Genomic DNA, 288358 nt, shown 5'->3' with positions numbered 1-288358 from the left:
GAGGACCTTGAGAGGATTGTTATCACCAAGGAGGGAGTGATGGGCAAGCTAATGGGGCTAAAGGTAGACAAGTCTCCTGGCCCTGATGGAATGCATCCCAGAGTGCTAAAAGAGATGGCTAGGGAAATTGCAGATGCACTAGTGATAATTTACCGAAATTCACTAGACTCTGGGGTGGTCCCGGTGGATTGGAAATTAGCAAACGTGACACCACTGTTTAAAAAAGGAGGTAGGCAGAAAGCAGGAAATTATAGGCCAGTGAGTTTAACTTCGGTAATAGGGAAGATGCTGGAATCTATCATCAAGGAAGAAATTGCGAGGCATCTGGATAGAAATTGTCCCATTGGGCAGACGCAGCATGGTTCGTTAAAGGCAGGTCATGCCTAACTAATTTAGTGGAATTTTTTGAGGACATTACCAGTGCAGTAGATAACGGGGAGCCGATGGATGTGGTATATCTGGATTTCCAGAAAGCCTTTGACAAGGTGCCACACAAAAGGTTGCTGCATAAGATAAAGATGCATGGCATTAAGGGTAAAGTAGTAGCATGGATAGAGGATTGGTTAATTAATAGAAAGCAAAGAGTTGGGATAAATGGGTGTTTCTCTGGTTGGCAATCAGTAGCTAGTGGTGTCCCTCAGGGATCCGTGTTGGGCCCACAATTGTTCACAATTTACATTGATGATTTGGAGTTGGGGACCAAGGGCAATGTGTCCAAGTTTGCAGATGACACTAAGATGAGTGGTAAAGCGAAAAGTGCAGAGGATACTGGAAGTCTGCAGAGGGATTTGGATAGGTTAAGTGAATGGGCTCGGGTCTGGCAGATGGAATACAATGTTGACAAATGTGAGGTTATCCATTTTGGTAGGAATAACAGCAAACGGGATTATTATTTAAACGATAAAATATTAAAGCATGCCGCTGTGCAGAGAGACTTGGGTGTGCTAGTGCATGAGTCACAGAAGGTTGGTTTACAAGTGCAACAGGTGATTAAAAAGGCAAATGGAATTTTGTCCTTCATTGCTAGAGGGATGGAGTTTAAGACTAGGGAGGTTATGTTGCAATTGTATAAGGTGTTAGTGCGGCCACACCTGGAGTATTGTGTTCAGTTTTGGTCTCCTTACTTGAGAAAGGACGTACTGGCACTGGAGGGTGTGCAGAGGAGATTCACTAGGTTAATCCCAGACCTGAAGGGGTTGGATTATGAGGAGAGGTTGAGTAGACTGGGACTGTACTCGTTGGAATTTAGAAGGATGAGGGGGGATCTTATAGAAACATTTAAAATTGTGAAGGGAATAGATAGGATAGATGCGGGCAGGTTGTTTCCACTGGCGGGTGACAGCAGAACTAGGGGGCATAGCCTCAAAATAAGGGGAAGTAGATTTAGGACTGAGTTTAGGAGGAACTTCTTCACCCAAAGGGTTGTGAATCTATGGAATTCCTTGCCCAGTGAAGCAGTTGAGGCTCCTTCATTACATGTTTTTAAGGTAAAGATAGATAGTTTTTTGAAGAATAAAGGGATTAAGGGTTATGGTGTTCGGGCCGGAAAGTGGAGCTGAGTCCACAAAAGATCAGCCATGATCTAATTGAATGGCGGAGCAGGCTCGAGGGGCCAGATGGCCTACTCCTGCTCCTAGTTCTTATGTTCTTATGTTCTTATGGTCACAAAGGATACCATTTGTTATTTTGATAGGGGCCATTTTAATGTTGAGACAGGGGCAAATATCTGATTGGCAGGACTCAAACATGGAGTTATGGGAAAGGTAGGCTTGGATTTTGGAAGCAGCAACTTGCTCAAGTACCTTGAAGAGGACAAAGAGATTGGAGATGGGATGGTAAGTTTGCAAGGGCAAAGGGGTCAAGTACATTTTTTTGTAAATTCAGAAGGCTTTAGAATAATCACAGTTATTGAATTTAACAGCAGAGAAGACTATTCCGTTCAATCGTGTCCCATCTCACTTAGTCCCAACCCTCTGCCTTTTCCTTAGTATTGGCAAAATGTGTGACAATCCAACTCAGGAAAGATCAGAAACTAAACCCTAATGTGTGTTCTCCTTATCTAACATAGGTGAGGACATCATCTGCTCGGCTATTGGGATGCTCAGGCTTATTCTAGTCCAGCAGCATAGCATTTGTTGCTATAGTATCAGCATATCCAATGTGAAAACTATTTATTCCACAGACATTTCATTGTCTTAGATTTCTTGAAACACATGGGCTCTCTGCTTCTCTGTCAGCTGACCATGAAACCCCTGTGTAAAACAAATGTGGGCATTCTCAATCCAATTTCTAATGGACCTGTGGCCACTGTACAAAATTCCTTAAATTGGTATTAATTGTCCCTAACTTTGTCATCACAGTCAGAAAAAACAGAATGGCAAGAGTGGGAAATTTAAAAAAGCATTAGAATAGTGTACGAGGGATCTTCTTCTGAGGTTAATAGGGAGGCACAATTTTGGGGTCGTGTATAGCATGCTTCGGCCTACATCTTGTTGTGCCTGACCCTGGATTACTTGATATAGCACTACCTAAAATAGAAAGTGGTCCCTTCCCTAGCACCAACATCCTTTACCTTAATGCGCACAAATATTTTGCACAGAAGAAATCATAGAAAAAGTCTCTGAGGACATTTCCATGCAAATCTGTTGCAATTGTCAAACAAAATCTGCCCTACAAATCACAAGGATGTAACAAAGTGAGTTAAATCAGCTTTACAGTGCTATAATGTTGTCAGAAATGCTAATGAAGAATGTAAATTTTAGAGGTTTATAGCATTTGCAGGTCATGATACTGTGCCGAAGATCATCTTAGTGATGTTATAGTCATGTTATTAACAGTGTTCCAATTTTCCTCACTATTTCTTAGAACTGACATATGTTTCTATGTGACAGCACAGGATTAATAGTATGCAATACTGTTCCTGTCTTCATCACCATTATGCAGCTCAAAACCACCATCAATACTCTTTAAAAATGATGTGGGATGATCTAACTATAAGACTACATACATCTCACAGAAATACTACCTGTTTATAAACCTTATTTGTTTTGTGTCTGTGTGAAATACCAGTAGCATACACATTATCACACAAATAAGATTGCTCGCTCCGCAGCTGAAGGATGGTTATTTCAGTACATTTTTATGTCACAGACAGCCAATTTTATTGGCTTTTGTTAGCTGTATTGTAAGATGTACACTTGTTTTCCTAACTGTCAATTGCACATTGATAATGCCTTCCTTGCAGTTTAGGGAACATCATGTAGCACGTACTTATCTAAAGAATTTCTTGGTAAATTTGCAGTAATGATCACAATTGTTAATCCTTCTGCATAAGCATCATTTTATATCCAGGATGTGCAGCCATCTGACAAATCAGCATTGACCCTGACATCTGCTGCCGAGATAAAATTGGATCTGAGGCTTAATAAAAACACTGTAAAAATTGCAATATTGTATAAAATAATAATCTCAGATGTCCTAGAGTGAAAATATTATCATTACCACTGCCACAGATTCCCTACCTCCCTGGGGGTAAATGTGTGATCTACACCCATCCGCTCTTCTTTGATCCATTGCTGACCATATGGAGAACTGTGGGTTAAAACCAAAATCCACTCGGTAGCTTATATTAAACGGACCAGTTACATTTAAACTGAAGTACAATCTAACCATGGTCCAAATGGTTATTTAAAGAAGGGGAACTAAATAAATCAAACCAATTCAGATTGTCATTTTTTTTGTTGCTCATCTTCAATCGAGACATTTTTGTATGTTTAATAATTCCCATGGTGTAAGATTTTATTTTAAGAAACTGCATTTCTGTTTAGAAAATGTCATTATGCAATGATGTTCCCGCTGTGAAAGCAGTCAGTTGTGTAATATCTTAGACAGTGGCAGACAGATTGAGTCCACGATAATTTTATATTAAGCCATAGTTTCATACAATTTCTCAAGTGGCTTCTTCATTTATATATTTCTTTTATGAATACCTCATTCTTGATGCAGTCTCAAACAAATATAAAAATACATTTTTTTAAACTACAATGGATTCAATATATTTTCCCTATGCCATGTTGAAAGTGCTCTTTGATCGCCTTCACAAACATAATGAAATTCAATGACGTTACGATCCCAGTTGATGTTATAACTGGATGGGAAAATCCCAGAATGAAACCCTGGCTCAAAAGACCTTTCTTTTTAATGAAACATGGAAGAACAGAGCCACAGGACCGCTAATTATTTTTAACAACAAAAAAAAAACATTTATTAAACATGAAAATTTTTATTATGGTACAATATGCCTTTACCCACCCACCCCCTCCCCACCTTAACAATTACACACAAATTTTAGGATTAACATGGATTACAAAGTACATCTTAATCTACAATGGTCTGATTAACTCAAAGTCCCTTTTAAGCACATAAGATGACAGTGGGAAAATACACTCTCCCCTCTGAGCCACAAGTGAATGTTTGTGGATGTCTCCTCAGAATCCCCCAGGTTATTGCCACGTGAGAGTTTCCAAACTCCACTTAAAATATGCTTAAAGTCTTCTCTCATAAGTATGCCTTCCCTTAGCGGTTTGCATTCCGAAATCCAGACCAGGCTTTCCAAATGACACTTTTTAAAATATATATTGTCATTAGAATTTTTCCACTTTTTACAAATATTGCAAAATATCATCAGGATTGGGACAGCACACCATAATTGCCTTAGTGTACAGGAAAACAAAAAAAAAGGAGAAAAATAATACAGTTGGTTCAGCTTAATCATTAAACTTGGTGTCTCCACACGTGCCAACGGGTAAGCTAGAGAATGAGGGAGAAGAGGATAAGGCCATGAAAACATGGTAAAATGGCGCACAGCTTCATATGTAGCGAATGCTCGTATAGCCAACAAAAATATAGGATAAGAGTTTCGGGTGTGCACCAAAACGTATATTCCCCAACACCAATCATATCAGTTATATTAGTTATGCAGATATTTTACATATAACCACAAGACGCAACAACTCCCCAACATCAAGCACAGTACAGAGTGATCACCATTCCACACATTGGGCGGGATTCTCTCAGCCCGGGGGCCGGGCTGCAGAATCCCTGCGACCAGCGCGAATCGCACCACGCCACCCGGACCGCGGCACGCGATTCTCTGCAGAGTGGAGAATCGGCACCATTGGCGCCAGCGTGGTTGGCGCGGCACCGGTTGGGCGCCGCTCAACACGGCCGGCCTGCCAATGTTCGGCCCGGGATGGGCCAAGTGGCCGTCGTAAAAAAAGCCAATTCCCACCGGCACCGTCCACATCTGCTCTCAGCTGGCGGGAACCCGGCGTGGAAGGGTCGTGGGGTCGGCCTGTGGAAAGGGAGGGGGGGTCCTATTCCGGGGGGGGCCTCCAATGTGGCCTGGCCCCCGATCGGGGCCCACCAATCGGCGGGCCGGCCTCTCTGGCAGGGGCCCTCCCTTCTTCCGCGCCGGCCCCTGTAGCCCTGCGCCATGTTGCGTCGGGGCCAGCGCGTTGATGGAAGCCACTGCACATGCACGCGTTGGTGCCAGTGCCACTGCGCATGCGCGGATCCCGCGGTGCCCAATTGACGCCGGGATCAGCAGCTGGAGCGGCGTGAACCTCTCCAGGGCCATGCTGGTCCCCTGTCGGGGCCAGAATTGCTGATCCTGAGGCCATGTTGACGCCCTTGAGAAATGCGACGCCGTTTCCGACGGTGTCAACACTTCGCTTCAGGATCACAGAATCCCGCCCATTTATACAGAGAAGACCAGAGAATATTCATATAGTTAGCTCAGAGTGTTATCTTTGAAGTTAGTGTCTCCCATCACACTGACAGGATAAAAAGATACCAGCAGGAGAGGAGGATCTCAGGATAATGGGATATCAGGATATAGACATGAACACATGGTCCTATGGCGCACACCCACCACAATAAGGTAAAAGTGGGAAAAAGTGCACATTCAAAACCTCCTAAGCCGTCCAGGCCAAGAAGGAACATCCCAAGCAAAGATGAACAACAGGATACCTCATTCTATACAAGATATGGATTAGCATTGTACAGTCTCATACAGGAGCCAGTAAACCAAGGGGACCCACTCCATGCCAAGGCTAATTACACAACACACCTCACTCCTCTCCAGCCACACCAGAGACACCGCTCAAGTCCCATTGATACAACAAGATTTTCACCTTTCTCCACTGAGAAAATCCCACCGACAAGGAAGAGGAGAACCCTCCCCCCCAGCACAATAAGGGAAACCCCCTGAGAAACACTATATCAAATTGAGAGCCTGTATCAGCACCCTTCTCACCCAAGTAGGGAAAGGAAACCTCAAAAAGAGATGAACATCAGGATTAACCAAAGAACACCAGACATGGTTTAGTACGGTATACCGGGGCAGAACAGCGTAACCTCACAAAAACAGGACACTGCCTCCCAGGTGAGTCCAGACTGCAAGAAGGAGGAAAATCAGGGAGTCTCTATATGAGACAACTTGAAGGAGGGTGCCTAACTCGACAACCCAGCTGAACCTCCAGCCGAAGAAAGACTCCAACAACGCTGATCCACAGCACTCAGATTCACACTCAAAACCCTGCAGCCCACAGGTTACTACCTCTCCAGTGGAACCCTATCTCAAGAATGAGATCAGACCAGGAGTCCCAAAATGGGAAAACTTGGGGAAGGATAACTTACTCTGCCACCCAACGTACCCTCCACCCAACCCAGGATTGTTACTACTGCCCTAACCTACTCAATCAAGTGACAACTGCCCACACAGACAAGTAAATATTGAAGAAAAACCTAAGGAAGACTAGGCGATCAATGATTAAGTGCCCACACTCGGGTGTGTGCCATTACATATTTACTCCTACTCCAACAATGCTAGAGATGTCAACAACAAAGAAGAATCATAAGGAACCCAGTCCTCTGGAGAATACATGATCCGTTTCCACCTTCATATGAGACAAGCAAGCATTCCATAACGCCAAAATAACAAAAAATACAAATGTAAAACAAGACACAGACAGTTCTAACTTGGGGCTCTCCTCACCCACAATGAGGATTTACATGGTCATACCACCACCTCCACACCAAACCATCTACCCGTCACCCTGCTGTGGAACTAATCATATTCTGTATAAACAGAGTGAAGGGTACCCAAATTGTACTCCCTCCTTGTAAACGCAAAGATTACAGCACATAAAAAAATTAAAACTAGGCAAATACTGCATAACCCTCATGTCACACTAATGACTCAGTATGATTATTGCCATATAACAGTTTAACAGCCGCATCCGTGCTCATATATCATACACCCTTGTCGGGATGAAAGACAATACATAAAATCAGTGGCATAATCACAAGGGGATATAGGTCACGGTTATTGATGAACTTCAGGGTAATATCATCATCATCCACAGAACTTGGAAAGCCAAAGCCATGAGAGGATCATCGAGTAGCATTCAGAATCCCTCCAGAGTTCCATCAAAGCTCCTGCACCTCCACCACGTTGTCGTCCCAAAGCCCAGGAGAAACCTCGGATCCGGAGGGAGGTGATGACCCATTGCACCAGCCAGCCCCAACCATACTCGATGAACGTTGAGGACAACTCAAAAGTGGTCGGGGTCTCCCATCGACCCCAGGCTCAAAGATTGGATACAATGTGCTCCATCGAAACACCTAGTCTTCAAACCAAGACTGCAAAAGCATGGCAGTCAGCTCTCAAAATTTGCCGGGAATTTGTTCCCAGCTCCCCTTAGAAGACAGAGTGCACAATCAATCCTTGTCCGGCCCCATATCCTGCACAGAGGAGTCAAGACCATCATTTACAACATAATTCACAATGGCAGCAATCAACTCGACACCAACAGCATCGCCGAAGCACAGGCCTGCTCACCAACAAAACCGCCACTGTAAGCTAGGCCCCAACCCGGCCACCTTCGGCCACCTGAGTCAAATAAGGATTGTTTGACTTAACTCAGCTCCCATTGCCAAAATGTAGCCAGGGTTTTCTAGGAAATTAGTACAGGACAAACACGCCGGGAACAAATAATTATGGGTTGTGCATCAGGATAAAAAAAAGGATTAAAAGATTATTAATGCCAGAGCTAATCTCTGCTCTCACCCTCACATCATGTGACCCCCCCTCCCCCCCTCAATAACATTTTAAACAAAGCTTCCGCTTCACATTTAACAGCAGTCCAGGAATTTACACCAACATATTTAGGAATCCTCAGTCTTGACTGCTGTGCAAGCTGCTCACAATTGCTTTAACTCTCAATTCTAAGACTGTGACATTGAAACATTTCATTTACCTTTGAAGTCTGCTGTCCTACTTTAAATCCAGTTACTGCAATTCTCTGTTCAATTGTGAGCCCTTTCTTTACTCTGCCTTGAATTCTTCTGAACAATACCATGGTCTTTGTTCTTATGGTGAATGTATTCACCTAAGTATGCTGTCTGCATTGTGCTGTAACCTCTGACCTTGTACTGGAACCCCGGTGGGCTCCACCTCTGGCTCCGCCGTCACCGGGGCGATATATAGACCGGCCACCTGTGGGTGGTACTCATTTGTACAGCAGACACTGGCAGGCGAGTTCCTTGATAATAAAGCAATATAGTCACTCGTTCTCATGGTCTCATAGTGAATTGACTGTATAACAATTTATTATCCAGCGACAGCACCATGGAAGCCGCTCTCAAGCCAGATAACCTCGAGCTCGACGCGGAGCGACAGAAGCCAAAGAGATCTTCGAACATTGGCTTTGCTGTTTCGAGGCCTACCTCGACTCCTCCATACGCCTCCCTCTGAAACCCTCAAGCTGCATTCCTCCACGTACGGGTGAGCCATCGAATCTCCGTGATGATAGAGAAAGCTGCCACGTACGAGGCGGCGGTCGCAACCCTCAAAGCGTATTTCTTGAAACCCGTAAACTAAGTGTACGGGCTACACCTCCTCACTACTCGCTGTCAACGCGCCAGGGAATTGCTGGATGAGTACCTGGAAAACCTGACCCTACTCGCAAGGAACTGCAACTATCGGGATGTGTCGGCGGAGGAGCACATGAAGCTACAGATCCGGGACGCCTACATGGCTGGGGTCCGATCGAACTATATCAGGCAGTGCCTGCTGGAAAACGGGACCTCCGACCTGCAGGACACGGTAAAACTCGCCACTTCGTTAGAGGTGGCCGACCAGAGCCTCAGTGTGTTCCCCGAGGACCTGGCGAGCCCCTCGTGGACACCATCGTTGCGGCCCCCGTCGGACCCGACTACGTCACAGGCCTGTGCCACGCGGCTGCCCATCCAGACTGGGGAACCTCAGTGCTATTTCTGCGGCCAGGGTCAACACCCCGGCACAGCAAATTGCAGTGACTGTGGCAAGAAGAGACACTTCGCCAGAGTCTCCAACACCGAATGACGCGTGCGACTCATGGGGGCCGCCATCTTAGCCGCCGGCTCCGGCACTGGCCGACACGTGCGAACGATGGGGGCGGCCATCTTGGTCACCATCTTCAACCCAGCCCGACACGTGTGACTCATGGGGGCCACCATTTTGTGATATCGCCGACCACACAGGCTACCCGCAGCTTGGCGCAGTCACCCTCGACCAGTCGCAGCCAAAGCACCTGAAAAACTCCATGATGGTTATCCGGGTCAACGGGCACGAGACCCCGTGTCTTTTCGACTCCGGGAGCATGGAGAGCTTTGTTCACCCTGACATGGTAAGGGGCTGCTCCCTTCACATATACCCCGCATCCCAAACAATCTCCCTTGCCTCCGGATCCCATTCGGTCCAGATCCAGGGGTACTGTATCGCTAACCTCGCGATGCAGGGCGCTGAGTATGCTCATTTTAAGCTGTACATCCTCCCTCACCTCTGCGTCCCCCTACTGCTTGGATTAGACTTCCAATGCAGTCACCGAAGCCTGACCCTACAGTTTGGCGGACCCTTACCCCACCTCACGGTATGCAGCCTCGCGACCCTCAAGGTTCCCCCCCCCTTCACTCTTTGCGAACATCACTCCCAACTGTAAGCCCATCGCCACCAGGAGCAGGCGGTACAGTTCCCAAGACATGATTTTTATCAAGTCGGAGGTCCAGCGCCTGTTGAAGGAACGGATCATCGAGGCCAGCAACAGCCCCTGGAGAGCACAAGTGGTGGTCGTCCAGACTGGGGAAAAGAATCGGATGGTTGTGGACTACAGCCAGACCATTAACCGGTTCACGCAACTGGATGCGTACTCCCTCCCCCGCATAGCGGAGATGGTCAACCAGATTGCACAGTACCGGGTGTTCTCAACGCCCGATCCGTAGTCGGCCTACCACCAGTTCCCGATCCGCCCGGAAGATCGGCACTACACTGCCTTCGAAGCAGCCGGCCGGCTCTTCCGCTTCCTCAGGGTCCCTTTCGGCGTCACTAACAGGGTCACGGTTTTTCAGAGAACGATGGACCGAATGGTGGACCAGTACGGATTGCGGGCTACATAACCGCACTTGGACAATATTACCATCTGCGGCCATGATCAGCAGGACCATGACGCCAACCTTCAGAAGTTCCTCCAGGCCGCCCAATCCCTCAACCTCACATATAACAAAGAGAAGTGCGTTTTCCGCACTACCTGACTAGCCATCCTCGGTTACGTTGTGCAGAACGGAGTCCTGGGGCCCACCCCGATCGTATGCGCCCTCTCACGGAACTTCCCCCTCCCCACAGCCTCAAGGCCCTCAAATGATGCCTGAGCCTGTTCTCCTACTATGCCCATTGGGTCCCCAACTATGCGGATAAAGCCCGCCCACTTATTAAAACTGTGGTAGACCACTGTTACACCTGTATTAGGTGATGTAAGGTAGGACCTGTACTACAGGTTCACCGGTAGCCCCTGCCTGCTGCCTCCGCCCAGTAGGAGGAGCGTGTCCTCTATTCAGCAGCCATTTCGCCAGCTGCTGTGGGAGGCCACAGTTGTATCCAACCTTAGTCTTTGTAGAATTGATCGTGCATCAATTTATTGCAGTGAGCTTTTCTAAAAGATGGACCTCCGAATCAAATCAGATCGCCTGCGGCTGGATCCGCAATCAAGCGACACCAAAAAGGACTTTAATCACTGGCTAGCTTGCCTCGAGGCCCATATCAACTCAGCGACCACCTCTGCGATGGGGGCTCAGAAGATACAGATCCTGTACTCAAGGTTGAACTCCAACATGTTTCCGCTGATCCAGGACACCCCGAACTACGCAGACGCCATGGCGCTCCTCAAAGAAAACTACGCATAGAAAACGAACACACTCTTCGCCAGGCACGTACTCGCCACTCGCTCTCAACTCCCTGGTGAGTCCATAGAAGACCTCTGGCGGGCCCTAATCCCACTCGTCCGGGACTGTGACTGTCAGGCCGTTACGGCCACCGAACATTCCAACCTTCTTATGCGCGATGCGTTTGTAACGAGGATAGGGTCGGACCTCATACGCCAAAGAAGGGGCCACGCTCGACCTAGCTGAGACTAAAAAGCTAGCACTCTCCATGACGTTCGCCTCACGTAATGCTCAGGCCTACCCCTCCGGCCGTGCGGCCCACCCCTCCTATCCCTCGTGGACCCCACAAACAGCCGCCCCAGCCGGGGCTTTACCCAGCCAGTAAGTCTGTGCCACACGCCAACCCGCGCACCCCGGGGGTCCCCGATGTCACTTCTGCGGCCAGCAGAAGCTTCCCCGCCAACGCTGCCTGGCCCGCAATGCCATTTGCAAGGCTTGCGGCAAAAAGGGGCACTTTGCCACGGTGTGCCAGGCCCGCGCAGTCGCCACTATTGCCCCCTTCCCCCTGACCTACACATAATGGGTGCCGCCATCTTCGTCCCGGACCACGCGCGCCCAGTGGACACCGCCATCTTCACCTCCCAGGGCACACGCGGCCAGTGGGTGCCGCCATCTTCACCCCCTCAGTCGTGCGGCCCATGGGCGCCACCATTTTGTCCCCCACAGGATCTTCAGGTGCCGCCATATTGTGTTCCGACATGGACGGCATGGACGCCGACAGCATTCCACGTCCTGGGGCCCCCATGCTCCCCATCTTTTGACGCTAGCGACGACCGACCGCAGCTCGCCTCAGTGACGATCGACCAGTCTCGTCCGCACAACCTGGCCACCGCTTCGACCAGTGTGAGAATCAACGGTCACATAACCTCTTGCCTGCTGGACTCCGGGAGCACTGAAAGCTTCATCCACCCGGATACGGTAAGGCGCTATTCCCTCGCGGTCCACCCTGCCAATCAAAGAATCTCCCTGGCCTCCCGATCCCATTCCATCGCGATCCGGGGGTACTGTACGGTCACTCTCATGGTCCAGGGCATAGAATTCAGCGGCTTCTGCCTCTACGTCCTTCCTAATCTCTGCGCTGCACTACTACTAGGCCTGGACTTCCAGTGCAATCTGCAGAGCCTGACCCTCAAATTCGACGGGCCCCTACCACCCCTCACTGTGTGCGACCTTGCGACCTTAAAGGTCGAACCACCCTCCCTCTTTGCCAATCTACCTCCGGATTGCAAACCCGTTGCCACCAGGAGCAGTCGGTACAGCACCCAGGACAAGACCTCCATCAGGTCCGGGGTCCAGCGGTGGCTTCGGGAAGGCATCATCGAGGCCAGCAACAGCCCCTGGAGAGCCCAAGTGGTAGTCGTTAAAACTGGGGAGAAACACAGAATGGTCGTGGACTACAGCCAGACCATCAATCGGTACATGCAGCTTGACATGTACCCCTTCCCATGCATATCTGATATGGTCAATCAGATTGCACAGTATCTCAACGATAGACCACAAATCCGCCTACCACCAGCTCCCCATTCATAAATCAAACCGTCCATACACTGCTTTCGAGACGGACAGTTGTCTCTACCACTTCCTCAGGGTTCCCTTCGGCGTCACTAACAGGGTCTTGGTCTTCCAAAGGGAGATGGATCGAATGGTCGACCGGTACGGTTTGCGGCCCACCTTCCCATATCTAGACAACATCACCATCTGCAGCCATGATCAGCAGGACCACGACGCCAACGTTGCCAAATTCCTCCACACCACCACTCTCCTCAACCTCACCTACAACAAGGAGAAGTGCGTGTTCAGCACAACCTGCTTAGCCATCCTCGGCTATGTCGTCCAGAACGGAGTACTGGGGCCCGATCCCGACCGCATGCGCCCCCTCATGGAGCTCCCCCTCCCCCACTGCCCCAAGGCCCTCAGACGCTGCCTGGGGGTCTTTTCATACTATGCCCAGTGGGTCCCAAACTATGCGGTCAAGGCCCGCCCACTCTTTCAGTCCATCCACTTTCCCCTTATGGCTGAGGCACAACAGGCCTTCGCCCTTATCAGAGCTGATATAGCCAAGGCCGGGATGCACGCAGTAGACGAGACACTGCCCTTCCAAGTAGAAAGCGACACATCAGACGTCGCACTTGCCGCCACCCTCAATCAGGCAGGCAGACCCGTGGCATTCTTTTCCCGCACCCTTCATGCCTCAGAAATTCGGCACTCATCCATCGGAAAAGAGACCCAAGCTATCGTTGAAGCTGTGTGGCAATGGAGGCATTACCTTGCCAGCAGGAGATTCACTCTCCTCACTGACCAACGGTCGGTAGCTTTCATGTTTAACAACACGCAGCGGGGCAAGATCAAAAATGATAAAATCTTGTGGTGGAGAATCGAGCTCTCCACCTATAATTACGAGATTTTGTATCGCCCCGGCAAACTCAACGAGCCCCCAGACGCCCTATCCCGAGGTACATGTGCCAGCGCACAAGTAGACCAACTCCGGGCCCTACACGACAGCCTTTGTCACCCGGGGGTCACACGGTTGTACCATCTTGTCAAGGCTCGCAACATGCCCTACTCCATCGATTAAGTACGGACAGTCACCAGAGACTGCCAGGTCTGTGCGGAGTGCAAGCCACATTTCTACCGGCCGGACCGGGCGCGCCTGGTGAAGGCCTCCCGCCCCTTTGAATGCCTCAGTGTGGATTTCAAAGGGCCCCTCCCCTCCACCGACCGAAACACGTATATTCTCAGTGTGGTCGATGAGTACTCCAGATTCCCCTTCGCCATCCCATGCCCTGATATGACGTCTGCCACCGTCATCAAAGCCCTAAATACAACCTTCGCACTGTTCAGTTTCCCCGCCTACATCCACAGTGACAGGGGATCCTCATTCATGAGTGATGAGCTGTGTCAGTTCCTGCTCAACAGGGGTATCGCCTCCAGCAGGACGACCAGCTATAATCCCCAGGGAAACGGGCAAGTAGAGAGGGAGAACGGGACGGTATGGAGGGCCATCCAACTGGCCCTACGGTCCAGGAACCTCCCAGCCTCTCGCTGGCAGGAGGTACTCCCTGATGCTCTACACTCCATCCGGTCACTACTGTGTACCTCTACAAATAACACACCCCATGAACGTCTTTTTGCCTTCCCCAGGAAGTCCACATCCGGGGTGTCTCTCCCCACTTGGTTCGCAGATCTAGGACTGGTCCTGCTCCGTAGGCACGTCCGACTCCACAAGGCAGACCCGTTGGTGCACTTGCTCCATGCCAACCCCCAGTATGTCTATGTGGCGTGCCCCGATGGCCGCCAAGATACTGTCTCCCTCAGGGACCTGGCACCAGCAGGTTCCACCCATACACACTTCTCCGGCCTGGCGCCACCCTCCCCTCCCCCGGCGCTCCCAATATTAACCCCACCAGGATCATCCCTCCTTCCCCTACCCACGCCAGAGGATGAAGAGGATTTCGGCACACTCCCGGAGTCATCCACCATCAGGCCAGCATCGACATCGGCAGCATCGACATCGCCGCCACCGCCTCGTCGCTCCCAGCGGAACGTCAAGGCACCAGACCGGTTGAATCTCTAACTGGCATCGGACTTTCAAAGGACATTTTTTTTTTCCCTGATAAAACACTGTACATAAATTCACTACTGTATATAGTTCTCCACCACCCCCGCCGGACTAATTTTTAACAGGGGGTGAATGTGGTAGACCACTGTTACACCTGTATTAGGTGATGTAAGGTAGGACCTGTACTACAGGTTCGCTGGTAGCCCCTGCCTGCTGCCTCCGACCAGTAGGAGGAGAGTGTCCTCTATTCAGCAGCCATTTCGCCAGCTGCTGTGGGAGGCCACACATCTTACTGCAATAAAGCCACAGTTGTACAATTTGTACAATTGATCGTGCATCAAAAACCAGCGCATTTCCCCTGATGGCTGAGGCCCACTCGGCCTTCAGCTGCATCAAGGCCGACATCACTAAGGCCGCAATGCACGCGGTGGACGAGGCCGTCCCCTTTCAGGTAGAGAGCGATGTGTCAGACGTCGCCCTGGCCGCCACCCTCAACCAGGCAGGCAGGCCGGTAGCCTTTTTCTCTAGAACCCTTCACGCTTCTGAAATCTGACACTCTTCGGTTGAGAAGGAAGCACAAGCCATAGTGGAAGCTGTGTGGAGGCACTACCTAGCCAGTAGGAGGTTCACTGTCGTCAGCAACCAACGGTCGGTAGCCTTTATGTTTGGCAATGCACAATGGGGCAAAATTAAGAATGACAAAATCTTGAGGTGGAGGATCAAACTTTCCACCTACAATTACGATATCAAGTATTGTCCTGGGAAGCTCAATGAGCCCCCAGATACCCTGTCCCACGGCACATGTGCCAGCGCGCAAGATAGCCAACTTCGGGCTATCCACGATAACCTGTCACCCGAGGGTTGTCATAATATACATCCAGGTATATGATGGTGTGCAGACAGGCAGTGATTGACACACAGGATGACCAATGAACACACAGAACACAGCAGCCAATCACCAGACAGGACACGACCACTATAAAGCCAGAGGGCACTAGTTTTCCCGCTCTCTCGGGATGCAGCCTCTGAGACAGTCAGAGCTTGTGAGCAGCAACTAGAACAAACACCATGTGGTAGTAAGATAGTCTGGTCAGGTTAGCCTCAGGTCAAGTCAAGTCAGCATAGTGTCAACCCACAGTTAAAGCATGCATTATAGTTGAGTGTTCAATAAAATCGAGTTGCATTTCTTCAAGTGTTGGAAGCCTGTCTCTCTCACCACTACAGTAAACGCAGTCCCCATAGACCCAGCTTACCCAACACATCAGGGGTCCCCCGGTTTACCCACTTTATTCAGGCCCGCAATCTGCCCTACTCCACTGAGGAGGTCAAGGCCATGACCAGGGACTGCCAGGTCTGCACAGAGTGCAAACCGCACTTCTATTGGCCAGACAAGGCCCACCTGGTAAAGGCCTCCTGGCCCTTTGAGCGCCTCAGTATTGACTTCAAAGGGCCCCTCCCTTCCATCAACCATAATATATACCTCCTACCCGTCGTTGATGAGTACTCCCACTTCCCCTTCGCTGTCCCCTGCCCCGACATGACCTCAGCCACTGTGATAAAAGGCCCTGCACAGCATCTTCACACTGTTCGGTTTGCCTGCGTACGTCCACAGTGACCGGGCTACATCATTCATGAGCGATGAGCTGCGTCAGTACCTGCTCAGTAAGGGCATCGCCTCGAGCACAACGACGAGCTCTAACCCGCAGGGAAACGGGCAGGTGGAGAGGGAGAACGCGGTGGAATAGAAGGCCTTCCTTCTTGCCCTCCGGTGTAGAGGTCTCCCAATCCCCCGCTGGCAGGAGGTCCTCCCCGACGCCCTCCACTCCACTGGATCACTCCTCTGCACAGCCACGAACGAGACCCCTCACGACCTTTTGTTTGTGTTCCCTCGGAAGTCCATCTCTGGGGTCTCGCTCTATCCTGGCTGACAACTCCGGGACCTGTCCTTCTCCGGAAGCACACGAGGAGCCATAAGACCAATGCCCTGGTCGAGAGGGTCCAGCTGCTGCATGCCAACCCCCAGTATGCCTACGTCGCGCACCAGGACGGATGGCAAGATACGATCTCCCTACGGGACCTGGCGCCAGCTGGTTCCCCTGCCAACGCGCCCCCCTCCCTGCTGCCTACCGCCACCCCCAGTGCCCCTTACATCCCCCTGGGTCTCTTGTACTGTCCTGAGCCTGCACTGCCACCACCCACCAACTCCCTGCCTACCCTCACCCCTCAACCGCCTCCGTCACGCCGGACTGAAGCTCAAGCTACAGGCAACACGCCCCCGGAGTCGCCACCTGCAACAACCGTGCCCGCCGCATCACCAGAGCTGAGGAGGTCTAACAGGACGATACGGCCTCCAGACAGACTGAATATTTGATGACCCCACGTCACCCCTGCTGGACTTGATTTTTTTTAACAACGGGTGAATGTGGTGAATGTATTTGCCTAAGTATGCTGTCTGTATAGTGCTGTGACCTATGACCTTGTACTGGAACCCCGGTGGGTTCTGCCTCTGGCTCTGCCCTCACCGGGGCGATATATAGACCGGCCCCCTGTGGGTGGCACTCATTTGTACAGCAGACACTGGCCAGCGAGTTCCTGGAGAATAAAGCCATATATTCACTCGTTCTCACGGTCTCATAGTGAATTGATGGTAGAACAGTTCTCTTAACTTCAGTCGTCTTAAGAACTTCTTCCTGCCCCAATTCCTTGGTTATCTGGGTTATATCTTGTTCCTCAGAGCTTGCATCTTTGTAACACCCTCGTCCTGGCCATCTTCTCCTGGCAAAGTTGAGAGCTGTTCACTCCCCAGTATCCTGTCTCCAACTGCAATAAAATTGGCTAAACTAAAACATAAAAGCATTTTTATCCTTATAAGGGCCTCCAATTGCTTAGCAACCCCTGCTAGTTCTATTCATGCCGTAATCCTCTCTAAACACAATAGATGCGGCATGGTAGCACAGCGATTAGCATTGTTGCTTCACAGTTGCAGGGACCCAGGTTCGATTCGTGGCTTGGGTCACTGTCTGTGCAGCATCTGCATGTTTCCCCCATGTCTGCGTGGGTTTCCTCCGGGTGTTCCGGTTTCCTATGACAAGTCCTGAAAGACGTGCCGTTAGGTAATTTGGAAATTTTGAATTCTCCCTCAATGTACCCGAACAGGTGCTGTGAGTGTGGCGACTATTGAATTTTCACAGTAACTTCACTACAATGTAATGTAAGCCGACTTGTGACACTAATATTATTATTAGAGTCACAGTGGGAATTGAAACCAACCCCCACACATTCAAATATCTTTCTCCAGCATGAAAGAGCGGCGGGAACCACTCCGGCGTCGGGCCGACCGGAAGATGCAAAATTCTCCACACTTCCAGGGGCTAGACCGATGCCGGAGGGGTTGGGGTCATGCCAACCGGCCCCGGCGGGGGGGTTGGAGAATCCCGCCCCAGGTTTTTACCCTTCCAGGCACAGAAACATAAACTAAACACACTTTAAACACTCCCTTATTTCTAATGTTTATGAATACAAATGTAAATCCCTCAAAACTACCTTTGTTTTCCTTAAGTGATATACTCCCTTGAAAACATAATCATAAACTACAGAAGGTATCCTGAGAGTAGAGTCCAAGATACTGATTAATGGCACAAATTGAGGCAGCCAGCTCATGTTCGCCTATTCTCCAGAACCCAACTTAAACAAATGCCAATATAAATGCTGGTCGATAATCTGTTCTTGTTGTAAAATAGGGTTTGAACCCAAACTTTTAATTTAGAGGCAAGACAACCATCAACAGTGATGTATCTTCACATTGGCAGAATTAAAACGCATTCAATGAGGCTGATTGTTGGGAACAACCATTTTTTTAAACTATTCAGCCATAGCAAATAGAGCTGTCACTGGTTGCATGGGGCACACAGGTTAGGAGCTGGCAGCAATAGCATAGCAATATAAAAAAACAGGTAAAACTGTGAAAGTGAAATTGCAAATAATTGCAGTTATTTTCCTCTTGCTTCTGCACTCAGAAACAAGGTCTGCAAAATAAAAGGGACAGATACCACAGCACTGACATGTTCAGGCTGGACTGCAAGCCTTTTTTGGAGCTGTTCTCCAATTCACAATGAGTATAAAAAACAAAAAGGGAAATGAAGATGTCCCCAAAATATAAGGTATACATGTAGACTGTAAATTATTTTATTTCAGCCTTCCTCCATTCTGCCGACGTTTCTATTGTGGTGACCTTCGAGAAAGCATTCAGGTACAAGACTATTCTGAAAGATTCTCTGCTAATTTACTGAAGAATGTGACTGATGTAACCATTTTGGAGTTGGAAATTCTCTCTCAACAGTTCTGTTTTATGGTTTGAGCAATTTCATTTTCTATATTTCTACAGAAGGCAGAAAATCAGAAATTGCTGGGGATATTTAGCAGAGCAGACTGCATGCATTGAGAAAATAAGAAACAGTTTAATATTTCAGGTATGAGACTCTTTGTCAAAACTGAATGATGTTATATGGATCAATAACATTTAGGAAAGAAAAGAACAAGAGAAAGCGAAGTGGGGGGAACATACATATTATAGGGACCATATAGACATGAAAATATATTTAACATATAAAACAGTATATTAGGTTAGGGCATGCTTAGTGATATGCTTAGGAGGCATCATGAGAAAAATGAAAGATTCATACAAGACACAGAGACTTTATTTTAAAGACAGGTGGTTCGGTGGGCATGAGCCTTAAGCTGATGGTATACCCAGTGAATCCAGGGGTGTGGTTGCTGGCCTATCTAGTTCACTAATTCCCCTCCTGGCTGATTATTCCCTTACAGGGAATTGCTCCCCCACTCAGATCTCCGACTGGGATTACAGTTGAGTCCCGATGGTACTTGCGGCTCAAAGGAGCAGGTTTGAATTGGGTCACAGGGGAATGCATCAGAACCACATTGGTTAAGTCCCCACGTTTGGTCGGAATTCACCGGTCATTGCGATTCAGTTTTCCCGCCGACAGCGCATCCCCGCCCGTGGGGTTTCCGGCAGTGTGGGAGAGTTGTTCATCAGTATTTCCAGGGGGGGTAGGTGAGAGAAATAATATGCAGGTGAGATAGTATGCACCCTCACTGTCAACCTATTTTATTATTTCCAGGGAGCTCGCCCACATTGCCAGTGCTTCCTTCTAGAGAGTAAACAGAATCTTGGGTCTTTAGGGGTATGACAGTGACACAGTGGTTAGCACTGCTGCCTCACAGCGCCAGGGACCCGGGTTCAATTCCGGCCTTGGATGACTGTGCGGAGTTTGCAGTATCCCCATGTCTGCAAGGGTTTCCTCCGGGTGCTCCGGTTTCCTCCCACAGTCCAAAAATGTGCAGGTCAGGTTGATTGGCCCTGATAAATTTCCCCTTAAGGAGGAGTTGTAGGAATGGAGTGGGGTATTGGGCCTAGGTAGGGCAATCTTTCAAAGGGCCGGTGCAGACTTGATGGGCTGAATGGCCTCCTTCTGCATTGTAGGCATTCTATGATTCTATTCTATGATTACCTGAAGCTGTAAAATCATTAAAGCTGACAGCAAGACCAAACAGCTTCATCAGCAGAATTCTTCCATCTGAGGACTAACACCTGTGGCGGGGGCAAGAACGTGTAGTATTTCCCGCTGTGGAGGCCAGAGGGGGGAGAAAATACATCAAATCTTCCAACCTTGACCTCATTGATTATGCATCGGCATGTTTCATGCCATATTCTGTGGCATGTAGTATGCTCTCCTATCCAGGCGCCATATTGAAAAGATATGGAACATCACCGACCCCCTATTGATGAAAGAAGGTGGACCTCTTGAAAATGAAGATGGATTTCTGGAAGCACTCTGATGTCAGTAGATGGACGTCCTGAAAAAGAAGCTGGATCTCCAGGAATATTCTGAGGCTGGAAGGGTACACCCTGCAGGAAGTTTCACCTGCAGATGCTCCCCCATCCCACCATTGTGGTGTTCCAGGCTCAGCGTTGTGGACAACCATCATCCTGATCTCCGGAGGCAGCCCCAGCACCTGGGCCTGGTTAGGCCCAGCTGACCCACAGATGTCACAGGTGATGATATGCCACCCTGTTCTGTCTGTTTCCCATCATATGTGCCAGTGTCAGGTGGGGAGGGATTCAGATGCACTGAGGTGTTCCAGCACCTCCTCTGCGGGAGGTACAGGCATGGCCCCTTCATCACCTCCCCTCCCTGTATGATCGTGACCCCTGGGCTACATGCGATGGAGGTAGGATGGTCAGGTGAGGTCCGGAGGCTCACTCACGTCTGAGCCATGGTCTTGATGTCCTCAACCATGAACCACTGAGACTGGGACACATCCCACAGCAAGTGAGAGATGTCACTCATGCTTTGGTGTATGTCCCTCTGGCACCATGCCATGTCCCTCTGTGCCTGCGACATGTCCCTCTATGACTGTCCAAGGGCAGTCAGCGCCCACCCAATGCTCTCGAAGACCTCTGCCATGGTGCTTTGTGACTGGGCCAAGCTCTGCAGTGCCACAGCAATGTCCATTTGGATCCAGGATATGTCCACCTGTGACTCCTCTGTCCTGCATCTCACCCATCAACCATAGAATGCTCCCCAAGGCTTGGTGTTAGCCGAGGAAGCACGGATTGTCAGCACCACCTCCTGGGTCTGAAGGTGGTTGGACTCCTCCAGCTGCACCTGTAGACACTGGAATGTTTCCGACAGCCCTCCTGTAAATTATGGGCAGCATGGTAGCACAGTGGTTAGCACTGTTGTTTCACAGCTCCAGGGTCCCAGGTTCGATTCCCAGCTTGGGTCACTGTCTGTGTGGAGTCTGCATGTTCTCCCTGTGTCTGCCTGGGTTTCCTCGGGTGCTCCTGTGTCCTCCCACAAGCCTCGAAAGACGTGCTGTTTGGTAGTTTGGGCATTCTGAATTCGACTTCTGTGTACCCGAACAGGTGCCGTAATGTGGCAACTAGGCTTATCATAGTAACTTCATTGCAGTGCAAGTGTAAGCCTACTTGTGACAATAAAGATTATTTTTAAAAAATTAAAATCCTGGCTCTGTGTCTGCGCCTGTATCAGTGATGGGATCATACTTTCCAGAAACACAACACCTGTCTGGACTACAGCTGTTCCCTGGGATTAGGCAGCCCTCCAAACGCCCGCAACCCAGTGAATCAGACACCACAGGGAATGGGAATTGTTCTAGATTCACATGGGTAGAGTGCTGTACCATTTGCATGTCTTGACTCACTTCCCGAACAGGACCCCCAACGGGAACACAAACCGCACACAATTTAGTCCCGGTGGCAAAACTTTGGGCGCGATTGAGCAGCCTTGTTGCACCTGACTTGGTGTCGGGTCGAGGCTGTTGAATCTCATAAGAGTACTCTCGCAAGATTTGCAATGCTCGAAAATGGGGTGGGAGACTGAAAGGGGATGGTGGGGGGGGCGAAATGATAGCGGAAGCCAGACAAAATGGCGCCCCAATCTTCAAGCAGACTTACCTGCTGAGCTCACCAGCAGGAAATTGCTCAGGTGCGGCCTTGGTGTGGCCAAAATAAAATGGCAAAGTGCCATTGACTAGCTGCGTGTTTCTCGGCGCAGCAGTTTCAAGAATCACCCCGCTAACGTGCCCAAAACCAGGCATTTCTTTCTGTTGAATTGAGTCGTTAGTCTCTCAAACAGTGAATCCTCGCCTTTGTATGCTTTTTATGAGTCCTCTCTACTTGACCTGCCACTTTCAAACAGTTGCATACATACACCCCTCGGTGACTCTATTCCTTGCACTCCCTTTCCATTTGGTTTATATTGCTTCTTTTCATTCTTCATGTCAAAATGTATCACAGTTTTCTGCGATAAATTGCATCTGGCATGTTTCTTCCCATTTCACCAATCTGTTTGTGCCCTCCTGAAGTCTATTATCCTCCTTATTGTTTGTATCTTGTATCATCTATAAATATTGAAATGATGTCCTGTATGATCAAGTGTAGATCATTAATAAATATCAAAATGTGGCTTCTAATACTAATTGCTCATGGGTACCATTGTGTACTTCCCTCCAATTTGAAAAACAACCATTTTCCCTGGAACTCTCTGCGGAACAGAACTGTGGGTGTGCCTACACCATGTGGACTGCAGAGGTTCAAGAAAGTGGCTCACCACTACCTTCCCAAGAGCAATTAGGGATGGACAATAAATGCTGACCTAGTCAATGACCCCCGCATCCCATAAAATAACTTTAAAAACTACTCTCCACTTTCTGTCTCTTGGCCAATACTATATCCATACTGCCACTTTATTTCCATGAGCTTTAATTCTGCTAACAAGTGTGAAAGTCCATATACACAACCTCAGCTGCAGTACCTGATGAGTCATCAATTGCACGAGAGACGAGTTGCTTCACAAAAGTTAGGCTTTAATAAGCTAGAACTTAGCCCTGCGGTTGTCTACAATAAAATGGACGACCGCCGGGCGTTTGACTATTTATACCTCGGCAAGGAGACGTGGTTAATTCAGCCTCTCGACCAATCGGAGAGCTGTCACATGACTGGTCTAAACCAATCGGTCGAGAGGCACATGACCGACCAGGGCCAATGGTAAGCCGGTGTTCTGCCCCAATGGCAGACAGCTATGCAAATCATATCACCACAGTACCATAGACCCATTGAGAGGTTACAGTGCAAAAAGAGGCCATTCAGCCCACCGTGTCAGTGCCGACCAAAAAAGAGAAAAAAGAAACTAGTCCCTCACTTCTATAATTTAGAATCTATAATCTTTTATTGTTGTCACAAGTAGGCTTACATTAACACTGCAATGAAATTACTGTAAAAATTCCCTAATTGCCACAATCCACTTTCCAGCACTTGTCCATCACCTCGCAGGTTACAGCACTTCAGGGGTGGCACGGTGGCGCAGTGGCTTCGGGTCTGCGCGCTGCTTGATCCAGCACGCATGTGTGGGAAGATCGGCAATCTCAAAAGTCCGTTGAGGCTGGCATTCTTAAAGGTCGGCCGCAGCCATCGGGCGTTCCGCCCGCGACCCTGCCAGCGACGCACCCGCGGATCGTGACCCAGGGTTTGAAAATCCCTGTTTTAATTGAGTTGAGCGTTTCAGGCCAATTCCAGACGCACACTGCCCTCTGAGTGAAACATTTCTCCTTACGTCTCCTCTAATTCTTCTACCAGTCACCTGAAATCTATGCCACCTGTAATTGACTCCTCATCCAGGGAAAACAATCTTTCCTGACTACCTTAACTAGGCCTCTCATAACATTGTACACGTCAAATAGGTCACCCCTGAACCTGCTCTGCTCTAAAGAAAACAATCCAAGCCTAACCGATCTTGCCCCATATTTGCAATTTTCATGCACTGGCAACATTCTTGCAAATCTCGTCTGCACTCTCTCCAGAGCATTATGCAAGTGCATTCATCAACCACTCCATCAAAGAATTTAATCAAGATAATCAAACATAATTTTCCCACACTGGCTGTCATTTATTCATCCACATTTTTCCAAGTGACATTTAATTTTGTTTTGGATAATTGTCTCTGAAACTTTCTCTTTCACATACATGAAGCTGACTGGCCTGTAGTTGCAGCAGCTGTCACACTCCCCACTTTTGAACAGGAGGGTAACATATGCAAACCACCAGTCTCAGGCACCACTCCTATTTCTAAAGAGGATTGGAAGATTGTGGATCGAGCCTCGACTGCCTCATTTTTATTAACCCAGTGTTGAATTCAGGTAGAGCGACCACAAGGAAGCGACGGTGGGGACAAAATAAAAAGGTTTAATCACACAATACACAATACAAACTCCACTCCCCAAAGGATTCTCTCATTCCGACCCACATCCAGGTTGGGGTTTTTATATTCACAGGGCCACCCTTGTTAAGCCCCGCCCCCTTAACATGGAAGCTCATATTCCATAACACCATAGGCCAACCTTCATTTAGACTAGGCAACATTTCAACTTTGAATGCTGCCACCTTTTAAGTAATGCATCTTCTAATTTTTATTACAATTAGTCTTTTATTATTAAAATCATTTATCAAATCTTTTCAAATTTTTTATGCGCTGTTAAATGTAATGGATTTAACTCAACAGTATTTTTGATATTTCTAACAACAATTTTCAATTATATAGTGCCGCTAACTTCGGAAAATGTCCCATGGTACCTCAAGGAGTGACAATCAGACAAAAAACGTGCTAAGCCAATGAGAAAGCTATTCGGAGGAAAAGGCCCAGCAAACCTTAAGACTAAAACAATAGAATAAACAAGGGAGAGAAATATCAGAGGCTAACCCAAGTTCATGATAATACCAGTATTTCCTCTTCAAGCACCTCTCCACCAGGCTCAATTACTCTATTCCTCATTTAATGGCGGACAGCACCACAGCAACATAACATATAATATGGCTGCCTCCTGTGCTTCCAGCAGGGAGCAGCACTCACCCTAAATACATTGTAGTAAATCATGAGTGCACAGCTTGTTTATTTCTATTCATTAACATTAATAGATGTAAGATCACAGGCTGTGTACACGTGATTTACCACCATGTGTACCTTGAGAGTGCCATTCCCTAGTAAGATCACAGGGATGCCAAATTAGCTCTATTGTATAGTCAGCACTTCCTAGCGTTGGAAAATGCATTTTTCGTTTCATCTCCTTATGCCAATGTGGAGAAGCTACTGCTGGATTGCTGGAGCCAGAAGAATAGGTGGGTGGGTCCTGAAAAACATTCTCTACTGGCCAGTGTGCCAGTTTCCTAGACCCATTCTGCTTCCGGGCCATTTTCAGAGGTGATTTAATAAGGATGCGGGAGTCCAAACCAAGTAAAAATAAGAACAAAGTTTTACTTACAAACAGAATATTTACACTCCCCGGTAGACCCCTACTGGGTACTTCTCTGGCTGGTGCCTCACTGACCGATCTTATATACGCCAGGTAATGGGGATACCCCGCCCTTAGCCAGAGAACTTGTACTCCGCAAGGATCAGGGGGGAGACAATCATTCCCACTCCATAGGCCCCGTGTGGGATATTACAGGTGGGATCAAGGGCCAGCAGGATTGCCTATCAGGCTCATTTAGAACTTAAATGAGACCAATTAAAGGAGGCCGATGGGAATTTTCCAGACCTGGGAGGCCTTCAAGTTCACACAGGCATGGGGGCCTAGTTTAGGTGGTCTGAGGTGGCCTCTCAGTGGCAGACCGAGGACCTGCACTGCACGCAGGCCGAGAAGCCTTCCCTACCTGCTTGGATGCTGCAACAACCGCAGGCTGCCCTGTTGAGGGACTCCTTCTACACAATGGTGGCCTGGTTACAAAAGCTATTTTAAATTTAATATTCAAGAAGTTAGAGAGGGGGCATCTCCAACTTGAAGCAACGAGTCTTTTACTTACCTTCAAGTATGCTGTTCCTTTCCAGCTGGATGGCCTCTGATTGGCCCTCCAGTGATAAGAGCCCATCCACTATCCTTAATTGGATGGCAAACTTGCCTCCATGCCAATTTAGGGGCTACCCCCAAAGTAATCGCAATGAGTGACTGTTTCCACCACGTAAAGGTTGGCACCTGAAAATAGTTTTAGCCTCTGTTTCCTGCCCCCGAAAGGAAAATAAATTCCCCAATGTAGCCACTGTTCACCCATTTGATATAATCTCATTCCAGCCAACACTATAACCCCAGAAAACGGCTTCACAGGCATATCCACTCTATTGGAAAGTGGAGAGGAGGAGAGGAAGAGGGAGGTTGGAAGAGTGTTCAGTTAGTGATTGCAGGAGAAAACACCTGATGCATTACAGAGCACAAGTAACAAGGAGAAAGTGAAGATGGTACAGGCAGAATCTATGACAGATAGAAAACCACCTCAAGGAGTCCTCAAATCCTGAATCCAAGATTTCAAATTTCTCCATGCTTGCATTGAAACAAAGTTTGATATTTCACAATCAGGATTCCATGGAGGGATTTGAGAGCATTCCAGCAGCCTAGAATGTTTGTGGACATCTGTGTGGGTACAGTTTGGCTTTCAATTGCAGTTACCAAGCAGCTCAGTACCATAATTAGTGTCCAAAATTGCCCTTAGTGTTGGGTGGGGTTACTGGGTTATGGGGATAAAGTGGAGGTGTTGACCTTGGGTAGGGTGCTCTTTCCAAGAGCCGGTGCAGACTCGATGGGCCGAATGGCCTCCTTCTGCACTGCAAATTCTATGATATCCCGGACAAAACAACCTGCTTGATTGCTACTCCTTTCATAAAGATTCAATCCCTCCAGCACTGACAAACAGTGACAGCAGTGTGTACCATCTGCACGGCAGGAACTTACCAAGGCTCCTTAGGCAGCATCTTACAAACACACGATCACTACCATCTAGAAGGCCAAGGGCAGCAGATACATGGGAACACCACCGACTGGAAGATCCCCTCCGAGTCACTTATCATTCTCACTTGGAAATATATTATGTTTTCTTCAATGTCGCTGGGTCAAAATCCAGGAACTCCCTAACAGCACGATGGGTGTAGCTACACCTCAGGGACTGCAACGGTTCAAGAAGGCAGATCACCACCACCTTCTCAAGGTGCTTGCCTAGTCAGGGACACCCACATCCCATAAATAAATTTTTTAAAACTTTAATGATCTCACTGCTGTCGGCCAGTGTGCTCATACATCATCTCAAAACGGCAGAATTCCGCCCTAAGTATAGTGGCGGGAGGCTCCGGTGGGGTCTGTCCCTTTGACCAGAATGCGAGGTCCCACATCAGATTCAGCACTTTAACTTCATTAATTATGCACAGGTACGTTCCCCTCTGATCCTCCTCATGGGCCAACAACTGATTCATCCGCACACCCTCAGCTGAAGGGTTCAAAGGTCCCAGCGCCATATTTTGATACCAGTCCACCACACTCATATCACTCTCTCCAGCCCACCTGACTTCAGCAGGCCATTCAAGATATCGGGAACCCAAAGGGAAAATGTGAGAAACCTCAAGATGAAGGCAGCACCAGTTTTCAACACCAGGGCCCCTGCGGCCCTTATTCAGTGAGTCTGGGCCACTGGCATATCCTCTCTCCCTCAAAGAAGCCCACCAACCTGACCTCTCCACCTTCGGAGGCCATTGCCCATGGGGTCAATGCTGCTGTCACCCGCACATGAAGAGCCATCAAGTGCAGGAAGCGGATGAATGATCTCAGCCTCTCTCAGCTACCTCCGCTATCAAACCATTTGTAGGTACAATCAGACTATAGCCAGCTAGCCAGCCCTATAGCTCTCTGGGCATCTGAATCACATCTTCTGCCATCCTATGGTCCACTCTATGAGGGAATGTGTGGTGGCATGAGTGGTGTTGTACCTTTCCTGGATGGAGTATGACAGTGATGCACCGTGGTCAATAGCCAATGGTTAATTGGGTAGCCCTTATCCTCTAGCAACCATCCCTGCTGACGTAGTGGGGCCTCAAAGATCCCAGGCACTTGAGAGCGACTGAGGATGTAGGAGTCATGGAAACTCCCAGGGAACCATGCACAAATGTGCAGGATAAGCTTTCGATGATCATACACAAACTGCATGTTGAGAGAATGGAAGCCTCTGCAGTTGATGAACCTCAGGGGCTGCTGCCAGGGAGTTTGTTTTGCCACATGGGTGCATTTTTTGCTCTCTGCACTATAGGGAACCCAGAGATAGTTGGGAAGCCTGTGAATCTCTGAACCTAATTGTCCTCATGCAGAGCAAAGTTCACATAATGATGGGTTCTTCTGGAAAGGGAATTGGTCTCCTCTTGAATGCCTGGAGTGTGCTGCTGACTGTGAAATGCTGCACAGGTCCCCTCTCTGGAAAGATCCAGAGGTAAAGAAATTGAGTCCTGCCACCCGCTTTATGGCAACTGGCATGTGGAATGTGTGGCAGGCCAGACCTCTGGGCAATCACAGCCTCATGCTGCACTGCCTCTCACTCATTTGTAAAATTGAGACCCATGGATGATGGACCCTCGGTGTTGCCATTCATCTCCGCAGTCTGGGTCTCTGCTCCTCAGCCTACCTTTCATGCTCATGCTCCCCTTGGCCTTGTCCCACATGCAGTGCCTCCTGCTGGAGCTATGTATGCAGACCCCTTTCTCCCATTCGCCTCCTGCCTTCATTGAGGTATTGTATAGAAGCATCCTGGGCCACTGGATTCATTCGCACATTTGCCTTGTCTCTGAAAATAAATATTGAAGATCACAATGGGTAAATGTTACAAAGATGTGAACATCAGACCTATAGGAAAGGTTGGGCTGCTAAGCTTTGGCAGCTTAGTTTGTGTTGTTCCTCATGCTACCTTACCCTGGGACTCAAGCACACACATAGAGGTGAGCAGCATTCCATTTCACATGTGAGAACTTGTGAATTACCTCACTGGTTTAGCACACTGGGCTAAATCACTGGCTTTTAAAAAGCAGACCAACAGCACGGTTCAATTTCCGTACCAGCCTCCCCGAACAGGCGGCGGAATGTGGCGACTAGGGGCTTTTCACAGTAACTTCATTGAAGCCGACTCGTGACAATAAGCGATTTTCATTTCATTTTTTTCATTGAACCAATGTGGCTCTGACATCCTCTCATTGACTTGGCATAACTGTGAGCACTTTGCTCGTGATGAAAGGTTGGAATCCATTTGGCCACTGATGGAAGGCATTAATTGTTAACCTGTGACTCTCCTTCACTGATGGCAGGGCAGAACTGAAGCAGCTGTGCCCCTTCACTATAGCCCTCAATCTCCAAGGCTACATTATTGTCTTACACTATGTAACTTTTCAAATTTTGATGTGAGCCTATTTAGTTGAGTGTTTCCCTTTAAAAACACCAATTTAGAAATCTGGCTTAGTTTTGCTACCAGGGCAATGGGGTGTACGTCCTGTGTAATTCACCTGGACCCTCTCTACTGTAGCACCACAAAGGAGTAAGTATGTGTCCCCAAGTGCACAGTTTAGCGCATCTGACTTCTGACTGTGAGATCCACATATCTGCTGGACAGCCTATCATCTGTGACCCCCTTTCCATTTTGCAGCAGGAGTGTCTGTATTCTGTGACTCCTGTCAATGGGAGCCTTAACATTGTTTCCATTTCCAAAGAGGACTGTGGATAAAAGTAACCTCCACAAACCACTGCAGCCCCACCTGTTCAATGCTTGTGCAAACCTTCCTTGATGTGCTCTACGAACAGACCCCCACCTCATAAAGTGCAGACTCCATGCATCCACTTCCACTAATACATGTACGATCCATTTGATCCCTTTGTTTGTCTGCATTTCATGCAGAATTCTGAGGGTCAGGCTTCCCTCCCCTCAGTTTTCCCTCTGCCTTCCATTGTTCAACCACCTCATCCACCCCCTTGCCTCTCGACCTGCCAATGTGAACCATCACCTTGCACAGTCCTTCTTCCACATTGCCCCCCTAGTCTTTGCTTGTCTTTGTCATGCCACACTGCCACCCTCCCCCACCCACTCCACCTCAAACCAGCTCAGCATGGAGGTGGAAAGCAGGAACCGGTCTGCCCTGGCAGAGTGGTGTTCAGCACATCAGGAGCAGCACAGCGGCAGGGAACGTTTGGTTCACTCACCTCAAAGCCTCTGGAGAGCTGAGGATGGCTTGGTACAACACTCTTTATCAACCAGGTTTGACACCAGCGTTATTTTACCAGTATTGGAAGGATACTGGTAGTAGGTGTACTTTACCTGAATGCTCATAGGTGTACTTTACCTGAATGCTCGTAGTATTCGGAATAAAGTAAATGAGTTGATGGCACAAATCATCGTAAATGACTATGATTTAGTGGCCATTACTGAAACATGGTTAAAGGATGGTCACGACTGGGAGTTAACTATTGAAGGGTATCAAACTATTCGGAAGGACAGAGTGGATGGTAAGGGAGGTGGTGTTGCTCTGTTATTTAAGGATGACATCCGGGCAATAGTAAGGGATGACATCGGTGCTATGGAGGATAAGGTTGAATCCATTTGGGTGGAAATCAGGAATAGTAAGGCGAAAAAGTTACTGATAGGAGTAGTCTATCGGCCACCAAATAGTAACGTTATGGTGGGGCAGGCAATAAACAAAGAAATAACTGATGCATGTAGAAATGGTACAGCAGTTATCATGGGGGATTTTAATCTACATGCCGATTGGTTTAACCAGGTCGGTCAAGGCAACCTTGAGGAGGAGTTTATAGAATGTATCCGTGATAGTTTCCTAGAACAGTATGTAATGGAACCTACGAGGGAACAAGCGGTCCTAGATCTTGTCCTGTGTAATGAGACAGGATTGATTCATGATCTCATAGTTAGGGATCCTCTCGGAAGGAGCGATCACAATATGGTGGAATTTAAAATACAGATGGAGGGTGAGAAAGTAAAATCAAATACTAGTGTTTTGTGTTTAAACAAAGGAGATTACAAGGGGATGAGAGAAGAAATAGCTAAGGTAGACTGGGAGCTAAAACTTTATGGTGGAACAGTTGAGGAACAGTGGAGAACCTTCCAAGCGATTTTTCACAGTGCTCAGCAAAGGTTTATACCAGCAAAAAGGAAGGACGGTAGAAAGAGGGAAAATCGACCGTGGATATCTAAGGAAATAAGGGAGAGTATCAAATTGAAGGAAAAAGCATATAAAGTGGCAAAGATTGCTGGGAGATTAGAGGACTGGGAAATCTTTAGGGGGCAACAGAAAGCTACTAAAAAAGCTATAAAGAAGAGTAAGATAGAGTATGAGAGTAAACTTGCTCAGAATATAAAAACAGACAGTAAAAGTTTTTACAAATATATAAAACAAAAAAGAGTGGCTAAGGTAAATATTGGTCCTTTAGAGGATGAGAAGGGAGTTTTAATAATGGGAAATGAGGAAATGGCAGAGGAACTGAACAGGTTTTTTGGGTCGGTCTTCACAGTGGAAGACACAAATAACATGCCAGTGACTGATAGAAATGAGGCTATGACAGGTGAGGACCTTGAGAGGATTGTTATCACTAAGGAGGTAGTGATGGGCAAGCTAATGGGGCTAAAGGTAGACAAGTCTCCTGGCCCTGATGGAATGCATCCCAGAGTGCTAAAAGAGATGGCTAGGGAAATTGCAGATGCACTAGTGATAATTTACCGAAATTCACTAGACTCTGGGGTGGTCCCAGTGGATTGGAAATTAGCAAACGTGACACCACTGTTTAAAAAAGGAGGTAGGCAGAAAGCAGGAAATTATAGGCCAGTGAGTTTAACTTCGGTAGTAGGGAAGATGCTGGAATCTATCATCAAGGAAGAAATAGCGAGGCATCTGGATAGAAATTGTCCCATTGGGCAGACGCAGCATGGGTTCATAAAGGGCAGGTCATGCCTAACTAATTTAGTGGAATTTTTTGAGGACATTACCAGTGCAGTAGATAACGGGGAGCCGATGGATGTGGTATATCTGGATTTCCAGAAAGCCTTTGACAAGGTGCCACACAAAAGGTTGCTGCATAAGATAAAGATGCATGGAATTAAGGGTAAAGTAGTAGCATGGATAGAGGATTGGTTAATTAATAGAAAGCAAAGAGTGGGGATTAATGGGTGTTTCTCTGGTTGGCAATCAGTAGCTAGTAGTGTCCCTCAGGGATCCGTGTTGGGCCCACAATTGTTCACAATTTACATAGATGATTTGGAGTTGGGGACCAAGGGCAATGTGTCCAAGTTTGCAGATGACACTAAGATGAGTGGTAAAGCGAATTGTGCAGAGGATACTGGAAGTCTGCAGAGGGATTTGGGTAGGTTAAGTGAATGGGCTAGGGTCTGGCAGATGGAATACAATGTTGACAAATGTGAGGTTATCCATTTTGGTAGGAATAACAGCAAACGGGATTATTATTTAAACGATAAAATATTAAAGCATGCCGCTGTTCAGAGAGACTTGGGTGTGCTAGTGCATGAGTCACAGAAGGTTGGTTTACAGGTGCAACAGGTGATTAAGAAGGCAAACGGAATTTTGTCCTTCATTGCTAGAGGGATGGAGTTTAAGACTAGGGAGGTTATGTTGCAATTGTATAAGGTGTTAGTGAGGCCACACCTGGAGTATTGTGTTCAGTTTTGGTCTCCTTTCTTGAGAAAGGACGTACTGGCACTGGAGGGTGTGCAGAGGAGATTCACTAGGTTAATCCCAGAGCTGAAGGGGTTGGATTATGAGGAGAGGTTGAGTAGATTGGGACTGTACTCGTTGGAATTTAGAAGGATGAGGGGGGATCTTATAGAAACATTTAAAATTATGAAGGCAATAGATAGGATAGATGCGGGCAGGTTGTTTCCACTGGCGGGTGAAAGCAGAACTAGGGGAAATAGCCTCAAAATAAGGGGAAGTAGATTTCGGACTGAGTTTAGGAGGAACTTCTTCACCCAAAGGGTTGTGAATCTATGGAATTCCTTGCCCAGTGAAGCAGTTGAGGCTCCTTCATTACATGTTTTTAAGGTAAAGATAGATAGTTTTTTGAAGAATAAAGGGATTAAGGGTTATGGTGTTCGGGCCGGAAAGTGGAGCTGAGTCCACAAAAGATCAGCCATGATCTCATTGAATGGCGGAGCAGGCTCGAGGGGCCAGATGGCCTACTCCTGCTCCTAGTTCTTATGTTCTTATGATTGATAGGATGCCGGCGAGCAGCTGCTTTATTGAGCATACATGAGGTGCAAATGAATGCAAATGAAATTCACGCCATCATCCAGCAGTAGACCCACAATTCGGAGAATTGCAACGTGATTTTACACTGGCTGATTTACGACTTGTCCCCCGATTTAACTGGAAGTACCCCAAGCTCAAAGCGTTGGTACGAATACTAGCTAAGGGTGCCCTATACAGTACTCGTGCTCACAAAATTAATTTTGGCCCTACACCAAACCTCTCCAGAACTTCGAAAAGGTACTTCCAGTCTACCCTATCAAATGCCTTCTCAGCATCGAAAGATACAATTACCTCGGCTCGGGCCTACCAGTCGGGAATAGAACAACATTCATCAGCCACCAAATAAAGCCTGTCTGATCCTGTACAATCACCTCAGGGAAATAGGGCTCTTGTCCGAATGGCAAAATTTTAGCCAATATCTTGGCATCCACATTCAACAGTGAAACATGCCAGTATGAACCACACTCTGTGGGGTCCTTATCCTTTTAAAACTTTTGCCAATTAAGGGCCATTTAGCAGGTCCAATCTACCTACTCTGCGCATCTTTGGATTGTGGGGGTGAGAGCTAGGCAGACACATGGGGCGGAATTCTCCGACCCCCCGCAGGGTCAGAGAATCACCCGGGGCCGGCGTAAATCCCGCCCCCGCCGTGGCCGGAATTCTCCGACACCCGGGAATCGGCGGGAGCGGGAATCACGCCGCGCCGATTGGCAGGCCCTCCGCGGCGATTCTCCAGCCCAAGATTGGCCGAAGTCCCGCCGCTGTCAGGCTTCTCCCACCGACATGGTTGCAACCACCTCTGGTGGCAGCGGGATTGGCGGCGCGAGTGGGCCCCCGGGGTCGTGGGGGGGCCACGGGGCGATCTGACCCCGGGGGGTGCCCCCATGGTGGCCTGGCCCGCGATCAGGGCCCACCAAACGGCGGGCGGGCCAGTGCCATGGGAGCACTCTTTTTCTTCAGCCACCGCCACGGCCTCCACCATGGCAGAGGTGGAAGAGACCCCCCTCCCGCGCATGCGCCGGTGGTGACGTCAGCAGCCCTGACGCTCCGCTGCATGCGCGGACCGGCGAAGGCCTTTCTGCCAGCCCCGACGCCGGCCGGCGGGCGCCAAGGCCATTGGCGCCGGTTCTGGCGCCAGTCAGCGTGGCGGAAACCAGTCCAGCGCGGGCCAGCCCCTAAGGCCCGACGCCGGAGTGGTTGGCGCCACTCCGCTACGCCGGGATCCCTCCGTCCCGCTGGGTAGGGGAGAATCCCGGCCATGGGGAATGTACGAACTCCACACAGAAGTGACCTGGAGCCAGATCGAAACCAGGCCCTCTGTGCCATGAGGCAGCAGTGCTAACTACTGCGCCACTGTGCCGCCCAGTACTTAGCCTTCTTCAACTAAAGGGAAATAGAAGCCTGTGAGCATGCAGTGGATTGAGATCCACAAGACAAAGGATCATTGAACATGTCAACCAGCAATCGGACCAACCGAACCGCAAACTTCTTGCAGAATTCCACAGTAAACCTATCAGACAAGGGAGCTTTACCTGTTTGGATCCGCCCAATATCTGTCAACATCTTCCTCAGGGCCTAACGGGACCTCCAACTTTTCCCATCTCTCACCCCCACCACTGGAAACTCCAACCCATCTAAAAATGTTGAAATGCCATTCCCCCCCCCCCCCCCCCCCCCACCTCTGCCACACCGAGGGCTCTGACCTATAATGACTCTTTTAGAAGGCCTCAAACGCAGCGTTAACTTTATCTGGGTTGGAAACCAAGTTGCCACTCAAGCACCTAACCTGAATAATCTCCCAGGAGGCTGCCTGCTGCCTCAGCCATAACAGATGGCAGGCCGTCTCCCCGTACTCATTAAAGACCCCCTCAACCATCGCAACTGGCTCACCACTCTGCCTGTAGACAACAAACCAAACTGTGCTTGCAGCATCTTCCTGCTCACTAGGAGCGCTGGGGTAGGATCACACGAGTACCTGCAATCCACCTCCAAGATATCACCCACTAATCTCTCTCATTCCACCCTTACCTCCCTATCCATATGCACCTTATGCAATATAATCTCTCCCTTAATCACCGCTTTCAAGGCTTCCCAAAGCGTGAAGGGTGAGACAAACTCATTCCTATTAAATTCTGCAATTCATCAATGGTTTTAGATTTGCAGAACCTCATATCCGCCAATAACCAGCCATCTCAACTCCATGCTGGACACTGGGCAGGGCCTGACTCCAAAACCAAATCCATCAGCTGTGGGCCTGATCCAAGATGACAATGGCTGAGTATTCTGCCTTCCTCACACAAGGGAGAAGAGACTTACCCACCAGAAAAAAGTCGATCCTGGAGTACACGTTATGTACCGGAGAAAAAAAACGAGAATTCTTTACCCCCAAGTGCATAAACTGCCACGGATCTAACCTCCCCACCACCCGTTCCATAAACACTAACTACGTCTTCATCACCCTTGAGTGCAACAACGATTTCAGCCTCGAACAATCCAACTTTAGATCCAGCAATTAAAATAATCTCCAAAAACCAGATGTGTGTATCCAAATCCAGAATGGAAGCCAACAGCCTCCTACTAAATGCTGTGTCATCCCAGTTCAGGGCATATACATTAACCAATACCATCACCCTACCTGCCAATGATCCAGTGATCATCATGTGCCTACCGAATGGGTCTGACACAACCATGTGCGCTGAAAAAAGAACCCGTTCATTGATTAAAATTGCAACTCCCCCGAGCCCTGCTGTTGAAGCCTGAGTGAGAGACCTGGCTCAGCGACCCCTTCTGCAACCTGGTCTGATCCTGTTGGAACCAACAATTCTACGGACACGTGCTTGTAGGATTAGAATAGCGGTTTTAATATACTCACAACAGAGCCAGCCTGTTAGCCATTGAACTTTCGGTGAACTGGCCGGCTGACCATGTGGCACTGATCTTTATACAGCAGCTCCAGGGGGAGGAGTCCTGGGCGGAGCCAAGGGAGAAGCCCAGTACAATTCTCGAGCATTCCCAGAGCTACTCCCCCTGGCGGTCAGGTAGTGCAACTGCACTTACAATATAGACACATGTATATACAGATTATAATCCGGTGTGAATCACATTCACCACAGATCTCTCACCCGCAAATGAGTCTCTTACAAAAACACTACATCAACTCTCAGATTCTTTAACTGAGGGAAAAATCTCAGGGCGGGATTCACCATTTCTGAGGCCAAGTGTTGACGCCAACCGAGAATCCATTGTCATTCACAACAGAAAAATTGGCTACTACCTGCACTGATTCTGCTACTATTAAGGGGCGAGCACCAGTGCTGCATGGAACACAATCGATTCTAATGAAAAATGGTGCAGGATTCACTGGGTCCGTGATTGACACTCAGGAGGTTGACAAGCTGCAGCCGCACATACACATTACGCTCCCCACACACACTTATCCCAGCCAAAAAGATGGCACTGGTTGTGCTGGAGCGCACCCATACAGCTGATGGGTCATCTGGGGCCAGAGGGCACCCAGGGGGGTGCCCTGGAGGGACACCTATATGACCCGTGGAACCAGGTTCAAAGTGGTTGTTAGCGGTGTGCGCAGCTGCATGGCTGCCTAGCCGGCTGCGGCAATGGTGCTCCATGTCCATCCACCCCCGACCCCACGGCCCACCTACTGGCCACCCCCCACTACTCCACCCAAGCCTGGCAGAAGCCCCCCGGCCAGCGGCACAACTGTCAGCAATGTTGTACGCCTTCTGTACCCCCTCTCTCACCAGCAGCCACGCCAATTTCATGATTTTGAAAAGCACAAGTGAACTATGCCATTGAGAACTCGGCCCATCCGAGACGGAGAATTGCAGAGGCCCTGGAGAGTACCAGGCAGGGCCCGTTAATGATGTGGAAACAGTTAGTGCGGAGTGAAACGCATTTACAAGGTGACGGAGAATCACGATTTGGCGTCAAATCGGCGCCAGCTGCAATTTTGGTATCGGAAGCTATTCTCCGCCCAATTGTTTTCCCCGATTTCACTGTCGGCTCACGGGGAATCCTGCACTCATGCTTTTTACTGGGCCTCCCCAACTGGTAAATAAACTTGATTGAGTTTTTTGATGAAGGAACTGAGAGACTGATGAAGGGAATGTGCTTGATGTGCTGTACATGGACTTCCAAAATTCAATTGATAATGTGGCACATAATAGGCTTGTCAGGAAAGTCAAAGCCCAATGAAATAAAAGGGGCAATGGCAGCATGAACACAAAGTTGACTGATTGACAGAAAATAGAGATTAGTGATGAGCAGTTATTTTTTAATCTGGCCGGGTCTGTAATAGGATTACTGCTTTTCCTGATATACATTAATGACCAAGATTTTTGCAGATGACACAAAATCGTGAACTGTGAGGAGTGTGGTTGACCTCAAGAGGACAAGGGCAGGCTGATGGAATGTTCAGACTCATCACAGATCAAGGCCGGAATTCTCCATTTGTGAGACAATTCTCCGATTGCCAACGCCAAAATCACGTTCGTCGATTGGCTAGTGAATCCGTGTTTACGCTAAAATTGGGGGCGGTGCCATTTTTCAGATGCTCCGCCCCATCAAAAACGGTGTAAACGCTGAGTATGCCGCAAGCCGTCGGGACGGCCTCAGGACATCACCTGAGGCCAACCCCCGATGCTCCGGCCCCCGATGGGCCAACTTCCTGATGGCGTCGGTCGCATGTCCTCTCAGTTTTAAGGGACCTCGCATGGTGGCTGCAGACTGTGTCCAGCGCCACCACAGTTGTGGGGGAGCCATTCTGCTGGCCACGGGGGCGTCGGCGGGGCTGGGGGGACTGGTGGGGGGTTGACTGGGGGTTGCAAGGGAGGGGGTTACAGGGGGGCACTATCTGGCAGGCTGGGTCCATGCGCAGCCGCGCTATGTTGTACGGCGCGACTGGCGCTATGTTGTATGGTGCGACCGCTGCAAGTCGCCACCATGCGCATAGGGGCCATGGACACGGCTATTCTCCATCCATATCTACAGGTACATGGCGTGGCTGCTAGCGCCCCAGTGGGCGGAGCATCTGTGCGGGGGCAGCGCCGACATTTTGGTCGTAAGACCAGACACTTCTTCCGGACATAGCCGCAAAATCGGCTATTTCTCCCACAGGAGCTGATTGCACCTGATTTGCGCTCACGCTGGGAGCACAAATCAGGAAGCAATTCGCAACCCATAGCCAAATTTATGCAAGGCAAGGATTGCGAGAGATTCGCTAAGAAATCCCACTATTGAAACACCAGTCTGAGCTGGCGGGCCGATAGCGGTATTCAGCAGCTGGCCCCCCCTCCTCCTTGCCCGGGATTTTCTGGGTCGTCCCCTGCCACCCCTTCCCACTTCTGAGCACCTCTACCCTCTCGCCTTGCATTAGGGTCACCAACACAGTGAGGCGGGTGTAAGTTTTGTTGTTCGTTGCTTGGTGGCTCAGCTCCCAAAGGGTTAACCATTGCGCTCCAATCAGTATTTGTATGCATCTATAATAATGACATCTGTGGTACAACTGGCTCCAGGTATTTTTAAACACCCACTTGGCTTGGTGCAATCGCAAACAAATTATTTATATTCTTCAGTCTCTGAGTGGGTGGCATTGCTTCATCCTTCACCAGTTCCAAAAGAAGAATCTGCTGCCATATTTGGCAGACTGTAAGTCCCCTTCAATGACTGGGTCAGGCTCTGGCCTTGGCCTGGTGTGAGAGGCATGCTCAGGAATTGGCCAGTCTGTCTGCACCTTGGTAATCTTTGACAGTTCTCCGAGGTCTGGTCAAACAAAGCCCAGTTTGACCAACACAGTTTTCAAAAGCATCTTGTTGCTTGCGGCATCGGTAAAACTCTTGCAGATTGCTATAATTAAGGCACGTCCAGTTCTCTGTGAAGGACTGGCTGCAGTGGGGTTTTATCGTCCTGAAGAAATCCAGCACGCACTCCTTGACTCCCCTCCTGCAGACATTTCCGCAGATCCTTATCCTCCCTGCGGTACGGTATGAACTCCTTTTTGGACTTGTCATGCTGTGAGCCGCAGTGGTGAACAGCTGCCTTCAGCACTGCCCATGACACATTCACCTCTTGCACATTTAGCTCCTGCAGCAAAGACTCAAGCATTGCAGGAGCGACTAAATTAGCACAACTAACTCATCAACTAAGGGTCAGAGAGCTGATCATGTAACTGGCTTCCCCGATTCCGCCCTTGATGTCCAAAAGAAGGAGCATTCATAATGTGGCCAAGCTGGTTGAGTATCAATTTGTAAATCCTTCCAATATACACCAGTTGTAGATGGTAAGAGCAGGAGAAATTTCTGGTCTACCATGAAGAGAAATTGGAGCCTCTACCATCATTACCCATAGCTCCAGGCTGCAACATACATGTACAAGTGTATGTTGCCATATCAACTCAGATTCCTTGAGTTGGCTCAGTTGGCTAGACAGGTGGTGTGGATCAGATCCATGCCAACAGCATGGGGTTTGATACCCTTTCTGATGATCATGGATTTGGGACCTGCCTCCTTACATCCTTGCTGTGGGGTGAAACTGCCTTTGGACAGAGAACTGAAGCAGAAGAAAATATGTCATATAGCATTAGTTTTCAGTTAGCCCTTCCACCACCTGCTGTGGCTTCATTTTCTAATGAAACACAAGAAGGCACAGTACAACTTGCATCCCTAGATACTTGCAATGACGTCCAGCGTCTATCCAACTCACTTCTCCAAGTCAACCAACTTGGTGTACACTTAGACAGCTCATGTGGTTAAGGAACATAAAACATGCAACATATATTTTCGTTTAGTGAAATGTTTGGGCAAAACACATACTTATGAATAAAAGTTGTTTTGACTGATATGTCTCTGCAATATGGCTCAACAGTTATCTTGTCAGATAAAGACTGTTGGGAGAAATTATTTGACACTCATAGATGCTGACCTACAGGTGGATCTTATGCTGGTAATGCTTTATTTAACAAGAATATTGAGCAGATATGAAGGTAGCTGCATTGTTACCATAAGGTCAGGATGTCCAATCCATTGGAACATGATACAGTATCCATGTGTCACAAATGATTAAAACAGTGGATTAGGCAGATTTAGTATCTAAAGCAGTCCAAATATCGTAGGAATTCTCAATTTTGACAATAACGTGCACTATTCCCTTGATGATCATATATAAAAAATAAATCAGGATGTGTATCGGTGCAAATGAAACATATGTTCATGCATAAAGAAACATTCAGTATGATCTGTTTCCCTGCTGCCTTCAGTCCAATGCAGCCATTCTTTGACTATTCTATCACAGCCTATTTCATTCAAAGTGTTAGTATTACTACAAATAAAGATGAAAAACATGTCACTGCTTCAATGTTGCTAATCCCGGTTTATAGCAAAAGAACACCAATCGAGAAAATCAGCTAAAAACCAACCAACAACTTCAGGAAAATATTATAGAGTTTCAAAAACTCACAATTCAAAAATAGATTCATAAGTCATAGGGCAGAAGTTTGTCAATGGCCCTTCCTGACAGTGTAGCAGAAGTTAACGCCACTGCTGCTCCCTTGTTTTATCAGATTTCCCATGTGTTACACTTTAAAGTTAAAGTGTCAGCACTGTGCACGGGAGACATGTGTGACCACATAGTGGCGGAAACTTTTCAGTGGTGTAACTTGCCGTCAACTGACAATGCTACAGCTAAGGGTGGGTTACAAAATAGCCTCATAGTCAAACAGGGTGGCTCTGCATCATGACTTTTTCTATCCAGCTCCATTGTCATTATGATAAGATTTTTTGAGACCTCAAAGGTGGCAAGGGCTTTTTTCCAATTTAAACTTCACTTGCATTTAATTCAATTGTATCAGTTTCATTTTATTCAAGTGTACATCATTGTTATTTATTGAGACTGGCTTGGTCAGACAGCTTACGGTACTGGTACACCTCATGGTTAGCACACATTGATGGATACAGGGAGGGACATTTCCTTTACTGTGGAAGAAACAAATGTGTTTTTTGTTCACTATTGACTTTTCATGTTAGTAATAATAATCGCTTATTGTCACAAGTAGGCTTCAATTAAGTTACTGTGAAAAGCCCCTAGTCGCCACATTCCGGCGCCTGTTCGGGGAGGCTGGTACGGGAATTGAACCCGCGCTGCTGGCCTTGTTCTGCATTACAAGCCAGCTGTTTAGCCCACTCTGCTAAACCAGCCCCTACCGCTCCTCTGCGGGACGTGGTTGAACTTGCAGGCTCAGCCAGCCCTCCCTTGTTTGCATTGTAAAGGACACTGTGCAAGATCACTCTCAGCGGGGATAACTGAAATGTTGGAAGTGAAGTCAAAGCCCTTTAAGGACCCTGCCAGCCAATACCCTAAGATGGACCCACATTTGAATAGTACCCTGCCCTTTAGGCCCCTCCTTTTCTTACATTGATTGACACCCAAGAGGCCAGGTCCTTCCAAATTCACTCCTCCATGCACGGACCCCATCCTCAGGCCTCCCTTGGATTCCTCTTTCACTCCCCCATGCCGCAACCCAACTGCACAGATTCCCCCATCACTTCTGACTTGCCCTTACTTGTTCCAAGCCTCCATGGAAACTGCCATTCTCCTGCTCCTCCCCCTTGTGCCATAGAGTTAAATAAGTAAAACTGCTGACCTCAGACACATTGACAAAAAGCTGACTGCTGCATGCCACCTTTAAACAAGCGTGAACCAGATGCAATGGGATTCTTGTGTGCTGCTGATTTTACCTTGGAGGTAGGCCTTTATTTTTTTCTTAAATTTTACGCTAATGAGTATTCATGGCATGCAAACGTATTTCAAGTACGAACCCACCACAAACCAGCATGAGGTGCGACATACCTTTATTTCTGTCACTCAACCCACCGCCGGGAAATAAAAATGTTGCTCCCTGCCTAATTCAGTCATTCTGCACATCACGTTTCACATTCTTGCGTCCTCCATAAAATCCCCTCATAGAGTCATTTATACCCGTCAGTTCCACTCCACCATTCGATCCCTGTGGCCCTGCAAGTTTATTTCCTTTTAGTGCCCATCTAATTTATTTTTGAAATCACTGATGTTTTTTCCACTTCCACCAACCTCGAGGGCAGATCTTTACTGTATGCTTGGTACAATAAGTTCTTTCTAACATTCCTCCTGCGACTCCTGCCCAAAACCTTACATCTGTGCATCCTAGTTATTGCACCATCAGTTAATGGAAAGGTGTTTCCTTGGTGATGCACGATCAATTGCACAAAAACGAGAGTTGAATACAACTGAGGCTTTATTACACTAAGATGGCTGCTGTATGGGGAGCACGCATATTTATACTCTGCCTACTGGGCGGAGCCAGCAGGCAGGGACTACCCCCGTACCTGTAGTACAGGGTCTTAGCACACATCTCCTAATATATACAACAGTGGTGATTGCCACACTTGTCTACCTCATCTAAGCCTGTCATAATCTTGTAGACCGCTATCAAATCTCCCCTCAATCTTCTCTGCTCCTAGGAGAACAAAGGTAGCTTTTGCAACCTAATCTTGTAACTAAAAAAATGATAAATAAAATAAAACGGGCCTGGAGAAGTTTAATTGAAAGAGTAATGGCTTTTCAATCAAATCTTAAACTGTAGACGTATCCGGTGTTCAATCACTTTCATTGCAGGGTTAAAAAACTAAATTACACAAAAGTGGTTTGGAACACTACTATTAAAAGCAGAAAATTTGAGAAATGCTCAGCTGTTTGGGGCAGCATTTGTGTAGAGAGAAATGGAGTTAATACTTTGAGTCATTGATCTTGATCAATAACTGAGTTTTGATCATCGACCTGAAACTTTGGACGCGATTCTCCGATGTCGCGCCGCATTGAGAAAGCCGTCGTGAACTCGGTCGAGTTCAACAACGGCACGAAATGGCCCCGATCGCGGTCGATTCTGGCCCTGGGAATGGGCTAGCATCGGGGCCGCGAGGAACACGGGGGGCATGACGTCGAAAGCGCGTCGTCAACGCGCGACGCCCGAATGACGCCGCTCCGTGTCATTAAAGGGCGATATCCACTGTTTTAATCGCGTGAATTGATCGTCTCATCATCGTGCACGCGTCATTCATGGCCCTGGAGAGGGCTGCCCTCTCACAGGCAGCAATGCGCCAGAGCCAACATGACATTGCCGGCTCGCTACGGGCCCTGGCCGAGTCTCACCAGGCCATGGAATAGTCCCAGCAGGCCATGGCACAGTCCCAGCAGGCCATGGCACAGTCCCAGCAGACAGTCGCGGAGACCATCGACCACCTGACGCACGTGCTGGATGGCGCCGTGCACTCACAGGTTGAAGTCGCACAGTCCCTGGCGGGAATGTCTCACTCCCTGGACTCCGTCTCTGCGAACGTTCGGACCCTGGTCGATACCGTTGTAGGCCTCCAGGACTGGCAGCGCCAGATGTCGGTGGATCGACGGGGCACCTCCCCGCTCGCACCTCCGTCCCACAGTGAGGCCCGGGGACCACCGGGCTCCCCGAGGGAGGAGGAGGTTCCGGGGCCCGTCCCATTAACTCCATCACGGGACATCCCTGAACGCTCGGCCTCCCCCCGTCCCATCCCTGGTGCATCGGGTGGGCAGCGGGCAGAGCAGGGTGGCACCACATCATCCGAAATGCCCGGGGAGCAGCCTGGCCCATCAAGGCCGGGTCGCCCCAGGAAAGGAGTACCGACGGGGAGACATGTCGAAGGGGGTGATTCTCAGCAGTCCTCCTCCACTCCTGCTGTACCATCTGGGGATTCACTTAGACGTAGTGGTAGGGCCCATAAGGCAATGAAGATGAACACAGAGTAAGTTGGCACGGGTGAAGGGCACAGTTTAGTTGTAGGGGCTAGGGCATCTGTACATAATATTCACCATTAAACTCACTGTTGCACCTAACTTGTGTGATTTTTCCGTTGCCACGGGGATAGTGATGGTGACCGAGTGTCGCTGGGGTTGACGAGCGGTGAAACTTCGGAGCCGGGTGTGCAGTCCCCACCCCCCCCCCCCCCCCTCCCACAGTCAGACACCGTAGTCCTCGGCACTCCGACGCCAGCTACCCCATGTGGGCACGTGATGGAGTGTCCTTGACAAACTCAGCGACCACCGAGATAGATGGTTCAGCTATTGCCATGAGTCAGACTTTGTCTAACGATTCTGAGCTCACAGCTCATCGCAGAGTGGGGTTTCATCATTCAACATGGCACTGATCACACCCGCTGACACAGCCATCAATGTCGTGCCACACCGTTGTGCCGCAGTGGTAAGGGTGATCTCAAAGTGGAGCAGTGTACGCGGAGCAGGGGTGCGGGGGGGAACTTGTGTGCTGTCCGTCTGCATGACTGGCGATGCAGGTGGTAGTGGTAGTGTTCAGCGATGCCGTCGCACGCGATGTGTGAATCTTGCAGCCACCAACGCGTCGCGTGCCCGCTGTCCTCGCCGGTGCCGTTGTGCAGCCTCCTGGACATTACCAACACCCGGGTCATGTCTGTGTGCTGCGCCCGACCCACCACCAACCTCCTCCACCTCCTCCTCCTCCTCCTCCTCCACCTCCTCCTCCTCCGTGTTGGCACCACTGCCAGTGGCTTCTCCCTCCGACTCCTCCACCAGGGCATCTCCCCTCTGCATTGCGATGTTGTGCAGCGCACAGCAGACCACAAGCAATGCGAGCGACCCTCTCAGGCTGGTACTGCAGCGCCCCTCCGGAGCTATCCAGGCACCTGAATCGCATTTTCAGCAGACCAAAGCAGCGCTCCATCACACCCCTGGTTGCTGCATGGGCCTCATTGTAAAGGATCTCCGCATTGGTCTGAGGCCTCCGTATGGGCGTCATCAGCCAAGACCTCAGTGGATAACCCCTGTCGCCTAGCAACCAGCCCCTCAGCCAGGGGGGCCATCCCTCAAACATAGCAGGGATGAATGACTGCGCAGGAATGTACGCATCATGCACACTCCCTGGGAACCTTGCGCACACGTGCATGATCCTCATGCGGGGGTCGCATACCACCTGGATGTTCATGGAGTATGTCCCCTTCCTGTTACTGAACACTTCCCTGTTGCCTGCAGGCGGGCGCATGGGGACGCGAACACCATCAATCACTCCCTGGACCATCGGTATCCCGGCTACGTTGACAAATCCACAGGCTCGTGCTTCTTGATTTGCTCGGTCCTCGGGAAAGGTTATGTAGCGGTCCACGATGGCGAATAGGGCGTCGGTCACGTCCCGGATGCACCTGTGGACCGATGCCTGCGAGATCCCGGATAGGTCCCCACTCGGAGACTGGAAGGAACCGGTAGCATAGAAGTTAAGTGCCACCGTCACCTTGACGGCAACCGGTATCGCGTGTCCTCCTCCCGTTCCACGTGGGGCGAGGTGCGCCACAAGGTGGCAGATATGTGCGACCGTCTCCCTGCTCAACCGGAGTCTCCTCCTGCAGGTGATGTCCGGCAGTGTCTCGAAAGAGATCCGGGCACGGTACACCCTAGGCCTCGATTGTCGCCTCTGGCGCCCTGGCTCCACCATCAGTGTCTCCTCCCCCCCCCCCCCCCCCCCCCCACCCATGTTGCTCGACATCCGTGCCTGCATCCTGTGCCGTCCTCAGCTTTTGGGGGTCAATATTCCCCTCGGCATCCCCCTGGACATGCCGGCCATGAGTGCCTGTGGCCTGTACGGCGACGACGGGCCACTCCGCGGCCATTCCCTCTGCTACTGCGGCTGCCCCTGCATCCACTGTGGGATGTCGCTGTGGACGCTGCTGAATATCCTACTGCAGTGCAGCGGCCCCAACCACTGCGCTGAACATCGCCGTTCGGTTCGAATACATTATGGTCACCTACAGAAGGGTGGTGGGGGGCAGAGAAACAACATGTTAGACGGAGGTTATTCGACACCTCCGCAGCCGCCTGCCATGGGATATCTGTGTGTCCCGGTGGTCTGGTCGCGCTGCTGACATGCGGCCAGCCTAACCCCTGGTCACTTTCTGCGTCCAACGGTCAGTTAAGAATGTCCTCCTCAACGGTGCGCCAGTGGGCCGTGCCCATCAGCCACAGGGCACCCAGCGGCCGTGTCCTCGTCACCGTCCTCCCATGGCAGGGCGGCTGAGATGTTGCATCCGGGGGTGGACGACCCACTCCACTCGCCCCCTCTCTCCCCCCTCCCACCTCCACTCACTCACTCTCCCCCCACCTCCACTCACTCCCTCTCCCCCCTCCCACCTCCACTCACTCACTCTCCCCCCCACCTCCACTCACTCCTTCTCCCCCCTCCACCTACTCCCTCTCCCCCTCCCACTACTCCCTCCTCCCCCCTCCCACCCCACTACTCCCTCTCCCCCCCACTACACCCTCTCCCCCATCCACTACGCGCTCTCCCCCCTCCACTACTCCCTCTCCCCCCTCCACTACTCCCTCTCCCCCTCCACTACTCCCTCTCCCCCTCCACTACTCCCTCTCTCCCCCTCCACTACTCCCTCTCCCCCCTCCACTACTCCCTCTCCCCCCTCCACTACTCCCTCTCTCCTCCCCCCTCCCACTACTCCCTCTCCCCCTCCCCACTACTCCCTCTCCCCCTCCCACTATTCCCTCTCCCCCTCCCACTACTCCCTCTCTCCCCCCTCCACTACTCCCTCTCTCCCCCTCCACTACTCCCCTCTCTCCCCCCTCCCACTACTCCCTCTCCCCCTCCCACTACTCCCCTCTCCCCCACTACTCCCTCTCCCCCTCCACTACTCCCTCTCCTCCACTCCACTACTCCCTCTCTCCCCCCCTCCACTACTCCCTCTCTCTCCCCCTCCACTACTCCTCCTCCCCTCCACTACTCCCTCTCCCCCCCTCCCACTACTCCCTCTCCCCCCTCCCACTACTCCCTCTCCCCTCCACTACTCCCTCTTCCCCCTCCACTACTCGCTCTCTCCCCCCCTCCACTACTCCCTCTCTCCCCCCTCCACTACTCTCCTCTCCCCCTCCACTACTCCCTCTCCCCCTCCACCACTCCCTCTCTCCCCCCCTCCACTACTCCCTCTCCCCCCTCCACTACTCCCTCTCTCCCCCCTCCACTACTCCCTCTCCCCCCCTCCACTACTCTCTCCCCCTCCACTACTCCCTCTCCCCCCTCCACTACTCCCTCTCTCCCCCCCTCCACTACTCCCCTCTCCCCCCTCCACTACTCCTCTCCCCCCTCCACTACTCCCTCTCCCACCTCCACTACTCCCTCTCCTCCCCCTCCACTACTCCCTTTCTCCCCCTCCACTACTCCCTCTCCCCCCCTCCACTACTCCCCTCTCCCCTCCACTACTCCCTCTCTCCCCCTCCACTACTCCCCTCTCCCCCTCCACTACTCCCTCTCTCCCCCTCCACTACTCCCTCTCCCCCTCCCACTACTCTCTCTCTCCCCCCTCCACTACTCCCTCTCCCCCCTCCACTACTCCCTCTCTCCCCCTCCACTACTCCCTCTCTCCCCCTCCACTACTCCCTCTCTCCCCCCCCTCCACTACTCCCTCTCCCCCCCCCCTACCACTACTCCCTCTCCCCCTCCACTACTCCCTCTCCCCCCTCCCACTACTCCCTCTCTCCCCCTCTACTACTCCCTCTCTCCCCCTCTACTACTCCATCTATCCCCCTCCACTACTCCCTCTCCCCCCTCCCCCTCACTACTCCCTCTCCCCCCTCCACTACTCCCTCTCTCCCCCTCCACTACTCCCTCTCCCCCCTCCACTACTCCCTCTCCCCCCCTCCACTACTCCCTCTCCCCCCTCACTACCCCCTCTCCCCCCCCCCCCCCCCCCCCCCCCCCCAACTGGCCGCTGCGTTCTCGGGGATGCCTTCCCCAGTCTGCGGAGACTCCGGGACGGTCCGCTCACCTCCTCACTGCTCGCGTCAGCCAGCACGACTGGCTGACGACTTTAAAAAGCAGGTGTGGACGGCGACGGCGTGGCCCCAGTTCACACCATCAGGACTTCGGCCCATCCGGGCCGGAGAATAGCGGGGTTTCCGGAGAATCGCCATTTTGGATCCATCGGGCGATTCTCCGGGTTTTTGCGCGCGGAACATGACGGAACAAATTTTGCCGTTTGGGAGAATCGCAGGAGCGCGTCAGACTGGCGTCGCGTGAAAAACTGGCGCGGCCCGCTATTCTCCCAACCGACGTGACATCGGAGATTCGCGCCCTTTAACTCTATTTCTCTTTCCACTGATGTAGGTGTCTTTACTTTCAAAAGGAAGTTTAATTTAACTTCCTTCCAATCGGTGTGACCTTGATGCCAGATTCTGCATGGCCAAGTTCAAATTAAAAGTTACACCAAAATTCAACGTCCTTGACCCTGACCTGCACGTCTGATCCCATATCCTCTCCATTACTAAACTTACCTACTTTCCCCTCCATAATATCAACCCACTGCTGCCTAAGCCCATGGTTTATTGAAACTCACAAGAGTGCTTTTCATACTCAATTACCCTAAAGCTCTCATGTGGTCCTCTTATTATCCCTTTCTATAAATTTCAGCTCATCCCATGTTTTGCTGGTTGTATCCTGAATCGGACTAAGTTCCATTCAGCTACTATGGCTGGCCTATATTGGCTTTGGCCTAGAAATGCCTCAAACATAACATTTTAATCCCTGTGTTCAAAGTTCTCCATGGCCTACACTACTCTGTAACCGCCTTCATTCCTACAATTCTCTGTGATATCTACATGAAATGAAAAATGAAATGAAAATCGCTTATTGTCACAAGTAGGCTTCAATGAAGTTACTGTGAAAAGCCCCTAGTCACCACATTCCAGCGCCTGTTCGGGGAGGCTGGTACAGGAATTGAACCCGCGCTGTTGGCCTGCCTTGGTCTGCTTTAAAAGCCAGCTATTTATCCCTGTGCTCTTAATTCTGGCCTTTTATGCACCTAGATTCCCTTTCTCTCTTCACGTAGTGACTCTTTTCAGCCCTCTAGGCCCTTAGACTCAGGAATTTCCTCCCTAAATCTCTCAACTTCTCTACCCATCTGTCCTTCTATAAGATACTCCTTGAAACCTATCTTTTTATTTAATATCTTAATAAAATGTGACTCAGCACCAAATTATGTCTGATACCGCTGCTGTGAAGTGCTTTGGGATGTTTACTTATGTTAAAGGTGCTGTATGAATGCAAACTGTCCCATTAACCGGCTATGAATTTCAAACATTTCCTGATTTCAAACATTTTCTGATGAAGTTGAAATTACTGTTGGTGATAACAATGGACAAATATTTAATGCACTGCAGGACCTTCCCTTCTTCACTCTCATAGAGTTGTTAAAATACAGAACAGGGACGGCATGTGGCGCAGTGGTTAGCACCGGGTGGACTAGGGCGCTGAGGACCCGGGTTCGGATCCCGGCCCCGGTCACTGTCCGTGTGGACTTTGCACATTCTCCCCGTGTCTGCGTGGGTTTCACCCCCCACAGCCCAAAGATGTGAGGTTAGGTGGATTGGCCATGTTAAATTGGAAGAAAAATACAGAACAGTGGAACACAATGAGAGTTCATGCACAATTATCACCAACAGTAATTTCAAGGCTTGAGTGATCTTTAGATCTGTTCAAAATAGACTAGAAATAAAAATCATTTGCAGGTAACCCTGCAAAGAACATTGCAAATAACTTTTGTGTCATTTAGCATCTTTAGGTGAGGTTGCCCACTGGAGCAGTACATAAACTGCAAGCACATTTTAGATTTTGTTCAAAGTTTGACGTACCAGCGGTATGTATTGCTCATGGATCTGATAGAACGCTGAATAACGCCAAATGGTGCAAGTTTTAATAAATCAATGCATTTAAATTAGTGATAACTTGCAGGACAGGCAGACAATTTTCTGTTATTCAAATAAATTTTAAGTTAAGCAAAATGACTCCTAAATCTCCAATTTTTCATTGTTAACTAACTTTATTATAAATCAAACATAATTTAGAAATATTGAAAATAATCAGCAGGCCAGGCAGTGTTCTGTAATCATTGGTTTAAAAAAAAGATGCAAAAGGTGGTTTGCAATAACAGGTCTGGGGAGCTTTCAGTATGGATTTTGCAAATTTTAATGCTGTTCTTGGTTCATTTCATGTTTTACATTTCTGGCAGATGTTGCCTGATCTAATATGCATGATATGGGTTCTCTCGGCTTTTTACACAATAACAAAGGAAACTTAATCATAAATTCATAATCAGAACCGAAGATAGCTTTACAAATTACAGAACATAATTACCTGTTACAACTCATCCACAAACATGCCTAAAGTCTGCTTGATATGATAAAATCCTGACTATGGAAACCTATGCACATTACAGGCAAGAGCTGAACAGCTCAGAAAGTTTATTTGAAGAAACTTTTTTTTTTTGCAGATTCGCCTTTGGGGACGAACACGAGATTAACAAGTCTGTAAGTGTGATTCCCAGTAACCATCAGCTCTTCTTTTGATAACAAGGGGAGGCAGTAAACCGGGATTAATTGTCTTCAACCAATATGTTTTTGACAGGTTCAAGTCCTGCACTTTAACTGATCTGATTTATTCGAACAGCCATCAGTCACGCTCCCAACTGATAGGCTCAAATTGCTCTCCCACCAGCCTGGTTTTGACAGCCTCTTGTCCCATCTTCCAACAGATTGAATTGGATGAATTGGTTGATATTGATAACCTCCACCCAGTGATTAAGCTAATTTTGCTTGCAAATGCTGACATATGGGTTGATCAACTTTGAGCAATAGAAATTGGCACATCGGATGCCAGCAGGTAACCTGCGAACAGCACTGCAAAGAACTTGAACATTTTGTGTCGTTTGACATCTTTGGGTAAGGTTGCACACTGAAGCAACACATAAACTACAAGCGCATTTTAATGGTGACTTCAAGTGGCATTTTTAAGGATTTTAATTGTTATTCAAAGTTTGGCATATCAGCAATATATATCCCCTGTGGATTTAATAGGATGAGGAATAGTGCAAAATGAATCAATCAATTAATTTCAATCAGGGATAACTTGTAGACAGTCAGACAAGTAATTAAAATTAATTTTAAGTTAAGCACAATTGCTACTAAATCTCCAATTTTTCATTGTTGACTAACTTTATTGTAAATGAAACAATTTTAAAATGCTGGAATGACTCAGCAGACCGGTTGTATTTCGAGTGAGTGAGAATACAAACATATGAATTAGGAGCAGAAATAGGCCACTCAGCCCCTCAAGCCTGCTACGCCATTCAATAAAATCATGGCTGATCTGATTGTAACCTCAACTCCACATTCCAACCTTCCCTAGCTATCCCTTCACCCCCTTGCTTATCAAGGATCCATGGGCGAGATTCTCCCAAAACGGGAGAAATCGTAAAGCTGCCGTAAAACCCGGGCGGGTTTTACGGCAGCGCGCCCCTTCCCGACGGGGGACCGATTCTGGTCCCCGGTCGGGGCTAGCAGCCTAACGCCGTAGGCTCCGGCAAGACGGGCTTAACGAAAATCGTTAAGCCCGCTTACCGGAGTTAGCGCCGGCTGACGCGTCATATGACGTCAGCCGCGCATGCGCAGTTTGGAAGACTCCAACCCGCGCATGCGCTGGTGACGTCATCGTGTTTTTGCGCGAAACCCGCGCATGCGCGGGCCGGGTTGCCCCTCAGCCGCCCCGTGAATGGATACTGCGGGGCGGCGGAAGGACAAGTAGTGCGCGGGCATCGGGCCCGCTGCCCGCGATCGGTGCCCACCGATCGTGGGCCCATGGCACCCTTGGCACGGCCGTGGTACTGCCGTGCCAATCGGTGCCATGGTTATAAAAAGCGAGTTTGTGACGCCGTTTTTACGAACGGCAAGACCAGGTGTGTTTGCCGTTCGTGAAAACGGCGGAAAGGGCTGGGACTTCGGCCCATCTAACAGCTGAGAATCGCTGCCGGCCGTAAAAAAACGGCGGCAGCGATTCGGGTCGGGACTTCGGCGGGGGGGTGGGAGAATAGCGGGAGGGCGGCAAAAATGTCGGGAAGGCCCTCCCGCTATTCTCCCACCCGTCGTGGGGGGCGGAGAATTTCGCCCCATGTACCTCTGCCTTAAAAATATTCAAAGACTCTACTTCCACTGCCTTTTGAGGAAGAGAGTTCCACTGACTTTTTTCCAGTCTTTTATATTATCACGGCTGATCTTGGGCTTCAATTCAATGGGGAGAGGGTGGGAAAATGGAGTTGGAGCCGAAGATCAGTCACGTACTTATTGAATGGTGGAGCAGGCTCGATGGACCAGGTGGTCTACTGCTGCTCTTATTTATATGTTGGGTTACATTGAGTTTACAACAAAGAAATTAACTATTCAGTATTTACATAGTACATAGAACATACAGTGCAGAAGGAGGCCATTCAGCCCATCGAGTCTGCACCGACCCACTTAAGCCCTTACTTCCACCCTATCCCCGTAACCCAATAACCCCCTCCTAACAACACGTCTTTGGACTGTGGGAGGAAACTGGAGCACCCGGAGGAAACCCACACACACGGGAGAACGTGGAGACTCCGCACAGACAGTGACCCAGCCGGGAATCGAACCGGGGACCCTGGCGCTGTGAAGCCACAGTGCTAACCACTTCTGCTACCGCGCTGCACTACCATTTATCCTACACAAAATCATAATTTCACTGTTTTTCATCAAATCCTGTCAACATACTTATTTATTCCTCTATCTCTTATTTATCCATCTTCCCCTTAAATGTATCTGTGCTACTCACCTCAACTACTTCTTCTGGTAGAGATTTCCACATTCTTAACATTTTTGGATTTTCTAAAAGCCTTCCTCCTGAATGTTCTATTGGATTATTCAGGAGTATCTTATATTTATGGGCCGGGATTCTCCGACAACCCATTGGGATTCGGGCGGTGGCGGGATTCCCGCCAAGCGGCTGAGGGTCGTTGACAGCGGCCCCCAGGCGATTCTCCAGGCCCCGAGGAGCCGAGCGGCCGTCCAGTTTTGGCCAGTCCCGCTGGCGTGAATTACTCACGTCACACATGGCGGGATCTGGCAGGTACGTGTGCAGGGTCGGTCCTCGGGGGTAGGGATCCGACCCCGGGGGGGGGGCCCACGGTGGCCTGGCCCGCGATCGGGGCCTACTGATCTGTGGGCGGGCTATTTCTGTGGGGGGGACTTCTTTCCTCCGTGCCGGGCTCCTGCAGGGCTCCGCCATATTGCCCGGGGGTCGGCACAAAGAAGAGAACCCCCCGTGCATGCATGAAAATATGCCGGCCGTTCCGCGCATGTGCGAACTCGCGCTGGCCCTTCGGCGCCGGCTGGAGTGGCGCCAACCTCTCCGGTGTCCACCTAGCCCCCAAAGGTTTGAAGAATTCCTTACTTTCGGGGCTGTTGACGGGGCCAGATCGCCCCCCCCCCCCCCCCCCCAAGGACCCCGGAGCCCGCCAGCGGCGCCAGGTCCCGCCGGTAAGGGACCTAGTCTAATTTACGCCGACAGGACTGGCAAAGAACCAGCGGGACTTTGGCCCATCGTGGGTCGGAGAATCGCCGGGGGGGGGGGGGCCGTTGTGAGCGGCCGCCAACCGGCGCAACACAATTTCCGCCCCCGCCGAATCTCCGGTGCCGGAGAATTCAGTGGCCGACGGGGGCGGGATTCACGCCGCCCCCTCCCCCACCCCCCGGCGATTCTCCAACCCGGCGGGGGATTGGAGAATCCCGCCCCTGATTTTTTAAAATGCAGATTATTTTACTTTTTGTTTTGTTGTAAATATACAATTGCTATATTCAACTTGAGGAGGTTGGCAAGCCTATTTTCCCATTACCTAGCCACACTGGGCACATATGCTCAAACCCGCCCATGTTTTAAAAAATCTCTTTAAAAGCATGTGGCACAGGGATATTTGTGAAAGAGCTATTTAGCTCTCTATCAGCACTGGTGAAATATTCTTTATTTCGAACTTAATGTTATGCGTTTTATTTAAGGTTGCCAACCCACCAGGATTGTCCTTTATCCTTGGCCTTGTCCTATTTTCCATCTACGTGCAGCCTCTCAGCAACATCAGCCAGAAACACTTGATTTGATAGGTACACAGATGACACCCAGCTCTACCTCACTACTGCCTCGCTTGACCTCACCATGGTTTAAATTGTCAGACTGTTTATGTGGAGGCAGTGACGTAGAGGTATTGCCATTAGATAGTGTAGCCATCTAAAATGGCCTACCACAAAGAGTGATGAGAAATGTGGTCAAGCTTGGGAAACAGACAAGCTGCAGTTTGTATATTTGCAAACTGCAGCCCAGACTTTATGCAGAAACTCACACCTGCAAATGGGCCATTAAAAGGCAATTAAAGGAACAATAGGACAATTTTGTCCATCACATCATCTCCCAGACGAAGCGGCACCAAACCCTTGCTCGGAGCACTCCCCGGATTGGCCACTGAGTGCCCACCCCAAAAGTGATGTGGCAGCCGCTGATTGGATGTGACCAATCAGAGGGTGGCGCCCTGATCAATTGATTGACAGTAACCCAGAAACTGCTCACAAAACGGGCGGGGAAAACCCAAGTTGGTTAAAATCAATCTTGCTCTTTTGGACTGGTCTCTCGCCTGATCTCTGACTGCAACACAGCGACCAACACCAGCCAAGTACAAGGGCCCGCAACATCCATCGAAGGACGACAATCGAACACAGATGACCTACAAGAACTCCAGCCGTCAGAAGTTAGGAAACAGATAAGGCCATGTCTATACTCTATGGGGGCGATTCTCCCATGCCGCGCCGTCTGGGAGAATCGATGGTCACGCCATTTTTCCATGCGACGCCGGTTCGACGCCGACCCGCCATTCTCCCAACCGGCAGGAACGGCTTCATCGGGGTCGGCGCCACCTATGCCGGAGAATCCACCGAGAGGGCAATCGAGGCAATTCACACAGTCCCCCGCGATTCTCCGGCCAGGATTGGGCCAAAGTCGTGACGAAGGGAGGGAGGGGGAAGCGGGGAAGGGAGGGAGGGGGAGAGTGGGGATGGGTGGAGTGGGAAAGGGAGGGGGGAAGTAGGGAGAGTGGGGAAGGGAGGGAGGGGTGACTGGGGAGAGTGGGAAAGGGGGAGTGGGAAAGGGAAGGGGGAGTGGGGGAGGGAAGGGGGAGTGGGGGAGGGAGGGGGAAGGGGGAGTGGGGGAGGGAGGGGGAAGGGGGAGTGGGGGAGGGAGGGGAAGGGGGAGTGGGGAGAGTGGGGAGGGGGGACTGGGGAGAGTGGGGAAGGGGGAGTGGGAAAGGGAAGGGGGAGTGGGAAAGGGAAGGGGGAGTGGGGAGAGTGGAGGAGGGAGGGGGAAGTGGGGAGAGTGGGGAAGGGAGGGGAGGGAGAGTGGGGAAGGGAGGGAGGGGGGGAGTGGGGAAGGGAAGGGGGAGTGGGGAGAGTGGGGGAGGGAGGGGGGAGTGGGGAGAGTGGGGAAGGGAGGGGAGTGGGAGTGGGGAGAGTGGGGAAGGGAGGGAGTGGGGGAGAGTGGGGAAGGGAGGGAGGGGGGAGTGGGGAGAGTGGGGAAGGGAGGGAGGGGGAGAGTAGGGAGGGGGGAAGGGGGGAGTGGGCAAGGGAGGGAGGGGGTGGGGAGAGTGGGGGAGGGAGGGGGGAAGGGGAGAGCGCCTGAGACGGGTGACGACAGGGCTGAGGAGGATGGGTTGTGTAAGGGAGTACACGGAAGGGGGAAATGGGGTAGGAGGAGGGGGCAGTATTGTGGTCTTGAGAAGGGGGACGGAGGAGGGAGCGGGGCAAATTATCCCACCACCCTGCTTGGTTGTGGGGGGAGGGGGGGGGGGGGAAGCAATGGTTGCTCGCGGGACGGAGACCCCCAGATGGAGTGCCGTGGCAGGAGGGTGGCGAAGTCACCGTACCAAACCGGGGGCATGGTGAAGGGTTGTGTCCGCTGGCCGTGCGATGTGGAGGGACGGGTTGAGCGGTGCGGGAAACGGATACTGTGGCGGGTGGAACGGTGCGTGTTTGATTGAAGAGTGTCCAGGCTGCCTGGGCACCCATTCATCCAAAGGGCCCTGGCTGCCGCGTGTCAAAGCGCCCTCCTAACAAACGTCGTTGCCTCTCCCTCCCATACCAACCCCCCACCTTCAAGGGCATGATGTTTTTGCAGCATCCATCGATGTTCGCCACCGTGGCGGCAGCGGCAGCCATTCAGATGGCCAACCATCGCATGCGAGGAGGGTGGCTCATGGAGGGTGTTGCAGAGGGAGTGGCAGCGGAGGGCCCCGTGCCAGGTGTTGCTGTTGCAGGCCACCATGCCTGACCAGTCCACGAGGAGGCGGAGGGTGCGGACCACCCCCATGTCACCAGCCAGGAACATGGCGACAACACAGATCCTGAAGGGTTACCTGGGGAAGAGCACGATCAGGTGGTCGTGCCAAGGCGGTGGAGGCTGGCCATGCGTGACCGAGTGTACCAGGACCGCATTTCATTCGAGGACATGACGGAGGCAGCATGCAGGAGGAGACTCCGAATGAGCTGTGAGATGGTTGCACATATATGCCACCTGCTGACGCACCCAGAGCCACGTGGAATTGGGGGAGGACATGCCCTCCCAGTGAGGGTGAAGGTTCCGGTGCCCTGAATTTCTTTGCAACTGGCTCCTTCCAGTCGCCGAGCGGGGACCTGTGCGGGATCAGTCAGGCCTCGGTGCACCGGTGCATCCGGGCAATAACCAATGGCCTCTTTGCAGTCACGGGATGGTGGTTCATCAAGTTCCCGGAGGACCACGCTCACCAGGCTGCCAGGGCATCGCAATTCGTCACGGTGTCCGGCATAACGATGGTACAGGGCATCGTGGATGGTGTACATGTCAACCTGCGTGCACCAACGCGGGACAGGGACATCTTTATGAACAGGAAGGGGGCATACTCGATGAACGTACGGGTGGTGTGCGACCAGGGTATGAGGATTATGCACGTGTGGGCCCAGTATCCGGGAAGCGTGCATGACGCCTTTATATTGGCACAGTCATACATCCCGCCATTTTCGAGGGTCACCCACCCCGGATGAGGGGCTGGTTGCTGGGCGACAGGGATTATCCGTTGCGGCCGTGGATGATGTTGCCCATACGGAGGCCACAGACCAACGCGGAGCGCCGGTACAACGAGGCCCATGCAGCAACCAGGGGTGTCATTGAGAGGTGCTTCGGCCTCCTCAAAATGAGGTTCAGGTGCCTGGACCGCTCAGGCGGCGCCCTGCAATACGACTCCGACAGGGTCGGACGGATCGTCATCGCCTGCTGCGTGCTGCACAACATTGCCCAACAGAGGGGCGATGTGACGGAGGAGGAGGACGCAGGTGAGGCCAAAGAGACCAGCGACACTGATCAGGAGGAGGAGGTGGGGGAAGAGGTGGGGGAAGAGGAGCGGGGAAGGGTGGGGTGGCGGTGGGGCACAGACACCATCGGGGCGCGGGATACAGCCGGGAGGCCGCAGGACGGCACCGATTGGGACAGCGGGCACGCGAGGCATTGATTGCCCCACGGTTCGTTCACTAGCGGGAGGGCATCGTTGTTCAGGGCACACGCACCATTGACCGCGCGCACTGGCACCACCCAGCACCCCCCCTCGCCCACATCCCTCCAACGCACAACCCTACCAGAAACGGCACCATCCTCACGCCACACGGCACCTCGTCACTGTGGGTAGACTGCTACCTCCGTAAGCGGGTGTGAAAACTGCCATGCTGGATGATGACAACCCGCTCTGCAATGAGCTGTGAGCTACAGATCGCTACTGACCATCTGACTCATGGCCATATCTGAACACCACCACCTCGGTGTCCCTTCTATGCGTCAGGGACTCTCCATCACATGTCCATGTGGGGCAGTGGGCGTCGTCGCACGGAGGACAAGGCGTGTTTCGTGTTGGGGTGGGGTGCACTCCGGCCTCACCCTTGCGATGATCCTCGGCCAGCACCGTCAGCGGGCACCCTCGCGTACCCCCCCTAACACCCTCCCCCCCCCCAGGCACCGGAAATAGGATAGACGCATGGAGGTTTGGAGTAGCAACTTTTATAGTGACATTGAAACACACGTGCCCTAGCCCCATGACTAATCTGTTCCCTGCTCCCGTGCCAACTTACTATGTGTCTAACTTTTTGGCCTTAGGGGCCCTATCACTACATCTAGGTGTTTCCCCAGACAGTACATCAGGAGTGGAGGCAGACTGCTGAGAATCCTGCCCTTCTTCTTGGCTCCCCGTTGGCACGCGCTTCCTGGGGCGGCCTGGCCTGGATGGGCTAGGCTGCTCAGCGGGCGTGCTGAATGGTGTGGTGCCACCCTCCTCTGCCCGCTGCCCACCTGATGCACCAGGGACAGGACGGGGGGTGGGGGGGGGGGGGGTGGGGAGTGCGAGCATTCCGGTTCCTCCCTTGCTGTGGCTACAGGGACAAGTACCGGGACCTCCTCCTCCCTCAGGGAGCCAGTTGGCCCCCGGGCCTCTCTAAGGGATGGTGGTGCGCGCGGAGGCAAGCCCCGTTGCACCACCGACACCTGGCGCTGCCAGGAACGTTGCCGGCGATGGAGCTTAGGGAGTGTGACATCCCTGTCAGGGACAGCGCAACCTCCCACTGGGTTTAGGCGACGCCGTCCATCGCTCTCAGCGATGGCCTGATGAGTCTGGGCCAGAGCCCGGAGCGCGGCAGCAATGTCCATGTGGCTCTGGAGCATGGCTGCCTGTGAGAGGGCAGTCCTGTCTTGGGCCACGGATGACGGGTGCGCACTAAGCCCCACGCCCTGAAGAACCTGACCCATGGCCGAAACCGTTTCCACCCTTGCCTCCATCGTCGGCCTGGGTTGCAGCCATGACCGGCACCACTCCCTGCTCGTGGACGCGGATGGACTCCTCCAGCTGCGTCTGCAGTTGCCAGAAGACAGCCATCATCCCGTCGTCTGGTCCCTGGGGTGCCGATTGCATCGGGTCTGTGGTTGGGCCAGGAATGGCCAAAAAAGCGGAAGCCGTCTGGGCAGCAGCTGGGTGCTGGGCCTGGTCTGCCCTCCGACCGTACAGGCCCATGGCTTTTCCTACCTCCACCTGCTGTACCGGTTCGACTGTGCGGTGCGCACCAGTATGTGTACCAGAAGCCTAGTCACTAACTTGCCCAACCGAGGTGAGTGTATCTTCGATGTTGGGGGTGTGCGTGACAGAAGTGCCACGGCGCTAGGTCCTCGTCTGTCCTCAGCTCTGTCTCCTGTGTGGAACCGTGGCCCGGTGCATTTAGACCACGGCCGATGCCAGGTGCTGTGCCTCGAATGCCGCGACGCCCTCTGTGCGTCACTGTCCAGGCTCACTGTTCCCTCCTCGTCCGTCACACTTTCATAGGAGTCTTTATCATCCGTCCTGACGTCTCTCTCTGTCCTCTGTGCATCAGGCCTCGTTGTGCCGGCCACAGAGAATGCCCTCCTGCCTGTGGTCCTTCCCGTCTGTCCGGTTCGAAACTGTGGCCGGAAGAGGTTGGGGCTATACGGCGGAGTGTTAAATGGGCAGTCCCACGGCGGTGATCATGTGGCCCTGGATAACACATTAAGGCAGGTCTCGTTAGTCTTGCGTGGTCCTTTGTTAGGGGTTGAGGGGGTGCGTTGTGAGGGTGTGGACTGTGGGATGGTGCAGTGTCAGGCGGTGGTGTGAGTGTGTGAACTGTGGGGTGGTGCAGTGTCAGGCGGTGGGGTAGTGAGGGTGTGGGCTGTGGGGGTGGTGCAGTGTCAGGCGGTGGTGTGTGAGGGTGTGGACTGTGGGGGTGGTGTAGCGTCAGGCGGTGCATTGTGAGGGTGTGGACTGTGGGGTGGTGCAGTGTCAGGCGGTGGGGTAGTGAGGGTGTGGACTGTGGGATGGTGCAGTGTCAGGCGGTGGGGTGTGAGGGTGTGGACTGTGGGATGGTGCAGTGTCAGGCGGTGGGGTGTGAGGGTGTGGGCTGTGGGATGGTGCAGTGTCAGGCGGTGGGGTGTGAGGGTGTGGACTGTGGGGGTGGTGCAGTGTCAGGCAGTGGGGTGTGAGGGTGTGGACTGTGTGGTGGTGCAGTGTCAGGCGGTGGGAGTGAGGGTGAGGACTGTGGGGTGGTGCAGTGTCAGGCAGTGGTGTATGAGGGTGTGAACTGTGGGGGTGGTGCAGCGTCAGGCAGTGGTGTATGAGGATGTGGACTGTGGGGGTGGTGCAGTGTCAGGCAGTGGTGTGTGAGGGTGTGGACTGTGTGGTGGTGCAGTGTCAGGCGGTGGGGTGATGAGGGTGTGGACTGTGGGGTGGTGCAGTGTCAGGCGGTTGGGTGTGAGGGTGTGGACTGTGGGGTGGTGCAGTGTCAGGCGGTGGGGTGGTGAGGGTGTGAACTGTGGGGTAGTGCAGTGTCAGGCGGTGGGGTGGTGAGGGTGTGGACTGTGGGGTGGTGCAGTGTCAGGCGGTGGGGTGATGAGGATGTGGACTGTGGGGTGGTGCAGTGTCAGGCGGTGGGGTGTGAGGGTGTGGACTGTGGGGTGGTGCAGTGTCAGGCGATGGGGTGTGAGGGTGTGGACTGTGGGATGGTGCAGTGTCAGGCGGTGGGGTGTGAGGGTGTGGACTGTGGGATGGTGCAGTGTCAGGCGGTGGGGTGTGAGGGTGTGGACTGTGGGGTGGTGCAGTGTCAGGCGGTGGGGTACTGAGGGTGATGGCTGTGGGGGTGGTGCAGTGTCAGGCGGTGGGTGTGAGGGTGTGGACTGTAGGGGTGGTGCATGGTCAGGGGGTGGGGTGTGAGCGTATGGGCTGTGGGGGTGGTGCAGTGTCAGGCAGTGGGGTGTGAGGGTATGGGCTGTGGGGGTGGTGCAGTGTCAGGCAGTGGAGTAGTGAGGGTGTGGTCTGTGTGGGTGGTGCAGTGTCAGGCGGTGGGGTACTGAGGGTGATGGCTGAAGGGGGTGGTGCAGTGTCAGGCGATGGGTTAGTGAGGGTGTGGACTGTGGGGGCGGTGCAGTGTCAGGCGGTGCGTTGTGAGGGTGTGGACTGTGGAGGTGGTGCATGGTCAGGCGGTGGGGTGTGAGGGTGTGGACTGTGGGGTGGTGCAGTGTCAGGCAGTGGGGTAGTGAGGGTGTGGTCTGTGTGGGTGGTGCAGTGTCAGGCGGTGGGGTGTGAGGGTGTGGACTGTGGGGTGGTGCAGTGTCAGGCAGTGGGGTGTAAGGGTGTGGTCTGTGTGGGTGGTGCAGTGTCAGGCGGTGGGGTGTGAGGGTGTGGACTGTGGGGTGGTGCAGTGTCAGGCGGTGCGTTGTGAAGGTGTGTGTGGACTGTGGGGGTGGTGCAGTGTCAGGCGATGGGGTGTGAGGGTGTGGACTGTGGGGTGGTGCAGTGTCAGGCGGTGGGGTGTGAGGGTGTGGACTGTGGGGTGGTGCAGTATCAGGCAGTGGGGTGTAAGGGTGTGGTCTGTGTGGGTGGTGCAGTGTCAGGCGGTGGGGTGTGAGGGTGTGGACAGTGGGATGGTGCAGTGTCAGGCGGTGCATTGTGAGGGTGTGGACTGTAGGGTGGTGCAGTGTCAGGCGGTGGGGTGTGAGGGTGTGGACTGTGTGGTGGTGCAGTGTCAGGCGGTGGGAGTGAGAGTGTGGACTGTGGGGTGGTGCAATGTCAGGCAGTGGTGTATGAGGGTGTGGACTGTGGGGGTGGTGCAGCGTCAGGCAGTGGTGTATGAGGGTGTGGACTGTGGGGGTGGTGCAGTGCCAGGCAGTGGTGTGTGAGGGTGTGGACTGTGTGGTGGTGCAGTGTCAGGCGGTGAGGTGATGAGGGTGTGGACTGTGGGGTGGTGCAGTGTCAGGCGGTCGGGTGTGAGGGTGTGGACTGTGGGGTGGTGCAATGTCAGGCGGTGGGGTGTGAGGGTGTGGACTGTGGGGTGGTGCAGTGTCAGGCGGTGGGGTGGTGAGGGTGTGGACTGTGGGGTGGTGCAGTGTCAGGCGGTGGGGTGGTGAGGGTGTGGACTGTGGGGTGGTGCAGTGTCAGGCGGTGGGGTGATGAGGGTGTGGACTGTGGGGTGGTGCAATGTCAGGCGGTGGGGTGTGACGGTGTGGACTGTGGGGTGGTGCAGTGTCAGGCGGTGGTGAGGGTGTGGACTGTGGGATGGTGCAGTGTCAGGCGGTGGGGTGTGAGGGTGTGGACTGTGGGATGGTGCAGTGTCAGGCGGTGGGGTGTGAGGGTGTGGACTGTGGGGTGGTGCAGTGTCAGGCGGTGGGGTACTGAGGGTGATGGCTGTGGGGGTGGTGCAGTGTCAGGCGGTGGGTGTGAGGGTGTGGACTGTGGGGTGGTGCAGTGTCAGGCAGTGGGGTGTGAGGGTATGGGCTGTGGGGGTGGTGCAGTGTCAGGCAGTGGGGTAGTGACGGTGTGGTCTGTGTGGGTTGTGCAGTGTCAGGCGGTGGGGTACTGAGGGTGATGGCTGAAGGGGGTGGTGCAGTGTCAGGCGGTGGGTTAGTGAGGGTGTGGACTGTGGGGGCGGTGCAGTGTCAGGCGGTGCGTTGTGAGGGTGTGGACTGTGGAGGTGGTGCATGGTCAGGCGGTGGGGTGTGAGGGTGTGGACTGTGGGGTGGTGCAGTGTCAGGCAGTGGGGTGTGAGGGTGTGGACTGTGGGGTGGTGCAGTGTCAGGCAGTGGGGTGTAAGGGTGTGGTCTGTGTGGGTGGTGCAGTGTCAGGCGGTGCGTTGTGAGGGTGTGTGTGGACTGTGGGGGTGGTGCAGTGTCAGGCGATGTTGTGTGAGGGTGTGGACTGTGGGGTGGTGCAGTGTCAGGCGGTGGGGTGTGAGGGTGTGGACTGTGGGGTCGTGCAGTGTCAGGCAGTGGGGTGGTGAGGGTGTGGACTGTGGGGTGGTGCAGTGTCAGGCAGTGGGGTGTGAGGGTGTGGACTGTGTGGTGGTGCAGTGTCAGGCGATGGGGTGTGAAGGTGTGGACTGTGGGGTGGTGCAGTGTCAGGCGCTGGGGTGGTGAGGGTATGGACTGTGGGGTGGTGCAGTGTCAGGCGGTGGGGTGTGAGGTGGGTGGGGGCAGAGATGGACTACATGCATACAATGGAGTCTCACTTGGAGCTTCACCTCCGACCTGACACGGCGCTATCTCCCGGCTGGCGGCAAGGTCCAGTGCCCTCTGCTCATAGATGGTCAGGGGGTGCAGCTAAGGAGATCCCCCTCACGCTCCCTGAAATTGTGCGCTGTCTTGCCCTTGGGAGGGGGGGGAGGAGATGGAGGACAGGGTTAGGCGGACATTGGCAGGACGCATGTATGAACGCAGCATTATCACAAGGAGGGGACACTCCGACCCACGCCATGGCACCTGCCCACTGGGGAGGGGGTGGGGGGATCCACATGTGTCCGGGGTGCTAAGTCAGGGCCCCCCCCCACCGCCCCATTCCCCCACTAGCCTCCCCCCCCCCCCAGCATCGGCAAGGGGGGCGGATCCTTGCCCGGGGCGAGTCTCAGGGTACTTACCCTCGCTGCCCTAGAGAGGTTGTGCAGCTTCTTCCTGCACTGTTCTCCCGTGTGGGGGATGTGCCCCACAGCGCTGACTGCGGCCCCCACCTCTCACCATCCACGCCTCACGGTGCTGCTCGTCTGCCGTCATCCTCGTCGGAGGTAGAGGATGGCCCTGCGCTCCTCCACTGCATCCAATATTGACTCCAGGTCACTGTCCCTGAAGCGGTGTGTGGCGTGATGGGGCTCCTCCATGTTGGGCCCCGGTGTTTCTGTGCGCCCCGCGCACTTCCTTATACATGGCGTGGCATCATTGTGGCGCCGCGCGATGATGCAGCCGCTCCAGCGCTCCGCCCATCGCATTCCTTGTGGTGCCGCTGCTGGCCCCCTCTCAGCCTTGTACTGGCCGCGGCAGGGGCTGGTTTGCGCCGTCGCGTTCCACGACGGCGTTCACGACGATGCAGGCACTTAGTCTGCGGAGCGGAGAATCGCCCCCTATATCTACCGGTCAACTGGAAGTTAAGTTAAGGTCGTTTAAGTGTGTTAGTTCTAGTCCTAGTGTGCTTGAACATGTGATTGAAATTCTGATTGAATTAAAATACTTGTGTGTTTAGTTGTCCACCATACGTGTTAAAACACACACTGTGGTTATAAAAGAGCAACAATAGTGATCCCAGAGTTCTGGGGACCTGGATTCCAACCTTAGCAGGCGGTGACATTTATATTTTTTCAAAATCTGGAATTAAATGTCCTCTGGTTAGAAATGATTGTTGTAAATACCCATCTGGTTCACTGATGTCCTTTCGGGAAGGAAATCTGCCATCCTTACCTGGTCTAGCAATGTGGTTGACTTTTAAACCCCCCACAGTTCAAGGGCAATTAGCGATGGCAATAAATACTGGACCAGCCAGTGGCACTCATCTCATAAACAAATAAAAACAAAATCAGTGCCAAATATTGCAGAGCAGAAATTTATTTCAATTAAATATTGAGAAGGTTAATGCCAATGTCTTGATTTCTTGTTCCCTCACCAATTCCATCACTCTCCCTGGCAGCTGCCTGAGACTGAATCACTGTTTGCAACCTCAGCGCCAAAATTGGGCCCAAAATGACCTTTGAACCATACGTTCACTAAGACTGTCTCCACTTCTATAAACTGTCCATTTTCATTTGACTCAGTTCTTCTGCTCAGAAACTCTCCTCCATGACTTTGTGACTTCCACACTCGACCATCCTAATGGACCTCTGTTGGCCTCCCACATTCCACCCACTGTAACTCCGCAACCTGCTTGCACGGCACCCTATTCACCACTTTTAGCATTCACTTTTTCCACCACTGATGCACCTTGGCTGTAGTGTGTATGATCTATAAGGTACTTTGTGGCAACTCACGAAGCTTCCTACAACAACATCATCCAAACCCCCAACCCCTACCACCCAGAAGGACAAGGGAGCAGTATGTGGCTTGGAGGGGACCTGCAACTTCCCCTCCAAGCCACATATTATTTCTGACTTGGAACTATACCACCATTCCTTCACTGTTATTGGATTAAAATCCTGGAAGTTGCGAACAGCACAGTGGGTAGGGTACACCTATTAAGAAGGTGGCACACCACCATCTTCTCATGGGCAATTGGAGATGAGCAATAAATGCTTGCTTTGTTAGTGATGGTCTCATCCGTGACGTAGTAAAAAAATAAACTATTGTGACTGCCACAAGGAAGGAGTCCAGACCGAGTTGCACGGTTAAACAGTAGGTTTATTGAGTTGTATGGCAGAACCCTAGCCAGGGCTACTTACCCAAGTGAGTGCCAGCCGGTTTTGAGCCGCTGGCTTTATACTAGAGGTCCTAGGTCACTCCAACCCCTTCAGTGGGGGAGGGCATATTCTCCTATCAGGCGCCCCACCAGACACCCTTGGAGGCTCTGACGCCATCTCGAAGTTTGAAGAGTCCATTACTGGCAGGGCCGTCCGGGAAGCAGGTGCACGCTGGTCCCACAGGTCTTGGATTCTCTGGAATGGAACGTACCACCGGTTGTGGACACAAAGGCGGTCGGCATACCCATAGGTGATCTAAATGCCGCCAGAACTGTTGGCCCCTTGCATGAGCCCAATAGGATATCGGGCCAGTCTGCTGAAGCACAGTCCCAGAGAGCCAGCGGGTACCGAGGCCAAAATCCCGAACAAAAACCTTGTCTCCTGGGGCAAAACAATGGGGCGGACGATGAAGAGCAGGACTGCGTGCCTGTTGATCCTGGGCACAGCGCAACTTCACCCAGATATCTGGGAGTAACACACCTAAGCAAGTGCAGAGCCATCGGCCCATGAGTAGCTCCACTGGTGCCACTCCGGTCACTATGTGTGGAGTGGTCCTGTGCATGGACAAGAATCTGGCCGAGCGCATGTCCACGGAGCCTGTCGTTTGCTTGCGAAGGCCTGCTTGAAGATTTGGACGGCTCTTTCGGCCAACCCGTTGGACGCGGGTGATATGAGTCTGTCCTCACATGATGGATGCTGTGGGTCTGAAGAAATGTCAGAAAGTCCGCACTCGTGAAATACACCCCATTGTCCATTACAAGGACATCAAGAATACCATGTGTGGAGAAAGAGAGACACATCTTCTCTACCATCGTGTTAGAGGTTATGATTGTCCTCTGATGAACCACGAACCATTTGGAACAGGCGTCCACTAATAGTATAAACATCAAGACCATGAACAGGCCAGCGAAGTCTGCATGGATCTGGTCCCATGGGCAGCCTGGCCAATCCCAAGGGTGCAGAGACTTGGCGGCAGGGAGTCACTGGTGTTCCTGGCAGATGGGACAGCATCGAGTCCCTGCCATAAATAGCTCCTCGCCAGCATCTTCATCTTGGTCACCCCTGGGTGCCATTTGTGCAGGTCCCGAAGCACGAGCACCTGGCCCTTAGACGGGATCACAACTTGCCTGCCCCACCGCAAGACCCAGTCTTCGATACTAAGCTTGGACATCAGGGTAGAAGATGCCCGCAGCTCCCTGGGCAACTGTCAATGCTGACCACCTATGAGGACGAGGTGCCGCACTCCGACAAGGATGGGAAGGTGACGTGTAGGGAGTCCATAAAATTCAACATGGCGACTATCTCGTCCACCGGAGGGGGAGGTAAGGCCGTGACTGGTAGGGGCAGTCGGCTCAGCGCATCGGTATGCGCTATCTGAAACCCCGGATGATGCTTCAAAGAATACTTGTAAGCGGCGAGCAGCAGAGCCCACTGCTGGATGTGTGCCAAGCTACGAGCGGAATCACCTTATCTTTGCGATAGATGCCAGGAAGGGTTTGTAGGGCAGCACGGTGGCCTAGTGGTTAGCACAGATGCCTCACGGCACTGAGGTCCCAGGTTCGATCCCGGCTCTGGGTCACTGTCCGTGTCGAGTTTGCACATTCTCCCCGTGTCTGCGTGGGTTTCGCACTCACAACCCAAAAAATGTGCAGAGTAGGTGGATTGGCCACACTAAATTGCCCCTTAATTGGAAAAAATAATTGGGTAATCTAAATTTAAAAAAAAAAACAAAAAAAGGAAGGGTTTGTAGTCCATTAACAGAGTGAAACGGTGACCATAGATGACCTGGTGGAACTGCTTTTTAAAATATTTTTATTGAGGCATTTATATATACATCAAACATGGCCATAGATTAAAAAAAGCAATGCAAATAACCAAAGAAAATAAATACCAACAGCCAACCGCTTTCCACCTCCCCTACCTCCTCTTTAACACCCCCACACCCCTCCACTGCTGACATTTTAACTGTTTTCGAAGTAGTCGATGAAAGGCTGCCATCTCCGGGCAAACCCCTCGACAGACTCTCTCAAGGCGAACATTATCTTCTCCAGTCTGAGGAACTCTGCTAGGTACTCACCCAAACCCCCAGTTTTGGCGGCCCTGAGTCCCTCCATTCCAATAAGAGCAGTCTCCAGGCTACCAGGGAGGCAAAGGCCAAGACATCGGCCTCTCTCACCTCCTGGACTCCGGGTCTTCTGACACTCCAAAGATTGCCACTTCTGGACTTGGGACCACCTACACTCTCAAGACCTCCGACATATCTGGGGGCAGCACGGTAGCCTTGTGGATAGCACAATCGCTTCACAGCTCCAGGGTCCCAGGTTCGATTCCGGCTTGGGTCACTGTCTGTGCGGAGTCTCCACATCCTCCCCGTGTGTGCGTGGGTTTCCTCCGGGTGCTCCGGTTTCCTCCCACAGTCCAAAGATGTGCGGGTTAGGTGGATTGGCCATGCTAAATTGCCCTTAGTGTCCAAAATTGCCCTTAGTGTTGGGTGGGGTTACTGGGTAATGGGGATAGGGGGAGGTGTTGACCTTGGATAGGGGGTAGGGTGCTCTTTCCAAGAGCCGGTGCAGACTCGATGGGCCGAATGGCCTCCTTCTGCACTGTAAATTCTATGTAATCTATGTAATAACGCCAGCAAACCCCCCGCCAGAGTCCCCCCAGCTTTGGACAGGCCCAAAACATCGGACATAATTTGCGGGCCCACCCGCACACCACCCACAGCTATCCTCCACCCCTTCAAAAAACTACTCATCCTGGCCACAGTCATGTGTGCTCTGTGGACCACCTTGAACTGAATAAGGCTAAGCCTCACACATGAAGGGGACATGTTCACCCTCCTCAGAGCCTCCTCCCGGCCCAGAGCAAACCCTATGATTCCGGCAGTTTGGTGCTTCTAACCTCAGGTGCTGCCGCCACTGTCCCCACACCCTCAGGGCCGCCACCACTGCCGGGCTTGTGGAGTACCTGGCTGGCGTGATCGGCAGAGGCGCCGTCAACAGTGCCCCTAAGTAGTGCCGGTGGGAGAGGAGCGGGCTTGTGCAGTATGTTACGATTGAAGTATTGAATGTACGCGGTTGTTTGCACATTTTTGCCTTTTTTGCTTTCTTTCGGTTGATGTCTGTAACTGTTTACAATGCCAAAAAACTACCTCAATAAAACTGTTTGTTAAAAAAAAAACAGTGCCCCTAAGCTCAAGTCCTTCACGAGGCTGACTCCATCTGCTCCCCTACCGACCCTACCCCCACTACCCACGTCCTAATCATGGCTATATTCACCACTCAATAATAATTCAACAAGTTTGGAAGAGCCAACCCGCACCCCCCCCCCCCCCCCCCCCCCGCTCCAGCAGCACCTTCTTCACCCGTGGGGTTTTACCCGCCCAGACAAACCCCGGAATCAGTGTATTACACCTCCTAAAAAGCCTTTGGGATAAAGATTGGGAGATTCTGGAAAACAATTATGAGCCTCGGGAGAACCGTCATCTTCACCCTTCCCACCTGCGACAGTGGGAGCACATACCACCTCCTAAAATCCCCCTTCATTTGCTCCACCAACCAAGCCAGATTCAGCTTGTGTAGCTGCTCCCACCCCCACGCCACCTGAATGCCCAAATACTTGAAGCTTACCTGCTTAAACAGGAACTCCACTAACCTCCTCTCCTGTCCCGTCACGTGGATCGGGAAAATTCACTCTTCCCCATCATCAATTTGTACCCCGGGAACCGGCTGAATTCCTTCAATATGTCCATAATTCCCCCCAATACCTTCCAAAGGGTTTGATATATAAAGTAATAGATCGTCCACATACAGCGAAAACCTGGGCTCCACCCCCCTCCCCCCCCCACCCGCACTATCCCCTGCCAATCCTTTGACGCACTAAGCGCTATCGCCAGTGGCTCTATCGCCAAGGCAAAGAGTAAGGAGGAGAGTGGGCATCCCTGTCTAGTCCCACGGTGCAACCTAAAATACTCCGAACACACAAAGTTCGTCCGCACACTCGCTGCCGGCTCCCGGTACAACAGCCGGACCTAATCCACAAACCCCTGCCCAAACCCAAATCGTCCCAACATCTCCCACAAATAAGCCCACTCCACTCAGTTGAAGGCCTTCTCTGTATCCATGGCGACCGCCACCTCCTCCACACACCGTCCCTCCGTGGACATCATTATAACGTTTAACAAACTCCTAATATTAGCTGGCAGATGCCTCCCCTTTACAAACCCAATCTGATCTTCCCCTATCACCCCCGGCACACAGCCATCAATACATGACGCCAACGGCGACACGGTAGCACAGATGGTTAGCACTGTTGCTTCACAGCGCCAAGGACCCGAGTTTGTTTCCTGGCTTGGGCCATTGTCTGTGCGGAGTCTGCATGTTCTCCGTGACTGCGTGGGTTTCCTCCGGGTGCTCCGGTTTCCTCCCAGAAGTCCTGAAAGATGTGTTGTTAGGTAATTTGGACATTCTGAATTCTTCCTCTGTGTACCTGAACAGGCGCCTGAGTGTGGCGACTAGGGGCTTTTCACTTTAACTTCATTGCAGTGTTAATGTAAGCCTACTTGTGACAATAATAATAATTATACTTAATTAGGAAACTTAAGGTGAAGAACCCTTAGGAAGCAATGACCACAATATGATAGAATTTACACTGAAGTTTGAGAGGGAGAAGCTGGAATCAGATGTAACAGTCATACAATTAAATAAGGGTAACTACAAAGACACGAGGGAGGAGCTGGTCAGAGGTGATTGGAAAAGGAGCCTAGCAGGGAAGACAGTGGAACAGCAATGGCAGGAGATTTTGGGGGTTATTCGGGAGGCACAACAGAAATTCATCCAAAGGAGGAGGAAACATGCTAAGGGGAGGACGAGGCATCCATGGCTGATGAGGGAAGTCAAGGAAACCATAAAAGCAAAAGAAAAAGCATACAAAGTGGCGAGGTTTAGTGGGAAGCCAGAGGTTGGGAAGCCTTCAAAAGTGAGCAGAGGACAACTAAAAAAAGCAAAAAGGGGAAAAGATCAAATATGAGTGTAAGCTAATATAAAAGAAGATAGGAAGAGGTTTTTCAATATATAAATGGTAAGAGAGAGGCAAAAATAGACATTAGACCACTGCAAAATGAGGCTGGAGAAGTAATAATAGGAAACAAAGAAATAGCAGAGGAACTGAATAGATACTTTGCATCAGTCTTCACAGTGGAAACACCAGTGGGATGCCAGAGCTCCAGGAGAATCAGGGAGCTGAGGTGAGTGTAGTGGCCATCACTAAGGAGAAGGTTCTGGGGAAACTGGAAGGTTTGAAGGTGGATAAATCACCTGGACCTTGGGTGGGAAGCTCTTTCCAAGGGTCGGTGAAGTCTCGATGGACCAAATGGCCTCCTTCTACACTGTAAATTCTATGATGCTATGACCGGATGGCTACACCCCAGGGTTCTAAAAGAGATAGCTGAACAGATTGTGGATGCATTGCTGGTGATCTTTCAGGAATCACTGGAGGCAGGGAGGGTCCCAGAGGACTGGAAAGTGACTAATGTAGCACTGCTGTTTAAGAAGGGAGGGAGGCAGAAGATGGGAAATTATAGGTCGGTTAGCCTGACTTCGTTGCTCGGATTTTAGAGTCGATTTTTAAAGATGAGTACTTGGAAGTGCATGATAAAATAGGACTGAGTCAGCACGGCTTCATCAAGGGGAGGTCATGTCTGACAAATCTGTCAGTGTTCTTTGAGGAGGACAAGTTGGACAAAGGAAAACTACTGGATGTGATTTATTTAGATTTCCAGAAGGCCTTTGACAAGGTGCCGCGTAGGAGACTGTTGAACAAGTTAAGAGCCCATGGTGTTAAGGGTAAGATCCTGGCATGGGTAGAAGATTGGCTGACTGGCAGAAGGCAGAGAGTGAGATAAAGGGGTCTTTTTCAGGATGGCATTTGGTGACTAGTGATGTGCCTCAGAGGTCAGTGCTGGCACAACTTTTCACGATATACATTAACGATCTGGAAGAAGGAACTGTTGCTAAGTTTGCAGATGATACAACTAAATGTAGAGGGACAGGCAGTATTGAGGAAGCAGGGGGGGCTGCAGAAGGGTTTGGACAGGCTAGGAGAGTGGGCAAAGAAGTGGCAGATGGAATACAATGTGAAAAAGGGCGAGGTTATGCACTTTGGAAGAAGAAATGGAGGCACAGACTATTTTCTAAATGGGGAAATGTTTAGGAAATCAAAAGCACCAAGGGACTTGAGAGGCCTTGTTCAAGATTCTCCTAAGGTTAACGTGCAGATTCTGTTGGCAGTTAGGAAGGGAAAAGCAATGTTAGCATTCATGTTGATAGAATACAAGAGCAGGGATATACTTCTGAATGTGTATACGGCTCTGGTCAAATCCCATTTGGAATATTGTGAGATGTTTTGGGCCCTGTATCTAAGGAACGATGTGCTGGACTTGGACAGGGTCCAGAGGAAGTTCACAAGAATGATCCCTGGAATGAAGAGGTTGTCGTATGAGCAATGGTTGAGGACTCTGGGTCTGTACTCATTGGAGTTTAAAAGGATGAGGGAGGAACTTATTGAAACTTACAGGAGACTGCAAAGCCTGGATAGAGTGGATGTGGAGAGGATGTTTCCACTTGCGGGAAAAACTAGAGGCAGAGGACACAATCTCAGACTAATGGGACAGTCCTTTAAAACAGAGATGAGAAGGAATTTTTTCAGCCAGAGGGTGGTGAATCTGTGGAACTTTTTGCCACAGAAGGCTATGGAGGCTAAATCACTGCTTGTCTTTAAGACAGAGATAGATAGGTTTTTGATTAATAAGGGGATCAGGGGTTATGGGAAGGCAGGAGAATGGCGATTAGAAAAATATCAGCAATGATTGAATGGCGGAGCAGACTCAATGGGCCGAGTGGCCTAATTCTGCTCCTATGTCTTATGGTCTTATTTGGCTTTGTGATTGTGACAACTTTTTGAAAGAACGACTGATTAATCTCTCTTCCTCAGCGGCCAGGTCTGTTTCCTTTACATTCAATGGTTCAATTCCCTTTTGAAAGTTATTATTATTGTTGCTTCCAGGCAACACATGGGGGATTTTGTCCTAGTTAGTGTCTTAAAATTCCTCATAAATATTCTCTGAATATTTATAAACCCTAATCCATTTTAAAGTTGCCAACTCTGGTTGGATGTATTCCTGGGTGTTTCATCACATAACCTATAACCATGATCTGGAGATGCCGGAGTTGGACTGGGGTGAGCACTGTAAGAAGTGTCACAACACCAGGTTAAATTCCAACAGGTTTATTTGGAATTACTCGCTTTTGGTGATTCCAAACAAACCTGTTGGACTTCAACCTGGTGTTGTAACACTTCTTACTGTAACCTCCTACCTCCAAAAATCTCATACCCTCACTCCCAAAATTGGTTTTCCAATACATTCATCATAATGGCATACCACCTTCCCATACCATTTTCAAAGCAAGCATTTAAATAACTGAGAATTTAATTAACTCAACTGATTTATGTGATTAAGGGACCACAATAGAAATTGCAGAGTGCAGTACACACCTTTCATTATTTTGTTCCAGAAATGAAGGACACCTGCATTTTCAACATATTATTATTTTAAAAAATAATTTCAGAGTCCCCAATTCATTTTTTCCAATTATGGGGCAATTGAGTGTGGCCAATCCACCTACCCTGCACATCTTTGTGTTGCGAGAGCGAACCCAACGCAAATGTGGGGATAATGTGCAAACGTGGACCCAGAGTCGGGATCGAACCTGGGACCTTGGTGCCGAGGAGGCAGCAGTGCTAACCAATGCACCACCGTGCTTCTCTTTTCAACATATTATAATCATTAGTAAACTTAAGTGTTTGTAATTGTGCAATCCTTTTTATTATTAGACTTTATTTAGGTTTTATCTATAACTACGTAATGAATTATGACCACTTGTTTTATTTGGCCATGACAATTTGATGCATGTGCTATGGTCTTTCAATAAACCAATTAAATAGATAGATAGCTTTCATAGACCATTCATTGGAAGACAAGAGAAGTAGGGTAAGGCTGTCCTTCATTTTGTATGTTAACTCCATCCATTCAAATTGGTTCCATAACTCTTCATATCCTTGTCTTCATCTGTCCATTGGATGATTCTTGACTATTACTCAGAGTTTCCAACACCAGTATATCTAATCACCATAAGTATTCAAAGAAGTTACCCTCATGATTTTCTCCAGGATTGTCCTGCATTCTTGGAGAAGGAAAAAAACAGGGAAATAAGAATACAGGTCCAAACTGGTCCAGTTATACATTAAATACAGTAAAAACATTAAAATGGTATACCGGTTCGAACTGGGAAATTTTAAGAATACTGGTATGAACTGTTTTTTCCCATTGGGAGACTCCCGGACAATACTGGAGTGTTGAAACCTTAATCCGCTCCACAGAGGACAGCATCCCTCCATGCTTTGTTTTAATTCATTGACTCGTTCAGTGTTTCTTCCCTGACCCAGGTAAAATAGAGGTCAGCTTCTTTGCAGATGTTATCCCCCCATGCCATTTCCAACAGTGCATGGCCACTACCTAGTATTATGACCATCTACTTAATACATTATTCCTCTTGTTCTAGATGGGGAATGCAAAAGAAAATATATGAATAAGTTGAAAGCAAGGAGAATATGAATAGGACTGAAGGAGAGGGGCATTTAGACCTTTTGCATTTTTTTAACCTACAAAACTTCTGGCATTTTCTGAACAAATGTAGGATTTGATAAAATGATGGGTGTTGTTAAGTACAGTAGCCAATGAACTTGGCGTGTAGAGGCGGGATTTCCTGTCAAGTTCGTTGGTGGCGTGTAAAGAGAAAATAACGAAATAAAAGGAGGAAGAGGATTGAAGGAAGGGGGAAGTTGATGGCTGTCACTTCACCAATGAGAACAACTCTTTGCCACTCAATTAAAAAAAAACTCCTCAAAAAAGGTTACAATATATAAAAAAATAATAAATATATAAGTAAAAGCGCCCCCAACTGTTTTCACAAATTCCGATGCCCTGGAGTGAGTCAGTAAATGCGATATTGAAGGGTAAGATTTCCATGTTCGATGCAGTTTAATTTTTTCTGCTGTGATGTTTATTTTTTTAAGCTGAAACTGTTGCAGTTTTAACCTTTTTGCACTTTCAGAGGTGGGCGCAGCTTTTATTTTTTGGCGGGGCCGGTGGTGGTTTGTGTACCTGGCGACTTGTTCAACTTAGCGACTCAGCTCTGCAACAGGAGCTCGGAGCCGGGGGGAGCGCCGCGCTTGGACCGGGGAAGCTCGGAGCCGGGGGGAGCTCCGCGCTGGGACCGGGCAAGCTCGGAGCCGGGGGGGGGGAAGCTCCGCTCTGGGACCCGGGACCGGGAGCTCCGCGCTGGGACCGGGGGAGACGGCACTCGGAGCCAGGGAATTCCGCGCCGGGACCGGAGAGGGAGAGCCGGCCACGGGGCTCCTCCAGTGGAGTTCCGGGTTTATCGAATGCTTCCCTCCGGCTGGGGCCTGGTTTCTGCCGCCACCCTTTCCTCCTACCCTCGGCCGCTTCTCGCCGACTCATTTCCGCCTCCAGTTCTAACGCGTGGTCGGTGTCAGGGTCCTGACTTGGCCTCGGCCTCCCGCCTCGCTGTGCCCGGGTCGCTGCCCGCATTGATTAACGTGAAAGCCGCAGGTTTGTTTGAGCCGTTTGCCGGCCCAGGGACTCCAGGCCGGCGAGAAAGCAGGGCTGGGGAGGGTTTAAGAAACCTTTAACCGCGGGGCGGGGGTTTATCTCTCCGGGCGGGCGGTTCAGTCTTTAGGCCTCAAAACCCGGGGAAGCTTCTGGCGGCTCCTCCCTCGGGCCTTGGTTTGCCCTCCTCGTTGTGAGCCGCTCCTCGGATTAACCAGTCTTTCATTCGATAAACACGGCGGGGTGGGGGGCCGCCATCCCGCTGCCTTTTTGTTCGAGGCCGGGGGGTGGGGTGGGGTGGATTTCTGCCCTGAGTCTGGACTTGGGCGCAGCCAGCTCCTTCCCTGGCCTCTCCACTCCTCCTGCTGACTCTCTGGGTCATTAATGCAGCTTTTCTCCCATCTTCATGATTTGCCCCCCTCCCCCCTCCTCTGGAGGTTATTTGTTCTGTATCCCCCCCATTGGTGGTCTGCATGAATGGAAGTTTGAGTGTGATCCAAAAAGGCTTGTGAAGAGCCTACATAAAGATCAAATAAGTGTTAATCAAGGAACAGTATTTTTTTTGACGGTGACGCTTTTGCGTCCAAAGAAATGTTATTTAAAGGGGGAGGGGGAGTCACTAAAGTTCTGTTGAACATGTTGCAGTGTGTCGTATAATCTGTTTTGCTGCAAAATAGACTCAGTGCAATGTGGGGAGGCAGAAGAGATGAAGGAAATTGCGTTGAATAACTTCACCGTAGCCACATTGCTCATTTTATTACCTCCTCAGCCGCACTGCACTCACTCCCAATTTTTATTTTTACAGTTACACGTGCCGATTACATATTTGCATGAAAATAGATTTCAAAAACGTATTTAGGTACACTGATATCTACGCAGAGTACAATTAAAAACAATCTGGCAGTGAGTTTACATTTCAATTTTCAGGGCTGTTGGTCATAAATTGCGCGACTCTATTTCTGTGGTTTCTACTCTCGCCAGGTGTCTTTGGTTACACAGTTTAGTGTTCTACTGCTTGATCAGTGCTGAAAAGGAAGATAATATAATCCGGTCTTTTTAAAATAAAGTGGTGTGTATTTGATAGACGAGGAAATAATTCTTTACTAATGAAATTTACTGCAATGCTGTAGCTCGTATCCTGACATAGCATTATTTTTCTCTGGGTTTTTTGTTATTATTTGGCTTGCTTTACTGTGTTTTTTTTTGCCCTGGTGGACCACTTATCTGCATACCAAAGAGTCTAGGGGACGAGATTAAAAGTTCAGTTTCATGTTCCTACTAATTTGCATGTGTCTCAAATTGCTGATGCAAAGACATCTTTTGCCCTTTACTTTAGTATGTACCCACCAAATGAGGCAATATGGCCAAGAATGACATTTAAAAAAAAAACTGCTAGTGCCACCAGGTAAAAATAGGAGAAACCAGTAAATAGGAGATGTCAGTAGTGAAGAATTAAGTTGCCTGGTCGTTACTGACCAGAATGCTCAGCTCAAAGTGGAGGCGCTGTATCATTTTGATTAAAAATGTTATGTGCAGAGACACAATTCAGCACTGAGAGGGTTGAATCTAGCATACCTCAGCCAGCAGTTTTTAAATTATTGCAATTGGGTCTGATCTGCCATTAAATTTTAAATATAGCAGCTCTTGCTAGTATGAGACTATAACCTTCATTTTCAGTAGCTGTCACTAATGGAGAGTGGGTCTCGTATGAAATCATGCCACATCCCTTGTCATAAAATGGCTATCATACCTGAAAATCATGTTGCAGAGAAAATCCTCCAGACATAGAATTGCATAAAACATACAGGGCAGAATCAAATTGATAAATCTTTAGCGCTAGCTGGCAGATTCCCATGATGCCTATTAAGATTTTAAAACTTTTATGTTTATGTTATCTTGGCTTCTGATAAGTGTAAGAAGCCCACAAAGGGGTTTATACTGTGCATTATTGTGTGTCCACTAGTCTATCAGACAAGTTTCATTCTACCTCTAACTTAGTGTAATATTATCTTCAACATTTAAAATTAATTTGATTGAAGCAATAAACCCAAACACAAGCTGGAGTTTGTTCCAGTATTTCCTGTTGCAGCTATGTCTAGTTTGGTTAGTTCTAAACCAAAGGTAATGGTAAAAAATTGGTTCAAATTGGAGGTTATTGTAGCTACCATAACCTGTTGTTTGTTGAGGATAATTAAAACATTCAACCATGGCACTTTTAAAAATCTATGTGCAAATGATGAATTGCTGCACCTAAATAATCAAACATAAAGTGAATTGAATAGCACTTCAGTCTGAATTGTTTTTCTTCAAATATTTAGGAGTTTCGATGGTAATTTGCCATCTGATCCCCACTTTCTGATAGAAGGGATAAATATGGCTGTTAATCTTTTCCTGCATTCTAATGTTCAAAAGGGAGAATCTAAAAGTCAACTACTAATTACTTGAAAACAAAACTTCAGCTCTATAAAAAAAAGCAAGACATATTTTAACTCTGATATAACTCCGATTTACTTTGCACAAATATGCCTAGGGTTAGTTAGGGCCTGCATTATCTAGCCTTTGTCAACGTTTCCTCACAGACAAAATATGAGTAACTATTACATGTACCAGCAAACAACATTTATATGAATCTACGTTAACCATTTTATAGGCTATGCAGCAGGTGTAAAACCAAGTTTACTTTTTAATGCCAGGTCGGCTCCTGAAATGAATGAAATGAAATGAAAATCACATTGTCACAAGTAGGCTTCAAATGAAGTTACTGTGAAAAGCCCATAGTTGCCACATTCCGGCGCCTGTTCGGGGAGGCTGGTCCGGGAATTGAACCGTGCTGCTGGCCTGCCTTGGTCTGCGTTAAAAGCCAGCTCTTTAGCCCTGTGCTAAACCAGTGTTATTCTGACACTTAAGTCAAATACAAATGCCTTTCCTCATTGCTTAACTCTTAGAACTGCCCATACTTGATTATACTTTTGTTGAACGTATCTCAGTTCGAAGATTTATGGCAATAGTTTCGCTTTCCACACCTGCATGGCTATTTCCAATGTGCCCCAGGATCCATCTTTGATCCCTTCTTCTTTATTTGTATGCAATCTCATGATGACATTTACAACCAAAAGGTCAGCTTCAACATGTATACTCATGACATCCAGCTTCACCTTCCTACCAGCTTTCACAACCTCTTAACTACCTGTGTTATTGCTTATCTATTTTTGGGTGAGTTTTCACTTCTTTCAGTTGAACAGTGAAAAAAATAAATACATTGTCTTCTGTTTGCTTACCACTGACTCAGACTGAACCACATTGCTTATGCTTTTTCTTGAATCCCATGTTAGTTCTATCACAGATATTGCTGATTGTGATCTCTTAGGTATGTCAGAAGTAGGTAATGATCAGCTTTGAAGCCCTTTTGCATGGCTTTGTCAGCTCCAATGTTGTTATCTCCAGTGTTCTTGCTAGCCTTGCAACCTGCATGCTTCATAAATGCAAGCTCTTTAAAAGCTCTGCATGTATCCTACTTGTCACTAGCCTTGCTGCACCTATTGGTTCAGGTCTCAGTGACTCAAATGTTAAATGTTTGTCCTTGCTTTTAGTTTGTTTCATTGCCTGTCTTGTGTCTATTATGTTTGCCAACTGTGTTGATGTTACTCTGGAATTCTCTATTCCAACCTCTCCCTTTTTAAGCTCCTGAAAATTTACTTTTTCAACCAAGTTTTATGCCATTTCTAAGTTTTCCTTTTGTGGACATCAATTTTCTTCATGCTTCTGAAAACTTTCCTAAATTAAAGACGCAATATAAATGTAAATTCTTACTATTGATTTGCATTGCAATGTGACTGATCACAATATTGTAGTACTTACCATCAAACCACTCATTAGAAATCTGCATGTTAGTATATTTTAAATATACAGCATTTATTTTTTTTCTTTTTAAGCGTTAATCTTGGCATTGCATTTGTTCATTTTCTTTCTGAGTTAGGTGATCATGTGTTCAAGGATTTGAAAAATCAGTCTAGCTTAGCATTTTAGTGCAGTGCAACGTTGCATTTTTTTGTGATGAGAGGTGAAATTGATGCTCTGTTACCTTTTTCTGATGGATGCCAGTGGTAATATTTAGAGCCTGAGGGCTTTTGTGTCTCGGCCATCATTTATCTCTCAATGAGCACCACCAAAAGCAGATTTAATTGGTCATTTGTTCTATTTTGTCTGACTTTGGATGCAACTTCTTTATTCATCAGAAGTTTTGTGAAAGTCCAATTAAGAAAGTGGAAACTGAAGGCTTCCTTCATTAGCAGCAACCTGACGGAAGTCTTTTAGGGGCTTTTCACAGTAACTTCATTGAAGCCTACTCGTGACAATAAGTGATTTTCTTTTCATTTCATTTCTTTGATTTAATTGCTGATGAATTCTGAAACGCCTGAATGTATCTTGCCAAGACTATCCTAACATGGGCAGTTAACACAGTTGCTTTGAACAGTTGTGGCTATGGATTTGAGGCACACCAGTGACTGTCACTCAAACACACTCCTGTATGTGCACAATTTCTCAACTGAACAGCTGGTAATGCAGGGATAAGGGTGAGAGAACCCAGAGGGAGAAAAGTAAACTGGCACATCAATTTCTTAAAACTGTAGGAAGTTGCTATCCTGTTAGTGGAGCTCCCCCCAGAGTGAATAAGGAGATGCAAACAATTTGTTTTACCTGTGATTTGATGCAGCTGGAGCTAGTTAGGTTTAATTTCTTATATTCTGGTTGTTTTTCTTTAGAATAATTGTTTTGAACCAATTTAAACTTGGCCTTTGGTGATGGATGCAAACAAACTCCAGTCATGCTTGGTACAAGTTTGATTTTCTAATGTTTATAGATGATATACCCAAACCGTGCGAACCGGTCAATAGTGTAACCTTTCACATACACCTTGTGAGATTGCTGATTTTGTCAGTTCATGTTTGTTGTTGTTAATTAGCCCAAGCTACTTTCATAATAACTATCAGGGAACAAAATGCTTCATTCTTATTGCAGTTTTTTAACGCATGGTGGAATTAGTGTGCATTGTTTGAAAATTTCACCTGGAGGTTTGTGGCTCTACTTGTTTCTTTCTTCCCTTTGCTCCCATCCCTCCTGGAGGGCAGCATGGTGGGATAGTGGTTAGCACAATGGCCTCACAGCGCCAGGATCCCAAGTTCGATTTCTGGCTTGGGTCACTGTCCATGTGGAGTCTGCATGTTCTCCCCGTGTCTGCGTGGGTTTCCTCAGGGTGCTCCGGTTTCCTCCCACAAGTCCCAAAATACATTCTTGTTAGGTGAATTGGAAATTCTGAATTCTCCCTCTGAGTACCCGAACACGCGCCGGAGTGTGGCGATTAGGGGCTTCTCACAGTAATTTCATTGCAGTGTTAATGTAAGCCTTCTTGTGACAATAAGATTACTATATTATTATAAGTCAGGAATTCAACTGAGTCCAAAAATGTTGACATTTTTCTCATTGGCAGCCATTAGTTTCAAACCTTGAATAAAATAATTGCATAGGAACCACCAGATACTTGCAAAGCATGTTCTCGCTGTTTATTTGGTTTAACAGAAATTTTACTAAACAATTGACAATTATTAACTGTTGTCTGCAGACTGGAGCCATCAAAAATGATGCAGCCTTTCTGAACAACCCAATTGTCAGGCTGCTGTAATGAGGAGGATGTTGTTTGATTTCGAATTCTTATTGTAGACAATACCATGTACTGCAAAGAATGTTATAATCGGCATCAGTCCATGCCTTTATTCTGCTGAATCTTATTTTGCTTATTGGTTGTCCTGTTTCTGTGAACAGTTAATCAAATTTGCAATACAGAAAATATTTGGGATAGCATCAATAAGTTATGGGCCTTGGGGCTCTGGCAGTAATCAGGAATATGGTGGATAAAGACATTTTCTAGATCTGCTTCAGAGCTTGCCATAGAGAAACAGTTTCTAAAATGACAGCTCTGATGTCTTATGCATAGAGTATTTTGCCAGCATCAGTGTTTTGTTTTTCAGAGATCTGAAATTGCGGGTAGTCTAGCATGAAAGCACAGATGTTGGTATGCATAATTGCATTATGTATGTAAACTGCTGCGATATCTTCTGTACTCTGCAGTTTGTGTGAATTTTTGGAAACCTCAATGACTAAAAATAACACCTTAGCACAAGGGGGAAAAAAGTCACTATTGAATATTACACACTGTGAGAAAATGGGCGTATTAGACAAATGTAATCTGATAGTGTTGGTGTAAAATGGCAGGTGTAACATTGCATTTGTCACCATCTATTTTTCGCATTAAGATTTCTTGTGACTAAGCTAGCAGTTAGATGATATTTGTTACTTTGCAACAATTCTGGGGATACAGAATCATGAATTGTTTCACTACCTTTCGTTTTATGCAAATGTGTGAATGTTTTGTTTTTGGTTCCTAATTGTGCAATGGAAGGATTGATTTCAAAGTATTCCTGTGTTTGCCATTCAACCATTGAGTTTAAGGGCAGAATAAAATTGTTTAGTAAAATAAACTCAAGTAAGAAATTTATGTTCCAATGTTTATTTTTTTAAATAGAATTCTTCAAGATAACGAGCAAAACTGGCATAGATGTCGACTCCTACGGATCCCTCGGGTGGGATGCCTCACCCTGGACCTTCTCCAGGACCAGGCCCATCTCCTGGACCAATTCTCGGCCCAAGCCCAGGACCAGGACCGTCACCAGGGTCAGTACATAGCATGATGGGTCCCAGTCCAGGACCATCAAACGTAACCCATTCGATACCACCCCAGGGCCCGAGTGAGTACCAGCAGGATAGCATGCATCAGATGCACAAGGTAATGATGTTTGAATAAACTCAAAAATATCACTAATGAAATATGTAGTAAAGCACATAATGTGTGAATAAGCTTGAAAGTTGACAGCATTTTAAGCAATGCAATTCTGACAAAGGACTGGACCTAACTTGCAAACCTAGATTGTTTTTTTAAATTGATTCTGACAAACCTGCGTTTTCCAGAATTAGTTTTTCCAATTTTTCGTACTTCTATTTATTTTATCCATTTTAGGTTTACATTTTGACAGAGGTTGTCTGGGCATACCATAATGCAGTGTATATATGCTCCTATGAACCATGACCATATTTTGGATAGTGAGTACACTTCAAATGAAAGTCATCTCTCTAATCTGTCCTTCACTTATGGACCTGGCGTTCTGCTAGGTTGTGCTGTTTTCTGAGTGCAATTTGCCTGAAATCGGCCCAAACGGCAGAAACAATCGAGGAATTATGTTTAAGCACAAATTGACTACTTCTACACTAGTTTAGTTTAAAGAAAAAAATGCATGCACCTAAATAACAAAAGAAAAATCAGTTTAGGGAAGGGCCCAGTGGAGATCCACATAATAAACACAGTTAATGACAGAACAGTACTAAGATATTGAAATGATTTAACCTTAGTATTTGTCAGGGAGACAAGCATGGTGAACATAACAACATTAGAAGCAGACATCAGAAAATATATAAAGGCATTTAAAGTAGGAGATATTTGATAAACTCATCAAACTTTGACAGAGTTGGTGAAGAATAAAACTCCTGATCCAGTGGATTACATCCACAGATTTACAATCCTTTGGGTAAAGAAGTTCTTCCTCAACTCAGTCCTAAATCTGCTCCCCCTTATTTCCCGTACCAGCCTCCCCGAACAGGTGCCGGAATGTGGCGACTAGGGGCTTTTCACAGTAACTTCATTGAAGCCTACTTGTGACAATAAGTGATTTTCATTTCATTTCATTTCATTTCATTTGAGGCCATGCCCCCTAGTTCTAGTTTCACTCACCACTGGGAACAACCCCCCTGCTTCTATCCTATCTATTCCCTTCATAATTATATATGTTTCTACTTTTTGCGATGTTCATGCACAAGGACACCCAGGTCCCTCTGCACAGCAGCATGCTGCAACTTTTTACCATTTAAATAATAGTCCATTTTGCTGTTATTCCTACCAAAATGGATGATCTCACCTTTTATCAACATTGAACTCCGTCTGCCAGACCCTTGCCCCTCATTTAAACTATCTATATTCCTCTTCAGACTTGTGTTCTCTGCACAGTTGGCTCTACCACTCATCTTAGTATCATCTGTGAACTTTGATACATTACAGTTGGTCCCAACTCCAGATCATTTATGTCCAATTACTTGACCAATCTATTGACCAATTACTTTAATGTCGGTGGTGGAAAGGATAACAGAATCCTTACTCAAAGATATATCTAGAAATTGAAAATAGAATAGCGAGTAATCACCAGGTATTTCAAAAGGGAATGACATGCTTGATCAACCTGGCTGAATTCTTTGAAGAAGTAACAGAAAGGGTGGATAAGTATAATGTAAGAGAGGTAATATATTTGGATTTCAAGGTGTCGCAATTTAAACTTGTGACAATGTGAAGTCAGGCGACAAGCAGCTGAATGGATAGCAAACTGGTTGCAAAACACAACGGAGGTTTAAAGTTAGTAACTTGGACTGAAAGGAAGGAAGTGGTGTTCCATAGGGATCTGTATTAGGACGACAATTGTTCACTATTTACATAAACACTTTGGACCCTGGAATCAGATGAACAAGTTTCCAAATTTGCAGATGACACCAAATTGGGAGGTTTTTTGTGTATATGTGGAGAAATCCAACAATATACAGAAATATATTAACACATTTAAAATATGGGTGAGTAACTGGTAAATTAACATCAGTAAAGGCAAGTGTGAAGTGGTAGATTTTGATGGGCAGGATAAGGAGGTCACCAACTACATGTCTGAATGGCTAGAGGGGTCACAAATCACTAAAAGTAGTGACAAAAGTTATTGGCCCAAGTTTCACCTTGAAGAAAGCTACCCACAAAGCTATATCGATTTTGTGACATGAATTTTCCTTTTCCTGACATTTGTTTGAATCTGATGTCAAGTCAAAGGAATTTCCAGGCATCCAGCAAAAGTGATGCCGTCAAGTAAGGTAAGCAACCAATCACGTTGATGTATTCTGACAGCAACCAAACCAGGAAGTAAAATGCACAATTTCTTTCAGAAAGTGAAAGAAATGATTGGGCCTGCATGTGGGATTATCATAATGTAAATACCACAAAATTAATCACGTTATTTTAAAATAATGTGATGTATTTTTATCACATTGGAGAAATTTGACATTCTAAAAACATTAAAATTCGAACTTCAGGCCATGTAAGGCTGCTTGGCAGCAATTGTAAACTTATTCAAAATCCAGTTACTACACCTTTTTAAATAGGTGTTACTTTTTTGAGGGTTTTTACGGTGAGACCAATAGCATAAGAGGGGAATCCTCGTCAGTTCAGTGGAAATCTTTGTTAGTTCAGTGAAACCCTGGTGGGAACTTCAGCAGTGAACCTAATGGGAAAGCTTTGAGTTGCTGACAACTGGATTACAATGTCTAACTGTTAATGCATGGACTCTACTTCCAATGTCCGTGCGAGGTGACAATTTTGCCATCATTATTACGGTAAAATACAGGCCAATTAGTGCAATTTATAATTGCTCCACTATTGGCTGTACCTTTTTAGATGTCTAGACCCCAAACTCTATAATTCCCTCCTGGCACCTCTTCACCTCACTTTCCTCCTTTAAACACTTGCTGAAATCTACCTCTTTGACCAAGCCTTAGCCATTAATATCTCCTTTTGTGGCTTGGTGTCGTATTTATTTAAAAATGCACTTTGGGAAATTTCATTACATTAGATGTGCTGTATAAGTTGTTGTAGAGAAATTGAGCAAAACACTGACCTTTGTATCTGTGGGAATAGAATTGAAAAGCAAAGAAGATATGCTAAATTTGTATAGAGCCTTTCACTTTGAACAGTTCTGATTTTCATATTATTCAAAGGACATTGAAGCTGTGGAAAGATGGTACAAAGATTTACTGGAATGATACCAGAACTGAAAGGTTATATCCATCGGGAAATATTGAACAGGCTTTTTTCTCTTGACTAGAGAAGACCGAGGGGTGACCTGATGAAGATTTTTAAGATTAAAGACAGATTTGATAGAGTGGGAGTAATGACACTGTTTCAACTTCTTCAGGTGGAGACCAGAACTAGGACCATAAATATAAGATAGTCATTAGGAAATCCAAGAGTAAAGTCAGGAGAAACGTCTTTCCCCAGAGAGTGATTAGAATGTGGAACACGCTCCCAGCAGGAGTAGTTGAGGTCACTAGCATAGTTGCATTTAAGGGGAAAGCTAGGTAAGCACATGACGGAGAAGGAAAAAGTAAAATATATTAATGGTTTAGATGAAGAATAGGAGGAGAGGTCTTGTTAGCAGCATAAAGGCTGACTTAAATTTGTTGGACAAAATTACATGTTTCTGTGCAGTACATAAAGTACTATGTAATTGTACTGGAGGCCAGTTCAGCCACAAAACTCACCACCTCTCCAGACTGAATTAATGCTTTGGATGAGGACTTGAAAACATGTACACCTCGGTTTAAAAATGTATAAGGGTCAAATCTTAGTTTATATAAAGTCATGGAATAAGATGGTAGTACCGTTTGTGTTTTCTGGAGGTGGTATTAGGATAATAACACAAAAATGAGTATGTGACTGCGAACTGGAAAATTATAAATCCTTGAATTGTATTTGTGAAAAGAGGTGCGTTTTATGTTTTTTCCTACTCCTTTTCAATCACGTATGTGCTGTATATTATTTGATATTTTATTTATGTACTGTGTAATGTATTTTATTGTTTCACATTTGAAATAATACTAAATCCAGTCAATTACCATTGCACTCATTTTGCAGTCCTTTGAGGAGACTCATTTAAAATTATTTTTAGATGTACAAAACGTGTGCAAACAAGTAAAAACTTTGAAATATTTTTAATTGATCACTGTATACTAATGAAATTAGTAAAAGTTTCTGTACAGTTTAAAGAAAATCATTCCGTTGTAAATTGGGTTCGTCAGAACTAGTCATTCTGATCAAAAACACTTTTTTTAGCAGTATTAATACAACTGCATCAAGTTATCACTCTTAAATAAATCCAGGAGTATTCTTTAATGCAAAAGAAAAGCATTCTAAAATGCGGGAAATACTTAGTAGGTAAGACAACATCTGTGGAGAGAGAAATATTATGTTTCAGTCGATGGCCTTTCATCTGAACTGGGAAAAGTTAAAGATATAATAGATTTTGAACAAGGTGTGGGTGGAACAAGGACAAAAGGATACGATAAAATATAGAAGAGATTGAATGACGAAGGAGTTAGTCTTCCAAGGCCAAAGGGAATGGTGATGAGGGAAGAAAAAAAAAATGCCTAGAGGAGGTGTGCTAATGTCTGAAAGCAAAAATAAGAAAAGGAAACAAAAAAGGGGGACCGAAAATCATGGTCTAAATTGTTAAACTTGTTGTTGAGTCCGGAAGGCTGTCAAGTTTCTAATCGAAAGATGGTTCATGCCCAATTATATATTTGCTGTGCAAATTAATTTGAACAGATACTTGAGCAAAACATTTCTGAAAACGAGAACAATTTTGAGTGCATTTTGTGCCCACAATGTGCTAAGAACAAGAACTCCACTCCATTGTTTGTAGGAATACCTGGGGTGGCTGTAGGCAGTGCATCACATACTTAGCACTCGTACAATGAAAATTGAAAATTCTAAAGGGAGAAGAAGGGGTAAAGAAATATATAATTGGGTGTCTTGAGTCAGTGCTTTCTCCATTCTTCTGGACCGCGTTATTTTTCTGTTCCAATCACTAACAGGAGCTATTATGTACAAGGAAACACTTGTCAGTTTTTTAGTTCAGTCAAGTATTTTTTAAAACAAAAGAGAAAATGCTGGAAAATCTTAGCAGGTCTGGCAGCATCTGTCGGGAGAGAAAAGAGCTCACGTTTCGAGTCCAATAACTCTTTGACAAAGAATCAGTGGATTCGAAACGTTAGTTCTTTTCTCTCCCTACAAATGCTGCCAGACCTGTTAAGATTTTCCAGCATTTTCTCTTTCGTTTCAGATTCCAGCATCCGCAGTAATTTGCTTTTATCAAGTATTTTTAAAATATATGTTCCTATGTACTCTTGTTTTTACTTTAGAAAAGTTCTGTCGAGCTTCTCGAGCGTAGCGGTAGCCTAAAGGTCAATGTAGCAGTAAGGCATACGCATCAGTAGGTCTCTTTTAAAGTTCCTGGTGTCAACCAGGGCAATTGGCACCTAAGTTACAGAAGTATCAAATCTGCTAGTGCCCCCACTACTGTCATCCAGTGACTGCTGTTGCAAAGTCTGTTTAGTTTGTGATGCGAGAACTAAAAACCTCGGCCTACTTGCCCTCCAAAAACCTCATCATAGTCGCTCAGTATTTATGAAGTATAGTGACTTGGGAGTAGTAGTGGAGACTTTCAGATGCAGTTGAATTTGTATTCTAATGAGTTTAGCTTTTTGGTTGGGAGAGGGGGGTGTGATTATTCACTTTATAGAAAAGGTATTAATGCTGCAACTTTGAGGAGTATTTTTCTGGTTGAAACAACTTGCATTAATTCCAACTGATACCTGTTTTTGTTTTCGGATTTGAATGTTGTTTGATTGCCTAATGTCAGCAAAGTTTGAAGGATCTTCCAAGTTCTCGGAAGTAACCATTGATGACTGTTAAATCCTCAATCTTGGCTCAGCAGTAGCATTTTCTCCTTTGAAACTGATGGTCATGTGCTCACTGAAAAACTTGGGAAAAGTGGTCCAGTGTGACACTTCAGTGTAGTACAAGGGAAATCCTACATTGTCAGAGAATACTGTCTTTCAGATAAGACACTAAAACAAAGTCCCCAACTGCTCGAGGTGGACGTAAAATATACTATGACACTATATAAAAAGTAGCAGGAGAGATCTCCTGGTTTCCTGATCCGTATTTATCCCTCCTTCAATGCCACCAAAATAAATTAAATGGGTATCAATGTCGTTATCATTTGTTGTGCTTTATGGTGCGCAAATTGGCTGCTGTGTGTCAACAGAGTCATGAATTCATGAAAAAAAACAATTGTACATAAAGTGGTTTGGAATGTCTTGAGAATATGAAAGTATTATACAAACCCAAATGCTTTCTTGAGTTCACGGAGACTGTTTCTCCAAATTCACAATGAACAGAGTCCGTTAAAATTTGGGCCAACTGTTTACACTTTTGTCTCTGAGTCACAAGATTATTATTTTGAGCACCATGATGGACTTAATTTAACCTAGCTGTTAACTGAAGCGCAATTCTATGGATGCTGCATTGTTAGGAAGTGCAGTCTTTCAGATGAAATGTTAAAAGAACCTACTCAAATGAGCATTAAAGATTCCATGACACTACATGAAGAGCATGGGGCTTCATCCGACCATTGGTTAATTTTTGCAGAAATTGACTGCCATTTTTGCCCATGTAGCACATGATTACAATTCAAAGATTTATTCATTTGATGCAATTTGCTTTGGTTCTCCTGGTGTCTTGGTCAACATTTATAAAATAACTATCATTTCTCACTAATGTTTGTGACACTGCTGAGTACATGTCAAAATAATTCTTCGACCTGAAGTGCTTTTGAATGTACTGAGCATGTGGAAGGTGTTGGATAAATGCAAGTTTACTTCAAGCAATCAAGATGGGTGGGGGAAGAGACAAATCAAACTTGATGTAGAGAGAAGAAATGCTTCCAATGTTACTTTAAGAATCATTATTCACAAGGTAAGATGTGTCATAAAATTATTTTGTAGCTATCAGTTGACCCAAGATTTGAGCTGAATTTAAGGTACAAAAAATAAAATCCATATCATCCTGAAATATTTGTATGCTCCTCACGATGATAAAAATTGCTAATTTTAATGCAGTTCAATGGTAGTGCTGTCAGGGCAACAGTGAAACCAAGAAAACTAATGATCAACATTTTTTTTTGTACTGTCAAAGAAATCTGAAATCCAATCCCTTGCTCACAGTTTAAAATTCAAATATTAATTTTTAAATTCATATCCAGACCATTATTTTTGACTCAAACTTTGTTCCCATTTTGAAAGGCAAATTTATTTAAATCTGAAGTTCAGCCTTGAGGAAATTCACTTTGAAATAAGGACTTTAAAAACAAATGCTTTTATGTAGTCCATTTCAAATGAAGCACAGTAACTAAAGAATTTTCACAAGTTTTACGCAAATTGAGCAGATGCAGAATATCTCCTGCATGGTTAAAAGTGCTGGCAACAAAATAAAGGTTTCAAGTTAACCATGTTTTTTGGGACAGCCAGTCTAATCAATGATTTATTTTAACATTTAGATCAGACCTGGACTATTTTCTGTCATGAAGAATAAAGAGTAATTGTTCCAACGGTGTTCATTAACTTGGTAAATCAAACAATTTTATCAATTATTTTACTAGATCATAAGACATAGAAGCAAAATTAGGCCACTTGGCCCATCGAGTCAGCTCCGCCATTCAATCATGGCTGCTTTTTTTCTCATCCCCATACTCTTGCCTTCTCCCAATAAACCCTGATCCCCTTATTAATCAAGAACCTATCTATCTCTGTCTTAAAGACAATCCATGATTTGGCCTTCACAGCCTTCTGCTGCAAAGAGTTCCACAGATTCACCACCCTCTGGCTGAAGAAATTCCTCCTCATCTCTGTTTTAAAGGATCGTCCCTTTAGTCTGAGATTGTGTCTTCTGGTTCTAGTTTTTCCTACAATTGGAAACATCCTCTCCACGTTCACTCTATCCAGGCCTCGCAATATCCTGTAAGGTTCAATAAGATCCCCCCACCCTTCTAAACTCCCAACGAGTACAGACCCTGAGTCCTCAATCGTTCTTCAATGACAAGATCTTCATTCTAGGGATCATTCATGTGAACCTCCTCTGGGCCCTTATTAAGCTAGAAATACAGATTAAAAACAAAAAATATTTGAAAAATGGAGCAAGTTTGGCAACATCTATAGAGAGAGAAACCGAGTTGACAGTTTATTGATGACCTTTCACCAGCATCTGTATTTTACTACAGTAACAATTCAGTGACAAAAGTTCAAATCCTCCCAAAGCAGCTGGGAAATATAAAAAGCTAGTATCAGTAATGGTGACCATCAAGCTACCAGGTTGTCATAAGAACCAAATTGGTTTAGTGATATCTGATGAGGAATATTGTCTGTTCTTATTTAGTTTGGCCTATATGTGACTCCAGACCTATATCCAGCGCCATCTATGTGGTTGACTCTGAACTGTCTTTCAAGTCACTCGGGCCTCACTCGGGTCTATCAAACACTATGAAAAGTTGAAGAATGTTACCTCAAACGAGGCACCAGGCATGAAAAAGGCACACCCAGACCAGTCAACGCTGCAAAGCTCTTCTCTCTAACATCTGGGGATTTGCTCCAAAATTGGAAAGAATTGTCCCACAGATTAGTTAAGCAATAGCGTAACATAGTTATACACTCAATAATACATTTCAGCCAATTTCCCAGACGACTCAGTACCATTCCACTGGCAGAACAGAGCTACCATGTGCAGTTGGGTGTGAGTAACCTGGGATTTCTCGCCTCTGAAAATCATAAAGCCTTCAGACATAAGATCAAATATAGACAAGGAAATCGCCTAATGATCACTACTTACTTACTGCCTTACTTCAGCTATGAAGCATATTGAACTCCATTTTGGAAAAATCACTGAAGGTACCAAAGTCACAGAATATTGTCGGGTTGGACTATTGATGGATTTTACTGTCCATCACCAAGAGTGGTTCAGTAGAACCACTAGTAAATGAGCTCTAAAGGGCTCAGCTGCCAGACAGGCCAGAGTCTGGTGGTACGAGAGAGCCAGCATTAGGGAAAAACCTACTTGATCTCATTCTCACAAATTTATCTGTTGTAAATACACCTTTCTATGAAATCATCGGTAGGAGTGATCACCACAGTTCTTGTGGTTAAGATTCTTCACATTAAGGACACCCACTATTGTGCTTTGTGGCACACTGTCATGCTAATTGAAACAGATACGGAACAGATCTAGCAGCTTGAAACTGGGCATTCATGAGATGCTGTGGGTTATCGGGTAAAAGTGTGTTTCAACACTAACTGTAACCTCATGGCATACAATATCCCCCAGTGGACTATTACCATCATGGTAATGGAAAGCATCCCATTTAATTGATATCCCATTCATTGCTTTAAATATTCACTCCCTCCAAAACTAGCACACTACCTGCAGTGCATACCACCTAAAAGAAGCGGTGCAACAGCTTGTTAAGGCATCTTCAAAAGCACTTCCCAAACTGGAGACCTATATTGGCTAGAATAAAAAGGGCAGCAGGTACATGTGGGGGGGGGGGGGGTGGGGGGGGGGGGGGAATCGTTTATTGTCACAAGTAGGCTTCAAACAAAGTTACTGTAAAAAGCCCCTAGTCTCCACATTCCGGCGCCTGTTCGGGGAGCTGGTACGGGAATTGAACCGTGCTGCTGGCCTGCCCTGGTCTGCTTTGAAAGCCAGCGATTTAGCCCTGTGCTAAACCAGCCCCTTGGGGAACACCACCTCCCAAGTTCCCCTCTGATTTGCACATCACCATGATTTGGAAGCATACCATGTTTCCTTCATCACCTTTGAGTCTAAATTAATTCCCTATTTAACAATGGGTTGAAATCGTGGGACATTGGCACCAGTACTGTTCCTATGGGACGGTCTTCACTCTGGGACCAGAGTCCTGTCAAATCGTATAACTAGGGCTGTAGAGGGGGCTTTAAACTAAATAATGGGGGGGTGGGCGGCGAGACCCGCAGATGGGCCTTGTGTTCGGGGGGGGGGGGGGGAGACATGGGCCATGTGTTCGGGGGGAGGAGTTCAGTTGTATGGAGAATTAGAAAATCAAAGTTAAAGGAAAGGGTAAAAGTGCAGGTTAATGATGAGGACTTTCAACTAGTTAAAGGAGCCGAGGGCTCCGTAGAGGTTAGTACAATTTCTAGACCACGTGATACAACAGAGAATAGAAGGTGGCAGGAATCTAATCTCGGGCAGGGCAAAAAAGATGACCAGAATGAGAAGGGAGATGTCAATTCAGGACTGAGGGTGTTGTAACCTAAATGCGTGCAGTATACGGATCAAGGTAAATGAGCTTGTTGCGCACATTGAAATTGGCGGGTATGATGTTGTGGGAATCACAGATGTGGCTGCAGGGGGATCTGGGCTGGGATCTAAATATCCATAAATATATGTCCTATTCAAAAGATGGGCAGAGGGGGCTTGGTTGCTTTGTTAGTAAGGAATTAAGTTTAAATTGATAGCAAGAAGCGATTATAGGATCAAAAGGCATAGAATCTCTTGGTAGAGTTGAGGAATTGCAAAGATAAAAAGACCCTGATGGGTGTCCTGTACAGGCCCCCTAGCAGTAGTCTGGATAAGGGGCAGAAAATAAACTGGGAGATAGAAAAGGCATAGAAGAAAAGCAATATTACAATAATCATAGGGGACTGCAGTATGCAGGTGGACTGGGAAAATCAGGTTCGTAGTGATCCCAAGAAAGGAATTTGTGGAATGTCTAAGATTTTTTTTTGGAGCAGCTTGTGACAGGCAATTCTGGATTTGGTGATGCGTAATGAGGCAGACTTGATTAGGGAACTTAAAATTTAAAAAAAATAAAAATTAATAATTTCTGCTTTTTCACATTTTCTCCCAAATTTGCACCCACCAACAATAAACAATAAGGCGTAACAAATATAATGTCAATCCCCATATCAATAGCAACGATCCCATCCTCACACCAAACCCCCAAACATTTGACCGCATGTTAACATAGACAAATGACAAAAAGGAATCCGGAATCACCCATAGTCCCCATTAACACACACAGCCCCCTCCCGCCCCAAACTAATGTTAGATGTTATCCAGTTCTTGAGAAAGTGCGTAATGAATAACACCCATGAATTGTAGAACCCCTCCATTCTTCTCCTCAGTTCAAACTTAACTTTCTAAAGAGTCAAGCATTCCAGCAGGTCCCCCCGCCACGCCAGGGTACAGGTTGAAGAGGTTGCTCTCCATCCCATCAGGATCCGTCTTCAGGTGATCAACGAGGTGAAGGCTACAACATCTGCCTCCGCACCCGTTTCCAACCCTGGCTGGTCCGACATCCCGAATATGGCCTCCCAAGGGCCCGGGTCCAGTTTCACGTGCACCACTTTGGAGATTACCCGAAAAACCTCCTTCCAGGGCAGCACGGTGGCTTAGTGGTTAGCACAGCTGCCTCACGGTCATGGGTTACTGTCCATGCGGAGTTTGCACATTCTCCCCTTGTCTGCGTGGGTTTCCCCCCCCACAACCCAAAATTATGCAGAGTATGTGGATTGGCCACGCTAAATTGCCCCCTAATTGGAAAAAATAATTGGGTAATCTAAATATTAAAAAAAAACCTCCTTCCAGTAATCCTCCAACTTTGGACAGGACCAAAACATGAATGTGATTTGCGCTCTTCTCTCTCTTCCCCCCCCCCCCCCCTCCCCCCCAAACGTTCACACAGGTCTTGTGCCCCCTCAAAGAGCCGGCTCATCCTCTCCCTTGTGAGGTGTGCTCTATATACCACTTTCAGCTGTATCAGCCCCAGCCTCACACACGAGGTGGAGGCTTTCATTCTCTGGAGCACCTCACACCAGAACCCCTCGTCCATACCCTCTCCCAACTCTTCCTCTCACTTTGCTTTGATCCCTTCCAGTGGTGCTCCCCCTCTTCCAAAATGGCCCTGTAAACCGTCGATACTACCCCCTTCTCCAGTCTCCCTGTCGTCAGCACCTCCTCTAGCAATGTGGAGGCCGGCTCCACGGGAAGCTCTGTATCTCCTTCCTGGCAAAATCTCGAACCTGCATGTATCTAAACATTTTCTCCTGCTCCAGCCCATACTTTGCTCCTGGCTCCTTCAATCCTGCAAACCGACCCCCAAGAAACAAATCTTTTAGTGTCTTGATCCCCTTCTCCACCCTTTTCTGAAAACTTCCGTCCCAGTACGAACAGCCTCCCCGAACAGGCGCCGGAATGTGGTGACTAGGGGCTTTTCACAGTAACTTCATTGAAGCCTACTCGATTTTCATTTCATTTTCATTTCATTCACTTCCCTGGCTCAAATCTGTGGTTCCCCTGAATCGGCATTTCTCTTGACCCTGCCCCAGACCCGAAGTGTCGGCGAAACTGCATCCAAATTCTCAATGAAGCTATTATTACCGGATTCCCTGAGTATTTCCCCGGGGCTATCAGGAGTGGCGCTGTTGCTAGTGCCTTCAATCCCGACCCCCTGCACAAACTCTCCTCCATTCTGACCCACTGGGAATCAATCCCTCTGACCCAGCTCCGCACCTTCTCCACATTCGGCGCCCAGTAATAATACATCAGGTTCAGAAGTCCCAAAGCCCCTGCCTTTCTTCCCCTCTGTAGCAGCACCTTTCTAGCTCTGGCCACCTTCCCGCCCCATATGAACAAGGTAAGCATTCCTTCAATCTCTGAAAAATACCGTTGGCCAATCTCTCTGAAAAATACCTTTGGCAGGAAAATCGGCAGGCATTGGAAAATAAACAGAAATTGCGGCAACACTTTTCATTTTAACCGCTTGTACCCGACTCGCCAGTGACGGAGGGAATTGATTGGGGAACTTAAGGTAAATTAGGGGGCAGTGACCACAATATGATTGAATTTACCCTGCAGTTTGAGAGGGAGAAGCTGGAGTCAGATGTAATGGTATTGTAATTAAATAACTACAAAGAAGTGAGGGAGGAACTGGCGAGAGTTGATTGGAAAGGGAACATAGCAGGGAAGACAGTGGAACAGCAATGGCAGGGGTTTTTGAGGGTTATTCGGGCGGCACAATAGAAATTCATCCCAAGGAGGAGGAAACGTGAAGAGGAGGGCGAGGCATCTATGGCTGACGAGGGAAGTCGAGGACAGCATAAAAGCAAAAGAAAAAGCATTAAAAAGTGGCGAGGATTAGTGGGAAGCCTTTAAAAGCCAACAGAGGACAACTAAAACAGCGGGGGGGGGGGGGGGGGGGGGAGGAGAAGATGAAATATGAGTTTAATCCGGACAAGTGTGAGGTACTGCACTTTGGAAGGTTCAATGCATGTAGGAATTACACAGTAAATGGTAGAACTCTTGCAAGTATTGACTGGCAGAGAGATCTGGGCATGCATGTCCACCGATCACAAAGGGGCAATGCATGTGGATAAGGTGGTCAAGACGGCATATGGCATGCTGGCCTTCATCGGTCGGAGCATTGGATATAAAAATTGGCAAGTCATGTTGTACCTATACAGAACCGTAGTTAGGCCTCATTTGGAATATTGTGTACAATTCTGGTCGCCACACTACCAGAAGGATGTGGATGCTTTGGAGAGGGTACAGAAGCGGTTTACTTGGATGTTGCCTGGTATGGAGGGCATTAGTTATAAGGAGAGGTGTTGCTAAGTGTGCTTTACTTAATTTGCTCTGTTTAATCACCTTGCTCTAGAGTCGCCAGGTATCTTTATGATACCACCACGAGGTTCAAGTTCAAGTGTTGATCAATAATTCAATACACCAGTTAGTAAGGTTCAAATCAAAACACATTTATTATATACACAGTCAATTGCTACTCATGCATAAAATACTACTCACTAGACTATTTCTAACACGAACAGGCCAATACTTAGCTTTGGAAAAGGGACCCACTAGGTCAGGGGAACAATTGGCCTCTCGTTCGATCCTGAGTCTGCAGGCTTCCAGCTGGTATGGACTAATGGTTAGGAGCGCCTATCTCGTAGCGTGCGTTAACTGGACACTTATTTGGTTGGTGCAGCTGCTAGGCAGGTCACGGTCAAGGGTTGTTTCGAGCAGCTGAGAGACCCTGCCAAGAAGCTGTTAGGCCGGAACCTGCCAAGAAGGACGAATTGAACTTGGGGACTCTACTTTATAGTCCACAGTGGCTTTGCGCCCTTTGATTGGACCCTGTACCTGGTTCCAAGTGATTAGACTGAGTTCTGATCACTTGGATCGATTTCTCCTATACTGGAGCTGTTCCCTGATCGCTGGGCGGTTCCTAAGTGTCCGTTGGCCTCCCTTTGTTTTGGCTCCCGCTGGCGCCGAGGAGTCTGGCTTGGCCTCAATTATCTTAACTGTTTCAATTCTTCCCGGGGATCGCTCATCAATATGTAGATGGTCATCAGTTTCAGTGCTGTCTGGGTTTCTGCAAGTTTTAATATACAGGAGATTTTGCACCTCCTTGGTTTCCTGCGTTTGGCTATTTCTCCCTGCATTCTTAGCGGATCTCCATTTTAAAGTCGGGAAGTGGCCAACCCAGGTGGCTACAGAGGTTAGATAAACTCAGTCTGTTCTCGCTGGAATGACGGAAGTTGAGAGGAGACCTTGAAGAGGTCTACAAATGTGAGTGGCATGGACAGAGTGTATAGTCAGATGCTATTTCCTGGGGTAGGAGAGTCAAGTACTTGGGGACATAGGTTTAAAGTGCTTGGGGAAAAGTTTAGAACAGATATGCAAGGCAGGTGTTTTTTTACACAGAGGATGGTAAGTATGTGGAACGCGCTGCCTGGGGACGTGGTGGGAGTAGGTACGATAGCGGCATTTAAGGGGCATCTAGACAAATATACGAATAGTGTGAGAATGGAAGGATATAGACTCTGCAAGTGCATACGGCTTTAGTTTAGGCAGGTACCATGGTCGGCACAGGCTTGGAAGGGCCCGTTCCTGTGCTGTATTTTTCTTTGTTCTTTTAGTGTAATCTAGCTAGTATTACAAAAGAAGCTCGGAAGAGTTTTTTTTCCCAATATATAAAAGGTAAGAGAGCGGCAAAAATAGACGTTGGACCACTGCAAAATGAGGCTGGAGAAGTATTAATAGGAAACAAGGAAATGACAGAGGAACTGAATAGTTACTTGGCATCAGTCTTCACGGTGGCTGCCAGAGCTCCAGGAGAATCAGGAGGCAGAGGTGAGTGTAGTGGCCATCACTAAGGAGAAGGTCCTGGGGAAACTGAAAGGTCTGAAGGTGGATAAATCACCTGGACCGGATGGGCTACACCCCAGGGTTCTGAAGTGGAGGAGATTGTGAAGGCATTGGTGGTGATCTTTCAGGAATCATTGGAGACAAGGAAGGTCCCAGAGGACTGGAAAGTGGCAAATGTAACACTGCTGTTCGAGAAGGGAGGGAGGCAGAAGACGGGAAATTATAGGCTGGTTAGCCTGACTTCGGTCATTGGCAAGATTTTAGAATCCATTATTAAAGATGAGATTGCGGAGTACTTGGAAGTGCATAATAAAATGCACGGCTTCGTCAAGGGGCGGTCATGTCTGACAAATCTGTTTTGAGGAGATAAGAGGAAGTTCGATAAAGGAGAACCAATGGACGTGATTTATTTAGATTTCCAGAAGGCCTTTGACAAGGTGCCGCATAGGAGACTATTAAATAAGTTAAGAGCCCATGGTATTAAGGGTAAGATCCTGGCATGGATAGAGGATTGGCTGACTGGCAGAAGCCAGTGAGGTGGGGATAAAGAGGTCACTTTCAGGGTGGCAACCGGTGACTCGTGGTGTGTCTCAGGGGTCTGTACTGGGACCACAACTTTTCACAAAACACATTAACAATTTGGAAGAAGGAACTGAAGGCCCTGTTGCTGAGTTTACAGATGATGCAACGATATGTAGAGGGACAGGTAGTATTGAGGAAATAGGGGAGTTAGGAGAGTGAGCGAAGAAGTGGCAGATGGAATATAATGTGGAAAAGTATACGGTTATGCACTTTGAAAGGAGCAATGGAGGCACATACAATTTTCTAAATGGGGAAATGCTTAGGAAATCGGAAGCATCAAGAGACTTGGGGGTCCTTGTTCAAGATTCTTTTAAGATTAATGTGCAGGTTCAGTGAGCAGTTAGGAAGGCAAATGCAATGTTAGCAGTCATGTCGAGAGGGTTAGAATACAAGAGCAGTGATGAACTTCTGAGGGTATAGAAGGCTCTGGTCAAAACCCATTTGGAGTATCGTGAGCGGTTTTGGGCCCCATATCTGAGGAAGGATGTGCTGGTCTTGGAAAGGGTGCAGAGGAGTTTCACAAGAACGATCCCTGGAATGAAGAGTTTGTCGTATGAGGGACGGTTGGGACTCTGGAGTTTAGAAGGATGAGGGGGGATCTTATTGAAACTTACAGCATACTGTGAGGCTTGGATAGAGTGGACATGGAGAGGATGTTTCCACTGGTCGAAAAAACTAGAACCAAAGGGCACAATCTCAAACTAAAGAGACGATCCTTTAAAATAGAAATGAGGAGGAACCTCTTCAGCCAGAGGGTGGTGAATCTGTGGAACTGTTTACCGCAGAAGGCTGTGGAGCCAAATCAGGGTGGTGAACCTGTGGAACTCTGCCGCAGAAGGCTGTGGAACCAAATCACTGAGTGTCTTTCAGACAGAGATAAATAGGTTCTTGATTAATAAGGGACTATGGGTTATTCCTGTATCTACATCCAATAGGCTGTGCAGTTTAATAAGGCAGCTTTAGATGTTTCAGGTGGGATAGAGGGGATGTAAAAGGGGTGGAGGAGTTGCGCTACTGGTTAGGGAGAATATCACAGCTGTACTGCGGGAGGATACCTCCGAGGGCAGTGAGGCTACATGGGTAGAGATCAGGACTAAGAAGGGTGCAGTCACAATGTTGGGGGTTTACTACAGGCCACCCAACAGCCAGTGGGAGATAGAGGAGTAGATAGGCAGACAGATTTTGGAAAGGAGTAAAAGCAACAGCGTTGTTGTGATGGGAGACTTTAACTTCCCCAATATTGACTGGGACTCACTTAGTGCTGGGGGCTTGGACGGGGCAGAGTTTGTAAGGAGCATCCAGGAGGGCTTCTTAAAACAATATGTAGATAGTCCATCTAGGGAAGGGGCTGTACTGGACCTGGTATTGGGGAATGAGTCCAGCCAAGTGGTAGAAGTTTCAGTAGGGGAGCTTTTTGGGAACAGTGACCACAATTCAGTAAGTTTTAAAGTGCTGATGGACAAGGATAAGAGTGGTCCTAGGGTGAATGTGTTAAATTGGGGGAAGGCTAATTATAACAATATTAGGCGGGAACTACCTAGATTGGGGGCGGATGTTTGAGGGTAAATCAACATCTGACACGTGAGAGGCTTTCAAATGTCAATTGAAAGAAAATCAGGACCAGCATATTCCTGTGAGGAAGAAGGATAAATACGGCAAATTTCGGGAGCCTTGGATAACGAGAGATATTGTAGGTCTCATCAAAAAGAAAAAGGAGGTATTTGTCAGGGCTAGAAGGCTGGGAACAGACGAAGCCTGAGGGGAATATAAGGAAAGTAGGAAGGAACTTAAGCAAAAAGTCAGGAGGGCTAAAAGGGCCCACGAAAAGTCATTAGAAAATAGGGTTAAGGAAAATCCCAAGGCTTTTTACACGGACATTAAAAAGCAAGATGGTTGGCCCACTGAAGGACAGGGGAGGCAAGGTTGGCCCACTGAAGGATAGGGGAGGGAATCTATGTGGAGCCAGAGGAAATGGGCGAGGCACTAAATGAACACTTTTTTCATCAGTATTCACCAAAGAGAAGGAATTGGTGGATGTTGAGTCTGGAGAAGGGGATGTAGATATCCTGGGTCATATTTGAGATCCAAAAAGACGAGGGGCGGGATTCTCCGACAACCCCCCCCCCACCGCGATCGGGGCTCACCGATCAGCGGGCGGGCCTGTGCCGTGGGGGCACTCTTTCCCTCCCCGTCGGCCTATGTAAGGCTCCGCCATGGCCAGCGCGGAGAAGAAGCCCCCTGCGCATGTACAGGAACACTGCGGCGATTATGCGCATGCACCAATCCGCGCCGGCCCTTCGGCGCCCGTTAGTGCGGCGCCAACCCCGCTGGCGCTGGCCTAGCCCCCAGAAGTGCGGAGGATTCCGCAACTTCCGGGCAGCCTGGCGCCGGAGTGGTTCGCGTCGTTCTTGGCGCTGGTGTTGGGCTGTCCCGCCAATTGTGGGAGTGTCCCGACCGAGGTATTGGACGTCTTGAAAAATATTAAGGTAGATAAGTCCCCAGGGCCTGATGGGATCTATCCCAGAATACTGAAGGAGCCAAGAGAGAAAATTGCTGAGGCCTTGAAAGAAAGAATCCTTGGATCCTCACTTCAGGTGTCTTCGGGTGATGTCCCGGAGGACTGGAGAATAGGCAATGTTGTTTTGTTTAAGAAGGGTAGCAAGGATAATCCAGGGAACTATAGGCTGGTGAGCCTTAGGTCAGTGGTAGGGAAATTACTGGAGAGAATTCTTTGAGACAAGATCTACTCCCATTTGGAAGTAAGTGGACGTATTCGCGAGAGGCAGCACAGTTTTGTGAAGGGGAGGTCGTGTCTCACTAACTTGATAGAGTTTTTTGAAGAGGTCACAAAGATGATTGATGCAGGTAGGGCAGTGGATGTCGTCTATATGGACTTCAGTAGGTCCTTTGACAAGGTCCCTCGTGGCAGACTGGTACAAAAGGTGAAGTCACAAGGGATCAGAGATGAGCTGGCAAGATGGATTCAGAACTGTCTAGGTCAGAGAAGGCAGAGAGTAGCAATGGAAGGGTGCTTTTCTCATTGGAGGGCTATGACTAGTGGTGCTCCGCAGAGATCATTGCTGGGACCTTTACTGTTCATAGTATATATAAAAGATTTGGAGGAAAATGCAACTGGTCTGATTTAGTAAGTTTGCGGACGACACAAAGGTTGGTGGAATTGCGGGTAGCGATGAGGACTGTCCGAGGATACAGCAGGATTTAGATCGTCTGGAGACTTGGGCGGAGAGATGGCAGATGGAGTTTAATCCGGACAAGTGTGAGGTAATGCATTTTGGAAGGTCTAATGCAGGTAGGGAATATACAGTGAATGGTAGCACCCTCAAGAGTATTGACAGTCAGAGAGATCTAGGTGTACAGGTCCACAGGTCACTGCAAGGGGCAACACAGGTGGAGAAGGTAGTCAAGAAGGCATACGGCATGCTTGCCTTCATTGGCCGGGGCATTGAGTATAAAAATTGGCAAGTCATGTTGCAGCTGTATGGACCCTTAGTTAGGACACACTTGGAGTATAGTGTTCAATTCTGGTTGCCACACCACCAGAAGGATGTGGAGGCTTTAGAGAGGGTTCAGAAGAGATTTACCAGGATGTTGCCTGGTATGGAGGACATTAGCTATGAGGAGAGGTTGAATAAACTCAGTTTGTTCTCACTGGAACGACGGATGTTGAGGGGCGACCTGATTGAGGTCTACAAAATGATGAGGGGCATCGACAGGGTGGATAGTCAGAGACTTTTTTCCAGGGTAGAGGGGTCAATTACTAGGTTTAAGGTGCGAGGGGCAAGGTTTAGAGGAGATATACAAGGCAAGTTTTTTTTACATAGGGTAGTGGGTGCCTGGAACTCACTGCTGGAGGAGGTGGTGGGAGCAGGGATGATAGTGACGTTTAAGAGGCATCTTAACAAATACATGAATAGGATGGGAATAGAGGGATACGGACTCCGGAAGGGTAGAAAATGTTAGTTTAGACAGGCAGCATGGTCGGCGCAGGCTTGGAGGGCCGAAGTGCCTGTTCCTGTGCTGTACTTTTCTTTGTTCTTTATTCTTTTTACCACTATCTTCTCGAGGGCAGTTAAAGATGGATAATAAATGCTGGCCTTGCTTGCAATGGCCACCTTCTTTGAATGTTTAAAAAAAAAAAATCAAGTAAAACAAAAATGTATGGCATAAATCAAGAACAGGCTCTTTGCTTCGTCCCAATTTAGCAAAAAATACAGGAACTGCATTCAATAATCATCGACTAGTGTATTTTGTGTTACATGAGTATTGAGGTTATTTTTTCTATCGGGACATGGCTCTTTTAGTGTTTTGAGATTTTTTTGGACCATTAATTTCATATAGTGTAGCAATTTAGGGAAACTCTGACAAGTGTTATTGATATTGATACCAGAATTGATGTCCAGGCAAAGTTTTTGCAATGCAACCTCCACAAAACCTGCTACGATACAGACTTAAAGTCATTTTCAAGTATGTTCTGTGGAAAGTGCATGCAAAAGATGAAACTAGCATTAACAGTCTCTTTCACTAAGCAAGGTCAATTCCTATAGATTCTAATGTCAGGATCACAGCATCTGGATACTGGTGGTCATATCACCATTAATCTAATGGGACAGAAGAACCATCTCTGTATTATCACTGGGAATAATACCTCCGTTCACTTTCTAAAGTTAATGTCAGATGCAGCACACATTGAGTTCCACATATTCTAGGTTTGTACCTGTAGTTATCTGCATTATTGTTTATTCTGAACTTTGTAAATTGGGAAAGATGCAGAGTACATGCCACCACGTCCCCCAAAGGGATGAAGAGTGAAAGGGAGAGGCCTTGAGTTCTTGATTAATTCCTGGCATCTTCTTGCCTAACTCCTGATACAAGATTGCTTGCCCATCCTGTTGATTTTATGTATGTTCAAAGGTGGTAATGATGGGGTAGAAGAAACTGCAGGGTAGTAAACTTCAAACAGTATATTAGCTTAGCTGTTTGTATTCAGTTTCCATTAATCAACTTTAATGAATTAGATTTATTTTACTTTGGCTCAAAAATTTTGCAATGGAAACAGGTATAACTATATTAGGACATGTTATCGGGATTCTTCAAGAATATTCATGGTTTATGAATAGTACTCAATAGCAACCTTTTGTTTGTCTGGAAAATACCATTTGTACAACTAGTTGTAACTTCAGGCTGAGTAATTTATAGACAATACACTATAGTTGAAATATTACCAAATTCCATTTTTCTCTTAAGCTGCTCAAAATAATTTGAATTGCTAAATGGTAATATTTATCAAGCAATTGCTAAATGCTTATTTTCTTCCTTAGCCTATAGATGCAATGCATGACAAGGGAATGGCTGATGAAATGCATTATGGTCAGATGAAAGGCATGGGAATGAGGACTTCTCATGCTGGAATGGGACCACCTCAGAGTCCTATGGATCAGCATTCTCAAGGTATGTTGGACATGTGTTTATGTTGACCTGAATAAAAGCAAAATATTGAAGATGCTGGAAATCTGAAATAAAAACAGTGCTGGAAAAATTCAGCAGGCCTGACAGCATCTGTGACGAAATGAATGTTTGAGTCCAATATTCTTTGCAACTGCAGAGAGGTGGAAATATGATGGGCTTTATGTTGTTGAAAAAGGGGTAGGGTCCAGTGGAACGAAAAGGAAGGCCCGGGTACGTTAGAGGGTGGGATAGTTAAAATGAAAGATGTCATGGAACAAAAGGCAAGGGTGTTGTAATGGTTGTACAATACAGGAACAATACATTAGTCCAGACTAAGCGTTAATGGCAAAATTGAGGACCGACCTGCGCTAAGTAAAACCTGAAAACAAGATTCGTGCACTGGCAAAAAAAAAAACGGGGATTAAAATAAGAAGACCGAGTTCATGGTCTGAAGTTGTTGAACTCCATGTTGAGTCCAGAAAGCTGAAAAGTGTATAATTGGTATATGAGGTGCTGCTCCTCAATCTTGTGTCAAGTTTCACTGGAACATTGTCGCAGGCCGAGAACAACAATGTAAGCATGACAGCAAGTGAATTAAAATGTCGAACAATCAGATGGTCGATGCAGGTAAACTTTATATTGTGTAAAGGCAGTCTCATTAATGTATAATGTTTTTAGCTATAAGCTATTCATTTACAATGGACACAATTTGACTTTTATGTTTTCGAAAAGGATTTGAATACAAACAGGATGATGAATTTGAGTAAATTTTCAATGAAAGTTAAATGTTTTTTCGCTTCAATAAAGGCACCAAACTTCCTGGTGCTATCATTTCCTCGTCATCCTAATTTGAATTCCTTTCTAAGAAATTAGTTGAATTTTTTACATCTTCCTGAGCAAACCGTCTCTGTACTCAGCTGTGTTCTGTTGATAGTTAGAAAATATAAGCCTTCTAATTAATGACAGTTGTGCGAGAGAGAAAGAAAGATGAGATAGACTGGAATGAGCCAAAGCGCACATTCTGTGCTCCACCGTTCTGCCAAATGCTTGGTTCTCCCTTCACTGATGCCAGGACTCCATCGTTTCAGCCCAGTTCTGCCAAATCCCAGAATCGCCCAAGCACTGCTGAATACCAGGTAGCTACCTCCAGCTGGTACATCTTGCATACCATCTTGCTGTGGATCCTCAGCTTTAAAAATTAAATATGCAGTGGGAAAGAAATATGTCACTTTTTGAGTTTTCTCTGAATAATGGACAAAATGCAGAATTCAATCCCCAAAGCGGTGACACAAAATCTCAGAAAACCAGATAAAAAATGTAATCTGATTAATTCAGTCTCCATAAATACCCCATTTATCACATAACAGCATATCCTTCAATTTGCTGTGAGAAGTGCCATAGGAGAACTGCTGCTGTTGGATAATTTTGAATATTTGTAATTACAATATCATATTCTGATGTGTTGTCAGTGTCAACAGTCACCTTGTTTTTGAACATGTTTGCAGTATTCATCCCAATTATATTTCTGGATAAAATGGTTCTACACTCTAATTAATTCTTAGTTTTGTGCTTCCTCTTTTTCCTTTCCTCCTCTCCCCACTGCCAGACAAAGAAATAATGTCGGTATCAGAACTTGCTGCCATCGGATCCCTACAATGCAGAAGGAGTCCATTCGGCCCATCGAGTCTGCACCGACCCTTTGAATGAGGACTCAACCCATGTCCACCCCCATAACCCAGTAATCTAACCCTGGACACTAAGGGGTCAATTTAGCATTACCAATCCACCTAACCCACACATCTTTGGCCTGTGGGAGGAATACGGAGGAAACCCACACAGACACGGGAAGAACGTACAAACTCCTCGCAGATAACGACCCAAGGCCGGAATTGAACCTGCGTCCCTGGCGCTGTGATGTAGCAGTGCTAGCCACTGTGCCACCATGCCAGTCCAGTGATCCTTATAAGACAACGATAACTTCTCAGCATGTCAGTCACTAATCGAAGGCAGTTGGTTTATATATTTATAGATTCCTGAGTGGTGATCATAATTTAATGTCAGCTGCAGCAAATGTGGCTTTCTGATGAAACACTCAATATCTTTTTAGTTGACTGGTTTGAGTCAGAAGATCTTCCAAAACATTTTTAAACTAGTTTTTTTCCCTCCCTGATTTTGGGCAACCATGGTGTGAGGCTGTGACCTGTCATGCATAATAATTAGGACTAGTAATTTGTTATGGCGTGATCTTCAATGATATATCCTGTGATTTTACACAATCTGCTATGATAATTTACATTCCTACTTCCATCTCTTATTACTAGATTGGAGTTCGATTTTCTTTCTCTTCCCCTACTCAAATTTTACTTCATTCCACGAGCAGCATTTCTTTTAAATCAGAATTTATTTAAACTGCTTTTAAGTTCTCATTTGATAAATTCTGAGGCATTTCTGAGAACCGCAATGAGGAGTTAAATAAATGCAGTTCTTTTTCTTTAACTATGAATTTAATTTAAATTGTATTGATTAGAATTAATTAGCAAAATACAAGCTGTGGCTTTTAAAAAGAAGTGTTGTAAAAAGAAATGCGAAAACATTTTTTTCAAAATAAGGTGTGTAACCTATCTGGGTATGTGCCAAATAAAAATGATCCCCAAAGGAATGTTTTTGAAGGCGAAAAAGCCCAAAGATTCAAGGTATGATTCTTGTGGCACGGTAGCACATTGGTTAGCACTGTTGCTTCACAGCACCAGGGTCCCAGGTTCGATTCTCGGCTTGGGTCACTGTCTGTGCAGAGTCTGCATGTTCTACCTGTGTCTGCGTGGGTTTCCTCCAGGTCCTCCGGTTTCCTCCCACAAGTCCCGGTTAGGTAATTTGGACATTCTGAATTCTCCCTCCTATACCCAAACATGCGCAGGAATGTGGCGACTAGGGGCTTTTAACAGTAACTTCCTTGCAGTGTTAATGTAAGCCTACTTGTGACAATAAAGATTATTATTATTAACGCATGTACAGCCCACCACGGAGCTTAGCCAGAACTCTAATTTTAATTTACCATGATTGGCAGACCGTTGCATTCGCATTCGATGCCTGAGTCGCATTCCGCTTGATTTTTGGCTGAGTTCAGGCTGACTCATTAGCTTTTAATTAGCTTTCAGTACCGGAACATTTTTGGTGTTCTACGTGAAGTATTTTAACTGTCTTATCATCGGAGTCAGGTTCATTTATTGAGGATTAACCTGGGAAAGCTGTTGCAAGCTCCCCTTCGATGTAACAAATTTCGCAAAGCTGCCAAGTTGATCCATTTCATTAGATATCCCTAAAAACACACACTTGCACAATTCACAACAAAAAACGAAGTACAATTTTAACTTCTCCAGGCGCTCTTCCTTTCCTTTCTACTCCCTTACCCAAGCTGTACCCAACAATAATAATCTTAGTCCATTAGTTGAGAGCACCATTTTTGCCCTTGTTCTCCAAGGTTTAGCTAAACGTGAACCTGAAACCAAAGGCTCGAACTGAAAAGAGCTTCTTCCCCACAGCTACAAGACACCTCAACAACTCCCCCCTCAGACTGATCTGTTCCCTGTAAGCACACTATTCACGACGCCCTATGCTACTCTTGCTCATGTATTTGCTTTGTTTGGCCCCTTGTTCTGTACTGTAACCAATCACTGTTTGTCGATGTACCATTTGTCAATGTTCTCTGTTAATTATTCTCTTTGTCTAATATGTACATACTGTGTACATTCTCTTGGCCGCAGAAAAATACTTTTCACTGTACTTTGGTACATGTGACAATAAATCGAATCAATCAATCAATATTTGACAGACCAAAGGCACCCGCTGACAATTCATGCTCTCCTAGCCTCCACCCTCTGAAGCGTCTTCTAGCTACTCCATGTTCCCCCCACTTCTACTCAACAGCTTTTTTTCTTGGTGCCCACCCCAAATGTTATTTGCTTTCTTAATTCTGAATAACTGAAAGAAACACATGGAAAGAGTAAGCCAGGCATGGGAACAGATTAACAGGGCAAGATTAAAGACACAATTAGATTGTAATAGAGTAGGTGGCCAAAAAATCATCTTGACAAACCAACAACACTGGGGTTCCTGAATATTTATTCCAGAAATCGCAAAATGGTTAACAAGTAAAATGATACAGATCTTGGCTTTCCCAAAATCCACCTCTTGTGCTCTAATCTGGTGAGTAATTGAATCTTGAGACAACTGCAGGATCTTGATCGGAAACTGGTGAGGTCAGTTATTGTAAGATGCAGACAGAACAATGCACTCCAGGCCTAACTATCTGACAGATTTTCTAGTGCACCCTAAAGATAATGGTGCATTATGTTTGTGTTCATTTTAGCTTTTAGAATCTGATAACAAAATATTTTCTCTGCAGGATATCTATCTCCTCATCCGTCTCCTATGAGTGTACCAGAGCATGTTCCCAGTCCAATGTCAGCAGGTGGTCCTACACCCCCTCAAATTCCACCAGCCCAGGCTACACCAATGTTGCAAGGCGATCCTCAGGTCATTAGCCAGCAGAACCGAGGTCCTTCACCTTTCAACCCAGTTCAGCTTCATCAATTAAGGGCTCAAATTCTGGCTTATAAGATGCTTGCCAGAGGACAACCATTACCAGATAACCTGCAGCTTGCTGTTCAGGGAAAACGGTCACTACCGAGTATGCAACAGCAAGTAGCCCCAATTGCATACAACCGACCACCCAGTAAGTATGCATTTTGTTATTTCTTTCAAATAGAAAAAAAATATTGATTCTAAATGCATTATCAGATTTTTGAAACCCATTTGAATTAGTCAAGTTTCAGCATCCAGGCAGTAAAGTTTTTTTTTAATGAATTGAGTGTTTACTTGTAGCTGAAAAATATTTTGCACTCGTCTACCGTAAAAGTTGAAATTTTGAGTTCTGATAATTGAGTTATTCAGGCATTTGATGTTTGGGTAGCTAGAAATGTCATGTTTGAGTCGGATGTTGGGGGCAGTTGGTATTGATTCATTCTAATGGAAATTGGATAGATTTCTTATGAACTGAATTTTGAGATGCAATATATAAATATTTTTGAGACGTGATTTAACAAGCGCTCTATTATTGGAAGGATAAAGCCGAGTTTGGACCTATGATTCCGAAAGCTCACAAAATACAATGGGCTGAATTCTCCGTTCCTGAGGCCAAGTGCTGATGCCAACGGAGGATCCGTGGTGTTTCACGATGGGAGGATCGGTGCGCGGAAAACTGTCAAAGAATCGCTGGATCCCAGGCTGCACGTGTGCAGGGCTGATGGGCTGCAGCCACACACGGCGACATTCCCCACACTGGTCGCGCTGGAAAACATGGCACCTGCTGACCCTGACCCCACAGCCCACCTGGTCACACCTCAGCCCTAGCAGAAGCTCCCCCGGCCAGTGGCACGGATCTCAGCCGAGTGTGGCGGAACTGGAAACTGTCCGCAGCTGGAACGTGACTCCCGGGACTCAGCCCATTGGAGGCGGAGCATTGCGGGTGGGCTGGCTGATGACACTCCCAGTGGGGTTGTGACTGCTCGCGGTGTGCGTGCCGCTGACACCGATTTGGTGCAGAGCATCACGAACTGGCACCTGCCCCGATTTTGGCGTTGGGAGACATTCTCTGTTCTTCAGCCGTTCTCGATTTCTTTTTTTCTCGTGTAGCAATTTCGACATTCCTACCAATCTCCACTTGTAATGGTGTACAGGGGTGGTGCAGGTAAAGTTTTCTTAACAAATGTCAGAAAAGGGAGAGGTACAAGAGGACAGGGAGAGATGGGAGAGGTACAAGTGGACAGGGAAGGAGAGGGGAGAGGTACAAGAGGGCAGAGAAGGAGAGGGGAGAGGTACAAGAGGGCAGAGAAGGAAAGGGGAGAGGTACAAGAGGGCAGAGAAGGAGAGGGGAGAGGTACAAGAGGGCGGAGAGGGGAGAGGTACAAGAGGGCAGAGAAGGAGAGGGGAGAGGTACAAGAGGGCAGAGAAGGAAAGGGGAGAGGTACAAGAGGGCAGAGAAGGAGAGGGGAGAGGTACAAGAGGGCGGAGAGGGGAGAGGTACAAGAGGGCAGAGAAGGAGAGGGGAGAGGTACAAGAGGGCAGAGAAGGAGAGGGGAGAGGTACAAGAGGGCGGAGAGGGGAGAGGTACAAGAGGGCAGAGAAGGAGAGGGGAGAGGTACAAGAAGGCAGAGAAGGAGAGGGGAGAGGTACAAGAGGGCAGAGAAGGAGAGGGGAGAGGTACAAGAGGGCAGAGAAGGAGAGGGGAGAGGTACAAGAGGGCAGAGAAGGAAAGGGGAGAGGTACAAGAGGGCAGAGAAGAAGAGGGGAGAGGTACAAGAGGGCGGAGAGGGGAGAGGTACAAGAGGGCAGAGAAGGAGAGGTACAAGAGGGCAGAGAAGGAGAGGGGAGAGGTACAAGAGGGCGGAGAGGGGAGAGGTACAAGAGGGCAGAGAAGGAGAGGGGAGAGGTACAAGAAGGCAGAGAAGGAGAGGGGAGAGGTACAAGAGGGCAGAGAAGGAGAGGGGAGAGGTACAAGAGGGCAGAGAAGGAGAGGGGAGAGGTACAAGAGGGCAGAGAAGGAGAGGGGAGAGGTACAAGAGGGCAGAGAAGGAGAGGGGAGAGGTACAAGAGGGGAGAGGGCGAGAGATACAAAAAGACTGGGAAGGGAGACCAGCGACAAATAGAGGGACAGTACAGGAAGGCTTACAACATTACAGCAGGGTTGAATTTCAGAATGTAATTTGTGGAGAGCGATGTTGCCTTCCCTTCCATTTTAGCAGGATTGGTTCACAAAGTATACTTTGAATGGTGGGTCAGATTTGCTGCCCTTCTCTGCAGAAGAGATGGGAAGGGGAGGGATGTGCTTAGAAAAATACCCCTTTCTTCACTTGACCCCAAAGCTGTTCTGAAGGAAGTTCCAGCTAATTCCAGTGACCACTGCAGGAGTTCAGAAAGTTGTACAGTGCAGAAAAGGCCTTTCGGCCCATCTAGTCTCCACCAACAATAACTCCCCCATATCTTGCGCTAATCCCGCTTACGAGCACTTGTCCCAAATCCTTGAATGTGATGGTGTTTCAAGTGCCCATCCTAGTGCTTTTTAAAGGTTGAGGTTTTCAGCCTCCATTACCGTCTTAGGCAATGCATTCCAGATTCTCACCACTCTGAGTGAATTTTGTTTTCTCAAATTCCCTCAGAATCTCCTGCCCCTCACCCTAAAACAATGTCCCCTTGTGATTGACCCCTCATCAGGAGATAATACTCAGTGTAAGAATTGATAATGTCTAATTTTAAAGCAGGAAAACAGTTCTGTGATCCCGGACATTCTGTTAAAGAGTTGGGATTTGAGCAACATCAGCTCTCTAAAGGTTCGGTGGGGGGGGGGGATATTAATGGGGGCATGATGGCTTTCACAAGAGTATCACATGGTCTCCGTTTCCATTTGGTTTCAATTTCATCTCCTGTTGCATAGTTTAAGTTGCTATTTCTGTATCTTCTGGCTTTTCAAAGACTGTTTAATGCGATTCTCATAAAACCTTTTACTTTCAACTTTTATTTTACATAAACTGCTATCTAATTCAGAACAGTTACTGATTACGTAATTCTTGGCCTCCTTTAATGGATACAGGGAAGTGGAAATAAGAATTACTTAAGATTTCATTTTGGGCTGTCATTTAACATTTGGTTTGTCTCACTGTTTTAAATTTGTCAACTATTTTGCATCCACTTACTGGTGCCAAAAGCATTTAAATTATGAGATCACTCCTCATTTTAAACATAGAACAGATACTGATGGAATACCATTGTTTCTGTATTGCTGGTGCTATGGAAGGGTCACGTGTAATATAACGGATCAGGTTGAATTATAAATTGCTGACTTGTTTGGTATTGCTTTTACTGCTGGAACATTTGCAGAGTTTTACGTTTGAAATGTTTTTTTCCTTACATTTAGAGCACCCAATTACTTATTTCCAGTGAGGGGCAATTTAGCGTGGCCAATCTACCTAACCTGCACATCTTTGGGTTGTAGGGGTGAGGCCCACACAGACACGGGGAGAATGTGCAAACTCCACGTGGACAGTGACCTGAGGCTGGGATCGAACCTGCGTCCACAGCGCTGTGAGACAGCAGTGCTTTATGTTTGAAATATAACCTGTTCATCCATCTTGAGAGATTAAGGTCCACAATGATGCAAGTGTGCCAATTTCAATGAAATGAACAGCTAGAACGATTTGGATTTGTGTAATGTGGCTCCTAATTCCACAGAATTTAAATTGAACTTGTCCGGACAAAAACAAAATATTTTGTACTTGTCTTTTCATCAAAGTTTCATGGATTATGCTATTGTAATGCACTATGTAGTTTCGAGCTCTCTGGGTTCAAAAATTTGAATGTCATTCTGTTACATATAGCATTACTGTCCACTTTGGCTTCTATTTTTAAAAAAATGTTGCGATTGTGAGATTTGTTACTAATCGCATATAAAATACTGTGTGGTCCAGCTAAGCAAAACTGATTAGGAAAGATTAATATTTAAATATACCAGTATGTTTGTTTGGTTTTGCTGCAGAAATAATTTTAATATTTAATTTTGATTATTTGCAATGAATATAGAAAGTCTTTAGCATCCAAGTTTCTTTCAAAATAGCTGCATGTTTCCTCTTATCTGATTCAAATGATGATGACTTTTAAAACCTAGCAGTGACAACATGATATTAGCAGACAGGAGAGTATATGACATCTGGGGAGATGGTACAGTGGCAGTGTCTTAAGGATACGACTGATGGAAGATACCGAGTTATTCTAAATCCCAGAAGGTAAACCTGAAACAACTGTCCTCAACTGTATTCAGGAATTTGGTATAATCTGAGGAAAGGTTTGAAATACAGATAATGATGTCCCAGACATTTAGTGATTAATTTAAATACATTAAATGCGCAACAATAAAGTACTAGAAGTACACAATTATGACAATGGCTATACACAGTATCACTAATTCTCCCCAAATGTTCTACACCTTTATAGATTTAAAAAACTATAACAATCCAGTAAACAAAACCACAGTTGTATCTCTGGTTGCTTCTGAAGTAGAACAGCTTGCTCTTCAAGACAGGCTTTCTTCACAAACACCGCTTGCTGGGAGTTAAACTACTATCCCCCCTGTTGCCTGCGGTCTAAATAACAGCTCCCCTGCATTGTTTTAACCATTTCCTTTTATTGTTTTCCCGTTTGATCTTTCCCAATCTGAGCTAATGTCTTCAGAAGTCGCACTTATTTACCTTGATTTCTTGAGTCTACCTTTTAGAGCGTAAATGCAAAGTACACTCATTTTATGACCCTTTCCTCACACTCTTTCACCGTCCTTCGAACCTTTAACACTTTATTTAAATCCCTTCATGTTCTGTTTTCCATTTTTACCAACCTGTCTTCAGGTGTTGCTGAGCTCATCAACGTCTCAGAGGCACTAGTATCATTAACATAGCCAAGCTGTCCCTCCCTTCAGTCATTTTCCCACAGTTTTTGAAATGTATCACCAACAGAAAATATTCCAATTTCTTGAATTTCCCTGATATTTTTGTGTCTCTGTTGTTTTCCTTGCATGTCATTGGACTAGTAATTCAGAGGCCCAGCCTAATACTCTGGAGACATGGGTTTAAACTCCATCACATCAGCTGGTGAAATTTAAGAAAAAAATCTGGAATTGAAAAGGTGACCATGAAGCTGTAGACAATTGTCATTAAAAACCTAATTGGTTCATTCATACCTTTTTAGGGAAGGAACATTTTCAGTCTTGTGTCATGTGAGAGTACCTTTAAGAAATAGGTGTTTATAAAATATCTGTAGTGGATGTACCTTTAAGAAATGGGTGTTTATCAGTGATGTCAGAGTGTGGGTAGAGCTGGACTGTCTGCTTTACTTTCGCTTTAGGCTGTTTGCTACAGGGTGTGTTTGGTTTTGTTTTAGACTTGGAGCTGCCTCCAGCAAGACAAGGTGTGATTCTGATTTATTTCTATATGAAAGGAATGTCTTCAGATCACTTGCTAATTTAACAGTGAATACTGCTCTCAGTAGAGAATTTAAACCTGATCTCTGTTTTTAAAAGGGTCTTTTGTCTTATGGATGTTAATAAGGAAAGATTAAGGTTTACATCTGTGGGGAATATTGGTGTTGATAGTTGTTGAGATGTTTACTGTGGGTTACTAGTTTCATAAATAAAGATTGTTTTAATTTAAAAGTACTGTGGATCTCTGGTGCATCACACCTGTAAGGTAAGCTCATGTGCTCCCCATAACCACAATCTAGTAAAAGTTGTGTGTTAGGTGAACTCCATGATATACCTCGGGGTTCTCTAAACCCTGGCCCATAACATTTGTCTCTTCTAGCCTAATGTGACTCTTAACTAACTGCCCAACATTGACCTTGCCAGTGACACCCACATAAGACCAAAAGATATAGGAGAATTACGCCATTCAACCCATTGAGTCCTCTCCGCCATTCAATCATGGTTGATATGTTTCTCATTCCTATTCTCCTGCCTTCTCCCCATATCCCCACATCCCATGAAAGAATAAGTTTAAAATTAAATTAAAAACTTGGTTTAAAATGCAGGAATTAAACGGAGTTCAAATGATGAAACTATTGGAATAGATGATGTTTGGATAACTTGGGTATATTAGATTGATCAGAATGTATAGTAATCAGTCAGTATTACAAAGGTTGTTAATCTATTCACAAGTTCCATCTCCATTCCGTTTCCTGGAAGATGTAAAGTGACGGGGCATAGGGCAGCTATGTTATGACTACTGAGCATTGTAAGGACCTACTTCTTCTTCTATATTGGGACAATTCAATGAAGTATTACTTCAATTAAAACATTTTTGAAAACAAATTATGCCTTTTGTGAACCTGGGTAATGAGGTCTTGATGCACATGCTATTGTTTTCTTTGCCATTTTAAAATTCCTGCAGCTGTTAAAAACATTTTTCTTTGTGTAACTGCTTACAGCCATGATTTCAAGGGAAGGGACACTGAAATATCGCAAAACTTTGGGCTCAGAAATGTCACTAATAACAAGATAGCAATGACATTTGGGTTAATTTAATCTTGGATACTGATAAGTACTTGACAAGAAGGTCCACATAACTGTTAAACTGTACATATGAAGATATCAGCCACAATCTTCACGCCACTGTAGACCCTGCCAGTATTAATTTTGTGCAGGTAATTTTGAGGATAAATTTCTGCTTTTTCTTTAATGCCTTGGGGAAAATCAAATTTGGAGTTAAGGGACTAGCTTCATAATAAATTTGATATACATTTTTTAATAATTTATCAAACAAATCAGATTAATTGACCTTTTCCTTTAATTTATTTTCTACTTTTGTTTTTTACCATATTACACATGGCCTTTCTTTCTAACCTTAAAATTCTTAGCGATCGCATTCCTCCGAGGGGGGAAAAAAGGCTGCCCATTAACATTCTACAAGATGTAGTCACATTGGAAATCTCTCACACCAGTAAACTATCAAAAGAATACTTAAAACACAAATATTCATAATCCAAACTTGGCTCCATTACCTCCCTGCTTTTCATAAGCAGCATGATGCAACCTGCCAGGCTTCTGAAATCTAAATACATCTCCTGGCAAATGACTGGATGACAGTTGTTTACATTCCCTGGAGGGTTTTTATCAAGCAGAAGAATTCCTGGGACCCACTTTGTAGCCATTTTTCCTATTCCTTCAGCAAATATCCCTGAAAATGTATCTGCTAAAGTTTGTTAGTGTGCCATCGCCTCCCAGGAAGAACCATGTGCTGATCACCTGCTCTCTGCATGTGAAGGATTTTGTGACTGATTCCTATGAATATCAGCAACAAAGCTACTGTGGGTCTGTTATAGTCTTTGTTGTAGCCGCAAGAAAAAAGAATCCGAGGTGGCAAACGTCAGGTTTGTATAACGTAGTGCAAATGGTTTATTTTAAGATGTTGCTGAAACAGGGCACAATGGTGGATCTCCACAAAAGCCTGCAAAACGCTTTGATGGTGTCATTGTGTAACACGTAACATTACACCAGCCAATCCTGTTACTCTTGTACATGACAGGATCTAATTTGTATTTTGTTTGTGATCATTTTCCTCAGCAATATGTAAAGGCAGCAGGAAATGTATTTTTAGGTAGGGGTAATTTGCAAAAAAACTTTAGGAGAGAGAAGTGAAACAAAGGAGAGTGGAAGCGAAGTGGCAGAAGTAGGTTGCGGAGAAATTGGTTTGACTTTAATTTTGGTTGTGCTGCAACCCAGGGAACAACAAAAGAAGGAAAAGTAACGACTTGCATTGGAGGAGATGGAATGGAGAAGGGCAGATGTAATTGGTTGGGAAACAAAACACTGACATTGTTGGGAAGTGAGATGGAAAGAGACCGAGTTTCTTTTTGAGCAGGGGTGAGAAAAGGGGATAGCAATCCTGTTTGGAGATGGTTCATGTTGAGGTGGTGATTGTTTGAGTGGGGCTGAATAATGAAAGAAGAGAGACTGACAGACACACTGCAAGAAAGCAAAGAGAAACCCTATTGCAAGGGATACACTTATTTGGCACTGCAGGAGGTGGCATGAATGGTTGCTGATGGGACTTGTCAGCTCCATACTACAAAATAATGCATCGTATTTCATATTCTGAAGCTGCACTCCATGTAAATTGAACTTTTCCTGCAAATATGAGTCTACTGCTGTGTCATTAAAGGCTTATTTCACAAGGACAAAACCTAGCTTTCTGAATTAACTAGGGTTATTCAATCTTAACTGAACCTTGGATGTTTGTTACCTGGAGGTAACCTGCTATCTCTCTTTGTCCTTGTTTTTTTTGGCTGTTTGCCAGCTACCCCATTATGTGTAGTTTTGTACATGTGTGTGTATATATAGAAGTGTTAGTAACCATTAGTTTTAGATGAAAAAAATATTTAATTAAAAAAAAAAAAATCCATATAGATGTAACTTTGGATTTCATGGTGTTCTTGTGGCTTATTCAGATATCTAAAATGTCGTCTTGGGCTGTTGTGGCTGTTAGCAATATTTTCATGTATACTTTAGAAATATTGTATGCACATTAGAAAATGGAGTTTGATAGCTTCATTTTACATTTGCTACCATTTTACCAAAATGTGTGCATGCTTTTTTGAATATGGATATGTGCACTTAAAAAATGACAAATATATTTACATATCATCTTTTCTGCCAGCAAGTATGCTTTAGATTTGAGTACTGCAATTAGTGATAGATATATAGCAATGATAGCAAATATTAAGATAATTAATTGATGCACTTAAATTTGTGTGTTTAAGCTCAGATTAGTAGTTTTGTTTTAGGTACTTAAAGTTATGAGCATGAGAGTTATCTAGATATGCTTATCACCTTACTGATATTAATTAAAAAATCAGTAATGTATTTATGTAGTCGTGTTTAACTTAAAGCATCATTGGACTATGTGAGTTACTCAAGCACAGAAATGGTTTGTGGCTTGACGTTCCATTTTAAAAACTAGATTTGACAAAAGTATGTTTTAAATTGTGTAGATTAAAGAAACGTCCTGTGCAAAAGTCATAAAAGTTGTGTTTGAATCAGTTGAGAATTAGACATGCTTTGCAGTTCTGAATGTTTCCATATGTTTACTGTTTCGGAGACATATGGTTTGCATGTTCGTTTTCCACCTACTTATAATTCTTTGGAGTTTTCATTTTTAACCTCAAATCAGTTGGTCCTAGGTTTGTGACTTGATTTAGTTCACAATTGTCCATTGTCTCTTTGGTTGTGTCCAAAGTTCCACCCACATTCCACAATAGCAAATAAAAACTTTCATGAACCAATGCAACCTGGCAATCTTTTCAAGCACAAATTTGAAATGTTTGCAGTTTTATTAAGACAGCTGTAAATGGGTTTTATCATTTAAAAAAAAGCATTTTAATCAAGTGTTGTGTCTACAACTTGTAACCCGATCTTAAATAAATGAGAATCCATCTGAAAGGTTACACAGAAACATTTGTCCATTGCATTTGTGTTTAAGTCTGTTACTCAAATTAAAAACTTTTTTAAAAAGGTGCCCATTTGTGTTCTTGCATCAAAAACCAAAAAAGTCACTTTGCAATGGGTGGTTAATGTGATCTGTGAGCTTGGCTAATGTTGTGGATGGGGTCAGGTTCTTATCTGTCTATGGAACAATGAACACATGGAAAATGTCCAAGTGGAAAGCATGTCTAATTCTCAATTGATTGAAGCATAAGGTTTTGTGACCTTTGCACCAAATGTCTTGGATTTGGCATGTAACTAGGCAAGCTTTTTGTTCTCCTCAATTTTTGTAGCAAGGAAAGGTTTTAACACTTTTTAATTAGAATGCATCTTGCTAAACTTCAACCAGTATGTTTTGTAATGCTTAATGAAAAGATTTCTCTATTGATGTTGTTACTATAACTACAGCTTCTGATCATTTAATGTTTCCAGCAATTTATTATCGATGTTCTTTGATCAAATGTATTCTTCTTAGGGTTCATATTGCTGTTGCTTTTATTGCCTGGTTTTGTCGGTTGGAAAATTTACAAACTCCACATGGACAGTGACCCGGGGCCGGGATCGAACCCGGTGTTCGGCGCCATGAGGCAGCAGTGCTAACGACTGCACCACGGCATACACACTATTGTTAAATGTTTTGTATCTTGCCTGGCATGTGGATAAGCCGTTAATGGGAAAGGTTTACATTTTTAAAATGGGGGTGTTAAGTTAAAATGTGGCGAGTTCACCATATAAAGAAGTAGGTAGCACAGTTGTTTCACAGCTCCAGGGTCCCAGGTTCGATTCCCAACTTGGGTCACTGTCTGTGCGGAGTCTCCACATTCTCCCCGTGTGTGCGTGGGTTTCCTCGCGGGTGCTCCGGTTTCCTCCCACGGTCCAAAGATGTGAAGGTGAGGTGGATTGGCCATGCTAAATTGCCCTTGGTGTCCAAAACGGTTAGATGGGATTACTGGGATAGGGTGGAGGCGTGGGCTTGGGTAGGGTGATCTTTCCATGGGCCGGTGCTGACTTGATGGGCCGAATGGCCTCCTGCACTGTAAATTCTATGATCTCAGTAATTTACCTGTGACTCAAACTGTTTATTGAATGGAACTTTTCAGTCTGAAGACAAAATACATCGGGCAGGATTCTCCGTTTCTGTTGACTCCGACGCAGAATTCGTGGACTTCCACAACAGCAAAACCGCGCCGCACGTTGACCAATTCCGCTACTGTTAAGGGGCTGGCTCCGGCTCCACATGGAACACAATCGATTCCAATGAGAAACTGCGGAATTTGGCGGTTTCGCTGACAAGCTGCTGCTGCATATACATCACTCGCCACACACAGATGGTAGCAAGATTCACCGTGCTGAGCTGGAGACCCTCCTGGACGTGGTGGGGGAGAGGAGGATGGCCCTGGCCCGGGAAGGAGGCTGCCAGCCAGCTCAATTCACTGTGCCTGGGCGCAGATGGCAGAGGCAGTCAGTGCCATGCGCAACACTGTCCAGACTGGCCAGCAGTGCTGAAAAATATACTGCACGACCGCCTCAGGGCGGCCAGGGTGAGTAGCAGCACTGTGCCCCTGGCACTAACCTGCGTCTCCCACACCTGTAACCCGATCTTCCCCCCCCCCCCCCCCCCCCCAAACCAAGAGGGCTGCAGAACCCCTACCCTGCACCACATGGCAGCACCCATACCGGCCGCCGCGGCTGGGTGCCCTGGCCAAGGAACTGCCGTGCCTGTGGCCCCTAACCGTAGCAGAGTAGAGGGGCCTGGATGGAGTCGGGGGGCCGGAGGAAAGGGAGGTGCCGACGTGGAGTCTGGCCACGGGCGAGGAAGTGAGACCCCGCTTAGTTGCAGTTCCCAGTGACGTGTGTCACCCCCCCCCCCCCCAAAGCCTTCCCGTGAGCTGAGCAGTGACGAAAGCAGCACGAATGTCAGCCCCACCAGGAAACCCCGGAGTTCAGGTCTGAGGATGACACTGATTTCCCGTCACAGCTGTCTTCAACACCCTCCACCATCCCAGAGACCATCGCCTCGGTTGGGTGCTTTAGTGAAGAGGCTCCTAGGTCACTCTCTGGTGCGCACCACAGAGCTGATCCAGTACAGGTGGAATTTGGAACTCACAAGGGGGCAGACTGCCTGATGGCGGGCCGACCCCAAGGACTAGCTGATGTCCAGACCGGTTTCGTGCTTCTGGAACGATGGTGCCATCGATTGTGGAGATGCAGTCACAGTGCCAGGGACTACATGAGGGGTTGTTGGCGAGCTTCCAATACCTGCAGGAGCAGGAGGTGGTGCCGACCATGCGTGCCAACCAGGCCAACACCGCACGGGTGGCATTCGGGGACCAAAGTTTAAGCTATGGATCGGCATGTCCAAGGCCTGGGGCGTTCTGTGCGGACGCTGGCCGAGGCCCAAGATAGTGTTCCACCTCACAAACAACCATGTGCCAGAGCCACCTGGACATCTGAGCGTGGCCCAGTTACAGCAGGCCATGGTTGGGAACATTGGCGGCATTGCCCAGGCACTAGCCAACACGGCGCAGACAGAGAGGGAGGTCATAGAATCATAGAATTTACAGTGCATAAGGAGGCCATCCGGCCCATCGACTCTGCACCGGCCCTTACAAAGCACCCTATTCAAGCCCACATCTCTACCCCGTAACTTCCATTTAACAATTTTGGAAACTTGAGGGCAATTGAGCATGGCCAATCCTCATAACCCGCACACCTTTGGACTGTGGGAGAAAACCGGAGCACCCGGCGGAAACTCACGCAGACAAGGGGAGAAAGTGTAAATTCCGCGCAGAGTGACCCAAGCTGGAATCAGCCCAGTTCCGGAGGGAGATGGGGCAATCACTGGCTAATATGAAACAAACCTAGAAGGTGGTGGCACAGTCCCAAATGGAGATGGTCCACTCCCTGTGCTCCATGGCTGCATACGTGCGGACCCTGGTTGAGACCAGTGTGGGCCTCCAGGTCCGGCAGGTGATGGGGGAGCCTTGGGGGATAGCTCCACTTGCACACCCGGCCCATGGAGTAGCCTGGGGGCCATTGCAGTGATGCATCTCTCCCTCCTACCACCTTGGTGCTCTGTCTGACGGGTGTGAGGGGTAGGCTTACTGGGTTGGTCAGCAAGGGAATGGGTGGACGTTGTGGGTAGCCTGTGCTCCCCACCCTCTTTCCCCCTGACCGTCCCCACCATTGTCACCCCAGGGATCGGATGGGACCACGTGATGGAATGGCCAGGTGGACAGTGGAAAGTGCTACCGTGGGCAGGAGTCCGACCTCGTCATACAATACGGAGCTCCAGAAGCTCATCACAGAGTGGTTTGTTGTCATCCTCCATTACAGGGACCATACCTGCTGTTATTGCCCAACCCAGGGCCCATACCCCACAGTGGGCCAGATCCGTGTCAAGGAGAGACTTGTACATGGCGTGGGATTGCTGGTTGGGGGGGGGGGCTGAGTGAGGGGTGTGGGGATGGGATGCGGTCTCCGCGCCTGCCCCCCTGTCCCCGGCCAGTTGGTGAACCTGGAAGCGATCAGAACGTCCCGCCCGTGTTGGCCCTGGCGCACATGCCGTGTGGCCTTCCGTGCCTGCGTAGGCCCCATGTCATAGTATCATAGAATTTACAGTGCAGAAGGAGGCCATTCGGCCCATCGAGTGCACAGGCACTTGCAAAGATCACCCTATCTAAGCCCACACCTCCAACCTATTCCTGTAGCCCAGTGACTCTAACCTTTTTGGACACTAAGGTCAATTTATCATGGCCAATCCACCTAACCTACCTGCACATCTTTGGACAGTGGGAGGAAACCGGAGCACCCGAAGGAAACCCACGCACACAAGGGGAGAATTTGCAGACTCCCCACAGACAGTGACCCAAGCCGGGAATCGAACCTCGGACCCTGTAGCTGTGAAGCAACAGTGCTAACCAATGTGCTATTGTGCCGCCCGTAAGCAGAATTCCAAATTTGTTGCGGAGTACTAAATGAAAGCACTTACCTTAATACACGAGATGCAAGTGTGTCTACTTGCAAAAGACTAAAATCAGACGAGTTGAGGCAAGACTCCCATGTATCCGTGCAAGGTCAGATAGTTTTGAAGAGAATACCATAAAAATGGAGACAGGCACGTTACAAGGCTTCTGTCTAGTTTTACTTGACTATATCAGTTAGTAGGGATACATTAATGCAGCCATTTACACAGGCTGACATGGTATGTTTATATCACATTTAAAAGGAAATTCAAGAAGATTGTCTAATGCAGTCATGAAAAGCCTGATAGCCATGTCACATTGCAACAGTTATACCATTTTATATGTCTTGCCCTCCCCTGCATCCTCCTCATCGGATGGGGCCGGGGTGTTCCTCCTTTAACACATCACCCCTCTGCTGCGCGATGTTGTGGAGGACGCAGCGGCCTCCACGATGCGGGCGAACCTCTCGGTATCATACTGGAGGGCCCGTCCAGAGTGGTCCAGGCATCTGAACTGCATCTTGAGGGGGCCAAAGCACCGCTCGGTCAAACCCTCTGTTGCTGTAAGGGTACCGTTGTAGCGGGTTTCCGCGTTGGTCTATGGCCTCCGGATCAGTGTCATAAGCCTACACCGCAGTGGATAACTCGTGTCGCCCAGGAGTCAGTCCCCGAGCCGGGTTGGAGGGGGGCGCACATCTGGAACATGTCAGGAATTGTCAAGTGCGCCAGGTAGAAGGAATCGTGCACACTGCCCAGGTACGGGCGCAGATGTGAATGATGCGAAACTGATGGTCACACATCAGTTGCATGTTCATTGAGTGGTATCCCTTTCAGTTGGTATAGAGCGGCCTGTCATCAGCCAGTGCTTGTAGGGGGACATCCTGTCGATCACCCCCTGGACCGGGGCATCCCGTCTATGGCGTTGAACCTCGCTGCCCTGGCATCCTGGCAGGTTGTTCAGTCCCCATTGACCTGCCTGGGCATATACGGCCTCCATAACTGTGCAGATGCACCTGTGCACAGATGTCAGTGACATACCGGACAAGTCCCCACTCAGCGCCTGGAAGGACCCCGTGGCGTAAAAGTACACGGCAATTGTCAGCTTGACGGCACTGGGAGCTGGTGTCCTCCCTCATAGCCCCACAGTGCTAGTTGTGCCATCATCTGGCAGATATGGCACACTGTTTTCCTGCTCAGCCAGAGTCTTCGACGACATGCCCAGTCCGGCAAGTCCTCGAATGACGGGTGGTGCTGGTACACACGCCTCATGCAGCACCTCATTGGCACCTCCTCCTCCTCGGCCTGTTGGGCGGCTGGCTCTCAAACCAAGGAGGCTGGCGCCTGTCCCTCTAGGGCACACTCTACTGCTGCATGCTATTTTGCTTTACGTTCCACTACTGCAGCTTCCTCCTCCTCGGACACTGACAGCACCAGCTTGTACAGCTGCAGGGCATCACCCAGGGCTGTGTGACTAGGAAGAAGGCCACCATTGGTGGTTGAATTCCAGTATCCATTGTCTGCAGGGGGTGAAAGATCAGCATGGTGCGTATCCAATGCCCAACAAGGTCCACCGGGCTACATGATGGCCCCGGTTGGCATTGCGGACTCTGCCCCCGCACCCCCGGCCCATCTATGCCTGGCACCATGGGGGCTTCTGGCACCTGTCCCTGATGCCACTCGGCTGTCACTGCCTGTGCCAGCGATATGCTCCATGGGCTTTGACCTGGGTGGGTTGCCGGTGGGTCACAGCCGGGGCTGGGGGTGGCTGAGTGTGGGACGAGGAGGTGGTGACACCCTTGCGGCCGATGTCACTGCAGAACCAGGGGCCAGGGTGGGTGGTCAGTGAAGTGTGCAGCAAGATGGTTGCCTTGCAGGCCGAGGTAATGGCGGTCAGTACTTGGACACCACCCCAGTCCCATGGGGGATCACCCCGGCTACTCGGCCTGTCCCCCGGCCCTGGCAGGGCCAGCCAGCCAGGCCCGTGTCCGGCCCGGCAGCCCATAGTCACTCCTCTCTCCCTCATCAGCCACGACGCCGGTTTCACTATTTTTAAAAGAACAAGTGCACCGTCCCATCGGGAGCTCGGCCCAACGGAGGAGGAGAATCGCAGAGGCCCCAGAGAATACTGGGTCGGGTCCACTAATGACGCGTATACGGTGTTTACTGTACGTGCGTTCCGTAACGCATTGATGCCGCTGTCGAGCTGATGGAGAATTGTGATTTGGTGTCAAATGGGTGCCCGCCGCAATTTTTGAGGCAGTAACTATTCTCCGCCCCATCGCATCAGCCGATGGAGAATCCCGCCCATTAGCTTTCTTTTTGGAAGCAAGAGTGCTTCCTTTCGTTAACTAAAGTTTGAGGGTAGGTTAGCTCAGTTGGCTAGATGACTGAAGTGTAATGCAGAATGATGTCAATGGCATGAGGTTTGATCCCCATGCTAGCTGTGGCAGTTCATGGGGGACTGCCTCTTTGCCTTAACCCATGGTTGCAGAGTAGTGTCCTTCAAGGTATATATAACCAATTGTCTCTCTCTAATGGAGAGAGATGCCTATGGCCCTTTTGAGAAACAGCCACAATGATGAAGCAAGAGATGCTGAATGTGGTAGGAATGTACCTCCAATTTTTTGGAAGGGGCAAAATGATGAGGAAAGTTGGAACTTTGAGCCAAAATTTGAACAGTTTTCTTGATGTCATTAGCAAGAAAGCACTTGGAAACACTTATTGAGATCCTGAAGCCCATGTTTCAACATTTATATAGTCAGTGTTCTAACTCAGTTTTAGTCGTATTTGGTATATTTATTTGAAAGGTGAATAAATAAGGACAAATACTAATCATCTATCATAGTCGTGAGCTTACTTTGTTCATTGAATGAAGTTGGCAACCCACCTGAAAAGTTAAGAACCATTGGTCTTTGATTCTCTCTTAACAGAGCCTGAAGGAGCTATTAGGATTTATTTTTGCAATGATGTCAGTCACTGATGGGTCTTCTCTCCCTGAGATAAAAGTTTCTCGGTCTGAACCTCACTCTAGAATTAGAACACATAATCTAGGCTGGTTCGTACGCAGCACAGAGGGAGTATTGAATTATTGGAGGAGTTGTCTTCACGTGAAATGTTCAATTGAAGCTTTGTCTGCCCTTCCATTTTAATATAAAAGATTCTGGGCCAAATTTCACTCTGGGGTCTGGAGCTTCGCTCAGAACATTCATGGATTCTGCCCCGCACTGCATCAGTGACACAAGATAATTTTCAAAGTATCAATCAGTAATTGGATCAGAAAGGTGTTACATCAATTAAGGGCATCGGGTGCAGACAGGGGCAAAGCATAGAGAGATATTTTAAATGGCAAGCAACTGGCATGGACTTGTTACTGGCTTTGGAAATGGATGAGCAGGGAATGTCAAGGATTCGTGGTACTTTGGATTCAATAAATATGAATTTTTTAAAAGCAAAGTTTCCATTAGTTGCTGGTGTGACTTCTTTCTCCCCAAGCCCCAACATTAATTGACTTATGAAGGATAGGTATGACTAAGATTTGCAATGAATCCACAGCAGATTGTATTGTGATATTATGAATATTTAGAAACTTTTACTTTAATGAAAATGGGTGGTTTCAGTGTAAAATGTGTTTGCTTCATAAATGCAAACATACAAATTAGAGCAGGAGTAAGGCCATTGGGCCCCTTGAGCTTGCTCCACCCTTTCATCAGATCATGAATGATCTGATTGTGACTGCAGCTCTACTTTCCTGTCTACCCCCAATACTCCCTTGTCAATCCAGAATCTATCTAACTCTGCCTTAAAAATATTGAATGACCCAGCCTCCACTGCTCTCTGAGAATGCCAAAGATTAATGGCTCTTGGAGGAAAAATGAATTCTCATCTCTTGTTAAATGGGAGGCCCCGTATTTTGCACATTAACTCTAGTCTCTCCCATTAGGAGAAGCATTCTTTCATCATCTACCTTGTCAAGCCCCCTCAGGAACTTTATGTGTTTCATTAAGATCATCTCTCATTCTTCTAAACTCCATTGATGCAGAGCCAACTGTTCAAACTTTCCTCATGAGCTAACCCCTTTATCTCTGATACCAGTTGAGTGAACCTTATCTGAACTACTTCAAATACAATTATATTGTTTCTTTATTCTCTGTCCATTTGCAGCAAAACATGTATATTCCATCCCCCATGCAATACATGGCACCATTCCTTTTGTTTTCCTAATCACTTGCTGTACCTGCATACCAACCTCATCCAAAGGTGGAGTTACTATTTTTTTTTCCAATCTGGAGTAAGGCTTAATATTAATTTCTTAATTTTTAGACATGGGTATGCATTCAATGGCTGGTCAAGCTGTAGGACCCTCACAAATAATGCCAGGACATGTTCCTAATGTTCCCAAGCCCTGGAACGAAGGTAAGTAAAGCTTCCAAAATAATTGATGTTTTATTGCTACATATCTGCTGTAATTGTTCAGGAACACGGCTAATTATATTGATTATTGTTTTATTATTTAAAATTATTGTGATTGGGTCACTTTCCTAAATTTATCTGTTGGTTGGCGTCCCACGTGCTATTGGAACTATTGATTTTAGTAACCAGCCGATATTCAGAAAAAACTCATGTTTATTTTTATTCATTTAAGGGATGTGGGTGTCGCTGCCTAGGCCAGCATTTTATTGCCCATCCCTAATTGCCCTTAAGAAGGTGATAGTGAGCTGCCTTATTGAACCTCTGCAGTCCCTGCGCTATATTTACTTCCATAATGCAGTTAGGGAGTGGGTTTCATGATTTTGCCCTAGCGACAGGGAAGAAACAGCAATATATTTCCAAGTCAGGATGGTGAGTTACTTGGAGGGGAGCTTACAGTTGGTGGTGTTCCCATGTGCCTGCTGCCCTTGTTCTTATAGATGGTAGTGGTTGTGGGTTTGGAAGGTGTTGCCTAAGGAGCTTTGGTGAGTTCCTGCAGTACATCTTATAGATGGGACACATTGTTGCCACTGTTTGTTGGTAATGAGAGAGAGTGTTTGTGGAAGGGGTGCCAATCAAGTAGGCTGCTTTGCCCTGGACGGTGTTGAGCTACTTGATTGTTGTTGGAGCTATACTCATCCAGGCAAGGGGAGAGTATTCCATCACACTCCTGTCTTGTGCATTGTAGATGGTTGACAGGCTTTTGGACAGTCAGGATGTCAGTTAATCACCACAGGATTCCAAACTTCTGACCTGCTCTTGTAGCCCCAGTATTTATGCAGCTACTTCAGTTCTGTCAGTGGTAACCCTCAGGATAGTGATAGTGGGAGATTTTGTGACAGTAATGCCATTGAATGTCAAAAGGCGATGGTTAGATTCTCTCTTGTTGGTTATTGATGGTACTTGTATGGTGTGAATGTCACTTGCCACTTGTCCGTGCATGCCTGGATATTGCCCAGGTCTTGCTGCGTTTGGATATGGACTACTTCAGTATCTGAAGTTGCGAATGATGCTGTACATTGTGCGAACATCAGTGATAATCTTTACTGACTTTGGTTGGGCTTGGGGCACAGCCCTGGCAACATTGTGAAGAGATGTCCAGGATCTGAGATGATTGATCTCCAATCACCACAATCAGCTTCCTTTTATGCCAGGTTTGACTGCAACCAGCAAAGGGTTCTCTCTCTCTCTCTCTCTCTCTCTCTCCTTTTCCCCTCCCCTGCCCCACAAATTCCCATTGACTTCAGTTTTGCTAAGGAGCAGCGATACCACCCGGTCAAATGCCGCCTTGATGTCAAGGGCAGTTGCTCTCACCTCATTGAGATGCAGAGTACAGAAACTCACTGATGGCCCTACTAAATAAATGCATGCTACATTTTAGCTGAAAATGAGTTTTAGCAATATTGTATTGATATTGTAATTGCATTGATATAGACACTTTAGAAAATCTGGTTTGTGGTGCTTCTCATGGATTAGAATTCATCACAATCGGATGCATCGGCTTAATTGCTTTTCCCCTTCCCTTCCCACCCATCTCCTTCCATTAACCGTGATGTTATTTAGCCCAAAGACATGTACTATGATCTGATAAATTTGCTGAAGCAAATCAGTCTAGAAATATTGTAAAATGCAATGAGAAAGTGAACCATGTAAGACTTGTATCAATTTACATCTATGCTACCCTTAGTTGGGGTAATTTAATAGTTTAGTCCACTGCTCATTCCTAATTTGAGCACTACAAGGCTTCAAAATATATTTTCTCTTCATTTTCAATCCACACCACCCTCCTTTTTTCTTTACTCCTATACCGAATTAACTAATTAAGACATAGCTTAAATGCCTTTCTCTGTTTTGAGCTGAATAATTTGAAAGCCAACAATTAATTCAAGTTAGAATTTTCTATCAAACTCTAGTTAGATTGGGTAATATAATAACCCTTTATGCATTTGGCTTTATTTTTATAGGTCAAGTTAATGAAATGGGCATTCCTAATACACCTCAGAAAATGCCTACTCAAGCTACTTGTGGAAGACCTTCTCCTGCGCCAGCTGTACAAGCAACTCCTTCTGGTCCTGGGGCACCACTGTCTCAACAACCTGTTGTCCAGCCTTCACCTACCATCCAACTCCATCAAAAACAAAACCGTATAACACCCATCCAGAAACCACAGGGGTTGGATCCTGTAGAAATTCTTCAAGAACGTGAGTACAGGTGAGTTGAATTGTTAATACTAGAATCACTCTTATTACGATCCTGGACCAGACCCCAACAGGACACTGGACAGAAACACCAATGTTTTATTTAATTTGTACGACTGTGAGGAAATAGGAATGTGGTATATTAAAACAAATGCTATTACTAACACAGCATTAATAACTTTTAACATTATAAATACAAATAGGTTTCAGTTAGCAGTTAACAATGCAATAACACAATCCCAACCGCTCTCTTTATCTGCCCTCAAATAATACCCATCCACTTTTAAATAAAGTTAGTAGACTCAGGAATACTTGCTTTAAGAGATGTCTTGGATTAAACCACTTTGAGAAAGCAATATCCTTCAGGAACCAACTGCAGATTCTTGCCTGTCTCAACTTACTGTTTAAACTGCCAGCTTTTGAAATTGCTCCTATTCTGTTTAAGGGTAGATATTTAATTCACTGTCTTGGGATCAGCTGCTTCTGGTCTGATCCTGATCAAATCTTTAACTGAATTGTTTTGAAAGAAACTGCTAGTCTGTCCACAGACAGATCTAACCTCGCTGTTTTGAAAGCAGCTGCTTGTATAGACCCATCCCAATCTAAAGCTAAAGTTTTTGAATTACAGAAACTGCTTCCGCCCATGGCTCCTCCCATTAACGACATAATCTTATTCAAGCTAAAAACATGTCTCTAATTATTTACTTCCCATGGACCTTCTAGCCCAAACTTTTACAATGCTTTAATTGCACCGCTGTCTCTAAAACTAGGATTTTCAAAAACATGGCTGCAGCAGTCACATACTAACCCAGGCTTTTAACCCTTATAATACATCTGAAATTCCTATATTCATCACGTGCGTGTGTGTATTATTTTTTTTCTTGTTTTATCCTGTACTTGCCCAGATGTTTTACTGGTAATAAAATAATTGAATGTTTTAGAATTTAGAACAGTACAGCACAGAACAGGCCCTTCGGCCCTCGATGTTGTGCCGAGCAATGATCACCCTACTCAAACTCACGTATCCATCCTATACCCGTAACCCAACAACTCCCCCTGAACCTTACTTTTTAGGACACTACGGGCAATTTAGCATGGCCAATCCACCTAACCCGCACATCTTTGGACTGTGGGAGGAAACCGGAGCACCCGGAGGAAACCCACGCACACACGGGGAGGACGTGCAGACTCCACACAGACAGTGACCCAGCCGGGAATCGAACCTGGGACTCTGGAGCTGTGAAGCATTGATGCTAACCACTATGCTACCGTGCTGCCTCATTTCTTCTCATTTACATTGCTTTGAATAGTGCTAATGCCATTAAAGGATTTTGAGGTGTTCCAATAACTTCCCCACTGATTCAATACTCTTCACCTGCACTTTTGTTTTTTTTTAAGTTGAATGCTAATGACCTCCCTCAGCAATCCATCAGCATGAAGAAGCTAAATTGGTTTAATACACACTGTTGAAATTACCAGAATTCCATAAACATTTTTGTTTGCATGATTAGCTCTTTTGATATTCAGCTTTAATAACGTTGATTTCAGTAATGCTTTCAAAGTTTCTCTTCAAATGGCCTTGCCAGTCTAATCAATGTTAAAACAAGTATCAGGAAAGATTAGACAGGGTAGGTTTTGTTTTGTTATTTATAACACAGAAGGAGGTCATTCTGACCACCGTGTCGCACCGGCTCCCAAAAGAGCAACCCAGCTAGTTCCTCCAGCCTATCCCATAGCCCTGTAAATTAATCACTTTCAAATGTGTATCCAGCTCTCTTTTGAAACCTCCTGCGGAATCCATCTCCACTACTCTTCCAAGCTGTACATTCCAAACCCTAAACATCTCTGAGTAAAGAAGTTTCTCCTCATCTCCGTCCTAACTCTCGAGCTGACAATTTTGAAATTGTGACCCCATGTCACTGACATACTAGATTTAAATTTATTGTCACGTGTACTGAGGTACAATGAAAAGTATTGTTTTGCGTACAGTCCAGGCAGATCATTCCATACATGAAAAACATAGAACATACAATAAATAATCTTTATTAGTGTCACAATTAGGCTTACATTAACACTGCAATGAAGTTACTGTGAAAAACCTCTGAATACCACACTACAGCACCTGTTCATGTATGCTGAGGGAGCATTCGGAATTTCCATTTCGCCTAACAAAGCACATCAGTTTGAGGAAATTGAAGCGCCCTGAGGAAATCCACACAGGCACTGAGAGAACGTGCAGACTCTGTACAGACAGTGACTCAAGCTGGGAATCGAACCCAGGTCCCTGCTGTGAAGCAACAGTGCTAACCATTGTGCTACTGTGCGCAATACACAATGTAAATACATAGACCTAGACATCGGGTGAAGCATATGGAGTGTAGTGCTATAGCAGTAGAGAAGAAGGGTAGAGAGATTAGTTCAGTCCACAAAAGGGTCATTCAGGAGTCTGGTAAGAGCGGGGAAGAAGCTGTTTTTGAATCTCTTGTGCATGTTCTCAGACTTTTGTAACTCCTGTCCGATGGAATAGCAAATAACCCATTTGGGAGGGGTCTTTGATTAAGCTGCCCGTTTTCTCAAGGCAGCGGGAGGTGTAGACAGAAGAGTCAATGGATGGTAGTGGAAACAGTATATCCTTCTTCATAATTTTGAACACCTCAGTAAGGTCACCTCTTAATCTTCTCTGCTCCAAGGAGAACAAGCCTAATTTCCCCAATCTTTCCTTGTATCTAAAATTCCTCATTCCTGGTATCATTCTCGTAAATCTCCTCTGCACTCTCTCTCTAGGGCTTTAACATCTTTCCTTAAATAAGGTGTCCACAATACTCCAAATGTGGTCTTACCACTGATTTGTAGAGGTGTAGCATCACTTACTTGCTTTTATACTCTTTCTATTTATAAACCCAAGGATCCTATAAGCCTTCTTTACAACTGTTTCAACTTGCCTGGCCACCTTCAGAGAATTATACACTTGAACCCCGAGGTCCCTCTGCTCCTGCACTCCCCTCAAAGTTGTACCATTGACCCTACATTGTCTCCCCATGTTTCTTCTACCAAAATGCATTGCCTCATATTTCACTGCATTGAAGTTCATTGACCAGGGTCGGGATTCTCCCCTACCTGGCGGGGCGGGGCGGGGGGGGGTCCCGGCGTAGCGGAGTGGTGCCAGCCACTTCGGCGTCGGGCCTCCCCAAAGGTGCAGAATTTTCCGCACCTTTTAGGGGCTAGTCCCGCGCCGGACTGGTTTCCGCTATGCTGAATGGCGCCAAAACCGGAGCCAACGGCCTTTGGCGCTACGCCGCCCGGCATCGGGGCTGGCCGAAAGGCCTTCGCTGGTCCGCGCATGCGCCGGTGCGTCAGCGGCCGCTGAAGTCACCACCGGCGCATGCGTGGTAGGGGGGGTCTCTTCCGCCTCCGCCATGGTGGAGGTGGCGGCGGAAGAAAAAGAGTGCCCCCACGGCACAGGCCCGCCCGCCGATCGGTGGGCCCCGATCGCGGGCCAGGCCACCGTGGTCCGATCGCCCCCCCCCCCCCCCAGGGGCCCGCTCGCGCCGCCAATCCCGCCGGCACCAGAGGTGGTTTAAACCACGTTGGTGGGGTTGGCCTGTCAGCGATGGGACTTCGGCCCATCGCGGGCTGGAGAATCGCCGCGGGGGGCATGCCGATCGGTGCGGGTGGGCACGCCGATAGGCGAGGTGTGATTCCTGCTCCCGCCGATTCCCGGGTGGCGGAGAATTCCGGCCACGCTGGGGGCGGGATTTACGCCGGCCCCGGGCGATTCCCCGACCCTGCGGGGGATCGGAGAATTCCGCCCCAGATGTTTGCTCATTTGGTCACCGTGTCGATGTCCCTTTTGAAGTCTCGGCGTCATCCTCCCAATTCAGTATTCTCCCGAGCTTAATATCATCTTCAAATTTAGATTTTGCCCTCAATACCAATCTCTTATTCATTTTTATTTAAATCTGAAAAAGCAAGGGTCCTAACACTGAGCCCTAGGAAACATCACTTTCAACTTGCCTCATGCCCATCTGCTTCCTATCTCTAAGCCATGTTGACTGTCTAGTATTAACTTGTTTTTCTCTCCGTGTATATTTATCTCATCCCGTATTATGGCCTCCATCCGTTTTCTCACTATTGATGCCAAGCTGACAGATCTGTAGTTTCCTGGTTACCCATTGCCCCTTAACGGCATCACATTTGCAATCCTCCAGTCCCCCAGACTAATCCTGTATTCTGAGAGGCCTGGAAAATTTCTGTTACCGGCAACGCAAAATGCTCCCTTACCCAAGACGTATCCCATCCGGGCCTGCTGATTCTCTACCTGAAATGCTGGTAGCCTTTTGAGCACCTTTTCTTCATCTATCACTATGCTGTTCAGTTGCTCAATACCCATGTTTTTAACTGGGCCATTGTCACCATCTTCTAATGTGGTAAAGACAAAAGCAAAGTACTCATTTACTACCACTGCCATACCCTCCGCTTCAGTGAGCAGTTAACCCTTGTATGCCCATCTGTATCCTTCACTAATCTTTTACCATGAATATGTTTTTTTTTAATAAACAATTTTATTGAGGTAGTTTTTGGCTTTATAAACGGTTACAGACATCATCAGAAAGAAAGCAAAAAAAGGCAAAAATGTGCAAGCATCCATGTACTTTCAATACTTCAATCATAACATATTGCACAAGCCCGCTCCTCTCCCACCGGTACTACCCGCCATATTTTACCATGAATATGTTTAAAGAACATTTTGCTATTTATTTTAGCACAGCCTGCCACCTTTCCTCCTGCTTCCTCTTAGTCTTCCTTATTCCAGCACTAGCCGCTCACCTGTACTTGAGATGCTCTTCCTGATTTCTATTGCTATTATAATCCCAGAATGCATCATATGCCTTTTTTTTCTTCCTTATTTTAGCTTGCACCCTATTCATCTTTCCTTTGAAAGTCTCCTATTTTTCATCCGATGTTTTTCCCACCAAAATACATTTCCACCAATCAACCTGCTCCATTTCAACTTTTAGACCCCTAAAATTTGCCCTTTTCCAGTCTAGGATCCTAATCTGTCTGATTTTTATCCTTTTTCAAATTAATATTGAATCGTATTATATTAGAACATAGAACAGTACAGCACAGAACAGGCCCTTCGGCCCTCGATGTTGTGCCGAGCAATGATCACCCTACTTAAACCCGTATTCCCCTTAACCCAACAATCCCCCCATTAACCTTGCACTACGGGCAATTTAGCATGGCCAATCCACCTAACCCCGCACATCTTTGGACTGTGGGAGGAAACCGGAGCACCCGGAGGAAACCCACGCACACACGGGGAGGACGTGCAGACTCCACACAGACAGTGACCCAGCCGGGAATCGAACCTGGGACCCTGGAGCTGTGAAGCATTGATGCTAACCACCATGCTACCGTGATCACTATTTCCCAACTGTTCCCCACTCTGACGTTCTCCACCTGCCCTGCTTCATTTCCTAGGACCAGATTCAGCACAGCTTGTTCCCTGGCAGGACTGAAAATGTACTGTTCAGAAGGTTCTCCTGCACACACTGCAGGAATGTCTCCTCTTCAGTGCCCCACACTCTATTCCCAGTCTACCTTAGTGTAATTGACATCTATAACTATCACAACCCTACTTGCCCTGCAGGTTTCCATAATCTGCCTACAAATGCTCTCTTCCACTTCCCACTATTTGGAGCTCTATAAGAAATACCAAACAAGGTTACCGCTTCCTTCCTGTTTCTCATCTCCAACCATATAGATTCTAATTCAGGAACTGCATCTCGTTCAAGAGCTGTGAGACTATCCTTGACTTATTCTGCTACACCTCCTCCCTTTTACCCACCTTGTTTCTACTAAAAGCCTTGTAACCCGGGATGTTAGGTATCCAGTGCTGTTCAGGCTTCTGTCAATGCTACTGTCATATGCCCCTAGAGCAATTTCTGCTTCCAGCTCCCCAATTCTATTCACTATTCCCATACATACAATTTAATTCTGCCCTTATCTCTTGGGAGGCGATCATTTTTTTGTTCACTTTCAACACTCTAGCTTTCTCTCACTTTTTCCGTGTTCCCCATCTTATCTCTTTTGCCCTCACTGGTACTTCTAAAACTAAGCCTATTAGTCAACTCCTCTGCTGTACAAGTTTAAATCCACCCTTTAGAAGAAAGAAGACATAGAAATGACCTGCTAAAGATAGATTTGGAGAGAATAATTCACTTGTGGGAGAAATGAAAACTGTAGGAGCCATAAACACAAGATAGTTATCAATAAAACAAACGGGAAAATACTTTATTTCAAGTAGTTAAAATGTGAAACTTCCTACCAGTAGTTGAGGCAAATAGCGTGGAGACTTTCAAAACAAAATTATTTTATAATCTTTATTGTCACAAGTAGGCTTTCATTAACACTGCAATGAGGTTATAGTGAAAATCCCCTAGTTGCCACATTCCGGTGCCTGTTCGGGTATACAGAGGGAGAATTCAGAATATCCAAATTATCTAACAGCACGTCTGTCAGGACTTGTGGGAAGAAACCGGAGCACCCGGAGGAAACCCACACAGACACGGGGAGAACTTGCAGACTCTGCACAGACAGTTACCCAAGCCGGAATTTGAACCTGGGACCCTGGTGCTGTGAAGCAACAGTGCTAACCACTGTGCCGGCCATGTATAGACATGTATATAAACGAAAAGGGAGTGGAAAGATGCACTGAAAAGTTGTGATGGAATGGTCTGTTTCTGTGCTGCATTTTCTATCTAATTGTGTAAGGTGAACAAAATGGTATAGAATCACGTGCATAATATTTTAAAATATGCCGTTTTCAAACTTTTTGTAACTTTAAATTTCCAATAACCGTTAAGCTATATGCCACTTGAACCTGAACCTTTTTTGCAATTTAATTGTACAGTTAATTGTAATTTTCTTTTCACAAAGACTTCAAGCTCGAATTGCTCATCGTATTCAAGAGCTTGAAAATTTGCCTGGTTCTTTGCCGCCGGATTTGCGCAATAAAGCTACTGTTGAATTAAAAGCTCTTCGACTACTGAACTTCCAACGGCAGGTTTGTATTCATAGAATCATAGAATGGAACAGCACAAGAGCTGTTCACCCATTTGTATCTTTGAAGCTATACAATTAATTCCACAACTCTGCCCTTCCTCCACAGCCCTGCAATGTTTTTCCCGTTCAACTGTTTATTTATTACTTTTTGAAAGTTGCTTCTGAATCGAGTGAGTAAATTTAGGTAATTAACATCAACAGAGGAGAAATATGGGGGACTAAAATCTGAAAGGTCTCCTGGGCGTAATGGCCTACATCCTAAGAGTTCTGAAGGAGAAAGTTGCAGAAATAGTGGATGCCCAGGCTGTGATTTTCCACAATTCTCTAGATTCTGGAACAGTCCCGGCAGATTGGAAATTCGCAAATATAACATCCCTGTTCGAGAAAGGATGGAGAGGGAAATTAGAGATTTGTAGGCCTGTTAGCCTGACATCAATCATTGGAAAAATGCTGGAATCTATTCTTAAGGAAGTCCTAACAAATAAAGTTAGAAAAGCATTATATAGTTAGAACAAGCCAACATGGTTTAACGAAAGGGAAATGCTATTTGACAAATCCATCAGATTTGTTTCAGGATATAACGAGGGTAGATGAAGGGGAAATAGCAGATGTAGTAAATTTGGATTTCCAAAAGCATTCACTAAAGTGTAGCACGAAAGGTTATACACAAGCTAAGGGCTCATGGCATTGGGATGATATATTAGCATGGTTAGAGGATTAATGGACAGAAAGCAGAGTATAGGGATAAATAGGGCATTTTCATGTTGGTCAGTGTGATTCGTGGAGAGCCACAAGAAACATTTCTGGGGCCGTAGCTATTTATAATCTATATTAATTACTTGAATTAAGAGACAGAGAGTATTTAAATTTGCTGAAGATACTAATCTAAAGAGAATAGAAACATCAAAGGAATATAGATCCCCCTCCCCCTCAATTGAGGAGCAATTTAGCGTGGCCAATCCACCTACCCTGCACATCTTTGGGTTGTGGGGGTGAGACCCACGCAGACATGGAAAGAATGTACGAACTCCACACGGACAGTGACCCAGGACTGGGATTGAACCTGGGTCCTCGGTGTCGTAGCAGTTCTAACCACTGCACCATCATGCTACCCTAGTTTAAGTGACTGGGCAACAAGGTGGAAGAAGGAATACAATATGGCAAAATGTGAAGTTATTTACTTTGTTCGTAAAAGTATAAAAGCAGAATTAAAAAAAAAAAGACATGAGACTTGCTGTCCAGAGAGATTTGGGTGTACAACAACAGAAAAATGCTAGAAAAACCCAGCAAGTCTGGCAGCATCCATGCAGCACTGTGGAGAGAGACAATAGAGTTAACATTTCAAGTCTGTATAACTCTTCGGAGCCATAGAGAGGGAAAAATGTGACTGATTATATACTGTATAAGAGGGTGGTGGAGCAGCTGCAGCAGAATAAGAGGTCAGTGATTGGTGGGAGAAAGGAGAGATTACAATAAAGATGCGTAGGACACGAGTCAAGGGGAAGTGTTAATGACCGGAGAAGGTGCTAAGTTGCATAAAGGGAAGATATCTCATTTGGAGAGCTGGTGGAGACATTTCTATCATTCTGTGAAATATGCAGCAAAGTTGCAGGCATGACTAGTGGCAGCATATATTTTTCATATGCATGCTGAATGAGTTGCTTTTCAAATTTATACTGAAGTCAATAAACTGTGATGGGTATTAAAATGGTGGTAATGGTAATTTGCACAATTGTTCATTTCAATCTATAAATGTATAAACCATAATTTGATATTTCCCTACTGACTAGCTAGAACTGCAGAAGGTGTAAAACTGTAATTAGAACTCGGGGAATCTCAATGTTTTTGGCAGACTACATAAATATGAAGTTGAAGTACTTTTTTTTCTAAAACAACACAGCTGAGGCAAGAAGTGGTTGCCTGTATGCGCCGTGACACGACTCTGGAGACAGCACTCAATGTGAAGGCCTACAAACGTAGTAAACGGCAGTCTTTAAGAGAGGCTCGGATCACAGAAAAGCTGGAGAAGCAACAGAAGATTGAACAAGAGCGTAAGCGCAGGCAGAAGCATCAGGTATGCTCATAGTCTTTCTCAAGTTATGATTGAGCCTGCTGTGAGGGATAAATCGATAGAGTAGAATTGTCTCTGACCACAATTCTGATGTAATTTTGTAAAATAAAAAAAGCTGCTGAATATGTCACATCTGCGATCTATCGACCACCCTATTTGTAGTTTCTTAAAAAATTGCAATTAAGGTAGTCAAAACTTGTGGTGTATAAAAGGTAAAAATGTAACCAATATTTCAGACAATAAAGATACCACTTAGTACTACTTAATTTATGTCTGCTTTAGGTATTCGTGGGTTGCAAGAATTCAGATAATTAGAACCAAGTTGAAATCAGTTTTACAGTGTATAATGTACATCTAAAAGTATTTAATAGCTCGCCTTGAGTATTGCATAATTCACAACTTATCTTCTGTAGTTCATTGGACTAAATCTTTGACTTACTGCTGAATGTTCTCACAATGATTATGAAAGAGTATATGCATTCTGATTTTCTTTCCTCTTAAAGCTAGCTTTATTGTAGTAATCTTCACTAGTTGTCATTTTTATATACTTGCGAAATTTAAATAATTACGGAACATGTAATTCACCACTGAATGTGATAAATTGTTTTCTAAACAATGGATTACTGAACCAAATAGTGTTAGAATATATAATCATGAAATTTGCGTAGGAAGTTCTGAATGATGTTCTTGCCTTACCCAACACCAATGTACTGGGCAGGCTGCAAATTCCCCTGAGCACTACATTCCAAACTGCCACGTGGCTGCACATCTTCAAGGAAACATTGCCTCCTCCCACTCATACCATTCTCCCTCAACTCCAAAGCTTGGTGCCAGCTCAACCTCTTGTTGGTTCTAACACACCTCTCTTCTCAGAGGTCATGTTCCACATTGCGATCCTTATCTCTTCCCACTGGTCCCATTCTCCTGCTTTTGCTCTTCACACGCATCTCTTTCCACCCCCTACCCCATCTCTCCTAACCCATCTCTTTTTTTCTCTCCCTTTGCACATCCCATAACTCTTCTTTCTTGACTCGAGTTCTCCCTTTCAGGAGACAGGAGCAGGGAGGATGCACACCGCCTGACAGTCAAGCAGTCTTAAACATCCATTCATAAACTTGCATAATCTAGCTGTTCATCACTATCCATGAATCTGAATACTTTAAATTGAGTGACAATTTCCAGGCTCGTACATGTGACTCCGACAATTTTAAAGGAGTTCCTTGTTGACAATGCTCCATAGTATGTGTTATATACATGATCAATAACCTAATCTGCATCGTGAACTTGCCTATCAGATAATATAAGGTGCTCATTGAGACTAAATTGTCTAATCAGTTTTCATCTACATCACAGCCTATTTGGATAACGGGGAATTTCTGATTATCTCCCACTCCCACAGACATGGACTGATGAATCTTGGGTGCTTTCATCCTTTGAAGCTTAATTTCTTCCAGGCTCTCTCACCTGCAATCTCCTGTCACTGCTCACTTCTGGACAACCCCGCCCCCTCCCAACCAACTCGAATACACTGCTCCTCTAATCACAGATTGATTATGGCAGTTCCTCCAGCCTCAGCTGTATTTTTTTACCCCACAACCTCTCTCCAGCGGCTGCACTTACACATTTGCGGTTTGAAGCTCGACCCTGCCTCCTGCTTGAGTTCACTGTTGTGAGTGACCCATTTATTTGCATCTGAATACTTTGCATCAGTCTTCACAAAAGAAGACATTATAGTTTTAAGGAGGAAGAATGTGGAGCATTGGATGTGATAAATATAAGGAGAGAGGAACTATTTAGGGAATTAGTATCCTTGAAAGCGGATAAATCACCAAGGCTGGATGATATGTACCCCATGCTATTAAAAGAAGCCAGGGAAGAAATAACGGAGGGTCTGACCATCCGTTCCTCATTGGATAAAGGCGATTGCCAGAGAATTGGAGGTCTGATAACGTTTTATTTGTTAAAAAAAGGAGCACGGGATAAGCCAAATAATTATAGGTTAGTCAGTCTGGGGACAGGATAAACTACCATTTAGAAAGGCATGGATCAATCAAGGACAGTGGGCATGGACTTTTTAAGGGAAGGTCATGCCTAACTAATTTGATTGAATACTTTGAGGAAGTAGCAAGGAGGATTGATGAGGGTAGCGCAGTTCATGTGGTCTACATGGATTTTAGCAAGGCCTTTGCCAAGGCAGACTGGTCCAGGAGAATGCAGCAAGCTGGATACAAAATTGGCTGAATGACAGGAAAGGAAATTGTTGTTGATGTTTTTGTGACTGGAAGGCTGTTTCCATTAAGGCTTTGAAGTACTCTGTACTACGTCCCCTGCTTTTTATGGTACATATTAACGATTTGGACATAAATGATGGGAATGATCAAGACGTTTGCAGACAACACAATGGCCACATGGTGGATAGCGAGAAGGATTGTTGTAGACTGCAGGAAGATATTAATGGCCTCGTCGGGTGGCAGAAAAATGGCAAATGAAATTCAGCCTAGAGAGGTGTGATGTGAATGCATCTGGGAAAGTCAAACAAGGCAAAGAATTACACAATACATTGGGGAATATGGAGAGGTGTAGAGAAAATTTCACCAATCCCTGAAGTTAGCAGGACAGGTTGATAAGGTGATTAAGAAAGTATATGCAATCCTTTCATTTATTTGCGGAGGAACTGAACATAAGAGTAAGGGAGTGTAATAATTTCAAGAATTCAAGAAAATACACCACAACAATTTGGCCGCAATTCTCCCAAAGGGAAAAAAGTCCCTGAGCGAGTGCGTTTAGCCGCGTGCTTCCCGGCATTCGCAGTACTGAGAAACACATGGCTATTCAACGCAACTCGCATTGACTAAGGGGCCTGAACAGCGACCGCACAGCCAAGGCCGCACAGAGCCCTGTTTTGTACAGTGGGGAGCACTGCTCGCGGGAACTTCCCATTGTAGGGAGAAATTGGAGTGCCATTTTTAAATGCCTTCCTGATCTCTGAGGCCCCCTAAACAATCCCTCTGGCTTACTGCCTAGCTCTAAAATGCAGATTTGCTAAAAAGAGATCCCGCCTATTGCGGGCGGGATTCACCTCGCAATATCTCGCGAGATTGCATTGAATCACGTGAGGCGTTGCGAGCCAGATAGATCCCGCGACTGGCTTTCAACGGTCAAGCTTTGCCGTGTCAAGCTACTTTTGGGCGTAGTGGCCATTGGATCATGCCCTTTTATTCCAACTATTTACAAAGTGCTTAAAATGGCCTTTACGTATTCCGTTCTAAAGTCCAACTGCTGGGATAAGTCCGAACATATCCCAGTGAAATCCCAACTCGATCCTTGATTGAACTAGTGGGTTACCATAACTCCTCTCTCTCCGAGAACATCCTTTTAAAGGGGCTAGCTGCTACATCCCTCCCCCATTAAGTCCTTTTTACACATTGAAAATATTACATTACACAGTAAGAACGATAATGAGAATTTTTACACTAGTCCATCAATAACACAGTCTGCCCGGTGACTGCTTCTTTCTCATAGAGCGATTTAACTCAAGTGACTCAGGTTCTTCTATTGAGGTAGTTACTGTTGGTCCAATCTCACAAGGACTTGCTCCATGTACTGATGTTTCCTGAGGAATAACACTCTGGCCTGTTATTGACTGATCTGACAGTTCACTCTTCGGGCAGCCCACAATGCTTCCTGCTGGCATAATTCAATCAGGTTGTAACACTGGCTTTTGGCTCTCGCCCACGCAAGTGGTCTACATCTTCTTTAAAAACTTGTCCTGTGCTACAACCTCATAGGATACGGCCCTTTTCTGGTGAAAACAACTCCAGAACCCAATTTGGTCCGTTACCGAAATTCTTCACAAATATTGGATCCTCAATCTGGAATGCTGTTGCACTTTTAAACAAATTGTGGTTCCTCTTCTAGTTCCTCTGGCTTGCCTCCACCCTCCCTACTAAGTTTGGGAACATCAGGCTTAACCTGGTCCACAACCGATGACCCGTAAGCTGGAGAGACTCCAGTAATCTTATGCAGGGTGATCCCATTATGATAGCGCAAACATAGTTAACTTGGTGTTTAAAAATGCGGGTGGTTGCTTCTTCAAGCCAGCCTTGATAGCCTACTAACTCGCAATCTGCTTGAACCTCACCATGAAGGCTGCAATGGATTCTCCTGGGGCTCTCCCTTTTGAATTACACTTTTTAAGCTGTAAAAAGTGACTTTGAGTGACTTTACAATCTCTACAAATGTTTCGGTATCGGGGGCATCCAGGGACATTAAGCTTCGAATCAGACTGTATGTCTGTGACCCACATGCATTTAACAGATCTCTGCGTCTCCTGCCCCCTCTTATTTCATTTGCATGGAAAATCTTTTTAAATGTGCCACATACTGTCCCAAATCTTGTGTAGCAAGATCAAACGGCTCTAGATTTCCCAAAAAATGCATTTTGTCTGGTCTCTTCTTGCAGGGTCCTAAGGGTGCACTTGTTCTGCAACTCTCTGCAATCTGACCTTTTCCCCCCAAAATCTTGTGATCTGAGCTGCTGGTCTTTATCTCATCGTCAATGTAATAACGTCAGGAATTGGCTTTACCAGTTAACTTATTTTACAAAAAAGATTTATTACAACTGTCTATGGAGTGCTTAAAATGGCCGTTACATACTCTGCTCTAGGGTCCAACTGCCGGACAAGCCCTGTTGCCCCTCCTGGACGAGGATCACAACTGGAACATCACACACACTACTTACACAAGTATTCTTGAATCAAGTTTACTTTATTCAGATCAAATATGTCACACAGACTCTTATGCAGCTAATTACTGACACATGGACTAATACTTAACCTTTAATAAAACTGTCACACAGACTAATACACTTAAGTGTCACACAGTCCTTAACTCAATAAGTGATAACTGTTACTCGGCTCACGAATCAAACTCAAACGTTACCTTAATCAAAACCGCTGGCCAAGCTTTCACGAAGGATGCTTTACCGGTCATCAAGCCCTTGACTCGGGGTAATCTTCTGCAATGGTTGTTCCCAGCGTTTCCGCTGATGAAGCTTCAAGTTCATGCTTTATACAATTTCTCCCAGATTTTCGAAGGTTCGTTGATGGCAGTTTTATGGCCCTTAAGCTGCTGAAGCTGTGTTTCATCGATCCAGTAAATGGGATCCATTTGTTCCTTTATGCCTAAAACAGTTTCCAGACTAACAGTTTCTGTGACTACAAAGGCTATGTTGCCCCTTTGCTTAAGGTCTGCAACTATCTGCAGTCTCCTGGTTTCAATCATCCTCTGCTTTCTTCCTCACATAGCTGTTATCTTTTGCCTTATCACCTATTGTTAATGATCTTTGAGACCAGTGGCCTCCTGTTGTCCTGCATCCTTTTGTAGAAATTGCATTTCCAAAAAGCCTCTGTGAGTTGTTACTTGGTCATATTTCCCATCAGGCTACAGTGCTTTTTGTAATTTAGCCATATTTCAGTAGCCTTGGGACCAGGGCTTCAGTCCCAACACATTCCAGTGAAATCCCAACTTTCTCCCTGACTGGATGAATGGGTCACATGACCCCTCCCTCACAGAACACCCCTTAAAGGGGGTAGTCCTCGGGGCTAGCCTGCAACAGGGAGGTTATGCTGGAACTATATAAACATTAGTCATGCCACAACCTGAGTACTGTGTACAGTTCTGGTCACCTCGTTACGGAAAGGATGTAATTGCATTAGAGGAGGCACAGAGGAGATTAATGAGAATGTTGCCTTTTCCTACTTTTCTCTAATTTTCTACCCATCGCTTTAAATCCATGGGCCTTAGTCATTGACCTCTCTGCTAAAGTAAATGGACCCTTCTCATCCACTCTTTCCAGGCCCCTCACAATTTTTTACATCTCAATCAAACCTCTCTTCAGCTACGTGCAGCACGGTAGCACTGTGGTTAGCACAATTGCTTCGCAGCTCTAGGATCCCAGGTTCAATTCCAGCTTGGGTGTCTGTGCGGAGTCTGCACATTCTCCCTGTGCGTGCGTGGGTTTCCTCCGGGTGCTCCGGTTTCCTCCCACAGTCCAAAGATGTGCAGGTTAGGTGGATTGGCCAGATTAAATTGCCCTTGGTGTACAAAATTGCCCTTAGTGTTGGGTGGGGTTACTGGGTTATGGGGCTAGGGTGGAGGTGTGGGCTTGGGTAGGGTGCTCTTTCAAAGAGCCGGTGCAGACTTGATGGGCCGAATGGCCTCCTTCTGCACTGTAAATTCTATGATCTTCCTCTGTTCCAATGAGAATAACTCCAGCCTATCCAATCTTTTCTCATAGCGATGGGTAGACAGATTAGAGAAAAGAAGAGGAAAAGGCTTTTCGCCGAGAGAATTATGGGGGTCTGGAACTCACTGAAAGGCTAGTGGGGGCAGAAACCTTCAACTCACTTAAAAGGTGTCTAGATTATTCAAGATTATGCTGCAAACTGGAAGGCTGCGCACCAAATGCTAGAAAGTAGGATTAGGCTGGGTGATATGGATCATGGTCCCTTTCTGTGTTATAATGGATCGTAGCCTCTTTCTGTGCCATAAACTTTCTATCGTTCTTTTCTTTCTATTCCAATACGCAGTACATTGTAGATTACTCTGTGGCTGTGCATGCGTGCACTTTATGGAGAGCATTGCCCAAAACTATCAAATAAAGTGGGTCATTCTTCTTATTTGGTATTTGTAGGATTTACCTCTACCAAAGTGAGTGCACTTGCACTTAAAGAATAATTTTAAGAGAAGCAGAAGAGTAATAAGGAGACACAATATTCTTAAAATATTCTTTCTTCACTGATATATGTGTGTTTTAGGAGTATCTCAACAGCATACTGCAGCATGCAAAAGACTTCAAGGAATATCACCGCTCAGTTACTGGAAAAATTCAGAAACTTTCCCGAGCAATTGGTACTTGGCATGCCAACACAGAACGAGAACAGAAGAAAGAAACTGAGAGGATCGAGAAAGAAAGGATGAGGAGGCTGATGGTAATGTTGAATAAATTGTTTTGATGGTTCTTGTGCTATTACAGAGGGTTCTATTTAATGAAACGCATTCAGAGCAGCAGAGGTCTTGAGTGAAACAAGCATGTTGCATGTAGCAAATAGCCTGGAAGTGACCAAATTGAATGTTAGCAAAGGAATCACCACTGAGCGCTTTACTGCTTAGCTTGAAGTTTTCTGTTGATTTGTGTGGTGCTACATTTTATGAACTAATGAGCAGTATTTGAAAAGTTAAAAAGTTTATTTCCTAACAAATGTTGGTAATCCAAGTTCTGTTACATACTGATTTCTCACATACAAAAAGACTATTCTCAACCAAATTACACCAGTTGTAAACACTAATGAAAACTGTTATCCGCTATTTGTATTTGTCATTTAGTTCCAGGGAGTAATACCTTTTGTACACTTCAATTGTAAATAAATCTGTCCAGATAATGGTAATTTCGGTTATGGCCATAGTCGTTTTGAAAGTAGTTACTTTGAATTCTGTTGGGTAAATAATGAACTCATTACAATGTGAGGGATTCAATTTTGGTGTATTCTTTTTTTAAGTGTTCATTTACCAATGCTTTCACCCTTTTTAAAGCAGCAAATAAAACTATTAACTAAAAGCTGTGCCCGTAGAACTAGTTGCTGAACTGAACCAGATGTGCATTTAATGGTAACTTGTATAACTGGCATTTGTTTAGTTTGGATTCTGGAAGGCAGTGTCAATGAGCAAACTTGCTGTCTTTACTCTTTTTAAATTGACTCCCTTGTCCTAGTGTGGACTGTTCATCCCAGGTTTTTAAAATCTGTGTTAGACTATGATTCTGTAATCCGGCATGGGAGCTTGATTTAACGCCTGTGACGAGAGCCAGATCTTGCACACCAAGCTCCAAAGTCCAAATTCAGAACGCATCCTGGCCGCAATTTATAATATCGCGCTTGTAGTATCAGGTTTAGATAAAATGACAGGTAATTGGGCTATATCTGCTTTATAACTGTCTGTTGCAGGATAATAACTAAAAAATCTACATTCAGTTGGTTTAGTCGTCAACGTCTGGACTTGCAATGTTTGCACACTAATGTAAATTTTAAACAAAAAACAATTGGGTGAATCTGAGTGGTAGGAAATATGAAATTCTTTCGTCAACCTTTCTTATCCTTAAGTTCTTTGACTGAAGGGATGTCCTAGATAATAGTTCGCCAAACCATTACTACTGACTCCTGAATCTACCTCAGCCGGAACGGGGGTTGAACCCCAGATGTTGGCATTATTCTGGTAACAGGCTAGCCATCTAGCCACATGAGCTAACCAGCCCACCCCGCTCAAACATATAGAAACTAATAGAGTACTAAGCATAGCTTTCAAAAAGGAAGATCATGCGTGACCAACCTATTAAATTCTTTTGGAAGTAACAATGTTGACCAGGATGATGCAGTAGACATAATGTACTCTGATTTTCAAAAGGCCTTCGATAAGGCACCATATAGTAGACTTTTGACTAAAACGAGAACGTACGTAGTCTGGGGACAAGTAGCTGAGTGGATAGCAAGCTGATGGCAAAACTGAGACTAAGAATTAAAGCTAGTTCCTTGCACTACACTGCCAAAAGATGTGAAGTGGTGTTCCACAAAGCCTGGCGTTGAAACCACCATGCTATTCACATAAATGATTTAGGCTCTAGAATTTGAAGTGCAACTTCAAAATTTGTGGATGATATCAAATCGGGATGTAGTTAAGGACTGCGAGAAAGTACAAGATGGTATTAATAAACTTGTGGAATGGATGTGTACCGTAAGGCATATGAACTTCAATATCGGTTTGTTAGAGGGGATACATTATGGTAGGAGAGATATAGCAGCTACAAAATTCATGGAAAGTAAATAGAGGAGAAGTGGGATATGGGACGCAGATACATAAATCACTAAAAGATGTGAAGCAGGCTAATAGGTCTATTTTTAAAAAGCGAATAAATCACTGGGTTCATTTCTACAGCGATACAATTGGGAAAAAAAGGAATGTTATGATAAAATAGAACATTGGTCAGACAAAACTAACTTGGAGTATTGTGAGCAGTTCTGGTCTCTATATTGTAAAAAGGAGATTGAGACACTCGGGAATGTTTTTTTAAAATCTACTACTGATACCAGAAGTAAGCACCTTAAACCTTTCAGGCCAAATGGAAGAAGCTTGGGACTTTTCCATGGAAGACAGGAGTGATCTGATAGAGGATTATGAATGAGTTTGCTGAGGGAGTAGAGAAGATATTTCCATTTGCAGATGGAGACCATAGTTATTGGATAGTCCAGTAGGGGTTTCAGGAGAAGCTTGGGAGCAGTTAAAATGGGGAACTCTACTACAGGGAGTTGTAGAAATGATTGGTGTAAATGTATTTAGCATTTGAGGGTGAAAGGAAAAGATATGAGGATGGGGTTATATGAAGGTGGCTCATATGGACCTTAAATACTGACATGGACCTGTTGGGCTGAAAGTCATTTTTCTGTGCTGTGGATACCGGGCTGAATCGGCCTCACCGTGTCCGACTCGGGACGTGACGAGGCCAGTAAATCTCGCAAGACACCTCTCTTGATTTGCTGGCCTCGTCACGCCTTGCGAGATCCAACGTGATCTCGCGAGGTGTCTGGATCTGGAGCCTGCCCGTTGGTGTCGGACCCAGATTTGGATATTCAAATGAGCTGTTAGTCTCCCTTGAATATGTCTACGCCAGATTACCCAGTGCCCAGGACTTTACGGCTTGCGTCGGCGACCCTGAGCGGGCGCCGTTTAGCACTGGTTTCCACAAACATAGATCAGGCATGTCTGTGGGGGGTCTATGCATGGTGGTACCCTGGTGCCAGGCTGTCAGTGCCAAGGTGCCCAGGTGGCATTGTGTCCCTGCTGGGGATTGGCCCAAGGTGCCCTGCTCTTTTATGCGGTGTGGGGTGGGCTCAATGTTCCCCTTATTGGTGAGTTGGAGCAGTGGGAGGGGGAGTCCAGAGGCCACGGTGGGGGCATCTAGAGATCGGGTGCCATTTAAAAAAAATGTTGCCCCGATCTTTTCCTGCAGTGGAGCAGAGCTCGTTCCTCGCCACGTCCCCAAAAATGAAGCAGTCACCCATTTAATATCGGGGTCATTCTATACACTGCCAGTACCAGGAAACACCCAGATATACATGCTTGACATGGGACTCTGTTTCATTTTTATTAAGTAACACCCACCATGTGAATTCAGTAAATTAACTTTCAATTTTCTGAAAACAGGCTGAAGATGAAGAAGGCTATCGTAAACTAATTGACCAGAAAAAGGATAAGCGTCTGGCATACCTGCTTCAGCAAACAGATGAGTATGTTGCGAGCCTTACTAAACTGGTCTATGAGCATAAAGCTGCTCAGGCTGCTAAAGAAAAGAAGAAAAAGAAGAAGAAAAAGAAGGTTTGTATTTCCCATTTAAAATTTTTGCACGTGCGCTGGGTCTAGGGACAATTTTGTTCTGGCTGATCTACTCCCATCAACTAAACTGAAATATAAAATTGATCTTGCCCCTGATTTTATCTCTGACTTTGGACAAAATAGCGAGAAAATGATTCCTTCGGGTTTGGAACGTGTACCTGCTGCAAGTTTGTTTTTGTGTAGTGATCAATATTTCTTCTTTTCCATTTTCATTTCTTCCTGCCCATTCTTTAGTTCTTCATTGTTTCATATTTTAATCTGTTTCTCACTTTCCCCTCTCTGCATCTCTGAAGCTAACCTATGCAGTATAGCATAATTAGTTTTTTAGTTTTCTAGTATTTTGCCCACAAGGATACATTCTTCATGTAAGCAAAGAGACAATATATTGGTAGCCTTTTTGATGGGTGTGGAGGAGGAATAACATATTACGCAGCTAAGGCCATTCCATGTCTATTTCGGTATATATTGGCCAGATCTTCTACTCGGCATGGTCTGAGATTGGACATACCCTCCATGATGTGCTATGGGACCCTCGGATGTCCCCTATGCATTGACTCTGTGGGAATTGTCCAGGTAAGTTTGAATTTCCAGTGGGTAATTCCCATGCTCCACAAATGCCTCTGAACTAAAGTGGGAAACATTGGCGATTTCAGACTTGCTTACCCAAGAAATGTTAAGACAGAAAATGTCCTAGTCTAACTCTTGGGCAACTATACATATGGCCATCTCTAATCATTCAGGCTAACTTCCCTCTGATTTCTCTTCCACACCTCACCAACCTGACCAACACTAACCTCTTCCGGATCTCAATAACCTATCCCCCTGCCACTTATCTTAGCCACCCTATCCCCTTACCAAATGTACCCACTTACCTTCTTTTCTTGGCTTTTTAAAGAATGTTTGGGACATTTAAACTCTTAGCAGAATATGGCAGCTAGTGCTGTAAAAGGGGGTGTGTGGCCTCTGCATGGCTTCTCTCAGCTGCTACCATCCTGCGCAATTTGGAAGGATGCTCCATCAGAAAATTGCCCGGGAAGGCAAGTGTTTTTGTGTCTGATCAAGGTTGGAAATAGGCATTCTGATCCTGACCAGAAGATTTGGGCCGTTTTGTTTCTATCTCTTCGTCCCCATCACTTGCCATGTTGTATCAGCCTTTAATCAGTAGCACTCCAGGCTGGTACTTGATGCTACGTTGATACAAGTTCTGTCTTTGTAATGAGATGTTAAATCAAGGCTGTGTCATTCATCGCAAAGGCATGTAAATGGTCCCATGGCACTACTTGAAGAGTGGGGAAGTTCTCCCTATGTGTGACCAATATTTATAACTCAATCAATAAAATTAATTATCTAGTTATTAACTCATTGCTATCGGAACTGGCTGTGTGCAATTTGGCTGTCACATTTCCTATATTACAACAGTGACTAACTTCAAAAGTACTGAATTAGCTATAGGGGCTCTTCAGCTCACTGGGCTAAATTGCTGGCTTTGAAAGCAGACCAAGGCAAGCCAGCAGCACGGTTCGATTCCCGTAACAGCCTCCCCGAACAGGCGCCGGAATGTGGCGACTAGGGGCTTTTCACAGTAACTTCATTTGAAGCCAACTCGTGATAATAAGCGATTTCATTTTCATTTCATTTCATAGGGTGCTTTGGAGGCACACGCCTTTTATATGTGCAAATTATTTATCTGTTCTTTATGTCTGTCTCCATTCTGTCTTTTCAAAATTGTTTTTGTGTTGTCGCACTATTGCTCTCTCTCTTAACATCACCACCTCCAACCATAATTTCACTAGTTTCAAGTGGAATGTAAAGTACAAGTATTTTCCAAACTGTTTTAAGTTCTCTAGTTTTTGTTTTACTGTTGTTTTGAAATTAGTAATGGGCTGCAGCAAATTCCACCGTAATCATATTTTTCCCATTTAATATAATGTTGACTTGCAGAAAATATTGTATGAATCATACTTTTGTTCTTTCTATTGATACAAGTTTTATGGTGTTATTATAATTATCATTAAAAAGCTTCCTCTGTTCATCTTTTTATCCTAAATATACAGAAAACGGAGGAAGTTTCTGAAGGAGTAAGTTCTAGCCTTGCTCCTGATGGAGAGGTACGTTGCTTTTGTCACTGCTTGCAGATTTTAAAAAAAATTATCTGGTCAAAAATTAAATACGATGAAATATTAATTATGTGAAATTAAGTTTTTTATTTTCATTGCCCAATGGTCAATTTCCATAATTTGAGAGGGGAAATGCATGTAGTTACCCATGCCATTGGCTTATCAATCTATTTCACATCTCAGTCCATATCATTTTTGGGGTGGGGGGATTTACTAAACAGATGTTTTGATTTGTCTCCTTTTGGCAACTTTTTCTATTGAAAGAATAGTAGAAAATATTCAGCAACCTGTTTCAAATCCAGGTCAGTATTTTCTCTGCCTCTATCCGTCCATTATTCTGCTTGTTATTCTGATAGCAGCCAATAGGAAAGAAAAAAATCTTGACTTTTGTTCTGCTAAAGACCTGAGAAGCAGCCAGCATTCTCCCTTTATTTTGGAGCAAGAGGTGATTCCTAAATCACTGACCCACCTACTGCCTGTACAGCATTTTAAAATGACTAAACCAAGAAATAGAGGTTCAGTTATTCTAAATGTTTTGTGTGTGGTAATGACCTAACATCTGCTAGGTAAAGAGGGGAGAGGAAATTTTTGAGCACATGGAAATCAGACTAAATGCATATTTTCTGAACGCACTGAACGCATACTTCAGAACGCACTGTTATAATGAAATTGCCAATTTTTGACATTTGTGCCGTTCTATGCCTAAAATTACTTCCTGTTTTGCAGTCAATGCACTGTAGAAACCTCCATTGTATTAATTTGGATTGGATTTGGCAAAACAGAAAGACTGCTTTGTAGACTTTTAAAATGTTTCATTTACTTTAAAATATAGATTAGTTGAAATGAAATGAAAATAAAAATCGCTTATTGTCACAAGTAGGCTTCAAATGAAGTTACCGTGAATAGCCCCTAGTTGCCACAATCCGGCGCCTGTTCGGGGAGGCTGGTACAGGAATTGAACCCTCGCTGCTCGCCCTGGTCTGCTTTACAAGCCAGCTATTTAACCCACTGTGCTAAACCAGCCCAATTGTGTGAAATTGTATGCATTTATTTTATCAGTTCGGGTATAATACGCTTGAATTTTATTCTATATATGTTGTCTTCCCACCATGTTCTAAAAATAAATTATCAGAAATGTATTCAAAATCTATTGATAATGTCTTGAACTGGTGTAGTGCAGTGTCTTTTATAGATTTTGTATTTACAAAATAAAACTTTTATATTTGTTAAGCTTTTGGATGAAAGCAGCCAAATGAGCGATTTGCCAGTCAAAGTTATTCATGTTGAAACTGGGAAAGTCCTTCAGGGAGCTGATGCTCCAAAAGCTATCCAACTTGATACGTGGTTGGAAATGAACCCTGGGTGAGTAAATCATGTTTGCATTTGGTGTAGCTGTAATAAAAGGTAGTTGTGTCATTTGAGACTGGAGACACTGCTGTCTTGTCATGCGATTCATTCAAACCCTCCAAACTTGGTCTGCAAGGACACTATATCTTACTCACTACTGTGACATTGCCTTGTCACCAAGGTGTGTTGTGCTATGCTGGCCATAGTTGCATCTGCCTTGCAGCTCCAGACTCCCTCCTTCTGATGCTATGTGATGACTCCTCTCCTCTCTGTTGCTGCCAGTTCTTGTGACTTAGAGATTTTCTGAGAGCCTGATCACCAGCAGCAGGCTATCGGCACGGGGAGAGAATAAAGCAACAAGATTTCCAGTTGTTTTTAAATGATTGTTTATTTGCCAATTAATTACTTGGAGCACATATTTGGGACCTTAACTTCCCTGCATCTATTGTCATTTGGTGCTCTCCACATCCTGAAAATCCCTATGAATACATTGTCAATTCTTGTAGCCCTCTCATGCCCAAAATGTATCTCCCCATATGGCCCCACTGCTGTGCTGCCACACCCAATGGCAACCTCTTCTTTTCTGTCACTAACACCATTACCTTCCAGTTACCATAGTCCAAGAACCCTGGGCGGGATTCTCCGAAATGGAGGCAGAGTGTCCGCACCGTTGTGAACGCCGCCGCATTTCACGACGGCGTGAAACGGGCGCGGGTACGACAGATTCTGGCCTCCACAGGGGGCCAGCATGGCGCTGGTGCGATTCATGTCGCTCCAACCTCCCTGGCGTCAACTGGGTGCTGCGCTAACCCGCGCATGCGCGGGGTCTTCATCAACATGACAGCTCTGATGCAACATGGCGCGGGAGTTCAGGGGCCGGCCGCATAGCAAAATAGGGCTGGGGCTGGGGCTGGAGAGGCCGTCCCCCCGACCCTGCACGCAGAGTTCCCGCAGTTGTGGACGGCGCCACCGGGAATCTGCCGTTTCCACGCAGCCGTTCGGCCCATCAAGGCCAGAGAATCGGCGGCCCGCGACCGGCGCCACGCCGAATGCACCGGGGCAAATGGCGTCGATGCTCCACTCCTCGGAGAATCGTGGCGCGGTTGCGGCAATTCTCCGGCCCGCACGGGGCTCAGAGAATCCATCCACCCCCCCCCCCATGTCTCAGCTCAGGTTGTCGCATATATCATCCCTCTTTTGTGCTACCATTACAACTATTCTCCATCTCGTTTGTACCAGTTATGGTCGTTTTTAAAAATTAGATCTAGGTGCCTAACCATCAGAAATGCCCCACACTTTTTTCTAATTCTCTCTCTGACCTGAAATCGCCCTCATCTCTTAAACAGGAATGTAGGAGGGCAGTTACTGCGGCCGCCCTCAAGGGTTTTATGAATATGAAAAATGGAAGATCTTTTTAAAAAATGAATCTGGTTCAAGGTTTAAAAAAAAAAGTGGCGCAGTGGTAGCACTGCTGCCTCATGGTGCCGAGGTCCCAGGTTCGATCCCGGCTCTGGGTCACTGTCCGTGTGGAGTTTTCACATTCTCACTGTGTTTGCGTGGGTTTCGCCCCCACAATCCAAAAATGTGCAGGCTAGGTGGATTGAACACGCTAAATTGCCCCTTAATTGGAAAAAATGAATTGGGTACTCTAAATTTAAAAAAAAAAGTCTTGTGAAAATGCAATGCGAGTATTTTGCCTCTGTGTTTCCTTAAATTAGGAACTAAAAAAGGTGGAACAATTAACTAGTTAAAGATAAGGAATCAGTACTGAAAAACGGGCGGAACTGTAGAAATGATTTCCTGATTCCAAGCATCTACAATACTGCAAAACGTTGGGGAGAAAAGAGCAGACGTTTGACTAGTCTTTTATTATTCTTAAACATGAAAGTTGGACCAGAGAACTGGAGATAGACAATTTAATAATTTTCTAAATAGTGTATTGGCAAACTATGGGTCATTCAGCCTAATATTGGTATGTGGTACGCTTCTCAAGGCCGTAACGTGAGTTAGATTGGTGCTCCCTTAGTTGAGAATGAGTTAATTTAAGAACAGCTAGCCTGGATTTATGAAGGGCTTATCATTCATTACAAATTTAAGATTTTTCTGATAAGTCAGTGAAGTGTATAGATAAAAGGAAATGTCATAGAAGTTGTCTTTCAGGGTTTTCAAAAAGGATTTGACAAAATGCCAGATAAGTGACTTGATAACGATTATTAAGCATCGTAGCATGGGTAGAAAGCTGGCTAAATGACTGGAAACAATAAACTAGCTAATGTTTATCGGATTGGAAATTTATAAATAGTGATGTCCTCCAAAATTAGTGCAAGCCTGATTTATTTTTCTTCATAAATGCTTTGGACTGGATTGCAGCAGCATAATATCTAATTTGGATTTTGAAAAATATTTTTGAGGTAATGTTAATAGAATGGTTAAGCCACCATTCAGTATTGATTAACAGTGCTTATTTACAGTTTTCGCATGCATCTTTTGTGTTTTTTTTAAAACACATTTTATTCAAAGTAGTTACTGCAAATAAACACCCTGGGAAGAGTGTCCCCCCCGGGGCAACAAACAGCTCCTCAAACACGGTCACAAACATCCCCCACCTTTTCTCAAACTCCCCTGAGCCCCTTAACTCATACTTTATCTTCTCTAACCGCAGGAAGTCGTACAGGTCACCCAACCATGCTGCTACCCCCGGTGGTGATGCCGACCGCCACTCCAGCAACATTTTTCACCGTGCAATCAGAGAGGCGAAGGCCATGACATCGGCCTGCCTCCTCTCCATGAGCTCTGGCTTCTCTGAAACCCCAAATATCTCCACAAAAGGGTCCAGGTCCACCTCTTCCTCCACTATCCTAGCTAAGACCGCGAACACACTCACCCAGAAACTTCCCAATTTTTCACAACCCCAAAACATGTGCACATGATTCGCTGTCCCCCGGCCACACCTCTCACACTCATCTGCTATCCCCTGAAAGAACCCACTCATTCTCGCCCAAGTCATATGCACCCTATGCACCACCTTAAACTGTATCAGGCTCATCCTTGCACAAGAGGTGGTCCTGTTTACCCTTCGCAGTGTCTCACTCCATACTCCCCAATTGATCTCTCCTCCCAACTCCGCTTCCCATTTCTCCTTGATCTTCACCACCCGCTCGCCTCCCTGCTCCCCCAGCCACTTGTATATATCCCCAATTCTTCCCTCCCTTTCCACATGCGGAAGCAGCAGTCACTCCAGCAGGGTGTATCCCGGCAATCTAGGGAACCCCTTCCAGACCCAAAGTCCCTAACCTGTAGATACCTGAACTCACTACCCGTCGGCAGCTCTACCCTCCCCCTTAGCTCCTCCAGACTGGCGAACCCCTCCTCCAAATACAAATCCCTCACCTTGACAAGCCCCACTTCCCTCCACCTCCTGTATACACTATCCATCCCCCCCGGCTCAAACCCATGATTCTCGCACAGCGGTGCACCGACATCCCTTCCACCCTAAAATGCCTCCTCAGCTGATTCCATACCGTCACCGTGGACTGCACCACTGGGCTCCCTGAATAACTACTCGGAACCATTGGCAATGCTGCCGTCACCATAGCCCTCAAACTAGACCCTTTATAAGATTCCTCCTCCATCCTAACCCACTCTACCCCTTCTTCCCACCACCGATGCACCTTGTCCACATTCGCCATCCAATAATAATGAAGCAAGTTTGGCACCGCCAACCCGCCCTGCTGCCTCTGCCTCTGTAGCAGAGTCCTCCCCACCCTTGGCACCTTCCCCATTCATACAAAGTCAGAGATGATTATGTCCACTTTCCAAAAAAAGGCCTTTGGTATGAAGATCGGGAGAGCTTGAAAGATAAACACGAACCTCTGCAGAATATTCATTTTCACCACTTGGTCCCTCCCTGCCAATGTTAAGTACAGTGTATCCCGCCTCTTAGATCCTCCCTTGCCTCCTCCACCAGCTTTGTTAAGTTCCACTTAAGGAGCTGCGTCCATTCCCTCGCTACCTGAATCCCCAAGTACCTAAACCTATCCCTTGCTACCGTAAATGGCATCTCCCCCCCCCCCCCCCCAAAAAATTAGCCCGCTGTGCCAGCTCATTCACCCGGAATACCTCTCTTTTCCCTACATTCAGCTTGTATCCGAGAACTCTCCAAACCTCCCCAACAGACCCATAATCCTTCCCATACTCTCCAACGGATCCGAAACCTACAGCAGGAGGTCATCGGCATAGAGCGACACCCGATGTTCCCGCTGCCCCCTCATTATCCCCTGCCACTCTGCCGACCACCTGAGACGCATCGCCAATGGCTCTATGGCCAGTGCAAACAGCAGCGGTGACAGCGGGCACCCCTGCCTCATATCCCTGTGTAAGTCAAAGCTTTGTGAGCTCATATCATTTGTCCTCACCCTCGCTCTTGGCGCCACATACAGCAACCGCACCCATGCCACAAATCTCGGCCCAAACCCAAACCTTCCCAAAACTTCGAACAAGTACCGCCACTCCACCCGTCAAATGCTTTGTTCGCGTCCATGGACACCACCACCTCCGGTACCAGAGCTCTTGACGGATTCATCACCACATTCAACAGCCGTCTTATATTACTCGCGAGCTGCTTGCCCTTCACAAAGCCTGTTTGATCTTCTGCAACCACCCCCGGGACACAATCCTCCATCCGGCAACAACTTAGCCAATGCTTTCACATCTGTGTTCAATAGTGATATGGGTCGAGACCACATTCCACTGAATCCCTCCCTTTTTTTGGGATTAGTGTGATTACCGCCTGCTTCATCGTCTCCGGCAACTCCCCCTTCTCCAGTGCTTCATTAAACGCCCCCAACAGATGTGGTGCCAGGTCCGCTGCAAATTCTTTATAAAATTCTGCTGGGTACCCATCTGGCCCAGGGGCCTTCCCCAACTTCATACCCCTGATACTTTCCAGCACCTCCCTCAGCCCCAGGGCCTCCTCCAACGCCTGCCTCTTTGCTTCCTCCACCTGGGAAATTCCAGCTCGTCCAGAAACCGCCTCATGTCCCCCTCCCCTCCTGGGTCTGCCTCATAAAGTCCCTGGTAATACTCTCTAAATGCCTCCCCTATCTTCCCTGGCTCTGACACCACATCCCCAGCCCCAGTCCGGATCTTCAATATTTCCCTGGACTCAGCCTACCTCCGCAACTGGTGCGCCAGCCTATGCACTTGCCCTATGCAGTTGCCCTACCGCCCTCCCTGTTGTTAGCCTGTCAAATTGCCCCTGCAACATTTTCCTCCTTGCCAATCCCTCCACTGTAGGCACCCTCGAATATTCCCTGTCCACCTCCACTATCTCACTCACTAGACGGTCATGTTCCGCTCTCCTTTCCTTATTCGCATGAACCGTAAATTAGAATTTCTCCCCGGACCACTGGCTTCAGTGCTTCTCAAAAACTGCCCGCTGACACCTCCCCATTCTGATTAAACTCCACGTAATCCCTAATTGCCAACCGCACCTTGTCACAAAAACCTCCATCCGCCAACAACCCTGAGCCAAACCTCCACCCTGGCCTCTGCTCTTGACCTGTACTGAACCGAAAATCAAGCCAGTGGGGTTCATAGTCCGAGATAACTATCCCCACATACCCCCAACCAAAAATCTCCCAACTGACTACAAAGTAATCAATTCTCGAATACACCTTATAGCCGTGTGAAAAGAAGGTACACTCCCTTCCCCCTGGGTCCTAAAAGCGCCATGGATCCACCATACCCATCCTCTCCATACCCCCCCCCCCAAAAAGCTCCCTTGCCATTCGTAACCTACCCATCAACCTGGGGCTCGATCTATCCACCCTTGGCTCCAGGGCACAGTTAAAATCTCCTCCCATGATCAACTGATGCGTGACCAAACCCGGAATTGCTGCCTGCAACCCCCTCATAAAACCCACATCATCCCAATTTGGGGCATACACAATTACCAACACTACCGGTGCCCTTCCAGTACCTGACTCACAATCACATATCTCCCATCTGGATCCCTCACCTCCTTCGCACTCACGAATCCCATTTTTTTGCTCATTAAAATCATCAAACCCCGAGTGAAAAACCTGCCCAACCCACCCCTTCCTTAACCTAACCTGGTCCTTCACACAGAGGTGTTTTTCCTGCAAAACGACCACCCCCGCTTTCAAGCTCCTGAGGTGCGTGAACACCCGCGAACATTTAATGGCCCATTCAGTCCCTGGACGTTCTACATTACCAACTTTACCGGAGGCTTGTGCCTCAAATCCCCTCTACCATCTGTCATCTTCCCCACTTAACTCCTGCCCCTTTAATTCCACTCTGTACCTAGCCCATCCCAGATGGCCCCTTTCTTCGCCCTTGACCATGTCATCTCTCGCCCCCTACCGCATCGCAGAACGCCCCCTCCCCAGCGTTTCCCTTCCCCCTTCACTCCCCCGCCACCCCTCTTGGCCTTCTCCCCCACCAACTCACTTCCGTTCACCAGCATAACCTGCTAGCGCGGCTGCCCCTGCCCAGAGGCACATCCTTATGACCTCTTCTTCCCCCCCCCCCCCCCCTCCCCCCACCTCAGCTCCAAGAAGAAGGCCTCCTGCTGGCCTTACCCACCCCACCCAAACAAGGACTTCTCCTGAACTCCATGTAGCCTTCTCCAAAAGCAAACAAACAGATGTTAAACACAAACAGTCCCATAAAACAGGAGGGGGGGGGGATGGGAACATCCATCCCCACATAAACCTTTCACCGCTACAACTCCTTACAATCTCAACATTGAACAGAACCCCTCACCACCACCACCACCACAAAAAATGGCGAAAATCCCCCAATCCCTACACCCACTTCAAACATGCTCCCGACCATTACATAGTCCCAGCACTCCGGTTCCCAAGCATTGTTCGCTCAGTTCTCCCCCAGTTTATGCTCCTTAATGAAGTCTTTGGCCGCTTCTGGGGTCTCGAAATAATACTCCCGGCCTCCGAACGTCACCCATAATTTCGCCGGGTAGAGCACCCTAAACCTGACCTGCCGCCGGTACAGCACCGCCTTGACCTTGATGAAACCTGCCCGCCGTTTTGCCAACTCTGCTCCGATGTCCTGATAAATCTAGGCGTTATTTCCCTCCCAGTCGCAGCTACGCTTCTCCCTGGCCCACCGTAGAATTTTCTCTTTCTCCACAAATTTATGGAGATCACCGCCTGCGGCAGCTCCCCAGCTCTAGGCTTTTGCCTCAGAGACCTATGCGCTCGGTCTATTTCAGGTGCCTTATCCAGCACCCCTTCTGCCACCAGTCCCACCAGCATCTTTGTGATGTACCTCGTGGCACTCGCACCTTCCACCCCTTCAGGCAGCCTCATTATTTGTAGGTTCTGTCTTCTTGAGGTATTCTCCTGCTCCTCATCCTTTGCCCTCAACGTTTTACAAAGGTCACCTTGGAGCCCGACCTCCACCTCCAGAGCCACCACACGATCGCTGTGGTCCGCGATCACTCCTTCGATCTCCCGAATCTGCAACCCCTGCACCTCCAAACACCTCTCCATCCACTCCAAAGTACTCTTCAGGGGTGCCACAGTTTCTGCAATGGTCTTTGCACGATCCTCATGCATTTCTTTCCTCTGCTTATGGAATTCCTCCTTAATAAAAGTCAACAGTTCCTGTATCTGGGGCCTTACAGCTTGCCCCTCCCCCGCCTACATGTTGGGAGAGACTGTCTGTGAAGCGCAACACTTTCAACTTGCCAGCCAAATCTCTCACTGCTTTCTGCTGGGTCCGGTTATCAGAAGACATACCATTCCAGGGGTAAACTACTCCTCTAACATTCACCTACGCCTTTTCATCAAAATTCCACCCGGATCTGCGAGAAAAGAGCCCTTTTCTGTAACTTTAAGCAGGAACAGCCCTGTATGTGACCACTCATTCCATGGTCATAACCGGAAGTCCCGCACGCATCTTGTTATTGGAGTATGAAAACGCTCCTCCAGTATTCTAATGAAAATACCATAATTTATTCAATCACGACAAATCAATGGCCGCTTTACTGTATTTGCACTTAACTTGCATTTACAAAGCAGCTTTAATGTGGAGATAGTTCTCATGACACTTTAAAGCGGCAAAAGAGAAAGGAACAGGTATCAGGACATTTTAGGAGGATTAGGGAGCCTGACCATAAGCTTGATCAAATATTTGTTTGGAAAGATATTTAAAGGTGGGAGTGCTGTGAGTTTGTCTGTGGAATAAAGAAGAGTGATGTCAAGACAGCTGAAACTCTGCCATTTATGGTGGAGTATGTTGAGGACAACTCAACAGAAAGGATGCAGGAGGTGGATTAAAGCAGCGGTGGTTGCACCTAATCAGCGGGATAAGACAATGGGAAGCTTTATCTAAGGATTTCGAATGCAAACTATTGGGGATGGGGTACGAATGCAAGTCAGCAAGTGCAGCTTGGAGTGGGCAAAGATATCACCTGAAGAAGTTTATAAATCATAAGATTTACCATGAACAATACCAGTGGAGTGGCTAGTTATTTATAATTGCACAAAGCACCCTTCTAAACTTAAAGTATTTTAGAAAAGGTTCTTGTGATGATGATCCAGAAATTTGTAAACAATTACAGTTACCCTCTGATGTAACTACAGTTGTAAATAAACTCAGTTCACTGGGTTTAACTCTTCAGCTTGCATCCCTACAGGGGATACTTGAACAATGGCTTCATATGGATAGATCTGGTCAGTAGCTGAGCATAATAACTGTGCTCAAACCTAGGATTACCCAACAGGTCTGCCAGTTCATAAATTTCTAAATTTGTTGACTAAATAAAAGTGCGAATCAGACAGGTTGTTTGAACTGGTGATTTGATATTGTGAACCACGATACAAAACAGACAATAACTCTTTTAACAGAAAAAAAACTAAATAGAAGCCTATAGTGTGAATGACTAGTTATTATCTATTGAAAAATGCACTTAATTTAGTAAACAGAAACTCCTGTCCTTCAATTATATTACTAAAAAAAAGCCAATGAAAAGCAATTTTCATGCTTTACAGTAAGAACCAAAATATATTTATTCAGGTTATCTATAATTCATCATTTTTATTAGCTTATTAATGATTACTTATAGTAATAAATCTTTATCTGTATCATTTTAAATCTTTTAATTATGACTTTTTAAATCCTGACTTTTAAAAATCTCCTTTAGGTATGAAGTGGCTCCACGATCAGATACTGAGGAGAGTGGATCAGAGTATGAGGAGGAAGTATGTGCTTTTTTTTTTCAATTTTGTGATGTCTTAGAGCTTTATTTATTTTCTTCTGCTGATGGCATAAACCTCTTGAAGTACAGTTGCTTTCCAATACCACTCAAATGACCATTACCCCTATTGAGAGTCTTTGTGGTTGTATCAATAAAATATTTGACTTGGGGGAACATCATGACCAACCCTAAAGATAAAAGCAAATTACAGCAGATGCTAGAATCTGAAACAAAAACAGAAAACACTGGACAATCTCAGCAGGTCTGGAAGCATCTGTGGAGAGAAAGGAGAGCTAACGTTTCGAGTCTGGATCATTCTTTGTCAATGCTAGAGAGAACTGGTAGTGAGGTCAGAAACTGGCATCAACAAAACCAATGTGACGGCGGCGAAAGAACTGAAAGAGTGGGTTGGAGTCTGTACAGGATGTGGGGTGTGAAGAGCTGTCGTCGAGGTAACTGAGAGTCGGTAGGTTTGTAATGGATATTAGTGGATAGTCTATCCCCAGAAATTGAAATAGAAAAGCCAACGAATGGAAGGGAAGTGTTGGAGATGGACCATGTGAAGGTGATAGAGGGGTGGAATTTGGAAGTGAAATTAATAACTTTTCCAGATCCAGACGGGAACATTAAGTGGCGCCGAAACAGTCGTTGATGCACCGAAGAGTTGTGGAATGGGCCAGAGAAGGACTCGAACAAGAAATGATCCACATACCCATTAAAGAGACAGGCAAAACTGGGACCCATGCGGGTACCCATACCCACACCTTTGGTTTGGAGGACGTACCATGTTAAAGGCAAAATTGTTGAGTAAGAGGACAAGTTCAGCCAGACGGTGGAGAGATTTGATGGGTGGGGATTGATCGGGCCTCTGTTTGAGGAAGAAGCAGAGAGCTCTCAGACCATTCTGGTAGGGAATGGAGGGATAGAGTGATTGGACATCTATGGTAAAGATGGGGCGGTTAGGGCCGGGGAGAACGGGAAGTTGATATGGTGTAGGGCTTCGGAGGAATCGCAAATGTAGGTGGGAAGGGACTGGACAAGAGGAGAGAGTATGGAGTCAAGATGGGAAGAAATGAGTTTGGTGGGGCAGGAACAGGCTTACAAGATGGGCCTACTGGGACAGTCCTGTTTGTGGATTTTGGGGAGGAGGTAAAAGCGGGCTGTCAGGGTTGGGAGATTGAGGTTTGACGCTGTGGTGGGAAGATCTCGTGAGGTCAGTGACAGTCCTGAAAACAAGGATTGATGCTCGGTGGTGGGGTCATGGTCCAGGGGGAGGTAGGAGGAAGTGTCGGAAAGTTAGCGTTCAGCCTCTGTGATGTGGAGGTCAGTACGCCAGACAACAGCAGCCCCAACTTTGTCGGCAGGTTTGACGACAAAGTCAGGGTTGAACCTAAGAAAGTGGAGTGCAGCCAGTTCAGAAGGTGATGGATTTAGAATGGGTGAGAGGAGCAGAGAAATTGAGATGGTCAATGTCACGCTGACAGTTCTGAATGAAAAGATCAAGAGCAGGAAAGTGGCCGGAGGGAGTGGTCCAGGTTGAAGGGAGAATGCTGTAAAGTGGATAAAAGGATCTGTTTCTTGTTTTGGCGTCGGATGAGACTAAGGATGAAGTGAAACTGGGAACAAGGACAGCTTTTGGATAGGGTGAGTCGGCACTGCTGGAGAGAGATGTCAACTAGCTGTATGTGGCGGCGCATGGTGCTGAGCGTGGATCTCAATGCAGGAACAACAGTTTGAGGAACTAACTTTAATGACTAAACCTAATCTGTTTTCTACTAACATCCGCAAGCATGAATGGACAGCGGTGGTCACTACATTATGGGCAACAGCAGAATACCTTTCCCCTCTTAACTCAGGAATGTTGAGTTTAATTACGGCACTCCCTAGTGTTGCCTTGTTTGACATCAGCTAATTCTGAATAGGCTGTGCTCAACATTTTATTGTAAGCCCGCTTGTCGTTGGTGGAACCTGTCAGTGCTATTTCTGAAGTTGTTTAGATTACAGTTTAAAGCTTTTCAAATTGTCTGCTATTGAGAATACTCTGATTTTAGCTGTTCTATTTGTGATTTGTTTCAATAATTACCTGTGGAATAGGTCTTCGGTGTGCAGTTGTTTTTAAGTCTTTGGAATGACCCACGTTTTACCCTGCATTATCACTGGGTCAAAATCCTGGAACTCCTGAACAGCACTGCTCTTTTCCTTTATTCTTTTATGGGATGTGGGTGTCACTGACATGACCATCATTTAATACCGTCCCTAATTGCCCTTAAACTGTGGCTTTCCACACCACTTTGCAGGGCAGTTAAGAATCAACAACATTGCAGTGGGTCTCGAGTCAGAAATAGGCCAGACCGTATAAGGATGGCAGGTTTCAGGTGGGTTTTTGCAACAATGAATGATAGTTTCATAGGTTTCACCATTCCTGAGACTAGCTTGATTCCAGATTTGTTAATTACATTTGAAATTCCTCTGGCTGGCTGCCTTGGTGGGATTTGAATCCCTGCACCCAGTGCATTAGCCTGGACCTCTGGATTATTAGTCCAGTGATGTTATCACCATGCCAGTCTCTCCATTCTGTGGGTGTACCGACACAGCAAGGATTGCAAGGGTTCAAGAAGATCCCCACCACCATCTCAAGGTCACATAGGAATGGGGCCTAAATTCTGACTTTGCCAGTGATGTCCACATCCCATGAATGAATTGATCCATCAATCTGCCTGTTTGGTTGTGTGTTTAAAAGTGCTGTTGTGCATGTAAATAGTTTCATTTGCCAAATTCCAAAATCTATTCTTTTTGTTTTATAAAATGACAGCATGCTATAAAAGGCCAACTCAGTATTTCTGCAAGGTCTCAGCTAGCAACTATTACCAAGGATTTATTTCCCGGCTGCTTGCCAACTTTATGAAGATTGAGCATGCTGGAAGTAACTGGAATGGGTTGAAGATGGTTTCAGACAGATTTTATAAAGTATTTTGAAACAATGACCTCCGGGTTCTTAATTCTATTTAAATTGACTAGCAGTTATCCTGACTTGTGCATTAAAGCTCGTTGTAAGATGGGGCTCACTTTACTAAATGGAAAAACATTGCTAAGAGCTTTCCTTTCTAATGCTTTTATTTACTGGCCTGGAGCTTTGTTAGTTTATTTTGACGCATTTCATCTGAAATTAGAGTAAATGATTGCAGAATCTTTAGTGCTAATTACATGCCGCATAACTCTAGTTTCTGAAACCTTTTGAGCTAGTTTTTGTTTTAAAAGGTGCAAAATACTGGAACTGCCCATAAAATTAGAACCCATCCAGAAAGAAACGATCATTATTGGGCATCTCTGCTAATTGGATGCGTTTGCTGGACTTTAAGGAGGTTATTCAAATTGTTACTTATAGATAGTAGATTGATACTGTGATGTTTTGTGAAGTGCTCATTTTCAGCTGTATTAAACTACAAGTAATTCTCAAATATATTGAACAATATTATTTAAAGCAAGATTTTTTAAAAACGTAGCCAATTGCGTTGGTATATAGCAGATTTTGTGTTTTGATGATATGCGGTGTGGGTGAGAGAAAATTGAAAGAAAACTGCATAAAACTGGCACTGTGTTTTTGATATAAATTGCATCTGAATCAGCAATTGTGCCCAAAGTGGTTCTGAAAACTCCCTAAAGTTGATGTGTTGAATTATTGTTCACATTGTTCAAACAGATTAGATTCCTTATTGGAAATTTGAATGAGTTTTTGGAAACCTGTGGAAACTTGCATTGTTCTGGATTGATCCATCTTGATTTATTGCTTGTTACAAACAGAAATTGAGTTTCCCCAGCCTTTGCTTTAAATCTCAGCATCCAAAAGGCTAGTTAATTGTTTTCCCCTTATTTCATCTTTACGGTTAACAAACATATTTGAAACTCTGAAAAGATATTGATGAGGAATATTACTTTGCGTCTCCACTAATAATATAGAAAACAGATCAAAATTATGTATTTAAAATAAACTTTTTAAACAATAAGCATAGCAGAGGTCTGAAACTGTGACCCTAATGGTCGTGGGTGCTGGCTCTGGATGCTGGATCAATTGAAACCTTTTAAGACTTCGGATTGTTAGGTATGGTTTGGTAAAGAGTATCAAGGAATATGGAGCAAAGTCAGATAAATGCAATTGAGATGCAGGATGCGATCTACTGTCCTAGATGCTGGGAAAGGCTTCCCACAGGCTTCTCGTCAGCCAGTACACCTCAAGTGATCTACCCAGGTCTCACATCTACGATGAGGATCCCGTCCACAATGGGCGGGACCAAGCCTGACCCGGGATTATCAGGCTACCGGCATCTACCAGCCTCCCCAGGGAGTCCCCAGCTGGGTGCCATTCAGTACCAGTTCACACAAACTTGGACCAGGCGGAACGGTACCCAAGGGTGGGGTGGTCTCCAGGGCCATCGGAGGCCTCTGGGTGGTCAGGGACAGGGCAGAGTGGCCCCCTGGTTGTCTCCTTGAATGGGTGGCACTGACCAGGGTTAGGACCTGAGGGTGCCATGCACATGAAAGGAGGGTGAAGGAGGGGTGTATGGCAGGTACGAAAGGGCTTTCGGAAGGTTGGTGGAGTGCCTGGAAGGGGGAGGGGGCCCAAAAGGGGGAGTGGGAAGGCTTGAAAAGGTTGGGCCCTCAGCGACCACATAGCGGGGTGTCATCACTTCAGGGTGTGTGGGGTAATGCCCATGTGTGCGAGGAGGTGACATTGCCCATGGGTGGGGATGTGGGCCTAACCAGGGAGAAGCGCCTGAGGACTCAAAAAAATTATTAAGTGTCATTAGTTAGTGGTGAGGAACTTGCAGACAGAGGGTGAACTCTCAGCAAAACCCGCCACAAATGATACTTTAAAACTTTTTCATTAGATCGTGCCCATGGTCTCATTGAATGTTGAAGCGGCCTGAGGGCTAAATGACCTACCCCATGTGATACGTGAGCTAGTGGCATAAGACGTAGGAACAGGAGCAAACCATAGCCCATCGTGTCTGCTCCACTATTCAGTGAGATCCCGACTGATCTGAATGGAAGAACAGCCTAGGTTGATTGACGTTTTTACTGGTTTCTCAAAATAGCTTGCAAGAGTTCAGGAATTTCAGGATAGGGCATTGTGGGTGTGAACATCCATTGTGTCAAATCATATTGCACTGATGCTCCTCTGTGCTTCCTTTTTAATAAAATCCAGCAACCAATTAAATGAGATGCATCTTGTTCCTTTGTGTCCAAGAGTTTGTTGCTAAATATATATAAAGGCTTCCAACCGCAGTTGATGAATCATCCCTCTGGAAATTGATTCTTCAGTATGTCCTTTTAATTTGTTTCATCTCGGTGCTTGTGCTGCAAGACATAAAAAGACTCCAGTTCTAATTGATATACTGCCTCCATGTATTGTTTGATTTAAATATAAGGTTTTTGGGTTTTTCTTTTGAGGAGGAAGATGAAGAAGCCCCAGTTGCACCAGACAGTGAAGAAAAGAAGATTATTGTTCCTAACATTGAAGACGTATCAGACTTTTTTGCAAAGCAGATAATTGAGTATGTATTAAAACTTGAACCTCTTGCAAATAAAATCCTAAATAAATTACAAGGAGTGAACAGAGTGAAAATGGCCAATCCCAAACTTTAAAAAAAAACTTGCATTTCCAAAATGGGCAGTCAGCGCTACTAAGGAAAGAAGTGTGCCAAACAAATTCTTCAAATGTCCTTTTCATCTGCAGAAGAGAATCTGTGTAAACTTTAAGTGCCATCAAGTGGCAGAAATGCGAAACTGCAAGTGACCAAGAATGATGCCAAATAAGAGGAGCTCCTGTAACAACTCTAATGCACCGAGGAAACATTTTCTTTACCCTGATTGTGAGGGCATAAATCACGTGGGGGGTGGGGGAGGAGAGAGAGAGGTGCTGCAATCCTTTCCCTCCCGAACAGGGTGATCTGGCTGGCTTCTCCCCTACTACTGAACATCTCCTGTGGGTGTTGCGGGGTGCCCTAGGCCTCTTCTGCCCATCAGAATTGTGGACAGGTTGAACACCTGGGGAATTTTACAGACCCCACCCCCTTCAAGCCTGCCAGCAGGGTCATTAAAATGCTACCCCAAGTGCTATCCGTATTCTCTTTCTATGATGCATGCAGATGTATATTTTCAGGAGAACCTTTTTCGAAAGATCTTTAGCATTCGCTATTTGTTTTTGTATCACTAATGTATTTAGTATTATTTTACTGATGCATTAGATTTTCTTGTTGGTTAGAATCAATTTATCAAAGCATCCAAATTAATACGCAGTGTGCAACATTTGTTCATTTCATTATCACATATAATCAGATGCATAACAGGCGTATGCAAAACAATTAAATGGCACACCTGAAAAGGAGGAGAACATGAGTATGAGTACTGCCAGTAGTAAGTTTTTTTTTCTGCCTTTTTACCCCATGTTATTAAAGACCGCTCTCAATTGAAAGCGATACTTTTGGTTGCTGTTAGAGAGTTTGGTTAGGAAACTTGAGCATTCAAGGCAAATTCCAAATTGAACCAGAAATGTCTAAAATAGGAGGAAAATTGTAATGTGGGTAAATTGTTAAGTTTCTGTCCCTGCCGTGGCACTCATAAAAGCTGGAAATGCCATCCTTGACCGACGAGGCATTATCTCTCTTCCAATCTTCCATTGTCCAAGTCAGTGGGATTGTTCTCACTAATAGAATTGTGAGAGCAATTGATCTATCAAATAGTAATCAGAATATCAGCAGCAATGACTTCGGTTTCAGTCTCCACTGTTAACCTTGAGTCTCAAAGATCTAACCTTTGTCCTCTTCCATTTATAGCCCTTCCCTTAGTAACATCATCTGCAGACATCGAGCAAAGTCAGATAAATGCATGTGCTCTTCCATGTTTGCTGATGACACGCATCTCTACCTCCTCGCTATCTTTCTCGATACCGGCCTCCCGAGGCCCCCATGTCCGCTCCTGGCAAAGCCTTATACCGTGGGGTCAACCATCGATACTTGGTGTAGGCCACACTGTAGTACCAGAAGTGGCCAATGCTCCCATTGGTGCTGCAGGTACTTGAGAGCTCCTGGCATCTGATTGGCTGGCAGCCCTCGGCGGCAGGACACCTGCCTGGATTTTCGGGGTCAGAGGATGGGGAGGGAGATAATTCCTAAAGCAAGAATCGGAAGCCCAACGCTGATCAGGCAGCAATAAATCCTATTGGGCCTCCTGGAAACAGCTGTGGCAGTGTTGTCATCAGTTTCCCGGCCATATTACGGCTATTAAAGTCTGTCCCACATCTTTGTCACAAATACTGCCTCTGCTCTTGTCTCAATACGTTTGCTGTTAAAACTGTTATTTATCACCACCTTAACAGTTTGTCTACTCTGCTGCTTAACCTCTTGTTCACCACTCTGTGCAAACTCAGCTCTTCCATAACTTTGTTACCCATATCTTGTAACAGGTCCTGCTCACGTATCACTCCTGTCCTTGATTTCCCATGTTGGTTCCTGTTTCTCTAACAACTACAACCTTGTTTATAAATTCCCCTCAAACCCTTCCTCTGACTTTGACCAAATGTACCTTTGAGCCCTCCCTTTAGTCAACCACTGATGGGCATGCCTTCAGTCACCGGGGCACTCGTGCATTGGAATTTCTTTCCTGTATACTTCTGTGTTTCAAGATCCTTTTTTCCTCTGAGAACCACTCTAAAACTTATTTCTTTAACCAGGCTTTTAGTCACTGCGCTTTATCTCGCCCTTTGGTTCAGCATTGGCATCCATTTTGTCTGATAATGTCCTTGCAAAACGCTTTTGAATATTTTTCAATGCCAAAGGTGCTTTATAAAGGCATGGTCTTATTCTACCCCTTATTTGGGCACAATTTGGTTTGCTTTGGGAGGATATCCTCAGTTCATGTTGAGAGGTCAGTACAGATAAATCTTTTCTATTGTATTGCATCTTATTGAAATGCTTTCCACTACTGCCTGTAGTGAAGTTCTTGAGGAAGGGTTTATATGTAGAATTATGACATTGGGAGTTTGTACCTAGCTGAAACAAGTTTCCATTTACAAACTTTGGCTCAAGAATTCCGTAGACAGCGATCCTGGTGACTGAGCTATGGTCATACCTGTTAATACCTTCCAATACAGCACAGTGCCAGATTTGAGAGATGGGAATGCAGTCTGTTTGCATTGGACCAATGAGACAATAGTGCTACTAGAAGTTCACAGGACACTGGAACAATTGCCTAGTGGCCACTAGCCTCACTCAAAACTGAACCCTGCCACAGTTCTGATCAGCACCCAAGCCCAGGAAGCAATTTCCTTTTCTAACAAAAGTTCTTAGACCAAAAAGTTCTTTTAGATGAGAATCTCATCAGTGAAACCATACAAGCATCCTAGTGGAGGTCGCACTCCTCATTTTTTTTTTGGTATACTGTCTACCATTGAAACATCTGGCCCTGACCTGGCTCCACAGCAAGAACTGAGGAAGTTTCCATCCAGAGCTATCATTTGTGACAGCTGGCAGGGGCGTAAAGGAGTGCTTGTGTTTCCTTGCTTCCACTGATTTCTTGAGCGATCAGTCAGACCCCACAGTTTTTCAGAACCCTGCACCGGTCGTAAGAAAATGACGTGGGAATAAAACAGAATTGAAGTTGCCAACAAAAATGCATAATCATTATTTTGCCCTGATCAGTATTCTGTAGTTGTGACATTTGCCCTTGTTCACTTGTGGAAGAACACTAGTTCTGGATTTCACCATAAATAGATTTAGTAAAATATATTTTTTTTACTTTAATGGACAGGCGTGATTGATTATACTGTCCTTTTGATTTTAGGTGTGCTAAACAAGATGTTGATGATGAATACAGCATGCGAGCAGGAATGAAAGGTTCTCAGTCATATTATGCAGTGGCACATGCAGTGACGGAAAGGATAGAGAAACAATCAACTTTGCTGATCAATGGATCACTTAAACATTACCAAGTAAGTACAGAGATGGGACTAAGCATTATGTATAAATAGTTCCAACAAGTATTTATGATGAAAGTTTTCCCAATTACAATGAATCATGTTTTTATTTGCCTGAATTAAAAGTGCATTGCCATGGTAGTTGGAGCTTAGCAGCAAATGTCCTGCCATTCACCAGAAATGTAATGTTCGAGAAAGTGGGTATTGCCCATCATGCTTGAATAACCTGTCAGCACTTGATTGTTCAGGTCATGGTGTCAACAATAATTATTCAAACAAGTCAGAAATGGTTACTCTACAAGCACTCGGTTGTGAGTTTCAACAGATGACAGCATTATCCGGAGGTGAAAATTGAGAGAGCAGTCAGCAGTACAATACTATTAGTTATTGCATCTCCCATTTTACTTTGAATGAATATACAACATTAGAATATTGCTTTGTAGCTTGGAGTTAATCAACTTAAGTGATCCCTAGATTTCTGGATCCCATTGAAGTTTTTAAAATATAAATTATAAAAGAGCATGTTGCAAACATTCATAGCATGATGATTAACAATGTAAAGTCCAGCTATTTTGCTGAGATTTACCCATTCCAAACTTAACTATAGAATTAGTGGAATTGCAATTACTATTATCTTCTTATCTTAATCCAACTTTTTGTGGGTTGACTTTCGAGGATTGATGTTAACAAAAATCGACATCTTTAAATGTCATCTAAATCATGGTTGGGAAAGGCTATGAACTGCAGCCCCAAGGAATTTGGAGGAAGGAGCGTTCAAAAAAGTTAATTACTTAGAGTTGTTGGTGGAGTGGGTTAAAGAAAACTTCATCCTATTTCTTCTATGTTTTGGATTTTCACAGTGGCTTCACTGTAGTGTTAATGTAAGCCTACTTGTGACGCTAATAAAGATGATTATACTTGAATTGAAACAAATTCTCCATGCCCAAATGCAAACTGCAATTTTGCAAAGTTGTGTTAGTAAAGGCCTGCAAAAAGAACATTATAATTGCAAATCTCTCGTGCCAATCTACAAATACATCCTTGGATAAAATCCATGTACTATTCAACACAAGCCACTTTTAAACAAATGTGGACATGAGTTGAAGGATAGTATTTCTGATTAAAGTTGAAAAGTTAATTTATTTTCCAAAAAGAAAGTGCTATGTGGTAAATAAATTTTATTTTACTGCAATATTTAGCTTCAAGGGCTAGAGTGGCTGGTTTCTCTTTACAATAACAATCTAAATGGAATTCTGGCTGACGAGATGGGACTTGGAAAGACGATCCAGACTATTGGGCTCATTACTTACCTGATGGAACATAAGAGACTCAACGGACCCTATCTCATTATCGTACCCCTCTCGTAAGTCTGCTAAAAACACTATACTCCAGACATTTATTTTTGTTCCAGTATGAGCTGATTCATGCTTCTGAACAGTTGGACAGGAGTTGTACTTGAATATTCTGGGACTTGGTCTACTTTCAGCTGTATTTCCTCTTCCCAGTGAAACTGTGTCTTTTCATTCCCTGGAAAAAAAATAGGTCACCAGAACTATAAACTGGTGTTTAACTGATATAACCACCCTTTACCAAGTTATCATCTCTTTTAGTTAATGTCTCTGATTATAAAACCCAAAATGTGCAATCTTGTTTTTTTTATCATTTTATTTTGCATATATAATAATGAAAGAGGTTATGGATTGCAACCCCAAGCTGCTTGGAAGAAGAAAAGTGCAGGAGAGTTAATTGTTTTCTCTTGAGCCAGTTAGTGGGAGGTGCAAATGACGCATACTTTGTCTCATTTCATCAACTTTTAAAATTTAATTTGAAACTAATTCTTGAGAAGCAAAGTGCACTTTAGGAAAGTTGTGTTGGTTGTATATGTTCACTAAAATAGAACCTAATAGTTGTAAATCTCTCTTGCCAATGTATAAAAATGTGCTTGGGCAAGATACATAAGTCATGTTCATGATTAGCTACAATGCTGTTTTATATTATTCTGTATTAAAACAAAGACAATTTGGATGTAATACTTGAAAACCTGTGGCCCAGAACTAGTCGTTCACCTAGCCAAGCTATTCAGCGCAGCTATAAAATTTACCCAACAATTTGGAAAATTGTGCAGCTATATGTCCAGTCTACAAAAAAAACAAGACCCTAGTCCAATCTGGCTAATTACTACCCTGCCCATCTACTGTAAAATAATTGCAAAGCCATGGAAACTGTAATTGATGGTTATCTGGTGCCATCAAGCCACACTAACTCGGTATTAACCTGCTGACTGATGCTCAGTTTGAGTTTTGCCAGAGCCACTCGACTCTAGACCTCACCACATCCTAGGCTCAACCATAGAACAAAAGAGTTGACTTCCAGAAGTGAGGTGAAAGTTAATGCCCTTGACATCAAGGCAGCATTTGATCAAGTGGGGCATCAAGTCACAAAATTGAAGTCAATAGGAATAATGGAAAATTCTTTAGAACATAAAACATACAGTACAGAAGGAGGCCATTCGGCCTATCGAGGCTGCACCGACCCACTTAAACCCTCACTTCCACCCTATCCCTGTAACCCAACAACCCCTCCTAACCTTTTTTGGTCACTAAGGGCAATTTATCATGGCCAATCCACCTAACCTGCACGTCTTTGGACTGTGGGAGGAAACCGAAGCAGACGCCGCACAGACAGTGACCCAGCAGGGAATCAAACCTGGGACCCTGGCGCTGTGAAGCCACAATGCTAATTACTTATGTTACCGTGCTGCCCACGGTACTGGTTGGAATACTATATAACTGAAAGGAAAAAAAAGAAGATGCTGGAAAATAACAGAAAGAAAGATGGTTATTGAGGGTCAATCATCTGTGCCCCAGGCCAACATTGCAGGAGTTCCTCAGAATGGTGCCCTAGACCCAAGCATCTTCTGCTCAGTGAATGAACCTCCCTCTGACATAAAGGCAAAAGTGGGCATGTTCACTGGTGATCTCAACTCCTCGGATACTCTGTCCATGCAGCAGGACCTGGACAACATTCTGGCTTAGGCTGATAAGTGACACATGACATTGGTACCACACATGTGCCGGTCAATGAACATTTCCAACAAAAAAAATGAACCATCTCTCTTTGATGTTCAATGGCGTTACCATCTCTAATCCCCCCCATCATCAATATTCTGACCATTGACCAGAACTGGACCAGTCATATAAATGCTGTTGCTGCAAGTGCAGGTCAGAGGCTTGGAATTCTGTGGCAAGTAACTTGCCTCTTGACCAGTACTCTCCAGTGCGACTGCAACAACACTCAAAACTCCACACTATCCAGGACAAAGTAGCCTGCTTGACCAGTGCCCTATCCACCACCGTAAACATTTACTCCCTTCAAAAATGGTGCATTGTGCCAGCAGTGTGTGCCATATACAAGATGCACTGCAGCAACTCCACAACCCTTTGTCAGCACCTTCCAAACCTTTGATGAAATGAAAATGAAATTGCTTATTGTCACGAGTAGGCTTCAAATGAAGTTACTGTGAAAAGCCCCTAGTCGCCACATTCCGGCGCCTGTTCGGGGAGGCTGCTCCGGGAATTGAACCGTGCTGCTGGCCTGCTCTGGTCTGCTTTCAAAGCCAACGATTTAGCCGTGTGCTAAACCAGCTGGAAGCACTTGCATGATAATACAACCACTTGCAAGTTCCCCTCCAAGCTGCGTATGGTACTACCGTGGAAATATATCACTGCCCCTTAACTGCTGATCGTTCAAAATCTAGTGACCCCCTTCCTAGCAGCACTGGGTAACCTACACCAGATTGACTGCAGCGATTCAAATAAGCAGCTTTAGTTAGGTAACTGGGGATGGCGAATAAATTCTGGCCTTGACTTTGATGCTTACATACCATGAATTAATTTTCACAAAAATCTTCCTGGGCTCTCTCTTTCATGGAATTTTATGAGTCTTTACCTTTTTCTAGTCCACCATATGTTTCACTGGAATGTTTTCATTTCACGTTCTACCTCCAAATGTATTAACAGATATTTCTTCATATGAAATTATTTCTGATTCATGTCTGTCGAGTCCATTAATCTGGATGCATTTATCGGAACTCTCTTTTTTGCAATTCTCCTTAGTGTTTACCAAGCGCCTTATGTTTGATACCGTGCTCCCTTTGTCCTAGACAACAGCCTGAGCTCCAAGGCATCGAATGATGGGGATGTCCCCACATAAGGATTGCACAGCAATTGTCCAGGAAGTTCATGGTCAATTGCCCTGCAATCTGAACCATGCAAAACGCTAATTTAAATTGCAAATTTTGGATGTTTCCAACTGTTTTACACAAATAGTTACCCAGAAAAAGTTAGAATTAAAACCACTTAACTCCTGGGCAATTATCCTCCTGACCCCATCCCGACCCTCACCAGGACTTCCCCCAACCTCCTGACCCCCCCCCCCCCCCCCCCCCCTCCCGCCACACACACACACACACACACACCTAGTCTTGCAAAATAGGGGCAGTGTCTTCTTTAACGTCAACTCAGCTGTCCTCGACAGAAAGCCTTGGGAACCCAGTTCATGCAGCTACGTTTCAGAGTCAGTAATTAGCAGCGCAGTGACTGACGTCCAGTATGCAAGTTGAGGCCCAACATAATCTTTAAGAAATTTAGCAATGGACCCAGAAATAAAGCACATTAATTCTTCTTAAAATAAAAAAACTTCAGCTTAAGTTCCTTGTATATTGTCCATCACCTATTCCTTTTCATCCACGTTGGTGCGTTTCCTTTTAATCCATAAACCTACATTTTTGTAATTACTTTAATTATAACACATCTTACCAAATGCTGAAATTACATATTTTATGACATTTACTAACTGTCTTTTCATGTGTTCAATTGGTCACCTCTACAAAATAGTTTGCTTTTAACAAATACATTTTGGCTGCCTTTGATTAAACCATCCATTCCTAACTGTTCACTAATTTTGTTTTGTATTGTGGATTTTAAATGTTTCACTAGAGCTGTCCTAGCCCACATTCACCTCCAACAAACATGACCAGAAAATGAATTGATTCAACAAGTCATCTGCAATTGTTTGGCTATGTTTGTCTACATGTCTGATTGCATATCACAATATAATTATTTGGATACAAATGACTTTGGGACATACTGACGGATGGAACCAACTAGATCTTGTACCAGAGTTAGTTGCTCGCCTAGTGAGCCACAAGGACATCTACCCAAACATTCAGAAGAGTGCTCCTATTCATAAAATGCAGCATCAGTTTAATGATTCCAATTACTGCCCTATCTGCCTGCGCCGAATCATCATTAAAGAAAGCCGTCAGTACTGCCATGAAACCTACCATTCCTGCTATGGGACAAGGGCCAGGGGGGTGGCGATCTTGATCGGCAAGAGGACAATGTTTAGGGTGACAAAGACGGTTACAGACCCAGGGGGGCGGTATGTCATGGATGGGGCACCGGTAGTTCTAGTCAACGTGTACGCGCCCAACTGGGACGACACGAGTTTCATCAAAAAGACCATGGCAGAAATCCCGGACATAGCGACGCATCGACTAATCATGGGGGGGGACTTCAACTGTGTGCAGGATCCAAAGACGGACAGATCAAACCCCAAAACAGGGAAAACCTCAAGCATGGCAAGGGAACTCAGTCACTTTATGGAGCAGATGGGAGCAGTGGACCCCTGGAGGTTCGCCCACCCGGGGGAGAAAGAATTCTCCTTCTTCTCCCCAGTACACAACATGTACACCAGAATTGACTTCTTTGTGGTGGGAAAAACGGTGCTTCCAGGGATAGACAAAGTGGAATACTCTGCAATTGTGATATCAGACCACGCTCCACACTACATGGACGTGCGGCTAGAGATGGGAAGGGCCCAGCGCCCCACAGGGAGGTTGGACGGTGCCTGACTAGCTGACGAGGCCTTCAGCGAAAGGATAGCGCGGGCCATAGCAGAGTACACGGAGAACAACCAAAACGGGGAGGTCTCATCCTCCACGTTCTGGGAAGCGCTTAAGGCCGTACTAAGAGGGGAAATCATTGCCTTCAAAGCGCAAAGAGATAGGTAGGAAAGGGTGGCTAGGCAGAAGCTGGTCGACTCCATACTGGAGGTAGACCGTAAATACTCCGAGGCCCCGACCGTAGAGCTCCTGGCGGAGAGAAAAGAACTACAAAGGAACTTTGACCTGCTCTCCACCAGGAAAGCAGTGCACCAACTCCGCCAGGCGCGCGGGACCCTGTACGAACACGGAGACGAAGCCAGCCGCCTGTTGGCACACCAGCTGAGAAAGCAGGCAGCCACCAGAGAAATTGGGCAAATCAGGGGTACCAGAGGCACGTTGGAAACAGAACCAGAGAGGATTAACAAAACCTTCAAGGCCTTCTACCAAGAGCTGTACACCTCAGAGCCCCCAACGGGGAAGGCTGGTATGAACCGGTTCCTTGATGGACTGGACATACCAGTCGTGGGAGAGGGCAGAAAACGGGATCTGGAAGCACCACTAGCACTGGGAGAGATCATGGACAGCATTAGCTCCATGCAGACGGGGAAGGCGCCGGGACCGGACAGATTCCCGGCGGACTTCTACAAAACATTTGCAACAGCGCTGGCCCCGCACCTGCGGGAGATGTTCACAGACTCGCTAGCTAGGGGCACACCACCACCCACGTTAACACAGACCTCAATCTCGCTGATACCTAAGAAAGACAAAGACCCAACGGAATGTGGGTCATACAGACCCATATCTCTGCTGAACGCAGATGCCAAAATACTGGCCCAAATCCTAGCCAAAAGGCTAGAAGACTGTGTACCTGAGGTGGTCACAGAGGACCAGACGGGCTTCATCAAAGGTAGACAGCTTACCTCGAACATCAGGCGCCTGCTGAACGTGATAATGACCCCCTCCGGGGAGAGAACACAAGAGGTGATTGTCTCCCTGGACGCAGAAAAGGCCTTCAACAGAGTCGAATGGAAATACCTCATAGAGGTACTGGAGCGGTTCGGGCTTGGAATAGGGTTCACCGCTTGGGTAAAGCTCCTTTACAACGCTCCCATGGCGAGTGTACGGACCAACAATACCAACTCCCAATACTTCCAGCTGCACAGGGGCACCAGACAAGGATGGCCACTGTCCCCGCTGCTGTTCGCACTAGCAATCAAACCGCTAGCAATCGCGCTCAGGGCAACAAAAAATTGGAGGGGGATCCGAAGGGGAGGCAGAGAGCACAGAGTCTCACTCTATGCAGATGATCTGCTCCTCTACATCTCGGACCCACAAAGCAGCATGGACGGAATCATCGCGCTCCTGATAGAGTTTGGAGCCTTCTCGGGCTACAAACTCAACATGAGCAAAAGCGAGATCGTCCCAGTACACCTGCAAGCGCTGGGGGGGGGGGGGGGGGGGGGGGGGGCAGCACTAGAGGGGCTGCCGTTCAAACAAGCCCGACACAAATTCCGCTACCTGGGGATCCAAATAGCCCATGACTGGAAAGGGATCCACAAATGGAACCTCACCAGCCTGACGGAGGAAGTAAAAAAGGACCTGCAAAGATGGAACACACTCCCACTCTCCCTCGCGGGGAGAGTCCAGACGATCAAAATGAACGTACTGCCCAGTTCCTCTTCCTGTTTAGATCCATTCCGATCTACATCCCCAAGGCCATTTTCAAAGTGCTGGACAAACTTATCATGGCGTTCGTATGGGGGGGGGGGTAAAAATGCTAGGATCCCAAAGAAGCCCTCCCGAATCTACAATTCTACCACTGGGCGGCAACAGCCGAGCGAGTAAGGGGATGGATCCAGGAGCCAGAAGCCGAGTGGGTGCGTGCGGAGGAGGCCTCCTGCATGGGGACCTCCCTCCGGGCCCTCGCCACGGCAGCACTCCCATCCCCACCCAAAAAACACTCCAGCAGCCCAGTGGTGACAGCCACCCTCCAATCCTGGAACCAACTGCGGCAGCAATTTGGCCTGACCAAAATGTCGGACAAGGCTCCCATCTGCAACAACTATAGGTTCACACCAGCACTGACTGACGCCACCTTCAAAAGGTGGAGGCAGGCCAGGGGGACACTGACAGTCAGGGACCTATACACGGACGACAGGATCGCAACACTGGACGAACTGCCAGAGAAATTTTGGCTAGTCGGGGGGAACGAGCTACGGTACCTGCAGCTCAAAAACTTCTTACGAAAGGAGACAAGGACGTACCCACAACCGCCACGACAGACACTACTGGAAGACCTAATGGACGCAAGTATCCTAGAGAAAGGGAACTGTAGCGACATGTATGACCGACTGGTAGAAAGGGACGACACCGTACTGGACGCAACAAGAATGAAATGGGAGGACGACCTGGGGATTGAGATAGGGTGGGGACTCTGGAGCGAAGCACTGCATAGGGTCAACTCCACCTCCACGTGCGCAAGGCTCAGCCTGACGCAACTAAAAGTGGTACATAGAGCCCACTTAACAAGAAACCATATGAGTAGGTTCTTCTCGGAGGTGGAGGACAGATGTGAACGGTGCCAAAGAGGCCCGGCCAACCACGCCCACATGTTCTGGTCTTGCCCCAGACTTATGGAGTACTGGACAGCCTTCTTCGAGGCTATGTCCAAGTGGGGGGTGAGGGTGGAGCCATGCCCGATAGTGGCGGTCTTCGGGGTTTCAGACCAGCCAGATCTATTCCTGGGGAGGAGGGCGGACGCCCTTGCCTTTGCCTTCCTGATCGCCCGCCGTAGAATCCTGTTTGGCTGGCGGTCAGCAGCACCGTCCCAGAGCTGCAGACTGGCTGTCCGACCTCTCGGAATCTCTCCAAATGGAGAAAATCAAATTCACCATCCGAGGGTCAGACGACGGCTTCCACAGAACGTGGGAGCCATTCATGCAATTGTTCCGGGACCTGTTTGTGGCCAACGAACAAGAGGAAGAATAGTCAGGTGGCCAAGAATCAGGGGAAAATGGACGGGAATCGGGGGAAGGTAGCCGGTGGGGGGAGGGGGGGGGGGGGGTAACGGGTTCGTTATGGGGGTTTGATGGCAAGCTAAGGCCCAAAACCAAACTGTAAATAAATGCCTATAAACATGTGCCTCGGCCATATTGGGGAATGTAAAATATGTATGCCGGCTAAAGGGGGCGGCCACAGTTGTTATTATGAAGATACTTACCTGTAAATATACATGTTAATTTTTGCGTTTTTTTTTTCTAATAATTTGTAATTTGTTGGATATAAAATATGAAAACTCAATAAAAAAACATTTCAAAAATTACTGCCATGAAGCAGTATTTCCCCACCAGTCATTTTCTTTTTTAATGCTGAGTTGGGGTTTTCTAGAACTACTGCTACCATTGCTTTGATACAAGCACAGATGCCAGACTCCATGGAGAGATTGTTCAAAATGCTGCAATGATCATTCCTTTGATAATGAAGACTCTCATGCCAGTTTACTTCCAACTATAACATCCAGGCTTGGTCTAATAAATGGCAGGTAACAAGTTTTCGACCCCAGTGCCACATTACCACCCCAAACAAGAAAAAGTTCCATCATATCCCATGACCTGTAGCCATCACCAAACTTCCACAGACCATCTTGATTGGGGGTTACACTGATTTGGACCACTGTACTTGACATATGCTGTCATAACTATATAGCTCACTAAAAAATGATATTGCACTACATAAAATTAAGTCAAAACATTTCAGGCCTGATAGCTAACTAGATTTGATGTAAAGACTTCTTACTAGATTTGATGTAAGATGACTATTTCCGAGGAATTTGAAAATAGTCGATCAAGGGTTCCACATATAGTAGAAATACCACAAGTTATTTGAAAGTTAAAAGATTCTAACTGCTCATTTGTGGAAATGTCTAACATAAGGAATTAGTAGAATACTTTTCCTTAATTAGAAGAGGCTGTACATTTTGAAATAATTTCTTTAATTTTTGTTTCTGACCCGTGTGCAAATAAATCTGCAAAAAAACCTATCCATTTTATATTAAGGACTTTCGCCCCTCTAATACTGCTATTAGCAAATCCATGTAACTGGTTGCTTTTTTGACTTGGAGCTGTATTATTGGTAAGCACAGCTGTTTCTTCAATTTTGATTTTGTTATTATTTATATATTTTATACATATATGTATCATATATATATAATATATATATACACATTTTCTTTCTACTTAACAAATTAAAAAAGATCCTAAGTATTATGCAAACCATTTTGATTTAAAATTGGCCAGTTTAATACAGGAAAAAGGTTATGAGTGTTTTCACTCGAATTGCCTGGAGTAACGCTCAAATATCATGTATATTTCATCAATCCAACTTCCAGATTTTACTCTTGATTTGTTATAGTAATTAGTGTTCCCAATCATTGGGAGCTGAATATATAATCAAATGTAAACATTCTAAACCTTGAAATGCCAGTACAATAAATTCATTGACAATGTGACTGTAATTTAAAGCTGGTTTCCAATTTGAACATTCTGTAATATTTAGTAATGGAATAACTATGTTCAGGAAGTCGTAATAAGTTAGATATTTTTTCCCCCTTTTAGAACTTTATCCAACTGGGTATATGAGTTTGATAAGTGGGCCCCATCTGTCGTGAAGATTTCTTACAAGGTTAGTTTTTTCTCTGTCTTTGGTGTGGAAAAAGTGCTGTGATTTTTCTGTTGCTGTCAGTTCTGAGTTTTATAGTACTAATTTACTCCTAAATAATAATGATGTGGTGAGTTATTTGGCATTTCATGTGACCATTACTTTCTCTTTCCAGATCCAAATAAAGAATATTGAACTGACCTATTTTCTAGGATATTCTTTTTCAACTTTAACTGTTTGAGCAATGCAATCATTTGTATACTGGCATATTTTAAGAACTTATTATTATACGTTGGTTTATTTACATTTGGCAGTGAAAAGGTTGAGCTCTGGCATGGTACAGGAAAGAAATCCTACTGATAAATGTGGACTGAACTACAATGAATAAACATGGAAACGTTTACTGGAAAGTTATATATAAAGCTTTTAGAAGCAATTATTTTTTTTCCCTAAAGTAACCAATTGGTGAAAAATAACTTGGTACTTCTACAGCTGTAAATATGTGTTGTAATTTTGCACTAACTGCAAAGTTTCTCTATTGTATAAAATGACAGCTTATAATAGAAAACTGGTAAATACCTGCTGGTGTGTTATGGTAACACAGCTCTCATTGCGTCTAAGGGTACACCAGCTCTCCGACGGTCCTTTATTCCACAGTTGCGCAGCGGAAAATTCAATGTTCTTCTAACCACATACGAATATATTATTAAAGACAAACATGTGCTTGCTAAGGTAAGGTCGATTTCTACATATTTGACAAACAAGTTGTAAATGGCAGGTTATCTTGAGCTATTGTACGATTGTTATGATGCTGATTGTCAGAAATTAACCTCGATTCTAATTATTTTTTCAATTTTATAAAGTTAATTTTCTTTGCTAGATAAGATTCAAAACGTAATCAGTTTTAGACTTGAATGCATCATTGACTAGGAATTTCAAGTAAAGAAATGAAGAATAAGGGTTTCCAACAAAATTCATAACTTTACTTATTTGATGATTTTGTCTACAAGAGGAAAAATGTTAACCAGACGAAGATTTTCCCATTGAATGCTGCAATTGTATTGATTTGTTTTACTGTATTTGGGCATTCTCAGTAGCGTAACTCAACTTTTTGTAGAATTTGTGACAGATGTTTTGATTCACCAGATGTTCCCCCTCTTATAGCTTCGATGGAAATACATGATTGTAGATGAAGGCCATCGTATGAAGAATCATCATTGTAAACTGACCCAGGTGTTAAATACTCACTATGTTGCACCTCGTCGGGTCCTTTTGACTGGAACTCCACTACAGAACAAACTTCCAGAACTTTGGGCCCTTCTCAACTTTCTTTTGCCTACTATCTTCAAAAGCTGCAACACCTTTGAACAGTGGTTTAATGCTCCATTTGCCATGACTGGCGAAAGGGTAACGATCATGTCACTACTATTTTACAGTTGCATTTAAAGTTTTTAAATATAGCTTTAAAAAATATAAACATATAGTTGCTTGGTAGTACTGAGGTTGAATGTTGCTGAAAAAAGAGACATCTAGTTGAAGCTTTTAGGTTACTGATTGTTTGGCACCCTATTCTCATGCAATATAAATTGCTGTTCCCTTTGAGACTTGGTATTCTTGTAAATCTGTCCGGATGAATGCAAGACGAAAAGCTTTGACAACATGTCTCTTTATTTTCAGAAATATTCAAATATAAGCATCCAAAAATATTCTGTTCAGTTATACTGAATCCATATAATCTATCCTTATTGTTATGGGCCAGGGTTTAGAGAACCCCAAAGTGTATCATGGAGTTCACCTGACCCACAACTTTAAATAGATTGTGGTTATGGGGAGCGCACAGGCCTACTTTACAGGTGTAATGCAACAGAGAGTTAAAGTACTTTAAAATTAAAACAATGTTTATTTATGAAACCAGTTAACACTTTATAAACCCACAGTAAACATCTCAACAACTATCAACACCAATCATCCCCACAGATACAATATTCTATAAGTAACCCTTAATCTTTCCTTGCAATATCCATAAGACAAAAGACCCTTTTAACACAGATCAGGTTTAAATTCTCTACTGAGAGCAGTTATCACTTTGAAATCACCCAAATGATCTAGAGACAGTCTTTAGATTGCAGAGCGATCCTTATACAGCTGCTTGCTTTTCCTGCAGCTATCCAGCTCACAAAACTAAACTAAAATCACCCTGTAGCTGCGTGCTCAAAAACAAAAGTGAAAGACAGACAGCCCAACTCCACCCACACTCTGACATCACTGCAGCTATTCGATAAACACCCATTTCTTTTTATTTATATAATCATTTTATGGAGGTAATTTTGGTATAGTAACAACAACAGAATAAACATTATACATGAAACCATAAACATAGTGCAAAAGCCATTTACCTCTCGTACAGATCTTACCCTTATTGGCCCCCTACTCTAATCTAAACCCCCCCCCCCCCCCCCCCACACACACACACATCGGTCTGCTGACGATTAATTTCCCGCAAAGAAGTCGATGAACAGTTGCCACCTCCAGGTGAACCGTAACAGTCACCCTCACAATGCAAATTTGATTTTCTCCAAACAGAAAGCTAGCCAGGTCTCCGACTTTGGGGGGCTTTGAGTCCCTCCATGCTAATAGTATCCATCGCCGGGCTACCAGGGAAGCAAAGGCAGAACGTCTGCCACTTTGTCCTCCTGGATTCCTGGGTCTTCTGACACCCCGAAAATCACCACCTCTGGACTCAGCGCCACCCTTGTTTTTAACACCGTGGACATGACGTCTGCAAACCCCAGCCAAAATCCCCTAAACTTTGGACATGTCCAAAATGTGGCCATGGTTCGCCGGTCCTCCTGCACATTTTGCACATCTGCCCTCCATCCCAAAGAATCTGCTCATCCGGGACACTGGCATGTGAGCCCGGTGAACAACCTTAAATTGTATCAGGCTGAGCCTGGCACATGTTGCAGACGCGTTGACTCTACTCAACGCGTCTGCCCATTGACCATCCTCTATCTCACCTCCCGGCCTCTCCTCCCACTTGCGCTTCAGCTCCTCGGTCTACGACCCCATAAGCTCCTTATAAATGTCCAAGACGTTCCCTTCTCCTCCCCACCCATTGGAAACTACCCTGTCCTGAATCCCCCTTAGCGGTAAGAGCGGGAAGATTGACACCTGTTTAGGAAGGAAGTCCAGCATATGCAGATCCTGAATTCATTTCCCCTCGCCAACCCAAACTTTTCCTCCAACTCCATACTCTGAAAGCTCCCCTCTGTGAACATATCCTCCATCCTCTCAATCCCCGCTCTCCGCCATAACCGGAACCCCCCTGGGGCAAACCGGTGATTATCACAGATTGGGGCCCAGACCGATGCTCCCACATGCCGCCTCCACTGGCCCCAAACTCTCAGGGCCGCCACCACCACTGGACTAGTGGAGTACCGTGCCGGTGGGAACGGCAGAGGAACAGTTACCAACGCCCACAAACTGGTGCCCTTACGTGAAGCCGCCTCCATACGCACCCATGCCGACCCCACCACCCACTTCCTGATCATGGCTATATTAGCCGCCCGGAAATAGTTGCTAAGATTTTGCAGCGCTAGCCCGCCCTCTCCCCGACTCCGCTCAAGCATTACCTTCCTTACTCGCGGGGTCTTGCCCGCCCAGACAAAGCCCATGATCACTCTGTTGACCCACTGAAAAAGGACCATGGAATAAAGATGGGGAGACACTGAAATACAAATAGAAATCTCGGGACGACCGTCATCTTCACCGTTTGCACCCTCGCAGCCAGAGACAACGGAAGCGCATCCCATCTCCGAAAATCGTCCTTCATTTGGTCCACCAGCCGGGCCAGATTCAATTTATGCAGCCGGTCCCATGCCCGCACCACTTGGATGCCTAGGTACCTAAAGCTTCCCTTTACTAACCTAAACGGTAGCTCTCCAGTCGCCTCTCCGGTCTCCTCCCCTGGACCACAAACATCTCACTCTGGAGGACAGTATATTAAGCTTATACCCGAAAACCGGCCAAATTCCCCTAGAGTCCTCATGATTTCTTCCATCCCCTCTGTTGGGTCCGAAACGTACAGAAGCAGGTCATCCGCATAGAGCGAAACCCTGTGCTTCCCCCCCCCCCCCCCCACCCAAAAAACCTCGGACCAATCCTCCAGCCCCTCGAGGCAACAGTGGGGAGAGGGGGCATCCCTGTCTCATCCCCCGGTGCAGTTTAAAATAGCCCGATGTTGTCCTATTCGTCCGTACACTTGCCACAGGAGCCTGATACAGTAACCTGACCCAGTTAATAAAGCTACACCCAAATCCAAACCGTCCCAGTATCTTCCACAAATAGTCCCATTCCACCCGATCAAAAGTCTTTTCAGCATCCATTGCGATCACTACCTCCACCTCCCTACCTTCCGGGGGCATCATGATCACATTTAACAGCCTTCTTACATTGGCCACCAACTGCCTGCCCTTAACAAACCCCGTCTGGTCCTCCCCAATAATGTCCAGAACACAATCCTCGATCCTGGAGGACAGGATTTTGGCCAGCAACTTGGCATCTACATTCAACAGGGAGATGGCCCTTTAGGACCCATACAGCTCCGGGTTCTTGTTCCGCTTAAGAATCAGCTAAATCGTTGCCCGTGACATCGTCGGGGCAACACCCCTGTTTCCTTTGCCTCATTGAACATCCTCATCAACACCAGCCCCAATATCCCTGAGAAGGGTTTATAAAACTCCACTGGGTCCCCGTCCGGACCCGGGGCCTTACCCGCCTGCATGGCCTTCAAGCCCTCCACTATCTCCTCCAGCCCGATTAGGGCCCCCAGCCCTTCTACCCGCTCCCCGTCCACCATTGGGAAATTCAGCCCCCCCCCCCAAGAAGTGCCTCATCCCCTCCAGCCCCGTAGGGGGTTCCGACCTGTACAGTCTGCTATAGAAATCCCTAAACGCCTTATTCACCCCTACTGAATCACCAACCAGGTTCCCATCTCCGTCCTTTACTTTCCCTATCTCCCTAGCTGCCTCCCTCTTCCTAAGCTGCTGTGCAAGCATTCTGCTGGCCATCCCTCCATGTCCATAGATCGCCCCCCTCGTCTTTCTCAGCTGCTCCACCGCCCTCCCTGTGGTCAGCATGCTAAACTCCGCCTGTAACCTACGCTGTTCCCTTAAAAGCCCTGCCTCTGGGGTCTCCGCATACCTTGTATCAATCTGTAGTAAATCCTTAACCAGTCCGTCCGTCTCTGCCCTGTCCACCTTCTCCCTATGGGCCCGGATCGAGATCAGCTCCCCCCCGACCACCACCTTCAATGCTTCCCACACCGCCGCTGCTGAAATTTCCTCCATGTCATTGACCTGCAGGTAGCTCCAAAAATATTTCCTCTGCCGCTCGCATATCCCTTCATCTGCCAAAAGTCCAACCTCCAGTGCGGGCGTTGGTTACTGTCTTTACTAACCTGCAGGTCAACCCAGTGCAGAGCATGGTCTGAGATTGTAATCGCTGAGTACCCCATGTCCAACACCCCAGCCAGCAAGGCCCTGCTCAAAATAAAGAAATCAATCCGGGAATACACTTTTATGCACGTGTGAGTAGAGGAGAACTCCTTCACCTTTGGCTGCCCAAATCTCCATGGATCCACCCCCCATCAGCTCCATGAACCCTCTTAGTTCCTTTGCCATTGCTGGCACCCTGCCCATTTTCGAGCTTGACCGGTCCAAGCCAGGGTCAATAACTGTGTTGAAGTCCCCTCCCATGACCAACCTATGTGAGTATCTTCCCCAGCAGCCTCTTTATAAACTTCACATCACATCATTCCAATTTGGCGCATACACATTTACTAATACCACCTGCACCCCCTCTAGCTTCCCACTGACCATAATGTACCGACCTCCCACGTCTACCCGCCTCAAACACCACCCGCTTATTGATCAGGATCGCGTTCCCTCTAGTCTTTGAATCTAGTCCCGAGTGAAAGACATGACTGGCCCAGCCTTTCCTCAGTCTAACCTGGTCCGTTACTCTAAGGTGCGTCTCCTGCAACATTACCACGTCTGCCTTCAATCCCCTAAGATGTGCGAACGCACGTGTCCTTTTGAGCAGCTCATTTAACCCTCGAACGTTCCAGGTGATCAACCTAGTAGGGGGGCTCATTGCCCCCCCTCCACCGATCAGGCAGCTCCCAACCTCCTCTTTGTCCCTCGTAAGCAGAACATTCACCCCCCCCTAGTAACAAAACCCTATAACCCAACCTCTTTGCTAAACCAAACAGATGCACACCCCCCACTGGGCTTCTGAGAGCTAACTCGCCCAGTTAGCATGGTGGCCCCCATCCTCGGCGCCAGGTAGTCTCCCACCTATTGTTCCCCCCCCCGCCGTTCATACAAACAAACTCTAACATCAAACAATCCCCACACAATTGTCCAACTGAAAAACACCAAGATCAAAACAAGCACACCTCCATCCCCCAACAGTGCCAATGAAAACCGTACTCACTCAGCTCTACCGCTGGTTCCAAATCAATGCAAACGGCATCACAAACAGCTTCCATGAAAAGCAAAACGAGAAACTTTATCCAAAAGCAGAGAAACAAAAAGAAAAAACAAAAACATGAACATTGCAGCCAAGTTCAAAAGTTCTCAATCCTCACCAGCCCTTTCTTTTTTGCAAAGTCCGATGCGTCCTCGGGCGACTCGAAGTAGAAGTGCTGATCCTCATGCGGGACCCAGAGACGGGCTGGGTATAACAGTCCAAATTTCACCTTTTTGTTAAAAAAGATCGACCTGATCTGGTTGAAGCCTGCCCGCAGGATGCTATTGTACCATTTACAGCTCTGTGTCTGCTTGCCCACTGTAGAATGTGCTCCTTATCCGAGAACCTGTGGAATCTCACCACCATTGCCTTCGGCGGGGGGAGGGGGGGTCTGCCATTCACGGCTTCCTCGCGAGTGCTCTGTGAGCCCTATCCACGATAAACACTCATTTCTTAAAGGTACATCCACTACAGCTATTTAATAAACACCCAGTTCTTAAAGGTTCTCTCACGTGACATTATAAATTCTGGAAAAAGTACAAATATAAAACGGTGTGATTTTTTTTTTTTCCCCCCCGCATTGAAATATTGCAATATATTTTTTGTTTTTGTTTTGTAATTAACTGACGTTGATAACACGTTTCACTTCAGAAATTGTATTGTGTAGAGATGGGGAAGGGGTTGGTGAAGTATAGTAAAGATTGACCAGTTGAACTTACTCAAGTATTCCTCTCATTGTCTTCAGTTTAATAAACTTGTTTTATCTGCACATGCCACCCATTGTTATGGGATTAAAAATAAATAATTTTCATAAAATCACAAAGGCAGCTGTTTTATCGTGGAAGAAATGGGGAACTCTCAGTGATCTAAACCATGAAGTTCTTTCAAGCAGAAGGTAGATAGAATCAGGAGAAAAGCAAATTACTGCGGATGCTGGAATCTGAAACGAAAGGGAAAATGCTGGAAAATCTCAGCAAGTCTGGCAGCACCTGTAGGGAGAGAAAAGAGCTAACGTTTCGAGTCCGATGACACTTTGTCAAAGCTCAACACTAAGAGAGAAATGGAAAGCAGTGAAGTAGGATAGTGAGGGAGGGACTTATGGAAATCCTGTCGGAGAGAAGAGCAGTACTTCTTCAGGGTAGGCATTCCTGGAAGAGAGGTGGCAGTGAGTTAAACACTGGAGAAAAGCAAATTACTGTGAATGCAGATAGAATCAGAATTTTGTGCCCATGATGTGGAGATGCCGGCGTTGGACTGGGTGAGCACAGTAAGAAGTCTTACAACACCCAAGTTAAAGTCCAACAGGTTTGTTTCGAATCACTAGCTTTCAGAGCACGGCTTCTTCTCAGGTGACTCATCAGAGGAAGGAGCAGTGCTCCGAAATCTAGTGATTCAAAACATCAAAACTGTTGGATTGTTCTAAGACATCTTGCAGAATTTGAGGATCTTTTGATAAACACTCTTCCTTGCTGTCTCAAAGTGCTGAATCTAGGTTAAATATAATTCTATAAATTTGGCTGCCTTCTGGTACTGCACTCAAACTAGCCATGCAAGAGTCCAGTTAGCATTAGCATTTATGACTGGGGAAACAAAGCTGAATCTGATCCTGTTTCATCCAATATTTACATTGAGAATAAGCATTAAGAACAGAAAAGGTAACTTTCTCCACCAAGGCTAATGTGCCAAAACTAATTGTAGTAACTCCGATGAAACTAGTTAAATGAGCAAAGACCAGGGATCAAACTTGGTACCATCTGGTTTATGTTCTTAATGTTTTGGATAGTGCATTTATCCAAACTAAAATGAAAGATTGAGACATGAGAGTAAACTTTAAGATAGCTGCCAGGCAATTTCTTCTCTCTCCTTTCTCGCCCTTTAAAAAAACATTAACGTAACATAATTTCATGGTGCCTATTCAATTGGGTAATGCGTATTTTTATGCCATTGTTTCCTAAGGTGGAGGAAACCTTGGTGTGATTTTTAACCTTTGTTTTAAATTAAAATTTACTATATACCTTTCTGAGAAAGGCAAAGAATCAAAAATATATGTTCTGGATTGTTTGTTTTGCAGGTGGACCTAAATGAAGAGGAAACGATCCTGATCATTCGTCGTCTTCACAAAGTGCTGCGTCCTTTCCTTCTGAGAAGGCTGAAAAAGGAAGTGGAATCCCAGTTACCAGAAAAGGTTGTAATATTTTCTGTAAATCTTTCAAGAAGCTCAGAATTGAACATTTATAAATAAAACTTTCACAATGTGGATTCTACTTATAAAATTGCTTTACTAACGGAGCTCCTACAAGGTTGTTTACATTTTTATTTAAGTCATTTGCTTCATTTGTCTTTGCAGACTGCTTCCCCCTCCTGAACCTCCTTTTCCTCCAAAGTTCTTAACCATGTCCCTTCTTGAATGCTGCGATCATTCTCGCAACTCCACATTTGAACACATGAGTAGGCCATTCAATCCCCTCAAATCATTCTGCCGATCAGATGGATCATGACTGATCTGTATTGCAACCCTTATCTACCCACTTTGTTAAGCTCTGAATATCCTTGCCTCCCAAAAATCTATTAATCTCCGTATTGAAATTATCAGCTGACTTAGCTCAAGAGCTCTTTGGGCGAGATGGTTCCAGATTTCCACAACCTTTTTTGTGAAGTGGTTTCTAACATAAACCCTGAATGGCCTAGTTCTAATGTCAAGGTTGTGTCCCCTTGTTCTGGAACACCTAGGAAATGACACAGAAAGGAACGAAAGCAACAAGTATTTTGAATCTTCTTAAATACTTCAAGCCTTCCCTCCTAATTTAAGCATTTTAGTCCTGGTATCATTATAATAAATCTGTGTTGTGCCCCTTCTAAGGCCAATCTATTCTTCCTGAGGAGCAGTACCCTAATCTGAATGCTGTATTCCAGATCGTTCTAACCAGAGTCCTGTACAATTTAGCTTCCATTTCTTTATAATCCAGCCCTCCCTTCCACAGCCCTGACATGGCATAATCAAAATCACAGATGGCATTCTCAGTACTTGGTGTTACTCTGTCCCTCCTCATCCTACTTTCCTACTCAAATGTTTTTCCAACTGTTGGTATTGTTGGCCAGTGCCTGTACACCATTGTCAACTTGTGGGATTGCCTTTGCGATCTCCCTGGCTTAAAACCTACAATTTGACCAAGCTTTCTTCAAATAGAGCAAGCCAAGCATCAACTTTCGTCTGTTTAAACCGCTGTGAAACACCTTGTGACTTTTTAATGCTGTTATGAATTTATGAATTATATTGCTATTAATGCGTACCTAAAAACACTTTGCATCACCAAAAAAGTACCAAATGAGTCTTATGTCAAGTGGAATTTGGGAAGCTCTTCAATTCATACCTGCATAATTTTTGCATTGCTTTGTTTAAAGAGAGGAAACCTTAGACTACACAACAAAGTCCCTGAAGTGCAGATTTTAAAAACATTCCTCAGGTGTTTTAGGTTCCTTGCTTTTTGCTCCTGTAGTCTGATGAGGGTGTTCATAGACTAAAAGGTAAAATAAACTGAAAAACAGGAATCAATGAGGTTGCTTTTAACACCAGAAGTACTATTCTTGCTGGTTCAATCTCAAATGCTGTGCTTAATGCAATAATAACCTGAAACATAGCTAGGAAATTGTTTTGTCATTTTTAATTTTCACTCCCATTATCCTGACCCCCCAAGCGATCAGCTGATTTCTTGTTGATTACCACATTACTGACGCTCCTGTTCCTACGAAGAAAGTTTATCAGTAGTGTGTCCAACACTCGCTAATAATCAAATTTAAATATCAACTGCTAGTCTAAGGAAGTATTGGGGTACGTTGGTATTTGATTTTTCAGTATCTTTTGTCTGCCATATTTATTCACCAGCTTTAATTGCAAACAGTTCAATAATATCAATTAATTATTTTTCTAACACTCCATGCATTATAAAGATGTAAAATCCCTTAGTTGTAGATGTGCATTAGGAGAAATGCATTTGTGTAGCATCACCTCTAGCCAGTTCTCCAGGGCAGCAGAGCCAGTGTCCACCTGACGTTCTTCATCGGTATCATTGCAGGATGCCGCATAGGCTGCTGCCTGCATTGGGGGATCTACATAGTAACAAAGTGGCTTGGAGCGAAAAGCTTTCTCCCCCAGAGATATAATTTTCAAAAAATAATGGTCGAATTAGAGTTTAGATCAGTGGTTCTCAACCGGGGTCCACATGGACCCTGGGGGTCCATCATTACTGGGGGTCCACACAAAAAAAATACTGAATTGGGGGTCCACGGTGATATTTTAGTGGTCCATAGAGCAATTCTACTTCAGAACAATTGTTATTACTGAGAATCAAGTAGAAGAAAAAAATGTTTGTTTTCATGATGAATATTCACCATTCTCTCTCTCTCTCTCTCGCACTGACAAAGGTCAAAGAGAGATTATAATCTATCTAATTTACCTTGAGGGCTGAAGGGGCTCAGAACCAAAAAGGTGCATTTGCTGTGTTTATTCTTGTGGTACTGTATTCTGAGAAAAAAAAATCCATACCGGTTGATGACAAATGGGTTTATTGTGCTTTAATGACAGTTGTTGTTGAAGATTGCCCGGGCTATTGTCCCATTAGAATAAGTTTGGCAACGTACGAAAATACCGCTAATCCGTTTCCAACCCTCACGGTAAGGTAGATGGACTTTAGGATTAGTTTACCATGCATATAAGAAGCTTTTTTTTCTGTGGAATGGCTATGGGGGTCCACAAAAAAAGATTAAGAGGAAAAGGGGTCCATGGGTTAAAAAAGGTTGAGAACTCCTGGTTTAGATTTATCTTTAGCATGCTAGCTTCAGTGTTTCTTAATAAATACGTTTAACGTAAATATTTTTTCATCTAATTGACCTTTTTATTGCTTGCATGTAATAACAAATTAAATTTTATTTTCAGGTTGAGTACGTCATCAAATGTGACATGTCTTCTCTACAGAAGATTCTATACCGTCACATGCAAGCTAAAGGAATTCTTCTTACAGATGGTTCTGAGAAAGACAAGAAGGTAGGGATATAAAAGATGATCTGCTAAATACATTGTCTTGGATTATGATCTGTGTCATATTTAAGCTTACACTTCTGAGACTGTAGCCACCTAAGATGGACACTGGGCTACAAAATGGAGAACTGCTAAGGCTGCAGGGAAAAACCAGTCTTAGCAAGGACAAGCAGTTTGCAGAAGACTAATTAGCATTCTGCACGTACAGAAATATACTTGTGAGGTGTCTAAATACGGCACCTGGCGACTCCTGAGCATAATTACATATACAGAGCCATAGTAGTGTTAAGCACACGGCCTTTAAACGGAGGCGTGTTAATACACTCCAGTAAAACGAGCAACAGAGACATTTAAAAGTATACATCATGAAAAGATTTATAGGTCATCTTGCATATTTTGCCTGTGCCAGCTCCTCGAAAGAGTTAGCCAGGCATGTACTGGACCGGTCAAATCTAGAGTTAACAAAGGCATGGATGGTGGCTTTCAGTAATAGAAGAGATAAGGATGGAATCCAACAATATTACGGGGGTGGAAGTAGGCTGTCATATTGATGGGATATGTGGTCTTCATGACGAAGATATGAATACGCTTTTAAGGCCAGCATTAATTGCTCTCGAGAAGGTAGTGGTGACCAACTCTTTGAATGATTGCAGCCTGTGTAGTGTCAGTACAGTTGTGGTGCTGTGATGACAGAATAATGGTGATATGTTTCCATATGAGGGCTACTTATATTCTTGCATGTCAAAGAAATATTAGTACGTTGTTGTAGCTTATCTTGTTGATGATACACATTGCAATGACTGGGGGTCATAGTGGAGGGATGAATGGGCACTAGTCAAGCAGACTGCTTTGTCCTTACTGATGTCAAGCTCCTTCAGTGATGTTGAAGCTCCATAATCCATATAAATGGAGAGCATTCCACCACATTCCTGACTTGTGCATTGCAGATGGTAGAAAGGAATAGGTTGTCAAGAGCATACCCAGCCTCTGCTCATGTAGCTGCAGCATTAATGTGGCTGATCCAATTAAGTGTCTACTCAATGGTGACCCCAGAATGTTGATGGTAGGAAATTCAGGCAATGCCATTGGAATGTCGAGGACAGGTGGCTGGGCACTCCTCTTGGAGATGGCCATTACCTGATACTTAATGCAAATTTTACTTGCCATTTTTCAACCAAAGCCTGAGTGTTGCCCCTTTTGTACTAGATTTGATTTCATCCATGAAGAATTTTCCCTGGATTTCTATTGATTTCAATTTGCAAGGTCTCCTTCATGCCAAACTGGGTCAAATGCTGCCTTGAAGTTAAGGAAAATCACACTTATCTTTCATTTTAAGTTCATCTCTTTTGTCCTTGCTTCGACCAAGGCTAGAACCAATTGGCCCTGGTGATAACCAAACTGAACATCAGTGAGCTGGTCCCTTTTGATAGCACTGCCAACACCACCTTCTATCACTTTGCTGATGCTGTGAGAGTAGACTGATGGGATGATAATTATGAATTGGACATACTTGGGCAAATTTCTGCCTGTGTAGCAAAGGAAGCTGAAACATCGATCATGGAACGCTTATTAATGGTTGAGCTTACAAGTGTGCTAATGTAATTTTCTGCCACTTCCATGCTGGAAATGGTGGGCTCCAAGCTCTGTGCAAAGCCCAATGGAAAAATTACTGCCAGAATCCTCTTATGCTTCTTGACGTACACTCAGGCTTTTTGGCAGTCCTCTCATTGTGGCAAGTATTTCATCATGCATATCCATCAGCCTTCTTTTGTAGCCTGACCTGTCAAAGTGTTCACCTGCGTCCTCTGCAATAGAACTATGGACGATCTTGCTTTCTGGTGAGTTAGCACCTGTGCTCCCGTATCCCCTGCCCTGGCTGTGGGCCACTTAAGCCTATCAAAATATGTGCAGATCCTCTATCCTAATTTATGTGCACTTAGTCTCTGAGCTGGTGATGGAACATGTGAGATCAAGTGATGATGTTTATTCTTCATTATTTTCTCTTTGCACTTCCTCCTGTTGTTCTTCCACTACTGCCGAGCCAGGTGGCAACTCTTGGACATCTGAAAAGAAAAGTGTAGACTGTGTTGAGGGAGTGGGAAGGAAACTGAGATGTGCATGCTTACAGCATCTGTAGTTGCTAAATCAGAAGAGATCACATAATATGGAGCAATAGGGTGTGAGAAAGAGAGTTGGGTATGAGGATGTCACCTTTATTGTGGTTTCCGCAACATCGCTGGCTACAAATGGGTGCTCCAATGATGGCAGACACTGCCCTCTCATTGGAGAAAGGACATGCAGCTTTTCCCCTGCAAGTTAGAATCTGCAGCCTACTGGTTGTGTGTCATCCTTCACTACAAGAAAGAAGGAAGTGTGTCAATGTGTGTGGTGGAATGTGTTTAAGTGATACTACTGTCATGGCTAAATACCTGAAAGTGTGTGTAAACGGTCAGTTGAGAGTGAGGCTTTCAGTGGTAATGTGTGTGATGGTACGGTGAAGCTATAATTATGTCTCAGTCATGATTGACAGCGATTGTTGGTAGTTGAATGAAGATATGGTTCATTGAGCAGCGTGTGAGGTTAAGGGTGCTGTAGCTGGGATATGGTATTTAAAGGTACACTCATTGATCTTGATCATGAGTGTGAGGTCATGGAACTTGTTTCAGCACTGCATCCAGGTTCTCTAGGCTTAATTTCAACTCCGACTGCCATAGCTGTTTGTTCCGACTGCCTTTGCAATGTTTGTCGGGTGGCTGCCAGTATCTGCAGTGCCTCGATCAAGGTCTCTGGAGTCTGATCTCTCCCATTGTGGCTTTATTGCCTGTTTCCCAGACCCGAATCGGTTAGGTTCCTGAAAAATGCAACTTCAAGTGAAACAAATTTAAGCAAATCAGATTTTCCTATTATTACTAATGTAAAAGCTGTAGCTAGGTTCTGTAGGACCTTTCACTTCAGAAAAGATAACTTGAACGTTATACTCTCTAAGTTGAAATACTTTGTTCCTAAATTTTTATATTTGCAAATAACTTAACTTTTAAAATATGGTTGGTGATGTGAGGAGGATGTCGCAAGTTTGGTGCTCCCGTCGGCATCCTCAATTCTCATTCTTTTCCCTTTTTTATTTTTGGAAAAAAATTCGCCGGGGATTGGTCCAGTCGACACCTTCAACTCTCGCTCTTCTTTCTCCGTATTTTTTTAATTTACTGAAGATTAGTCCAGGTGACACTCAATTTTAAAGATACGTTGAGCCCAGCGAGAGCTGTCCAACAAAAAGACAGAAATAAATGTTTCTTCATCAATGGTGACAATGACTTCCGGTAGTGACCATGGAGTGAGTGGTCATACACGGGGTGGCTCCAGATCGAAGGTGTTGGTTTTGGCCCTATTCACCTGCGTTTGGGTTGATTCAGCAGAAAAATGGAGTGGAGAATGTAGGGCTTGCTCACTGGCAATCGGACCTAGCAGAAGACAGCGTGGGACCTGGCTAAGGAGTTGGAGGAGACTCGTGGCGCAGCACCAATTGTGAAAATGGCAGAGGGGGAAGGGCCGGCTGCGACGGGAAAGCCTCCGATGGAGCAACTCATGAACTTCATCAAGGAGCAATTTTGGCAGCAAAGAAATTAGATGCAGAGCGAAGGTGATTGACGGGGCAGTGGCACCTCTTCGCGGGTTTCTAGATTGGGTGGAGAAATGCCTTGAAGCACAGGGAGTCACGGTCCGGGAGGTAGAAAAGGTAGTATCCGACCAGAGTGACCAGATTGTATCTTTGGAGGCAGAGGAGGAGATCCTGTGAGATCTATGCAAGTCGCTGCGGTCAAATGTGGAGAACAGGTCCAGACAACAGAACTTGCGGATTGTGTGCATGCTGGAGGGAACGAGAGCCACGAATTATGTTTTGAGGATGTTGGCCAGATTGGTGGAGGAGAAGGTGTTGGACAAGGCCCCAGAGGTGGACCAGGCCCATAGGTCCTTGAGGCAGAAACTGAGAGCAGGGCTGCCGCCGCAAACGTGATTGTGCGAATGTACAAGTTTTTGGACATGGAGAAGATCCTGAGGTGACACAGGTCCGTGAACGGGAGGGCAATTGAATCCGGATCTACCAGGACATTGGAGTGAGCTGGCTAAAAGGTGAGGGGGATTCAACAAGGCCAAAGCCGTGCTGTACAGACGATTGGATTGGATTGGTTTATTGTCGTGTGTACCAAGATACAGTAAAATGTATTGTTCTGCGTGCAGCTCAAACAGATCATCCGTACATGAAAAGAAAATACATAATAGGGCAAACATAAAATACACAGTAAGCACATAAGACACAGGCTTAGAGTGAGGAACCTGCAAGAGAAGGTTAGTGTTAGAATTAATTTTGAAGAGATTAGTATGGTTTTCGGAGATGTAAGAAGAGGATCTGTGTGGGAGAGCTTGCAGAGAGTGGCCACGTTCAGACGCCTTCCCTAAGGAACATTAGTGAACCAGATGGGATTTTACGACAATCGACATTGTTATCGTTAGACTTTTAATTCCAGATTTTTATTAAATTCAAATTTCAGCATCTGCAGTAGCGGGATTTGAACCTGGGTCCGCAGACATTACTCTGGGGGCTCTGGTTTACTAGTCCAGTGACAATACCACTATGCCACCACCTCCCCTCTTATTGTTTCATGAGGCGGTGGAGAAGGGTGAGTTGCCAGCAATGTTATCACAGGTGCCAATCTCAAAAAAGAGGAAGGACCCACTGAAGTGGTCTCCTTCGTTGTTGAACATGGACATGAAAGTACTGCCGAAGGTGTTGGCATGTCGGTTGGCGGGGAGTGTGCCAGAGGTGCTCTCTGAAGATCAAACAAACTTTATGAAGGCTAGGCAGCTCTCTAGTAACATTATGAGGCTGTAGAATGTAATTATGACTCCGTCGGGGGCGGGCACCTGAGGTTATTGGATGCGGAGAAAGCTTTTGGTCGGGTAAAGTGGAGGTACCTGTTTGAAATTCTGGGTAGGTTTGGGTTTGGGCCAGTGGGGTGAATCTTTTGTATGCGTCCCCTGTGGCTAGTGTGTGCACGAATGAGATGAGTTTTGAGTTATTTTGGGTTACACAGGAGAATGAGGCAGGTATGCTCGCTGTCACCATTGTTATTTGTGTTTGCAGTTGAGTCCTTGGCGATGGCCCCCCCCGGTATCAACTGAGTAGCGAGGGATTTCGAGGGGGTTGCTGTATGCAGATGGCCTGTTGTTCTTTGTGTTGGACCCACTGGAAAGAATGGGCAGAATTTTGACGTGTTGGAGAGATTCAGGGCCTTCGCCAGTTATAAATTGAATGTGGGAAATTGAATGCGAGGTGATTCCGGTCAGTGCGGTGGGGTGGGGGGCAATTTGGGGGTGCTACCATTTAAGGTGGCAAGAGAGCGGTTCAGGTATTTTGGGATTCGGGTAACGCACGAGTGGGCCACGATGCACTAGTGGAACTTGACAGGAACTGGAAAGGCAGCAAGTGAGAAGGCGGACAGCGCCTGGGAGGGCCTGCGAGTGGGAGAGGCTGTTCCAAAATGACACCAGTTGGGCCACACCACCCTACGCCAGGCACAGTGCAAAACAACATTAAAAAATACTCCAGACATGAACTGCGAATACCAGCTCCAGTAACTGACATTAAAGTGGAACAATTTAAATTAGGGAATTTATAACCGGGGCGTTAGCACATGAACGTCATGGTGCATGCTGCCTGCAGTGGAGCCAGTGGGCACAAGTTAACATTGCATCTATGGCCATTGTCGGAGGCTATCAAATTTTGCCCATATTAATGTGAGCGTGAATGTACTCTGTTTAAATCCATGTGCTGCGATTTTCACATTTCTTCTTAAGATAGGATTAAGCAATTAAAATATAAAAACAATCGGTTAATGGGATTAGCCAAAATTACAAATTGAGTCCCAATGCCCTTCTGAAAAAAAAAAATGAAATGAAAATCGCTTATTGTCACGAGTAGGCTTCAAATGAAGTTACTGTGAAAAGTCCCTAGTCGCCACATTCCGGCGCCTGTTCGGGGAGGCTGTTGCGGGAATCGAACCGTGCTGCTAGCTTGCCTTGGTCTGCCCTCAAAGCCAGCGATTAGTCCAGTGAGCTAAACAGCCCCTATGTGCTTCAAGTAACAAACCTGATGATTAGTTTAAAATCCAAATACTGCGGATGCTGGAAATCTGAAATAAAAAGAGCAAATGCTGGAGATACTCAAGTCAGGTAGAAGCTGTGGAACATCCCTGTTCTGATGATGGGTCATTGACCTGAAACATTAACTCGTAAATTCTACCTGACCTGCTGAGTGTTTTCAGCAATTTCTGTTTTTATTTCTGATGATTTGTTTGTTCCTACACATGTATATTTGCTATGATGCTTCTAATCCAATATTAAGAGTTGGTCCGCAATAAACTAAGTCCTCTTGCTGGGCCAAAGTTAAATAGCGATTTTTCAAACTGAATTGATCTTGACACTAATCAAATACTGTAATTTGTAAAATACCCACATATGTGTTCAAAGGTTACTTGGGAGTGGTCCTCAAATGCTAACTTGTTGTTGATTAAAATTCCTTCTGTTTCTCCTTTAGGGTAAAGGTGGTGCTAAAACCCTCATGAATACCATAATGCAGCTCAGAAAAATATGCAATCATCCCTTCATGTTTCAGCACATAGAGGTAAGTTTCCAATGCCATCTGATGAGGAATATTCGCACACTGTTTATTTTCTACAAAGTAAAATTGATTCTCACAATAAGTTGCCCTTAAATGTTTTTTGCTTGAACCCATAATAAATGTGGAGAATCCATGAGGCAGAGAGTATCGTGGCTAGCACTATAGAGAAGTAGTCACACCGCAGGGTAAGAGCCCACAGGTAGGACAGGAATGGGTGAGAGGGAGCGTGAACAGCCAGTGGTCATGGTTCACGTAGGTACCAGTGACATTGGTTAAAAAATGGGATGAAGTCCTAAAACTGAAATATGTAGGGCATTAGGAAGTAAGTTGAAAAGTAGGACCTCAAAGGTAGTGACCTCAGGATTACTACCAGTGCCACGTGCTAGTCAGAGTAAAAATAGCAGGATATATAGGATGGTTCGAAAAATGATGCAAAGAGGGAGGATTTCAGATTCCTGGGATATTCGGACACATTCTGGAGGAGGTGAGACCAGTACAAACTGGACAGGTTACACCTGGGCTGGACCGGGACTGATGTCCTAGGGCGAGCATTTGCTATTTGGGGGGGGGGGGGGGGGGGGGGGCTGGCTAAGCAGGGTGACGGCGGAAAGGGAAACGAGGACAGTAATGAAAGAATGTAAAATGCAAAAACGATAGACAGCCCCCTCTCAGAAGCAGGTACAGCAAGTAATTAGGAAAGCTAATAGAATGTTATATTTTTTAATGAGGTGAATTAATTACAAAAGTAGGGAGGTTATACTTCAATCCTATAAGACACTGGTGAGACCACAGCTGTACACAGTATTGATCTCCCTATTTAAAGAAGGATGTAATTGAGTTGGAATCAGTTCAAAGAAGATTTACTAAACTAATACCAGTAATGGGAGTTTGTCTTATGAGGAAAAGTTGGAATAGACTAGGTGTGTATCCACTGGAGTTGAGAAGAGTAAGAGGCAATGTGATTGAAAGGTACAAGGTCCTGAAGGGTCTTGACAGGGTGGAAGTGGAGAGGATGTTTCCTCTTGTGGGGGAATCGAGAGCTCGGAGTCACTATTTAAAAGTAAAGGGTTACACGTTTAAGACAGAAAGGAGGAGAATTGTTTTCTCTTATAGGTAGAGTGCGCCATTATGTTTCCTGTTGGCTAATCACTCTTCTAGCTATCTATCCATGCCATCCATAATGATAATCTTTTATTATTGTCACAAGTAGGCTTACATTAACACTGTGAAAATCCCCTAGTCACCACAACAGCGCCTGTTTGGGTACACGAGGGGGAATTCAGAATGTCCAATTTACCTAACAGCACGTCATCAGGAATTGTGGGAGGAAACCGGAGCACTCGGAGAAAACCCACGCAGACACGGGGAGAACGTGCAGACTCCACACAGACAGTGACCTAAGCGGGAATTGAACCTGGAACCCTGGTGCTGTGAAGCAACAATGCTAACCACTGTGCTACCGTGCAGCCCATGTTACCCCCTAACACTGAGCTTCTATTTCCTGCAACGGCCTTTGCTGTGGCACCTTATCAAATGTTTTCTGGAAATCTAATCAGAAGGCATTTGATTAAAGTGCCCCATCAAAGGTTATTGCAGAAAATAAATGCTCATATTATTACGGGCTAACATATTGGCAAATATTAGGGGCGGCATGGTAGCAAGTGGTTAGCACAGTTGCTTCACAGCTCCAGGGTTCCAGGTTCGATTCCCGGCATGGGTCACTGTCTGTGTGGAGTCTGCGTTCTCCCTGTGTCTTTCTGGATTTCCTCCGGGTGCTCCGGTTTCCTCCCACAGTCCAAAGACGTGCAGGTTAGGTGGATTGGCCATGCTAAATTTCCCTTAGTGTCCAAAATGTTTAGGTGGGGTTACGGGGAAAGGGTGGTGGTGTGGGCTTGGGTAGGGTGCTCTTTCCAAGGGCCGGTGCAGACTCGATGGGCTGAATGGCCTCCTTCTGCATTGTAAATTCTATGATTCTATGAAATGTGCAGTCATGCATCTATCCTGCCTCTTTGTGTGATTTTAATTAATTTATGTGATTTTAACTAATTTATTTTATTCACTTAGTTATTTTCTTTTATGTATGTTAATCTTGCCACTAATTCCTGTACTATTTTAAATGATATGAATAGAATAGACCGTAACTACTCACCGGGCAGCACGGTAGCATAGTGGTTAGCACAATTGCTTCACAGCTCCGGGGTCCCAGGTTTGACTCCCGGCTGGGTCACTGTCTGTGTGGAGTCTGCACATTCTCCCCGTTTGTGCGTGGGTTTCCTCCGGGTGCTCCGATTTCCTCCCACAGTCCAAAGATGTGCAGGTTAGGTGGATTGGCCATGCTAAATTGCTCTTAGTGTCCAAAATTGCCCGTAGTGTTGGGTGGGGTTACTGGGTTATGGGGATAGGGTGGTGTGGGCTTGGGTAGGGGGCTCTTTCCAAGAGCCGGTGCAGACTCGATGGGCCGAATGGCCTCCTTCTGTACTGTAAATTCTATGATAATAGGATACCCCCCAAACAGCAAGCTTCTTCACCTGTAGTAGACCAAGAACCAGTTTCTACAGATTGAAAAAGTTAGAAAAAGCAAAGGAGCATCTCCATCCTCCTCCTCACCTAACTCCCTAACTCAGCAAACTTCAGCACTCCATTCAAGGTTGCACTCCAGTGCTAGGCTGCACTGAGATGCCTGAATTAAACAGTACGTTTGTCATCAATTTAGCAGTTAAGTTCACTTGTTCTTGTAATGTATTTGTTACCTTGGTTTTGGTATTCTCCCTTGCACTCCTATCAATAAAAGATAATATTTACTGGATTATAAGTGAGAATGCGCGAGGAATGCAATTAACATTTGATTTCCAAATTTGGAATGAATCAGGAACTAAGGGACATCCGGAAAAAACAGAAAACGCTGGGTAAATTAAGCAGGCCTGGCAGCATTTGTGGAGAGAGAAACTAAGTTCACATTTCGAGTCCATATAACTCCTTTTCAGAGATGAAGTGGGTAAAAGTGTCATGGATTATATAGTGAGGAATGTCCACCTGGAATTGTATTCCAACAAGAAATCTTGGGTGGAGAAAAAAAACTCTAGAGAAAAGAGAAATGATTTAATGTTGAAAAATGCATTTAATCAAATCTGTACTTCCATATGTTTATTTGTTAAAAATAATTGGGTGGAATTTTCCCCAAATTTGGCATTGTCAGATTGTGATTTAAAACCAGTATGTTTCTTTCCAGAAACAGGCAGGTTTTCACTCCCAGTCTTCTGACACTTTGTCCAAAAAAAAAGCAGGGGAAGTGTATTGTGTGTCATTCTTGTGGAATGGGGGCTGATACAGCAGCAAGCTTGGCCCTGATCACAAAGTGCATAAAATCCCCACACCCGACACGGGACCTCTGACCCGAGGGGAGCACTCCCTAATCCTTGAGCACAGAAAGCCAACCTCCTCTTTCCCACCACCCCCCACTTCTCAGTGAATGCCCACCCACTGCCGTGTAGACATATTGTTGTTTCTCCTCTCTTTCCCTCACCCCTATAGGATTTCCTGGGGACTCTGCCCCAGCAGTGACAGGGCACTGCCCAGTCTGGGGGTTATAAGCACCTCTGCACACCCCAAAGTGGTCATCATGACTGATATCCGTTTTTGGAAACTGGTAGTGATTCCCACTGGCGTAACATCACGCAGGTTGGGCCTGATGTTGCCCAAGGATATGGTGTAAAGCTGTTTAATTACATTTAAATGCATGTAAATTCATTTAAATCAGGGGCATGAACCTAATCGCGCCATTGAAGAGGGCCCGGGAGCATCGCACTCGGAAATCTTGCGACGCAAATCCCGTTCTGGCCCACACACGAGAGTTAGCAACCATAACAGGATTTGCACCCATGGTGAACTGGCCCTGAGAATCACTCTCATTGACGAGCTTTGATGCAGTACTTTAAAAATAATTTAACAAGGAACCTATCTATTTTTGTATAATTTAGCTGTTAAATATTTAGCTAAATGCAATTAAGTGCTTTTTGGAAATAGCTTAATTAGATTTTGATCTGCCAGGCTAGTGAAAGAACAGTTACTTCCTTCCCCACTCACACTAATATCATATTTTACTTATTAGGGCACATGAAGCAGCTTATCATTTCTTTCACACCTTTCTAAGTGACTTTTTTTAGATTTGATGCTCATAGTATGTTTTTTAAATTGCACTATTAATAATTGGCTTAATGTGACTTTTTTGCTTTCCAATTGCAGGAATCTTTTGCTGAACACTTGGGTTATAATGGAGGGCTCATTACTGGGTAAGTGGTAAAACATTTTGTTTTGTACATATTTTGAAATTTATGATGCAACTTCAAATGTTGAGAGTTAAGAGTTAAATTCAAGGTGGCATATATGCTTTTGTGTTTTAGAGCCAGTTTGTTTGTCAATCATGCACAAACCTAATTGATTTTTAGACTAAGCAAAAAGGTATGTGGGAAATGTTTTCTTCTTCTTCCATCCATATTGCTATCATTAGGCCGATCAATTTTGATGGAGTGAAAACAATGCAAGACTGTTCACTTTTACTGAGTAGTTTTATTTATGTATGAATGGTGGGAAAGTATCGATGGTGGGGAGAAGGTAAGAGAATGCTGAAAAGGAAACAATTTTTTAACACTTAATTTTAGGTATCTTTTTTAAAAAAAACTATACTTTTTTTGGTAGTGTAGATGGAGTTCAAATCCTATAATGATTTGCTTATTACAGAATTTGACTTTGTGTTTTGCTGCATCATGCAACAATTAGGGAAGATTGGATTTAACTAGAACATTTCCCATATTGTGCAGTTTCATGCCTTGTCGTTTCGATCTAAAATTAAGATGGATTACCATGTGGTAACTTAGAGTTTATGTGCTTTTCTTGAAATATATTCAGTAGAATATATTGCAGTAACTAAGGAGAAATAAGGGCCGCGATTCTCCCAAAGGGAGACGAAGTGCCGACGCCGGAGTGAAAACTGGAGTGTTTCACTCCGGCGTCGGAGGCCGCTCCTCGCCCCCTATTCTCCCACCCCCAGGGGGCTAGGCGTGGCGGTGCGTCAATCTCGCGCGTCGGGCCTTGACGCTTGCGTCAAAGCGGCGCCGCCTGAATGACGCGGCCCGCGGCGCCTAAATGACGAGGCCAACCTGCGCATGCGCGGTTGCCGTCTTCCCCTCCGCTGCCCCGCAAGACATGGAGGATTGATCTTGCGGGGCGGCGGAGGGAAAAGAGTGCGTCTTTCAGAGACGCCGACCCGACGATCGGTGGGCACCGATCGCTGGCCAGACCCCTCCTAAGCACCCCCCTGGTGCTCGATTCTCCCTCCGCCCCCCACAGGCCCCACACGCAGTGGTCGCGCGCTGTTCACGCCGGTAGCGACCAGGTGTGGTTGGCGCCGGCGTGAACCGCCCATCCGGGCCGGAGAATCGCCGCTCGATCGTAGCGGCGATTCTCCGAGCGGCCTGTCGCAAAAGGCGACATGCCGTTTGGGGGGTGGGTGGGAGAATCGCATGTGGGTGCCAGAGTGGCGTGATTCGCCCGGCACTCCCGCGATTCTCCCACCCGGCGTGGGGGTCGGAGAATCGCGCCCAAGGTTTGAGATTGCTAGTGCAACCGTATTCTATCTCCTTGTTTGACACCATAATTAGTTAAATTTGGTACCTCTGCCTATCCTGTTTGACCTCTGCCTTTATTTTGATTAAATGTTGGACAAATAAATATTTAAAGTAACAGCATTTATCTAACTGTACAACAATTTAATATACTGATGCTTTCACTATTTCCATTTAGTCCAGACCTATATCGAGCATCAGGAAAATTTGAATTACTGGACCGCATTTTGCCAAAACTGCGAGTTACTAATCACAGAGTACTGCTGTTCTGCCAGATGACCTCCCTGATGACCATTATGGAAGATTATTTTGCATACAGAAGTTTTTCATACTTAAGACTTGATGGTATGTTCCACTCGTGAGAACTTGGCTGCATCTCAATGCACTAATGGGGCCTTCGGATTCTGATTAAAGTCATTGTGAAATGATTTATATAGACATATATGCAAACAAAATCCAGTACGAACTGATAGATAATGCATGTGATACCATCCAGTTGGACTTAATGAAAATAACTGATTTGTAGCTAGGTGAAATTACACATTTAATGCTTTGTGACATGAAATTTGTAACTTGGGCATCATTAGATATTGTTCTCAATTCAAAACCAAATTTCGCCAAAAGCTCCAACAACTCAAAAGTTAGAATATGCTGGGTGTTCATTTGTTTCTGAAATCTTTTAATCTGACATTTTTCTTCAAATGCAAGGTATTTCCTAAACCAGAATGCTCGTTGAAATTGCACCAACTGATCATCGTCTGTTTCCTATTTTTAATCAAATGATGAGGCATTCTTTGAAAATTCTGGTTGACCATTGGAAATGCACACTGGAAAACAAATTCAGTATTTCAGCATGTGGTGGGTGTTCTCCAATCAGTTTGTGTCCGCTTCCAGCTAGCACAGGGAAAAGCTTCTGAGCTGGATGCCAGGGCCCCTCCTGTCGGTGGTTAACTTCCAGTAGTGCTGCAATGAGATCCTTAAGTGACCATTAATTAGCCACTTAAGGGCCTCCATTCCTCCTGTTCCTTCTGATAAAATTCAGGCAGCCCCATCTGTTGCCACTCATTGTCAGACAAATTACCAGAGGTATGAAAATTCTTTTTCACAGAGAACAGTGGAGGCTGGGTCATAACATAGCCAAGACTGAGTTAAGACAGATTTTGATCAACAAATTTTGGGGTACAGGCAGGAAAAGTGGAGATCAGCCATGGTCTGATAGAATGGCAGAGTGGGCCGAATGGCTGATTCCTGGTTCCATTTCTTACGAACGTGGGCAGTCTTGAAGGTGTAAGAATCACAAATTTAAATATGCTAAAGATAATTAAGTGACGATAAAAACTATCCTGGCATTAACCGCTATTGCATGGATCACTTGAGCTGTGTGGAGCTCACCACAATGTTCAAAGGGTGTGCAATGGGAGGTCATTAAGCATTAAAACTTGTATGCTAGAAACAGCAACCATGTCATGGTGTGAACTTAACTGCTCTCAGTCTTTTCTGCAGAATGGGAGCAGCTTATGCAGTCATTATATCAACCTTGGGCAGCACGGTGGCGCAATGGGTTAGCCCTGCTGCTGCACGGCACCGAGGTCTCGGGTTCAATCCCGGCTCTGGGTCACTGTCCGTGTGGAGTTTGCACATTCTCCCCATGTTTGCATGGGTTTCGCCCCCACAACCCAAAGATGTGCAGGGTAGGTGGATTGGCCACACTAAATTGCCCCTTAATTGGAAAAAATGAATTGGGTACTCTAAATTTTTTTTTAAAATTATATCAGCCTGTAAAGAGGGAACATGAACAGCAGCAATACCATGAGCAGCTGTCTTCTCCACAGCTACATGCTTCACAGGACAGAGGAGAAGCCAGAGCAGCAGCTCAAAGTAGAGATAGCCCCAGATAGTCAGAGGCTCAAGGCTACATGACTGAACAACAGAAGCTCGGGAGGCTCAGGCTCCCGTGGCAGCTTGTTGCTGACATTTTCAGCTTCTTGGAACAAAACCTCTTTGCAGGAAGGCCAGGTGGGCACTCTCTGTCTGCGACCATCAAGGTTACCGCAGCCCTGGGTGGCACGTGGCACAATGGTTAGCATTGTTGCTTACGGTGTCGGGACCCAGGTTCGACCCCGGCTCTGGGTCACTGTCAATGTAGAGTTTGCACATTCTCCCCGTGACTGCATGGGTTTCATCCCCACAAACCAAAGATGTGCAGGGTAGGTGGATTGGCCATGCTAAATTACCCCTTAATTGGAAATAAATAATTGGGTACTCTAAATTTATTTTAAAAAAGATTAACAAAAGTTACCGCAGCCTTGAATATCTTCACCTCTAGCTGCTATCCAGTCATAAGCGGAGGACATGAGAATTCTTTCTGCAGCCCACAAGTCTGCCTCCCAGAGACCATCAGCGGAATTCTCCATTTTAGAGACCAGGTGCTGACGCCAGGACCGAATTGCGAGTGCTCTACGTTGACCAAAGCAGTGCCGGTACCGATGCAATTCAGGAGCTGTTAGTAGGCTAGCACTGGCGTCATATGGAACTAGTGCAGTTCCAATGCAGGACGGCATCTGATTCACCGGGGTCGGGCCAGCGCTCAACCTTGTCAAGCTCCGCACATGTTCACTCAAGCAAACGAGATGGCACTCCGAAAAGCGGCTCCCTGTTTCGCCGATGAGATTGAGACTTTGCTGGATCCTGTGGAGGAGAGGTGGGGCCCCTTCTTCCCCAGGATGGGAAGACAGCTGCCACCCACGGACATCAATCGGGCCTGGGCACAGGTGGCAGAGGCCTTGACCCCACAGCTAGGACCAGCCAGCAGTGTTGCAAGAAGCTGCACAACTTCCTCAGGGCAGCCAGGGTGAGTAACCATTCCCATGCTCCTGGCACCACCCCAGTCCCACCTCCATAGCACCCCTTCCCCCACGCTGCCCACACCAGGCGGACTGGTAGGCAGCACTGGGAGCGGATGGGCAAACCCCCAGGGTGGGCCATCACCATGACCTGGCACAAATGGCCGTCACACATACACGCACACTAGCTGTGGACACCCTTTGCTGCCCACATCCGAGTGTCTCACACTGTGCATTATATGTCGCAGAGAGTGAGAACAGACCGGAGGTGGCCCGCTGGACCCCTCTCACCACTACTAAGCATTGGACCTGTTCGGTGGGGCCGGACAGCGGGCAGTCACCGAAGTGGAGGTCAGCATCGGGGAAGCAAGTGAGCCCCTGATGGATTACGAAGCCACGTGTACCACACCCCACTCACAATCTAACTATGCATCTTGTCATACGTCTTACAGGATCATCTGGCGACTAGGCGGGCCTGTCCAGCAGCCCCCAACCCCGTCAGTCCAGCGATGAGGCAGGACCTGCTGGCATCGCAAGCCTGAAGTGCGGCCCTGTGACACCCCAGAGGACACATCTGGGGACAACATGGACTCTGCGGAACTGCTGTCACCAAAACCCTCCACCATCCCAGAGACACCTCGGTTGGGCATGTTGCTGAAAAGACTCTTGGGGCACTAATTTGGTGTGCACTACACAAAAGCTGCAGTACATCAGGTGGAAGTGGGAACCCCTGAGGGTTAAGCAGTTAGAGGGCGGCCTGACCCCAGGGACTAGCTGCCGTTCAAATGAGTCTTGAACTTTTGGAAACGGCAGTCCCATCTATGCCGGAGATGCAGGAGCAGGGCAGGGACTACATGAGGGGTTGTCTGCAACCTTCCAGTGCCTGCAGCTGTAGTTGGTAGTTGGAGTCCAACAATGAGTGCCATAGTGGATGCTTTGGGAACGAAGGTATCGGACATGGATCTAGATGTCCACGGCCTGGGTCATTCTGTGCGGACAGTGGCCAAGGCACGAGACAAGGCAGCCTGTCACAGGGCCACTTGGACATTGCTGCGGCGCTCCAGAGCTTGGCCCAGTTACAACAGGCCATAGTTGTGGGTGTCAACATCATTGGTCTGGCACTGATTGACCTGAGCAAATCATAGAGGGATGTGGCATGATCACTGAGTGATGTGGCCCAGTCCCAAAGGGATGTGAACCAGTCCCTGTGTTCCATGGCTGCTAGTATTGGGACCCTGGTCGAGACGAGAGCGGGCCTCCAGGACTAGCAGCGCCAGATGGCGGAGTCGCTCCGGCTGCATCCTGTCCCCACAAGTAGCCTGGGTGCCGTCGGGTACAGCATAGGGGAGGAGGTGCTGGGGCTCATGCCGGTGACTCCTGCACGCGAGGTTCCAGAACACCGTAGTGCCTCTGAATTCCCCCTCCTTCCCCTGGTGCATCCGGTGTGCCGCATGCAGAACAGCGTGACACCACACCACCTGGGACACCTGAATGACTACGGTCTGGTCGCTCCAGAGGGTGGCCACCAAAGTGGACCCAGGTCACAGGACAGGGATTGGAGCAGACCGCCTCCACTCCTGATGTACCTCCCGAGGAACCACCTAGATGGAATGTTGGTGCTTGTAAAGCCAGAAAGCTAGATACCATTTAAGTTGGCACAGGTGCAGCGGATAGGATAGTGTTAGTGGCGAGGACACATGTATATATCACAGTAAATACCTCTGTACATTAATGTTCCGACTTGCCTCACTGCTTTGTCTGCAGGATGTGAGGGATGGGATGGGCTGTGCTGGGAGCAGATTGTACCGGGGGAGGGGTGGGGTGGATGGCGGAATCACCCGGGTGGGTGTTGGAATGTGTTACCAAGGGCAGGAGTCAGACTCTGTCGAACAATGCGGAGCACTAGAGCTCGATCCCATGGACTAGACCGCTGATGTTGCCAATTCAGGGCCAACACAATGTAGTGAAATAGGTATGGAGGACAGAGGGGGGGCATAGGTGGGAGGTGGGGGTGGACTGTGCAGTGGTGATGGGGGGTGGAGGGTGTGCTGGGATGGGAGCGTGGGGAAGGAGATGTGGGAGCGGTAGAACAGTAGAGCTGACAGTGGCCACGCCCTCCTAATCAGTCAACCTGGAGGCGATTAGATTGTCTTGTGCATGGCGGCCCAGGCACGCACATTGTGCGGCCTCCTGTGGCTGCCCGGGCACCCTGACCTGGTCATCTTGGCCCTCCACTGCATCTTCCTCATCGGACAAGGCCTGGCATTCGTTTTCCTCCTCCAGCGTGTCGCCCCTCTGCTGCGTGATGTTGTGGAGGACACAATAGGCCACCATGATGTGGGAAACCCTCCTAGTCTATACTGGAGGGTCCCTCGAGAGCAGTCCACGCACCTGGACCATATCTTGAGCATATCGTTGCATCGCTCTATCACGTCCCTGGTTGCTGCATTGGCGTCATTTGTAGCGAGTCTCCGCCTCGGTCTGTGGCTTCCGGATAGGCGACAACGGCCACAACCGCAGCAGATGTCCCCTGTCTCCCAGGAGCCAATCTCTCAACAGGGGCTGCGCCTCAAAGATGTTGGGAACCGTTGTGTGCCAGGATGAAAGAGTCGTGCACACTGTCCGGGTATCGGGCACAGACGCGAATGATGTGCATCTCATGGTCACACTTCAACTGCACATTCATAGAGTGGAACCCCTTTCCGTTCGTGAAATGAATTCCTCATGTGCCCAGCGATGGTGGTGGATCCTGCTGCCCGGGCAGCCTGGTAGTCTCGGTCCATGCTGAAGCTAATGTACTCTGCCGACCGGACAGACAGGGCCTCCATTACGGTGCGGATGCACCTATGCATGGAGGTCTGCGAGATCCCGGACAGGTCCCCACTCGGAGCGTTTAAGCACCCCGTGGTGTAAAGATTCAGGGTGACCATCACCTTGACGGCCATCGGGAGCAGGTGTCCTCCCCATACCCCCGTGGTGCTAGATGCGGTGGTGTATATTGGCACCACCTCCTGTCATTCGAGGACCTGCCAGACCGAGCATGTCACCTAATACTCCTGCTCAGCCGGAGTATTAGGTAACACGCTCGGTCCAGCAGGTCCTCGAAAGACAGGTGGTGCCAATATACACAAGGCATGATGCAGCACCTCTTTCCCACCTCCTCATCGGCTTGTTGGGCGGCCAACTCTCCAACTTCACCAGCTGGCCCCTATTCCTCTGGGGCAGGCTCCGTTTCTTCAGGATCCGTTGCATGCTGAAATCCATTATCTGCAGGAGGTACAGTGCCGGCATGTTGGCATTCGAGCTTTTTAGGAAAATAAATTTGGTTTTCACTGAAAAGGAGAGGGTAAAAATGTGAAGTGGGAGAGACATCCATGATGGAATAATCCATGAATGACCTCCTTGAAGGAGTGAATAATATTCTTGGATTTTTAAAAGTTTCTTATTTGAAAGCAGATGATGTTTAGATTTATGTGATGGAGTTTTGTACCTGTGAATTTCCCAATAACCGAGAATTGACTTCTTTTGTGGTTAAAATGTGTATTCCTGAATTGTTTTATCTTGATCCCTCAATCTCTTCATCTATCCTGTACACACAGGAACAACTAAGGCAGAGGATCGTGGTGCTTTGCTGAAAATGTTCAATGAAGAAGGCGCAAAGTACTTCATATTTTTGCTCAGTACCCGGGCTGGTGGTCTGGGTTTGAACCTTCAAGCTGCTGATACTGTTATCATCTTTGACAGTGACTGGAATCCGCATCAGGTGTGATATTCATTTTAATACAAAGAGCATGGTTTGTTTTAGTTTGTATGTAATTTTTTAAAAAGAAAGCATGAGAATTTTTAAAAATCCGTTATTACTATTACATGTCAATATGATGTATGTGCCCATTTAAAAAAAAAAGAAAATAATCTTGTAATGCCTGTGGAGAATAATTTTTTAAGCTGCGGTTATAAATCATAAATATAATTGCAGGAGAGTTATTCGAAGAATGTCATTATATTAAGAACAAAACAACATATAGCCACCTCCTATTGCCTCATTCAACTCCAATCCTTCCTCAGCTGATCTGCTGCTGAAACCCTCATGCTGGCTGGCCTTAGATCTTCCACCCTATGTACTCAACTTTTCTGCCCATATCTTAACTGGTTCCAAATCTCATTTGACTTGTGCTTACTGACCTACACTGGTTCCTCATCTAACACTACCTCCATTTCAAAATCCACATTGTTGTTTTCAAATACCACTATAGTCCTGCCTTTATCTATGTAGCCTCCTCCAGTCCTATAAGCTTTTAAGAATTCTGATCTCTTGAATATTCCTGATTTTCATAGCTGCAACATTGACAGTTTCACCTTTGTCTTTCCTCTAGCTTTTGGGTATCTGACCTGATTTCTCTCTCTTGGTTCGGTCATTTAAAAAAAAAATTATCATAAAATCCTAGAATCCCTACAGAGCAGAAGGAGGTCATTCAGCCCATTGAGTCTGCACTGATGTTTGGAAATAGCACCCTACCTAGGCAATGCCTCCTCCATATCCCCATAACCCAGTAACCCCACTTAACCTTTTGGACACTTGAGGAACAATTTAGAATGGCCAATTCACCTAACGTTTGGACTGTGGGAGGAAACCGTAACAACCGGAGAAAACCCCCACAGACACTGGGAGAAAGTGCAAACTCCACACAGTCACCCGAGGACGGAATTGAACCCAGGTTCCTGGCACTGTGAGGCAGCAGTGCCACCATGCTGCCCTGATGTTGATGTCACTCGCGTTAAACAAGTAATTCACTGAGGATTTTCTATCATGTGAAATGCACTGTACTAGTGTGAGGTATTTAATTGAAACAGTTAATTTCTGACCATATCAGGAACCATATAAGAGCATTGCTGAATTTTCAGACCATATCCTATCACTTAATGACACATTGGAGATCTAAATTCTTGAGTAGCCTGGACTCTTTTTGGTGCTTGTTCCTGATCCTAAGCCACCTAGAAGTTAAATTATGCAAAACCCTATTTTCTGATCCATTTTGCTGATCCTTTCTGAACTTATTCTGTCTTGCCCCATGGCCACCTCTGGTGCAGCATCAAAAGCATAAATCATTCAGTCCTTTTATTTTGAGGTGGGTCATCTCCAAGGAGAGAGAAATTTAAAAGCAGAACTTGTGGATATTATGTAAGCTGCAGGATAATTGTAGATTCTGTAATTTAATGCTATTTTGGTTCAAATTTTGCTGAAATCTCTTTTATTTTCATTTTATCCTATCTTTCTTCTCCTCTCCTGCTCACTCCCAAGGATTTACAAGCCCAAGATAGGGCTCATCGCATTGGACAGCAGAATGAAGTCCGTGTATTGCGCCTCTGCACAGTCAACAGTGTGGAGGAGAAAATTCTTGCTGCTGCCAAATACAAGCTTAATGTGGACCAGAAAGTTATCCAGGCTGGTATGTTTGATCAAAAATCTTCAAGTCATGAGCGTCGAGCTTTCCTGCAAGCTTTGTTGGAACATGAGGAGCAGAACGAGGTATGTGTAAGTTTTTACAATGATTACAATCTGAGATCTCTTTGAAGCTAGTCTACACATCTGCAGAAATTTCCACCAGGATATATTTACTGTACTTTTGCAAAGAAAATCACACTTAAAGGGTATAAAGAAATATGTTTATAAAAGAAATGAGCAACATTAACTATATGGCAAATATTTTCGTACACGTGGAAAGTATTTAAATTGTTAGCATTATATTTACAGCCATCATTGGTGTGAAAGAATAGAACAGAATGGAATAGTATTCATTGATTGATTTATTATCACATGTACTTAAGTACAGTAAAAGTATTTTTCTGTGGCCAAGGGAACAGACACAGTAGACAAAAAGGATAATTGACAAATAGTACATCGACAAATAGTGATTGATTACAGTGGGGAACAAGGGCCAAACTAAGCAAATACATGAGCAAGAACAGCGTAGGGCGTCGTGAATACCGTTCTTACAGGGAACCGATCAGTCCGAGGGAGAGTCGTTGAGAAGTCTTGTACCTGAGGGGAAGAAGCTGTTCCTATGTCCGGATGTGCAGGTCTTCAGACTTCTGTATCTTCTGCCTGGTTATTTCAAACTCGGAAGTAACATCACAATTAGGGGGCTGTTTAGCACACTGGGCTAACTCGCTGGCTTTGAAAGCAGGCCAGCAGCACGGTTCGATTCCCGTAACAGCCTCCCTGAACAGGCACCGGAATGTGGCGACTAGGGGCTTTTCACAGTAACTTCATTGAAGTCTACTCGTGACAATAAGCGATTTTCATTTTTTTTTCAATTATAAAATATACTGCATGATCCAGTTGTAGCTACAAACCAAGTTGGGAGAATATTTGAAGGGAAAGAATATCTAATCACTTTGTACCATTTAGCTTTTCCTTACTGAAATGTTGCATGGTTTTTTCTCATTTTAACTTGGTATGTTCCTCTAGCTATATGCAGCCTTCGTTACATTATCTTGAGAACGCTGATCAATATAGTATTAATTATACAATGCCCATAGGCCCTACTTGCAGCCGGTAATTGACAGCATTCTATTGTGCACTGTTTTAACGCTAGTTTTAACTTTATTTTAAACCAGAAGTCAAGTAGACTAAGCACTTGATAATCATATGGTAAACTGCAGAACCAATAACTTATTCCATTCTTTATCTGAAGAATTATATACATCCATGTCTTTGGGTTAGATGCTTTGTGCCTCTTGTAAGATGCTATTAGCTTGCCTTGATCATACTTGCAGAGCGTACTCACTTTTGAGATGAGGAGAAGAGAGCAGTTTTTATTAAACTGTAGCTCTTGTCTGTTATCAAAAGAACCTGCTAATGCAAGATTACCTTGGGAAAATTAAAGTTGTGAAAAGAACAAATTAGTATTTTTACATGTGTACATTTGACATTTACTCTGTTATTGTTGGTGCACGATGAATATAAACTGACGAGTTCTGATCGTTTATAAAACTTAGATACTCTTCATTCCAACAGTAAATCCTAGTTTAAAATGTATACAGTAGAATTTCAGACGGTCATCTATGTGCAGGCATCCTAAGACCTAGATACAACAATATAAATTTCTGCAGTAATTTCAGTCGTTGTCACTCATATGACTAGAGGAAACCTTCACTAGTCTATCAAATGAGCAAAGGACTTCTGTAAATTAAAAATCTGTAAATCTCAGTAACATTCGTGTAGGCTTTGTAGAATAAAACTCTCATGTATTCCTATTCAGTGACAAATGTTGAGAGATCTGGTGTGTTTTCTTTAAAAAAAACCTGTGTTGAAGTACAAAACATTTCATTTTTTTAATATCACTTTGGCTCTTGCTATTTGGTCCTTTGTTTATAGTGAATGTATAAAGTAAATATTTCCCGGCTGTCGATACGTATGCATAATTTTGTATATTATGTCATATATAAATAATACCAGACCAAATTGTTCAGCGATCGTGCAAACAAAGCTGTGCTTTGTTTTGTTGCTATCAAAATCGAACAAATATGCTCAATCTTTTAGCCTCTCAGCCTCGAAATTGTCAAAGAATGTTACAAGCATCTGCCTTCTGCGAATGTGCCTTTATCGTGGAGTTTGAAGTATATGCTAAAATGAATTACTGACAGAAATATGGATTATTCAATTTCCATTCACTTACAGAACATGAAGTTACGTGTTATGCTTGATTACTAGTACTTCTGTGCAGAGTTTAAAATTGGGCCACAGCTTTTAGATTTCGATTGTTAACTTCAAGTACTTAAGGACGGCAGAGGGATGATTTATTCAAATCTGAAAAGTTGCTGCAATTTTGCACAGCAGCAACTGGTTGTGTTGGAGTTCTGCCTCTCTTGTCAAATAGTGTTGTCTCCCTATATAGTGATTTTTCAATTTTACTTGCTATAATAAGTTTTCGCTTTAGTGAATTTTTATTCACTTTAGCTACAAAACCAATGGTAGGGGTCCTGTTTTATTGTGCTGCCGGCACTGATGAACAAAAACAACTAGACATGGTTTCAATAAAATGTTAAGTCATTTGCAAATTTTCATGCAAAAATGCCCCTATTCATAAAGCCAATAAATAAATATATTTTCTCCTTCAGTTGTATTGTAGAAGTTAATTGTGGAGGGATTGAGACCATAGGCAAAGTGCTGCATTTAGGTGTTACGGGGAGCTTTCTGGTAATAAAACAAATGTACCTTGTTTTGGTAAACTTTAATTCTTACTGTGATAGAAAGATATCTATGCCAGAAAGTTATCAAGTTCTTACGGGATTTATTTTTTGAGTAGGCCATCTATAATGCAGTGGCATTTCAGCAGGCTAATATCTAATATTGGCCGGAGTTTAGTTATTTTTTTTTAAAAAAAATTTAAATTACCTTTTTTATGAGAACCATTGTTTTAGTGATGTTATAACTGAAAATATGCATGTAAATTTCTCTGAGACTGTAATCCTCTGTTTGCAATCATCAGAATTTTTCATTGGCGTGGCATTTTGGTTAAAATATTTCCTTGAAAGGCAAAGTATTTAAAATTAATCCGATAGCTAACATTTTTAAATGTTTTAAAAACGACATGTTACCTGAATTCAATAAAACAGTCATAACCAATTATTTCCCAGTAAAATGAAAAATTTCAGTTTACTTTCATGTGCAATCCTCAAGTGTTCTGAAGCATCTTCTGCTGTATTGTTGGAGAAATCAATATTGTAACATTGCATTCTTTCACCACCAGGGGGACACCAATGCTTCTCCTTCCTGCAGTACTACCTGGGTAGGATAACATCACTGGCCTATAGCTGTGCTCAGTAACTTTAAAAATGAGTATATGCTACAAACAGTGTCTTATTTATACGCTGTATTTTATACTTAATCAGCTGATTTAGTTTTGATAGCATAATGGCTATTGGAGTTGGAGTTTTTCAGTAAAATTGCATTTTGTCAATCCAATTGTCTAACCAACAGTGGTAATTAGTTAAAAATCTAATTAAACATGCTGAAAAACTCTCAACTCGTAATAATGGATGGCTATGCACAAAATACACATTGGCTTAATCCTATGGTTCTGTTAACCCAATAGTATGTTTACGATTAAAGCCTTGTTAGCTTGTTTATTATAGCATTTGTTACCGCCAAGCTTTTTGAATAGCTTGAGCCATAAATCATGATATTTGGCATTGCAATTGGTCAACAATGTTACATTCTCGTATCTGCAATTATAAGCTACTGACTGTGGGTTGTAGAGATAAATGAAATTTTTGGGATAGACGGGATTTGTAATACGTCTGGCTGTTTCCACCCTCCCTCCCCCAGTCAATAATAAATGGTGAGGAAAGAAAGAATGAGTTTAAGCGAGAGATTCATATAAAAGATGCAAAGTGAAAACCTGCAATGAGGGCATTAGTAAGATAAAATAATAATGAGGAAAAAAATCTAAAGGTCAGTGTATTTATAAAGAAAAAGTCCGATTAAAAGTAAATTAATTGTGCTGACATATTGTGGTGACTGGTTTCTAAATGTCCACACACTAGGCCATCCTAGAGATGATTTCAAGATTGTTTAAATTAGAACCAGTAAAAACATGCAAGCATGTAACCATTTGAATCATGCACTTTGTCTTTTTGTTGCAGTATAGTACTTGATTTAAATCCAAATTTGGCAGCTACTGATGTATTACAATTTTCATTTTTAGCAATGAATCTTAATTCTTACAAATAATGACCCAGTATATTGGCTAGCTTTAATTAATCAGATCTGCACAAATTTAAAAGAATGTTAATAGTCCAGAACAAGTATACTTAAGATCTTTTTATAGGTCACTCACACTAATGAGGTCCCACTGTAACTAATGAAATGAACAAATAAATCGAACGAGCCTCTGACACATAGCAACTGTTGTATTCTGCACGGATGCCCTAATTATTATGTGTTTGGATGTTTGTGTGATTTGACATGTGCTTCACTTCCTCCCTTTTGTTTTCTCCATTGGCCTAAAATTTAATTTGGCCAGCGCTCTCTCCTGTTCTCTCTCAGTTTGCTGACTCTTGCTTGCATATGGTTCCATCTGCTCAAGCTGCCTTTAAGTGGCTACTTTTCCTCAGCGACTCAGGACACAATCAGCAAGCTATTTGAATGTGGAGGCAAGAGTGTCTGAGCACGATCATGTGTTTTTCTCCTCCATGTCATTCCATTTTGGCCCCAATTCACGCTTTCCAGCAGGATAGCAATCGGGATTGGAAACCTTGGCTTGACTCAGCCGTGGGTCAACCCCTCCCGAGTTTTCAACCTCCAGTTTTAAGCCTGGAACCTTCTTAACCTGTATGGCTTTGCACCGCACTGCAGTATTTAGCCACTAAGCAATTGGGGAAGCTGTAGTTTCAAAATATATCATGAAGCAGGGAAGGGGGGTGCACAATAAGTTTGAATGGAATCATGCTGCATTTACTCAGCCATGTTTGACTTCATGATCTTTTTATACTATGAAGGAAACACTTCTGCATCATCTCGTAATGGTATTATGAGTGGCACAGAATTGTCTTAAGTGTGAAAATCCATCATTGCAGTTAAGATATATATATATATTTTTAGGGCCGCACAGTGGTGCAGTGGTTAGCACTGCTCTCTCACAGCGCCAAGGTCCCACGTTCGATCCCGGCTCTGGGTCACTGTCCGTGTGGTGTTTGCATATTATCCCCGTGTTTGCGTGGATTTCGCCCTCACAATCCAAAGGTGTGCAGGGTAGGTGGATTGGCCATGCTAAATTGCCCCTTAGTTGGAAAAAATGAATTGGGCACTTCAAATTTATTTAAAAAAAGATATATATATATATTTTTTTTTAAAAGACTGATTTGCAACGCCTGGAACTTGGATGTTTGGTGTGTAGCACCAGTTGTATAGAGTTAAATGAAAGTGACATTATGTTGTATTGTCAGAAATATGAACATAGATGATGAAAAAAATACAACTTTTTGTGTGCTGGTGATCTCTGTATAAACCGATGTTTTCTTTTAATAATGTAGATTATTTATCTTGTACTCTACTTTTGTGTCCTAGTGGTTTCACCAATGCTATAACTCCTTTGTGGACTTGTAGACGTGATGATTTTTGTTAATTGTGTTCCACAAATGTGTCTATTGATTGATTCCTGACATCAACACCGATAGTTTCTAATGAACCTGCACTGGAGACCGAGGAAGATAGAATTAAGTAGGGAACTGAGATATTAGTATTCAAGATATTCAGGGAAAGACAGAGTAGATAAAGATAAACTATTTCCACTGGTTGGAGATTCTAAAACTAAGAGGCACAGTCTTAAAATTTAGGGCTACACAGTTAAGGGGAAATATTAGGAAGCACTTCTTCACTCAAAGGTGGTAGAGGTTTGGAACTCTCTCACAAATAGAACAGTTAATTTTAAATCTGACACAGATAGATTTTTGTGAAGCAACGATATTAAGGGATATGGGGCCAAGGCAGATATATAAAGTTGGGTTACAAATCAGCCATGATCTCATTAAATGGCGGAACAGGCACAAGGGCTGAATGGCCTACTCCTGTTCCTAGGTTCCTTCTTCACTTCCATCCTTAGCGAATTTGATCTTTTGAAAGCCTAGGAAAACAATTGAATTATGATGACAAATCAAAAGGTATGCCTTCGTTTTACATTTACCACTTGAATAACTCATCTTTGAATTTCATTGAATGAAACACACCAAGTCATCGCTTTCATTAGTGCTTATGAAATTCAGTAAGAAGTCTTACAACACCAGGTTAAAGTCCAACAGGTTTGTACAGGACTTTAACCTGGTGTTGTAAGACTTCCTACTGTGCTCACCCCAGTCCAACGCCGGCATCTCCACATTATGAAATTCAGGACCTTCTCTACCATGTTGCATTTTCCGTACTCTCAAAATTTTGACCAAATTGATTATGATGGCAGTTGGATACTTTTCGGAAAAATTGTGTTGCCTCCAGGAATTTTCCTTCTTCGTTTGATTTTAGTTTATTTCCATGTTTTGCAGATTGCTCTAATACAATTAGATTTATGAAATTCTATCCTCTCAACAGAAATTTCTGAAATAATCTTGTCCTTTTCAAACCGGGCAAATTTCAAGAGACAAACGGAAAAGTCTTTGCTGAAATAATTATTTTATCTTTCAAACTTGGTGAAAAACTCAGATTGTACTTCAAGAAATGCACCTTGCTCGGCCCTAGAAATATTCCTCTCCTATAAAGTCAAACGAGTTCATAGGAATGTACAATCTTTATTTCCCGGTACTTGGAGAATACCCTCTGATAGTGTTTAAGTAATCCATACCCAACATCAAATCTCGATCTTCAATAAAACGAAACCCAGATATCGTGCCCATTCTATTCTGCACAAATGGTAAACCCTGGAGTTTTGTGTTAACAGTGGAGAAGCTGTGGAGGAGACGGCACAATCTTGCTATTCTGGATGTGTCCAGCAATTCAGTTCTCCTGTTTTTTTGTGCTGTTCTAAAAAACTTTGGCCAGTACACTGTCATCTTGACCCACCAAAGTGCTTGCTTTGTAAGAAAGTTTCTGGGCTTCTTGCTGTAGCCTGGCAATGCATCCCATCCCCACCAATTCAATGTCTGTGTGTTGAAAGATTATGGGAAGTTGCGTTCGTCAAAGCAGAATTGAGAATTTCTTCTAGAAACTGATTCCCGGACGTGGTTTCTTGCTAGCGACAGATCAGCATGGCAGTTCCCAATTGGATGGTTTGATTATCATGTGATACCTAACTTGCAGAGCTGTAGCAACATAACTACACATTGATATTTCAGAGTCACAGGTGTGCTCTCAAATATAATTACCATTTTATCAATTTGTCACCCAAAAGACACATTTAATGTCCTGCACTGTCATGTATTCTATTTTTCTCAGAAACCATGTATGTCAGTGTACGGTAACTTAACATTTTTTTATTGAAGCATTCAGTCTTCCCAATATTCAGCTTGTTGCTGCTATTGGTTCATATAACACATTATATTTGATGGGCATCTTTGTGTTAACATTTCATAAATCATGGAATTGAATTCAAGTGTGTTTGCATTCGGATATCTAATTCGCTGTGCTACACGTAATGCTTACTGGAGATTCTGAAGTTTAAGATAACAACAGCATCTTATTTTTGTGGACCCTGCCCCTGTTTCTGGACTCATTAGTGTGGAGTGGCTCTAGCATCTGACACTAATTGAATATTTTAAAAGTACAATTGGAAAACAAATTTTCAGATAAAATTATAGTTTCGAAGAGAGACGATATTTCCATCAGCCCAAAAAAATTTGATTTCGTAAATAGAATGAATCTAGTTCTGTTGACTTACAGCTGCTAAGAATTGCCATCTTAACTCCATGACTTACAGGAAGAAGATGAAGTTCCAGATGATGAGACCCTGAATCAGATGATTGCTCGGCATGAAGAGGAGTTTGAATTGTTTATGGTAATTGCATAAAATTATGTGGAAGCCGTCAAAAGCTCCGATTTTGGTTTATAATTGTGCAACCTTAGACTGTAGGAGAGGAAGGATATCATCTGGCTAATCACTTTAGTTTCACAACTATTAAAATTATACTGCAGAACATTGGCATTTTATTTATTCAGCCATAGTTATAGTCTCTGGCATTCATTTGTATTTTGAAGCTTAAGATTGGCTAATATTCCCAATGCTGTTGTAAGCAACAACACAGAAGTAGTGCTTCAATGTGGAAGGGAAAATAAATTGTCAACTATTCCAAATTGTAATTGCATGTGTCACCAAATACTATGACATAGTTGCCAACCACTTTGGAGCAAATAGTCAGTTTTTACAGGTCCTGTTTGCATAGAGGCCTGGAAGATATCCATTTACTGAATAGTTTAGACCCAGACACTCTGGTCATGCAGCCCTTCAGTAAAATTAAGTGAATAAATTCTGTTCCCACACCTGTGGTTAAAAACTGGCTGCCGCTTAAACATATAGGCATTTGCTACCTCCTGTGATTTTACTTTAATTGTACACTGGAAACTGCTATTAACGCTATCAGGAAGATAAGCTCATCTGTACTCCAATGTCCCTGTTACTTTAATACACGGGACTGACACGTGTGAGTGGAAAGCTGGAAGATAGTTGCCATTACTAATTTGCTTGCATGATCTCCAATATCTTTCTGGCAAGACTAAACACCTTGAGTTTAAAAAGTGGGTTATTTGCATTTCCTATTCATGGTCTTGTGTGTCTAGAATCTACACTGATCAGTTGTGAAATATACACAGTGAGACCACTTCAGTCAATCACCATTCTCAGGAAGAAAACTTAAGTAACCTCAGACATATGGTGGACAGACCCGCATGCCATTTTATCTTGACATCCTCAGATGCATTTGAACAAGCACTTTCATGTTTTTCCAAATAAAAACACAGCAAAAATACAAAAGTGCTTCCACACAGAGTGCCACTTTAATGCTGCGAATGTGACCCTCTTGAGATTTGACTGTTCTTTGATACTGCCGAGTGGCAGAGTTGGTCTCGCTGCACATAGCTCACAACTGATCGAAGTAAATCACATACAAGCTGAAGAACAATATTAGGAAATGTATGAATCTAGTTTGAGTTGTACATTTGGTATAAGCGATTTTCATTTCATTTTTCATATTTTAATTTCCTGCAGATTTCTGATTTTCTGTGCTTTATTTAAATTACCAAAATCAGTGAAAAATATATTTTTTGTGTTTTTATTAATTTTTTGACATTATGGAAAGAGGAACAAAGTAGCAAAATAGTTTGTTTGCCAATGACTACTCCATGTGACAAATTCTGTTTTTTTTAAGTGACTGAAGCATACTGCAATGTTTTTATATTGCAACGACAGTGGATAAATATTGGTCTTACTTAATCACAAGAAATGCATTGCATTGTTATTTTAAAATTAACAGTTGCCACATTCCCTTCTGTTGCCAATCTTAGCGCATGGATCTGGAGCGGCGAAGAGAAGACGCACGGAATCCAAAACGTAAGCCACGGCTGATGGAGGAAGATGACCTTCCATCGTGGATTGTCAAAGACGATGCAGAAGTTGAACGGTTGACTTGTGAAGAGGAGGAAGAGAAAATGTTTGGGCGAGGGTCACGTATGCGCAGGGATGTGGATTACAGTGATGCTCTTACAGAAAAGCAGTGGCTCAGGGTAGATGATGCATTTAACCATATTTCTGGAATTACTGTTTGACTTCCTGATCGTATGTGCATGGTTCAGATAATTTTTGTTAAAAAGCACACAAGCAAAGTAGGAAGCTAGTATTAAGGACATTGATCTGCCTTTTCTCTTGATTTTTATTCCTAGTAACAGTTATGAAGGTCAGTTCTGTGGAATGGATTTTCTTTAGTGAAACTTCAGCAATCTCGGAATGGTGTACACCTGTGTGTCATTTTATCACGATGGCTTGAGGTGCAGTTGAACACAGTTTCATGTATTTCCATATAAAAACAGCACCATTCAAAATCCTCCCTCACAAAGACTGTCAGGATTTAAGTAGCAATGGGACCCACTTGAGATTTGACTGTTCTTTGATATTGCTGACTGGCAGAGATTTGACTGCTCTTTGATATTGCTGAGTAGCAGATTTGATGTCATTCAATTGTAAATTTGATGCATTTTGTTTAAGGACTGGGAAAGTAATTATTATAGGTATTTTTTGAAATTGCCATAGTTAAATTTAAAAGTTTCTGGCATATTTGGGTATAATTACAATAACATATAATCCACGTCGTGCATTGGATACCCCATCACTGGTCATTAGGTCAAGATTTTGCATTGTTAGGGTTTCTCTTCCTGTAGCAATGGAGAACTAGAATACGAAAAATTTAATTTTGAGAAAATGTTAATGTCTGCAAAGAGTAAAAATTGAATAAGTGAGGAGAGCAAGGAGGCGAGGGCTTCCCCTTGGTTTTCCATTGCATTCCTTTGCTTCCAAGTCCTTGAATGTTCTTTCACCTTCCAAATCCTTGCCCATTTTCCTTGAACTCCATGTTCGAATCTCCAGACTCTGTTTCAATCCACCATAGTGCCACACTCCAATGAAAGTCACAAATGGTTTTCTTTGTGACTTTTGGCAATAGTAAACTGTCCTTCCTTGGCCTTCTCTACTTTCCAGCAGACTTTAACACTGTTCGACTCTGATCACCTCTCATTTGCTGTCCAATAGGCGAGACAACACCTGCCTGGTTCCATTCTTGTCACTCAAGTTGTAGCCAGAGAATCACATGCAATGACATCTTGTCCTGCTCCTACACAGTTGCCTGTGGTTTCCCCAAAGATCCACCCGTAGCACTCTCCTATTTCACATCTATGTGCTGCTCCACGGCAGCATTCTCTGAAAACACAGCATCAGTTTCCTTACCTTGACCAAGTTTTTAAAGGAGACCAGATGCAAGTTATCGTTGGGATAACTGAACAAATTATTTTGTGTGGAGATAAGGCAGGTAAAAGGGCATTTTCCCCAAGAGAAATTCTGAACTTACTGTTCTAAGCAAGAATGGGGTCTGAAAAATGTGTGACAAATTGCTCATTATTGTGCCGTGCAACAGTTAATTTATGCAGCATTTTCTGACCTTGAATGATTAATCCATTCATTTCATTTCATTAATGGTATTCGTTTTGTATAAAACCCCAAAATTGAATTAAATGTAGAATTTTCCTGCAAACTTTCTTTAAAACTGAAGACCTAATCTTTATGGAATGATGTAGGGATTAGATCACTGATGTGCAACCTTACATGGTAACGGTTTGAGGATTTTCACCTATTTATTAGTCATACACTGGTAGAAATAAATCCACCCCTTGTGAACTGAGACGTTCTGGGATCCCATATCGATTGTGGCATAACCTTTTGACAGTTTTTTCCTTTTGTGGAGAAGAGCAGAATCAAGTCTGGAATATAAATTGAGTCTTTTGGGATCTGTATTTCTTCTTGCTGTTTCTCCCACATTTAAAAAGCGTGGGAGTAAAAACAACAGTTAACGAATGGACTGTGATAACATCACTTTTTACATTATCAAACTCCTCCATCCAACGTGGAGTTTCTAGGCTAAGTATCTAAATGGTCAACCATCACCTGTACTTCCAGAGTAAACCTTTTATAAAGACTTAAATTCCAAATTTTGGAGAGGGTGGTAAATTTGTAATATTTCTGATTAGGCAATTGAAGACGGCAATTTAGAAGAAATGGAAGAGGAAATACGTCAGAAGAAAGCTAGAAAGCGCAGAAGAAATGTAGATAAAGATCCATCAAAAGACGATGGAAAGAAGAAGAAAAAGAGAGGCAGACCTCCAGCTGAAAAACTGTCTCCGAATCCACCGAGGATCACAAAACAGATGAATGCAATCATTGATACTGTTATTAACTACAGAGACAGGTAAAATAAGTTTCACGTTTAGATTCTTATTTGAAACCAAGCATCTCATTACTCCAAAAATTCAGATTCCCAGCAGCAGAAAAATTGGTATTTAAGGCATTGAGCCTCGGTTTCCAACGTCAATCATGTATTGGCGAAAATATCAGATGGAATATAAATCCACTAGTAGGAAAAACTAAGGCCCGAGGGCACAGCCTCAAACTGAAGGGGCGATCCCTTGGAACTGAGGTGAGGAGGGACTTCTTCAACTAGAGGGTGGTGAATCTGTGGAACTTATTGCTGCAGAAGGCTGTGGAGGCAAAATAACTGAGTGTCTTTAAGACAGACATAGATAGGTTCTTGATTAATAAGGAGATCAGGGGTTTCTTGATTAATAAGGGGTTATGGGGAGAGGGTGGGAGAATGGTGATGAGAAACAAATCAGCCATGATTGAATGGCAGAACAGGCTCGATGGGTCGAATGGTCTAGTTCTGCTCCTATGTCTTATGGTCTTATAGGAGCAATCATCTTTGAATTATATAAGTAAATAAAAAACACAATAGTTTCTTCTGAAGCAATCTTTAATTGCAGCTCTCCTTGGAGGCTAGTTCTTGGGTTAGTTATCTTCAATTAAAAATAAGTTATAGAATCATAGTATGGGTCCAGCACTGAATGAGGCTATCTCTCTACAGGTGCCACTCAGTTAATCCCACTCCCTATACATTCCCTGTAGACCAACATTTTTTTTCAGTGCAGCAGGAAAAGGGATGTTCATGTCAATGATTCCTTGAGGTCTAGCACTAACCCTCCACAGTTCACAATGCTTCCAGGTTTTGTACAAAATCTGCAAATTTAAAAATAAACTGGGATTGTTCTTCCTAGAGAGACGGAGGCTGAGGGTTGACTCGGTAGAAGTTTATAAAATTATTAGGGGTATAGATAGTGTGAACAGTTGGAGGCTTTTTCCCAGGGCAGAAATGACAACTACAAGGGGGCACAAGTTCAAGGTGAGGGGGTGGGGGGAAAGATTCAGTCGAGATGTGCGGGGGAAGTTTTTTTACACAGAGGCTGGTAGTGGCCTGGCATGCACTGCCAAGTGAGGTGGTTGAAGCAGATACGTTAGCGACCTTTAAGACTTATCTGGGTAGGCACATGAAGAGACGGCTATAGAAGGATACAGGCATTTGGTCTAGATAGGACATGCGATCAGCGCAGGTTTAGAGGGCCGAAGAGCCTGTTCCTGTGCTGTATTGTTCTTTGCCTGTTTTGTACTCCATACTGAAGGAGGTACATATGGGCCTGAATCTTCCACTCAGGGTCGTGGCCCCTATTTCTGATCCTGATTAGACAAAAAAATGCCCACTTCCTCCAGTTTATCTGGTCAATCTTCTGATGGAGGATCCAGCAGAATTGATTCAGCGCAGGAAACCTCTGAATGCAGTAATGAATTTATAGTTAAAAGAAAGTGAAAGATATAGATACAGATGGAATTTGGATTGAATTTGTACAAATGTTTTTGTAATGTATTGGTGATATATATATGTGTGTATGCAGAACTGATCCAGTTTCATTTATCTTTGTCTTGAAACTAGCTTGAGCCGACAGCTAAGTGAGGTTTTTATCCAGTTGCCTTCACGGAAGGAGCTCCCTGAATACTATGAGCTAATCCGAAAACCTGTGGATTTCAAAAAAATTAAGGTGGGATAGATCACAATTGAGGTTATTTAGCCACATAACAGCAGTTACACAAAAAATGTTTTTCCTCTCTAGTTTGTGTTTTTTTTAACTACTGAAAGTAATCAGATTTTACTTTAAAACAGAATTAAAGCACCATTATGTTCCGATGAATTGAATGGAGAAACGCATGCAAATTTTCACCATCCAGTTTAATAGAGGGAATGTTAAGTAGAGTAAGACATTGCTCCTTGTACATCACTGACTGCCTAGAGAGCCTCACTGTATATCTTCAAGTGCAAAGAAGATGCATTTGAATCTACTTTCTGCTTCATGTCACTACCACCGTTGTTCCGTGCTGCCATTATCCCTTTTATTCCATTGATTTTAGCTTTACTATCAAGCCTGTTTTGTGGCACTTAAATAGCCATCTGTTGTAAGCCTTTGTATATCATATCAACCACATTACCTTCCATCAACTTCATCTGCTACCTCATCGGATCATAAAAGTTATACTGGAGGTAATGTAAGCATAGGCATTGGAAAATAAATTGATTTTCAGCTTGTTTCTGGCCACTTGAGATAACATTGTATATACAATTTTGGTATAAGATTTTGTATCTCGTCATTTGACTGAAGTATAAAATGACCTGGCGGTCATGTTTGTTTTATTTTTATGGCAGTTGCTGCATTTGTGATTTACTGGTGTATGATATACTTTGCTGCCTCAGACTGCAGCTCATTAGAAGAAATCGTCCTTTGTTAGTGATAATCCAATAATCCAAGGGTTTTTGTCTCTAGTTACTAGAAAAAAGATGCATCCGTGAGGTACAGGCAACTAAAATAGATGAAGCACTTGGGGAATACAAGGAAAGTAGAAAAGAGCTCAAGCAGGGAGTTAGGGCAAAAAGGGGTCACCCAAGGCATTTTATACATATATTAGGAACAAGAGGGTAGCTAGAGAAAGAGTTGGTCCACTCGAGGACAAAGAGGGAAATTATGTGCAGAACCAGAGGTCCTTAATGAGTATTTTGCATCAGTATTCACAAAGGAGAGGGACATGTTGATTGGCGGTGTCTCGGAGGGATGTGTAAACACTTTAGAACAGGCCATTATTACGAGGGACGCAGTTTTAGGTGTGTTAAAAAGCATTAAGATAGACAAATCCCCAGGGCCAGATGGCATCTATCCCAGATTACTGAGGGAGACAAGAGATGAAATCGTTGGGCCTCTAACAGAAATCTTTGTGTCCTCGTTGGCCACAGCTGAGATCCCAGAGGATTGGAGGATAGTCAATGTTGTAGCATAACTTAAGAAGGGTTGCAAGGATAATCCGGGTAATTATGGGCCAGTGAGTTTGAAGTCAGTGATAGTGAAATTGTTGAAAAAGATTTTCCGAGATAGAATCTATACACATTTGGAAGTGAACGATCTTATTAGCGACAGAGAGCATGGTTTTGTAAAAGGGAGGTCATGTCTCACTAATTTAGTTTAAGTTTTTGAGGAGGTGACAAAAATGATTGATGAGGGAAGGACTGTGAATGTTGTCTACATGGACTTTAGTAAAGCATTTGATAAGGTCCCTCATGGCAGGCTGGTGCAAAAGATTCAGGGGTGAACTAGCTGGATGAGGTTATTTATCATTTATTTTACATGTCATAGATTTATTAAGTATACAGTGCATGACATAGCACCTAACATATGCTTAGCAGAGTATTTGAAAAGATGATTTGGTTGAGAATCTGAACACGTCACAACTCTGAACTTTGGCCTTTATACGTCCAAATGCTCAGTGCAAACTGCCCCTTTTAAATATTAATCCTGATAGGGTATCAGGGTAGCACAGTGTTTAGCACTATTGCATCACAATGCCAGAGACCTGGGTTCGATTTCCGGCTGTCTGTACGGAGTCTGCACGTTCTGCCTATGTCTGCGTGGGTTTCTTCTGGGTGCTCCGGTTTCCTACCATAAGCCCTGAAAGATGTGCTTGTTAGATGGATTGGACATTCTGAATTCTCCCTCCGTGTACCTGAACAGGTGCCAGAGTGTGGCGACTGGGGGATTTTCACAGTAACTTCATTGCAGTGTTAATGTAAGTCTACTTGTGATACGAATAAACATTATTATTATGATAATATACCTGTTTCTGCACAATATGATTATACAAAAGTTAAAATACAACTACATATGAGGAGAATTTATTTGAACTTTTCCCCAGGCAATTACTTCAATCAATAAGCTGATTTCTTTACTTAATCATTTTCCATTGGGCTAATGAGCACTTTCTAACTTCCTTAATATTTGCTTTATCAAAGGTTTCCCTCTTGTTGCATGTAATTTTAATTTTACCAAATGCAATTTTATAAATGTGCCACTGATTAAGCATCATTCAGTACCAGTCAATGTCTTGTTTTTAGACAATTAACATGGCTAATGCATTTACAGCTTTGTAAGACCAAGGCACTAATTTTCTGAACAGGAGTGCTCCAAAGGCTGCTACACACCTTCAAGCAGATGCAATTTTTATTGGTGGGATGTCCAAAATACAACTTATGGGCTTTAGTTATTTGAGCAAAAGGTCTAATACTGCTGGAGATATTTGGGAGAGGTCCAGGTACCCATTGGGATTGGTAAAAATAGACATCAATGCATGTAAAATGTGTATAAACTATGGAACTGTCAATTCAGTTAAATCAAGCTCTTTAAAGTTTTGAAGAAAGACAGCCTACCTTTGGGGGGGGGGGAAACAACAATGCTTGCAATTTCACTGTCTGTTGACATACATTTGTGAGTGATCATTATAGGATTAGAGCTGCATGACTCATCACAGTGAGAGTCCTTTTAGCTTATTGTTCGAAGTGATTATAAAGTATTTGATGTGCGACTGTAAATACAAATGTTTTCTTGACATTGAAGATTTCCTTTAAGAAATTTATATCCATTATATACGTTTTTAAATAGTTCTGTGGGAGCCTTGAGTTAGCACTAAGTTGGCTTGGGGGCTCTAAAGGACAGTGATGAGTAGAGGGACAAACGTTGCCCTGGTGAGTATAAGGAGCCATGGGATGTGGTGGACGCATGAAGTAAGGTGCGTATGGGGAAGGTGTGTGAGAGTGAGGGCTAGAGGGCTCTTTTTGGTTTTCTTGTGTGTCTACAACTAGGACAAAGTCCCAGAGCATGTGACTGGCCTTTTAAATGGCCCACCTCTGCACCCTGTAGCCTCTGTGGCTGGTTCTGCTCAGCTTCAATGGGTGGCGGGTCTGATTCCTGTTAACAATCCAAACCCCCATCCAGAATATGAATCGGAGCATCGGGGGCACATTCTCCCGAGCCAGGTTTGCAGAGTTCAAAAAGTTTCAAGCAAAAATTTGGCCCTAACTATACTGCCTGAAATTTACCAATACTAATTATAGATTTTTGGAACTTGAGGGCCAGTGTATAATGGCACATCATTCTGTGCGGGCTCTCTAAAGGAGCAATTTGCCCACAGACACCTCTGCCATCTTCCCTTAGTATGGCATATTCCTCCTTTTCAGATAATCCAATTCTCTTTTGCATTCAATTGAATCTACACGCTCCCCCGCCCCAGCACACACACTCGAGCATTACATTCCAGATCCTAACCACTTGCCACGTGAAAATCTTTTCCCTTTATGTCATCATTTACTTCTTTTGCCAATTATCTTAAAACTGTGCCCTTTGGTGTTTGATTCTTCCATCAAAAGAACTATTCCTCCTTACTCTGTAAATTCTCCTCCGGTTTTGAGGTATAAACCTCTTTTCAATTTAAGTTTCTAGGTTCCGGGTCCTTAATAAGTTTTTAAAAATTCCTTTACGGGATGTGGGCGTCACTGGTTAAGCCAGCATTTATTGCCCATCCCTAGTTGCCCTTCAAAAGGTGGTGATGAGTTGTCTTCTTGAACCACTGCAGTCTCTGAGGTGAAGGTACACCCACTGTGCTGTTGGGGAGAGAGTTCCAAGTTTTGACCCAGCAACAAAAATGGAATGGCAATATATTTCCAAGTCAAGTTGGTGAGGACCTCCAGGTGGTGAGGTTCCCAGGTATCTGCTGCTCTTGTCTTTCTAGATGGTAATAGACGTAGGTTTGGAAGGTGCAGCCTAAGGAACCAGGCGTGTTCCTGCAATGCATCTTGTAGATGGTATACACAGCTGCCATTGATGGTTGGTAGTGGAGGAATTGAATATTTGTGGAAGAGGGAACAATTAAACAGGCTGCTTCGTCCTGGATGCTGTTGAGCTTCTTGAGTGTTGGAGTTATACTTATCCAGGCAAGTAGAAAGTATTCCATTACACTCCTGATTTGTGCCTTCTAGATGGTGGACAGGCTTTGGGTCAGGAGGCGAGTTACTCGCCGTAGGATTCCTAGCCTTTGATCTGCGCTGGTAGCCACAGTATTAATATGGCTAGTCCAGTTCAGTTTCTAATCAATGATGATTGTAGGGGATTCAATGGTGGTAATGCGATTCAATGTCATGGGGCAATGTTTAGATCCTCTCTTGTAGGAGGTGGTCATTGGCTGGCACTTGTGTTGCACAAATGTAACTTGCCACGTTTAAGTCCAAGCCTGGATATTGTCCAGGTCTAGCTGCATTTGGACATGGGCTGCTTCATTATCTGAGGAGTTGCGAATGGTGCTGAACATTGTGCAGTCACCGGCGAACATCCACACTTCTGGCCTTATGTTGTGAGGGAGGTCATTGATGAAGCAGCTGAAGGTGGTTGAGCGTAGGACACAACCCTGACGAACTCCTGCAGTAATGTCCTGGAGCTGAGATGACTGACCTCCATTCACCACAACCATTTTTCTTTGTGCCAGGTATGACTCCAACCAGCAAAGAGTTTTCCCCCTGATTCCCATTGACTCCAGTCTAGCTAGGGCTCCTTGATGCCATACTCATCAGATGTCAATGGCAGTCACTCTCCTCACCTCTGGCATTCAGCTCTTTTGTCCATGTCGAACCAAGGCTGTAATGGAGTGACCCTGGCGAAACCCAGACTGAGCACCCGTGAGCAGGTTATTGCTGAGTAAGTGCCATTTGATAGGACTGTTGATGAATCCTTCCATGTGTTTTAGCTGTACTGGAACAGCTTGGCTAGTGGTGCGGCAAGTTGTGGAGCACAAATCTTCAATACTATTGTCAGGGCCCATAGCCTTTATAGTATCCAGTGCCGCCTTCCGTTTCTTGATGTCACGTGGAGTGAATCGTATTGGCTGAAGACTGACATCTGTGATGTGAAGTTATGGACAACCAGTATTATGAATCAAGTAGAACTTACTAAGCAGGATGTTACATATACTTAATGAAAGCAGTTATGACAGCATAGAAGTTTTTTTAATCCCTCAAAGGCCTACGGTTCCTTGAATGCTGCCAACACAGCAAAGCCTTACTTTTGTTTTTGAAATGATGTTATGTTGAATCATGTCGCAGAAGAATTACAGCACAAAAGCAATGGTGAAACTGCCAAGGAATTGAGTTTTCAACTTTATTCCCTAATTGTGACTGTCTTATCCCTCACTTGGAAACAGTCCTCTAACTTGGAAACAGTCCGAAGTTAATCTTTTCCATTTGCTATGGTCATCTGGTGGCATGCTGCCTCTGTGACTGGCGTCATGTATGCTGAAACAAATGTCATCTTTTGGACCCCAGAAGTTGCATTCCAGTGTAAACAGATGACTCAATTGGCCCAGATCTCCCAGTCTCCAGATGGTCGTATCCCATACATTTGGAAGATATGAAGGGGAAAACCCTCGGAACTTGCCACGTACTGACTGCCTGGGAATTGCCCAGGAATTTTCTACTTCTGTTGGGAAATTGCGTGACGTCTGGAACCTACCGAAACTCTGAACTAAAATTGGAGACTTCTGTTACCCAGGAAAGGTTAGAGAAGCACTAAAACTAGCTCTCACTCCTGAGTGATAACCACCTCAACTAACCCCCAGACTAAACCAACTACCCCTTCCACACTCTACCCCCTCATCCACTTACATTGTACACTTACCTTCTCTCCCTAGGTTGTCAAAGTGACATTTAAACTTACTGTTTTATGGTTAGTGCCCTAAAACTTTGGGGGGGGGGGGGAGAGGTGGCTGAACGCATCTCCGATGCTCCTACACTAAGAGAGATGGACATCTGTCCAGTGTTTAATAAGATCTGTCAGTGGGTCAACACATCCAGTCATTACACAGCACACTCCTTCAGCTATTCACAACAAGCAAAGTGCTGTCTGTATCTGACCCTAGTCCATGCTTGCAGAACTCAAAACATTGTGTCTGACATTAAATTCCACAATGGAACAGCACTTAATTAATAATCTTGATTGTGCTAAAAATTCCACTAAGATTATCAGTAGGACTTGCAGTGTGGCTCATTAACACGTGCTAGAAGCTACATCTATGCACACACAGGGCCCTGACTGCAGGCAAAATGAGCATGTTCTTGCATTGTGCTTTTTTTTAAACTAAAAGGCTTTGGATACAACCATTTCCTAGTTTATTCCCCAAGGCAATTCTTTGACCAATCAGAGTTGACCTGCTTGAATTTGAACAAAAGCTTGGCTGTAAAGAACAGTTGGCCTGGTGCATTCTCCATGGCCATGTCTGTACAAATCAGAGTCCAATTACTAATCAATCACCACTCTCTTTTCATGCAATATAAATTGTTGTTCCCTTTACAGTTGCTATTCTTCCGAATCTGTCATGAGAAAAAGCATTGACAGCATGTCTCTTGTCTCAGGTTCTGTACGACCAAACGACTATTCTTACTCTAATTATTCATATTGCTGCAGAAAATTCTCCTGAACGCACTCTGAACTCTTGTCCCTTTACACTACTATGCCAATCTATACTCAGATAATTAAGATCCCCATTATAACTACCGTATAACTTTACCTCTGTAATTTTATTGCAATTCGTACCTGCACACTTTTCCCACGAGTACGTGGCGCCTGGACTATGCCGATCAATGTAATTGCATCTTCTTTGTTCCTTAGCTCTAGCCAAATAGATTCTGTCCTTGACTCCTCCAGAATTTCCTCCCTCTCTGGCACTGCAATGTTCTCCTTAATCAACACTACCTCCCCTCTGGATGGAATGCTTATCCTTTTCCTTACGTGAGTCCCAGAGATAACATTATTCCTCATAACAATTGAGTATAACTGTGGTAACTTAGATATTTGGGATTTTTATTGTCGTTCTTTCAAAGAATGTGAGTATTGCTGGCAAGGCCAACATTTAGTGGCCATCCCTAATTGTCCTTGAGAAGGTTATGGTGCATTGTCTTCCTGAATCTCTGCAGTCCATGTGGTGTGGGTTTACCCACAGTGCTGTTAAGGAGAGAGTTATAGGATTTTGACCCAGTGACAATGAGGGAACAGCAATTCTTAGAATGGTGTGTGATCTGGAGTGGAGCTTGTGAGTGGTGATATTTCTATGCATCTGCTGCCTTTGGCCTTCTAGATGGTAGATTTGGAAGTTGCATCTTGTAGATGGTACACACACTGCTGCCACCAACCATCAATGGTGGAAAGAACTCATATAGTGATACCCTGGGACTGAGATCATTGGCATTCCAACAACCGTCACCATCTTCCTTTATGTTAGGTATGACTTAAACCAGTGTGGACTTTTCTCCCTGATTCAAATTGACTTTAGTTTTGCTCGGGCTCCTTGATGCCATGCTTGGTCAAATGCTGCATTGATGTCAGGAATAGTCATGCTCAGCTCACTCCTGGAATTCTGTTCCTTGATGCACGTTTTGTGTACAGCTGAGTGGCCTTGGTAATACCCAAACTGAGTGTTAACAGGTTGGTGCTGAGTAAATGCTGCCGCTGTTGATCCCTTGCAACACTTTGCTCCGAAATAAATACAGTTGTATCATATCGTTGAGATCTTTATTACATTTATAAAATGCCATATTTTTGCTCCATATTTAAAGTACAGTGAATCTGCAGTGGGACTGATCATGTTAAGTTAGAAACAAGGACAGTATAAAGTAAATATCCTGGGGGGGAGATTTGCTAATGCTCTTCGGGGGGGGGGTTTAAACTAATTCAGCAGGGGGATGGGAACCTAAATTGTAGTCCCAGTGTACAGGATGTTGCGAGTAGTGAGGTCAGGGATAGGGTTAAAAGTTCGAAAGAGGGCACCGGCAAGCAGGACGCTGGTTTGAAGTGTGTCTACTTCAACGCCAGCATCCGGAATAAGGTGGGTGAGCTTGCAGCATGGGTTGGTACCTGGGATCTCGATGTTGTGGCGATTTCGGAGACATGGGTAGAGCAGGGACAGGAATGGTTGTTGCAGGTTCCAGGATTTAGATGTTTCTGTAAGAACAGAGAAGATGGTAAAAGAGGGGGGGGTGTGGCATTGTTAATCAAGGAAAGTATTACGGCGGTAGAAAGGACGCTTGAGGACTCGTCTACTGAGGTAGTATGGGCCGAGGTTAGGAACAGTAGAGGAGAGGTCACCCTGTTGGGAGTTGTCTATAGACCTCCGAATAGTTCCAGAGATGTAGAGGAAAGGATTGCAAAGATGATTCTCGACAGGAGCGAGAGTAACAGGGTAGTTGTTATGGGGGACTTTAACTTTCCAAATATTGACTGGAAATACTATAGTTCGAGTACTATAGATGGGTCAGTTTTTGTGCAGTGTGTGCAGGAGGGTTTTCTGACACAGTATGTAGACAGGCCAACAAGGGGCGAGGCCACATTGGATTTGGTACTGGGTAATGAACCCGGCCAGGTGTTAGATTTAGATATGTAGGTGAGCACTTTGGTGATAGTGATCACAACTCGGTTATGTTTACTTTAGCAATGGGCAGGGATAGGTATATACCGCAAGGCAAGAATTATAGCTGGGGGAAAGGCAATTATGATGCTATTCGGCAAGATTTAGGATGTATAGGATGGGGAAGGAAACTGCAGGGGATGGGTACAATCGAAATGTGGAGCTTTTTCAAGGAACAGCTATTGCATGTCCTTGATAAGTATGTACCTGTCAGGCAGGGAGGAAGTTGTCGAGCAAGGGAACCGTGGTTTACTAAGGAAGTTGAAACACTTGTCAAGAGGAAGAAGAAGGCTTATGTTAGGATGAGACATGAAGGCTCAGTTAGGGCACTTGAGAGTTACAAGTTAGCCAGGAAGGACCTAAAGGGAGAGTTAAGAAGAGCAAGGAGAGGACACGAAAAGTCGTTGGCGGATAGGATCAAGGAAAACCCTAAGGCTTTCTATAGGTATATCAGGAACAAAAGAATGACTAGAGTAAGATTAGGGCCAATCAAGGATAGTAGTGGAAGGTTGTGTGTGGAATCAGAGGAAAATAGGGGAAGCGTTAAATGGATATTTTTCGTCAGTGTTTACACTGGAGAAAGACAATGTTGTCGAGGAGAACACTCCGGTTCAGTCGACCAGGCTAGATGGAATTGAGGTTCAAAAGGAGGAGGTGTTAGCAATTTTGGAAAATGTCAAAATAGATAAGTCCCCTGGGCCAGATGGGATTTATCCTAGGATTCTCTGGGAAGCCAGGGAGGAGATTGCAGAGCCTTTGTCCTTGATCTTTATGTCGTCTTTGTCGACAGGAATAGTGCCGGAAGACTGGAGGATAGCAAATGTTGTCCCCTTGTTCAAGAAGGGGAGTAGAGACAACCCTGGTAATTATAGACCTGTGAGCCTTACTTCGGTTGTGGGTAAAATGTTGGAAAAGGTTATAAGAGATAGGGTTTATAATCATCTTGAAAAGAACAAGTTGATTAGCGATAGTCAACACGGTTTTGTGAAGGGTAGGTCATGCCTCACAAACCTTATTGAGTTTTTTGAGAAGGTGACCAAACAGGTGGATCAGGGTAAAGCTGTTGATGTGGTGTATATGGATTTCAGTAAGGCGTTTGATAAGGTTCCCCACGGTAGGCTATTGCAGAAAATAAGGAAGTATGGAATTGAAGGTGATTTAGCGGTTTGGATCAGTAATTGGCTAGCTGAAAGAAGACAGAGGGTGGTGGTTGATGGCAAATGTTCATCCTGGAGTTCAGTTACTAGTGGTGTACCGCAAGGATCTGTTTTGGGGCCACTGCTGTTTGTCATTTTTATAAATGACCTGGAAGAGGGTGGAGAAGGATGGGTTAGTAAATTTGCAGATGACACGAAGGTCGGTGGAGTTGTGGATAGTGCTGAAGGATGTTATAGGATACAGAGGGACATAGATAAGCTGCAGAGCTGCGCTGAGAGGTGGCAGATGGAGTTTAATGCGGAAAAGTGTGAGGTGGTTCACTTTGGAAGGAGTAACAGGAATGCAGAGTACTGGGCTAATGGCAAGATTCTTGGTAGTGTAGATGAACAGAGATCTCGGCATCCAGGTACATAAATCCCTGAAAGTTGCCACCCAGGTTAATAGGGCTGTTAAGAAGGCATATGGTGTGCTAGCCTTTATAAGCAGGGGGATTGAGTTTCGGAACCACAAGGTCATGCTGCAGCTGTACATAACTCTGGTGCGGCCGCACCTGGAGTACTGCATGCAGTTCTGGTCACCACATTATAGGAAGGATGTGGAAGCTTTGGAAAGGGTTCAGAGGAGATTTACTAGGGTGTTGCCTGGTATGGAGGGAAGGTCTTACGAGGAAAGGCTCAGGGAATTGAGGTTGTTTTTGTTAGAGAGGAGAAGGCTGAGAGGTGACTTAATAGAGAAGTCAGAGGGTTAGATAGGGTGGACAGTGAGAGTCTTTTTCCTCGGATGGTGATGACCAACACGAGGGGACATAGCTTTAAATTCAGGGGTGATAGATATAGGACAGATGTCAGAGGCAGTTTCTTTACTCAGAGAGTAGTAGGGGTGTGGAACGCCCTGCCTGCAACAGTAGTAGACTCGCCAACTTTAAGGGCATTTAAGTGGTCACTGGATAGACATATGGATGAAAATGGAATAGTGTAGGTCAGATAGGCTTCAGATGGTTTCACAGGTCGGCGCAACATCGAGGGCCGAAGGGCCCATACTGCGCTGTAGTGTTCTATGTTCTATGTTCTAAATAATTGTGACCAGGTGTAATCATTCTGTACTCTTGAAATGGTGAATGGTTAGTTCATGTTGAGGTAGGGTGCTTTCTGATTCCTGGCTTTGATTGCTTGGTTACTTAATCTGTTGAAGACCTTATGCAACTTGTATTCTACAGAGAGAGAAAAAGTACACTGCCAATTAGCTTTGCATTATTAGAGAGCCAAGACAGGAGATTGAAAGTGTAAATTAGACTGATTCAGTGTTACATTTTTCTAGATTTACATCTAGCTTGGACGCTGTTTAACCTTTTAGGTTGCATTAACATTCCATAAGTAAATAGTGCAAAACTGAAATGACATTAAATCATTATTATGCTTCAGATGTAGGTTGAATGCCAAGTTTGATCTGACTCTGAAGTTGACTTTTTTTATATAGAATTGTTACAGTGTAGAAGGAAGCTACTCAGCCCATCAAGTCTGCACCGACCTTCTGAAAGAGCACCCTACCTCGGCCCATGCTTCTGCCCTATCTCCGTAACCCCACCTATGTAACCTGTACATTTTTAGCCTGACTTATCCACCTAACTCACACATCTTTGAACTGTGGGAGAAAACCAGAGCACCCATAAAAAACCCACGCAAACACAGGGAGAAAGTGCAAATTCCACACAGACAACCACCCACGGTGGGAATTGAACCAGGGTACTTAATGCTATGAAGCAGCAGTGCTAACCACTGAGCCAACATGTTGCCCCTCTGAGCCACTGTGCTGCCCTCTGACTCTTGAGTAACTTTACCTCCTCCTAGTTTCACTGTGAGTTTGTACTCTGGTGCAGATTCAGAAATACCCTGGTACAATTTCAGACTGCATTTACATTGTGACTGCAGCAATCAGGAGATGCAAAACTGCCAGAAAATTCCAAAAAGGTTGTAGGAGTGGACCATTTAACCCTTTTAAGTTGGTTCATGCCTGACCTACATCTTAATTCCTATCTACCCTCATGGTTTTATAATTGTTAGGTTTACCTATCAATCTCAGTTTTGAAATGTTCACTTGGCCTAGCTGCTTCAGTGTTTTAGGCAGAGAGTTCCAGATTTATTGTATACTTTGTATGGAAAAAATGGTTCTTGGCATCAACTCTGAACAGCCAAACTTTAATTCAATCTCCTGTTCTGGACTTCCCTTCCAAAGGAAGTAGTTACTCTCTATTTAAACACCTCAAATTGATCACATCCTTAATCTTCTATACCCCCCACGACGATCATCCAAGGCCAGAATTGGTCCCTGGCGCTGAGAGGCAGCATTTGTGTCTCGTTCCCAAAATTTGACAAACCACCAACTGTTCAACCAAAACAACTGATTCTTCATGTCCTTCAGGGAACTTTCACCCACTTGATTTGACCTACAATGGACTCTTGTATATACTATGTAGTTTTTGCTAATTATTTTCCTCAGGACAATTTGGAATGGACAATAGCTTATGCTTTGGCAGAACGTCCAAAATTTTAAGAACAAATACAAATAGAAAGCAATTGAGGTTCTTGTTAAGGTCAGGAGAGGAATTAATTCAAACGTATTTCCCAATCCCTCGGTTCTTTTGTGTCATCCAATTTTCTATTAATAATTATACAGAAAACTCTAGATAGGATGAACTCGAAGGGTTAGTTTATTTGCACGCAGTCAAAACACGGGAGACAGGTTTGCACCGTCGCTTCCACACTCTGAGAGTAAAGAGATGGATAGAGAAAAGAAAGATTTACAGCAAGAAAATAAATATTGTTTCATGTGGATTCCAGAATCTAAGTCCAATGAGATGTTCATTCAAGGAGGTCTGCAGATCAAAAACCGATGTGGTATAATTCACTCTTCAGGTGGTGGTGTCTTCATGAAATGATTTAGATCCTCAGAGTTTTACAGGCAATGGTCACAACTTCCTGTGCCAGAGTTATTTCAGTATGGCCTGCTAGTCAGATGTTAAAATAAAAGACTGGGCTCTTCAGGTCTCGGGCAATATTATTGTTCCACATGCCAGAAGCCTATGTTACATGACCCCCAACGCTTCACCATTCTTCAACAGAGGATGTATATCCACTCATCTGGAATTTGGCTGGATATCATTGACTGCTAAATGTCCCAGCTGTTGAGTTGCGATGAAGATTGGAAGGGCCTTTGTCTTAGACCCTCAGTCTCCAGCTAGTAAGTCTAGGCTAGCAAATGAAAAGTATCTTTGTACAGCTCTCTTTGAAGTAGGGCTGTGCAGTTCCCAGGTGATCGTTAGCAGCTCCTCGGACATAACAAAGTGTTGGGTTTTCCCGAAACTGCAAAGGGGTTTCTTTTGTTCTGGGGTCACACAGACATTGGTTCAGCCATTTTAAGGACCTTCTTCAGCCAAGGTCCAGTGTTCTAATTTAGAAATAGTAATGAGTATAATATATATAAATAAAAATGTAATGTACAGCGTGAGGTTGTTGTCCTTCACAGATCGAGAATGTGCTCTATGCACAAGACTTTTAACCATTTCAGATACTGCTGTTGTTTCTGCCCAATTCAGATACTTTGGATCAGTTTATTTACTCAAAGGTTTTACCCAGATGTCTTTAATAGCGAGAGAACAAAACAACACGAGTATAAAATCAAACCAATTTTATTTAACAACAACAATATTTAAGGAGATGATCTCCTGATGTGTGATTGATGAGACCGGTTCAGACATGTTCTGGCAGTTTGCCTGTGGATTGTGTATAAAATCTTTCAAAGTATTCTCCCAAAGACCGTCTAAATTCCTCGCTAGTGTTTTTCAGCGTTTTCCCTCTCCTGTGTATGTCTACCATCTCAACTAAACCTGTCCTAGGAGGAATTTGTGACTATTGCAAAAGGTGGTGTTGTGAATCGCATGTTGCTGCCCCATACTGGTATTTTCCTAACAAAGTTGTAATACAATATTCTCCCCCACACCAGGGTAACATCCCTTTCCAAATATCGAATTTCCGGTGGTAGTTCTGAATCCACAAAGGGGGCGTTTGTTTTCATATCCCGAATGTGTACACATGACCGTTTTGTCTGTGTGTTCACATTTGTCCAGACCAGTGTCTATGAGCTTTCCTCCTTTCTCAACCACATACAGTAGGGTCCCATCATACCCCATCCACATCCCTCCTTCGATGATTCCTATGTTTTCTGCTCCGAAGAGTCTTAACCCGACCTTTTTCGTTTAAGATTAAGGGGATCCCTAACACCATCCCTAGTTCAGTCCCCGGAATTCCTCTATAAGTATTGTTGGACCAGACCCTGGTCAGTTGCCACAATTTGCAGCTTGTGATATTGGGATGTCTTTTTCCCCGGTACAGCTGTTCAATTTGTTCAGCACTGATCCAAGACGGAACCATCCCTCAGCTGTCCGGGTCGAGGTTCTCTCTCAATTGCTCGACCATCCATTGTCCACAGATACTGCACAGGGTTCAGTTCTGTTGCCTGGCATCATCCTCCACCCTCCCTCGGGTGATCTGATCAATGGTTTGGGCGTATCATTCTATTACAGCAATCCTAAGGCTGCTGGCCCTGTTCCCAGCCAAAACTCCCTCAGCGTGCTGCCGAACATTTTCATTTAAATTGTCCACGGTCTGTTTAAGCTTGTCCGAATGGCGGATACCCCTGCCTTGTATGCAGTAGCCAAATCATTCAGTATTTCCCTCCTTACGCCACTTTGATCTGGGCATATCTCCCCCCTCATTTGTCCCAGTCTTTCAGCTCAGTAACCTTCAGGAGGCCTTAGAGAAAGGGCACAGAATGGTTCTAAGGATGAGTTATATGGATAGATTGGATTAGCTAGTTGTGTTCTCCTTAGAGAAGAGAAAGTTGAGAGGTGATTTTGATGAAGGCTTTAAAATTATGAGGGATCTAGATAGAATAGAAACTATTCCCATTGTCAGCAGTATCTAGAATCGGAGGCCACCGATTTTAAGACAAATGACCAAAAGGCCAACGGTGATATGAGGAAAGAGGTTTTTTAACTCGTGCAAGTGGTTACGATCTGTAATGCTCTGCCCAAAAGGGAGGTGGAGGCAGATTCAATCCTTGCTTTCAAGAGGAAACTAAGCAAATATATTTTGGAAGTTGTAGGGCTCTGGGGAAAGATTAGGGAAGTGGGACAAGATGGATTATCCTTGCTCAATGGACTTAAAAGCCAAATGGCCATCTCCTTAGATGCTGTGGCATTTTCTGATTCTAACATATCAATTCTGTAAACTTTGTCTAGGACCGCATTCGCAGCCATAAATATCGGAGTCTGGGGGATCTAGAAAAGGATGTAATGTTGTTATGTCATAATGCTCAGACGTTCAATCTGGAAGGATCACAGGTTAGTGTTTCACTCAATTAATATTATAATTTACTGAACCTTTTGTGTCAATACTGTAAAGGTGTAAATGTGATTCTGTGATCTGAACTCTTGACAGGAAAAAGACTAGTTGATGGAGAATGTCTCATAAAATGTATTCAAAACCAGTTATTACAAGTGTAACAAAAGTTTATAGTTTTTCCATGTGAGTTAATAATTCTAATTGAGGCCTCTAGAAATGTATCTAGATTTAAGCTTTTGAGATTGATAATACAAATAGTTACTAATGTTTATTATTTCAGAATGTGAAGTTTTGCAGCTCCCATTTACTTTGTACGTTTACCATTATATTATCATAAAATATTATATTTTTATCAAGGTTTCTCTGTGCTCGATACCAAGGATCTCTCATGTGAGCAAACCGCCCCCCCACACACACAAAGTATGAAGATACATACAATATCGGATAGTGCTGCCAAGAAGTCAAATAAAGAACAAGGAAAATTAAAGCACAGGAATAGGCCATTCGGTCCTGTAAGCCTGCACTGATCAGACTGCCTGTCTGAACTAAAAAACCCTACCCTTCCGGGGACCATATTCCTCTATTCCCATCCTATTCTTGTATTTGTCAAGACATCCCTTAAAAGTCACTATCGTATCTGCTTCCACTACCTCCCCCGGCAGAGAGTTCCAGCTCCCACCATCCTCTGTGTAAGAAAAAGTCTTGCCTTTAAACTTTGCCCCTCGCACCTTAAACCTACACCCCCTAGTAATTGTTTCTTCCACCCTGGGATAAAGCTTCTGACTATCCACTCTCTGTCCATGCCCCTCATAATCTTGTTCTTTTGTCTTGCTTACTGAATTGATACTTTCTTGTTCACATTATTTAAGATAGCAGAGAGATAAATACTATTACACAGTGTGACTCATGCAATAAACTAATTAAATTTGCTAAAGGATCAAGTTCATAGTAGCAGAAGATCAGTACAACTGACTACAGAACCATGACATACTTCTTGCAGAAAAATAGAGACTCCACATTTCATTAACTCTTGAAGTTAGTACCAATACACTTCTGTGATCCTTTAGGTGATGAATTAATCAATTTGTCTCACACAATCCCCGCCCACAAATCTGACCACTCCCAGATGAGCATGGCAAGCACATGCTGATTGAGCCCATTTGGGGATGTTCATTATCACATTGCGCCCATAGTTATCCTTTAATCCATTATTAATGGCATGCAGCTGCAGTAACCAATCAATTGAAGCCTCAATTGGGTCCGCTTTTCCATCTGATTCTACAATTATTTTGAATTTGCAATCATTTAAGCTCCGTTGTCTGTCCTTTGTACTTGCGATCTGTTACCAACCATCAATTGAAACCACTAATTGGACTGGTTCTTCAGCAAATGTATGAACAAATTTTCATTTTAACTCGGTTTAATATTCTTGAGTTGGTTCTGACAACCTGGCGAGGTTCTGCTGAGTAATTGGAGATTTTATATTCAGGTTTGTATAAGTGTGAGTGGAATTTTGTGTGTTATTCCACCTCGGCAAAGTTTGCCTGTGTCTAGTGTATTTCCCAATTCTGCCCATAACAGCAATACCAGGCCATGATCATCAGGCTAGCACTTCAGTACAGCAGTACTGAGGGAGAGTTACACTGTTGGAGGTGCCATCTTACTTCAAATCCTAGAAATGGTTCACTACCCACTATGCCCCTCTCTTGCCCCTCTCCAACAGATGTGAAAGATCACATGGTACCATTTGAAGAGGAAAGTAGTTCTTTCCCACATCTATTCCTCAGCCAACCTGAAAACCGATGATCTCATTATTTATTTAATTATTCTTTTCAGTTATTGCTAGAGTCAGAACTTCCAAATCTCTTTGGTCTTGTTTCTCTCAGCTTGTACCATTCAAACTTGTTAATCTGATTTGGATTCTAAGATTAACTGATTACAGATTTATATTGAACTATGTAATTAATTATGTTGGATATTTCTTCCTCGACAAAGTTAGAAAAGATATAGAAGTACATTTTTTCAGTTTGATATGTAAATAAATATTGTTCCTTTGTTTAAACACTGATTTGTTACAGATTTATGAAGATTCCATCGTTCTTCAATCTGTATTCAAAAGTGCAAGGCAGAAGATTGCTAAAGAAGAAGAAAGTGAGGAGGAAAGTAATGAAGATGATGATGACGAAGAAGAGTCAGGATCTGAATGTGAGTTTGAAATTTTAGCCTAATTATTTTAAGTATCGCTTGTCCTATTAACTAAATACCTAGTGTGAATGGTGGTGATCTGTACTGTTAGTTGATCTCAATTCAATCAATGGCATTGCCCTTGTTGAATCCCCCATTACCACATTCTGAGGGTTACCATTGACCAGAAACAGAACTAAACTAGCCATATAAATACTGTGGCTATAAGAGCAGTTCAGAAGTTGGGAATTCTGTGGGGAATGCTCGCCTCCTGACTCCCCAAAGCGTATCCACCATCTACAAGGCCTCAGATATATGTGATAGAACAATCTCCATTTTCCTGTGTTGAGCTGGGATAGCTTTTCCCTGTTTTTCTCACCTCTCCGTTGTTTGCAATATTTTAGAGGGAGTGTTTTTAAACCCTTTAGGCAAAAATTAACATTTATTTTTCGAATTGCTAGACCTGGCAAAAAAAACGATTGCTACACTGCCAACCTTTCGCTTCATATTTTCTAACATCGGATTTTGCAGTGAGCATGGGTGCGAAAATCATCCCTTTGAGTCTTGCAATGTTAAAGGATAGATAGAAATAGGTTTCCTGGTGAGTGTAATTCAAAAGGAAGGAATAAAAGTTTATTTACATCATGCCAGAATGTTGACGCAATGGAAACACACATTCCTTCAAATGAATATGTACACAAAATTAATTCTAAAGATGGCGCATACACTTAGGTTATTAACAGAATACAACAAACTAATCACTTAGTTTAATTGAACCTTTAAAATGACGATGTTGCAGACCTGTTGGGTTCTTTCTTTTAGTTCTTTGACAATAAGCTCAGGTTGAAAGTCACCAGGCTTTCTTGTGATGTTGTGACTGAGCTTCTTTATAAAAAAGTTATGTTCTTGCAGGTGGGAACAAACTGGCCCCTTTCTCACTGCCTGAGTTGACTGGTTATTGGGCAGGGCTTCTTGCTGGGTGGTGATTCCCCATTGTGATGTTTGTCCCAGACTGACCTCCTAGCTAGTCCTTGGAATAATATTGTAATCTGAAATCAGTTTTGATCACATGACTAAAAATAATTACCTCTATTATTCACATAAATTGCTCACCGCCAGCACCTTGAGGGCAGTTAGGGATGGGCAATAAATTCTTGCCTAGCCAGCCCACATCCTGTGAAATTGCAATGGAGAATTAAGGTGGGAATTTGCATGAACTTGTGGTAAATTGATTTATTCATATAGGGTTAGTACCTGGGACTTCGATGTTGTGGCCATTTCGGAGACATGGATAGAGCAGGGCGAGGAATGGTTGTTGCAGGTGCCAGGGTTTAGATATTTCAGTAAATTCAGGGAAGGTGGTAAGAGAGGGGGAGGGGTGGCATTGTTAGTCAAGGACAGTATTACGGTGGCTGAGAGGACATTTGATGAGGACTCGAATACTGAGGTAGTATGGGCTGAGTTAAGAAACAGGAAAGGAGAGGTCACCCTGTTAGGGCTTTTCTATAGGCCTCCGAAAAGTTCCAGAGATGTAGAGGAAAGGATTGCAAAGATGATTCTGGATAGGAGCGAAAATAACAGGGTAGTTGTTATGGGGGACTTTAACTTTCCAAATATTGACTAGAAATACTAGTTCGAGTACTTTAGATGGATCCGTTTTTGTCCAATGTGTGCAGGAGGGTTTCCTGATGCAGTATGTAGATAGGCCAACAAGAGGCGAGGCCGTATTGTATTTGGTACTGGGTAATGAACCAGGACAGGTGTTAGATTTGGAGGTAGGTGAGCATTTTGGTGATAGTGACCACAATTTGATTACGTTTACTTTAGCGATGGAAAGGGATAGGTATAAACCGCAGTGCAAGAGTTATTGCTGGGGGAAAGGCAATTATGATGCAATGAGGCAAGACTTAGGATGCATCAGCTGGAGAGGAAAACTGCAGGGGATGGACACAATGGAAATGTGGAGCATGTTCAAGGAACAGCTACTGTGTGTCCTTGATAAGTATGTACCTGTTAGGCAGGGAGGAAGTGGTCGAGTGAGGGAACCATGGGTTACTAAAGCAGTTGAATCACTTGTCAAGAGGAAGAAGGAGGTTTATGTGAAGATGAGACGTAATGGTTCAGTTGGGTCGCTTGAGAGTTACAAGTTAGCTAGGAAGGCTCTAAAGAGAGAGCTAAGAAGAGCCAAGCGAGGACATGAGAAGTCTTTGGCAGGTAGGATCAAGGATAACCCTAAAGCTTTCTGTAGGTATGTCAGGAATAAAAGAATGACTAAGTTAAGAGTAGGGCCAGTCAAGGACAGTAGTGGGAAGTTGTGCGTAGAGTCCAAGGAGATAGGAGAGGTGCTAAATGAGTATTTTTCGTCAGTATTCACACAGGAAAAAGACAAAGTTGTCGAGGAGAATACTGAGATACAAGCTACTAGACTAGAAGGGCTTGAGGTTCATAAGGAGGAGGTGTTAGCGATTCTGGAAAGTGTGAAAATAGATAAGTCCCCTGGGCCGGATGGGATTTATCCTAGGATTCTCTGGGAAGCTAGGGAGGAGATTGCTGAGCCATTGGCTTTGATCTTTATGTCATCTTTGTCTACAGGAATAGTGCCAGAGGACTGGGGGATAGCAAATGTTGTCCCCTTGTACAAGAAGGGGAGTAGAGATAACCCCGGTAACTATAGACCAGTGAGCCTTACTTCTGTTGTGGGAAAAGTCTTGGAAAGGTTTATAAGAGATAGGATGTATAATCATCTGGAAAGGAATAATTTGATTAGAGATAGTCAACATGGTTTTGTGAAGGGTAGGTCATGCCTCACAAACCTCATTGAGTTCTTCGAGAAGGTGACCAAACAGGTGGATGAGGGTAAAGCAGTTGATGTGTATATGGATTTCAGTAAAGCGTTTGATAAGGTTCCCCACGGTAGGCTATTGCAGAAAATACAGAGGCATGGGATTCAGGGTGTTTTAGCAGTTTGGATCAGAAATTGCCTAGCTGATAGAAGACAAAGAGTGGTGGTTGATGAGAAATTCTCTGACTGGTGTCCAGTTACCAGTGGTGTGCCACAAGGATCTGTTTTGGGGTCGTTGCTGTTTGTCATTTCTATAAATGACCTGGAGGAGGGCGTAGAAGGATGGGTGAGTAAATTTGCAGATGACACTAAAGTCGGTGGAGTTGTGGACAGTGCAGAAGGATGTTACAAGTTACAGAGGGACATAGATAAGCTGCAGAGCTGGGCTGACAGGTGGCAAATGGAGTTTAATGCAGAAAAGTGTGAGGTGATTAATTTTGGAAGGAATAACAGAAAGGCAGAGTACTGGGCTAATGGTAAGATTCTTGGTAGTCTGGACGAGCAGAGAGATCTCGGTGTCCATGTACATAGATCCCTGAAAGTTGCCACCCAGGTTAAGAGGGTTGTTAAGAAGGTGTACGGTGTGTTAGCTTTTATTGGTAGAGGAATTGAGTTTCGGAGCCATAAGGTCATGTTGCAGTTGTACAAAACTCTGGTGCGGCCGCATTTGGAGTATTGTGTGCAGTTCTGGTCGCCACATTATAGGAAGGATGTGGAAGCATTGGAAAGGGTACAGAGGAGATTTACAAGAATGTTGCCTGATATGGAGGGAAGATCATATGAGGAAAGACTGAAGGACTTGAGGCTGTTTTCGTTAGAGAGAAGAAGGTTAAGAGGGGACTTAATTGAGGCATGCAAGATGATCAGAGGATTAGATAGGGTGGACATCGAGAGCCTTTTTCCACGGATGGTAATGTCCAGCACGAGGGGACATAGCTTTAAATTGAGGGGAGATAGATATAGGACAGATGTCCGAGGTAGGTTCTTTACTCAGAGAGTAGTAAGGGCGTGGAATGCCCTGCCTGCAACAGTAGTGGACTCGCCAACACTAAACGCATTTAAATGGTCATTGGATAGGTATATGGACGATAAGGGAATAGTGTAGAGGGACTTTAGAAGGGTTTCACAGGACGGTACAACATCGTGGGCCGAAGGGCCTGTACTGCGCTGCAATGTTCTATGTTCTCTTTGTTGGGTACACAGACTCTGGGAGACCGTTTTATTTGAGTATTTGTAAATACCCAAACAATAGCAGCTGAAAGTTCCTCAAGTGGTCTTGCATTTTGAATGTTATTTCAAGGGACGGTTCTCCACCAAGGATAATTTACATTTTGATGATCCAGGGACATGAGTTAATTCCTGTCTGTGCAGAAATCACTATCACCTGACCTCCGGCATCCATCTTGTTCAAGGTAAATTGTTTATAGGCCATGTGTTCATGGGCAGATGACACGAGCGCCACACCTGTCGGAGACAGTTCAACATGATCCAGGACCGAGCACCCCACTTGATTGACATTTCATCACAGGGTGACCAACTCTCAGGCACAGCTGCATACCATGCATGCACACAGATCAAGGAACTCAACCAAGAAGTGGAAAGTAACATGTTGTCTCCGAAGCAATGGTTTTATTTAAAAAAAAAAAAGGGACAACCAGCGTCCCGGCATCAACAACCTGAGACATGGGACAACCTCTTCAATTGTGGGACAGCCTCATAAAGTTAGGAATGATTGGTCACTGCCTGATCCACCACCTTGAACAGTAATTCCCCTCACCACCAATGACAGCAGTGAAAACCAAGAAGTGTTTTCAAACCTTTTTTCTGGCGATCCACGCCGGCCAACCATCACGATCCACACCGGCCAACCTTCATGATCCACACCGGCTGACCTTCACAATCCACGCAAGCCGACCTTCGCGACCCACCATTTTCTCTTGCCTTGTTTGCTGCTGACAAAATGGAGGAGTCGCAATCGCGCCCAAAGCACTTGACGTCAATGTTCAGGGGGGCATGACCTGCTCTCTGCCTCCCTTCAGGCAGGAAGATTACATAGAATCTAAAATCTTGGCGTCTCCGATTGTGCAAATTCGCTGGCAGCAGCCGGCTTTTTTTTTACAAGTGTGTGTTTGATAAAATCTTACAGGAAAAAAGTGTAGAAACTCAAAATGTTTTCATCCTTTAAAAATTGAAGGTTCACTACATTTCACCTAAACATTACAATTAAAATTGTAAAAAAAATAAAAGCCACTTAAAAATTAATTAATTGATAAAGCTTCCAAATACGACCTGCAGGCGCTTTGTTTTGGAATGTTTAAAAATCAAGATTAAAAAAGTTGACCTCTCTTGGTTGAAGTTACAGATACGGTGAAACCATCGTTGGACCACTCACCATTCTTGGAGTAAGAGACTTCCACTTCATCAGCATCAAAGTTCAGAAAGCAACCAATCACATCATTCTCCCCGAACCTTTTGCAGTCGGCTTTCAAAATGCCGGTTGCGAACGGCCTTTAAAAGGTTGCGACCAGATTTTAAAAAATGCGGCCACACTACGCATGCATGCCCGCTCATCGGTGCCCGCGGCTCGCGCCCCCGGCTTTGACAATGCCTGATCTACATGATGAACTGCAGCAACTCGCCACGGTCCCTTCGATCTTCCACACCCACAAACTCTTGCACCTGAAAGGACAAAGACAGGAAATTTATGGGAGCACCATCAACTGAAAGTTCCCCTTAAACCGCATAACATTTTGACGTGGAACTATATTGCCATTCCTTCACTGTTGCTGGGTTAAAACTCTGGAAATCCCTTCCCGGTAGTGCTGTTGGTGGCCATATATACTGGAACAGTTCAAGAAAGACTCACCACCAGTTTCTCTTTGGCAATTGGGGTTGGGCACTAAATGCTGGCCGAGCCAGCGATTCCTACAGCCCATGAGCATTTCAAGCAAAATTTTGGTGTGAGTGCATCATTAAAAATTTGTTTCCAAAATGGAAGAAGCAGACATTATTTAGGGTTCCTATTTCTGATAACTAAATAGTGACCCTTGTTGAAACATATGTGAATGTGTTACAATGACCTCAGAACCAATTAATCCCCAGGGATGGGGCTGGATTTTACATTTTCAGCAGGATGAAGATTGGGCAATGGAAACGGAGTGCATTGCCCACTCTGCCACCTCAACACTTCCAGTCAAGCATCAATGACCAATTAGCGGCTTTCAGCAGAAAGGAGGCCATTTAGGACTGCAGGCTGGGTCGTCACACAAGAGGGGTAGTGTGTGAACAAAAAGTCTGTCATGACTAAAAGTTTAACAGTCTTGTGATTTCTGAATGCCTCTTTATTTTTTCTTGAGGGCTCAAAAAACTGCAAAATGAATTGAGAAACGTGCAGATGCTGCTACCTTTACCACTAGAAATCTACATGTACTCATGATCCAGATGGCAGGCCAATTCTCTGCCCACCCTTGTGCTGCCTCGATATGTTTGCCACGCACAAACGTTTCTTGTCCAAAATTTGAAAAGTATAAGTGCGCAACAAAAAACTTCAAATAACTTCTTAACAAGCCCAAAAGCTTGTTATTTCAAAAACTAACGGGCTTCCGATTTGCATGCCCGATCGCCTTGCATACTATTTGAGACCGGCTTGATGATGTTGAATTGCCAACCCAACATCATCACATCATATTATACGTTTTCCCAAGGGAAGATGCCTCGCTCCTCTGCCTAACTTGAATGCGTAAAATCTAGCCAAAATAAAGGTAAAATGTGTTTAACTTGAGTGCTTCTTCAACTATACTGTGATGATGAAAATTGTTTTTCTAACGTGACTTTATAATGAGGAAATAACCCAGCAATTACCCATGTGAAAATCTTGGGTTTAAAAAAATCCTTCACAGCACTGCTCATATTTAAATTTCACTGAAGTAAAATCTCCAAAACAAAGTTCTTGGATTGAAAAGGAAACTAACATAAATTACATTGGATAAATAAAGTTTTAGATTTGTTCATTCAACCCAAAATCAACAGTGTGTGAATATTTTGTCCCTTGTTGAGGATATGACATTTTAAAGGTTTAGATCGCGAAGGTGTAACCAGTAAGTGATATTTGAGACAGGAAATGAACTAGTAACTATTTCAAAGTGAAAACGAACACAAATTGTATTCACTATACAACTGAAATGCAGCCTGGCTTCAACTTACTACTATAATTTCAACGGTTTACCTCTTCAATGGAAAGAGCATTAAATCTGCTAAATTGCCAAATTTGTTAATCTGTATATTTTGTGTCTCGGACAGTGTTAAATTACTGGTTCAAGTTTGTCCTAAGCAATTAATCTTGTGTGTAGAATTCTGCTGATGTGACAACATGATATTCTATTCAAGTGATTAACATGAATGATGGAAAAAAGACCTGAAGAGTTTAATCTTCGCAGGACTTTAAGTCAGACGATGAGCAGGATCAACAGTCCCTCTATTTTTGTTTTGAAGTACACTGATCATTTAAGTGTGTCGCCAATTTAAACTTTTGGTAATTGAAAAAGGAGCAGCCTTCACATGAGTTTTGGATAGCTGCTTAGCTTGGGAAATGTTGAGCAGGACCTAGTTTGAGGAACTGCAGATGGAGACACAAGTATTATTCTGATTAGTATTTATAATAATGATAGTTGAATTTTGTCTGTCCATTTTTTTTTGTCTGTTTGATTGGTCAGTTTAAAGGTTTTTTTTTGGTGGGTTGCTTTGGCACGTAGAACCTTGTGCACCTGGAGGCACATGGGACGCATGGAGGACTGTGTCATACATGTACAGCTGCAAATGCACCATCTAAGTACAATGGGCGTGTCACCACACAAACATAGCCCCAAGGAAGAACCAATTACAATCTTGCTCCATTACTCGAATACTAAACGAGGACTTTATTGTGGAACAAGGTAGTTAGGAAAATGTTATTTTTCAATGCTAGATGCTGAAATTATAAAAGGTAGATTTCAAGGAAATTTGTTTATTCCTCAAATAATATTGACTCCATCACCTGCCTTTCAACTCTGGAGAAACAGTTCCCAATTAGACTTTCATATGACTATAAACAATTCACACGGTCCAAGTCTCCTGACACAATTTGTATTAATATGGTTAAGTCTGGTTTTTCACAGCTTTAAGTAGCTTTTTTCTAGAGTGTGAATTTAGTTCTGTTAAAGTCTTTGGTGAAATAATAATGTAAATCCTGAATTTAAAGTACTGTTGCAGTAAAGATTCTAATTTTCCTGCAACTGTTTTGCAGATCTCAGCTAGTTTTAAGTACTGTAAAAATACTTCACATCATGCCACAATGTTGAAGCCCAGGTTAATTGGCTAATATAACATCATTACTTTTTGAAATACGATGTTTGCAACATTGTTTATCAGTTTTATTGTCACCGCTCTTAGTTAGCTGTATTTCATTGCTGTTTCTTATGTGCCTTTATAATTTACCACTTAGCTGCTCTGACAGGAATATTGGCTGACTCCAAAGCAGTGCCTTTGGTCAGCATGGTTTGAAGTTAATAGACTTAACCTTGAAACCTATTTGGTTACAGTTCTGAACATTGAGGTGCACAAATTCTTAATCAACAATTGTGAATGTTTTTCGATATATATATATATTATTGTAGAAGAACAGAATTCAGTACAAAAAAAACAATGTGAGGCAAAAGTGGAAGTATTATTTATCTTGAAGAATTGAATTATATTTAATTTTATACAAGTAGTGTTACGGTCAGGCAAGAATTATTAGAATGGCTCCCCTCTCTTTCCATCCTTAGTTTGACCGCGTCGGGTTGTCTGGGTTTTTTGTGACTGGGTTAGGAGATGGGACCTCAAAGATGATGATGGCCTTTCTCCAGAATGGCTGACTCCATTTTAATAACTTTGGAATGTGTTGGATATAGTTATTCAAATGTTTGACCGTTTTAGCTGCTGTTTTAAGCAGTTTTTAAAATATGCTGCTGTTCAGTGTTTTTGCTTATCAGGTGGTTTCAGCCCAATAAATATAGCTATTTTGGTTTTATAATTGTAGAAATGTTGTTAAACAAGGAAATATTGCTCCAGGTATTAGTCTGTTAGAAGTTTACATCTTGATAATTTTTAGTGACTTCACCCCATTCTGCTGTTTCTTGGCCTCTGAATAGGCTCCAATTATTTTTTATTCCATTATAATCCGGTCTGATTTTTCTCTCATCCAAGGAAATGGCGTAGTATTTTTTAGTTTTCAAGTTGGCAATTTGGATTCTTTTCAGTCGAAGTAGGCAGAAAGGGAGATTTAGAACAAATAAAATTACATCACAGGAACAGGCCCTTTGGCCGTCCAAGCCTGCACTGACCATGCTGCCTGTCTGAACTAAAAACCCTGTTCTAACCTGCCTGCTTACCACTGGCTGGGGACTAATGGCAATCCCACAATCCTTTGGGAGTATGAGCTTCCCCAATGAGAGGGGGGGGGAGGGGAAAGAGAAATCATTAGCAGATGCTCTGCATAAATAAAGCTGGCCAGTTTGGAACCAGCTAGAGAGGAGTGAGCAGCAAGGGAGTTACTGCTACTGTTTGTGTGTGTGTGTATTATATATGTTATTGGAAATAAATGTTATTTCTTTCTATCCTTCAACTCGTGTTGGATTCTTCGTGGCCCTCACAAAAACCCCCTACTCTTCCGGGGACCATATCGCTCTATTCCCATCCTATTCATGTATTTGTCAAGACGCCCCTCAAAAGTCCAAAGATGTGCAAGTTAGGTGGGTTGGCCATGCAAAATTGCCCTTGGGTGGGGTTACTGGGTTATGCAAATAGGGTGGAAGTGTGGACCTTGGGTGGGCTGCTCTTTCCAAGAGCCGGTGCAGACTCGATGGGCCGAATGGCCTCCTTTTGCACTGTAAAGTTCATAAATTCTATAAAAAGTCACTATCGTTAATTGAAATAATGTTACATTTGTGCTGGAAATCGAAAGCCTGTATTTGATAGTGTTCCAGGCTAGTAAAGCACCCTCTGTTCTTATTATCTGACCTAAAACTATATGGCAAAAGAATGGAGTTATGATCAATAACTTTCTTGAAGACAAGCTGAGTTGCACGGCATACAAATTAAGTACTGTTACAGAATCTGTGAATGTGTTGCAGCCTTGTAGTATAAACGTATCAATCTATTCTTTGTGGATGTTTGTAATAATGTGTTTCCAAACAGTTTCAAAAATAAAGTACTTTTTTGTACTAACTTGCAGCAAAATCAGTCAAAGTTAAAATCAAGCTTGGTCGAAAGGACAGTGACAAAAGTCGTGAGAAAGGAAAGAGTAAGAAACGGCTCAGTCGTACGAAAATCAAGCCCGTCATTAGTGATGATGACAGTGATGATGACCAAGATGACAATGTAAGTTTTTAAGCAAGGTGATTTGCTATTATAAAGTTTAATGAATGAGCATTTGGAATATAAAATTGCAGTTTGAAACTGATGTGCTGTTTGGCTATGTTACTTTGAACCATTGAGCCTTTGAATTCAAATTAGAACAATTTCTCTTTGTGACCTTTTAGATTATTTACATGGTGTAGCAGAAATAATTTTCCTGACTATTGCACTTTTCAATGGTTTTAATTCATCCAATCATTTGATTTTATGGCTGTTCCTCCATATTTAAGGCTCTGAGATTTTAGTATACGCTATCCATGTGACTCATGAAGGGAAATAACCGTTGGCTCCGCTTCCCCTCCACCATGACGTCTGTTCTACGAATGAATAAACTTACAAATTAAGATGTTCCTACATCCAAGTTGAGTCTTGCACTGAATCCACTTTAATTTATTTGAATACTGTAAGGCCTTTCAGGTAAAGGTGTTGCTGACAGTGATATCAAGTGGCATTTAGTTAGCAATGACTTGGTCACTGGTGCTCTGTTTGGGTGCCGCCAGGCTTTTCAGCTCCAGCCTGGATCCAAATGTGAATTAAAGAGCTGAATTCCAGACACGAGTTGAGGAAAACTATCCTTAACATCAAGCCATAATTTGACTAAATGTGGCATCAAAGAACACTAGCAAGATTGTGAATTTTATTCCGGATTTCTAATGGGTTGGTCATTTTTAGCACAAAGGAACATGGCTGTGGTTGGAGGCCAATCATAGGCCCAACTATCTTCAGCTGCTTCCTCAATGATCTTCCCTTCAACATACAGTCAAAAATGGGGAGGTTTCTTGATGATTGCACTATGTTCAGTACAATTTGCAATTCCTCGGAAACTTAAGCAGTCCATGCCCGCGTACAGCAATACCTGCACAACATTCAAAATTGAGCTAATATGTGACGGTAACATTTGGATCACAGAAGTGCCAGGCAGTCACCATCTCGAACAAGAGAAAATATACTTATTACCATTGCTGAAACACCCACCATCAACAACCTGTGGATTACCATTGACCAGTAGTTTAACTAGACAAGCTTATAAATACTGTGGCTACAAGAAAAGGGGTGGCATTCTCCCCTACCCGGCGTGACGGAGGGTGCCAGCGTAGGGGAGTGGCGCCAACCACTCGGGGGTCGGGCCTCCCCAAAGGTGGAGAATTCTCCCCACCTTTGGGGGCCAGCCCCGCGCCGGAGTGGTTTGCACCAGAAGACTGGCGCAAAAAACCGGCGACCCCGGCAGCGGGGCTGGCCGAAAGGCTGTCGGCGCTTGCGCTGGCAGTGGCGGCAGCTGGCCGCTGACGTCACTGCCGGCGCATGCTCGATGTGGGGTTCTCTTCCACTTCCGCCATGGCGGAGGCCGTGGCGGACGCGGAGGAAAATAGTGTACCCAGGGCACTGGCCCGGAGTCTGAGCGGGGGCCCCGATCGCGGGCTAGGCCACCGTGGGGGCACCCCCTCCGGGGTTCGATTGCCCCCTCCAGGACCCCGGGGCCCGCTCGCGCCGCTAATGCCGCCGTTCCAGAGGTGGTTTAAACCTCGGCGGCGGGAGAGGCCTCCCAGCGGCGGGACTTCGGCCCATCCGGGCCGGAGAATCACCGCAGGGGCCTCTCCGATCGGAGTGGCGAGATTCCTGCCCCCGCCACTTCTCGGGTGGCGGAGAATCTCTGCCACGGCGGGGGCGGGATTTTCGGCGGCCCCAGGCGATTCTCCGACCCTGCTGAGGGTCGGAGAATTTCGCCCAAGGTTAGAGGCTTGGGGATCATGCAGCAAGTCTTTCCTAACTCCCCAAAGCCTGTCCACTACCTGCAGGGCACAAAAGTTAAGACTGTGATAAATGCTGTCCACTTAACTGGATGAAAAGAACTCCAACAATATTTTGATAAGTTTGAAATCATCCAGGGCAAAGAAATCACCTGGATTCGTGCCCCATTCACCACCTTGAATAATCCTTTCTTCCAGCACAGCTGTACAATGGCAGCAGTGTGCACCATCAGTGCAGCAACTTACTGGGTTCCACACCCCAAACCGTGATCTAATTTACTCACTAGAAGAACAAGGGTAACAGACAAATGGGAACACCACCACCTGTAAAATTCCTCTCCAAGTCACATACCCCACTGACTTGGAACCATATCACATTCTTTTGCACTCAATGGCCAAAATCGGGGAACTCTCTCAGTAACACCATGTGCAACATAACTGCAGCAGTTGAAGAAGGTGGCTAAACACCATCATCTTCTCTAGGAGAAGTTATGGATGAGCAATATATACTGGTCTTGCCATTGGCCCTCACATCCCAATTAAAGTGCACCTGAGTTTGTAGTCCATTGCGCTACGTCTTGTTCATGTACTCTCTAATATTTATGAATCCATCACTTGGCTCTTTAAATCATTAGTGCCCCAGTGTTCAAGAAACACTTATATTCAGGGTTCTGATATGTTTGCTAACAATTTGGTTCGTAGATTGTAGCTAAAATGGCATTGGAATTTTGACTTGTTTTAGACTGTGTAAATAAGTTTCAAATAGCATTTCTGTTGCCATTAGAAATGCTAATATTTATTATCTATCAGCTGACTAATTCCACACATTGTATGTAGGAATATAGAAGCAGGGATAGACCATTCGGCCCTTTGAAACTGCTCCCCTATTTAACTAGGTCATGGCTGATAATTTACCTCAATGGCATCTTCCTGCACTACCCTCGCATTCCTTGATTTCATTGGTAGCTAGAAATCTATTGATCTCTACTTTGAAAATACTTAATGAGTCGCCACAGTCCTCTGGGGTGGAGAATTCCTCCCGATTTCTGAATAAATTCCTCTTCATATCTCCTAAATATGTGTCCTGGTTCTAACTCCCTCAACCAGGATAAATATCCTGTCTACATTTATGCGAATAGGCCCAGGCTCCTCAGTCTTTCCTCATCGGACAGCCCTGCCATACCAGTAATTAGTCTAGTAAACCTTCATTGCCTTCCCTCTATGGCCAGTATATCCTTCCTTGGGTAAGGACACCAATAGTCAAGATGTGATCTCACCAAGGCTCTATGTAACTGCAGCAAGACATCCTTACCCCTACATTCAAATCCTCTTGCAATATATGCTAACATACATTAGTCTTCCCAATGTCTTCCTAATTGCTTGCCGCACCTGCATGTTTGCTTTCCGTGACTTCTGGACAAGAACTCCCAGCTCCTTTTGGACATCAAGGGCGGTATTCTCCGCTCCCGATAAAAATCGGGATGGCCATCGTGAAATCGGCCGAGGTTCACGACGGCCTCGGGGCCCGCTCCCCGCACCTAATTCACCCCCACACGGGGGGCTAGGAGCGGGGCCGCGACCTCGTTGCGCCGGAAACGGCGCTTTTCTGATGTCATCCGCGCATGTGTGGGTTGCCGGTTCCTACCCACGCATGCGCGGATGACATCAGCGCGCAGACAGCACAAACCCACGCATGCGCGGTGCCGTCTTTCTCCACCGTCGCCCGGCAAGACGTGGCGGCTTGATCTTGCCGGGCGGCGGAGGCGAAAAAGTGCGTCTGTTTCGGACGCTGGCCCCTCCCGAGCACAGTCGCGGTGCTCCGTCCAAATCGGGCCCCTAGATGCCCCAAACGGGCATCTGGCGCCCGTTTAGCGAATGCAGCGACCAGGTGTGGTTGCTGCCGTGGTGAAACGGGCGTGAAGGGCTAGCCGCTTGGCCATCGGGCTCGGAGAATCGCCGTGAAAAACGGCGAGCGGCGATTTTTTCCGGGGGTTGGGGGGGGAATCGCTGGGGGCATAAGAAATGTCGGGAGGCCCTCCCACGATTCTCCCACGCCACGTGGGGAGCGGAGAATTCCGCCCCAATACTTCCCAATCTTCCCATCCTGCCCATTCATTTAGTCTGTCAACCTTTTTGAAGCCTCTTTGCATCCACCTCACAACTTGCATTCATACGATTTAACGGTTTATTGACCTTAAGATTGCATCTGCCATTTCCTATGGATTGGTGATCTACCAGAGCCTGCTGTTTTAAGTACACATGACTGGCTTAAAATTTATGCTGGCAAGCTCCAAACAGTGCATGTCAGGTTCTCCACCAACTCTTTGCTTTGACTGGAAGTGATGAGAAGAATACCATTAATACAGCCATCATCATATGACCAAATGTAATTAAATGCAGACTCATTATTTCTGCCACAGCAGTGCTTGGCATATGAACATATTTTGTCCTGACATCCAGGATTGTAATACTTGGCAGAAAAATGTGAATAATAAAATTTTGGGTCATCGGTCCCATTCTCATAAATTTGAAAACATTTTAGTTTAGGGTGGGATTCTCCGGCTGCGTCCGCCTGCTGACCAGAGAATCCTGCTTGAGGTCAATGGACTTCTCCATTGTTCAGATCTCGCCCGAGGTGTTCTTTCAGCGGGCGGGGTAAATAAATCCAGCCCATGGTTTTAAACTGGCAACTAGAAGGCTATCTATTATTGCATTACTTTTACACCAAGACCCAACCTCTCCTACCCCAATACCTGAAAACCATAATGGATCCAAGCACATCTTTCTAGCAGGAGCGCTTTTTAAATAATTAATGGGATGTGGGCATCGCTGGTTAGGCTAGTATTTATTGCTTATGCCTAATTGTCCTTGAGAAGGTGGTTGCGAGCTGCTGCCTTGAACTGCTGAAGTCCATGTGGTGTAGGTGTACCCACAGTACTGTTAGGCAGTGAGTTCCAGGATATTGACCCAAGAACAGTGATATATTTCCAAGTCAGGATGGTGAGTGACTTGGAGGGGAACTTCCAGGTTGTAGTGTTCCCATGTGTCTGCTGCCCTTGTATTTCTTGATGGTAGTGGTCATGTAAATGGAAGATGTTGGCCCTGGAGCCTTGGTGAATTCCTGTGGTGCATCTTGTAAATGCTACACATTGCTGCTACAGTGTGTCGGAGGTTTGGGGGAGGGGGTGGGTGCTTTATCCTAAAGTTGAGCCTCTTGAGTGTTGTTGATACTGCATTCAACTGGGCAGGTGGAGAGGAGTCCATTACACTTCAAACTTGTGCCTTGTAGATGGTGGACAGGCTTTGGGGAGTCAGGGGGTAAGTTACTTGCTGCAGGATTCCTAGCCTTTGACCTACTCTTGTGGCCACAATATTTAAATGGCTGGTCCAGTTCAGTTTCTGGTCATAGGTAATCCCCAAGATGATGGTGGGGATTCAGTGGTGCTAATGTGATTGACTGGCAAGGGAAGATGTGTACATCCTCTCTTGTAGGAGATGGTTATTGCCTGGCACTTGTGTGACGTGAATGTTACTTGGCACTTCTCAGCCCAAGCTAGATATTGTCAAGGTCTTGCTGCATTTGGGCATGGACTGCTGCATTACTTGAGGAATCACAAATGGTGCGGAACACTGCAGACATCCCCATTTCTGACATGCAGCTGGAAATGGTTGGCCTTTGGACACACTACCCTGAGAAGGTCCTGCAATAATGTCCTGGAACTGAGATAACTGACTTCCAGCAACCACAGCCATTTTCCTTTGTGTCAGATATGACTCCAACCAGCAAAGCACCCCTGCCATTCACATTCATAAGTTCATAAGATATAGGAGCAGCATTAGGCCATTCGGCCCATCGAGTCTGCTCTGCCATCCTATCATGGCTGATATGTTCCTCATCTGCTACCTACAATGTTACAGACCAAGACGTGGATTGCAAAATCAGCCAGAGCATCTCCTCCCTAGAACGCGTGACCTGTGAGCAGGAGTTGGCAGTTTAGCCTTTCGAGCCTAAACACCTTCAAAGTGATCATGGCTAATCCCATCTGGCCTCAACTCCACTGTCTTGCCTGTTCTCCATAACCCTTCAAGCCATTACCAGTTAAAATACTGGTTAACTCCCCATTAAATTTAATGACTGTCACTGCATCCACTACACTCTGGGGTCGCAAATGTCACAGATTCACAACCCTATGGGAGAAGTCGTTTTTCCTCAAATCTGTTTTAAATTTACTACCCCTTATTCTAAAAATATGACCCCCTCGTTTTAGAATGTCCCACAAGAGGAAGCATCTTCTCCACGTCTACTTTTATCCATATCTTATCATGTATGCCTCGATGAGATCTCCCCTCATTCTTCTACTAGAGACTATAGACCTAAACTGTTCAATCTCTCCTCATACGACAAACCCCTCGTCTCTGGAATTAATCTAGTGAACCTCCTCTGAACTGTCTCCAATGCCACTACATTTTTTCTCAAATAAGTGGACCAAAACTGTGCACAATACTCCAGGTATGGTCTTACCAATGCCTTGTCTAGTTGCAACAGCACTTCCTTACCTTTTATACTAAATTCCTTTTGCTATAAGTGCCAACATTCCACTTGCTTTCCTTATTATCTGCTGCACCTGCATCTTTGTTTTCTGTGACTCATGCATGAGGGAACCCAGATCCCACTGCATCGGAGCACCCCGAAGTCTCTCCCCATTTAGATAATAAGTTGCCTTTCCATTTTTTTCCGACCAAAATGCATGACCTCACATTTATCTACATTAAACTCCATCTGCCATATTTTGGCCCACTCTCCTATCTATCTACATCCATTTGTAAGTTTTGTATTTCCTCATTGCAACTTACTGTCCCACCTATTTTTGTGTCATCTGCAAATTTGGCTATGGAACCTTATATCCCTGTATCTAAGTCGTTAATATAGATTCTAAATAGCTGGGGCCCAAAGACCGAACCCTGTGGCACCCCACTAGTTACATCTTGCCATCCAGAAAAAGACCCATTTATCCCGACTCTGCGTCTCCTGTCCGTCAGCCAATCTTCTATCCAAGCTGATAAATTACCCTTACTTCCATGTGACCTCATCTTGTGAATTAACCTTCTGTGCGGCACCTTCTCAAACACCTCCCGGAAATCCAGATATACAGTACTACATTTACAGGATCCCCATTATCCACTTTGCTTGTTACATCTTCGAAGAACTCAAGTAAATTAGTCAGAAATGATTTGCCCTTCATAAAACCATGCTGACTCTGATGGATAGTGCTTTGGCTTTCCAAATGTCCTGATATTACATCCTTGATAATTGATTCCAACAGATGTTAAACTAACTGGTCTGTAATTTCCCACATTCTGTCTCCCTCCCTTTTTGAATAAGGGTGTTACGTTAGCATCTTTCCAAGCCACTGGAATCTTTCCCGTGTCCATAGAATTTTGTAATATCATAACCAATGGATCCAATATGTCTGCTGCCACTTCCTTTAACGCCCTAGGATGGAGGCCATCAGGCCCTGGGGACTTGTCTGCCCTCAATCCCAAGGGTGTGTCGAGTACAGTTTCCTTATTGATGCTAATTGTTCCAAGTTACACCCTTTCTATTACCTCTGAATTGCCCGTTCCTATAGGAATGGTACTAGTGTCCTCCACTGTGAAAACTTGAGACAAAGTATTGATTGAGCAACTCTGCCATTTCTGTGTTCCCCACTATTATCTCACCAATTTCATCTTCCAAGGGGCTAAGGTTTGCCTTAGCGACTCTCTTCCCTTTTGTGTATCTGTAGAAGCTTTTGTTATCTTTTTGATATCCTTCTGTGCTATTTTTTTTCCGTAACTTACCTTCGCTTTTTTATTACTTTTTTAGTATCCCTTTGTTTATGTTTGAAAGTTTCCCAATCTTCCAGCCTGCCACTGGCCTTTGCAATATGATATAACTTTTCTTTATAATGTCCTTGATCGCCTTGTTTTAGCCATGGATGTTTTTTACCCATCTTTCTTCCTCACTATGATATATTTTAGTTGTGAGGAATTGAGTATCTCCTTCAACAACTGCTGCAGCTCATCAGCTATCCTAACTTTTAGCCTTCCTGCCCCGTCTATGCGGGCCAAATCTGACCTCCAGCCTACATCATTTCCGTTGTTTAATTCCAGAACACTAGTGTGGGACTCCACTTTCTCGCCCCCAAACTGAATCTTGAATTCTACCAAACTATGGTCACTACTCCCTAGTGAATCCTTAACTATGAAGCCATTAATTAATTCCTCCTCATTACAAAACACCAAATGGAGAGTAGCCTCCTCCCAGTTTTGCTAGGTCTCCTCGATACTGTTGTGTTCTGCTGCTTCGGATAACACAGGCTGCTACTTGATGCAGTCTTAATTCAAGGATGCTCCAGACTTTGAAATTAGTTCAACGTGTTTATTGAACTATTAACACAATTCTCAAATGAGTTTGACTCAATATCAAACTGGCAAAACTGATATGAAGCTGCAATGAGGTCTTACCCCCAGATTTAAAGAAAATTTCTTGTGAAAATGCTCTGTCAAATTTAGTAAATTCATTTTCTTTCCTTTCCAGGACCAATCTGATATCAGTGGAAGTGAAGATGAATGATGTAATAAAAAATGTGAATTGCTTCATGGACAAGTCCTTGTTTCAGTAACTTTATCAACTGTTTTGTTGCACAGCTATCCATAATTCCTCCTCCCCTCCTTTAACCTTCCCCAAGCTTGTCCTTTATCTGAAAAGTAAATCTGTTAGTAGAACAGTATAATCTTTAGTTTAGTTTTATGTAGGCATGACTGCAGTAAAATGATTTCCTAAGTATACATCTGTTTGCATCACCATATATTTGCTTTATGCTTGTTAAATTGAATAAAAATGCTTTTTGAATTGTATCAGTTTATATATACATTAAAACATGCCATAGCTTTTTTTTGTGTTCCTCGAGGTCAGTGTCTCCACAGCTTTAAATCCTGACAAATATAATTCAAGTGGAAAATTTGTAACATTATGCACATCCCCCTTTAGTTCAATTTGTTTTGAAAATATTGTTTTGCAACCAGTGCTGGTAATAAGCTTTTCCTTAAGTGTACTTAATTCTTGCTTTCTTTGCACAAAGTCTTTGGTGTATCTGATTGCCCAAGGCAAATAAAATCTAATTCAGTTGTAAAGAGTGAAGTTTTTTGTCTGTGTTTATTTAAGCACTAATTAGGAATTAGGCAAGGTTAGGATACTTCATGGGGAATCCTGAAATGTTATTTATATTGCCACAATTGAGGTCAAGGTTAGTTAAAGTTCATCTCCTGAAAGAATTGTAAAACTGTATTTTGTGATTTGTGAATTACTTTTAGACCTTGTGTAAAAGAGATTGCACAGATGAGAGTACTGTGTACCAAGTTGATTTGAAGTTTGTGGAAATGGATGGCAATTAAACAACATTCTGTCATCTGAATAGCTTTGTGAAATTTTACTTTGTGGGAGGTGATGAAATACCATGTTTTCGTAAACCTGACATTTATCTATAGAATATGCTTCATTATATGAAACACTCTGGTCTTAAGCTGTTTACTGATGCTTTTACTTAAGATTTGAATGTGTTGAGTCCACTCCCTCAGTTTGCCAGATGCTGAACTAACTTATTGCGAGCAAAAAAAAATGACAGAGTAAATGATTTTCCACTTGAACTCAAAGATCATCTTTCATAAAATACAAGCTTCTTTTGACAGTTATTTAGGAAGAAACCCCAGAGATGCTAAAATTAAATATAGCTTGATTGCATGAGGGGTGATGGTTGATTATTGGGATATTTAAATAATTTTAATTCCATTTGTAGTTATAATTTTAATTTGTAATTGATTTCCTTGTGTTTACTCATAATTGTAATTGCTTGTAAAAGTTTTGATCTATCAATATGTGAGATAAATCTGTATTTTAAACTTGCCAATAAAACATAAATCCACAGAATGTCATGTATCATTTCTTATGTTTTTAATTTGACTTTAAATATCACTGTTACAGTATTATTGCATTAACTTTCCAATACAATTCCAGTGTCAACTTTATTTTACAGGACTGTGCTCTATCAGAGGTATTAATGTAATATAATTGGTATCCACATGCTGGAAGCATGTTTTGTACATAATGCAATGTTTTTAAAAATTTAAATCCAGATAATCAGAGGAAAGAATTCCAGAAATAATGTTGATTATTGTCCAGTGACCACCACCATGCCCCCCTGCCCCAGGCTTTGCCTGTATCAAACACTTGTTTGTCCTGGATGTTCTATGCTGCTGGTTGGGGTTCCATATCTGTGCAGCTTATCTGCAGTGGGGAAAGTTCATCACATCTGAATTGAGAACATTTATTTTCAGGCTTTTCTTAATCAATCTCATATGGTGACAGAATGTTGGCAAGAATTAAATACACCATGAAAGGCCATAAGGCCTTTTCCTTCACAAACATTCTAGATGCTTAGTATTACCATCTTCAGTAGCTGCCTACTATCTCTTCACAATTTAAAAAGGGGCTACCTTTGTTGAAAAGGATTGAGATTTCAGCCAGGATTTCCCCAGAACACAATGTGATCTGACATTTGGACCATATGCAGGTCCCAACCGATGCAGGCAGTCAGCAAGACTTCCTGGTGGCTGCAAGTAAAAGGCTGCTATTTCATTACGGATGGTTGGCTGGCTCTCCATGTTGACAGCCCAGCCCACTCGCAGGTCTGAAACTTCGCTAGTGCCATCAAGAGGGGTGGCTACTGGTGAGGCTTCAAGGAGAACGAACGTTTGTCTCCATTCTGAGGCACCCATGAAATAATGGTAAAAGTACTTCTTACTGTGCTGGCAACTGGTGGTGGCATTGGAGCACGACAAAAATGCATCAAGACCTGGACATTAATCAGGCTTCAGCTGATTAGTGTAATTTGTGTCACAAAATCCTAACCTATGACTTTCTAACAAGAGAGAATCCGACCATCTCACCTCGGCATTCAAAGAACAATATAGCACAGGAACAGGCCCTCCGGCCCTCCAAGCCTGCCCCGACGATGGTACCTGCTTAAACTAAAACTGTATGCACTTTTGGAGTCCGTATCCTTCCATTCACACCTATTCATATATTTGTCTAGACGCCCCTTAAATGGCGCTATCGTACCTGCCCCTACCACCTCGCCAGGCAGCACGTTCAATGACATTACCAGAGAATATCTCACCTGACTTGGACTTAGAATCCCTACGGTGCAGAAGGAGGCTATTCAACCCAGTGAGTTTGCAACGACCCTCGGAAAGAGGCCCAGTACCCCGCCCTGTCCCTATAATCCCATAACCTGAGCTAAACTGCACAGCTTTGGACGCTCGGGGACAATTTACCATAGCCAATCCACCGAACCTGCACAATTTTGGACTGTGGGAGGAAACCGGAGCACCTGGAGGAATCCCACCCAGACATGGGGAGAACATGCAAACTCCACCCAAGGCCGGCATCGAGCTCTGGTCCCTGGCACGGAGGCAACAGTGCCACCATGCTGCCTGACTCCCCAAAGCCTGTCCACCATCTGTCTGGCACAACGAGTGTGATTGAGTACTCAACTTGTCTGGATGAGTACAGCTCTCACTCAAGATGATCAACGTCATCCAGGACAAAGCAGCCCACTTGATTGGGATCCCATCTACCATCATAAACATTCACTCCCTTCACCACTGACAACAGTAACAGCAGTATGCCATCCACAAGATACATTGCAGCAATTCACCTCAGCGCCTCAGAGCACCTTCAAAACCCACAGCCTCCACCACCTTGAACAAGAGCAGAGACATTTGGAAATATTACCACCTGAATGTTCCCCTCCAAGTCACTCACTATCCCGACTTGGAACTATGGGCAGAATTTAACCAGAAAAAAATTTATGCTGGAATTTGGGCAAGTTTAGCCTCTGAGAAACACCTCATTATTCATTTTTTTTTCTGTCGTTCATTTGGAAGCAAACGTCTTGAGCCAAAGTAAGCCCTGACAGGGAATTGAACCCCGGACCCTCAGATTAAACTTGTGACGCTCCACCGACTGAGCTACCAAGGCCCCACCCCATTAGTCAACAGCACCTTGCTGTTTTGCTTGGCCTCGAGTAGTTTCGGCCGAGCCTGCAGGAAAGGCTCCTTGCAGATCAGGGTGCCATTTTGTCTGGCTGCCTCGATCTCCCCACACACACACACACCCCCGGCACCCTCCATCTAGCGGGTGTCTAATGGCCTGATTTCCACAATTGTGGAAACCAGTACGAAACAGCAACCTGGCAAGATCTCGCAGGCACGGCCTTTAGCTCCTGGCTGACTGGAGAATCCCATGAAGACATATTTAAGTGAGGCTAATGGATCATTTACATATGCAGATCTGGATCATGCCCAGTGAAGATGAGATCCAGATCGCAATGTCTCTCAAGACTTCATTAAATCTCACAAGGTTCCTTGGTCTGGCACCAAGTCGGGTGCGACGAGGTCATTAAATCATGCCCAAATTGGTGTTCTTTCACTGTCACTAGGTCAAAATCCTGGAATTCCCTTCTTAATGGCCTTTTCGGGTGTTCCAAACAACACAGCGTTTCAAGAGGCAGACACCAGCACCTTTTCGAGGAGAATTAGGTGCTTGCCGAGCTAGCGACACATCATGTAAATGAATTCTTAAAAAACTGAATTTCAGCGTTGCGAGTGATGGGGAGGGATTCTCCGTCAGCCGGAATCGGGAAATGCGATTGGGCGGAGAATTTGTTCTGACACCGAAATTGTGGCAGGTGCTGGTTTCATGCGAAAATTGCAATTCTCTAGTGCCTCGACAGCAGAGACAATACGTTCCACTCCACACATACAGTAAACACTGTTGGCATCTCGTTAGTGGGCCTGACCCAGTATTCTCCGGGCCACCGCGATTCTCTGCCTCCAACGGGGGTGAATTCTCGACGGCAAGGTTCATTGTGCTTTTAAAAATTGAGAAACAGGTGATGTGGGTGATGAGGAAGTAGGACATGGGGAGGTGCAACTATGGGCTGACAGGCTGCCATGGGGGGTGGGGGGGGGTGGAGCGAGGCGGATGGGCCGTGGGGCCAGGAGACTCCCCGCAGGACAGGCGGTGTCCAGGCACAGACCGTTATTGCCCGGCCTGCAAGGCAGCCATCTTGCTTCCCACCCCACTAATCACCCACCTTGGCCCCAGGTTCCATGGAGTATCACCGGTCATATAGGTGATCCCACCCAAGCTCTCACTCGTCCATCTCCCCCCCCCACCCCCCCCCCCCCCCCTTGCACTCCGCCAGCAGGGTATCACGCAGCCCACCCAAGGGCAATGCCCACAGTGGCCTCTGCAGGGGGGCACTGGACAGGGGCCGGAGTGCACCGCTGCCATTGACAGCACCCTGGCAGAAGGGATGGGAGCCAGGGCCGGAGATTCTCATGGTGCTGGGCACCGATAGGGCCAGGGATGCGGTAATTGGGGAGGTGGACATGTGGGGACAGGGTCGCAGTGCCAACAGGGCCACCACATAGCCCGATGGACCTGGTTGAGCACGAGCACATGATAATATGTTAGCCTTTCACCCCCTGCAGACAATGGATCTTGGAATACAACCAACAATGACGCCTTTCCTCCTAGTTGCTGCAGCCCTGGAGGATGCCCAGTGGCTGGAGCTGCTTGAGGAGGAGGAAGCTGCAGCAGCAGGGCCTGCCCTGGAGGAACGGGAGGCAGACGCTGAGGATGGAGAGCCAGCCACCCAATAGGTCGAATAGGAGGTGCTGCATGAGGCCTCGTGTGTACCAGCAGCACCTCCATTCGAGGACCTGCCTGACCAGGGATGCCATCGAAGACTCCGGTTCAGCAGGCAGACAGTGTGATGTATCTGCCAGATCATGGCGCATCTGGCACCGTGGATGAATAGGGGAAGACACCCACTCCCGGTGGCTGTCAAGGTGATGGTCGCATGGAACGTTTATGCCACGGAGTCCTTCCAGGCACTGAGTGAGGACACATAAGGGATGTCACAGAGCTCAACGCACAGGTGCATCCACACCGTCATGGAGGCCCTGTATGTCCAGTCGGCACAATACATCCATTTCAATGTGGACGAAGCCCACCAGGATGCCCAGGCAGCGGGGTTCGCCATCTTCGCCTAGATGCCCTGGATTCAGGGGGTAAACAACGAGATGCATGTCGCCCCACGAGCACCTGCAGATGACCGGCTGCTCTACACACACCGAAAGGGGTTCCACTCAATGAACATGCAGCTGGTGTGTGACCATCAGCTACCCACCATGCACGTCTGTGCCTGATACCCAGGCAGTGCGCACAATGCCTTCATCCTGGCACGCTCGACGATTCCTGGCCTGTTCCAGGCGCACCCCTGGCTGGGGGGGGGGTTAACTCCGGGGTGGCGGGTTATCCGTTGCGGCCATGGCTGATGACACCTATCTGGAGGCCACAGACTGACGGGAAGACCCGCTACAACGACGCCCATGCCGCGACCAGGGGTGATATCGAGTGATGTTTCAGCATCCTGAAGGGGAGACAGTGGCATTTATGGGTGGCATGGTAGCACAGTGGTTAGCACTGTTGCTTGACAGCAGCAGGGACTCGGGTTCAATTCCGGGCTTGCGTTACTGTCTGCGTAGTCTGCATGTTCTCCCCGTGATGGCGCGGTTTCCTCCGGGTGCTCCGATTTCCTCCCACAAGTCCCGAAAGACGTGGTTGTTAGGTGAATTGGACATTCTGAATTCTTCCTCTGTGCACCTGAACAGGCGCCGGAGTGTGGGGAAAGGGGATTTTCACAGTAACTTTATTGCAGTGTTAATGTAAGCCTACTTGTGACACTAATTCTTTTTAAATGTATTTTGTTGCAAACATGTATCAAAACAGGTTACAGCAAATAAACACCCTGGGAAACATACTTTCCAGCAATCAACTACACAGTCTGTATAGACTTGTTCCCTTTTTCAACCCCCCCGTCCCCCCGGGACAGACAGCTCCTCGCACACGGTCGCAAACATCCCCCACCTTTTCTCAATCCCCCCCGCCCCTGCGGAGCCCCTTAACTCATACGTTATCTTCTCTAACCACAGGAAGTTGTACAAGTCACCCAACCATGCCACTACCCCCGGTGGCCCTGCCGATTGCCACTCCTCCAGCAAAATCCGCCACCATGCAATCAGAGCGGTGCAGGCCAAGACATCGGCCTTCCGCCTCTCCATGAGCTCCGGCTTCTCCAAAATCCCAAATATCGCCACCAAAGGGTCCAGGTCCACCTCCTCCTCCATTATCTTGGCTAAGACCGCGAACACTCCCGTCCAGAATCTTCCTAATTTTTCACTACCTCAAAACATGTGCGTATGATTAGCTGGCCCCGCCAACACCTCTCACACTCATCTGCTACCCCCTGAAAGAACCCACACATTCTCGCCCGAGACTTATGCACCCTTGCACAAGAGGAGGTCCCGTTTACCCTATGCAATGCCTCACTCCATACCCCCCAATTGAACTCCCCTCCCAACTCCGCTTCCCATTTCTCCTTGGTCTTCACCACCCGCTCACCTCCCTGTTCCCCCAGCCACTTGTTTATATCCCCAATTCTTCCCTCCCCTTCCACATCCAGAAGCAGCAGTCGCTCCATCAGGATGTATCCCGGCAACCGAGAGAACCCACTCCAGACCTTTTGCGCAACGTCCCTAACCTGCAGATGCCCGAACTCACTCCCCCTCGGCAGCTCCACCCTCTCCCTGAGCTCCTCCAGCCTGGCAAACCCTTCTTCCAAATACAGATCCCTCACCTTGACCAGCCCCACTTACTTGTGACACTAATAAAGATTATTGTTTGTGTTATTTTCGCTGGACTAGTAATCCAGAGACCCGAAGTCATACTCTGGGGACCATGGTTCGAATGGTGAAATTTGAATTCAATAAAAATCTAGAATTAAATGTCTAAAAAGTGACCATGAAACCATTGTCGATTGTCGGAAAAACCCACCTGGTTCACTCGTGTCTTCAGGGAAGGCAATCTGTCCTTACCTGGGCTAGCCTACATGTGATTCCAGATCTACAGTAATGTGATTGACTCTTAAATGCCATCAGTGATGGGCTATAAATGCTGGCCCAGCCAGCAATGCACCACATCCCATGAATGAATAAAAAGAAAATATGCGGGGTGGTGGGTGGGAGGGGAGCAGTGAGCACTGGCTGAACTGCGGTCCTTGAACCAAGCCCACTCCCATTCCCTCCTGTACTCCACTTCCTCTGTGTCAGCCCAGAGCAGCCCACCCCGAGCACTGAGGCAGCTTGTAATATTGTGCACAGGTATTTAATGTGAAAACATATACAGATTTGTGCCCTAGCCCCTATCATTAAAATGTGCCCTGCACCCGTCCAACTTAACTGGTGTCTAATTTTCTGGCATTATGGGCCCTAATGCTACGTCCAGGTGGATCCCCAGATAGTATGTCAGGAGTGGAGGTGGCCTGCTGGGATTTCCTCCCTGTGACCTGGGTCCCCTTTGGCGGGCAGCTTCTGAGGTGACCGGGCCTGGATGGGCCCTGCTGCTGCTTGGTTGTCCCAGGTGGCGTGGTGCTGCACTGTTATTCCCGCTGCCCGCCAGATGCGCCAGGGATATGAGGGTGGGAGTCTGAGGTGCTGCGGTGGTTCCGGCACCTCCCCTACGGGTGTCACCAGCACGGGCCCCATCCTCAGGGTACCCAATGAACCCTGGGGGTGCGAGCGGAGCTAACTCCCGAGGCTCCCCCGCCAGCTGGAGCTGCCAGTCCTGGAGGCCCACTCTCGTCTCGACTAGGGTCTGCATGCTCACGGCCATGGAGCACAGGGAGTGGACCACCTTTTAAATCTGTACCACATCAGCCAGTAACTGCACCATCCTCATCTGGGACTGGGCCACCACTCTGTGTGTCTGTGCCATGTCAGCCAGCGCCTGGGAAATGCCTCCGACGCTCTCAGCCATGACCCGCTGTGATTGTAGGGTGGCGGTTCGGCCACCTTTCGGGTGTGATGGGGGGTGGTTAATGGTGTGTGGGATGGGTGTTGGCACCAGGGGCACAGTGCTGCCTACACACCCTGGCTGCCCTGAGGAGGTCATGCAGTTTCTTCCGGCACTGCAGCCGGTCCGAATGGTGTTGCTGGCGGCACTTAGAACCTCTGCCTCCTGCACCCGGGCACAGCGAACGGTGGCAGCCTCCTTCCTGGGCCGGGATACAGGGTCACCCGCCTCGCCTCTACGGCGTCCAGCAGGGTCTTATGCTCGGCATCCATGAACCTTGGTGTCTCTCTCCTCACTGCCATCTTGTTGGCTGCAATGGTGTGTGTGTGGAGAGTGTGTGTATATGTGGCTGCAGCTTGTCAGCCTCCTAAGTGTCAATCGCAAATCCGGACGATCTGGCACCGTTTCTCATTGGAATCGATTGTGTTCCATGTGGCGCCGGTGATAGCCCCTCAATGGTCGCTGAATTGGTCCAGATGTGGCGGCAGATTTGTTGCTGTAGACATCCACGCATCCTGCCCCAGAGTCAATGCTTAGTCTCGTGAATGGAGAATTCCGCCGACGATCTTTGATAGTAGGCAGCCTTTGACCAAGTCTGGCTTCAAGACGCCGAGTAAATCTGAAGTAATGGAGATTTGGGGAAAACCCTCCACTGGCTGGGCTCATGTTTTGTGAAGGTAATTATTGGTGGCAAATCATTTCAGCCCCAGGACATCATTGCAAGAATCCCTCTGGGCAGCATCTAACTGCCTGTCTCAATTGCTTTGTCAATGACCGTCCCTCCTTCGTAAGGTCTTTTGCTCATGATTGCAGTGTTCATTTCCACTCACAACTCCTCATAGAAGAAAGACCTGGAGAACATCCATCCATTAGCTGTTACGTGGCACACACTGTGGAGCGTCCACGATACTGAACAAGTCGTGGGTAGCACGTTCAGTGAGGTGGTCACACCACAGGTGAGAATTGAACAGACAGACGAGGCATGAGTGACCACCAGGCAGAGTAGAGGGAGGCAGGTAGTTCAGGAGTCCCCCTATATCCATCCCCCTTTCTAACAGATATACCAAATTGCATACTGATGGGGGAGATGTCTGCGTAGGGTAAAGCAGTGACAACCAACCTCATGGCACCATGGGTGGTAATGCTGACATTGCTGTGCCCGGGTGCCGCCAGCAACACCATTCGGACTGGTCGCAGTGCCGGAAGAAATGCACAACCTTTTCAGGGCGGCCAGGGTGTGTAGGCAGCACTGTGCTCCTGGTGCCAACACCCATCCCACACACCTGTAATCACCCCCCGCCCCCCCCACACACACACACCCGGGGAGCGGCTGAACCCCCACCCTACAATCACAGCGGGCCATGGCTGACAGCGTCGGCGGCATTGCTCAAGCGCAGAAAGCCAGAGGTGAGGTGAGAGTTACTGCCCTCGACATCAAGACAGCATTTGACCAAGTATGGTATCAATGAGAATCGGGGGGGAACTCTCCGCTGGTTGGAGTCATACCTGGCACAAAGGAAGCTGATTGTGGTGGTTGGAGGTCAAACATCTCAGCTCCAGGATATCACTGCAGGAGTTCTTCAGGGTAGTGTCCTAGGCCCAACCATCTTTAGCTGCTTCATCAATGACCTCCCTTCCATCATAAGGTCAGAAGTGGGGATGTTTGCGGATTACTGCACGATGTTCAGCACCATTCTTGACTACTCAGATAATGAAGCAATCCATTTCCAAATCCAGAAAGATCTGGACAATATCCAGGCTTGGGCTGGCAATTCACACCACACATTTGCACGACACAAGTGCCAGGCAATGGCCATCTCCTACAAGAGAGGATCTAACTCTGCCCCTTGACATTCAATGGCTTTACCATCGCTGAATCCCGTAGAATCAACATCCTGGGGGTTACCATTGATCAGAAACTGAACTGGACTGGCCATGTTAATACTGTGGCTACCAGGGCGGTCAAAGGCTAGGAATCCTACAGTGAGTAACTCACCTCTTGACCCCCCAAAGACTATCCCCCATCTACAAGGCACAAGTCAGGAATGTAATGGAATATTCTTCACTTGCTCTTCACTTGCCTGGATCAGTGCAGCTCCAACAACACTCAAGAAGCTCAACACCAGGGGGTCGGGGCTGAAGGCACTGGCAACGGCCCCGCTCCCGATAGCTCTGGGGAAATACTCAGGGGGTCCGGTAGTAATAGCCTCATTGAAAATCTGGAGGCAATTTCGCCAACACTTCAGGTTGGGGGCAGGGTCGAGGGAAGTGCCGATCCGGGAGAACCACAGATTTGAGCCAGGGAGCTGGGACGGAAGCTTTCATTCTCATTCTCATATTTCTCACATATGTGGGGTTTTCCTTGATCCTACCCGCCAAATATTTTTCATGCCTTCTCTTAGCTCTCCTAATTCCTTTCTTCAGTTCCCTCCTGGCTATCTTGTATCCCTCCAGCGTCCTGTCTGAACCTTGTTTCCTCAGCCTTACATAAGTCTCCTTCTTCCTCTTAACATTCAACCTCTCTTGTCAACCATGGTTCCCTCACTCGACCATCTCTTCCCTGCCTGACAGGGACATACATATCAAGGACACGTAGTACCTGTTCCTTGAACAAGTTCTACATTTCACTTGTGTCCTTCCCTGACAGCCTATGTTCCCAACTTATGCACTTCAATACTTGCCTGACAGCATCGTATTTACCCTTCCCCCAATTGTAAACCTTGCCCTGTTGCACGCACCTATCCCTCTCCATTACTAACGTGAAAGTCACAGAATTGTGGTCACTATCTCCAAAATGCTCCCCCACTAACAAATCTATCACCTGCCCTGGTTCATTACCAAGTACTAAATCCAATATGGCCTCCCCTCTGGTCGGACAATCTACATACTGTGCTAGAAAAGCTTCCTGGACACACTGCACAAACACTACCCCATCCAAACTATTTGATCTAAAGAGTTTCCACTCAATGTTTGGGAAGTTGAAGTCACCCATGACTACTAACCTGTGACTTCTGCACCTTTCCAAAATCTGTTTCCCAATCTGTTCCTCCACATCTCTGCTGCTATTGGGGGGCCTATAGAAAACTCCCAACAAGGTGACTGCTCCTTTCCTATTTCTGACTTCAATGAAAATGAATGAAATGAAAATCGCTTATTGTCACGAGTAGGCTTCAATGAAGTTACTGTGAAAAGCCCCTAGTCGCCACATTCCGGCGCCTGTCCGGGGAGGCTGGTACGGGAATCGAACCGTGCTGCTGGCCTGCTTTGTCTGCTTTCAAAGCCAGCGATTTAGCCTGGTGAGCTAAACCAGCCCCTGTTTCCCATACTATGGGAACCCATAGGCACCCATGGCAACCCATACTCAGAAGGCAGATCCTCCTCGAACTGCCTTTCTGCAGCTGTTATACTATCCCTAATTAACAATGCCACCCCCATCTCTTTTACCACCCTCCCTAATCTTATTGAAACATCAATAACTAGGGACCTCCAACAACCATTTCTGCCCCTCTTCAATCCAAGTTTCCGTGATGGCCACCACATCGTAGTCCCAAGTACCGATCCATGCCTTAAGTTCGCCCACCTTATTCCTGATGCTTCTTGCGTTGAAGTATACACACTTCAACCCATCTCCATGCCTGCAAGTACTCTCCTTTGTCAGTGTTCCCTTCCCCACTGCCTCACCACACGCTTTGGCATCCTGAATATCGGCTACCTTAGTTGCTGGACTACAAATCCGGTTCCCATTCCCCAGCCAAATTAGTTTAAACCCTCTCGAAGAGTACTAGAACACCTCCCTCCCAGGATATTGCTGCCCCTCTGGTTCAGATGCAACCCGTCCTGCTTGTACAGGTCCCACCTTCCCCACAATGCGCTCCAATTATCCAAATACCTGAAGCCCTCCCTCCTACACCATTCCTGCAGCCACGTGTTCAACTGCACTCTCTTCCTATTCCTAGCCTCGCTATCACGTGGCACCGGCATCAAACCAGAGATGACAACTCTGTCTGTCCTGGCCTTTAACTTCCAGCCTCACTCCCTAAACTTCTTTATTACCTCCACACCCCTTTTCCTACCTATGTTGTTGGTACCAATGTGCACCATGACTTCTGGCTGCTTACCCTCCACCTTCAGGATCCTGGAGACACTATCTGAGACATCCTTGGCCCAGGCACCCGGGAGGCAACATACCTTCCGGGAGTCTCCCTCGCGACCACAGAATTAAGGGCAGAAATTAGAACATGGGAGTATAATGGCGGGACTCTCCCGCAACTGGCCGGATGAGCCAACGCCGGCGCCAAGAGCGGCGCGAACCACTCCGGCGTCGGGCCACCCGGAAGGTGCGGAATCCTCCACAATTCCGGGGGCTAGGCCGGCACTGGAGGGGTTGGCGCCGCACAGCCGGCGCCGAAGGGCCTGCGCGAGTTGGCGCATGCGCAGAACTGCCGGCGTGGTTCCTGCGCATGCGCTGGGGGGTTCTTCTCCACGCCGGCCATGGTGGAGCCCTACAGAGGCCGGCACGGAAGGAAAGAATACCCCATGGCACAGGCCCGCCCGCAGATTGGTGGGCCCCGATCGTGGGCCAGGCCACCGTGTCCTCCCCCCCCCCCCCCCCCCGGGGCTGGATCACCCCGCGCGCCCCCGAGGACTCACCTAGCCGGCCTACAAGCCAGCTCCCACCGTAATGGACCATGTCCATTTCATGCCGGCAGGACTGACCAGGAAACAACGTCTGCTCGGCCCATCGGGGCCCGGAGAATTGCCAGGAGGGCCGCAGACAACGGCCCCCGACCGGTGCGGCGTAAACCCTGCCTCTGCCCGAAAACCGGCGCCAGAGAATACGGCAGCCAGCGTCGGAGCTGCGGGGGGGGGGGGGGGGGGGGGTATTCCCACCGCCCCCGGGGATTCTCCGACCCTGCCCATTCCTTTGCTGTCACTGAGACATGGTTGAGAGGAGCAGGATTGGCAACTCAATATTCCAGGGTACAGGATCTTCAGGCAAGATAGGCAAGGAAGTAAAAGAGGAAGGGGTGTTGCAATTTTGATCAGAGAATCAATTACAGCAGTAAGGATGGCAGCGCCCACTGGCCACGCGTGGTCTGAGGGGGAGAAGATGGCGGCTCCCACTGGCCATGTGTAGTCCGGGGAGGTGAAAATGGCAGCGCCCATTGTCCGTAAGTGAGGGGGGGTCGGGGCGATAGTGGCGACTGAGTGGGCCTGGCACACCGCAGCGAAGTGCCCTTTCTTGCCGCAAAGGGTGTCCTTACAAAGGGTGGCGCGGGCCTGGCAGCGTTGGCGGGGGTGTTTCTGTTGCCCGCAGAAGTAACATCAGGGGGCCCAAGGGTTGGCTGGCTGGCGTGTGGCACAAGCGTAGTGACTGGGTAAGGCCCCCAGTGGGGCGGCCGTCTGTCGGGTCCATGATGCGCAGAAAGGGTGGGCCGCGAGGCTCGGGGTGTAGGCCTGAATATTTTGCACGTCGACCGTCATCGATAGCGCTAGTTTCTTTGTTTCTGCGAGGTCTAGCGTGGCCCCCTCCAAATCTCGCTGGCGTATGAGGTCTGACCCTATCCCCGTAACGAAATCATCCCGCATGAGGGGGTTCGAATGTTCCATGGCCGTGACGGCCTGACAGTCACAGTCTCTGACCAGGGGAATTAAAGCACGGCAGGAATCTTCTACGGACTCGCCAGGGAGCTGACAGCGAGTGAAGAGTATGGGTGCGATTCTCCGCTGCCCACGCCGGTTGGGAGAATAGCGGGAGGGCCTCCCGACATTTTTTGCGCCCTCCCGCTATTCTCGCCCGACCCACATCACGAATTGCCGCTCGCCGTTTTTTACGGCGAGCGGCGATTCTCAGCGGCCGATGGGCCGAGCGGCCAGGCCTTTACGCCCGTTTTTTCACAGCAGCAAACACACCTGCTTGCTGCCGTCGTTAAAAACGGGCGCTGGATGCCCGTTTGGGGCATCCAGAAGCTCGTTTGGGGCGGGAGTACCACCGATCGTCGGGCCTGCGTCCAAAAGGGACGCACTATTTCCCCTCCGCCGCCCAACAAGATCAAGCCGCCACATCTTGTCGGGCGGCGGTGGAGAAATGCGGTACCGCGCATGCGTGGGTTCCGTCAATGGCATGATGACGTCACCCGCGCATGCGCAGGTTGGAGTCGGCTTGGCGCGCAGCCTTAATGACGGTCGTTAAGGCCGCTACGCCGTGATTCCCGGGGTCCCGCTCCTAGCCCTGATGGGGGGGAGAATCGGGTCCCAGGAATGGGCATGAAGGCTGCCGTGAAACACGGCCAGTTTCACGGCAGCTTTTACGACTCTACGCATTTGTGGAGAATCTCGCCCTATGTGTCTGGCGAAGAGCGTGTTCGTCCGCTGGGCGTAATTCTCTTTTAGTAGCGCCATGTCTTCGTCGTAGTTTGGTGCGTCCTGGATCAGAGAAAAGACGTTGGAGCTCAGGCACGAGTACAGTATCTGGATCTTCTGAGCCTCCAGAATTGGGTCTGGTGCAGACCTGATGTACGCCTCAAAACAAGTTAGCCAGTGTTGAAAGTCCTTTTTGGCGTCGCGTGATTGCGGATCCAGCTGCAGGCTGTTAGGCTTGATGCGGAGGTCCATCTTCTGAAAATCTTTTCATCAGCTGCTGTGGGAGGCCACACATCTTAGAGTAATAAATTGATGCATGATCAACTGCACAGAGACGAGAGTTGAATACAACTGAGGCTTTATTACTCTAAGATGTGTGGCCTCTCACAGCAGCTGGCGAAATGGCTGCTGTACAGAGGACACAATTATTTATACTCTGCCTGCTGGGCAGAGCCAGCAGGCAAGGACTACCACCGTACCTGTAGTACAGGGTCTTGCCATACATATTCTAATATGTACAACAATGGTGATTACCACATAGTGATAGTGGGGGATTTCAACTTCAACATTAACTGGGGTAGCCATTGTGTAAAAGGTTTAGAGGGAGCGGAATTCTTAAAATGTATCCAGGAAAACTTTTTTTTAGAAAATATTTTATTGAAGCATTTGTAATTTTCACAGTTTAACACATTAACATTTCTTAAACAACCATGTGGGCCGACACATGCAAAAAACCTAAAAAACGATGTCCCATATTGCCCACGTCCTACTCCCTAATTACCTATATACTGAGTTCCCTGTCCTTATCTAACACTGCCATGCCTCCTATTTTCTCCCCCCCACTACTTTCCTCCGCCCCCCCCCCCCCCCCCCCCCCCCGCTTCCTGCTGACATTCAATTTCCTTTGAAGAAATCGATGAACGGTTGCCATCTCTGGGTGAACCCCTGAGTTGATCCTCTCAAGGTGAGCTTGATTTTTTCCAGACTGAGAAACCCTGCCATGTCGCTGACCCACACTCCTGACTTCGGAGGCTCTGAGTCCCTCCATCCCAGCAAAATCCATCTCCGCGCCACCAGGGAGGAGAAGGCCAGGACATCGGCCTCACTCCCCGCCTTGGCCCCCGGATCATCCAATACCCCAAATATTGCCAGTTCTGGACTCGGAGTCACCCTCCCTTCCAGGACTTCTGACATAACGCCCGTAAATCCCTGCCAGAATCCCCTCAACTTCAGACATGCCCAGAACATATGTACATGGTTAGCCGGGCTACCCCCACACCACCCACATCTGTCCTCCACCTCGTCAAAGAACCTGCTCATCCGGGCTACCGTCATGTGGGCTTTGTGGACCACTTTGAACTGGAACAGACTAAGTCTGGCACAGGACGAGGATGAATTGACTCTTCAAAGCTTTTTCCCACTCTTCCATTTCCAGCTCTCTTCCCAGCTCCTCTTCAACCCCAGTTTTTGACATCACCTTATCCTGTAGTCCCCTCAGGGGGAGGCGAGGGAAGCTAGGAACTTGCCTCCGTACAAAGTCCCGGACCTGAAGGTATCAAAACCCATTCCCGCCCGGCAGCTCAAACTCCTTCTCTAATGCCTTCCTGGATAAATAAATCCCCAAATCTCTCGATGCCTGCCTGCTGCCACCTCCTAAAGCCCCCATCTAGCTTCCCCAGGACAAAGCAGTGATTGTTACAAATCGGAGACCACACTGGCTGCCTCCATTGTCCCCACATTCTTAGGACTGCCATCACTACAGGGCTTGTAGAGTACAAGCCCTGTAGGGCGCCGTTAGTAAAGCCTCCAAACCCGTACCCTTGCAGGATGCCATTTCCACTCGCTCCCAGGCCGACCTGCCCCCACTACCCACTTCCTGACCAACGATATGTTGGCCGCCCAGTAATAATTAATAAAGCTTAGGAGGGCCAGGCCCCCTTGTCTGCGACCCCGCTCCAGGATGTCCTCTTTACTCTCGAGGTTTTCCCCGCCCACACAAAACCTGTAATCGCCACATATATTCTTCTAAAAAAAGCCTTTGGGACAAAAATCGGAAGACATTGAAAAAAGAAAAGCAGTCTTGGGAGGACTGTCATCTTCACCGTCTGGACCCTTCCTGCCACGTCTGCGGGAGCATGTCCCATCTGTGGAAATCCCTTTTCATTTGGTCGACTGCTTTGCCCAGATTTAACTTGTGGAGCTGCCCCCACTCTTTAGCCATTTGAATCCCTAAATATCTAAAACATTCAGGCCAAGAACATTCCATGTTACCAGTCTGGTCAGGGGGGCTCTTGCCCACTTCTCCTGTTGATCAGCCATGATCTTTCCTAGGCTAGCCCCTAGCCCATGGCCCAGACCTCCCCAGATCCGTCCCTTGGTAGCAACCACCATCTAGTCTCCACCCTGTCACTTATCAGCTCACCCCGACTTTGCTCCCGTGAACCATCCTTACCAGCTAGCCTAGCAGGTCGAGCCCCTGGCACCTAGGATTCTACCAGCTGCTGGAACTTTATCTCCCAGCTCTTAACATAAGTTTTCAATACAATAGCACCAAGCACAGAAAGCAAACAAACCATCCACTTAAGGCCTAGGCTCAACGGCCCACCTGTCCCCCTTTACAACATCTCATCAATCCCATCACCTTCAAACACAGCTCCAAACAATAGAAGTGAAAACAAGCAGGAGAAATGGAAAGACAGAAAAAGTTATGCATGCAAAATCTCAGATAGATGTCTTTCCTTCCTAGAACATCTCAATTTGAGAACTTTTCTTCACCACCCCCTCCATTTTTTTCTTTTTTCTTTTTTCTTTTTTTACAAACACACAAAAAAAGGAAGAAACTGTACCTTGGTACATTCACTAAAAGATCAAAGTTAGATAGCTCAGAGAAATCCTTTTCTTCCTGGTCATCACAACTCAGGTTACAGTGCACCACAGAACGTTTTGATTTAAATCGCTACCGACCAGTTTTTTCTTTTTTTTTACGTCCTTCTGGGTCCCCCAGGTTGTTGTCTTTCATAAAGACCGCCACTTCTTCCAGTGAACCAAAAAATAGATCCCAGTCCTCGTAGGTTACCCAAAGATGGGCCGGGTAGAGCAGTCCAATTTTTATTCCCTTCGCATAAAGGGCCGCTTGAACTTTATTAAAAATCGCCCTCCACTTAGCAAGTTCTGCTCCCAGGTCCTGGTAGACCCGGATCTTAGCTTCTTCCCATACGAACCGTTTTGTCTGCCTAGCCCATCACATGATCCGTTCTTTGTCCAGGAATCGATGCAGCCTCACCACCATCGCCCTCGAGGGCTCACGACCCAGGGGCTTGCACATAAGTACCCTGTGAACCCGGTCCACCTCCAACGGCCTGTCAAACGCCTCTGCCCCCATCATTTTCTCAAACAGCGTCACAACATACGCACCGGCATCCGATCCTTCCTTTCCCTCTGGCAGACCGACGATCCGAACATTCTGCCTGCGGGAACGATTCTCCAGGTCTTCCACCTTTTCCAGCAGCCGCTTTTGCCGATCCTGTAAAATGCCAATTTGCAGCTTCATCCCAGTGGACTGCTCCTCTTGTTCCATCACCTGTTCCTGTAGTTTTTGGATCTACTGTCCCTGGGCTGTCATTGTCACCGCTAGCCGGTCGACAGCCTCCTTAATCGAGGCTACCACCTTGGTCAGGTCCTCCGCACACTCCTTACGGTGCCGGGCCAACCTCTCACCCAGATATGTAACCAACTGATCCATCGACCATTGAGCTGGCGGGGCCGGACCTCGCTTCTCTGCCATTGCAGCCACCAAGCTCAGATCCTCACTTCCAACCAACTTTTGATTCCTGCTTTCGCGGTTACTTTTTGAGGGTAGTTCCATAGGATAGGGGTCGCCTCCTCCTCCTCTTACTTTTATCCACTTATGTTAGAAAATACTCTCCCTATTTCCTTCTTGAATGCACCCCACTGTTCTGTCACAGATTTACCTCAAATCTGTGAGTGAGGCAAGAGAGAAAATAGCAGGGGTGCTGGCAATAATTTTCAAGTCCTCTTTGGCCTCAGGACAGTTGGCCGAGAACTAGAGGGTAGCCAATGTTGTACCTTTATTCAAGAAGGGAGGAATTTCCATGAAAATCCAGCTTGAAAGCCGTTAAAAAACCACCAAGAGCATGAGCTGCTAAATGTGCGACTGTTCACAGCATAACCGTCACCGGGAGTCAAACCCAGGAAAATGTTTTAAGCCAATATGCAGAAATCCCGACAATCCTGGACTTAATTTTTGGTAACGAGGCCAGGCAATTGTTGAAGCATCAGTGGGGGAGCATTTTGCAGACAGTTACCATAACTCCGTTAGAGTCAAGGTTGTTATGCAAAAGGACAAGGATGTGCCTGAGATCAAAGTTCTGAACTGGGGAAGGCCGATTTTAATAAGATCAGATATGATTTGGCCAGAGTGGACTGACTGGCCGGTAGTTTCCTGGTTTATGTCTTCCTCCCTTCTTGAATAAAGGTACAACATTGGCTACCCTCTAGTTCTGGGCCAACTGTCCTGTGTCATCGGTGCACCGGTGCATCCGGGCCGTCACCAATGCCCTGTATGACATCGCGGACAGATGCATTAATTTTCCAGAGGACCGCGCACACCAGGTTGACCGGGCAGCGGGATTCGCCTCCGTGGCCGGGATGCCGATGGTCCAGGAGTGAATGTATCTGGGATGGTGGACATTGTGGGTGACAGAAGTGCCGCAAACTCAAGCTCATCATCTGTCCCCAGGTCTAGGGGCTCCTGGGTCGATCTTTGGACCGGCGCTACTTGTCCGCGTCCCACATTAGGTGCCATGTCCGGTATGTGTGTCAACTGTCTGGCCGTCCTCTGTGCGTCACTGTCCACAGTCCTAGTCCTCTCTCCGTCACTGTCCTGGCTTGCAGCCCTCTCCTCGTCCGACTCACGGCCATCAATGTCCTCAATGTCCGTCGTCTCTTTGTTCCTGTCGTGTTTGTCCGTCCTCTGTGCATCTCCCTCCAGTGCCACGGCCTCAGGGGAGGGCCCCCCTGGAAGGAAGCATCAGAGTTAGGCGGTCACGCACGGATGTTGTCACCATTATGACTGGGTGGGGGGGGTGAGAGAATCGCGGGAGGCGCCAGGGGGGCGTGAAATTAGTCGCCCGGCCCTCCCGCAATTCTCCCACCCGGCGTGGGGAGCGGAGAATCCCGCCCCAGGTGCTGGAAAATGGGATTAGAATAGTTCAGTGGTTATTTTTGACCAGCGCAGATGAGATGGGCCGAAGGGCCTTTTCTGTGCTGTAGACTTTTATGACTGTATGACAAGAAGCAGATAATAATTTATCTTCAATAAACGAGAATCTAAGCACCTCCTTAACATTCAGTGGCATTACAATTGGCAAATACCCCATCAATCTTCCATGGGTCACTTTTGATCAGGAATTAAACAGAACAAACCATGTATATATGGTAGCTTTTGGATGCCGTGTATTCTGCTGACTCACCACCTGACTCCCCAAAATTTCTCCACCACCTACAAGACCATGGGCGAGATTCTCCGGTCGCTGACACTGAAATCGCATTGGCCGATCATCCAGAGAATCAAAGAATGTGCCTAAATCGGGAGCGGCGCTGCTGTTGCGATGCGCCGTCCCCTCCAAAGCGTCGTGCTCCGCAGACCGTATTGATGCCCTTAGGACGTTGCCTGAGGCCCTCTCCCCGATGCTCCGTCCCCGCACCAGCTGAGTTCCTGACGGTGTGGGTCTCTCATGAAATTACTTGTCGGGAACTCGGCGCGGCGGCTGCAGACTCAGTCCAGCGCCGCCACAGTCGGGGGAGGGCAGATCCGAGGGCAGGGGAGACTTTGGCAAGGGCTGGGGGTTCTGTTGGGGGGCTGGTCCGGGTGTCACGAGTTGGCCAAAGGGGGCCACTATTTGGCAAGCTAGGTCCATGCGCGGCCGCTGCAGGCCGCCGCCATGCGCACGTGCGACCACGGACCCGGCAATTCTCAGGCCGTATCAGCAACTGGAGCCGGGTGCTCTATGCTGCCCGCATGCGAGCCCCCAGCCAAACAGAGGATCGGTGGCCATTTTGTGCCAAATTTCAGGTTGTAAAATGACACTATTCCCACGCCGGCATCAGGACATAGCCTGAAAATCGGAGAATCCAGCCCCATGAGTCACATGTGTAATTGAATACTCTCCACCTACTGGATGGATGAAGCTACAACAACTCTGAAGAAGATTGACACCATCTGGGACAAAGCAGTCGCTTGATCAGCAGTGCACCGCCACCTCAAACGTGCACGGGTCAGGAGTAGCATCTTATAGATGCTGTATATTACCTACAAGATACACTGTTGAATTGTGGCAATACATCTTAAGCCTCACCTTCTCACCCAAGAGGAAAAGGATGGAAATGCCTTCACCTAAGTTTCCATCCAAGCCATACTGTTATAATCCGCAGAGGTCTTGCGGGGTAGGGATGATCCATTACCCGTGGAGCTTGCAAAATTCGAGATCTCCTGATTAGTGGGTGGGGGACCCTTAACTAAGTTAATGTGCCTTTGTATAAATAGAGTCAAACAGTCAGGCACCGAGAAGTTCCAGTAGGTAACGACTGGAGCTGTATTTGATAATTAACGTGTTAAATAAAATACATTTTGTTTTTTCTCTACAACTTGGTGGGGACTCCTTTCGTTGCCCCTTACAAAACATACCACCCTTATTTGGAGATATTGTCATGAGAATGTCACTTTAAGAAATGTTTGTCTGCTCATGTTACTGCAGTGGTGTCAGACCGTGGGAGGAGCTGGGCTGTCTGTCAGCTTTGAGTTTCACTTTGAGAAAAGCTTGCGTGCGTCTGTGTTTTTTTTGGTTTCGTTTCAGTGTTTGTAGCTGCAGTCAGCCACAGAATGTGTAACGTTGTTCTCTCTGCCACGTAAAGACTATTTCTTAATCATTTGCTGAACTCAGAGTGATAACTGCTCTCAGTAGTGAATTTAAACCTGATGTGCTTCTGTTTAAAGGTTTTTATATGTGTCTTTTGGATGTTAAAAGGAAAGTAAGGATTACTTGATGTTGTATTCTTTGGGGGTTGTATCTGAATTGATGGTTGCTAAGATGTTCACTGTATGTTTTAAAAGAGGTTAACTTGAGTTCATAGAATAAACATTGTTTTGCTTTAAAAAATACTTTTCCATTTCTGCTGTACCACACCTGTAGAGTGGGCCATGTGCTCCCCATACCACAATCTAGTAAAAGTTGTGGGTCTGGTGAACTCCATGTTACACTTTGGGGTTCTCTAAACCCTGGCCCATAACAATATAGTGCCAATCCATTGTCATCATTGGGTCACAATCCTTGCCTTCCTTCCCTCAGTGCTATGGGTATACCCACACCACATGGACTCCAGTGATTCAAGACAGGCATAGAAATGGGCAATAAATACTGGTCTTTGAACTATTTCCACTCCAAATCGATCAATGTTATTAAATAAATCCTACAGTGTCCATTTTGAGATGTGAGATACTGAGGAAAGTAGGAAGACTTCAAATCGTTAAACATTTCACATCAGTACTTGCACCAACTCAGTACAGGTAAAGTCTGGTGATTTGCTCTATTAGCTGATTCAGACTGAGGAATATTCAAACCTAACTCATAAAGGTTCCAAAATAGGATTCTGTCAAAAACTTGAATTAGGCACCTGCCCACCACTTTGACAATGATCTGGCTTCACTACTGAAAGTAAGGAATTATCTTGCCCCTGAACAGCGTGCACAGTCCTTGCATACTAAAGTCAAATATAGTAGAATCCAACTTCAGATACCAAGAATTGTTGTTGGCTTTGCAATTGTGCTGTAAGAGTCCAGTGACCATACTTCTGCCTGGATCTTTCACCCAATTGAATGTACAGGCCTTTTTTCCCCTTAGAGTATGGCGACACTAGAAAGTCCACCACTTATTGCCCATCCCTAGTTGTCCTTGTGTATGTCCAGAATCCATGTGGTGACTTTATCTCCACAACGTTGATATGGATTTTGGCACAACTGACATAGAAAGAACAACAATGTATTCCTAATTCAAGATGTTATATGACTTCATAGGGAAGTAGTGGTATTATCACTGGGCTCATAATCCAGAAATCCAGCATACTGCTCTGGGGAACCGTCTTCAAATCCCACCACATCAAATGAAGGAATTTGAATTAAATCAATAAAAATCTGGAATTAAAAGTCTAATGATGGCTAGAAAATCATTGATGATTGCCATGGAAACTCTGGGCGCGATTCTCCGCACCCCATGCCGGGTGGGAGAATCGCGGGAGGGCCGGGCGAATCACGCCACACCGCCCTGGCACCCCCCGCGATTCTCCCACCCCCCAAAAAATGGCGTGTTGCGTTTTTCGACAGGCCGCTCGGAGAATCGCCGCTCGCCGTTTCTCAAGGCGACCGGCGATTCTCCGGCCCGGATGGGCTGAGTGGACTGCCGAACCCGACCGGTTCACGCCGGCGCCAACCACACCTGGTCGCTGCTGGCGTGAACAGCGCACGACAGGTGAGTGTGGGGCCTGTGGGGGGCGAGGGAGGAACGAGCACCATGGGTGTGCTCAGCAGATGTCTGGCCCGCGATCGGTGCCCACCGATCGTCGGGCCGGCGTCTGTAAACGACGCACTCTTTTCCCTCCGCCGTCCTGCAAGATCAAGCCGCCATGTCTTGCGGGGTAGCGGAGGGGAAGACGGCAACCGCGCATACGCGGGTTGTAGCCGGCCAACCTGCGCATGCATGGCTGACGTCACTTCGGCGCCGCCAGCCGCGTCATTCCCGGCGCGCCGCTTTGACACAAGCGTCAAGGCCGGGCGCTCGGGATTCATGCACCACCGCTCCTAGCCCTCCGAGGGGGGGGGGGGGGGGGGGGGGGGGGGGGGGGGGGGGAATAGGGGGCGAGGAGCGGCCTCCAATGCCGGAGTGAACCATTCCAAATTGGCATGTTAGAGAGCACTGATTCAAGAATTATACCAAGAATGGAAGATTTAAAAAATCAGGGGAATATGAGAGAGCAGTGGTACAAGATAATGAAGGGGAACTTGACTGTCATAGTGTGACAGGTCAGGGCAGGAAATGTAAACAAAAATATGCAACACAGATCAAATCCAGAGTTGTAAAAAATCAAAGCTAAATGTTCTTTATCTGAAATAAGGAGGCATTTACAACAAGATAGATGAGTTGATAGCACAGATTGCAACATATGCATATGATGTATTAGCTATTACAGAAACATGGTTCCAGGATGACAAGACTGGGTGCTCAACATTCCAGGGTATACAGTGTTCCAAATGAACAGGGCAAAGGGGAAAGGAGGTGGGGTAGCATTGTTAATCAAGGAAGGTCTCAGATCAGTGCTGAGTCGTAATATAAAGGCAGTGGATAGTGATATACAATCAGTTTGGGTTAAAATCATGAATAGCAGGAGAAGGAAGACAAGAGTAGGAGTAGTCTATAGACCCTCAGCATGTGGCCTCTCAAGAGGTCAGAGCATAAATGTAGAAATATCAAGAGTATGTTTGAAAGGAATTGCAATCATCATGGGAGATTTTAACCTGCATATTGATTGGACAAACCAAACCGGCAAGGATAGCATAGAAGAAAAAATTGTGGCGTGCATCAGGGATTGTTTTTTTATGGGCAGCACAGTAGTACAGTGGTTAGCACTGTGGCTTCACAGCGCAGGGTCCCACGTTCGATTCCCGGCCTGGGTCACTGTCTGTGCGGAGTCTGCACGTTCTCCCCGTGTGTGCTTGGGTTTCCTCCGGGTACTCTGGGTTCCACCCACAAGTCCCGAAAGACGTGCTGTTAGGTAATTTGGACATTCTGAATTTCCCCGTCCGTGCACCTGAACTGGTGCCAGAATGTAGCAACGAAGGGATTTTCACAGTAACTTCATTACAGTGTTAATGTAAGCCTACTTGTGACAATAAAGATTATTATTATTATTAGAGCAGTACTTTGTGGGACCTACCCAGGAACGGGTTATTTTAGATTTGATTTTGTGTAGTGAAGAAGGATTAATAAGGAATCTTGTGGTTAAGGATCGCCTAGGGCAGGGGTGGGCAAACTACGGCCCGCCAAAGGTCTTTATGCGGCCCACCAAGTGTTTTAATTTTTTTTTAAGGTTAATGGCGGGGGGCTGTTGGGTTACTTACTGGTACAGGGTGGATACGTTGACTTGAGTAGGGTGATCATTGTTCGGCACAACATCGAGGGCCAAAGGGCCCGTTCTGTGCTGTACTGTTCTATGTTCTATGTTCTATATAAGGCGCCCAGAATCATAACCTGGTGAAGTAATTATTTTACTTAATATACTATGTGGCCCTTTAAAATTGTGAATTTCTGAATGTGGCCCTTGCACGGAAAAGTTTGCCCACCCCTGGCCTAGGGGGTAGTGACCACAATATGATAGAATTCCAAATACAGTTTGAGGGTGAAGGTATGTGAATCAAAACTTGTGACTTACCCCCTTACCACTGCAGGATATTTTGCACTCTCCATGATCTCCTTTATCCTGGCACAACAGAGGCAAAGTATTAAGAAGAATAAAATGTATTTATTTATTTCAAATTTAAATCATTATCCATTTGGCAAGATTGTAATAAGAAATCTGGAATCTTATAAATCTACAAACAATTTATAATTCCCATGAAGTTATATCTCACATGGAAACCTAAGAAAACATCTGGGGCGCGATTCTCCGCTGCCCACGACGGGTCAGAGAATAGCGGGAGGGCCTTCCCGACATTTTTCCCGTCCTCTCGCTATTCTCCCCCCCCCCCCCCCCCCCCCCCCCACGGCTGCCCCACGACACGAATCGCTGCTCGCCGTTTTTTACGGCGAACAGCGATTCTCCCCTGGCTGATGGGCCGAATTCCAAGGCCTTTCCTGCCGTTTTCACGAAAGCAATCACACCTGGGGCGGGATTCTCCGACCCCACGCAGGGTCGGAGAATTGGCGGGAAGCGGCGTGATTTCCGCTCCCGCAGGTCTCCTAATTCTCCCGCCGGTAAAAAACCGGCGTTGTGCAAATCCCGCCGGCAGCCTGTGAAAACAGCTGGCGCCGGCGGGATTTCATTTTTTAAAAACTCACCTTTAAATCTCCGGCCCGGATGGGCCGAAGTCCCGCCGCTAAAAAACCTTCTCCCGCCGCCGAGGTGTACACCACCTCAGAAACGGCGGACTCAGCGGCGCGAGCGGGCCCCCGGGGTCCTGGGGGGGGCGGGGGGCGATCGGACCCAGGGGGGTGCCCCCACGGAAGCCTTGCCCGCGATCAGGGCCCCCCGCTCACTCCGCGGGGCAGTGCCGTGGGGGCACTCTTTCTCCTTCCGCGCCGCCACGGCCTCCGCCATGGCGGACGCGGAGGAGAACCCCGCATCGCGCATGCGCCGGCAGTGAGGTCAGCGGCCAGCTGCCGCTGACGTCACTGCGGGCGCATGCGCCGACCGCCGAAAGCCTTTCGGCCAGCCCCGCTACCGACTACGCCGGGTGTTTGCGCCAGTCTACCGGTGCAAACTGCTCCGGCGCGGGGCTGGCCCCCAAAGGTG

The 288358-nt window shown here is 45.8% G+C and overlaps 1 protein-coding gene, 1 long non-coding RNA gene and 1 pseudogene across 7 annotated transcripts; 1 reads left to right on the top strand and 2 right to left on the bottom strand.

Moving 5' to 3' along the window:
• Nucleotides 1-39160: 39160 nt before the first annotated feature.
• Nucleotides 39161-42024, bottom strand: LOC119969895 (annotated as a pseudogene).
• Nucleotides 42025-73608: 31584 nt separating this feature from the next.
• Nucleotides 73609-75854, bottom strand: LOC119970293. The gene is made up of 2 exons (XR_005461580.1): nucleotides 75304-75854; nucleotides 73609-73991 (listed from the first exon to the last, which is right to left on the bottom strand). It is a non-coding gene; the product is annotated as an uncharacterized LOC119970293 (long non-coding RNA).
• LOC119970292 (probable global transcription activator SNF2L2) lies at nucleotides 74616-263362 on the top strand. 6 transcript variants are annotated; one of them, XM_038804673.1, is made up of 35 exons: nucleotides 74616-74823; nucleotides 82017-82277; nucleotides 103343-103472; nucleotides 107872-108201; nucleotides 125828-125920; nucleotides 127939-128185; nucleotides 135115-135241; nucleotides 137141-137314; nucleotides 144129-144302; nucleotides 147565-147735; nucleotides 149808-149861; nucleotides 151102-151232; nucleotides 160408-160465; nucleotides 165910-166013; nucleotides 169300-169447; nucleotides 170632-170795; nucleotides 179993-180059; nucleotides 180657-180767; nucleotides 181200-181442; nucleotides 188638-188751; nucleotides 191500-191607; nucleotides 198194-198280; nucleotides 202520-202566; nucleotides 204077-204243; nucleotides 210341-210504; nucleotides 212041-212268; nucleotides 215495-215533; nucleotides 220148-220225; nucleotides 221728-221946; nucleotides 223957-224174; nucleotides 225747-225852; nucleotides 241086-241187; nucleotides 243267-243393; nucleotides 253464-253609; nucleotides 261974-262009. In XM_038804673.1, exons 2-35 carry the CDS (start codon nucleotides 82050-82052, stop codon nucleotides 262007-262009), a joined length of 4740 nt encoding a protein of 1579 aa, XP_038660601.1. In that variant the 5' UTR covers nucleotides 74616-74823; nucleotides 82017-82049. The 6 variants fall into 6 exon arrangements, with proteins under 6 accessions (XP_038660601.1, XP_038660602.1, XP_038660600.1 ...); XM_038804674.1 differs by lacking the exon at nucleotides 74616-74823 and adding an exon at nucleotides 75243-75439; XM_038804672.1 differs by lacking the exon at nucleotides 74616-74823 and having other exon boundaries at nucleotides 82050-82277; nucleotides 261974-263362.
• The last annotated feature ends 24996 nt before the right edge of the window (nucleotides 263363-288358 follow it).

The sequence above is a fragment of the Scyliorhinus canicula genome, chromosome 8 (genome assembly GCF_902713615.1).
Source record: "Scyliorhinus canicula chromosome 8, sScyCan1.1, whole genome shotgun sequence".
NCBI classification, from domain to species: domain Eukaryota; kingdom Metazoa; phylum Chordata; class Chondrichthyes; order Carcharhiniformes; family Scyliorhinidae; genus Scyliorhinus; species Scyliorhinus canicula.
This window is presented reverse-complemented; position numbering and strand designations above follow the sequence as displayed.

Excerpts from the sequence above, each read along its gene's own strand:
- LOC119970292 (XM_038804672.1), top strand. The coding sequence starts at position 82,050 with ATGTCGACTCCTACGGATCCCTCGGGTGGGATGCCTCACCCTGGACCT. Across the intron at positions 188,752-191,499 it reads AATCCCAGTTACCAGAAAAG|GTTGAGTACGTCATCAAATG; the intron begins GTTGTAATATTT and ends TTTTATTTTCAG. Across the intron at positions 204,244-210,340 it reads TTCATACTTAAGACTTGATG|GAACAACTAAGGCAGAGGAT; the intron begins GTATGTTCCACT and ends CTGTACACACAG.